Raw genomic sequence first — 276,939 nt, forward strand, 5'->3', positions numbered from 1 at the left:
ACTCTTATAATTGGAATAGAGTTTTCATCCGATATTATGATGGTGGGTCATTCATGGGAGATGCTCAAAGAGATGATAATGTAAGTCATACTATAATATCATTGCATTATTATTTAATTGCCTATTTGAAATCCCGACTCTATAATAACATATGTTTCCTAATAGATCTAATTTATATTGACTGGGACACATCGTTGAATTTAGGGGATTAAGAGTTTTTACTGCGGTAATGGATGAGCTGTTGAACGTAAAAGGAATGAAAAATGCAGAAAATGTATGATTATTTACTTATGAGTTTTTAATCACTATAAATTTATAATCCATATTTATAATTTTGACAAAATCGTAGAAGTAATATACTAATAAATATTTTATCTTATCTAAATGTTGATTAAATTCACATGCTATTCTTGTCAGTGGTTCGGCTGGTGCACTAGCTACAATATTACATTGTGATCGGTATTAAACACTTTTACCTGATGTTAAGAGAGTAAAATGTTTGTGGGATTCTGGTTTCTTCATTCGAGCGTGAGATTCTCAATCTAAATTTATTTGAGTAAATTGTTGAAAAATTAATAAAATTTGGATTTGTACGCAGGACAAATTTTTAGTGCGATTGAATATGATATGACAACTAATAAATCATACACACTATTGGTAAACTAAATGACATCTTCAATCAATACAAAAAACGTGAAGATGTCTTTTAGTTCACCAGCAGTGAGTGTGATTTATTAGTTTCCATATCTTATTTAATTGCACTAAAAAAATTTGTCTTGTGAACAAATCCATATTTAATGATTTTTCAACAATTTGCGCAGATAAATTTATATTGAAAGATCTCACGCTCGAATGAAGAAACCAGAATCCGACAAGCATTTCACTCTCTCAGCATCAGGTACAAGTACTCGGTACCGATCACAATGTAATATAGCAGCTAGTGCACCGCCCGAACCACCCGCAAGAATAGCGTGTAAATTTAATCAACATTTAGGTAAAACAAATCTTTATTAGCATATTACTTTTATGATTTTGTCAAAATTATAAATAGGGATTATAAATTTATATTGATTAAAGACTCAAGAGTAAATAATCATACATTTTCTGCATTTTTCATTTCTTTTACGTTCAACAGCTCATCCATTACTGTAATAAAAACTCTTAATCTCCTAAGTTCCATGATGTGTCCTTGTCAATATAAATTAGATTTTTTAGGAAACATGTGTATTATAGAGTCAGGATTTCAATAATTAATTAAATAATAATGTAATGATTTTATGGATGACTAACATTATCATCTCTTTGAGCATCTCCCATGAATGACCCACCATCACAATATCGGATGAAAACTCTATTCCAATTATAAAATTCTGAGATTTATATTTGTTGTTAAATTGTTAAAATAATCATAAAATTTTGTAATATTCTGATTTGTTGTGCAATTTTGAACAGCTATAAAAATCAAGAAGTTTGGATTTGTTCTCAATTATATTATTCATATTTTCAATCAAACGACGTGGTTTCATTATGAATATCAACGGTGGTGTCCAATATGATATTTTTGACTATCATATCAATAATATCATATACATTTTTCAAAAAAAAAAAAAACTATCACGAGATATATGATAACAAAATTGCGGGTTATAACAAAATTTGATCAAACATCATGATTTTTCGACAATTAACTCTATAGTTTCAACCTTAAACAATGATAAATCACAAATTTGAAACAGTATGTTACTTGGATTAATTGATTGATCAGAAGATAAAATTCCTTCAAAATTTTGAGGTGGAATATTAGTTATACTACCAAGATATTGCCATGTTCTATAATGGCAAGTATTAAGACCACACCATCCTCCACCCTAACAAAATAATAAAACATCAGTTAGTTAATTCAAAAATAGGAAACTTTTATTTAAAAAAATAATTCATCAAAGTAATATAAGTCAAACCATTTAACATGATCATCCAATTATTAGGTCTATTGCCAAATCCTGGATCAAAATGGTAACCTCCTGGAGTCCCATCTATACAAACTACGATGGGAAATGTAATTTAATTAATTTGCAACTTATTTTTAAATAAATAAAGTTTAGATTGGTTTATTTTAAATATATACGTGCTAGCTTTTCTTATGCTTTATCAATTATCGTCAGAGGCACCATCTGGCCATTGACTTTGGCTATTATTGAAGCAAGTAGCGCGAGAGCAGATATATTATCACGCGAGACGTAGTTAGTCCGTGTCTCTCATTTCTCACAGTCATTTTCTGTGTACAAAAAATCAACACCCAGGATATGAACATCATGGATTATACCAGTGTTTTAAAAACCGGTTCAGCCGCGAACCAGCACCGTGTCCGGTCTGGTTTGGCATCTTAAACCAGTCTGCAGTTGGACCGTTTTGAACCGGATAAACCGCCCGGTTCGGCTGGTCAATTATTGAGCTGATCAATTAAATGAAAGAAAAAGGGAGAATGTTTAGGTTGTGAATGAATTCTCCTTGGCAGAATAAAATACAAATAGAAAGTAATTTGTAGGAGTATAAATTTGTTGGGACAATTAATTAGTTCCGGTTTGACTTATCAGATTTCGGATTTATCTAATGCTGAGGTATTTCAGAATTTCTCTAAGAAAATGGAAATCCCTATTCCCTACTAATAAATGAGATCGAGCACTATCCTTCGACTTGATCGGCCAATGACCGTCGTGGTAACGTTCCCAATTTACATATGTTCAAATATCTATATGTTAAAGAATTTAGACTGACCAGTCTAATTTTACGTATGAACTATTTTAGTCGTCTTGATCCTTCTTAAAATAAAACCCTACGTTTACTCAACTGTTACTTGAAAAAACTTGTATGAAAAATAAATATTTTGTCATATGTTCACTAAGTATATCAAGTATCTTAGAACACTCCCAATGGCGACGGCGATAATCCGGCGATTTTTCGCCGGATATCGCCGACTTATCGCCGGCCATTGGGAGGAGGTCGGCGATTTTTCGGCGAATTTCCTACCGAATTTACGCCAAGCGGCGTTTTAACGCCGAAAAATCGCCGGATCATCGCCGGCCACTGTGGGGAGCTGTTCGGCGATAATCCGGCGATGATCAAAATTTTTTTTTTTTTTCCTTCAACGGTCATATTCTAAATTCCACCCCTATAAATATTTCATCCTCTTCCTCCATTCATCACCCACAAACTTCATTCACACAAATTTTCAATCTTTTTTCTCTCCATCTTTATTAAATGAGTTCTGATTCATCGTCTCGTGCTCAGTCCGACGAGGAAATATCACATTCTTCTTCCGAAGAAGAGGTACCTCCCGCTCCCACCGGATGGGATGTAGCGGGTTTCGCCAACAACCCAATCAACAAGAATTCACGGCCAATGGCAATGTGCATAACATGGGGTACTACCTGGCTGACGGCATCTATCCGCAATGGCCCGTGTTTCTGAAGACGATCAGATGCCCACTCGGAGATAGAAGAAGGTATTTTGCCCGAGCGCAAGAGTCTGCGCGCAAGGATGTGGAGAGGGCATTTGGGGTGCTCCAATCGCGATTTGCACTGGTAAAGGGCCCGACGCGCTTTTTCTACCAGGGGGATATTGCCGATATCATGTATGCGTGCATCATCATGCATAACATGATCATCGAAGATGAACACGAAGGCGTCCTCGACGTCACCAACGACCCAAGTGTTGCATCATCGAGTCACGGTGTCTCAACCGAGTCCGCCCGCCAGGGTGTACCGCACAACGAACATGAACGGTTCCAGGCGTTCATGGACATACACCAGAAGGAGGCCCATCAAGCACTACAACACGATATCATCGAAGAATTGTGGGCAAATAGAAACCGCGCCCACCGCCCTTGATTTTTTTTTCTTTGAATTTTTTTTTTGATTTTTTTTTCCATTCGTGTACTTTTTTTTTTTTTTTTTTTCTTCGTTGTAATGTGTACCCGTGTTTAATACAACGAACTTTATTACTATTATTTGTTTTGTACTTATAAATTAAATAAGCTAGCTTTATTATATATTAAAATAAAACAATTAAATTAGTGATGATGTAAAAATGAAATGTTGAGTTAGGGAGAAATAAGGGAGAAATAAGGGAGAAACCATTGCAGAGGTTGGCTAAAAGTTGGCTAAAAACTGGGGATAAATTTTGGTGCTGATGTGGCGCTGATGTGGCAGGAGTTAGGAGAAATAAGGGAGAAATAAGGGAGACCATTGGGAGTGCTCTTAGCCCTTCATATCTTTTCAAAAAACATGTAAATTTTAATTATTATCAAAAAGGGCAAATTTAGGTCAAATTATTTGCTAAGTGAGTTGATATTTTTGATAAACTTTATTGGCAATCTCGACCTCATATTATTTTTCATATGCCTTAGACACAATAATTATCACATTTTATTTTTACCATAAATGGTAAGTAGATCTCACATTCCATTAAATCACTTCACTCACACTTTATTATAAAATCAATATAAAAAATGGATTTCATATTCCACTAACTTTTTCAACCAACTTTTCTTTACATTTTCTTAAAACCCATGTTCGGTCAAATAGTGACAATTAATCGAGGACGGAGGGAGTAAAATTCATAGTAATTTTTACTGACGATTTATGTTGCAAGACGATATGGAATTTGACCAAAAGTAATCATTTTTCTGTCAATTATTCAAATTTTAAAAAAAATAGAAAATAAATGGCCCATTTGTAATTGTAGCAGCAATGCAAAAGGAACTTAGACTTCTAGCCAATAAATTGATGCTTAGTTGTCGCCAATAAAATAATGCTTAGTTGGTAAAAAGTTTTTCCTCCAATCAATAAATCGGGGATTGAAGCCACCACGGAGTAGAGGAGAATCCACTATTGATCCTCTTTAAAATAAATAAATAAATAAAACTTAAAGACTTTCTACAAAACGGAGTATGTCTCTCCATAGATTGACCACCTCATTTACTTACATTATGGTATTTCTATATAAAGAAAATTGATGTTTATGTACAAATGTTAATTAAACTGATATACACCCTGCAACTAAAAGAAAACATGAGATTCTAGGCAGGGAGGATCAATACAATACCAAAAGACGAGCTCATCTCTGGGATAACACTGACGCGCTCCACGAAAGCATTACATCCCGAGCAACAGAAGGAAGATCTGCAGAATTGATGGTTCCATATATCAAAAATGTATCAAGTCACCGGAGTTTCCATTCCATACACAACAAAGCCTTACCTTGTGCAACTTGCAGAGCTACTGAAGGTACATCAATCTGGTCCTCGAGCAGTCTGTACACGTCTACAAGCTGAAAAAAACACAGTGCTGCTGTAAGATTGATGGGATCTAGTAAAGATAAGTGACTTGTTACACTTTTACAAACCTCTTGTATATGAAGTTTTGAGTCTTCGGTTAGAGCAAGAAGAAGCTGTCTACGAATTCCTTCATCAAGAAGGAAGAGACGAGTTCCATCCTTGATTGTGTCTGTGAGGTCCAATTTCTTTTCAACTTGTTGCTGTCTAGACCTTTGACTGTTATAGCCAATTGTTAGACTTTATACACAAACAGGCAAATGACGACACATTTTGGGGGTTTAAAAGGGAGGTGTGGGTGTGGGATGCTATAGCAAAAATATACTCACGAGAAAGCAGGGTTGCTGCTCATCTTTGCCACATTCTCCTTTGCTAGAATAATTAGGTTCTCAAGTCGTTTCCACTGGAAAACACCGTCTTTAAACAAAACCTGACAAAATAAACGCAAGTGTCTAATACAAAGTATATCTGAGGTGAAGAGAACTCAATCCAAACAAAATATTTGCAATTATATAAACCCAAATGGACAGGAAACCATAGTATAAAGTTGCGAGGTACCTGAATAAGACGTTCGCGTAATGCAGGATTGGGATCCGTGAGGAGCCGTTTTGCCACGTAAGGATAGGCAACCTGGTGCAAAGATCAGATGATGTATGATTAAACACAACTAAAGATTGACAGAGACATAAAATTGCTTGAAAGCTAAATCTTTCACTCATCTGAATTCTGAAAGCTAAAGTTAAACACAACAAACAATTCTCAGGAATACTAACAACTGAATAATTCTCTATCAACGGTTTTGACTCAAACAGAGATACTGTATGAGTAATATTAATAAGTGATTTTCTCTCCATCCAACTGTTTAATACAGCAACAGAAGCTGAAAGAAAATTTCAATTCCACTATCTCTAACATGTCACAGCAGACTCCAACATGATATAAGGTGAAATGGAAAGTCCACCCTCCAAATAAGGTACATTATAGAAATAAAGAGTAAACTATAGTTAAGTATATATCACCATTCACCTCTAAAAATTTGAAATCACGCTGTAGGGTGAAGCAAATTCCTTCTTGGGTCAATAAAGAGCGAATAACAAGAGAGAACCTCTCTGGAATGCGAATAGGATAATTGTAAACTAGCTGATTGAACTTGCCTGAAAGAAATACAACAAAGTCAGTGAGAGATAGGGAGCACATAAAAGAAATTTGAGCTAACAGCTAAAAAGGAAAAGAAAAATAAAAATATCGGCATTAAACATGTGTAAATCTAATACAGTCAATTATGATGACAGATATTAGATGGTTGCCATAAATATGTGAAATAGTGCTTATTTTCATGTGACCATTTTGCCCTCATATATACAAGCTCCTTTATGCATAAAATTCAGCACTAACTGATTAAAGACCAACATTAATCCAAAATGTGACACAGAAGCAATTACAAAAATGTGAAGAAGATGAATTCAATATATACATCTTGACTACACACTTGCACAAATCCTTTCACAGAAATATGAGAAGCGAAAGTTGAATAATTATCAAACACAAAACAGAAATAACTAACTACCTGTAACACTTCTGAAATTAAAGTCAGATAGCCCTTTCCCAACAGAATTTTGCCAGATTGCTTCCAAAGCTGGAACTATGGGGGAGACATCAGTTCCACTAGCTAGAAAACCAAGCCTGGTAAAATCATTGGCCATCTCAGCATAATCTTCATTTACTGCATGGACGACAGCATCTATAAGAATCTGTTTATTTTGCTGCAGATGAACAACAAAAGAAGACAGTTAATATTTGATTTTCAACAGTAATAAAATGCAAGTGAGTTACAAAAGCTAGGTTGTAGAAGTTGGCAATTGCCAAATAAGGTAAAAAAATATGAAAAAAAGAGGAGGGAGGGACACTCATATAGAGATTGAAGACTTGGCAATGAAAAATGATAACTAATTGTGAAAACGGGGGGTCAACATGGGAGAGGGGGGGGGGACACTGCGAAAGGGTTAGTTTTTAGAATGAGTGGAACATTCAGCATCTAATTAATTTGTGGAGGGCTTTATTTAGGTTTCTGAACATATATGCATTCATATTTTAGGGTATCCTTGTGGTTTCTACTTTGAAAAGGATATAACATAAACCAATAAACCATACAAGACTACTATCAAGACAAACAAATATAACTATCATTGGCAGGCAATCTGCCAAAGCTTAGCACATCAGATGGAAAGCTAAATTTACGTCATGTTATTTATTCAATATTGCTAAACTATTATCACCTGACTGAGAACAGCCACATTTCCAAAGTCGACATAAGCGATACGTCCATCGCGCATGGCAAAGATATTTCCAGGGTGTGGATCCCCGTGAAATAGACCGAATTCTAACAATTGCCGGAGTGCAGCACTCACTCCAACAGTCAGAAACCCATTCACATCAATTCCTTCATCCTTAATAGCCTGTCTCAAAAAAGTTTCATGGTTAAAGGCACATGCCAAAAGCTTACTTCTGATATCTAGATTGAGTTTAGTACCTGGGGGTCCGTGCATCGAATTCCATCAATCCACTCCATGACCAACACGCGTGGACCACTAAGTTGCTTATAAACACCAGGAATTTTAACTGTAGGGTCATTCTTGAAATTCTCTAGGAAATCCTCAATGTTACGGGCTTCCTAACAGAATTGCAAAGGATGTTTCATGATAACTAATTATCCATAGAAAATGTTCAATTTCATATGAAGCTAAGAGTAGATAATCCTACCAAGGTATAATCAAGCTCCTCCAACAGCTTCTCACCAAATTCATCCACTATAAGCTCTGCATTACAACCCAGTTTTTGCAGGCTGATGCCATTCAAGAACGATGCTAGAGTACGAAAAAGGAAAAGATCTCTGTAAATGATGGGCTCTATCTCAGGCCTTTGTACCTACACGAACCGAGAACAAACTGATTTTAAACATGGTTGTCTGAGCAAAGTGATTAAATTTTGAAATGGACAGCAGATCACACATACTTAGATAAAAACTAATTTCCCCCCATGTGTTAATATGTCCTTTAGTAACCAAGACATAAGTCACATAACTTCGGCCACTTGACTATTCATCACGTATCTAAGCCCGTAAAAATAAAATCAAGAGGAATCTTCTGTGACAGGCTGATAAACTTGACTATATCTCCCCTTATTCTCAAAAGTAACTTAAAGTACCAGAATAACAGTTAGGTACCTGTAAATTTCCTGAATTACATCATTAACCAGATCTTATATATTTAGTATTGCACTGATAAGAAAGCATATCAGGATATATTACTCCACAACACCAGCAGAAGACATAGGCCAACTACATGTAATATAATTCATAGAAGCAGAGAGATGAAAATCAGTTACTTAGCACTTGAAACCTTAATAGCAACATCCTCGCCAGAGGATCGGAGAGTGGCTCGATAAACTTGTCCCAAGCTAGCCGCTGCAATTGTCTGTGAGGAAATTTTGCTGAAAACCGCCTCAAGAGGTTGACCTAGCTCCTCCTCTATAATGCCAAAAGCTACCTACCAATGTCCTGATGATGGGTTGCTCAACGAAAAAAATATGAAAGATATTCATCATGAAAAGGACATTAAGGTACCTGATTAGGAAAAGGGGGAACATCATCTTGAAGGATGCACAATTCATTCATGTAATCCTCTCTAATAATATCCGGCCTATTAGCAAGCACCTTTTTACAATGAAAAAGAAAAAAGAAAATGAATGTCAAATGAAAAGATCAAAAACTACTTTAACATGCAAGTTAGCTTAGATTTAAGTCAGAGAATTTATTTATAAAGAACGGTTGTAAGGTCATTAAATCGCAAAAAGGAAATGAATGTGTTGTTCAGAATCACATAACCAATAAGTAAATTGGGGCTCATAGCTCACAGATTGAACATTTTACAGTTTTTTTATACTCGAAGGTGTGATCATATTCTGCATAAAAAGAAAATCATCTATTCGTCTATTAGCCTATCGAACCTAGGGAAAAGGAAACACCTGTCCAGCTTTGATGAAAGAAGGGCCCAAGTCACAGAGGAGGTTCCTCAGTTGGCGAGCGCGGAAAGGAACAACTTCTTCATCTCGACCAACAAGAAAATCATACATCAAGGTAGACCAATAGAACCCCAAATTCCACACTATTTGGACTCCACGGCCAACTAATGATAATATTGCACCTCTTGACTCCAGTACTTTACTTCTCACCTACATAAGTAACCAGTTTGGTTTACAACAGAAAGCTATAGATAAAGAAGTATTACAACAGCAGTGACGGAAACCACAATACCACATACTATATTGAATAAAGGAAAAGCCAATGCAAATTTGCCTGAACTGCCTAGCTTCAGGTTTTGCTCTTCCAAAACACAATCATCTTAAAGAATTAGTAGCACTTCTAACATATAAAGACACTTCAATGAAACCAACAGTTCTACAAATAACAATACATTCGAAAAGATTTCTTAATGATCTCTTACGTAAATAATTACTCAAACTGATCACCTCCTGTATTTTAAACCAAACAATACATAAAGTCAAGCAGGATTGAACGAAGTGAGAAAGAAAAAACATAACACACAAGATCATACACCAACAATTCCCAAGTATCAAGGTATACAGCTAATTTACGCACTGATTCAGGTGTGTACTTCCGGAAGGGAACACAAACACCGCGTTCAATATCCAGCTGTTCCTGCGCGCTGTTACTGCTTGTACCGATGAGCTTATCAACTTGTACCAACGAATCGCTCTTCTGAGCTCGAACGGCCGCCCGCCTTCTGCTCCGGTCAATAGACGAAGACTTCCGGTTCAACTTCACATAATTCAGCTGGCTCTTTGAGTAACCGATCGCCGGCGACGGCAGCGATGTCGAAATGTGCGCGCAACTGGAGCAGAGCAGCTCCATGGTTAGCTCAATTTCGCTGCAGTGTAAGTGGATCGAATTGAAAAGGTATGCGTCTGTGAGTGTGTATTCGGATTGGATTTCTCAAAATCGAGCGGAATTGGAAGTTTAAGGTGCAAATGGTGTGGTTGTGAAGAAGAAGACGTGCACGGAAATGGGGTGGAGATGACAAGGGTGTGATTCCGCGAGTTGTGCATTCCGGTTTGCAAGTTGTACATCGAGTTTGTGATTAGAAATACAAGGACGAGAAATTAAAATTATTATAGCATCAAAATACATTAGATAATAGTGATATATCCACAAATTGAAATTGACAAGGATGCTGACTCAATTGAACCGTATACTATTGTACGCCTTTTAACAACCCAAGCATGTTTTTATTTTTTTATATTTTTATTTTATTCTAAAAACCTTAATGATATTTTAAAAATGCTATGTAGTAGTAATTCACTTTGGAGTCTTTTACTTCCATTGATGCCTGTAAGGATTAATTTCTTCGAAATTTTACCAAGTAGGAGTATCAATTTTATTATCAATCTATTTATTTAGTAAGACTTCATCGAAATCTCAATCACCTACGACTTATGACTTCAAATATGTAAGTATATAAAACAATTTTTAGTACTTCTACTCCATCTGTCTATGCTTAAGTGAGGTGTTTCTGTTTAATATAACTAGAATTTAGATAATGATGTTTTATAAATTAATTTAAATAATAAAGTAGGAACAAAGACAAAAGATGATATAGTATAATAAAATAAGAGAGAATATAAGAGAAAAGAAGATAGATCGAAGAGAGAATGTAGTTTATTAGTAAGACTTATTACCAATCAAAGAAATGTCTTATTAGGGCTTAGACGTCCAAAAAATAAATTCTTCATTCTGTATTTAATGTAGTTTATTAAGTAGAACTTATTACAAACAAAGAAATGTCTTATTTGGGCTAAGACGTTCAAAAAATAATTGTTTATTGTAGTTTATTAGTAGAACTTATTACCAAACAAAGAAATGTCTTATTTGGGCTTGGACGTCCAAAAAATAATTATGTATCACTAAGGCTAGGACCAGGACGAAGGAAGTTTTCACATATCAATATCAATAATAATGTTGTCATGGATCAAAAGTAAAAAAGTAATCAAATTAAATATCCTACCCTAAATTTTTTTCATCAAAGAGAAACGCATCCCAAAAATTAATTGGGTTTTGTGATTTACTTGTCACCGCAAAAACTAGTAGTACTCCACAACAGTCAACAGGAGTATACTTACTTAATCTTGGAGAGAAGACAGAGAATATTTTAGGAGTGTATATAGAAGAGTTACATTATTTTGCAGTTTCCCTTTAATTATGTCATAATTAAACATCTCTATTTTATAAAGAGGTGTTCGGTTTGCAAGATTATATCCGGAATTAAATTTGTATTGTGTTTGGTTTATGATATTCAATCTCACAACTCAATCCTAGATGGATAATCATGGAATAATTAGTCATAGCTATCCTTATTATTAAAGTAATCTCACAACTCAATCCTAGATTGTATCTTGGTATTAATTTATCTTGGAAACCGAACACCACCTAGTAACCAGTGAATCCAAAAGTAAACTAATGCATCGTTATGCAAAATCATATTTTTTTTCATATACACTCAATTTATTTTATGAAAATGCATAGTTATGCAACATTACTAATTTATTTTTTCAAATCCACTCATTACAAATCTAAATAACTATGTTGAAAAAATTGAGTCAGCAAACAGAGAGACAAGATCTCCCAAGATAATGGAAAAATTCATGGAGTGTCCCACATATATATTGTCATCAATTACCAAAACATATATATGTTCATTCAAAAATATGTTGAATACATGTTTATTGGTAAGTCTTTATAACCTCGAAGTCAGGCCAAGATTGCGTATCTTGACGAATATAATTAACTTCAATTTCAAGTTGGTAAAGTGAGATTAATTGCCACTAAACCCTATTTAATTAATCCCAACAAATCACCTGCAAATCTGATATAATGTGATTGCGACCTAGATTAAGAATGTCATTATTGTATAATCTTAATAGATTCGTCTTTAAAGAATCTTGAGTTTGGTTCCCGGTCTGGAACCCAATAGAGACAATGGGTACAACCATATAATTTGTACCCAAAATAAATTACACAAACACTAATGCTTGCATTTTATTTCGATTCTCTACCAATGTCATGACATTTGTTTTATTTCATCTAAACGTTATCAGTTTAAATTCGTACATGCGTATACACTAGACATTAGATATATGGATGTTATAAGTAATATATTTTAGTGAATAAAAATCAACTAAAGTATATTGAAGTCGATTTTATACCTTTAAATAACTATAATTATTTATTGTATCTCCAAAATATAATTAGATACACCATTATCAATACTTTCTAGAATTATATGGACAAGAAAACTTTTGTTTGTAAATAATTATGAAAAGACTATACATGGAAATACCATAGACACACCACATGCCCTTTATTTCCCAACTCTTGACTTCTATATCCACTTTTCCTAATATAGTGGAAATTAATTAATCCACAAATTGAAAATTGGATGAGGTATCTATTGTCCAAGTTTCCCCTGCCATTTCTTTGAAGAATTTTGCTTCAAATATAATCATTCACTTTGATTTCTTTTAGTTTTGTCGTAGAGATCTTGTTTAGATAGGATTATGCTGTCGATTTTTATTTTGTTAGATTGTGTTGTCTCGATATGATCTTGTGGTCCAACTTTCGATTTCGCTCACTATCTTATTAGTTAGAACTCATAACACTTTTTACTCTCAAAAAATCTACATGCCCCAAGTCAATGCATCCCCACACATACACAAAGAAGAAGAGGGAATTTGAGATTGAGGGAATATTGCGTATCTGTAAGAGATGTTCTTTCTAGATTCTTGGGACATCCAAATATTATAAAGTTTGCAAAGTGAGATTAATGTACTTTCATTGGGTAGTTATAAGATTTCGTGTTTCCTATATTTGGAATAATCCACATTAATAATGATTGAAGTCAGTCTCCTAGAGTGGTTAATCTTCAATTAATGACCTCAATAGATTGTATCTGGATCTGCCCCCAGATATGTGTTCATTCCAATCTTCCATGTACTTTCACTAGATTCGTCATATCCAAATTATAAATATGCACTTTTATTAATATGGAATCAAACAATGCTGATGTTTGAAACGTTCAAAATACATGACATTTGACAACATTATACCTACACTCAAATTTTAAAACTAATGTGTATTGATGTGTTGCGTATATGTTGCGTGGATATAATAATAATAATAATAATAATAATAATAATAATAATAATAATTTAAGCTGATGTCCTAAATCCAATTCCAAAAAGGTCAAGACTCGAGACTAATATCCAAACAATTTTGCAAGCATCAAAAAATATCATTGTTCTTTATAATGAATACGTGCAAACTCTTAGATAGATACTAGTGAAATGATACGCGCAACGTAAATAAAGTTATTTTATCACAATTTTGAAGTAATTTAGATACTCCTACAAAAGTATAATTCATACTATATTATATCAAAGCAAATAATATTAAAGGGAAAATCCTATGTACTACTCCTAGTATATCTTATCTTTTGATTACACGATAAATGTTTATTGATCATATTTCATTATTTTGTGTTTTGGTACATTGGCACACCCAAATACGTCTTCAACGTCGCTTATGATCACTATTTCCTACAATTTATTTTACTTAAGAATTTATTTACTGTATTATTTTGTATGTTCAATATTATTATTTTTATTTTATAAAGTATTTGTAGTTTTGTATGAGTTAAATGCATAAATATAGAAAACCAAGTTTTTAATATAATAAATTTTGTATATAGATAAAAGTTCAATAAAAAAAAACTTATTATTGTGATTGTGTATTAATATTTGAGAATCAATTGCATCAAAATATATAGTACACGGAATGAATAAAATATATACAGTTTATTCTGATAAAATAAACAAGGAGAAAACATTTGCCAACAAATAAAAGTACTAAATTAATTCAGAAAATGAACTAAACTTCAACATGAGCTCCTCCTCCATGCAACTCATCTGTGTTAGCCGCAGCAATGACTATGTTCAAATCCGGCATCTCAGAGAGCCGAGCTCCGACCCACATCAGGAAGCTCGTGAAGGTGTTAGAGACGCACGTGTACCACCAAAACGACACCAAGATCATCGGATAGACGTACCAGAAAAGAAACTGTGGCAAGAGCAGACAAGCCAAGTAACATGTTGAAAAGGTGGGAGAGAAGCTGTTGATTTGGACTTTGACAAATCCTATGTTGTTTGGAGAAGTTAATGAGATGATTTCAATGGCAATGAAGGCAAAGAAGAAGAAGAAAGTGGTGAGGAGTAAGAATTTGATCCAAGTGAGATCATTAGTCACCTTAAAAGGATCCCATTCCCATGGCATGGCCATATGAGATTTTACTATGTTGATTGCTACAAGAATTACAAATCTCAAATCAGATTTCCACATTTCTAAGATTGTTATCGTTTGTGTTTTTTTGGGTAGTTACGAGCTTATATATATAGTCTGTAGTAGTAGTAGTAGTAATAGTATCTACCAAGAACGTGGACCCTTTAGCTCATCCCTTTCTCTGTGATTAAATTATTCTTATTTGCATTGACGAACTTAGAAACGAGTTTAAAACTATTCCCAACATAAACATAATACTAATATAATTAGATTCCTTTAAAACTAATCCATATTAGTTAGGGACAAAGCCAAGAATTTATATGAATTGAGACAGGGCAACTAAAATAAATAAATTTTATAATGACAATTTTCGCATATGTGATGAAATTTTAGGTGGGGCATAGCTATAACTATAAGCTAGCTCCGTCCATATTAGTGGTCTAGTGGTGATTTCCTATTTTCCCATTCTAATGGTGCTCTCAACCTTTTAAACTCAAAATTCTAAATTTGTCTTAATTGGTTTCTGAATGAGAAAAAAATTGATCTATTGTATTTTGAAATTCCAAATTGCTATTAGAGAACAAATCCGGAATTTGATTTTTTGGCATCCCAAATCAAAAATTCTAAATATGTCACTGATGATATGATATTGAGCAACACTCATTATATGCGAGCGCACATGGAGCTCATGTCAAACAAGACTTGGATATGGGTTTAGCTTAACCAGAGAAGGAGAGAAAGAGGCGGCAATGGAGGAGCCAGCAACCGCGAGGGGGAGATAAGGTCAATAGATTTTATAGTAACATAAAATTAGAGACACGATTAATAGTGTTAAGGAATCTTTAAAAATTGTCAAAAATTTAGTATGGAAAAGAAAAATATTCTTCAAAATTTAGGGTCCAAAGAAAAATATTTTTATGTTGAATAAATTATAGAGGGAACATCTTTTTTTGTCCATCAACTATGGGTTAATATCATTTGAAGTACATTTTTACTATTTTCAAGTTTTTTTGGACGAAAATACCCTCAATAGTCAATACCTTAAAGAGAATATATTTTTAATAAACTTATCATATACTCATATTTTTTTATAAATATCTTTACAATATATTTTTAACGAATTTTTCAAAATATAATTTGACCTTCGATATTATCACTTAATTTTTTTCATATGCAAGTAAAATTGCTTCTTCAATTTTTTATATTAAAGAATTTTAAAATTGAATAAAGAACTTTTCTTTAATAATAAAAAATTGAATAAGAATCTTTTCTTGCATGTCACAAAATTAAGTGATAATATTGAAGGTCAAATTCTATTTAGAAAATTCATCAAAAATATATAGTAAAGATATTTATAAAAAAATATGAGTATATGATAAGTTTATTAAAAATACATACCCTTAAAGATATTGAGGGTATTTTCGTCCAGAAAAACTTGGAATAGTAAAAAAATACTTCAATTGATATTAACACATAGTTGACAGATCTCAAATGATATTTTCAAAGTTCACGGACCTAATATGATACTTTGGCAAAGTTCGTGGACAAAAAAGATGTTCACTCTAAATTATAATATCTTAAATAATCTTTTTTTTTTCAATTACTACATCATAATTAATCTTTTAGACACTTTCATTTACGTCACTTAATTTAGGTGGAACACTTGAAATCTTATGTTAAGAAACCTTTAAAAATGGTCAACAATTATGTGCAAAGAAAAATACAGTATTTTTTAGATTCACTTATTTTAATTAAGTAGGAATAATGATGATTTTTAAAGCATACTATTTAAAAACATAAATTACCGTTTAATAGAAAGTCATCCGTTTTGTAGTGGAGGAAGACGCGGGAATGTGGCAGTTGCGATGGAGTGAACTAATTCAAAATATTGCTCAATAAAAGAAAATAAATAAAGATAAATTCTAAAAAATTTAGTTGATATCGAGTTCTAATGCTAACAGAATTTTCCCTCGTAAATTTTATAATCCTAGCTAGATTTATTGTCTTCGTAATTCTGATTTAAGGGTTTTTCTTCAAAATCTTGTTGGGAAGATGACTTTCTCCTTCTCCATCACCGCGAAATCCCATCCCAATCGACTCAAAACGCCATCCGACGCCGCCGCCGTTCCTCCACCAATCAACTACGTCACCGAATTCTGCTCCGACGAATCTCCGCCGCCGGAGGAATCCAATATCAAACCGATTGCCCCAATCCCAGACGCGTGTCGCCCCAATAAAAGGCTCAAGAACCTCCCCAATCTCCCACCGATTATCGAGGATGAGGATGGGGCTGATCAATCCGAGTTGGATCCCCGCTCTAAACCCGAATCCACGGGTTACGGCCTCAATTTCAGGAAACCCTCAGCCGCTGCGACGAGCGTTGCTCCAATTGGTAATTATGAAACGATTTCGGATATGGAGTGGAGGATATTGAGAGAGGATTTGGTGAACCTCCCTGATGGTCCAGGGTTGGATGATTTCGAAGATGTTCCGGTGGAGGGATTTGGTGCAGCATTGCTCAGTGGGTACGGTTGGAAAGAGGGTAGAGGGGTTGGCTGCAATTCGAAAGGGGATGTGCGAATTTATGAGATCACAATGAAGAGAAATAGATGAAAGAAGAGACTGAGACTGAAAGAGAAGGATATGAAAGAAGTTGTGATAGTAAAAGGGAGAGGGATGGGTATGAAATGTAAAATCTTGGGAGTGAGAAATGGTGGAGATGTATTAGTTGTAAGGGTGTCAAAGAGCAATGAAAAGGTGAGAGTTCGAAGAAGGGACGTTGCAGAGGTTGGTTCAGTACGGGAGGTGAAGTGTATGAGAAAATTGAAGGAGTTAAGGGCTAAAGAGAGTGATATGGGTAGAGATAAAAGTGTTGGGAATCTTGAGAGAGTAGATTGGTTGAGGAGTCATATAAGGGTAAGGATTGTTAGTCAGGAATTGAAGGATGGGGCAATGTTCTTCAAGAAAGGGGTTGTGATGCATGTTGTGTGTCCCGGGGTTTGTGACGTATGTGTTGATGAGAGTGGGGAGTTAGTGCAAGGGGTGGATCAGGATTTACTAGAGGCCGTTCTTCCAAAGCGCGGATGCCATGTCCTTGTTTTGTGCGGTAGGCACGAGGGTGTGTATGGTACTCTGTTGGGACGGGATTCAGAAAAGGAGACTGGTCTGGTTTGGGATGGTGATACTCAAGAGCTGCTGACTGTGAAGCTTGTGCAGGTTGCGGAGTACACGGGAGATCCAAGCGACATTGGTTATTAAGCACAGACTTCTTTATTGTTAGCCTCGCTTGTGTAAGGTATAACTAAAGCCTTCCCATGTCACTCTTTAACTGTATGCAGAACTTTAAATCTTTACTCTTTTGCTGTTGTTTTCGTAGATGCAATAATGTATATCCTTACTATGGGGAATCTCTTTTCATATTTAAATGTTATCTTGCTTAAGTTAAGTTGGTGTAATTTAGCTCATATAACTACTACATTCTTGGGATAAAACCGCATATCATTGTTAGCTCATTTGGAATCTATTTGTGAAAATGCTTAGGTGAAAACGTGAAGTTCAATAAGGACAAATGGGTTGACATTCCCTTAAAGGATGGAGGGGACGGGTTCCATCACTCATGCCATCGCCAAATGGACTTGAGGTGCCATATAAGAAGTGAGTATACTTGCTTTCAGGCCTTCCCATCCTATTCGATGTGGTTTTATTCTATGAAGGCCTCCACCTCTAGTGATCATGCTCTGCTATTTCTTATCTACCATATGGAGTCCTCGTCAGGTTCCTGAGTTTACGGCTTCTTTCCACTACAACATCCTATCCTCCTGAACCTTATATAACCACCCCTGATTCACCAAACAAGCACTTTGTTCATCCATACCTTTTTCTCCTTGCATGTAAAGGTTCTGATGACAGAAAACCCACCAGTTGATTATTATCATTCTGAATGTACATCTCATAATTGCTATGCAAAACGTCGATTGCTTAAAATAACTCAGTGCTTAATTCCGTCTTCACGTACTACATAAAGAAACAGAAGTACATGATTCTTTAATAGAGTCCCTGTCTTGCTAATAACCTTAGGTTTGAAGATAATGGGGCCTATTATTTGGGAAATTAGGTGCTAACTTGGTTTATCTAGATCTTTGTTACACTAGATGTTTTACTTCTTACACTTGAATTTACTGAACCAAAAATAATGAGCTTGCATGTGTTGTGAAAAAGGTGGGAGGACTGTGTTAGAAGAACTGATTTGGGATGTTTGTTCCAGACTTCCAGTTGAAAGGGGAAATCTGTTATGACTACTCTGGGATCCTGGGACACTGGATACTTCATTGTAGATGTAGCTTCGACATTGACAATCACAATATCAAGATCAAGCTGTGTTGAGTCAATTTTGTACCAAGTAATAGTAGCAAACAAGGGAGGATCATTATGTAATGAGGAATGTGAATCCAACAAATTTCCTTTCGTTTCTGGTAGTACATCACAATTTCTCTTTCTACAAGAACTGATTAATGTCCGTCCTATCACAAACAAAACATGGATAGTATGATACTAATAAAAATTAAATGGATATGAGATGTAATCTGGGAAGCAAATATGAAAGGCATTTTTAGTGGGTAAAGTCCTCATTTTGATCACGTCCCAATATCAAAAAATGGGCTTTGGACTTGAATTACAATTAATTGGATTATTTAAAAAATTATGTAAAAAGTCCTACATTAATTGATAAATAACTAAAAAACAATATTTTTTGGAAACAGATAAATAAATGGATTGCATCATAAATATTTATGTAAAAAATTAATATCCTAGCAATCCTAGTATTCACTTTTTACATAGTAAAGGTGACAATAGATTTTAAAGATAGTTATATAAACTACTTTAATTTGGTGGAATAAATTCTCGAAGTACCAAAATCAACTACAAGTAATAAAATATACATATATATAAATCATATGGACTGAAATACAAAAAATGTAATAAATTCAAAATCAAATATTGTTACCAAATGGAAAGATTACAACAATGGTTCGATTGAAATAATATTTACAAAATAGGAATTTAATAGTAGGAATATTGCTGCCCATGTTCTTTTACATGAAAAGCTAAAGATGAAGTGGAAAGTGGGGTGTTGCCAGAATGTGGAAGGAAGGCGTAAAGGCAACTTTTTAGTAGCTAAATTTATGGCTTCATTTGTTCGAGAATAGGCTGGCAAAGTGGGGTAGTCGAATTCCAACACTCGCTTTCACCGACACACTTCAACTTTTCTTGCTATCAATTCCATTTCCACCCGACTATTTTCTCTCTTCTCTATTATTTCCCCCTTTTTCTTAGTATTTCCTTTACCTATCCTATACCAGACTCTTTGTCACTGTGCGTGCGTGTGCGTGTGTGTGAGAGAGAAAGAGAGAGGGGTAATTCTATTTGGATAGTCTAGGTGATAATAGGTAGTGAATAATTGGGGGAAGGTGGTTGATGTTGTGATTGCAAAATATGGAAGCAATAAAGAAGCAAGCAAGTAAATTGAGGGAGCAAGTGGCCAGACAGCAACAGGTTAATTATTTTGTTTTTGTTTTTGGATTGAAAATGTTGATCTTGTATAAAATTGGCAGAAATAGAATTTGAATTTGATTTGAGGGGTTATTGTTCTGCAAAGACAGTCTGTTTTAGGGGAAATTAAGTAAAGGTTTGCTCAGCTCTTCTTTTTGCATATTTGTACCTTATTTTGGACTCAAGATGATGGATTAGGTTCTAATGATTTTATTGTGGTCCTCTCAGCATTGGGATATCTTGTTTTATATGCCAATTTGTACCAAATTTTTTTTCTTTCCCTAATTGATGGTGATCTGGTGATCCGAAATGAGCAAAGATTAAGTTGTGAGTTAAAATTTGTCTTTTTCGTTATATCTTGATGGAGGAATGAGTATATTGGTTGAAGACATAGTTTCCTTATTTTGCTAGTACAGCAAATCTTTTGCCTCATATTGGATGATTGAGGATGCTCCGATAATTTGAATCAAGGACCCTACCTTTTTTCGTATTCGATACACACCTTGGATTGAAATGCCCAAAATGTGCTATTGTATGCCTCTAAATCTTGTAGTTATGGATTCAATAAGCGATGCTTCTGGTGCAGTAAGAAGCCTACCAAATTATTGGTTAGATATCTATCAGTAACTGCAACCGTTCTGATGTTAATGTACATGCATTGTAGGTAGAAACTATTGTAGTTTTCGAGCATTGATGTGTTCCCATGATAACTTTGTTTTGTGATAAAGATGTATCTGTTCTTCACCACAGGCAATTTTACGACAGCTGGGGCAATTAGGTCATGGAGGGCCTATGATTGATGAAGTTGACGTCGAACTTCATGAGCAACTGCAGGATTTGTACAAATCTACGAGGGCTGCCAAGGTAGACTCATAAACCAATGTCTTTTTACCTTGGCCCCGTCTAGTGGTTTCCGATTCTAATGAATTCTCTTATACTACTTCAGCAGTCACATTTAAGGAGATTTTTGTTGCACAGCATTTCCAGAGGGATATTGTACGCGGATTAGAAGGACTAATTTCAACAGGCAAAAAGGAAACTGAGATAGGTATGTTGTCCTATGTTCTTGCTTGAGTTTCACAGGTAATGACATGGACATGTAAATTAAGCTCTACTGTGTAGTTAAAAAGTTGGCTGAAGATTGTTGCAAGTATGGCATTGAAAATCAAGATCAAGATTCTTCTTGTCCACTTGCAAAGGTTGCCTCAAATTTTGGTACCTCACATGCTTCAATAGAAGATCATAGAGAAAGAATGCTCGGAATACTAGGTTATCAGGTAAAGTATGTGGCTGTTGAGAATTGAGTAACAATGGTTACTTTTTCCAACCATAACTTAATTTTTCCTGTAGGTTTCCGAGCCACTTCGTGCGCAGATTAATGGTGCTCCTCTGGAAGATGCCCGCCATTTGACCCACCGTTATGACAGAATGCGTCAAGAGTTTGAAATTCAGGTTTGTATTATCTCATGTTCCTTGTAAACCTAATTTCAGAGTCGATTTAGTTATTCAACGCATGAGTTTTAAACTCCCATACAGGCTGCTGAAGTAATAAGGCGGCAGTCAAAGTCGAGAGATACTTCTTCTGAAGCTGCTTTAAAGCTTAAAACGGCTGAAAAAAGGTTGACAGACCTTAAGTCTTCTATGTTGACACTTGGGAGAGAAGCCGCTTCTGCTATGTCGTCAGTGGAGGATCAGCAACAGGAAACAACTTTCCAGAAGCTTCTTACCATGGTGCGAATGCTTAAAGTCGCATTGCACATATTCATTCATAACTTAAGTTGCTTTGAAATATATACCACTGTGGGATCCTTATAATCTTTTCATACAGGTTAATGCTGAAAGAAGTTATCATCAAAATGTTATTGCTATTTTGGAAAAGCTACACACACAGGTTTGTCATATCCATACTGTCTTTAGCATTTAATCACGGGGATAATGTTTTACACAAATTGGTCTTCGGTTATGCTTTTAGCTTGTGTTTCATTCTGTCATCGACATGTTTTGCTTGATCATTGGTTATGTCATTAATGCTTATTCTTTAGATGATTCTGGATGAGGAATCCACAGAACCTTCATTACAGTCAGAATTTCCCCCAAGAGATAATGTTCCATTTCCTAGTGACGGGGTTGCTTCAAATAGATCGGATGGTCAGGATGACGAGAGTAAGAGTGATCTGTACTTTATCGGAAAGGTAGCTTCTCTTTTACTGCATCAGATTATTATAGTTAAAAATTTGTGGATAAAGCTATTTCTGCTTATTTTCGAATGTTCACACGCCTTGTCCCCTTATTTGTTGTCAGGTTATACACTCATTTGATGCTCAATCAGAGGGTGAACTGAGTCTTGAACTTGATGATTTCGTCGTAGTTCGACAGGTAACAATATTGTTGTCTTCAAGTCACACGGCCTTACTAACTGCTTCGGCTTTCAAGAATCACCAATTGATTAATGCTAAACAGTTATCACATGTAGTAGCTGTGGTAACCATGAAATTAGGATTCACTAATCCCAGTCAGGGTCTATTCATCATATTAACCGCAATTACGATATAATTAGGATATGCACTGTTCTTTCTCCGTCATCTTGATTCGTTACCATCGGTCACAGGTTTCAACGAATGGATGGTCGGAAGGAGAATGCAACGGCGAAGCTGGCTGGTTTCCGTCCGCCTATGTAGAAAAGATCGATGTAGTCCCAAGGAGCAAATTATCAGGAGAGGATGCTTGATGGTGCACAATATATATTTCTGGTTTACAATATAATAGGGTGAGAGTATATTACATTAAAGTTTTCTGGTTTTACAGAAAATAGAATTTGTTTGATGGTAAGAACAAGATCGGATTGTAGTGTTTCTTTTTCTGGCTTCAATGGTTGATTTCTTTTTACAAGTGAATGCTATCAAGAAATAATCCCTCGAATCAATTAGCCTACGATTTTGTTGGGATCTTTTGTTCCACACAAAGACACTAAATACTAATCTTATCAATGCAGTATAGATTTTATAAAAATAAAAATTATTTGAACATACTGAATTTTAATTAATACTAAGTATTAGTTCTAAGAATTGAAGCTATATTCGACTTTTAAATTTTCCTTAATTGATTCATTAGGTCACTTTATACAAATGATTTTACAGGATTATAGCAATATACACACAAAATAAACAGAATTGAATCCAATGAAGATCGAAATATGAACATGAAAACAAACGGTTTGAACAATCTGTAGTGTGTGGGATGGAAATATTATACAAATGAATTCTCAAGTGTGTAAGAGAGAGAAGAGCAATGAAATTGCTCTGAGCACAATGGAAAAATGGCATTTAAACTGCAAAACAAATACCTCAAACAGCAGGAGCTAACTGAGGAGGGGGTTGGCAAGGCAAAAAATCCGGTGGCATATACTGCTCGCTCTGAGTCAAGACGGGCGAACGATGAGTGCATCCAATCACACTTTTCGGTAGAAAGAATTGGAAATAACCTAAGAGAAGAATCTGGGTCTGTCTGTGCTTGCTGTTGCTTCAGTTGCTATCACTTGATGCAACGGATGAAAATGGAGGAATACCTCTTTCTTACTGCAGTGAACAGCACCCTCCTCAGTCAGAGTCGTAGAAGTCGCTGGGGCACGGGGTTGTCACCTCTGATTCAAGCACTTGGACAACCCTGTGTATTGTAGGACGATCCTCAGGAAGAGAAGAAACGCACTGGATTGCTATCGACAGAATGACATCAAGGCTTTCTATCTGCACTCCTTCGCAGTGAGGATCCACTATTTCTCGTTGTCTCTGTTCCGAAACTAGGAAGTTTAACTGCGCCATCGACATAAATGCATGAGTGAAACATGTTTTATATTACAAAATGTATGTGTTAATTAATGCTAAAAAGCTCTTAACGCGGTTGGGAGAAGGAAAAAACATACCCATCCAACAATGTTGAGGCCCTTCTCGATGAAGGATGCGTCAGTTGGCCGCTTCCCACTCACAATTTCAAGCATCAGAACACCAAAACTATAAACATCAGTTTTCTCTGTAGCTCTTCCACTCTGCATATATTCTGCTCATATAATCGGGAAATTAAGCATTAGATCAGTATGTAAGCCTCATAAGGAAACAGATAGCAAATAAAGCATCCACATAAAGATGAAGGAAAGATGCAGACGAACTATACATTCCTGACGTCAATTTTATGTATCCACAATACCATGATTTTCTAAGGCCTCAGTAAGTTGGCATATTTTGTTTGTCATCGGTGAGGAAATGACAAGGAACAAACAATATATTTTGCACTTCAGATTTAATATTTCACGTGACCTCCACCCGAACCCACCAACAACCGTCCACACCTAATGATTGTAACATAATTTTGACTCTTTCCATGGAGCCGGGATCTTTCCTATCATTCACTATTAGGATAGCCTTGTGCCTTAACTCGGAAAGGTAAATAGAAGGCAATAATGAAAACTAGCAATATACAATCCCTACCGGGAGCTAGGTACCCAAATGTGCCGGCAACAATTGTTGTGATGTGGGATTCCTCATCCTCCAATAATTTAGCTAGTCCAAAGTCGGACACTCGAGCATCAAAATTTCCATCAAGTAAAATGTTGCTTGACTTGATATCACGGTGAATAATTCTTGGGGAACAATCATGATGCAGATAAGCTAGGCCCTTAGCAGCTCCCATGATAATATTTAAACGAACCTCCCAGTCCAGTTGGTCAGCTCTCTCTGCAATAAAGATAAATGTAGGATAATCATATGGTAAAACACGAGTTCGTACTAGCAGGATTGAAAAAGATGTGTACAGGAGGACCCACATATGTTAGTTTTAAACAGTCCAAGTAATTGATGCAATCTATGAAACACATGCATGTTCACTCGTAGCACCATAAAAGGAACCCAATACTAAGAAAGTTAAAGATAAATTTTCAAATAGCAAAGAAATGTAGGAGTTCAAACCATGAAGAGCTTCATCCAGGCTGCCTCCAGATAGGAAATCATATATCAACAATTTAGAAGTCGGGGAATTGCAATATCCTCGGAGGTTGACCAAGTATTTGTGTTTTATACTGCCAAGAATTTCAAGCTCCCTTTCAAAAAAACGATCGAAGCCCTCATTAACCTTTATGATCCTTTTCAAAGCAAATATGTTTCCGTCATCCATTGCAAGCTTGTAGACTGTCCCAAAGCCTCCCGCCCCAATCACATGCTCTTCATTTAGGTTCTCCAATTTTTTAATAATATCCTTTGAAGAGTATGGCAAGTCTCCGTGAAACATTACAATGGAGGCCCCTGAAATGATAAGGAGAAGTGGGTTTAGTTGGCTTTAAAATAGATACTCCATGTAAAAATATAATCTTATGCATAAGTATCAGATCTGCACCTCCACTGACATCAACTGCGAGGCCTTTGCCATCATTTTTACCAAGCCTCTTATACAGGTAACAACCCCAGAAGCACATAAGTGCGACTAGAAGCAAAGCACCCACTGTGGCTAGTGCACTTATAAGAAGCCTGCCAGAATTCTTCTTTGCCTGGAATAGAGCTAAAAACAGCACAAAGAAACCAAGGACACACACTATTAAAGTGGACCTTTATATGGCAAGTGACCAGATTTAATTCCCGATTCCCCCTCCCCAACTCAAAAAACAACTATGGTTGGCAAGTAGAGGAGGGAAAAGGAAAAATAAAATGGATGATGTGGACATAAATAGTCAGGAAAGTGTAGGCATGAATGCTGTCACTACATATCAACTTAAAAGGAGAAGCTAGCAATAAATCAGTTGCTCTTGGAAAATTTATGCACTAGTATGAAGATGAAGATGAAGATAGATGTTTGACTCGATAACAAATGTAAGCTTACAATATGTCTACCATGCAGAACATTTTACCTGACCCAGGAGGCTGAGAGGATCCTGAGGAACCACTACCACTGTTCTTACATGCCTGGATTTGCTTGCCACACAACTCACGGTTACCAAGAAAGCTGCCAAGAGGGACATCAGATCATACACACGAAGTACCAACAAATAGCAAAGATTTAAGATATATGATGTTGGTGTGTGTAGGTAGGTGAATAAGCACACACACAAACATGTGGGGTGGGATGGGCGGCATCTGCAAGAACTACAGCTAGGATAAAAACAGAAAACTGGAAGGTTGCTAAACCCTGTAATTTCCCTAGCCACTTCGTGCTTGATTGCCATAGCAATTATTGCAAAAAGAGTTTATACTCCTAACAATAACCTTCAAATTTACACTCTGGAATAAAATACATGCAATCTATTAGTAGATTTCCATATACTTTGTGGATTGGTAGGTTAAATTTATATTACCAATGTGAAACAATTGATGATTTTTTCCGGATGACAGATGGGAAGTTAAGATGAACAAATATCAGGAAAATAATCAGGTTGGACTCTCTCCTTCCATTGGACTTAGTAGAGTTATATAAGAGGCTTCAAAAGAAACATTTCTTCATTCTCCACTCCCCCAACCCCCTTACAAACTATGTATAGGTTTGCTGTAACCTTTACAGCCGAATAACTCAAATAGGGAAATAAATTTGTGGCATGAAAAGCAGAAGCTGCAGAAAAGGAAATATTCTAAATAAATCACAGTGGGAATTGCAATAAAAGATTATAAGCATGAAGATAACGTAGCGCACATGAATTTATCACTTACGAATCATTTCGAAAGTTTGCAAGAACACCATCATCTGGTACTGGTCCCACCAGAAAATTTGTTGATACATTGCTTCAAACATCATAAAGATATTGTTAGAGAAAAGATGATAATGCAAGACTACTTTATCTGTGCAAGGTAACATGTCACTCACAAACTTGAGAGCTTGCTTAACTTCCCAAGTGAGTCAGGAATGCTTCCACTGAGAGAGTTGCTTGAAAGGTCTCTGAAAGATATAATTAATTTAACAAAATAAACATGAAAACAATATAAGGGATGAAATTTTAGCTCAGAAGAGAAATTTAGAACCCTCTTTACATGATATATTTAGTGGTTGTACTCTTACAATTTGCCAGATATAGTTTATAAACTAATAACACTCCTAATCATACTTTTGATAACATAACATCAAGCACCATGGTTTGAATGCTTTAAACATAGAGAATCTAATGCACAGATCTACAACAAAGAAATGAAGCTCACTGAGCAGAGGTTGTGTTGATATAATATCACATTAATGCTCAGATTTCATTATCAGCTAAATGATTGAATGGGAAGATTAATGATAATAACACTTTTAGAATACTTGAAAAACTATGATTAGCCACCGACGGAGAATAATTTGTCATAAACACTTTTCATCATTTGCGATAGGATATTAGGATTATAGGAAAGAATGAGAAGACCAATGATGACACTCGGTATACTTGACAGAATATAATTAGCCACTCATTGAAAAGCTTTTGTTTTCACAGAAAAGCAAAACAATTTTTTTTAGTCCAATTAAGAATCAGTTATAATGAAACTCCAACAATAGAGATATGAATATAAATTGCAACTGTGCACGACGTTGAAAATCAATAAATGCTCAGTGTGTTTCCTTACAGATTTTGGAGCTGAGAAAGGGTCCCCAGTTCACCAGGAATGGATCCACTTAGGTAGTTACCCTGTAAAAATCTGTATAACATGGAAATAAAGACTATACTTGAACAACACAACAAAAAATATAGATGAATAATTGAAAAAATAAACAGATCAACTCATAACCACCAAATTTAAAGAAATGTAGAGATGAGAGCAAAAAAAATGACAATGACAAGTTCATGTTGATACAATTTAAAATTATAGTTAAGTTGGCAGCAATTCATGAATAATGGAATATAAGATCTCCATACAAGCCCTCTCACTGTACTTACACTGACTGCAACTGTGTACAGTTTCCCAGCTCTGGAGGAATTGCCCCGTATAAATTGTTGTCATGAAGAGCTCTATAGAAAAGTAGTTTAAGAAGTATCAACGAGGGGTTCAGAAAAATGTGAAGTATAAGAATCAAAAGATACATACAGAAACTGAAGGCTTTCTAGCTTCCCTAAATCTGGTGATATGGGTCCACTCAATCTGTGGTTAGGGAGGCTCCTGCACCATGAAAAACTGCAATCACTTTTTGGGTTTTGCAATAAAAATATTTGGAACTGCCTTTTCTGTCATATCACATATCCATATGTACTCACATATCTGGGAAACCCAAGGATACATAAGAAACGTGACAACTTTAAGGGTGAAAAGCAAAAGAGAGCTGATACTGCAATAGATAAGGAGCTGTGAAGAAATTACAAGAATGTATTTGTTTAAAAAAATTATATTCAGATGCTTAACTAGAGTGCGTACACCACAAAGCAAAAATTCAATAAAAATGAAGGCCAGTTCACATCAAATAGAGAAAAGAAAAAATTTAATGTAGCATGCTGACATCCAAGATGTCACTAAGACATTAAGACATTCTGAACACCAAGGAACTCACAATGCTGTCACCCTTTTCGATTTGGGGTCACAATTTACTCCTTTCCATCTACATGGATTGTCGTCCTCTGGTCTCCACTGCTGCAGAACACCATCTGAACTTACTATTGTTGTCCTAAAGTTGATAAGAGCCTGACCTGAAAATCACAAGAAAAGTATTAGGTTTGCTAAAAAAAAGATAACAGTAGAAAAACAGGGCATCCACCAGAACTTGGCAGATAAGAATTGTATGGTGTAGGGATCACTGTTCTCGTGACTTCTATGGCATCTTGATATAAAAAAAAGTTCCCAAAAAAGATTTGGTGAGGCCATTTAGTATGACATAAAAACTTAGTCCACTTTATAAGTCAGCCCATTCAGATATTCGTTGTTCTATATTGTTAATGTAGCTCTCATGTCAGTCAAAGCTGAGTATCCTTTACCGAAAATCAGAACAATATGGTTGTTTTTAAAGGTCACCATATTTATTCTGTCAAATATGCAGACCAAATAGCAAAGGATGCTAGACAAAAGAAATTAACAGCATACCATCTGGACTAAGAGCTCCAATTATTTCTGCTAGGCTGTACAGCAATATAATTAGAATGCACTTCTGAAAATTCAGAGTGAAAAATTCCATTGCAGTTCCCGTCAAGCATAATAAGGTTAGAACGAATCATGAGATGTGTGAAGTTGCAAAATTATTCCTCACGGCGGCATAGACAATCATGCCACCGAGCAGTCACTGTATGAAATAAAAGTTATGTCCTGTCAAAATAAAGAGACCATATTTCAGATAAATAATGAGTCAAAAGATGAAGTCTTGAAGAAATCAACTTCAAATCAATCTCTTTCACTGTAAGTGTTCAAAGAGGTTTCAGTGGCAGTGTATCAAGTGATTGCACCCATGTAAGAAAATATGCCCAATGCAAAACATAGAACAATGACCAGGGAAAATCATTAATAGAACCTAAAGTTGTTTCAGTAAAGTAAGAAACTTATTAAATATATGTTCCTTTACAAAATCAACCCACCTAAGATTAAAATTCCTTCTAATCTGATCAGCATGAGAATGACAAACTTCAAAGCCCCCTATTAGTATAGCTAACTATTTATTATAGATTGAGATGTAACATATTCTGAAACGGTTACTCAATTGCAAAAGATTAGATTAGACATCCCTTCTCATTAACTTCTTCATCTGCCTTATGTGGATTATTAATTCTGGAAAAGAGTAACAATATCGATAATATTTCGTCATTTGGCACTTCATTAGCAGTATAAAATCATAACTACAATATCTTCCTACTTCAAATCGATACCCTTTGCTTCTTCATGAATTCGCAAAACATTAACCGTACCAACAAAATAAAGAGAAACACGACATGCCATTCTGTTAAGGACATCTTAGAGTTCACAAGATCAAATCTTTCAACTTCAAAAACCTCAATCTAGGAAAACCCAAACATATTCTCCGATCAAAACCCCATATTTCACCATCACTCCCCACACCCCTAATTCAGATAAAGGCTGCGAATTGAACCATCACATTCAGAAGCGGATTGCACAAGCATCCCTAAGATTCCGAGAACTGGCCACAGCTAATCGCAATTATCGCGAAGCAAACAAATATGTGGCCCAAATAATTTTACAAATTCGGGCTGTTTTCCAGCATAAAAACACATCTCCGTGGTCGAATTACAGAATGCAACTACAATTCCTAAGGAAACAATTCATAAACAAACAAATATACCCAGAGGTGGCAGCAGCACTAGCAGATTTGATCTGTGCAAATTGAGCTGAAGCAGGAGAGAGAAAGAGCGAGAGACATGAAAATTGAGAGTTGAGCTGTAAAGTAATGTAATAGCAACAAAAATTGAAGGCCGCCTCGTCCTCTCTCTCACTCTAGAATTGCGTGAGTGTGTGTGTGTGTGTACAAGTATGCATACGAGTGCGTAGCAGCAGTGGAGAGGTGTGAAAGATTTGAGTGAGAAAGGTTTAGAGAGAGAGAGATGAACCAATCAGAGCGTGGGGCGACACGAGCGAACGCGGTAGACCACACGTGCGACCGACGTGAGACTGAGGATTTGCGTGACTCCATTTATTGTTTTGATTACATATTTTATGTTAATAAATTAAGGAGTAATTTGATTTAGGTCATATTCTTTCCCATTTAATAATTATATGATTTGATGCAAGATAATTATTTAGATGATGAAATATGCTATTATCGATCCAAATCAGTCATGACTCGTGAGTCATGAGTGTAATTTGTATCACTAATTAGCTAGAATAATTACCAATCCATAAATAATATTTATAGGATATAAATATTAGTACTACTTAATTAGCCGGATAATTATGGTGGCTAGTCAGCTCAATTATTTGAAAAAATGTGAGTGTGAAATGATATATTCAAAAAATTGGAATTACATCAATAAAATGAGTTTGGATTATATCTAAGCAATGAGATAAACATCACTACTACACATTTACACTATTAAGATAGTGGTATAAAAAATTAGAACACTCAACATTTCCAATTTTTGGCACAACTAAGCATTAAGTGTGAAATGAAATAGACAAAATCAATAGGAGTAGTATATAATGATAAAATAAAATGTCTAGTGTTACAACTATTCAAGTTAAATTATTTAACTTGAAAGAGATGGATAAACGTAGGCCTGCTTATTCGGTCGGTTCCGGTTCCAATCGGATTGGTTGACCGGTTAATCGGTTTTAAAATTTTCATATATCTTAGAATAGGAACCGGACGGTTAAGAATCGGTCGATTCCGATTCCGAACTGGAACCGATGTGTAATTTTAATTCGAATTTATTTATAATTTTAAATGGTTCAATACTTAAAAAATAATAATCTTACGTCTAGAAATATAACAAATAATACCTAAAAATTCAAATAAATACACAAAAAATACAAACCAACAATACAATAATATTCATATATGGATAAGAGTGATGCCAAGTGTAGTAGGTCATACTAGTTTATGTTAGCAATTTTTAATAATAAAATAGGAATTCTAAACTTTAGCAATTTTTAAAAAAAATAAGTTTTAAAATTGAATTCCATTTTCCCTTTTTTGGCTAAACAAATATTCAATGGAATTTCTAATACTAATTGATCTTATTGTGACTTTTTGGTTTATAATGGAACAGTTAATAAATTATTCACAAACAGGTTAAAATCATTTGTTAAATGAATTATTACATAAATTTGTTATAAAGTTAAATTTCTATCATATGAAATGATATTGTATTTGTATAAGTTCATTTGAAATTAAAACAAACTTATGATATCCTACTCATTGTATTTAGTTCATAAAAAACGGATTTGGGAAATAATTGTAGATTCAAAGTATTACGGTTTAAATACTTTAGAAATAGAGCTTGCAAATCTAACACCGTCAAAACCTATAAATCACTCAATGTCAAACTATTTTACTTTAATTCAAAATTAATTCAATTAAATTAGATTTATTAGCATATTAAATTATAAAAAAAATTAAGATATAATCCGGTTCCCCGTTAGGAACCGACCGGTTCCGAACCGGAATTGGTTTTATTTAAAAAAGTTGGAACCAGTATCGGAAAATCCGATTCCAGTTTCTCAATTAACCGGCCGGTTCCAGTTCCAATTTCGATTAACCGAGAACCGGAGAACCGTTTAAGCGCCCATAGATAAACGACCCGTTTATAATCGAACTGACCATAAAGTTAATCAACTATACCACAGTTTATGTGTTACTAGTTACTACTATTGCGTTGTTCACCATTTTGTGATTTAAATGTTTTGTAGTAACACATAAAAATATTTTAGAGGAGAATGATGATATTGTCAATTCCACAGCATATTCCATAGAAATGAGTTTTTATCAATATTAGGGTGTCCACTACAGTTAGCTGGGCCAAGCCACGAAATCGCGGCCGGACCACCAACGCCCATATTTTACACTATAGTAGACAAGCCCAATGCCCATGTTTAACAGCGCCGCGGGAGAGCCACGAGCCGCGGCTCTCCTACAGTGGATGTTCTTATTCCTGATCTCATCTCATCCCTATCCATATCCACGAGCCAAAATCCAAGCTCTTATTTAGAATACCAATACATCTCCAATAAACCCCAAAATCTTGAGGCACATGGATATTTCTTGGATTGAATGAAATTAACATTGTTGGATCTATTCGATTATAGGCTATGTAGTCATTTCTCAATACTATTCCTTGTACAGCCCATTGTTACAATTCTCTATTTCGTTTATAACGTTAAAAGGTTCTTTTGTCAGGACTATAATTAAAAATTATCATAATAACTTTCATAATAATATATTAATATGTCTATAAATTAATAGTCTTATTTTTCGTTTAGATCGTACACATATATTAATCCGTTTGTATTTTTGATAAATTTCTTTTTCTAATAAATTGTGTTTCATTATCTATTTCTATTGTACTTTATTAATTTTATAGGAGTACTTAAAGTATGTGATTTTGAGTATAGAGTTTATTGCATTAAAAAGGTTGTGCTTTGCATCCTCAAAAGCAAAACGGCCTTGTGTTTGGCCATTCCGTAAAAACGCTGTTTATATTTAACGACTTTAGATGAAACGCTATTTCTCGATATATATGCATACAATTTATAAATATCCATTGGCTATTGCGTGCGGCGGCTGATTTCATCTTCGCCTCTTTCATCTCCTGATTCGCTCCTGACCTAGGGTTTCGTCCGATTTCAATCCCTAATCCTCCACATCCGCATATACAGACACGCAATCGAGATATATGCAGCCTCCTAATTGAGTTCGATTGTCCTCTGTTCATTCTTTGATTCAATCTGATTATAGATTTCCGGATTAGGGCATCAATTATGAATATCTGTGTGAAATCTCGGGTTACATCATCGTTCAATGTGATGCTTGTCAATAATCTCCGCGTTTTTGGCCCTGGTTTGAATCCCTTTGCCCCGTACTGCGTGGCCAATCATTCCTCTCGCTAAATTTCCTGTCTTTCGATCTTTCTGCAAAGATAATATAATCTGATCTTTGTCTTACGTCAAACGCTTTACACACTCACACAGTCGAATTTCTTGTCTTTTTAGTTTTAAGATCGCTGAGTTGTGAAAAAATTGGTTGCGTTAGTGTTTTGGAACTATCGGAACTTTTGGGAATTGAATCATAGTTTGTGGGATTATTGCATACCTTTTATTCACAAAAGATAGATACTTAGAAATCCCACAATGCCAGAGTTTGAGGTTGAATCTGTTAGGAGGAAACGGAAGATGCCTAAGTTGGGAGTGGATAGGGATGATCGAGGCTGGACCTTGCTACACATCTATGCTAAGAAAGGCGACCTCAGAGAGGTATGTTGATATCCTCGTCATGTCAAGTTTCTTAGTAGTGTTCACTGATTGTATAGTATTTGTTGTTGTAATTGTTGGATTTTGTTACTTTTGGTCCTTCATTACTTGAATAGTTGAGATTGAATCATGCTCTATTACTTTATATTCAATTTAATATGTGCTATATTACTTGAATAGTTGAGATTGAATTGTGCTCTATTACTTCATATTCAATTTAATATGTGCTATATTACTTGAATAGATTAACTTTCGTAGTTCATAAGATCCTATGTTCCGTGGTTTCTTGTGGGGATAACTATATACCCGTTTTTTGCTTGTACTAGGGACCACAGCTCTAACTTTATTTTGCTTGCCAACATGGAATTAGCTTTCTGTCTGCCAGTAGTCCAGTACCCTTCTGCATTTGAGCCTCGAGCCAATTAATGAGATCTCTTTTGAGCACACTGTCCCGGCTAAATTGGACTGTATTCCCTTTATGAATTATTATGCACGTTATTGTGGGAATCATGCTATTAGTCGCTTAGTTTGTTTCATTAAGGTGGCTTCTATTTCAACAGTGTCCAAGTGGAGGTCCTTGCTGACTAAGGTATCATTTTGTTGAATGGAATGAGGAGTTGAGGACTAGAAATAAAAGTAAAGAAACTCTTGTAGCTTTTGTTGGCTGGGGGATAAGAAATGTTAGTGATAACTGGCTAATAACTTAGGGGGACTTTAGTTGCTTTATTAGTTGACACTACAGATGTGCCTTACAATGTCAGGATAAAGAGGACCAACTAACTGTATAGAGGTGTTAGACTTGTCATGTGCTTATAAAAAAAAATTAGGCTTGTTAGTCATTAGTTGAAGTCTGTATTTACATAGTTGTATTCCTGTGGGCAGCAACTTTCAGGGGTAGGTGCTGCATTTTGGATTAGAAAGTTTTTTGCTTCCGTTTCAGCAAAAAAACTAGCAACTCTTGTAATTTGTGGAATGGACATGATTTGTGTGTGTGTTGCTGTTTGTGAGCTCCTTCCTTGACTGATTTTTATGTTACTTTCGATATTATTTTGCAGGTGAGACGGCTCCTTAATGAAGGAGTTGATGTTAATGTTGCTGCTTGGGGCCCAAAATCGCATGGTGTGACCCCTCTCCATCTTGCTGCTAAAGGGGGCCATCTTAAGGTGATGGATGAGTTGTTGGAGCGGGGCGCTAATATTGATGCTCGAACTAAGGGTGCTTGTGGCTGTATGTATATTCTCCCAACTATGATATCCATTGCATGTTTGCCTGCATGTCATTACTCACTTCATTACTGTTTCTATTGGATGCAGGGACCCCTCTTCACAATGCAGCCAAAGAGAGAAAGAAGCGAGCAATTAGATTCCTGGTTGAAAATGGGGCATTTTTGCCTGATGATATCAACGATACAAGGTTCAATCCGCCTACTCACTATTGTCCTGGACTTGAATGGGCTTATGAAGAACTAAGGCGCTTACAACAGGACAGCTCTTCATCTGGCGAGACATCATGTAGCTCTGATAGCTGAGATGTACCCGCTGGGCATTGCTTCTACCAAACATAACCTGAAGCTAGAAGTGGATTCTTGGTGACTGCCTTGAATTTATCACTTATCCGAAGCCCTAGTCTTTCTGCTTATTGTTGTTCTTGAGACTACTCTGTGTTTGCTTCTCATGTATGATATATGCTTGTGTGACGAGTGACTAGCCTTGATGTGCAATAGAAGTGGTTATATACCAAACTTCTTGGACATTATTTCGAAGATGCTTATAATATCAAGTTTCTGAATTTTCTGTTCAAAAAAGCTGACCATTGTTAGGTTTTGAGAAGTATTTTATTGCAGATAAAACTGATGATGGTAAATGATTGAGTTTTCACATATTCGTTGCTTTGCGAAGATGGGTTCTGTTTTCTTTCCACGGGCTATATTCATTTCAAAAGTTTGGGCCTAGTTCAGAAGCTAAGATTGGAAAATCAATCGGGTTGAGATTTTTCCGGATTGATTGATAACTACTCAAGCTTATTAAGTTCAAATCTAAACATGGTTTTTTAAGGAAATTCTCAATCTGAACATAAACTTGATTTATAACTACTCAAGCTTATTAAGTTCAAATCTAAACATGGTTTTTTAAGGAAATTCTCAATCTGAACATAAACTTGATTTGCTACATTTAAACTTAAAAATGACTTGAATGTGACATGATTCCATTAGCAATAAGATCTTATTTGTGTTGGCATGACACATGAATCTATACAACACGATAATGACACGAATCTAACATGATAATGATACGAAACGATTCTTGCCACCCAAATTTGACCTCATTATAGCATGGCTTCCATCTATTCCTAGGACATTTATTGGATAATAAGGTCAATCCATCCATTTTCACATACATCTGTTTGCAACTTTGCATCAATTATCACCTCATTTTGGTCAACTGTATGTATCCCATAATTTCACGATAAATTAATACTATTTGTGAATAAATTAAAATAGAGTGTCGAATATGAAGAGCAATACATCCCACAGTTTTCGGGCATCTGCTTTCCAAAATTCGAAGATAATATATTTTTTCTTCAACTGGTGACAAACTGGAAGATTCAAGTTCTTAAAATCAAAAGTCAACATATATATCCAATGGCCGTAACTGCAATAATTTATTTTTTGGTTTTTAAGCACATTAATTAGTCCACCCAGAATTCGTTTTCTGTGAGCAACTGAATCCAAAAGGCATCAATACTATTAGCTAGTTTATTTGTCGAAAGTCAAAAAAAAGAAATTGGTGCCCATAAGAAAACCAAACTCATGAAACTGATGTTCAACAATAGAAATGGGTGCCCATACTAGTACAATCTAATCTAAAATTCCTCTAATATATTTTCACTTCTAATTTGTGAAATGAGTTAAAGATATTTCTTGTATTTTTACATTAAAAAAAAGCATTGTTTATATAATAATTACAATTGTAAGAATAAAAAGTATCAATACATGGAATAAATATGCGGTCCATTCTTCTTTCTGACTTGTATTCAAATTTTCTATGGTCTTGATGCTACAAAACCTAAAAAATTTAAATTTTTTAGACTACTTGTTTGCTTGACTGTCTTTGAATTTTCCTTGGTAAATCAGTTTTCTACTTTTGCAATAGTTTAACTAATTAAAGGATAGTTAAAAAATATAACATAAGGCCACGTTAGTTCAAATTTTTACTTTCGAAATTAGCTTTACTATGTTGCAAATTATAATACCGTTCTTGTTATTTTTTGTAGTTACAACATCTCAGAAATTGTTATAAAATGGGAAAAATATCATATCTTTATCTACAAATTTGGGGCCTTCAACTAATTTTTCCTTTTTAATCACTATTAATATATATTTCTGGCAGTCAATGCATAATATATCAATTAGGATTAATATTTGACCATGTTAAGAAATGAATGATGATAATCTTATCCATATAATTTCAATTAAAACAATTCCATGTTGCCGCGGTGTTGCAGCCTCCAGGACACCTGTACATTAATATTATAAAAGTTGATATACATGTAATTATTTATGTTGTATAGTGGCTAATGTCAAATTGTCAATAATCTTTTTATTGAACCATTTTTATGATACAATTGGAACATTTTTAATTGTACCATATGACAAGTCTAATATTTAAGCGGCAAGCAATGCCAACGCAAGTAGAAGTCCCTACGAACTTTTAATTTGTCAGAGTCGAATATTTAATATTTTGTGTATCATCAAAATAAATTATTACTGTGAAAATTTTCATTTTAATATTTCACAATATAAAATTCAGATATTACGATCAAATTAGGAAACGAAAAGATGCTTTTTCTTTAAATTTGTCACATTCTAATTAAAGAGACGATACTGACATTGTACGCAACAAGAGTACTAAATTAATGTAGTACTTACTCTATAATAACGTTTAGCATGACTTTTTTGGCTATTATGCCAAATTTGAAAACTACTTGGACAATTACAATCATAATTATTTTGGACACGAGTTTGCACATTGTATCTATAAAGTTAGGCCACCTCGAAAGACTAGTGAACCATATGGTAGTATATATTAGTGAGACAAATACATGTGTACATAATCACACAATTAATAATGAAATGGAGTATAACTTAGATAAATGAAATTGGTTCGTTTTCATTAGCCTTTTTCCCGCGAACGAACAAAGGCATTAGATATTCCGTCATTACATAACAAATATTTTTCTTAAATGATGATTAAGATGTTCTCTACTAGTCACATTTGATAAACTCTCATATCTTACTTAACTAAAAAAATATAGTAAAATTTAGATCCTCATTTGTATATACTCCTACAAATTATCAAAAAATTCAATAATTCAATCAATTTTTAAGCTAATCCTGCAATTTTTGAAAATTACTGTGTAACATATTGACCTGACGTGTGTAAATATATAAAATTTAAATAATGTGGCTAACTAATTGCATCAAAAACATTTTAATTTATATGATTAAAGATGTGGTTTCGACTATGTTTATTTTGTATCTTTCATACTCATGTCAAACTTTTTTTTCCAAATTTGAGGTGATGTAATAATTGAGAAAAATACTTATTAAAATTATGAAAATAGCGTACTTATATATTTTGATACAAGCTGAAAAAAAAAGTGAATAACACGTGACAGAGGGAGTAATAATTGGGTGAGTACTCCACTGATTTTTCCATTGGCTCCGACCTTCTAGAAACATTAGCACTAACGGAGTTATTGTTGCCAATAAAGGCAATAATAATGGCAGGTAATCCACGTCAGATATGAATGCGTATAGTGAAAGTTAATCCATAAAATAATAATGGAGCATCGACTCAAATTAATCATAAATAAATTAATAAGTACTACTACTATTATTTATATTAGTAACAATCATACATTGATCTTATCGACATCTGACTAAGAGCACCCATAAATCAATTAATTTTACAAATTAATTATTCTGAAGTGGGTCCCACTGCCTCCCCCCCCTTAGATTGGCTTTGTAATTATAATACTGTGTGCGGGGATGCATTTTTCATATCTCCAATTTCTTCCTCACCTCAAAATCGCTCTTTCATTTCCCTCTCACCGCAGAAATTGATCCGACCACGACTTCGAATCGCTTATTCTCTACGTGAGTTGGATTCCTTTCTAGACCTTTTGATTTCCGTTTCGTTAATTCTGTGGTTAGAGGTGAAATTAGGTCTTCTGTGATTGAATTGCTGTTGCTCGTGAATTTGGATGGATGATTTCCCCCTTTTTTCCTCATAATTTATTTTGCCCTTGTTTGTTTTGCTTGATTTTGTGCTTTCACCGTTTATTTTTTCACATTCTCGTCGGCGATCACCGGTGGGAAATGTCTTTGAGCATAATTGAATCAAAATAAATTAGGTTTTTAGAAATTATTCGTTCCTTAAATTAAACGCACGAAAAATGAGAAGCCGGCCAGGCGACCGGAGTGCGTTGAAGCTTGTGGAGCTGTCGGAAATGACGGTTTGGCACGTGTTGACTTGTTTACCATTCTCTTTAAACTACTCATTGCTTTTAGAAATTTTTAAAGATAAGTGGATCATATAGTCATATTTGATCGAAAAGCAGCAGAAATCCTTGTGCGGTAACTGGTAAACGAACATTTTCTAATCTTGTCTTTATCTTTTTTTCTAGTTTGAATTTTATTTTTATGCCACAATGAGCGGCACAATGTATAATTCAGCAGTGATGCTATATTAAATTATAATGTGACCCCTCCTTTGTGTGTATTGTTACACTAAGCTAAGTTGAATAATTCAAAGCTAAAAAAGGTCAATTTTTTTTATCGGGGGCAATAAAAATTAAATTCTTGAACATGATTTCTCCTGGTTAGTTGAATGATGTATTGGTTTTACTTGGTGTAAGATTTTTTAATTTTATGTGTCTTGTCAATCAGTAAGAGGTTAAACCTATATTTTGTCTTTTGAGATTTAAGTAATGGTTAGCTGAACCTACCTTTTTTTTTATTGTTCATGAGGTCAATTTTGTGTTTATTACTGCAGCAACAATTGAGTCTCTATCAAACTCAAACCTTTGGTTAATTGGTAATCATATAGTTGTAAGATTACTTTTTCTTGCAATATTCAAACATTTGATTAGTTGGTGATTCTCTGTGTGGTTTAGAGATTATTCAGAACTTCTTTTCTATGTGTTTCTTAGCTATTCTCTTCTTGAACCATGTTCCAGTTTTATAACGATGAAGACTGTTGCAAGAACTGAGACTGATTTGTTGACCGATCTACCCAATAACATAATTGAGAACATTCTTGGATGTTTGCCTCTTCGAGATGTGGTGAGGACAAGCATTTTGTCCAGGGAATGGAGGTACAAGTGGGCGTCGTGTCCGGATATTGTGTTTGATTTCTGGTTCGATCAAATGTTTCTGGGAGGCCACCAACTGGAGCCCCTGGTTTACCAAATATTGAAACTTCACAAGGGTCCCTTGTTAAAGTTTGTTCTGCAAGTGCCTGATCTCAAAAGTAATCCAGATATTGATGAATGGGTTCGCTTGCTGCCAAATAACACTCTTCAAGAGTTGACCCTCCATGTATCGAGAGGAGAGGCACACAGGTTGAGTTCACACCTGCTTAGTTTCCAGCATCTGAGAAATTTGAGGCTCTATAACTGTGTATTTGATCCTCTCCCGGGGTTCAAGGGATTCAGCAAGCTAGTGAACCTTGAACTGCAAAGGGTTGTGCTTGTGCCTGAATCATTTACGACTTTCATTGCTTCGTGCCCTGCAGTTGAAAGACTGAGACTGATTCATTGCACCAGCTTCGATTGCCTGGAATTAACCGGCCCCAAGTTGAAATACTTTGAATTCAACGGGGTGTTCAAGTCAGTATCGTTCAAGAATTGCCCTGTTTTGAAGGATATTAAATTGACATTTTCATCCATGGAGTTTAAACGCGGGAACTTCTTTTCCTTAGATTTGGTGAAATCCCTTAGCTGCCTGCCTGCCCTTGAGGACCTTCAGTTACAAGCCTATGCATTAGAGGTAAGAAAAAGTTGTTCGAGTTTGAAGTATTAGTTGTTTATGCAATCGAAGTTTGGTTGTTTGACATTTATCTCGTGCATATGCAGGATCTTGTTGAGCACGAAGCACCAAACAGACTGCCAATCTCTTTGAATACGCTGAAGAATCTTCACCTTTCGGATATGTATTTTGAGAAAATTCAGGAGTCTTCGTGTGCCATTTGTTTCATCAGAAGCTGCCCTAATCTACAGCGCCTTAATATCACTGTAAGTTGCAATATCCGAATTTACTCTTTCGAAACAGAAATGTCCGTTTGAGAAGAAGTGGATCTAACCCGGTGTTTGTACTTTATGATACACAGGCTTTCACCTTCGACGTGGTGGATGCTGTGGCAGACTTCTTGAGGTCACAAACAAGCTCAGAGTCGCTGGCTCATCTGAAAACCGTGAAGATGCAGTTGTTCTCTGGGATCGAAGCTGAGATGGAATTCGTGAAGTATCTACTGGCATCAGCCACGGCACTTGAGGAAATGGCGATAACACCCCAAACTGGCAGCATCGCTGATGGAGGGGAGTCGATACTCAACGAGCTCAAGCAATATCCGCGAGCATCACCGAGCGCAGAAATCTTCAGTCCTCGAGCATCAGAAATCTTGAGTTCGGGGAACAATAATGGGAGCAAGCATGTGTAGGTGCTTCATTCCCACTAGTTAGGCTGTTTGTAAATGTATTAGGCTCCTTTGAGATTCTGCTACAATGCTATAAATCCATCCTTTGAAATTTTGAACCATCAATTCGCACTGTAATAATCCCAAGTGAATCGATTTGTGTTCTTATTTGGCCCCCTGTAATAGGATATTCCCTTCGTCCCAAGATTTGTATTCTTATTTTGGAAATCATTTCATCTTTTAGCAAAAATAACTCATTTTATCTCGTACTGTACTTTATTTTAATCGACAGTCAAGATGTAGCATGACAAGGTCAAATTTAAAATAATTTGATGATCAAAGATGATACTAGTATCTTACTTATTTAACTAACAACTTGATTTTTACTCTAACCATTTTTTAATTTGTGGACCATTTTCTGAGCAGCCAGTAAAAATTCAAGTCTTTCCCATTTAGTCTTTTGTTTGTTGGAACTGCATCACCCCCAAATCTACCCAATTCAACCATTCTTAATTTAATTTCTGGCCAACTAAAAAAGTAAAAGGAATAGAAAAATAATTAGTGACTTTGAACTTCTTTTCCAACATCAAAACAATATGAGTTGCATATCTGAATGTTTTTATTCATAAATGCACTATATTGTTAGAATGTCTTAAAAAAAAATACTACATATTTTTATAAAAGTGATCATCAAATATTCAGATTCACACTTCTATCCCAAGTGGCTATTTATTCATATTCACCGGTAGATGGGCACATCAGAAATTAAATGCATCTAAAATTAAATGGTTTCAAGCCTACCCCCATACTCTGCTTTCAACCAATCTCTGCAAATTATTAATGCACATCAATTGCTTTAGACATACAAGTGTTTTAAAATAACAGAATAGCCTCTACAGCATTACCATTCCTTTCCCTTCAATCTTTAACCCCCAATCTCTTCATATCAAAATGCAAGGGGCACTCATTGTAGAACTATACTCACGGGTCGTTCCACAGAGTGGACCGGCGACCATTTACACTGTGAAGAGTTTCGAGAATTCCACATAGTGCGTGTTTTTTTTACCGCGCATAATTGGACCAGAAAACTCGTCACAGTGAAAGATGGTTGCCAGATCACCAGCGGAATTACCCGTGAGTGTAGCCTACAAAATTAGCCCATATTTGCCAACGACATGTATGTATGTATGTTCAACAGATTGAATCTTCTTATTAAGAAATTTTCATTATGCTTATATTGCTTCTGAAATATTTGCCACTTACAAGATTTTGTGTCCAACATAAGTATAACAACTGGGCTTTGGCAAGAAAATGAGCTTCTTATTGATAAAACAAATGACAACATTATAACACATGAATTCAACTAGTTATTTAATTATTTCCATTTGTGCAGAAGCATAATTTACCAACTTGATAACTTTCTCAGCCTCTCTACAAATCTTGTGTTCATCCTTTTTAGCCTTTTCAAACATCTTTCGAAAAACTTGCTCCGAGTTTCTTTCTCTCTTCTCTCCACTCTCCCTCCCCCAACACCAAAACCGGCCTCTCCGCGACTTTGGAGTTGGAGGAGATATGTTTTCGAGGATTTCCCACTTTTCGTATCGTCGAAGCTTTTGCTCCACATTTTTGGATGAATGTGGAGGAAGATTTTTACAAGTTTTAGCATGAAAAGAAGCAGCATGGGTTTGAGTAGTTGATGTTTTAAGGAGTTGAAAGCGGGTTTCGAGGTGAGACGGGAGAGATTGAGAAGAAGGTGATGAGTTGTTGATGGCTGTGGCTTGTTCAAGAATCACCATATCCATTGCTTCACGAAGAAGCTCCTCCACTGCCTTCTCATCATCTCTCTTGCTTCCCATTTTCATGGCATTAACTTAATTATGTTTTTGAGTGATAATATCTGGATTTCATATGATTATAAATAGTGTTTGTGATCCTATTTTTTCAACGATTGTTTCCATGATTTCTTGTTAGAATACCATTGATCTTTCACTGAGTTTGTGAAGTTCCAACAACTTATTGTGTTGGCCTAATTTGATTAGGTTGCTTTCACTATATTTTTGCTTTGAGTCTTTGTTCAATTAACATTTTGATTATTAAGTACTTATTTATTTGTTCTTGATTTGAAAAAAGGTACGAAGATTGTGAATATTGATTGTTGTTATACGAAGTATTATATTTTTTAATTTGTGAATTATACTAGTATTTAATATTAAAAATACTCCAATAAATACTATAATTAGAGTATATTAGTTACTTAGAGTTAGACGCTGTTAATTCTTTACCGATGTGACGAACAAAACGTAAAATATTGATGAAACTTTTGTACCAATATAATATAGTGCAATAATTAATTTTTTTGTACTAACATGAAAAAATGATGAAACATTTTGTTGCATAGATAAATATTAGGCAAATAGTTAATGGTGTCAAAACATAAAGACGAAATATATTTAAATGAAACACCTACGAAACATTTGTATTGCTATGATTTATGCAAACATCAAACATTTTTTATGTGCAAATTTCATCATTTGTATGATTTGTGTAATTATCCCCTTATTATTATTATTACTATGTATTAATTTAATAACTGAGATAATTATAATGTAATTTAATATGTCAGATACCCAAACCAGAAAAGAAGGCATAAACTCAATTCAGTTATCAGATCAAGGAACTACAATTAAATGACAAAATTTCCTTGCAAACATGGTATGAACATTTAAATATCAATAATTCCGAATGAATTGAGAAATGAAAAGTGAAAAATGAAAAGTGAGGGATATTACTTTGGGAATGGGAGAGGAATTGCAGAATCGGCGTCGAAGCTCTATGGCCTATATTGTTCATTATAGAATATGGAGGGCTCTTATTTAACTAAGGTTAAAATTTTTTACCATTGATTTTCAAATTCAAACAAATTATTAAACCTAAATTGTTTAGAAATTTTTAAATCATTATATAAATGTTTAATTTTCTACAAAAGTGTAATTTAGCAACCAATGAATCCACTCTAAGTTTATTATACTACTTCTAACTTTTTCCCATAAAAATAGCACTACTAAATTTTACGGTTCCCATAAATATAATTCACTTCTATTTTTAGAAATCATTTTTACTCTAATATTATGAGTCACATTCTCAACAAATATACTTCAATGATTTTTCCTTTTATCTCTCTCATGCTTTATCAATTACTATACACTAAAATATGTGTTTTCTTATATGTCTCTATTTTTATGAGACGAAAAAGTAAAAAAATATAATTAAATAATAAACATGCATGCTTTTCTATATACTTATTTTGTCTTGAAAAATATACGTATGAATTATTTTCTATTTTTCTTATTAGTTTCATCAATTCAAAGTATGAACTATCTAATTTTAAAATAGGTAGACAATATAATACCTTTACATATCATTTTATTTACAATTTATATCATTACATTATACTACTAAAGATATGGAGCACACTCTCTACTAACACTACTTACTTTATCAATTATGTATTAAAACTCGCGACGAACCAAATGTTCATACTTTTTAGAGACGGAGGAAGTATAAGGTATTGCAACACTATTAGGAGTATATTATATATATTGAGACAAAAATATTAGTTATATCTAAAGACCATTTACGGATATCGACAAAAAAGTTACAAAGTAAAAGCGTTGACCTTAACAAGTTTATTTACTTATACATGTACACACTTATTTTAGAAATATTAGTAATTTTTTAAAAAATTCTATCTAAAGACCATTTTCGTATATCGACAAAAAAATTAACAATTAAAAGCGTTGACCTTATTAAGTTCATTTACTAGTACATACACGCTAATATTTAAAATACTTTTAAAAGTTGTACTCCTTTAAAGTCAACTTACGGATATCGACAAAAATATTTAGAAAGTAAAAGCGCTGATCTTAACAAGTTTATTTACTTACTAGTACATAAACGCTTATATTTATAATAATAATCTAAAAAGGTTTTATCTAAGAATCATTTACAAATATCGAAAAAAAATTAGAAAGTAAAAGTGTTGACTTTAATAAGTATACACACCAACACTTACAATAATAATTTAAAAATAGTTTCAAAAATGAAACAAGACTTTATACGTTATTATCCATTATTTCATACACCATTGGTGATATTTTTCTTTTAAAGGATCGAAATAGTCTAAAAATAATTTTTAAAGTTCACTCAGTATAGAAAAAGACCAATTAGACCAATTGCCTAAGTTTTATGGAAATTATGTAAATGGCCTGATTTTTAATAAAAAGGAAAATATGAATAAAGAGATTGCACTCAACAAGCAGATTTCATCAAATTAACTGCACCGGCCTGCGTCACAAATTACATCACTTTCACATTAATGCCATTTAAGTTCTTTTTCCTCAGAATTTACTCTTTTTCCTCTCAAATCTCCATTTTTCAAAACTCAAATAGAGACAAATTTTGCCAGAGGTCAAAAATCAACGAGTTATTTTGATTTATAAATAAATGTAAATAAAAAAATAGTGGAATATAAGTCTTATTTTTAATACTTTCTTAATCTCATGTTAGTTAAGTTACTTTTCTTGCACTCATTTAAATAATAATAATAATAATAATAATAATGATAATAATAATAATAATAAAATAGTTATAATAGAAAGAAAGTAAATAAGAGAAAAATAAATACTCTAAAAGAATACTTTATAAATAGACTATGCTAAAAGGTACTGGAATATGAAATACATATACAATAAATGGAAAAATATAAGTAATTTTTTAAATTATGGATATCTGCAAAATGATTCTTTAAATTCTCTAAATCGGAACAGAGGGAGCATTATATAACCACTGATCTTTGATTTAATTTGTGAAGTTCCAACAGCTTATTGTGTTGGCCTAATTTGATTAGGTTGCTTTCACTGCTTTCACCCTTTATTTGTTTAACATTTTGATTTGAAAAGGGTAAGAAGATTGAACTAGAACTTCTTACTTATAACATTTGATTAAATCATTATGCGAAGGCGCGTAAATAACTATAATAATAATTATTTATTTTTATTATTATGTTATTAATTAAAAACTAAGATAATTATAATTTACTTATTTAATTTTTTTTAAAAAATTTAACACTGATTATTACTATTACTATTACTATTATTATTATTATTATGATTATTATTATTATTATTATTATTGCTATATGAATAACTAATTATAAAAATTTTAATGTGATTTTAAAATAATATAAATCATATTTGGTAAAATTAAACTTATTAGTATTATACTCCTATTATTTAACAGTAAAATTAAATTTGTTATGATGAAAATCTCTATTATGAAAGTATAGAGCAAATTCGAACCAAAGAAGAATATGTTGAAATTGGATCGATACAATATAACACAATCTAGAAAAACACTTTTTTTTTTTTTATCAAAACCATTGTAATATCACCTCTAAAAACACAACTTTTTATCAAAAAAAAAGAAGTGAAAATATAAAAAGATTTTTTGCATGGATTGTTTCTGCATTTGGAGAAGTAAGAGTGAAAATGAAGATCATAAAGAGAGTGAGAAAAGCTCGGAAATTACTGCAAATAATTTATATTATGGAGATTCAGATTATGGGTTGGATGAAAATATCTTTGGTTATGATTTGATCTCGACCAAGGAGAAGAAAGCCATGGAAAAGAGAGAGAAGAAATATAATAAGGGTCTCAACTTCGAGTCAAAGAGCAAAGGGAAATAATCACTTTTTCTATTTAATTTCATTTCTACATTCTTTTTTAGGTTGTTTTAATGGTAGAACCTGTGTTTTCTCCTATGTTGTGATGTTAATCAGTTCTATCGTTTCTCTACCATCTTTAGCTTTTATCTTCTAGATAAGTCGAACTACTAACCTACTGGTTGGAAACGAAGGGTTTTACCAAGGCCCTACTCGTGCTCGAGCATTACACGTCTACTTCATCAGACACAAGGCGTGCTCGATTTGAGCAAGGCCCTAGTTGTGCTCGAGCATTACACGTCTATTTTTTTTTATCGTTGTTGGCTGCTGGCTGCATATAACTAAAACATAAGAATCTGGGGCATTATATAGATTAAATCTGCTACACAAATGCCATCACCACTCAGAATAAAGTTAAGAATAAACGTATGAGCAACACGGAAATTTTAAATTTCGATACTATGGAGAGGGAAGTATGAAGCTCTTCTTGAGAAGTCTATTTTAAAAAATTATCCATGGATTAACAGTAAGGCTAAATTCTTACAAAAAGTACTGCATCACATGTATCTCCATATTCATGAATTCCTTGTCCAAAACCTAACCGTCACGTGACAATCTTACTCTCGTAAACCTATGCATTGGTATGGTGAGAATGGTCATCAGTTGCCCTCATATTTTGGGTCTGCTGTCACGTAGTGGTAAGCAATCACCAAGACAAATATGAAAATACCAAGAAAGTTGGCAAAGAAGCCCAGGTCTTGATCATCAATCATCTGGTACAAAAGATTGATACAAAATGGTCAGATTTCATTAGAAACTAACTCCTCGAGATCACTTACAGCCATTGCTAATTTGCAAGCAGCAAAACACAACCTTGACAAATACTATATTGGTTCTAACATCAAATGTACTAGTGCTACTACTATCAACTGCTTCTAATCCATTTGCTTCAATTGATTCACACTTTCCAAATGACTTAACTTCGGGCTTAGTTATAGTTATTGTATACTACTACTATTGATCTATGGCTTATTTCATTAGTAGTCTTTTCAACTTTACATCACAAGAAACACAAATTATTACGTCAAGCGTCTACATGTATCACTAACAAAAGGGCAACAATGATCCTAAACACATCCAGAATCCTCCCCAGAACAAACTAGTTTCCCTCATTCATACTCGTTCATGTCGACCATTTGACAGAGTACAACGTAGGAACATAATCCAGTTATATAGGTGCATAAATATCAGTTTTTCATGAGAAATTGAACTCCTTCAATTTACTGCCAAGGTCCAAAGATCATAACCGAAGGCAAAAACCCCCTTTAGTAATACCAAAGTAAATTATTCAGGAGATAAGTGGCGTATGTAACCAAAGATCTTATTCTACAATATTCTTTAGGTTCACAGTTTAAAATGTGAAGTCAAATAATATTTGTTTCCTTGAATTATATTTCTAATATATCAGCTCCTGTAATTATTTATGTTTCTATGCTGAAATGAGTGTACATTTTATGCATTTTTCCCTTTCATCGTCAAAATTCTGAAAGTTCAACACAAAAAAAAATCCTAAATTCCTCCCTGAATAAATATCTTACACAAAATTCTGAAATGATCCTCCAAATCAAACTCCTCAAGTCAATGAATCGATAAATTGACAGGAAACATAGCAAATTAACAAACAACAAGCTCACAAACACCATAAATACCATATATCCAAACCAGAAAAAAAGCATACACTCAATTCAGTTATCAGATCAAGGAACTGCAATTAAATGACAAATTTTCCTTGCAAACATGATTATGAACATTTAAAAAATCAATAATTCCGAATGAATTTGAGAGATTAAAAGTGAAAATTTGAAACTAACTTTGGTAATGAGAGAGAAATTGCAGAACCGGGGCGAAGCTCAGATCTGAGAGTTGCAGAAGAACTTCCGAATTAACTTTGTTTTCCTACTACTACTACTAATTTACTTATCGCAAAACGATGTCGTTCCGAAGGTCTGGTCCAAGTTATTATTGAGGGCTCTTTTTTAATTAAGGTTAACTGTGGTAAAAAAAAATTACTAGTGACTTTAAAAATTTTAATGATCAGCTATAATTTTGATTTTCCTAATTAGGCCCAAAAATTTGAGGTTTTAAAGTTGGGGGGGTGGCTTTTCGTAATAAAACAAACATGAGTGATCGAACGAAGGAAAATGGTAATGAATTTTCATTTTGTTTTGAAAAGAATAACTTGCTGTGATCCTAATGTTTTGTAAAAATTGGATGAAATTTAAAGAATATTCATACTTTTTTTTTTTAATTTTTGCAAAAAAAGTTCATTTTTTTTAAAAAAAAGAATGATATTTATAAATAGTACTTGAAAAAAATTACTAGTCCATAAACTTAGGATATAACGTGTGGTGACTTTTTCAAAAATTGTAAAACTTTTTGAGGACTAAAATGCCCTCGACGTTTTATGAAATACTGCAGCTTAAGAATTTGATTTGTGGTTATATTATTATTTAAGCTTAAGGTTATAGCTGGAATATTTAAAGGTATTTTAGATTAGATTATTTGATAATTTCTAGTATAAGTTTATCGTAAACTATTTGAATTTATTGTTTTTAAATTCATTTTCAAAGTATATCAACCAATATAGCATACTTATTCTTTATTATATTTAAATTGTTTAGAATATTTAAAATCATATTATATAAATATTTAATTTTTTTGCAAAAGTGTAATTTAGTAATTAATGAATCCACTCTAAGTCTATTATACCCCATTCGTTTAGTAAAAATATAATCTTTTTATATTTTCATTTGTCTCATGAAAATAATTCACTTTATTTTTGATAATTCATTTGACTCTAATATGTTGGTTCTCAAAACGTACTCCTAAAATCAATTATTTAATAATTATACAATATATAGACAAAAATAATTAGTCTATCTAAAGGCCACTTATGGATATAAAAAAAAAAAAAAAAAAAAGTAAAAGCATTGACATTAACAAGTTTATTTACTACTCCATGTACACTTTTATTTTATATAATAATAATTTCAAAAAATTTCTATCAAAAGACGACTTTCGGATATCGACAAAAAAATTTAGAAAGTAAAAGCGTTGACCTTAACAAGTTTATTTACTATGCATACATCCTTATATTTAAAAAAATAATTTTAAAAAGTTCTAATCAAAAGTCCACTTACAGATATCGACAAAATATTAGAACGTAAAAGCGCTGACCTTAACAACTTTATTTATTACTAGTATATAACCGCTTATATTTATAATAATTATTTAAAAAAATTATATCTAAAGAACATTGCGGATATCGATAAAAAAATTAGAAAGTAAAAACGCTGACCTTAACAAGTTCATTTAAATACACACGTACATTTAAAATAATAATGTTAAAAAATTTTGAAAAACAAATAAAAATTATTTTATACTACGTTATTAAACCATTGGTGATATTTTTCTTTTAAAGGTTCGAAATAGTCTAAAACTAATTTTTAAAGTTCACTGTATATAAAAAGACCAAATGCCTAAGTTTTTATGGAAATTATATAAATGGCTTGAATTTCAATAAAAAGGAAAATATGAATAAAGAAGTTGCACTCAAGTAACAGATTTCATCGTATTAACTGCACCTCCCTGCGTCATCAATTACATCACTTTCACATTAATGCCATTTAAGGGCTTTTTCCTCCTAAATTTACTCTTTTTCCTCTCTAAATCCAAAATTATAGATTCCTCCATCTTCAAAATTCATTTAACACCACCAAATCTCCACATTTCAAAAGTGAAATAGTGACAAAATTTGCCAGAGGTGAAAAATCACCTTTCATGGAGTATTTCATAATACTCCAACCGTCCATCATTTAAAAAATTGGAGTATTTTGATTCAATATAGATTTTAATTAAATTATTTGATTTTGTAAAAAATAAATAAAAATAATAATAAAATATGAGATCTACATGCCATAAATGAAAAAAAAGGAAAGTTTTTTAAATCGTACACGTCTCAAAATGGCAAAATAGTATACCCCCGTTCCATATTAGATGTCACACTTTTCTTTTTAGTTTGTCCCATAAAAGATGTCACATTTCATCTTTTGAAAAAAATTCATTCTCATCAATTATAAAATTATATTTTCTCTCACCACTTAACACACAAAAAATACCTATCTCCTAAAATTTCGTGTCGTCTTTCAAGTGTGACATCTATTTTGAAACGGGGGAGTACTGAAAAATAATAAATTAGTACCCAAACACATCATTTTATCTATTACACTACACTACTAATAATAATATAGGGTCAACTCTCTGCTAGCACCTTTTACATTATTAATTCTTACTTTACCAATTATACATTAAATTTAGGAAGGAGTACTATATAATCACCTTTCTTTGTCACCAAATCCTGCAAGAGAAAAAAAAATGTCTGAATATCTGCCTCGAGACATCGTGATGAAGATCCTCTCCCGTCTTCCTCCCAAGTCTCTCATCAAATTCCGCTGCGTTTCAAAATCATGGTACCTCATGATCTCCTCACCCTACTTCATCAATCTCCACACACACCGCGCACTCCTCTCCCCCAAAACGACGCTCCTCCGCCGCTACTCCAAGCCCCTCCACACCGACGTCTTCTCCGTCCACGCCCCCGAATTCGACGACGCCGGGATCCAAATCGAGTACCCATTCCGCGACCGCGTCCGCTTCTACTACCGAATCGTCGGCTGCTTCAACGGCGTCGTTTGCCTCCTCGACGACCAGTTCGGCCAGCCCGACGCCGTCGCGCTCCAGCTCTGGAATCCCGCGATCCGCCGGAAATTGACGCTCCCGCCGCCTCCGTCTTCCGTCAATGAGGATCCGAGCATGTCTATGGTCGCTCTCGGCTTCGGATTCGATGCGGAGAGAGGCGATTACAAGGTCGTCAGAATCTCCTACCTTTACGGCGACTGTGAGTATCTTCTCCCGCCGCGGGTTGAGGTTTTCGCCCTGAACAGCGGGAGCTGGCACGCAGTTGAAGGTGAAAAAATCCCGCACAACTGCGTGGTGGAGTATTTCTGGTCTCAGGTTTTCACCCATGGCAATGTGCACTGGACTGCTTACAAGACTCTCGGGAAAAACATTAAACGCGAGAATTTGATCATGTCGTTCGATGTAACCCGGGAGGTGTTTGATGAAATGCCGCTTCCGGAGCCTCTCGTGAACGAGGTCCCGCTCAATCTAGGAGCGCTTGATCTCGGTGGGGTCCTCGCCGTCGTTCAGTACGACGAGCGGGTGTGCGGCATGCGGTGCTCCATTTGGGCGATGAGGGTGTACGGTGACGTGGGGTCGTGGAGTAGGGACTACGCGATTAGTCTCGACTGTGGGATCGGGAGGGTTCTTGGTGCTAAACAAAACGGCGACGTTTTACTGGCCACGAGGGCCGGGGCCCTCGTGGCGTATAATGGGGTCGATGGGAAGTACGAGGATCTTGGTATATCTGGCACTAAGGACTCGTTCTACGCTGGCACGTACAACGAGTCCCTCGTTTTGCTTGTTCAGGGGGATGTGGCGAGACAAAGACTGCCCAGTGATAATGATAGCGAGAGCGAGAGGGAGAGTGAGACCGAGAGCGATATGGAATATCAGTCTTCAATTGGGGATGAGGACGAGGAGGATTTCCTCGGAGATGTTGAGAAGAGCGAGTTTCGGATGCAGGGTAGTATGTATCAGTATCTTTCGGTTTTCTTTAGACGTCCTTTTGTTTAGTTGGTTTAATCTATCCTTGTTATTTTTTTTCATCATCAAAAAGTGGCAAAATTGTAGGGATTGAAATTCATTTAACAAAGGAGTATGTTTTCGCTTTATATGGTCTATCTATTGAAATATTGAATAGTAGTACTCCTGATATAGTCTAGTGTGTACTAACTTGAATGTTTATTTGTAAAGTATAGTATTCATTACATGTTATGATTAAAAAAATTAATTGTACACAAAAATGAAATATCTGGTCCTCATAGATGCTAACTCTTATTGTTCAAGAAGAAAATGCTACAATATTCATCCATCTCAAATATTTGTGAATAAAAAATTGATATCCCAATTTTCTCCTAATACTATTATAGAGTACCTTTTCATTTATTTTATACAACAACGCATATAATCATGCAAGTTTTGCTCATAGGGTTAGTTTATTATCAAAACTATTGATGGTGGACACATAAAGTCTTTTAGTAAGTAGTATCACGTGCAACACAAATTAAGCATATATTTAATATTTAATCTCATAATTAATGCATATAATTAATGTTTAATCCCATAATTAATGTAGCATATAGTAGTAATTAACTATTTATTTCATACATTATGTCATCGAAGCTTTAAATAAAGGTGCACATATGGTACATTGACGTGCTTCTTTTATATTAGACACATGTCTTGACTCTATATTTTGACTTTTAAAAACTTACTTGAAACTCAATTTCGGATATCAAAATTATGTGCATTTCAACTTGATTCTGCGCATGCAACCTAAAAATGAGATAATAAACAAAGAATTGCTCAATATTTCTATAAGACTATATGTAAAACTAATTTTGAAGTCGCCCAAAAAGTTAGGTCATATAGTTCATGATTTCAGTATTTATCCTTCGGCGAACTACGAAACAGATACTCTATTGAATAACATATGCATATTGTTGGTATCTCGTGAAATTATTAATATCAAATATATGTATTTGATGAAAGAGTTTACTACTTTTATATATTTTTCACTATTTTTTATTACTATATTTTTACAAACTTTCACTGTTTTTCCCTTAAAGGCTAGTTTAGTATATGTACATTCAAATTATTCATTTATCTCTCCTATATTTCATTTATTATTTCTCTATTTTCTATTTTTATTATCATTTATTTCCGTTAACTTCTTCTCATTTCTCATTCTTAATTTTAATTAAATTAACTCATTTAATATTTTCTCTATTCCATATTAAATGTTTAATATCATCTTATCCCTATGTCTCAGATTTTCATTAAAAAATGTTACATTTCATTTTATAAATGGAATTCACATTTGAGGTATCTACTTGCATTCATTACTACTAAATAGATATAAATATAGTAATCCATATTACACTAAACTTTTTACACTTAGTTTTATTAACATCTATGTAAACTCGTGCTGACTCAAAATTTTTAAATATTAAATAAAACAATTTATTTATCATTAATATTATTATACTATATATTTACTGAAATATATGACTCTTATAGACTGCTAGATTTATATTAGAAGTAGTATTTTGAAACTAAACTCAAAATCCACATAAAAATAGCCTCGTCTATCTCTGTCTGGACTCTGGAGTGTACATAAATTATAAGAAAATGAAATCGTGGAAGGAAAAAAAACCCCACTTTAATCGAAAATCAATTCCCACCACATATTCTGAAATTAATATTTTCATTTAAAATAAAAGCTTTGAAAATAGAGAGAATCCAAACCTTTTTCTTGTATGTGTTGATAATATTGGTATTACGAGTAAAATCAATGAGTCATTCTATGAAAGATGCCAGCCATATTCCTCATAAGTCATAATTATAAGAAAAAAACACGAGAGTCACCAATTATGATAAATTGAGAATCATTATAAAATTTGGATTTCTCTAAGTAAAAGCATCTTTACGTGTTGGAATTTGAAACCTCGGGCATAAGGACAAAATATTTTGTTACACACCTATTTTCACACTATGAAATTGCTATTTATAAAAATTTAAGACTGAAACGTCATAAATTACCAATTACTGTTATAAATCTTGACACTATAGTCACTATATAAATGTCTCATTTTGGATCTTGGTTTTGAAGGATCAGAAGCAAGGGAAGTGCTGAAAGCTTTGAAGAGAGTTCAAAGGTTAGATCTAATGTTAGTGTATTTCTTTATTATTATTTTTAATTTACAAATTAAAAATGCTAAAACATTTCAGATCGATTTATGGCGAGTGGCTTGTTGTTGGCATTTTTTCTACTAATTGCTCAACTAATTACACTAAAGTGTGAGGTCCCCTTCACTTTTGTTGCAGATGCAATAGCAAAAAGGGCAGGTAAGTATTTTAATATTTGTGTCACAGCTTTATAATTTTCACATATATGCTGTTTTTCATTAATTAGTTAGTAGTAGTAAATTTTATTGATTTTACTATTTCAGTTTGTATTGACGGAAGCCAAGCTGGCTACCACCATGATCTTGGATCCGGAAATGGAGTTAATAATTGGATGATTTATCTAATGGTTCGCTATTTCAGATTAATCCAAAAAAAATATTATTATTATTTCATATATTTAGGAGTATAATTTTGGATGTGAAATAATTATAGGGGGGTGGATGGTGTAACAATGGTTTAACATGCCAGCGAAGAAGGAAAGGTGCTCTTGGGAGTACTAAAAATATTAAACCAACAAATTTTGGTGGCATTCTTAGTTCAAACCGTGGCATCAATCCAGGTATTTTGTCAGATGAATTATTCATCTATGTGCTATGTTGTGATTTTGGAATTTGGAATACCTAAATGCTCGTTAAATATACACAAAAATGTTCACGGATGGTCGATAATGTTATTAGTTACTTACAAGTTTCTAGCCATAAAATTATTGAGACACGGACATACTGCGTACCCTGATTGAACCCTCTCACATGATGTCGGGCTGGAGTGTGGGGGCCGCCAAGGCAATGAAATCACTTTTTTTGCTGCAATGAGACACGGAAATGATCTCGTTAATCAACAACAAAATTATGGCAACTTACTCACATTAACGTGCTCAGTAATTAGTTTTTCTGTTTTAATATAGTTATAACTTACATAGCGGGAAGGTGCATACTAAAATATAGTAATTACTAGACTTGTCACATTAAGGTTTATTAATGTAATCACTTAGTTAATTTTCCTGTTAATCACAGATTTTTACAATTGGAATAGAGTACATGTTCACTACTGCGATGGCTCGTCTTTTATTGGAGATACTTCCGTAACTAATCTGGTAATTAATCTAATTCACTAATACAAATTGCTCTTTTTTATTTAATACTAGTAGGAGTACTATTTAACATCCTAATCTTTATAATTGATTGTACACAGGGACCCCACCTCCAACTTAGGGGGTCAAGAATTTTTAGTGCTATAATAAACGAGCTTCTGGAGAAAGGAATGAAGAGTGCAAAAAATGTATGGTTAATTATTTTTGGAAAATTACAGTCATTATTGAAATTAATCTCCATTTCTCACTTTGAGGCTTAACTATATGTTATACTAGTTGGCCGAGACGAATTTCACAGTGAAATGCTAACACAAATCACAGGCTCTACTTGTTGGTGGCTCGGCCGGAGGGCTAGCCACAATTCTAAATTGTGATCGTTTTCGAGCTAGTTTACCAAATGCCACTAGGACAAAATGCGTGTCTGATGCTGGCTTTTTCATTCGAGCGTAAGTTTTTCAATGCATACATTTACACTTGAAGGTATGATAAACGGTACTTGTGGGTTACTCTGATCGTTTATAAAAAGTACTAATATTATATAGGGGTTTTGGCTTTTTAAACCAAAACCTTTCCTCGAATTCTGGTTTTTCCCAAGAACTATAAGATTTGTTTTTTAAACCACGAACTTTCATTTCGTTAGGGTTTTCCCCCGGCGGGTACACGATGAAACCCGGGTTGTTTACATGTCAATTTTAATCTCATTTGTCAATAAATTGATTACTTGGATCCTATTTGGCACAATAATACATACAATCACAATTATTACATAACAAATGACAACTTTTGAATAAACAAAACACAACTTTAACATTTTGAATTATGCTATTCGGGTTGGAAATGTGGACCCTAACGAAATGAAAGTTCGTGGTTTAAAAAACAAATCTCATAGTTTATGGGAAAAACCGGAATTCGGGGAAAGGTTTTGGTTTAAAAAGCCAAAAGCCCTATTATATACTAATAGTACTACATATATAAATTAAGTATATGTATTGACACGTTTTTTTCATTTTAGAACGAAGGTCTCTTATGCTGGTCAAAGAGAAACACGTTTTAATTCTATTGTTAGGTTTCATGTAAGTATATATTCTTGCCTCCCTTGAGGTTTAATTTGAATATCCAAATGTTATGATTAATATTTCAAGCTTTGCATATTTATAAATTTGCTTGCTAATGCTGCCAATATTTTTTTCTCACCTAGAATTTGACCAATTTCTTACCCAAATCATGCACATCAAGAATGAAATCCGGTTTAGTAAGTAATTGTCTTTTTTTATAGTTACACACTCTCACATACCTCACTATTTTGATTAATGGTGTTTAATTAATTTTGCAGTGTCTATTTCCTGAAAATCTGGTTGAAGATATCCAAACCCCATTGTTTTTAATAAATAGCGTCTATGATAGAGTTCAAGTAAGCTCTTTCTATTTTACATAAACGATTAGTATTTAATTATAAATGATAAATTCTAATTAATCTAAATTAAAATGACTCTAAAAATCAGATTGGGCGTAATCTGAAACCTGAGAAGTTGCGTGACGCTGAGGGATGGAAAAGTTGCACAAGAGATTTATCTAAGTGTAGATCTCCCCATAGGAAACTCATACAAGGTATTTATTTATTTATTTATATTATTGCATTCAACTTTTTCAATAAAATAATTGTATTTTATAAGTGATGAAAAATGAAATTCAGATTTTGGAACTGCATTCCGTGAAACATTGATGAATATTGGTGATAATCCATCAAGAGGATTATTTATCAACGCTTGTTATGCCCATACTTATATGGAATCCAGTGAATTTTGGAATTCAATTGGGTCACCCAAATTAGAAAATAAGGTATGCCCACTTTAATAATATTGTTTTAGAATATAATTTAGTTAGCAATTATGATTTTCTTATTTGTGTTCGAATTTTATTCTATATTTGACGACTTTTTGTTTTAATTTATCACTCGAGATCTTCTATTACTAGTATAATTTATTTACATGCCTATTAGATATAACTATTGAATGATATAGCCATATGCCCGTATAGTATAGGTAACATTTTAATATATGGTGTAGCAATGAAACTTGAAAGAAAATACACAAAGAGAGGAATTGAACTACTACTACTTTTCATATTCTCTTAGTTTCCTTTTTTATCAAATCAAAATGAAATACTCCATGTTAGTATTGAAAACTAATGTGAATTTTTTTAAATATTTGCAGACTATTTCGGGTGCAGTTGGAGATTGGTACTTTGATCGAAGCATTGTCAAATTAATTGATACTAGTACTGATTTTCCAATGAATTGTTTACCCCAAAAGTCATTTTAATTTTTCGTAATGATCATAAGTATCGACCATTAAATGGAAAAACATTCGGTTAAGTGACTCAATAATTATTGTAGCATTCGCCAATTGTTTTTGGAGAAATGGTTAATGCGTTTATGGTCTCTGTCACTCATAAATCAGGGAATTTAGTTAAATACTTAAATCATTTAGGATTTGTAAAATAATTGTGCAATTGAATACAAACATAACTTTACGTATTGAAACTAGTACTGAAAAAATAAAAACAAAATAACCAGTACTAAATGTATTAAATTGTTATAGTACTACTAATAATTGTTATAGTACTAAATGTATTAAATCGTTATAGTACTACTAATAATAGTCTTTATTATTTTGACTATTATCACTTGATTTTAGTGCAAGTGGATCCCAAAATAATTATTGCACTATCAAACTTTCCAAAACAAATAGTAGTAATAATTTATTTGATAGTAAAACATACTGTAATTTAATTAGTAAAACATTTTTTCCGAACTGAAGTTATGACGATGAAGGATAAATGAAGACCGTTTATTCCATCCTTCACATACATGTATAAGCTAAATGGGCTAACAAGAAAATTTATTTGATAATTCACTTATAAAAAAAAATTAATAAAGAGAAGCTTAAGTAAATAATACTAGTAGTATAATTAATCTTATCTTAAACCTATGTATGGGGCAAAGTGGGCCAACGAGGCAAGGCGAAGATGGCCCAATATGGTTTAAAATAAATTTGAAATTCAAATTGGGCTGACTGCGGTGGGCCCATGTTGGGAAGAGCTCCATATCTCAGCAAAAATGGCGTCCCGACCAATTTCCAGTTTTGAATCCCCAAATACTCAAATGCTGCCACATTTCACGCTCCCGAGCCCCCCACTACGCCATGCCTATAATCATTAGCTGCTGACTACTGATACACTTAGCTTAAATCGTAATTATTGCCATCGAATTCTGGATCTGGACATGCTGTAAAAGCAATCCAACATTCTGCCACTAATTGCGGCAGATCTTCCCTTCACCGTTTGTTTCAATGACGACTGAATGAGAAGAGAATGGGGCTGAGCAGTAGCAAGCACAATGCCGCAGGGCAATTGCCTTCCTCCTCCTCTTCTTCGTCGTCCTCGTCTGGTGCTGCCGTTCGGAGGACTCGATCCGGCCGAAGCAGAGTTTTGAAATCGTCATGTCTTGGATCTCACTGCGATAATCGTGATGCACCGCAGGTATTTTTTTGGTTAAGTTACTTTTTTTTTTTTGTGTAGATCCATTTTTTGCTTGTGTTGGAAGATAACGGAATTTGTGATTTGGTGTGCATGTAATTTGATCATTTTTTAATTGTGCGAAGTTTCTAGCAAAAGTTCAATACCTAGTTTTTGCTCTTCGTTTTGGTGTTAAATTGTGAATATGGAAAAATGGTGTAAACTTGATTGAGTTAGGCAGTTGTTCCTGCATTCTGTTTTTGCGTCTTTTTTGCTTTTGGGTAACTGTACGAACATGAAATGATGGAATATTGGATTTTGAATACATACATTGGCATAAGTTAGCCGATTTTATCCATACCCTTTAACCTATTGTTAAATTGCTCTGTGTTTACCAATTGGCTTCAGTCTATGGGTTTCAAAGACGCTAAGTGGAGATGCACTACATTAGGTTAATGAGTCTTATTATCATTGTCAGGTGTCTGGTGGCCTGGCTAAAGATAATGGAAAGACAGCCTTCTGTCCAAGTGAGAACAAATTAGATTCTTGTCCAGTTTCAGCTGATTGTTACAGGACAGATAAAGCTGAGGATAGTAATGACCTGAATTGTACAAATTCTGGCGTTCAGCTCCACGGGTGGGATGACCCTAGTTTGACCGATAATACGTCTAGAGAAGGCAACAGTTCTAGGGTTCTTTCCTCTCGCTCACTTAATCCTCCTAGCCGTTTCCTTTCTCGCCTCAGTAATCCTGGAAACTTGAGCTTCCGTCTCACAAGAGGTAACAGTTTGGGCTCCAGTAGACCTTATCCTGCACCTTCGATGGGTCTTACAACTTCGAATGACAAAGAGGAAGAATGTGCTGATCCCTCTAGTAGTTTTGTAAATAGGAATGAGAGGCCACAAGGCTGTGATTTTTTTCCTGCTTGCTTCACCAGTAGGTCTCCTGGAAGGCCAGACGAAAATATTGCGCCTAACTCAAATCCGGATTTTTCCAGAAGTTTTCAAGATAGCCAACGGTTAAATAATGGTCTGAGAAATAGAAATAATAATACTGTAGATTGCAATCCGGACTTATTTTCACCTTTAGATCATGTACACACGGATGATGATGGAACAAGGCATGCTGCAAGACGGTCTGCTCGAGAACCTGCGGAACGGAATGTTCGGTTTAGTAGAACATTAAGTGTTGGCAGGCTTCGTGACAGAGTTCTTCGTAGAACTACTGCTTCTGATTTGGAGCTATATAATTTTCAGCAAGATGGAGAAGTGAGGCTTGCTCATCAGGATACTGGTGCACAGGGTTTAGGTCATGCAGAACTGGATGCAACATCCGATGAAAATAACTTCAGTCATCAGAACAGTTCTGATAATGTCCCATCCAGTTTTCCCAACCCCTTTTATGGTAGTCAAAATAATGTGTATGGAACCCCACGAGCTGCTAGAGAGACCAGATATAGAGATCTACTGGAGCATAGATCAAATTTCATGGAGCGAAGGCGAAGAATAAGATCACAGGTAGTTTAGTCCTTCTCACTTATTCAACATATAATTTTGAATTTTGTTAATAAATCAACTGATGCTTTGTCTTGAATTTCATGCATTGTGCTTCCACTTTCACTTTTTTGACATCATGAGTACAACATCTAACATATACATTTCATGTGAAGGTAATTTATGTCCAGAACCACCATTCCTTCTGGCTCGCCCTATCCCACATTCCTTATTATCTTTGTAGTAGGAGTAGTATATTTTGTTGGAATTTATGTTCACAAAGGATTTAGCCAGAGTATTATGAAACTAGGTCAAGTAATTATGAATGAGGTTAATGTAATGTAAGCCACCCATGTTAGACTGCTTACATACATGCACCAGCTACTGATACTCGGAATTTCTCCTCCCTAAATCTAGTAAGCCAAGTAAGAAACTGCAGAAAATTTCTTCTCACTATTATAGGGTCAGTTTTAGTAATAACCATTTTTCAATGTTTTTGTTTACCTTGACAAGTTTATCTCTGGGACACCTACAAATTAATCCAAGGAAATGGATATCTGGATTTATACGTATGCATTTAAGTGTTTTCACAAACGGTTTTCCTTTTTTGTAAGTGTTTGAACTGGGGGAGACGTGATAGCAAAGCAAAAAGCTTATAAACATGTGTAAACATCTTTTCTTTAATTTTTGAAGACTGAAACCTGCAAAGTGCAAACCATGTTAGGATATTTGAGATAACTGATAAGTGCCTGCAGCCAATGTTATATCTGAGAATACTTAGCCTAAGCAATTTAAGCTATCAGGTTCTTCTGACAGTGACCTTTCTGTCCATGTTTCCCCTCTATGCAATTCAGAGGAACAGTCTTTCATGCTGTGTATAATAATCCAATAATCTTCTCTTAGGTTCGTGCACTACAGAGACTTGGAAGCCGATTTGAGAACCTGACTGCTCAGGAGAGGTCTTGCATCTTATCTGGTCAGCATCAAGGAGGACATTGTACTTGCCGCATTGCCTCTCGAGAGGCTAATTCAAATGATGATGCTAATGCTAGGGCTAGCATATCAAGAATTGTCATGCTAGCAGAGGCTTTGTTTGAGGTAATGTTAGATCTTTGTGTATGATGAGATGTACATGTCTTTTTCCTTGCTAAAATGGGGTGAAATCTGTTGTATTCATTTTAATTAGGTTCTGGATGAAATTCACCAGCAGTCCGTTGTCTTGTCTCGACCATCTGTTTCGTCAATTGGATCTGTTCCAGCACCTATTGAAGTGGTGGACTCCCTGCCCTTGAAAATATTTAGTAAATTCAAAAGGAAGTCGTGTGAAGATACTGCACAGTAAGTGAATGTTATGAATCGTTCTTGCAGTATGTAGCTATCCAGCTAATATGAAATCACTTTTTGGAATTTCCTTAACTTCCTGAAGCTTTAGCATGTTTTGCATTTTTTATAACATTCTGATATTTATGAACACGCCCCATAAACCCGACCAGGTGTTACATTTGTCTTGTTGAGTACGAAGATGGAGACAGCGTGCGTGTACTACCTTGTCATCATGAATTTCATAGAGCATGCATCGACAAATGGCTCAAAGAAATCCACAGGTGTTTCTTCTAACCTATGCTGCTATCTCTGATTTGTTGATGATTGTTGACATTAGTCTCCTTGATCAGTGGCCCAAGGTAACCGTTTTGTTGTCTCAGGGTATGCCCGCTTTGCAGACATGACATCTGCCGACCCGACTCGCTAACTACAGGGAGTTGTTGATGGCAACATCACCATGTGTTTGCAAGACCAACTGAAAGTTGTGCTCCTTTTAGCTTGTGGAGAGAGGAGGATCAATTGGATCCCTTCCTCTGCTCTTGTTTGTGTGTTGTTACTCTGTTTTGGTAGATTTGGGTTTACAGAGTTGAAATTGTAAATCCTTCTGCTTTGTATTTAAATAGCACTCTGTTGTATCACATAATTATGAAATCCCACTATATGTTAACATATCATCAAATTCGTGTATGTAATTGCATCATTATTTACACTTTTGGTATAAAAGAATGTATTTAATCTATGATTGAAGGTGAATTACGATAATCTACTTTATAAAAAATTGTGTAGAAAAAGCATTGATAAACAAAATACTTACGTTCCATAATTTCATTGACGCATAATGCAAAAAATACACTCTCGAGGGAGTGAAGTGCAAATACAGAACACAGGTTATTAGTATTCTTCTATTATTACAGTAGTATGAAAGAAGATGTAATGTTTCTCTGTGAATATTCAAAACATAGGTTACCTTGAATTCCAAAAAAATTCTGAAGCCAAGAAATAAAGATGTGAATTGCAAAACTGAAAGCAATGGAACAACTGATTGCAGTTGAATAATGTAGACAATAAACACTGATCTTAATCATAATTTGAGGGTACAAAATTTTCAAGATTCCACTTCAAATGGGACTATTTTTGCGAATCACAGAACTGAGGGAATTCACATCGGCAGGGGCCTTGCCTGACCTGAAATAAGAAATATTTGCTGAATTATAAGCCTAAAATTATAAAGGCAGTTACAAAAGAAGCATATACTGATTAAAATTTTATTCTATAAAGGGGCCTTTAGTTTCTTTTCCCAATGAGGATTGGACAATAATCTAAGCTTAGTTAGGGGGGAAATGCCAAACAACAAACTACATACCTTGCGCAATGTAAAAGACACTCTTCTTGCACTCCGGCGGATCAAACTGTCATTCACTTGGTCCACCTGCACACACGCAACAGACTTCGGTGAAAGTTGTACAAAGGGTTCATGCTCACACCTTTCAAGGAAATAAAGCAGACTTCACGACATGAACAATTAGGCAAAAGTGATCGAAGACGTGTGCTTCTAAGAAACACATGAGAGGAACATTTGCAATTTCAAGCCTGCATTACCCTTTTACGAATTATTTTTAATGTAAATACAATGTTCTGCAAGTTTTGACAAATTGTACCTTGTGATGTGGAATGTAATGATGCCACGCATATCGAGCCTCTCCAGACATCAACAACAGTGACCGAGGTGGAAGATAGATAGCCTTCTTTACAAAATTTAAGTTCTTGCCAGGTATCTGATTCTCCAGATCGGTCGAATTTCCCTGCCACACGCCGGTTGTATACTTTCTAAATTCCATGATGCACGGCCCAGCTAGTGAGAGGCTGAAAATCAATTCTTCAAACGCAGAATGAGTGTCTACGTGTGGGGACAAACCAACTCCGGGAGGGTACTCATTAACCTGTTACCGTTTTACAACAGCACAACTTGTCAAGATCTGAAACGCAAATCAATAGCACTTATTACATATGAGAAAGACTCCACTTGCCGTTAGTTGATCTAGGGACATATCTGCAGCTCGACCAAGTGCTTGAAATGATCTGATCCTTTGGAGTACAGGAGACATGAAGGATGGGAGCTGACCCAGGTATTGGTTAGTATTAACATTCCTAATCTGTGAGTTGGAAAGGAGGGCTTTAGCTAAAAACACTTCAAAGAAACCTGAAACAGATAGTGAGAGTATGCTTGTGGTGATCAATAACAACTTACTTCATAGCAAAACTCATATCCGTAGTGTTGAACTCTTCTTTTGGCTAGATGATGCCATGGCCTATCATCCACAGCTGCAAGCAATTCCTGCAAAAACGAAAGCAAACACGTGTGCAGAAGTGAGCTCGTGTGCATCACAACAAGATATCAGTTGGAATAGGAAACTGATCAGGAGCTGTATATTACTCCAAAATTCAATCCTTAACTTGCTCTTCCTGAGGAGTGACAAAGTCGTGCATTAAGTGAAGTCCGGGAATGTCCAAATCCGATGCTGATGTAGAAACTGGAACTGAAGCAATGTTGTTTACCTAGAAAGAGAAGATAGGAAGACAAAAAACTCCTCATAGAGCTAAATGGATGTAAAGTTCATTTAACTTCATACTATAAGGAAGAGCAAGGGAAACAGGCCATTCAAGCACTACATATATTTAGCAGCAGATAAAAGGTAATAGTAATTGATAAGGATACATTTCAGTGATCCATGTGCAAAAATCTCAAAGCAAATGCATCAGCAACAATGGACAGAACATGGACAGTAAAAATGGTAAGCAATTCTTCTGCTCACTTAAAACACTCTATGCATTTGCAGCACTTAAACAATGTTACGACAGGCTCGACCGAGAAAGACTAGAAGCATTGTGAATAAACAAGTACCTCGTGTAAACTAAAATTGCTGTCAATAGAAACATATAGCAGAGGAGCAAAAAACACTCAGTACCTTACCAAGTGATTGCACAGAATACTGAATGTGCAAGGTACGACCTCCAAGACTAGGGCACGGATGTCTATTCAACTCTTTCATGGCAGCCTGTGAACTGCTCTTATCATGATAGGAGACAATCACACGCGTCCCACTTTCATCAGCAGCGTAGACACCCTCGACTTCTCCGTACATACCAAAAACAGATGCAATAGTTTCATGTGAGACTCCGACTGCAGGCCCACAGTTAGCCACATAGAGGTGAGGACTGGACACGTCATCCCCTCCCTTAGGACTCGTAAATCTCGGCATTAAAGTCTGCAACAGCGCAATGTACTGCTTAGTATCGCAGCTACACACAAATACAAATGAAACATCCCCTCGAATCATTGAGTTATGAAGCATCACAACAACATACACACACTCAATCTGTTTCTCTACTAACAAAAGTGAGTACCACATAGACACATCAAGAATAAACTACAGAATTCTCTACTCATTCAGCCAAAAGGATTACTTATCTTCTATTTTCTTTTTAATTTCATAAAATGCCTTGAATCCCAGTTCTCAAGATGTAGATATTTCCAAACAGAAATCTATTTATCCAGAATACGATCCCAACCCACCCAGGTTAGTAATTACTCCAAAACATACTTATTATTTTGAGTGTATCAGCGTTAAAGCGAAGGAAAAGAAAAATACCTGATGCTGCACAACGAAGAACTTCGACTGCTAACAAATTCCAATGATTTATACTTTAAGCGGAAGCCTCCATTGTGCAAAAGGAAGAACTTTTAATCGACCCTTCTGTCGTAAAATAATTAGAGGAAATAAATATCCAGGTTTTGCCTAATTAGCACTGAAATTTATTTAGGTCGAATGAATTTCAACTTCATAACGTTTAATCGATTTTTGAACGAATGAGCTCCGAATAAATTGTTATTACCAGAATCAAGTAAGAATGATTTTCACCCAAAAAAAGGTCAAGAGAGAGAAAGGAAGGAAAAAGATTTTTTTTTTTTTTTTTTTTTGAAGAGGAAATTTACTCAATTTGGAAGAAGCGCTCATGGGGTTTCCACGTTTACAGTTGCCACGCTCCACACCTTAACGCTTCTTCTTCCTCCTTCCAATTTCTTCATTCTACTCTCTCACTCCACACACTGTGAGCTTCAATGGCGGCCGCCATTCTCTCCTGCAGCAACTTCCCCCAAATCAAACTCCATTTCCCATCCCCCTCTCACTCCATCCCTCGCGCTTCTCGATTGCGCGGGAAACGCCAATTCTCGTCTTTGCCGCGCATGACGATCAACGGCATCTCCAGTTCCCAATACGGTAGGGTTTCGGAAGGATCAGGAAGCTTCAGGTACGGAGGCGGTAAGATTTACCGGCGGCTCGGCTCTTGTCTCGTGATACCTCCGCCGGCAGGCAGAAAGCCGAAGGCTTTGATCAAATTTTTGGGCGGCGCTTTCATCGGCGCCGTGCCCGAAGTTACGTACAGGTAGTTTGTATGCAAAATTGGCGCTTGTTTTGGATGTTATAACCGTTTTAACTGTCTGCTTGTGTTCACAGTTATCTGATGGAGCTATTGGCGGAGGAAGGCTATTTGATTATATCTGTTCCGTACAATGTCACCTTTGATCATGAACAAGTTACAAGAGAAATCTACGAGCGTTTCCATGCTTGTTTGAATTCGATTTTGAGCACTGGATTGCCTGATAATGGAATTTCAGCTGCTGATATAGCTGATCTTCCCTATTATTCAGTTGGACATAGGTAATGCTGTTTCGATATTCATGTTATCGTTGTTCGAGTATTTGTTTTATGAAGTTAGATTGAGTTAATTTGTTTGATCATGAATTTGTATCGGGTTGCTTAGCAATGGAATGCAGCTAGTGTTGTTTGTGCCTGAAATTGATGTTTTCTTGTTTGATTCGGGTTTTTGTGCAGCAATGGCGCACTTCTGCAAGTGCTCTCGGGTAGTTATTTCTGTGAGAAGATCCCTAAGGTTGTACTTGTGCATCTCTCTGTTGCTCCGGCTGGCCAGTATATGTCTAATTGGATGAAATGCGTATGTCGTTTTTGACAAAGAATAAATTTGTTTCTGTTGAAGGCCAATGCAATCATATCGTATAACAACAAATCAGCATCAGAAGCAGTTCCTTATTTTGAGCAGGTTTACTTCATTTATTCGCTATTCATATGGTTATATGGTTACTACTGACTGTGGTCATTGTTGTCATGTTAAAATATCGGCCTTGTAGCTTTCTGGTCATCTTTTTATTTGTAAAATGTCATGATAAATTATCGACAATCTTACTAAAGAAGGTGACAATATGCTGTTTTATGAACACTCGACACATGGCTTGCACCATGTGCTGTATCTTATTCTCATCTAATATCTCTTTTAACTGCTCAAAGTTATCATAGACTCTAACCAGTGTATATTTTATGTCGGTATAAATAGATTTATCAACTCCATATACAAGGGCTATTGAGAAGGCCATGCGCATCTCTTTCGTGTTTCTGATTTTTAACATATTTTGGTGGACTAGAAAAAGATTTCCTCATATTCTGAAACACATATTCTGTATTGCAGTTGGGTCCTGTTGTCAAGCAAGTTATGCCGGCGATTGAAACATCCCCTGTGTATTCAGTGGCTCAAAGTGTCACAGGTGAATTATGTTCAATCATGGAATGCCACTTTATTAATTTGTTCTAAAACTTCAAAAGCAAAAGGTTGAACATAAAAGAAAACATTGTCCTAATACAGACTTTAGCAGTTTTGACCGAATCAAATGGCTTCTTCAACTCCTTTCACGTATTTTAAGTAAATGATGTCATTTGAATTCATCTAAATGGACTTCATCTATCTTTTTCCTTGAGGCTGATCCTTCCGTCTTTTTTTGGAAGTGGTCGTGTTTTGCAAAATGGTTTATCATCTAGGATATCAATAGCTTAGAACTGAGTGGTTGACATTGGTGTTCTTAACTATCAGCATTGATGTTAAAACTTCAGTGATCTTAAGATGTCTACAATTTCATAGATGGATGGAAAACGCTAATAGACGTTGCTGAAAGAGTACTGCCTGGCTATGATCCTGAAGCTACCGTGTCACTGACCAAGTTTGTCGATCAGTTGCCCTCAGTATTTAATCAGGTACGTACGGGCAAAATATTACTCTGGTCGAAGATATTACCTTTGACTCATATCCTTTGACATAAAACTGCACTCATATTTCTAAGCATATAATTTCCCTTTGTCAGTTTCAGAACTCACTTACCACATATATTTCCAATCTTCTATCTTATTCCAGGTTGCTCAAGGGACTTCTGAGTTCAAGCCATCCCCTGCTGAGAATCTCGACTGCTTCAACAAGCTATATAATATTCAACACACGCTACTGGTATCTATAATCCCTGCATCTCAAATCTTGGATCAATATGCCATGCTGCTAGAACTTTTTTTGTTTTTTTTTTTTGCCTCAGGTTAAGTTTGAGACAGACCCGATTGATGAGACTGATCTCCTAGAAGAGACCCTAAAACCCCGCGTTGAGTCTTTCGGTGGTAAAGTAGAGAAAGTCGTTCTACGTGGCAACCATATGACTCCATGCATACAGGTATCGTTGCTAACCAGTGGCAAGGATGGATCTTCTATTATTATGCAACTGGTAATCTGAAAATATAGATTGCAAATGTGATTGTATTGGTTGATGTGATCAGGATCCAAGGTGGGAAGTAGGCACAGTGTACACACCAGCTGACGCGATTGCTCAAGGCCTTAAAGCCATATCCCTTAACGAGATCAGAGCCCTGTCTAGAACAATCAATAACTTCTTCTGCACCCTTCAATAAATTTTATCACTGTGATTATAGGATTCAATTATTCTGTACTGATATCATATTCTTATGATGGTAGAGAGCTGCTTCGGTTAGTTAATAGTAGTAGTTAATACTGCTTGCTCTTTACTATACTTGTTTTAAGTCACCATCTGCTCTGCTTCACATTCTTCTTGCATACATAAATTTTGAATTTACTAATAAGAAAATTGACTGTGAAACATATATGAATATATTGAGTTTCAAATGTAACTCAACACATAATAAGCTGCTGCACGACACAAACATGGTGTGTTATTTACATAGACAGAATATGAGTTCGTATCAGTCATATCTACCAGACATAAATTGGCAAGCATTTCTGCCGACGCACCAAGCACGGCGGCTTGGTGTCGCGCTAACCGAGGTAATCTTAGCTCCATCGTTACGAGCCTCAACGTCGGAAGCGTCGTCAGAGACGACACTGGAATTGCAAGATTTCGCATCTGTGGAGTTCAGCTGATTGATGAGGGAGTGGCGGACACGGTCGAGCATCGGGCTGTCCGAGATCCCCGGGATCCTAGCTCCAACAAGCTGCGACATCGCAATCGGAGAGTTGGGGTTGCTCACAATGTCTTCTTGAAGAATGTCTCCTAGCCGTGACAGAATGCTGAATGCTGTGTTGGATAAAACTCTAGAGTAGGCTTCAAGAATCGAGTGTCCAACATCCTACACATTTTCAACAATCAATATTAGTCTAAAGTTTATAACCAGAGTGTGTGCCTATCTATTGCATTGCATACCATTCCGTATTTGATTTTTGTGACATCTAAGAACGTCTGAGGAAGATTTGGATACTTGCTCTTGAGCTGCAGCACCAGTAGTTCGGCTCGGTGAATCAACGCTTCCGTCTTATCGAGTTCGGACAATGGATCTAAAACGAAAGACCACGACCTTCGCATGGGGGACTTGACATTGTCTTGCTCCATTTCTCTCTCTTTCCATGCGAATATAGCACCTTCCAGCCGGTTGATGGCATCAAGAGCACCGACGTCAGATTTCAGATTCAGGCAGTTGATCATATCCTCGGCAGGCAGACACTCTGCAGACAGTATTTTGTACAGTTCCTCTCCAAGGCTCGTCTTCGGGGACTTATGCAAAGACAGGCAACAACAAGTTCAGCATTTCCTCTCCAATGATTCAAACCCGTATAGGCATATATGGGAGAGCAAATGTACCTTTGGGAGCGCGTCTCTGATGTTGGCAGGGATCGGCATATCAGCCAAGATGTTCTCGTTGATGGCTTTGGCAGCTTTGAAAACTTGAAAGATCAATTTGCCCTGATGCAGCAATCTCTTTCTTTCTATCTCTGAGAGGCCGACTGTGGGCACTTGCGGGGAAGGAAGCCACCACCGCTTGCTCTGTCCAGAGCTCCGGCTCCTTCCTTCAGCTCGGCTGCCAACCTCAGCATACCAGAATTCTGTATTCACCATCGAGTCGAGGGTTTCCTGGTGGTATCAGAGAACAAAGAGGTGAAGTGAGTATGAATAGTGAAACGTGAACCTTGTTAATTCGTGAGGAGAGACCACCTACAATGAGCATGGAATCCAATTTCCGCAGAGCTGGAAGATTCATGTTGATGTCCGCTCGAGCTTTTGGAGTCATGATCTACCCGGAATAGCGACAACACAAGATCAGCCATGTAACCATAATGCATCATAATTTTCATGGCAAGGGCTAAAACACATACCTCTATTGTCCGGCCATTAGCATCATTGTGCTTTGCAGGAACCAACTCGACCATATAGTTAGTTGGGGCAAGCAGCCAATCCATTTCTCTTTGCCATTTTCCCTTACTCTCATCCGTCAACGGCTCTAACTTCCAAAGCTCACCAAAGACGGAAGCTGCAAGTTTTTCACCAACATTTGGCATAAGCAACGTTTGATAAGAAACTAAGTGTGCTACGTATGTGGCTAATCAACAGTCTCTACCTGCTAGATTATTGATAGCATTTGATAGCGCTAATGCAGTGGAGATGCCCTTTGCTCCACCGGTAATATCCTCCCCAAGCAACAGCTTAGCAAACTTTTCCTTAATTGTTTCAATATCTGAGCATTGGCTGGTATGCTGTGGCTTTTCTTTTGCAAGGATATGTCTAGGGGTTGCTGTGAAATTCCACTCATCTTGACACTGATCGTCTTTCTTCAATATCGTCCAGATAGAGGAGAACGATCCAGAAGCATTATTGCTGGACGAGCAGCTCGAGTCATCCTCATCATGGGAGTCAGTGACACAGCCATCCCCTCTGCTGGTGCCACTATCATTATCAAAAGACTGAATGCAGCTCTCTAGACCATTATACGTCATTATCTCTGTAGCATACCGATTCCAAGTCAGTAGATGAAACACACCATAACCGGCTACTGTTTACATAGCACGAGAAACACTATTTCTCGACCTCACACAACAGTTTGTGACTGCACTAGTTTTAAGATTCTTTCAACAAATTGTTTGATTTCAATCCTACTTTTCCTGTCCAAACTTGCATTAAAACACAGCTGATGTAAATCAAAACACAGCTGATGTAAATCACTCCAAACTACAGCATTCATCCTCCCCCTTGAGGTAAGAACACTGAACTTTGATAGCGCGATTAATTAATATACAAAGAACACATGTCAGAACGAACAAGAATGCAACGACGACAGATCTTAGCAAACAGTATGTCTCATTGGATACTATTCTTTTCATAGATTACTAATGTTAAACATAGCCCCACACAAAAAATTGTGTGATTGCTAAAGGTCGACTCATCACGTGACATAAATAATGCCCCATCTAATCTGCACATGGTGTAAACAAGCAACACACGGCACTCATTGTAACCTAAACTGACAAAGGATAACAGTTTGAAATATAAGACACATCTGCAAATACATCAGAAATAACAGGAGAAAATCAAGCTAGTTGGTAACGAAAATTGCGGATGTTTTTTTCCATGTTTTTGTCCTATAGTTAGAATTATCAATCAGAAGTAGAACATATTGAAAGGATCTGAGTAGTGATAATTTTTTATTGGCAACAAGCATAAAAGTCAAGATCTTAAAGAGAATAAAAACAAGATGAGCTGAGATGGACTGATCATGAAGGTATAATTCTACAGGAGATGTAGATCCAAACAGAAACCATTTAAATTTAAAAAGGGAAATGTCAGAAGACAATGACTTTTTTGTCCCATCAAATGCAAATTCATGATTTCTGATGATAAAAGATATAGGGTCCATACAAACTCAATGGTGCCTCCATCACTAAGTGCTACTGAGAAATCTCTATCCCACCACAAAAATGAGAACATAAAACTTTCTTCACTCTCTCCAACCACTTTTCAAACACCAAAAAGAAATAAATTTGAAATCTTGGTGGCCATAAAATTGACTAAGCAAGTCAAAGATAAAAGGACCCCCCCCTCAAAAAAAGAAAAGAAAGAAAGAATTGCAGTTAATATATGGAGTAAGTAGTAGTTTATCATGTAAAATTGGCCAATAATGCTAGGATTTCTTGTTCTTTCAGTACCGAGGCATTGAACTACTTCTTGCAGTGTTAAATAAATGTAATAAATGAGGTTCAACCCCACATGGCTGAATATGCACAAAATGCAGGGTGGTAGGTTTATGTTTTGCTACTATTATTATTATTTTCTGGTATGGAGGAGGGTAGGGGCAATTTGGGTTACCAATTACATAAACAAATCTTTCTATAGGCTTGACCAATTTATTTTGGGTAGGGGGCACATTTCCAAACACCCCAAGAAATTTCCTCATTTGAAGATCAGTAAGCCCCAAGATTCAATTTTTTTGTCAAATGTACATCTTGTATTGATAAACACACATGTGGTAGGAAATTAGGTGCATAGAAAACCAGTCGATGACTTTATGAAACCTTTATATTTAACTTCCAAATAAAATAAAGTTCAATTATGACCCACCATGCCAAGTTGTCTATAAACACATATCAAGCATTTCCTAATATGCATCCTATTTCTATTTTATCATGTTTCAATCTCATTTTTTCCTACACCATTTACTCTCTATGTGTAATGTACGTTATAAGAAGGGGCCGGAACAAGACCGGAAAGACCAGAAAAACATCTCTGTTAAACACACAGTTTATGATTCTTGCTCAGTTGGGGCATCTGAGCAACAGAATCTATCCACAGCATTGTTTTTTATATTTTTCATAAAATAAAAAATAAATTTGGTAAAGAATATTACTGTCTTCTTCATCGAAATCGATGCTCATATTTCTCATGTCTCTCGTACAACAAGCAAATCTCCTCCTCATGATCATTGTGAAGTCTGTTTTTTATATATAAAAATATGATTTTTATAAACCACCTTCCTGCGTAGAGAGAAAGAGATAATTAAATGCATGATATTGAAGTTTCAATAGCAATAAATAATGTGAGATTTTTTTAAAATGAAATGTGACATGCCGACAATGGGAAAATTCTTCCAAAATATAGGAAGAGAGCAACATCATGATTAATAAATTTTAATGAAAGGTACTTACTTGGCAAAACCAGTACACAAAATGTAAGATTCAATCATAAAATCTTGGACAATCAATGCTTAGTAAGTAGTAGCTCAGAACTCATAATGAGCCACATTTTTTGGTGGTAATTTGTAAATGAAGTGTCTTGAAGAGTCAGAAAACTTGTTGGAAAATGTAGAACAATTACCAGTATTTAAAATACTTCTTTCATGGGAGAAAACTTAAGAGAAAGAAGAATTATGGGATTACCAAATTTTGCGGTGATTTGTCCCCTTTATAACCCTTAACGTTTTTCTAGGGGTCCAATTTTCTAAATCACTACTCCAAAAACATGAAATTTCAATTAATTAATTAAGTATAGTTCAAAATTCAAATCCATACGAAGAAAAACAAGTAAATTAAGTAATCCCAAAGCCATTAAGTTGACTCGTGAGCTCAACTCAGTGAGTGAGGAGTGGAGAGCACGATAACAAGAAACAAAAAGCTTATGATGGTGTAAAAATGGAATCTTGCAAGTAAAAGTGTGGTTAAAAAAAGAACCTTTAACTTAATGAAGCAAGCTTTTTTGACAGAAAGAATGGGTCAAAAAAGAGAGTAGTTTCAGTTTGCGTTGATGTCAGTCCTCTGCAACACAGCTTTGACACTGCATGAAAAATTAAATATGATTAACTAACACCTCAAGAAAATAATAACAAAATGAAGTGAGAAACACACACGTAACGTGTGTCTGTGTGTGGAAAAAATGGGTGAAGCCCAAATGCGTTCACATTTAGAATGTAGAAAAAAAAAAGGAAAATTAATCATGAGAAAAACAGGGCTGACCACATTAATCAGATTTGAAGTAAAGATCGAATCTTTATTTAAAATCCCACCTTCAACTCTAACCCCAGAAGAAGAAGAAGAAGAAAAAAAAATCCCAGAAAAAATACAGAGAAAAGAAAAAACAGAGAGAGAGTAAGGTAAAGAACGTACCTTTTTATCCCAACAAAGAAAACCCTCCTGTTTGATGATGAATGCAACAGAAAACAAATGCTTGTTTCAAAAAAAATCTTCTTCTCCGTTTGATTGAATGTACTCAGTAGATAGGAAAAAGAAGCCCCCAAAATTCAGAGTGTGGAATCAAAATCTGAAGCAGAGATAGGAAAAAACAAAAGAGGGTTAGAAATGGTGGGAAAGGAGTAATGTTACATCGTGAGAAGAGACAGACAAATGAGAGATGAAAAGATTGCAGGTGTAGGGATTGGGCAATACCAAGAATTGAGAGAATATAATATAAGTTTTAAGAGTGGTGTAATTCCATTTATTACATCACATACCTCTCTCCCTCTATCTATATATCTTGATTGTTGATGGTGGAGCGGGAAGAAGAGACAGAGGAGAGTGGTGGAGGAAGTGAAGCCCAGCTCTTGAATTGAGAAGCTTTTTGTCCGATAAAAATATGGCAGTGGTAAATAATTATGTCATGAAAAGACTAAATATATAATAAACGATTATTTTTGGTTGATTATCTCAATACCCAGTTAGATTTTTTGCAATAATTATACTCGATTACATAATTAATAAGCGTGTGACATGAATTGAATTGGTAAAATAAACCTGATTACATAATTTAAATGTTTTTCCCTAATTTATGATAGATGTTTTGATTTGAGGTGTCCCTTCTAAGCAACAATTTGAATTTCATTAGGGACCTACAATGTGGAGCGTTACGTTGTCCCTTTTTTCTGTCCTTACTATAGTTTCAAATTATGATTGTATTTACATCAATAAAACTCAAATGATTAAATTTGAATCGAAAAGCCTAATTGTACTATAGTAGCTTAATAGTAGTAATTTATTATTCAACCTATGTTTTTTTGTTGGAGATAAAGTGACAAATTTGTACAAGCCTATTACTCATTAACGCTCTCTGTATATTATCAAGGGGGGTTAGGATTAAATTATTAATTGACACCATTTTTAAAGGAATTTGATGTCAATTTTAAGAAAGTAAGAGAAAAGTGGATGGGTTGATATAAAAAAGATTATGGGCCCAACGAAGAGAATTAAATGAAGGGAGTAGGATCCTATGGGAATTAAAGTTGGGATAAATAACATTTTTAAATGTAGTATCATATGAGTATTTATTTTCTGTTTGTCTGTTTATTGTGCACTCTTTACTTTGTATACGTTATTTCATTTAAGTGCTAGAATCGAATTTTAAAATTTTTGAAATTTTATTTACATAATAATGCGATACATACAAATTTATTAGATAGTACATCATACATGCTTATAGTTAAAGAATTTAAACTCAATTATGGACGTTTATAATTCAAATCTTATTATCACAATTTCTCTTAAAATTAACGTTGTAGACTAGTAGTCTAAGTAAAATTTAAATTCAAATTTTAACGCTAAGTCAAAAACTCAAAATCATACTATTTCTTTTTTTTTTTAATGAAAGCGGACACCGCCCAGATGAGACTCCATACTATCGATCATAAGAAGTTCCTAACCTATCATGTAATAACCAAATAGCAAAAATATACTATTTCAATGAATCACTTTTTTTTATCCCACCGTAAGTTATTGGGTAGATTGAAACAATATATAAAATTTGATTAAATTCTAGTTCAGCCCGCAACTTATGAAAATCAATCAGAAAAAACATCAAATTTAAAAATTCATTCTCAATTACTAGTATTTTCTAAGATATCAAATTTTGGACAAACTTTATGATTTTTAAAATTGCATAGCTAGCGTCCCAAATAGAAATACTTCTTGAAATATAAGGTGTTGATAAAGCACTTTTCCTATGAAACTAATTTGTTTATTTTCACGCTATGAATAACAAAGTTGTTGTTGTAAAGCAATCTATCATTGCACTGTTGATCATCTAATTAATTGCAACTATTAATTTATAGAGCTCTTCCAAATCAACTTTTTAGTCCATGTTGTTGGGCATTATCATATAAAGGTCATCTATTAAATACTATCATCAACCAAAATTGTGTATGTGCCTAAAATATTGCTTTTTGATGGTAAAGAATGGGCCTAATTCATATAAAAATCATTTATTGCGAATTGTGTGCCTTTTCACAACCTTTTTGAGAGAGAATCAAAGTTGAGCTTCCTAAATAAATATTTACTTGGTTAAGTATTGGGATTAGGGGTTTTTATGGGCCACTTTTACATTAAAATTAATATTGTGGTGAGTCGACAACCTCGAGACTATAAATACACATTATAGTTTATACAAAATGGAATTATAAGAGTTTTGGATACAAAACCATGTCTTAATTAATTAAAGTTACAATTAGGACAATACCACTAACAAATTCTATCATCCTAAATTTCAGGCTAAAATGAAGATTATGCGGTCTTACCCACCCCAACTTTTTACATTCAAATTTCAAACTATCCTTTCCACTAGTTATTAATAAATTAGTAGTATTAATATTATCTCTACCACACATTCACACTTATATATGTACTTAGTAAATTATTACTCCTACTATGATTAGTAATTGACACCATCCGCAAAAAACAAAAGTTTTCCATTTGATGCTTGAATAACAAATTAACGATATAGTAGTACTAATATTTTACAAAAAATATAAAATATTGTGCATATATCAAATTATTTATTTTGTCTGATCTCCCATAAAGTGAGACGAGACAAATTGCCAGATACATTTTGCTACTTGCGATTCAATATCAACATATGAACAAAATTGTCGAAACCGAATACATGAATAAAAAATCAACCGTTGGATCAATACACAACAAGCTAAAAGATAAAATTAGTTTTTTATCATCAGAAAATAAAAACTATCTGGGGAAATTAGTTCAATCAATCCCCTTCAGGTTGAAGAATCCTTCCATACACAGCAGATTTGAAAGTAATTTATTTGCATGAGATAATAGTAATTTAAATTATAAAATCTATTCAAATTTTGAACAATCTCAGATTTGGAAATGGGATATTAAATCATGAATTTTTTTATTTTATCCAGTTGTCCAATTTATGTACAAAGTAACATATCTGGATGATACTAAAAAACTAAAACAATGTTGTCTCATTAAAATGAGAAAAAAAAATGAAAACAAAAAGTATTTATTTTAATGGAATAATGTCGTTTTAAGTATCACTAAAAAATGTCATTTTATACATAGCGAGACAGTGTGAAGAATTGAAACTTCGTGATTAAATATTTCTTTTTCAAATGTTTTTGGAATTAACCAGGATTTAATATAATTTCTTAATTCAAATACTATTATCCATATTTATGCAAGTAAAGGAACAAGTAGATAATTTACTCCCATAAGCTGTAAAATATAATCTAGACCACTGGTTTTTGTATAGTTTACAGTTATCATAAAAAAATACTTTATAGAGTAGTAGTACTAATTTACAATTGTAATCTTAGTACTTAGGAGTAGTACTTATTACTGTGGTAGATATAATGCATTATTAATGATAAATGCATTAATCAGCAATCTACTTGCAGTAGTGATTGTGATAGTTCTATAGCAGTGGGATGGGCCATGGGAGTCAGAAAATGGGCCGATTACTCTTGGGCTTCTAAAATATCTCTCTGCTAATTTTTTTAATATTGTGATGGGGTATAGTTTATTACTCAACTATATGTTTAATTATTTAATTTATGGAATTTCTGTTGAAGTAAAGAAGCAGCTTGATAACCTTATCAACGAATATAAAAAATTTACCAACTTTTACACTACTTTTTTTGTTTGTTTTCTGAAACTTTTATATTAACTCCTATAGTATAGTATTGCTAATATCTATAGTATAATATTACTAATATCGTATCCTTTAGAAAACTTATGTTTATTATGCTGTAACAAAACACAAATTCCGGCCTAACTACGATGTAAGTATCTCATAAATTGCTTTTGTATGTACATAAATGGAGTTTAAACTTTTACGAAAAAATGGCATATATATAATCAAGTTTAATCACATTAATTAAATTCGCATACACATTATGCTATCCCATTGTGTTAGAGAAAGAAAATAGAAAAATATATGCTCAACACAAAAAAAGAAGAGAACAATACACTTCATTAACATAGTGCATAATCGAGCGAAATTGGAGCGAAACCGCACAAGTTTTTTTGTGCATGAGTCTAAATTTATTATAAATCGTGCGCATTTTGCAAGCCAGATCATAAAACTTGCCCGAAGTCATTCATTATAACATTATTACTTATTGGCTCTAACTAGCAAAAGTTGAGATAGTACACCGAACAAAACCACGCAAACTCACAGGATTCCAATCCAACTTAAATTGACTCGAATCATTTACACAATTTAATACGTTAATATTGTCTTTCACTGATCAAGGAAGCCAAATTGCCCGTCTGTAGATTTCACCAAGCTTTCAGAGCAGGATCTCTTTTTCACTCAATGAGGATGCAGTGTCAAGCTCCTACTATCGAGGAGTTAAAAGGGTGGATATTCAGGGATGTGATGAAGGAAACGACCTCACGTGTGGATGAGATCAAAAGATCGTGGGCTGACACTGGCTGTAGCATCTTGCTCGATGGATGGATAGATGCCAATGACCGAACTTTTGTGAATATTTTAGTGGATTGCCCCAAAGGTACTGTGTATCTTTGCTCGTCTGACAGACCTGATTGTGTTGAGAACATGGATGCTATCCAGAACGTAGTGCAGATAATCACATACTAGAGCTCAGCCTTCATGAAGGAGGCCGGTGGATCTCATCAATGAGACATTGGAGATGGCAAAGATCATCACAAGATTTGTTCACAGCAACTAGAATTAGTATTAATAAATGGAAACTAACAAGTTGAACTATATTTTTGCAAGTCATAACTCACTTGAAAAAATAACCAAAAAATGACTCGCACGAACTTGCACGATTATGGCTCAAGTTCGGCTCAAGAGTTTGAAAGGCTGAAACAGTTTAAGGAAGTCAAGAATTTGCACACCTTAGTTCATGCCATCAACGCCAAGCCAAAAACTAAACATCAGAGTTTATAACCAACACGAGCCCTTCATCAGTCTATATAATCAAATATGGCAGGTATGATACTGCAAGAATATACTAATGAATAGCTTCACAAGCAGGAGAAGCTTACTGAACTCGTGAAAGCAAAAAATGCACATGCTTGAGAATTTATTTCAGACAAAAATAACAGTCCGAATTTATATTAGAGCACTCTGTCTTCATTCTAAAAGACAAATCTTGAGGCTGTTGATTGTTTCAATTGGGCTATTTTATATGCCAAGTGGAAGTAGTAACTATGCATGTACTACTACAGTAAAATGCAGTTTAAAACGACAACTAAGAACACAGGTTTCTTAGAAATATGCCAATTAGTCTCCCAAGCACTAAAAGAGAGCGTGCCATTATATTCTTTCAGGTCAGTAGAAGACAAAGCTATGACCCATAACACAGCCACATGGGCAATATAATTCCCAAATCCATTTCAACTTTTCAGACATATACTCCACTGCAACATGAGGAATAGCATAATGGGAAACAACTCACATGATTCACAAAACAGACATACATGTAGTGAACGAAATTACAAAACTCATTCTTTACCATGGATCCAATGTAACTCATGCTTCTTAGCATAATTATCATTCTAAAATCACACTAGGCTTAGGAATTAGGATCAACCATGGGAAATGCATTAACGTTTTCTCAGAAAGCAGTATTTTTCAAGTGGATTTCGAAGAAGAGCTACTACTGGATATAATTTACCTGATAAAAAACAACAAATAAGATCTCATTGATACTCAAGTTCTATAAATTATCCAGTATTTTCGCATCAGAAGCAGCTGAAAGGAGAATCTGCTATTGAGAAACTTTTTTTTCTTAGCTAGAAAACTACACTAATTAATCTGCATAGAGTGTCTGTCAATGCAGAAAACGAGATCTATCATTCATGCTCAATGCAGAAAAACAAACGAATCAGATCCGGGGGAAAACTAGGAGTAATTGCGAAGAAAACGAATTCAAAATTGATATCTACCATACCAATCGCAGATCCACGTGAACGTGAATCCTTCCAATATAAACCAGCCGGAAATAATGATTCACCGCGGCCTCTGATTCAGTTGATGCAAGGCAGGAACCTATTTTCGCCATATACAGCGGCAATCGAAGGTTATACTCGCCACGATTGGAGAGCAAATTTAACAGAAAATGCAACGCAGTCGGCGAATAAAGTTCCCGACCTGCACCAAGCGAACTAGAGGCCGCCGCAACAGAATCCAACATTTAGCTCAAAAGAGAAGGCTATGCGTAGCCATAACTGAGAGAGAGAGAGAGAGAGGATTTGCAAGTGAAGAGAGGAGAGGTGAGTTTATAGAGGTAGAGGACGAAGCAGATGATGCCACGTGTCATAGCACCAACGGCAACTGTGACGTCGCGAAAGGAAGGGAAGTTGTGATCAAATTCGTTAGGAGATGGGAAATGGCGCCTGGATTTGGAGATAATTACGAGTGGACCACTGGCGGAGTCGCGTGCGTCAACAGTATTAGCACGTGCGCGTGGGAGACTTCATTATTATCATCACTAGGTGAATTTTTGAATAATAATATTGTATTAATTCTCGTTTTTAATTTTACTTAATTTATTAGTGGTTTTTGCTTTTCTCGGATTGGTTGGTTCATTTGGAATGGAATCTGATTTATTTATTTATTCTGAGGTTTTATTCCTTACTATTTTCTGCAACATTCTCCTATCTATCTCTTTTAAGTAGAGCAATTACTAAATTAAATTGGAAAGTAATATCTAGATATTTCGGTTGATTATTGTAGTACTCCTACTGTATGAGATTTTTTTTTCTTTAAAAGTGGGACGTGTGGAGCATCTTTAGGGTAAAAACTAATTAAGTATAGATGATAGTGGTACGAATAAATCAAATATTCGATTTTGCTACTGTTTTTTTGATGATCAGTTACTCAGTAGTAGTAGTACATCATGCCCAATAGTACTTACTACTACTAAAGTAGCTATAATTAATTAGCAGCCACTCTAAATTATTAACTATCGCTGTCTAATTGCAGTTTTAGCTCCACATGTAAGGGAAACTATGTACTACTACTACTTACTAGGTTTTGGCCCCTCCATTCATTCATATGATGATATGAAGCTGTATTCCTTCTAGATCATGGCACTCTCTTCCCTTTGAAATTATGTTACATGATGCATGTATATAGAGGTGAAATTATTTAATACTCTATCAAACTTTATATAACATCAAAGTTTCTTAGATAGTATGCAGCACTTAATATCATCTATCTATCTAATAAATCATAGCATGATTAGATATAAAACTGCATATAATCAGTCGACCTACTTTGGACCATAGCCATTTGAAATTTAACTACTTCTTCCTATTTTTCTCTACATTATTCTCTCTCTTACTTTACCATTTCTCCACTTTAAATATTTATTATCATTTTTATAAAACAAGTGCAGAAACGGAAGTGTGACTCCTAATGGGGGCACTCGGAGTACTATATATGCATACAACACTTACCGAATTATTGTTTTCGCAGTTTATTTCGTTTGTAGTTTTGGGGGTTTCTAGCTAATTCACTTGTCCAGTAATTAATTTATTTTTCTGATTCTCAGAGTTAATTATTTATGAATTTTTTATATTTTATAAAATTAGTAATTTTGTGTATAAATATTGTTACTGCGAAGTAATGAGAAAAAAAGAGAAATGTGGGACAATGAGAGACATGTGATATATGTTTGAATATATGCGGATTTGCGTGTGAAAGCATATAGATTTGTCTTTAAAAGGACTATCTCAATTATGTGGAATGCATGTATAATGTCTTCAAGCATTCGTCCCTTTTTACAAAAATTCAAAGTTTCCGAATAATGGCAGTGAATGGGCTCCATTCCCTCAAAATTAGTCAACAAATGTACAAACTGCAAATTCAAAAGTAGCAATCGGTGTAAGAAATACTCCTAGTGCTATGATTGATTGAGATTCCATTTCAAATTCAGTAAAAACATATCACAAAAAATGAACATCTTAATGAAAATTTTGAGTGTCACTTTATTAATGATATTAGTGTTTTAATAAGATTTATATCCGCTCGTATTTTAATAATACTACCAAATAATTTTTCAATATATATTAAATTCGATATCTGATAACAAATAGAGGTACACGAATGAGTATATATTTATTTAACAATCAGCCACCATGATGGAAAATTGCTTTTTTCGATTCGAAATCACCATTGTTGTATAATAAAGCAGTTAAAAAGGTGTAGTAGTAACATTTAAAAGAGGGAATGTCGATGAAAATTCAACACTTCCTCATTAAGTAAGTGATGGGTGAGAGCAAATTCCACAAATGTCGTTGTAAGAATTTTTCTACTTTTTTCATATAGTCATTTATTTATTAATTTTAGCGCAGAGACCAATAGTATTTATTAAAGTCGAAATCTGATAACAACTTGAGGCACGAATTTATCTTTATTTAGTGGAATTGTGGAAATGTTTAGCTGTTTGGTTCCACTAACATAATCATGAACTAACAATATTAATTACTACGTACTAGTAAGTACTCCCTCCGTCCCAAAGAAGTTGGTACACTTTCCTTTTTAGTTTGTCCCACAAAAAATGTCACATTTTCCTTTTTAGAAAAAGTTCTCTCTCACATGAATATAAAAATTATATTTTCTCTCTCCATTTAACACACAAAACAAAACCTCCTAAAATCCCGTGCCATTTTCAAAGTATGCCAACTTCTCTGGGACGGAGGGAGTAGTAACTATCAATTTGGAATTGATGCTTATTAAATTTCTTGATAAAAGCTAATTTTCAAACACATTTATATCCTATAAATTTGGAATTATGATTATTTTGGGCACAGAAATACTAAAAGTAATTAGTAATAGCAGAATTTGGATAGGCAAATAAAATACTCTTTCTTTGTTACACTTAATATAATAATTATTATACATTTGTTGACTCTTGTTCGGCATAGAATCAGTGTAATAGTGCTTCTATTATTTTGAAATTTAAGTATAAAAAAATAGAGATAATAATTAATGTAATTCATTTTAGGAAATGTTTCAAATAAAATGAGATCTAAAAATTAAAAGTTAAAAGTATAATGAACTAGAACAATCTAAGTGGGTGTGCTGAATTTATTTTGTTTTTCAGTGAAAGTGATTGTGAAATCACTTCAATCAACATCACCACAATCAAAGTTAATCCACTCTACACAAACAACACGTATTAATTTATTTTTATTAATGTGATTAACATACGTATTCAAAGTTAAACCACTTGAGTGACTAATTAATCACAATCCATTAAATCCTATAGTACTTCCATTATTAAATACTATATTTATACACGTAAAGGAGTATTTTTTAGAAAAAAATCATAGGACTACTAGTATTTTTTTTTTTTTAATCTGGAGTTAAAAAATAATTTTTTGGCGACTTCGTATCTATCAACTTCAAAATTTTGAAAAAAAGTATAGTAATTACAGATCATACCACGTGAAATTATTATAAAGAGTTCTGACTCCATAATTATATTTTCTTAACATTTTTAAAAGCAAACATGTGTATTGTTGCAATCTATATGGATCTCATGATCCTCACGTCACTTTTTTAGGTTTTCCTTATCCATAATTTTATGAATGATAGCAATAACATATGAAGAGAAAAGTGAAAAACCATGACTATCTGGATCGTATAGCTCTTTGAAAATTTAATAAAATTATGAATCTTACTCATCCACGTGTAAAGTTATTTTGGAATTGTGAAAATTAGGGTTCTTTATTAAAGGATAAATCATACTAGTTTAATACTCTTTCAGTCTCCCATTATGTGTTTTCTGTCGTCCCATATTAATTGGCCCACTTCATTTTCACCTCTTTTGGCAATAGATCTCAACTTTTTATTAACTCATTTTCACTTATATTTTATTATAAAACCAATTAAGTACTATATACAAGTAGAGCCCACAATCTACTAATTTTTTCAACTCACTTTTAATTACATTTTCTAAAATTCGTGTCCAGTCAAAATGGGACACATATTTTTTAACATGGAGAACGGAGGGATTATATTATATTTTATTTTCTTTAATAGTATTACGAAATACTACTACTAATAGATTCGAGTAAATATTTTGCCCCGGAAATTAGAGTATAACATGAGTACTACCCTAAATGGGCCAAATTTTTGTGCCCTAGGCATTGTTTGTGAAAGACGTTTTCATGCAGAAATTTAATGTTTTCTGAAGATAAAATCTTTTTGTAAATACTAACTTATATACCAACTATTCTAATTAACTTTGTTAGATTTCTTTTTGTATTTCCTAGTTGAATATGTATGGTAAAAGTGGAAAGTTTGAGTATCACGCATTTGCTCTCCTTTTACATAGATTGGGCTTTCCATTTACATCAATTAGCATTAATTTGTTTTCATTCTTAGCTATCTTTCCTCATATATACGGTTTATTTTGCCTATAAATAAGATACGTGGGATGAATTGTAGACAACATTTTTTATGCTATAATAATTTGTGAACTTAAATCTCTCTTGTTTTGTAGTGAAGTTTGGTGGGCTACATATATCCATCAAATATCCAATTGTTCGAAAACGTAGTCTGAAGTCACAGTCTTGCGAAGATCTTATCACGAACCAATTTGCTATAGTTGAAAAGCCTAGTTGGCTCACAAGAATACATATCAAGGTACTCCGATTGCTCCCTTTCCATCTCTAATCAAACTATTTTACCAATAATGATAAAATACAAACAACTTTCATCAAATTAAACATCAAAACACACATTTGACTGGATTTCAAGAACAAAACGGGCCTCAGAAGCCCAAACTACAGAAGTGGGCCTCAGAAGCCCAAACTTCAGAATTGGCGGCAGTCAACAGAAAAAGAAAAAAACAAAACAAAAAACAAGAAACCGTCGAAGTTTGAGTAATTGGAAAGTCTTTCAATTGATTTCTCATCAAATTTCCATATAGTTTTTCAATCCCTTTTATAAATCTTGCTGTTTTACGCCACATTCAGACCACCTTTCTCTCCCTCAATTTTTCGTAAGAAATTATGATCTCTTAAACTTCCTCTCTTCTCCAAATTTTTTTTCTTGTTGGTTGCAGAATCTTCTCTTGCATGCTTCTTCACTGCTGGGGAATTACGTTTACATACATCGACTTTTTTGATGAATAAAATATTAACTTAGAAGCTTTTAGCTGAAACGGTAAGGAAGAGAAGAAAAGGAAAAGAATCGATTTTTAAAGAAACCTAAGAAAGTTTCTCAATTATCAAGTTAAATTAAACCCCAAGATTCAATTTTTATCGAGTTGAAAATATGTCTTCCTAGCTTAGTTAGTTGTTTTTAGCTGATAAATCAGATTGATTGTATTTAGTGATGAAAATTATAATCAATGGTTTCCAATTTTATGTTAGTGAAAATTTGGCATCTCAATCAATATTGATCATGTATGATTCTAGTCTATTCATATGTGTTGAGTGAATTTATGAATCATACTTATGTTGTAGGAAGGCGTAGAATGGAACTCCGGTCTTGCCATTGTCGCGTTGTCTTGCTGTCGATTTTCGTGTTGCTGTCACAATCTCGGGTATCACGAAGCTGGTTCTTTTCGTCCAACGAAGAGGAGGCTGATTTAGGCAAGGAGGAGGCTGTTTACAAGCATGTGGTTTCTGATTTCTCACTGGAAGCTTTCAATGACAAGAAGGGCATCCAGTTGATCGAGAGCGCCAAGAGCAAGATGCTCGCGCCAAATTCTTGCTGGCAGACGGCCTACCAGAGCGTGTTTGAAGGGTGCGCGAGGACTCTTGCAGACGAGGAGTCACGGTCTAGGCTGGCGTGGAGCCTCAGTGATTGCTTCCAGAGGCACACGGGCCGGCCCTCTTTCCCTCGTTGTGATCCCAAATCCAAAATGAAGAAGTGTTTGCAGAATTTGGATAGAGATGGTCACAAGATCTATCTTGAGTACTTTCTTGAGACGAACTCCATCTGTCACCAATTGCAGTGAGCATCATCATATCTATCTATGTTTGTGGTTTTTAATCTAACTTGTTTATGTCTAAGAGTTGTGGAAATTTGTTGTAGGACGGAGGCGTTCAAGCATCAAACTGAGAGATTGGTGAATGAGCTCAAGAGGACTGCTGAATACGCGGAGGTGAAGCTTGAAAAGATCGAGGAACATGGCGAGCAACTGCTGCAGAATGCAGAGCAAGTTCATGATTCTTTGGCCTCAATAGATGTCCGGACTCAGAAAGTTGCAGAGACATCGAAAGTGTTGGAGGGTCACGTGGACTCGGTGTTGAGGTACTCTGAAGTAGTCTACGAGCAGTCTAAGGGGATAGCCTCGTCTCAAATGGAGCTGAGCGAGGGACAGGCTAAAATGAAGGAGAATTTGGCACAGGGAATGGCGTTGCTTCAGAACTCGTATGAGAATCTAGGAGAAGACATTGTCAAGTTGAGAGCAGAAGCAGCTGAGATAGAGATGGAGATTGAGAAGGTTGGGGATGCAATGTCGTCAAAGATGAGTCTCCTGCAGAGTAAAGCAGACAATATAGGGAATATGGCTGGAACGTCGTTGGATAAACAAAAGGAGCTTCTAGACGGGCAGTCTGTAGCCCTCGAGGGCCTCAATTTTCTCACCAAGTTTCAGTCACAGGCCCTTGAGGAGAGCAGGTATGAACTTCTCGTAGTTTTCTGATCAATCGTGTGGAATTCTAAAACAGAACGTGAATTTACAGGTTAACGTTGCAGACGTTGGCTGAATTCGGGCATAAGCAGCAGGAGGAACTACTCGCAAAGCAGAAGGAATTACACCAGTCTCATGATCATCTAGTGGAGAACTCGAAACTGATATTAGCAGCTCAGGTTTGTGGTTTCTTCGAAGGTTTTCTCCAAACTCGAATGTTTTAGTACTCAATGCAAAGGCTGTGTTTTACTTTACTATATTGTTGCAGGAAGCTTTTGAATCAAAGCAAGCAAGCATGTTTGTTGCCATAGATAAACTCTTTGACCTACACAACGCCATGCTGTTTGAGTCACGGGTTATCATCGCATTCTTGGTTTACTCGGGTGCAATTTTCATTGTCTACATGCTGACTAGCATAAAGCACGCCTACAACGTGAGGCACAGGCTGTATCTAGGTATGCATTTAGTCATTTAGAATCTGCCGGTAGTCTTTGTTTCGTTACACGTTGTGAATTTCCTCTCCATCTACAGGTCTGTGTGTGACGTTCTTGATTGAGATAAGTGTATTTTGGACTGTGGCAATGGATGGTGAGCAGCAAGGATGGTTGATACGCGCTGTCAGGTCGCTCTTCGCGCTCACAGCATCCATCCAATATGTGTATGCCATATTTACCTACAGGTAAAGTTTGAAAGTTTTTTCATCATACCGTGAAATTATTTTTCTTGTAAATTATACCTTTAGTTGTTTCTGATTTCAGTTTTTAATAAACAAGCTAGTATCTATTACAGAAATTAAGGTCAATTGTGTGTTATGCAGAGACTACGAGGTGCTGAACCACGAGATCCTGGTGACGTTGATGGAGAAGGTAAACAGCATTCAGCGGAGCAAAGAGATGTTGGCGTGGGACGAGGATGTTGAGAGCGAGGTGAATTGGTGTTCATGGGTGGATACAGAGTTGACAGAAGATGTGCAGCTGTTGGAGGATCCCGACTACGTATTACCTGAGGACATCGAGGTGGATTCCACCTTCACTACTCCGCGCACAAAGAGATATAACCTTCGTAGGCGAAGTTGACCGAGACACGGGATGTTGAGAAATAGTTTAATGCCTAGTTTTTGGTTGAAGATGGTTTTTACTTTATATCTTTATTCATTGAGCACAGCTTGATACTATCTGTTTTGTAACAATGAGCTGATGATCATGTATATTCCAACATTTTATAACATAGTTTATCCAATCTTTATAATCATTTGAGCAAGCTTTTTAAATTCATAGCACTAAAAAATATGACTTTATAAACAAGTTTCATAATAATATAATAATTCGGACAATTCATTTGAATTCATCAAACAAAGCTCAAAGAAAGTGATTTCCAACTTTTACATATTCTGGCACATCAAAATTATAATTCTAGGAAAAGATAATGGATTATTATCAACAAAAATCCTGAGAGTAGGAGATCCTAAAATGAAAAAAAGGAAAGATGGCCCCTTTTTTTTTTATTTCCTGGAAACACAATGTGGATATATGGTGGTTTGATCAACGGGCAAATGGAGCCGGCAATCCAAACGCAGCACGTATTTAATGGACCCGATGAGCCAAACCTTCCATCGCGTCCTCGACATCCCTCTGAGATCGAGATCAACCACATTCCGGTTCAACGACCAGTTGATGGCCTCGACTTCTTCTGGATTCAGAGGTATAGACTGGGACGGGACGACAAAGTTGAGCTCCAGAGACCTGTTGGGACTGACGTCGAAGGGGTCGGCCATCAAGATGGCTATCTTCTGGCTGCGGAAGCTGAGGGTGTAGGACATGTCGTAGAACCTCGCACGAGCCCTTGTGTTGTCGTTCTCTGCTTTGATCACAATGGTTGCGTGCAGCATCATCAAGGTAGACTGGTCGAAGTATATGGTGTCCATTTGGGCTCTTGTGACGCTCACTTGGGGCACCTTCGGCCGGAGTGTCGCGTACCCAATGAAGATTACGACGCCACCTATAATCACCAACATGATTAGTATAGCACAGATGATGGAGACACACCAGATGAGGGGATGGGTGGTGTGGCGGGGACCCAGCCGCTTTGGCATTGGGGCGATGGAGGTGGTGGTGGTGGTGGTGATGGTGATGGTGATGAGAGAGAGGGCATTAGGAAGAGAAGTCCTAATATTTAGGTGTTAATTGTAAGGAAGATATGGATAGGGAGAGAGTAAGAGGGACAGAGAGTGGGAAGGTTTTGGTATCTACCTTTCCTAAGCATAAAGCCATCTTCTTGTAATATTCTAACTTATGTTGTAAGTACAGCTTTAACCTAGATTGCGTAATGTACAACTTTTGTACCTTCACTTTCATGACTCTTTGCAGAACCATAGCAGGAAGATCTGAGATTGGGAACAGTAGGGAAAGGGAACAGACCCCTGTCATAATGCGTGTAGGCAAAATCAAGAGTAATTTGACATAATGAGTCCTTAAACTTTAGAAGAAAATGGGTGTCAATCTAATGCAAGAAAGAGCAGAAACATACACAAAAGGAAAGAGGAAGTTTTTTGATATTGCTTGCATACTGGAAACACAGAAGGATACAATACAAAAAAGAGACAGTAGCACTTACATGTGGGGCACCGCCATGGCTCGACCTCCAGCAGTTAAAGCTCAGCCCAACGTGGAAGGACTGACTCGGTGAGATTTCAATTTCAGACATGGTAGTGGATGGAATTGATAAAACAAAATCAAGAAAAAAGAGAGGCCAGGCTGTGGTGAGAATCACAGCAAGAGTCTCAAACCATCAGCAAAGATGATTCTAGCTGCCCAGGAATAAAGAGGATTTATGGTATTACACAAGGAAAATACAATTTCCGGTGTGTAAGAAACAAGAAAGCAGTATATTGGTTTCATGTGATACGAGTAAATCAAGCAACTGATAGATAAATATCAAGTAACCTAACATTTTGGGACAACAATATCTGCTCTTATGCACAAGAGTTTTGTTTCAATGAACCATCTGAACACCTTATGCCTGAGCTTCCTCTAGCAATTTAATATTCAGTGGCTGCAATTTCATCTTCGCAGTGAAAGGAAGATGCATAATTCCACCCACCGAGAGTGGTGGGTAGTATTGGCAAAAAAGCATGAAATAAATTGACAGATGAAGGTGCTACGAATCTCTGATGGTAGGTTCAAGCAGTAGCTAGATGGCAGAAGAACAACGGTTGTAAATTTGTTCTTTCTGTAAGTTTTCACTGTAAAAGTGAAGACTAAATCAGATCCTAGATTTGTGAGAAAACGTCATAGACTATATTAGATCCCATCTCACTAACTGAACCCAAAAAGGAGGCAGGGGATAACATTGCTTTCATGCAAAACGCAGTGAATCAATTACTAATAATGGGAAAAAAAATACTGTCATCTGAATATGTATACATATGTAATTATGTTGGGAAAAATGGAACCCACATTGCCGCTTCCCTCAATCTACACCTATCTCATTCCTCGTCAAAGCTACCTTAACTCTCAAAAGTGGGTGCTGGAAATATAATCATAGAAGATCAACAATAAAAGATGAACAGTAGGAATAAACTAGATTGTTTACTAGGATAGAAGAGGACTAAATGTGTGCAAGGAAAATGCATCTATTTAACATCTAAGGGGCAGAACATGACACAGACTTCCACTAGGTAAATGAAAGCATCTGCTGAACATCTAAGGGACGAACCACAAGATGCTCCAAGTTTTCCAATTAATCAATACTATAACTACTATCAACCACACAGAAAAATGCCTATTGGCTTTTATCTTCAAGCTTGGAGAAAGGAAGATTTCCACTTCCTTGAGATAGTGTCATAGATTTCATGTGAACCTTTTCCCTGCTTGTAGAAAGCATTCTTCACTTTTGTCATCGTAGACTCATGGAGTATAATTTTTTCATCAATCATCTTCTCTGCAAACCTTCTTAAATCTGATAACCTTCCCAGGTTACATAAACCAAGAAGCACGGCATTACCACTATCATCACGGGGTGAGATGTTGTTTTTAGACATATATTTCCAAAGCTCAATCGCCATCTCAGGATCATCACCATCAAACAACACCTTGATGGCAGCAGCAAAATTTGCAGGGGTTGGATCCCACTCATTCTTGATCATCTCGAGAAAGAACTTTCCCACTTCACGCACCTTTCCGTTCTTGATCAAACACCCAAAAATCATATTATACGTCAAAGAATTAGGAAAAGCACCATGGAACACCATTTCGTCAAGCAAACGAAAGGCGTTGTCAATGTCATTGCTGCTGGTGAGCAAACTAATTATGACATTGTGCATCATCAAATCTGGCATCAGCCCACTACCAACCATGATATCCCACAGCATTATAGCATGAGAAGAATCTTTCTGCTTTGCAAATATATCAAGTGCATTAGAGAAGAATCTCAAACCTGGCAAGCAATTCTTCCCCTTCATCACCTGCAAGAACTTAATTGCCTCATCACCCTGTGATCCACGAACTAGAGTATTTAGAAGTGCATCATAAGCAAACATATATTCTGGGCTCCAGCCAACACGAATAACCATCTCCCCAAAAGTAATTTTTGCCTTGGCTACGTTGCCTTCCTTCTCACATCCTTCCAACAATATCGAGTATGTGTCAGCATCTGGATGTATCTTACCTTTTATTCTCTCAAAGAACTCAAGTGCTTTCGCAGTTCGATTATCTTCTCTGCACATGGCACTCAGTAAAGAATTTACTGCAACAATATCTGGTGGGATCCCATACCTGTAAACTTAATCACTTAAATGCCCAAAACCCACACTGGTGATTACATTTAAATGTGGAAATTTTCAAAAGCAATATCAGTTTTCCTCTAGTTGCTGGAACAAAGAGGATGATAAGACAGCAACACTAGAAGAAATATTAAGTGTTAACTGGCTTGATAAGTTTGAATACAAGGGCATTCACAGAAAGTAAAAAAAAAACATTATAAACAATTTACACGAAAAAAATAACAAATGAAAAGTTCCATGACTTTACAAGTGGAAAATTAGAAAAACACATGAGTTCATATACTATTATTCAACTAACTCTGTTATTCCTGGGAGACGATTAAAAAGGAATTTCCTTCTCCGGATAAAGACTTTTCCTTGTTACATTTCTACATTACTTGATCTTCAGTCAATGGACAAAACCTACCAATGTTCCTCCAACGAGAACATACGTAAGAAAAGCCATACCTGATAAATGCTCAATCTTTTGCATCACTACCAAGTTCTCTCCTCTACATTATTCATTCATTGGTATATAACACTAAATCAAACTTCTCCTAATAAGGCATGAGCAAGCTTGATGCTTTAGATAACAGAAAATCTTCAGAATCTCTAATTTAACTATCTTAATTACGAAATGGGGAATCTTGTTTCAAAATTATGCACTGCTTCTTTTGGTGTCTCGAAAGAGTTTGGCATCTCATAGTCATGCATTTGCTTTCAAATGAAGCAAAACAAACAATGACCAGAGCCAATCCATAGAAATTCACAAACATCATAAACCCTAAACACACAAATTCAAATTCAAATTCACGGCAATACAACAGACAGAATTGGCTTACCCCTCCAAGACATCGAAAGTCAAGACAGCATCATTAAACCTCCCAGCAATGCAATAATTCTCAAAAACTGAAACGAACGTCGTCAGCGACAGCAATCCCTCTTGCTTCATAGACCGGATGGCATCCCACATGGGATCGAACAGCTTGTTCTTCCCCAGAAGATCCACCATGAGATTCCACGAGTACGGAGTGTGCCTCTGCACCAGCCCGGCCCACCGGAAAAATTTGGCGGCGGCGGCAGGGGAGTTGTACGAGTGCTTGAGGACTTGTTGGACGAATTCGTGCTCGGGCTGGATTTGAGTGGAGGCGAGACGGCCCTCGACCTCGTGCGTTGGCGCGGTGGCGACGATTTCGCAGAGAATTCGAGCTTGGGGGTGGATTTCGGCGGCGCCGTGGTGGGTGGGGAAGCGCGATGGAGGAATTGAATTGTGCGAGCTTGATGTTTCTGCTGCCATATTTTCTCCTTTTTTTTTTAAATTGTTAAATTCACTTTCTTTGCGCTCAATTTTCGTGTGGAGCTGTGGATGTGTCGAAATTGATTCGGCGGTTTCAGTTGGAGAGTGACGGCCGGCGGTGAGGGCGGCGGCGTCGATAGTGTTAGCCGCCTCCGCTAACAGAATCAATTAGAGAATCCACGGCCAACGCAGTTATATTTTTCCCCTTTAATTTTGTAGTTATAGACATATTTTAATTCTAATTATACTTTATAGTACTACTAATACAAGTTTGATTAGGGAACAGATTTGAAAATTGATATTTACTATATTTTGGATAAAACTTAATAGACTAATTATCACTGGCCATAGACCTTACCTGGATGATCAATCCTTGTTCAGGTTGGCTCATGCTTCCCTCTTCCGATAGGTGGTCCGTGGTCTCCACCATAGTCGGTTTTCATGCTCGTTACAATAGTCGATTTTCAAGCCGCGCGAAGCCAATGCCTTGGGATTGAATCGAAGGGATCTTTGGGAGCACAATAGTTCCGCCTCCGATGCCTACTTTGTTGTCGGAGGATGGGTCGTTGTGGGCTCTACAAAAATGGAAGGATTGGTAGCGATTGGAAATCGCGTTGAGCCGCCTAGATTTTTTTTAAGATAGAGATGTATTTTCACACAAATGAGAATTGGGGGTGTCAAGTGAGAAACACATGATCCTTATGTGTGTCATTAATTGGAGACACATCACTTATAAGGAATTTAAAAAATAAATTTCCCAATTTAGGAAGCTTATTTTGATATTGGACCAGAAAAAGAAATCCATCCTTATGTGTGTCATTAATTGGAGACACATCACTTATAAGGAATTTAAAAAATAAATTTCCCAATTTAGGAAGCTTATTTTGATATTGGACCAGAAAAAGAAATCCACAATGAAGCTTAGATGAAACTAATTAGAGTGTTAAACCAATTAAATTTGAAGAATCACTTGAGGAGTTGTGGTTAAGGGTGTCTCCAACGGTGGACGTCCTGGTAGGACGTCGCCGACGTCCTACCCGACGTCCGCCGTAGTGAAGGGGAAGAGCGCCCACGCCCGTCCATGTGCCCGTCCCATGTCCTCGCCCCTCTGTCCGACGTCCTACCTGACGTCCGCCACTGTGCTGTGGAAAATTAATTTAAATTTTCTTTTTATATAAATACGGTTCGTGTCGAAATTTTAATTCCGTAAATTTTAATTTTAATTGTGAATTTATTAATTTTATTGCGGGAAGTCCTAGTAAAATGGAAAGTCCTAGTGATGACGTGACATGAATTTTGTGTGGAAAATCCTAATGGAAGTCCTAGTGGGAAGGACGCTGGAGACACCTAAATTTCGGTTGATATTTGATTGATTCTCCCCGAAATGGAGAGTTACCATTCAGAGTAAATGTCACCAATAAACAATAGCAATTAATACGAATTATAAATTCATTTTATCATAACAATTTACAATAACAATTAATATGAACTATAAATTCATTAAATTTGAAGAATCACTTGATGAGTTTTGGAATAAACCGATCTCGATCACAATATGAGAAATTGAGAATCAATTGAAAACATATGAATTTACAAGCGTGATTTATTTAGTTGTGTGAAAAATTAAAATAAAAAATAAAAACTTGCTAAATTGAATAGTCTCGGCACGCGGAAGGAATCACCTCATACATAGGAGTACATTTTATAATACACTACTAAATACTACTCCCTCCGTTCCATAGTAATAGGGGCGTTTTTCCATTTCCGTCCGTTCCATAGTAATAGAGTCATTTTCCTTTTTTAGTAAAAGTCAACACATTTTTCCACATTTACTTTACTCTCTCTTACTTTTTTCTATCTTCATCTCTCTACCTTTTTCATTTTCCACTTTATTCTCTCTTTACTTAATTCACCTAACACAATTTTTCTTAATCTCCGTGCCGAAAAGTTTTGCCTCCATTACTATAGAACGGAAGAAGTATTTGACAAGTGTATACCATTTTATGGTAAAAAAGTTATTTTCTAAAAATTATTTCCTTAACTTTCTCACTACTACTATATCTAATTAAAATAAATTTGTTAATTCTTGTTAAAAAAATAACATCGCAGGTCAAATTTTACTTTTTTAAAAAAGATTTATATAAAAAAGTGTAATTTTTAATAATTCCAAAAAATATGAAAATGTCAAAAATTTCCCTTTTTATTTCTTTTTTATTTTATTATGATGATTTACTTTTTAATATTATCGCTAAAGAACGTTATTCGCTCTTATATAAAATTATAATAAATAAAGCTCGACCAAATACTATGTTTTTTATATAGCTACACTTGTCAAATAGGAGTATTTAGTAGTGAGAAAGTTAAAGAAATAATTTTTAGAAATAAATTTTTTACCATAAAATGGGATACATTTATCAAATATTTAGTAGTGTATTATAAAATGTATTATGCTATGTATGAGGTGATCTCTTGCGCTACGCGTGTATTCTTATTGCCCACCCTCTCCATCCTTCTTCGTCTGTCCAGAAATAGAAAATTAATTAATTATGTCGTTTTGTTCTTATTGTAATTCGCCTCTCAACCCTGTTGACTAATCTATATTTTGGAAACTAGTACGTGTTAGGTAATATTTTAATTACATAAATAAGCATAATTATTTAATTAATTACATAACGTTAATAAAAATTGTTACTATTACTACTTATCACAAATTGTTTTTACATATGAAACATCCCGTCTTAAGAAAAACACAGTCACAGCCAACCAACAAAAGAAAGCAACACATTTCAAACTCTGCTTCCCTTTGAGTAAACTCCAAGCCACCTCTCCATATCATCATCTTCCACCTCCTCCCCTCCTCTATACGAACTCCACACCCCCATGTATATGCAACCACTAAATCGATATATCTTCTCCTCCATCGCCATCGTCTCCTTCGCCTTATGCCTCGCTGCAGAACTCAAGAAAACTAAGGTAGTCTAACTGTGGCCAACCACATCCCAATTTTATCCTGTAACATTGAGATTCCCCCCCTCTTTTTTTCAGAAAGATGATCTCGTATTCGATGGAAAGCTGTGTTACCTGCCTGGAACTGTGTCATTCGAACTAGGAATCGCAGCCTTAATCTGTCTTAGCATCAATCAAGTCGCCGGTAGTTTATTCATTTACAGAAAATTCAGTCCAAGAAAAAAGGGGGGCTATTTTACAGTAACACGCACTTTACTCGTTTTTTCCTGGTTAGACTTCCTCCCTCACCAGTTTCCCCTAAATATTTAATCAAATCAAGAAACTAATATCATATCATATGCATGAATTCTACTGTTGAGTATGGCATAGTTCTAGGGTGTAAAATCTAGGAAAACAGATAATAACTTCTAGACAGTTTTGTTAAAGCAATACTAAGTATAAAATTTAATGAATGATGCTGCAGGATTGGCTTTGGAGTTGCAGTGGTTTTATTAAGTGCAGCAAGCAGCATGAACCAGAGTCAAGCCTTTGGAGAAGGATGGTTAGATGGAGAGTGCTACCTAGTTAAAGATGGAGTCTACATTGGTTCAGCCATACTCACCTTGCTGGCTCTCGGCTCAACCCTTGGCACCGGTATAGCAGCTGTTAGGCGAAACAAAGCTGAAGAAACACAAGGGTCCTTAGTTCTTGCAAAAGTTGATAACTGACAAGATTATACAAGAGCAATACCTAACATAACTAATGGTTGATATATGTTTACTCACAACAATCATTCTCAAGCTAGGAAAAGATTGTCATACACAGAGAAAAACCAAATTGCTGTATTTATATATTTATACCTGTAATAGAAGGAAGCACATGCAACTTTGCAACAACACTCTAAGTAAACAGCCAGCTATAAAGTCAAAATTGCAAAGTACAGAATAAAGACAATCAAACAACGAAAGTGTCAATCGATCACAAACAAGATTAGATTTCCATATATAATTACTAAAGCACTTCTCCTTGGATACAAAAAAGGCAAATTTTGTTAATGTAAAGAACCAAAGAAGCTAGCATAGTAGGATGTCACTATTATCTAAGAACTGCATATAAAAAAAGACATTAACACAAGCATGTTGACTATGCTGCCCCTTTTCTCATTTTTGCCTAAAGGCTAGTTATAAGTATACATCATTAAAAACCAGTACTTACTTAGAAACTAGTAATTTGAAGAGCCGGCAGGTTCAAGAGCAAAAAAATCATGACCCCCAGTGTCTAAGCTATAGGTGTCAAAGAAAATATAATAAAGTCTCATGCTAACTAATCCCATTATCCATCACGGCTTGTCTTGAGAATCAACTTGTTGAAGGACCGAAAGAAGATCAATTTCAAGTTTCACCAGCTTTCATGCTCCGAATCATGAATTGTCCTCTGTCATCTTTACATGTAACGACCATGACCTCTATAACCATAATTATATCCTCTTCCCCAATTGTATGGGCCACGATGCTGACCATGCCCACCTCTCTGCCCACGGTAACCAAACTGAGTTCTTCTTTGAAAATAGCCAAATGTCTGGAATAATAAACACAGAAATGTAAGTATTTACCAGAAAATTTTCATATCCACATGTAGAAAGGCTTCTAAAGTAGTACTCCCTCTGTCCCACTAATAATGACTCAAAAATTTTGGGCCAACATATTAAGGAATGCAGTTTTTGTGGCAAGTTAAAGGGCCCCCACTTGTTAGACCATCTCCAACCATTTACACCAAACTCAAACCCATTTTTGGGTATACGTCACACCAAAAAGTAGTTTTAACTTTAATCGTTTACACCAAATTCAAAATTTACACCATTTTTGAGTGTTTGTCTCACAAAAATTTTGCAGTAACACCATATTTGGTGTTGTTTCACAAAACACACCAAAAATGAGTTTGAGTTTAGTGTATGCTTGGAGAAGATTTCTACACCAAAACTCATTTTTAGAGTATGGTTGGAGATGGTCTTAAGGCACTTTTTTGGATTTGAGACATTATAAATGCGACAACCCAAAAGTGATTTTGGGACATTATTAGTGGGAATGTGGGATACTGGGATGGAAAAATTATATACTAACCTCCGAGTCTAATTTAACTCTCTCGGATAATCGATTCTGCCCATCCCTAGTTCCCCGCCCGCGAGAATTACAAGAAATTGTATCGAAGAAGTCATCCTTGCTGTATGCAGGCTGCATGCAGATGAATAACATTAAGATTAAAAAATAAATAAAACTATCAATTACCGCCAACAGCAAAATTCTTGAAATATACCTTGGGATCACTGTTGGATATCAAGTCAATTTTATTATCCCCAAACTCTTGGCCACTATTTTCACTTTGCATCCCATCCATATTCTCTCTTTGGTTTGCTTTCCCAAGATAACCCCATACTTCATCTTTCTTAAACTTCTCATTCATTGCTTCAAAATCAAATTCTTCAGTATATTGGAGTGGGGATGGCAACTGCAAATATTCAAGAGAATTTTGTAAAAAAGCCAGAAGTTTTGATCTTCACCTAGGCAATAGGTAGAAAATAGTATATGACAAACATACAATAATTTGATCAGCTTAAACATACTGAATACCTAGATGAATTAGAAAAAAAAATGCTATTTGTATTTAGGAGGAATCATCAACTTTATAATGTTTTAACAACGGCTCATGCTTTTTAATGATCCTTCTGTGAGATTGCAAAATCTTGTGGGATTTGGATTTGAGCATACCAAAATGTATCTAAAAATCAAACTGAAGTCAGATATGTTGTTAATGTATATTAACACATTCGAATTTCAAATTGTAAAGCTACCTTTTTTAGGTATCTTAGCTTCACAGTTTGAAAAGGTGACTTCGTGAAAGTTGAATATATGGTTTAACTTTAAGAATTCGAAAGTTATTAAATTTTTCCCCCAAAGATTGAATTGATATCCAGAAGGCACATATAGAGCCGATGTGGAAACATTGAATAAGCCAAGTTAAACGTTTTATACAAAGTACATATGCCAGTATATTAGAGAAGTCCAATGTATAAAAAGAAATAAAACAAACCAGATAGCTGACCTTTTGCGAAGCTGGTGGCAATGGCAAAAGAGGCGGTTGAACTGCTGGGCCAGCAGCTGATGACAAGAAATTTAGAGAACTTGAACTAATATCAGTTGTATCCTTCTGTTCCGAATACAAATTGTTTGACGGAGAATATTCAGATAATCTGGGTTGTGACAAGTTTGAAGCTCCAAGAGAGAAGTTTGATACTTGACCCATAACAGAAGATGCTGAATATGGTAAGAACTGAGCAGGAAGGGATGATGCAGGATCGGGAATAACTTTGTTAACAGCTTGAGCTTCAGTGCTACCTGCATTCTGGTAGGCTAATGGAAAAGGTTGGGTCAACCCCCTTGAGTTTATTAATGTGGAATTATATAAGGGCTGGGACTGCTTAAAAGAAAGTGAATTAATGAACGGCATGGATGGAGGCAGTTGCTCAGAAGTAGGATTGGTTGACGAATTTAAACCACTAGAACTGGATGTTGCAAGTTGATACTCAGAAGGAACAACATCTGATATATTTGCCATTGCCATGGTTGTAAGAACTTGATTCTGCATTGGATATTTCATGGGAGTTGGTGGCAGATGTTGAGTAATAGTAATGCTCCCTGGTGCTGCACAATATCCCTGGCCTTGTGTTGATAATGGCATGTCATATGAAGATGAACCACTGTAAGTACACTGAGAAGAATCCCACCCCATCTGACTTCCAGAAGGATTAGAAGGCAACATGTTTAAGTAGGATCTCGCATTAATTCCAGATGGTTCACTGTACAACTTGGATTCGGTCGAATATCCTGAGACCAAATGGGATGAACTGGATGGCGGAATATGATGGTTTGACTGCAATATAGAAGATTAGATCAACAGAATGTCCAAGCAAAGCCTCATAGTATGACAACATTGAACAAGCATTACCTCTATAATTGCAGGATCATCATGTAGTTTCTCCTGCTTTTGAACTGGTGGGTTAGTTATTACTTTTAAATCCTGAAACAAAAAACATACAATATGTATGAGTTCAAAAGAATCAATGGACAGTTCTGAGAGAACCATATTATAATTTGATACTTCAGCCCCTTAGATTAAGTGGTTACCATAATATAAATACAGATGTGTATAATGACTCAAACCAAGCCCCTTAAATAGAGATCAACCATGATGCTAGTACAGTAAAAGCTGATCTTTAAAAAGACTGAAGACTATACAAGGAACCAATAGAATCATGATAGAGAAGTAGAACGATATACCACATTCATCAGCCTCAAATTATTTATAGTTCTCTATATCCTCAATCTATAAGAACATCTTATAAAGTATTTATGGTGCTCGATTGTTCTCAAATTACCATGCCAGCACATAGAAGAAATTATCAAATAGATTCTCACTCTCACATGATAACAATAATAGCTACTCCTTCCGTCCCACTTAAGATACACGTTTTCCTTTTTAGTTTGTCCCAACTAAGATAACACATTTCCTTTTTTAGTAACTTTCTCTCTCCAATTAATACACTCAACCACTTTTTCTCACTCCTATTTAAATATTCATCTTTCTTTCTCTCTCTATTTTAATACTTACACCTACCTTTTCTCTCTCCAATTAAATACATTAACCAATAACTCCTAAAATCCCGTGCCGGCTAAGAAATGTGTCATCTTAGCCGGGACGGAGGGAGTATTGTTGGCAATTGAAACATAAAATGAATGTAACAATATCCCACATCGGTGTACACAAAGAGCTTAATCCACTATATAAGTCTCATGGGTCCTTCCTCCTATCATCAATTGGTTTTAGGATGGAACCCATGGATTTCTATCAAGTATCATTTATGCAATGTGAAATAACAAATCACTAAAAGGAAAGGAAAACAACTCAAGTTATAATTCCAATGATACAGGGTCAACCCAGTAGTCTTGACAAAAAAAGTATGTAAACCATGATGGCTTTATTGAACAAAATCATGACCTTGTAATCAACATATTATCAGCTCATGAACCCACAACCCATAGACAATCATGATTGAACCTAATAGAAATAGTTTAACAAATGAAAATTCACTATTAGGCATTTCCAAAGCAATCTAAGACAGCATCCATACTCACTTTAATATCACTCCCACGAAACAGAATGTATTCAAAGACTTTGTCGCTTGGTGGAACTTCTTGTCCATCATTCCTTCTTCCCTCTGTGCCAAATGATCTCACTGCAATCAATCAACAACTTATTATTTGAACAGCAAAAAAAATACACAGTCCTTCCAAATTCAGTAGCAGCAAGGCAACACAGGATAAATTTCGAGTTCAGCAATCCACAGTTGTTGAAGTCAAAACAGACAAACTTAAACTTCTTATTCGTGCTCAACAACTGGAATATACTATCAATTCCCTATTTGTTGGTAACACCAATTTTCCCAATCAATTAAATGTACATTACACTGTAGACATCTTTCATCCTTATATACTCCCCATTAAGAGGGGGTTCACACTCGGATATTCTAATCAAACGTGACCAAGCTTGTGCATAAGAAGTGACATTATAAACATCCAACGCAATTCACAACAATCAACAACTCAGAAGTCACAAAGTTCACCAGAAACAGATGGCTTTGTTTATGTAGGTTAAAAAAAAAACATCAAACTTACTAGTATTAAAAATAATTAAACGCTAGGCTTCTACTCCTATAGCTTGATCCACTCTAGGAATGCTTAATGTTTCTAAACATGAAGAACATTATACACACGAGCGCATTTAGAAATATAATCTCAATTAATTGAATCGCATAAGCAAAGGCGGCAATAATTCGTGAATAAAGGAAACCGGAAATGCAAAACATCATATATAGCAAACGAAGGCGGAATTCACCATCTTTGAGGCCGAAGGTGGAGTCCTGAGTATTGAGGAAGTAAAGAATGCCCTCGTAACGAATCTCCGATTTCGACAGAACGCTTATGAAACTCCCGATGAACGAATCTCCCCCCGGCGATGGAGAGGGCGGCGACGTCGCATTGTTGCTGTTTATGGAAGATTGGTTCGCCATCAACGAGCACGAATGGCGCTCTTTCTAATGTGTGAATGTGTGTGAAAACGGGAATCGGATTTTCATCACTATATATAAATTCGATCGTTCCATAATTTCATTTCACTCCCTATAGTTTTGCAAAATTACACTTTACCCGCCTTTTAAGACGTGATTTGTGAATATTAGAATTTTCCCTCTTCATTTTCACGGTTTTCAATGCAAGTTTAAAATTCATAATCATAGACGCTATAAAATTATTGCTTTGCACTTCCAATACTTGTATACCTAATATTCTTGTAAACTGTAATCCGATAAATATACACCAAAGCTACATGTTGTAAACAAAACTATGTCTTCAATTCCAACATTTTGTATCAAACCTCCATCAAAAGTATAATTTGGCTTCACTCAAACGAAGCATCGTGTTTAGCTTTAAAGTATCTAGCGGAGAGTCCTTCACCCCTCACCTACTATAGCTACCTCCTCTACATTCTTTGTCATAGAAAATGATTTATGCCATGACACCTTAAGTTGACATGTTTCCCTTTGAGACGAGCCCGCGCCTTTTATTTCAAATGATCCAACATAGGAATTGCCCGACAAATAAAGAACAAATCCACGCCACCATACTTTATAATGCACTCTTATGTTTTTCTCGCGCCAATATTTTATGAAGCTCAATCTTAAAAAAACGAACACGTATGCTACAAATTGTTGCCAATAAAATGCGTCATGTAGCCCTCTCTTCATTAACCAAATAACCACTATATAGCAAGAATCGTACAAAGGTATTGTAATTAGTTATGGGCGAATGTCAACTCCGAGCTATTCTCATTGCAAAATATTGACTCACTGTCTGACACCCCATGCATAAGAACCTTATACGTTGTTCTATTTGGAAATTTTCAAATCAATGATAAACGCCAAAATGATCATTCTCAGAAGGTCAACAACCTCCACCCAGCAACAAATGCTTTTACTTTCAAAAAGGTGTTCATAAAACAGGTGCACTGGGCTTAAACCCCATCCCCAAATATTGAATTTGTCTTTGGACCACATTAGTTATCAAATAATCATTATGATTTTTAAAATAAGGCTTGTTTTCTCAAGTTACAAAATAAGATAATAAACAAAAGATGTTATATTACATATTTTATGCAAATATCATTCACGAGTATCGCATGTATATTAAAGCTCGATTGGTATGTATTGTTTTCTAACTACAAATAAATAAATAAAAGGAAGAAATATAGCTTGAATTTTATGTAGTAATTTTTAAAATTATGCAAATAACAAAATTTAAGGTACTTTATAACAATAACATTAATAATGTAATACTACAAGAGTAGTAGTAGTATTAATAATTTAATATACCCTATAGTTTTGAAAAATGAATAGTTGCGAAGTTGCAGACACCTGTATTTGAAGTGTGAAACACGTTTGGAAAATAAGCATTGCACTCTTCGCAACAAAGCTTGTACATCAACGAGCCATCCTTAATTCTTCTGCGTCTTCTCTCTCAGCACTTACACGTATTGCACTGAATATACACACAAATCTCAATCTCACACTCTCTCTCTGGATCTTCATGTTATCTATGTAGATTTCCCCAATTTCTCAAACCCTAAACCCAAATCTGCTGCCAATTTATCTGCCCTGGCCTGAATTTCATCCAATCTCAGCCGAGATCGATCCAATTCACTCCAATTCTAAACGTTTCCAAAGCTGGAGCAGCTAAAGACAATCGGCCGGGAGCTCGCAATGGGCTCCCAAGGTGGATTCGGGCAGTCTAAAGAGTTTCTCGACCTCATCAAATCAATCGGCGAGTCTCGATCCAAAGCCGAGGAAGACCGCATTGTATTGCGTGAAGTGGAGACCCTCAAACTCAGGTTGAACGACCCGAACACCCCCAAATACAAGCTCAAGGAGTACATAATCCGCCTCCTCTATGTCGAGATGCTCGGCCACGACGCCTCCTTCGGGTACATCCACGCCGTTAAGATGACGCACGACGAGAACTTGCTGCTCAAAAGATCTGGATACCTGGCGGTGACGTTGTTTCTGAACGAGGATCATGACTTGATTATTTTGATCGTCAACACGATACAGAAGGACTTGAAGAGCGATAACTATTTGGTGGTTTGCGCGGCTTTGAATGCGGTGTGCAGATTGATCAATGAGGAGACGATTCCAGCTGTTCTGCCGCAGGTTGTGGAGCTGTTAGGACACCAGAAGGAGGCGGTGAGGAAGAAGGCTGTCATGGCGCTTCATCGGTTTTCTCAGAAGGCTCCTGGGTCGGTTTCACATCTCATTTCCAATTTCCGGAAGGTGCTCTTTCTATATTGTCAATGTATCTACAGGTGTATTACTCGCTTAAAGTTTAAAAATGGTGGTATATGAAGATTAATGCTACTCCTTTAATTTGAAGATTGAGCTAAGTCCAAACTCTTGCTAGCTTGTACTAGATATATCAACCACAAAATGGTGATGAATCTAAAAATGCTTGGTTTGCAGCATTTAGGACACTGATATAACTTCCATCCTTTAAAAAATAAGTCTGGCTTTATGCAGCTAATCAGTTCTTAAAAGTGGGCATAGTAGAAATATTTGAATTATTTATATTATGTTGTTTATCAATGATTTACCTTAGATCACCCTTAAACTTTGTGGATGAGAAAGTATTGCAGGAAACAATTAATTAATTTTTCCCACCAAATAATTTTATTGCAGAAACTTTGCGACAATGATCCTGGGGTCATGGGCGCTGCTCTTTGCCCTCTGTTTGATCTTATTGCTGCTGATGTTGACAAATATAAGGACCTGGTAGTTAGTTTTGTAAACATTCTTAAGCAAGTAGCTGAGCGCAGGCTACCAAAGAGTTACGACTATCATCAGATGCCTGCTCCATTCATTCAGGTGAGACCATGTTTTCCTTATCGTCTTATGCATTCGCATCTAGCAAGTTTTTTTAGTTTGGTCATGGTTTAGTGGAAGATCAGGCTTAGAAGATGAGTTATAAATTTTCCCTTATGGTTATGCTTGTGGTGGGATTTGAATACCTGTATTGTTCAGAGTAATTTCGTCCCATGTGGGTTCATGAGGTTACTTCTTTTGTTTTTTTACTTCTTCCATATAAAACACAAGCATCTTTTCTTGACTACAACCCTAAACTCCCTACTATGCTACCAATATGTACGTGCTGTATTGTGAATATGCTCCTTAGTCCTTAGTGAAGGCCAAAGCAAAACACAACTGCAGAGTATGTAGTTTTTTTGCATAAATGTAGGTTTGCAAATGTTCTCATTATTCATATTTTTAATACTCCTAAATAGCCTTTTTTTTTTCACAGATTAAATTGTTGAAAATTCTGTCCCTACTGGGTATTGGTGACAAGAAGGCCAGTGAACAAATGTACACAATTTTAGGTGACATAATGAGAAAATGTGATTCAACAAGCAATATTGGGAATGCCATCCTTTATGAGAGCATTTGTTGCATTTCATCATTACATCCAAACCCAAAGTTGCTTGAAGCTGCTGCTGATGCCATTGCAAAATTTCTAAAAGTAAGTCTTCTAAAACTTGGAGATATTCTGGAATCAAATTTTTATGGTTTTTTTGTTAGATAATAGCTTGATTCATGTCTTTTGGTCAGAGCGACAGCCACAACCTGAAGTATCTTGGTATTGATGCTCTTACTCGACTAATAAAGATAAACCCAGAAATAGCTGAGCAGCACCAGCTGGCTGTAATTGACTGCTTAGAGGTAAGATATGGCGTTTCTATTGATGAAAACTGGATTTAGATTGTTTCTGATTTAATTTCAAATACAAAAAAATTGTAATTTCCATTTCATGGTAAATATGATTCTCATGCTTCGTAACAGTCTGTTATGACTCAAATTGGCTGCCATGCCAGGATATCACATATAAATTAAGTTAGAATTCACCTGTTATACATGACTTAAGTTGCATTCTAGAATATTAGGCATGATAACTTGGAAATCTGAATCCAGTAAGCATATGAGGTTTGCATTGACCATTGAATTGAAATCAAAGGTACTGGACAATGTATAAGGCACTGAAATATGTTACCTTCGAATATGTCAGACAAGATTTGTTACCTACAGTGCTGTTTTTTGGCTTGTCTTGTTTGTAGTTGTTATCCTTTATCTGTGTTATACATATATATTTTTAATTAGAAAAGTTAGCATTGATTGTTCTTACTTCTTATCAAGTTTGGCTAAATCTGGTAAGGACTTCTTCTGAATTATGATTAAGTTATTGTTTCCTTTTATGCTTCTGAAAAATTTATTCTATATTTTGCAGGACCCTGATGATACCCTAAAGCGAAAGACATTTGACCTGCTCTACAAAATGACCAAGTCATCAAATGTAGAAGTAATTGTGGACCGTATGATTGAGTATATGATAAGCATCAATGATAGTCATTACAAAACCGAAATAGCTTCAAGATGTGTTGAACTTGGTGAACAGTTTGCTCCAAGCAACCAATGGTTCATACAGGTTCTCATTGTTTTGTTATCTTGAATCAGTTGTTTTCAATTTTACCTTCATATATGTGGAATTTTGATTTTCTGTTTTTTTTCCCTTTTCCAGACCATGAATAAAGTATTTGAGCATGCAGGCGACCTGGTGAATGCTAAAGTTGCACATAACTTGATGAAGTTGATTGCAGAGGGATTTGGAGAGGATGATGATACTGCAGATAGCCAGCTTAGATCATCTGCTGTATGTTTTCTTTTGGCACCTGAAATTGGATATTACCCACATACTTGGTCTCCTTTCAACTAATTATCAGTTAACTATCTCCTGAAATCATTGTATTACTCGGGCTAATTGTCTGTCCACGTCTCTCTAAGTTCTGAAAACTGAAAACGTTGTGCATTGATAATAATTTTGTACACTCGCGCTCACCCCGTGCTTTATAGTTTCTCTTAGCAGCAATTGTGTGCCTAAATAAAATGTCATAACATTGTGATTATTGAATTGTTTTTGCTGTATTAGTTGAATTAAGCATTGGGTATACTTGGTTATTTGTTAATAATTTCAGTTATAACCTCTTGTGATTTGAATTATATCTAGCATACAAGGGAAGAGCTAATAGATTATTCAACAATAAGAAAAAAAATTAGCTTTTGAATGACTTCCCAGATGGTAATATCTCATGCATTTGAACCAACTGATAATAAAGAATGCTTTATTTAATGAAAAGGGTTTTTATGGAAACAAACTCAAACAGGGCCTCATCCCAGTTATCCTGCAAATTTAATTGGCTCCATACCACTACTCAATTATTTTATTATATTAACTTGATTATATTTGTTTGCTGCCTCTCTTGCTGTTTTTGGTTATATCAAGTGTCCACCAAAGCTAATAATGCTTTTTCAATTTTTTGCAGATTGATAAAAATCTTTCATTTCTAGATGGTTATGTGCAACAAGCAATAGAAAATGGTGCTCAGCCATATATCCCGGAGAGTGAGCGCTTAGGAATATCAAGTATTAGCAATTTCAAGAGTCATGACGAACACGAACCATCCACACATGCTCTTAGGTTTGAGGCCTATGAGCTACCTAAACCATCACTGCCTCATAACATTCCTCCAGTATTAGCATCATCAACTGAGCTTGTTCCTGTTGAGCCATCATATGTCGCTGATATCTTGCATCCTACTTCTGCTCCATCAGCTTCTGATGCTGGGTCATCCGAACTGAAACTACGGCTTGATGGGGTTCAGAAGAAGTGGGGACGACCTACTTACTCCTCTCCTGCACCATCTAGTTCAAGCACCGATCAGGTGAAGGTTCAGAATGAGATACCCAGACCAGATTCTGCAAGCAGTTCAAAACCAATAATACATGATACGGCATATATTTCAAGAAAGCAGCAAATTGAAATCTCTCCGGAAAAGCAAAAACTCGCAGCTTCACTTTTTGGGGGCTCAGCAAAATCTGAGGGCAGACATCTTCCTAGCCAGAAGAATTCGAAAACTCAGAATCACACTTCAGACACTTCTCGTTCATCGAAGGCTCCAGCTCCTGACACTGCTGTAAAAACATCCCAGCCACCTCCAGACTTGCTGGACATGGGTGAACCATCTATTGCCAGCAGTACACCATCAGTAGATCCTTTCAAGCAATTCGAAGGTCTGTTTGATTTCACACAAGAAACAACCCCAGTAAGCACTGGTGGAGTTGATGGTGCTACTAAAGATTCCGATTTTACATCTCTTTTTGCGGACATGTCTCTATCTGCTCAGAGTCATATTGATCCGAATCCAGAACCAAATGGTCTTCGGGGAAACAAAGTTGAACCTTCAGGACATCAATTGAACAAGGGGCCAAATTTGAAGGAAGCTTTGGAAAAGGATGCACTCGTAAGACACGTGGGAGTGACACCATCTGGTCAGAACCCCATCTTATTTAAAGATTTGCTTGGCTAGATGTTTGTGTGGAAACCTGGATACAATTGGATTTGTTGAGGATAATTCTCCGCCTTGGGTTCTAAGCCATGACCAACGAGGATGCAATCTAGCGACAGCAGGTCAGGAACTGAAGCCCTCTGGTATTCGTAGTAGTTTTCAGCTCTACTCGGTATTGGTTGGTGGGAGAGCATTCCGGTATGTAGAAAATTCAGCAAGAGGTAGACAGTACAGGTTTTTCGTCTGTCGATACGTGTTTATCATCCATGTGAACAATTTTTGAAACATTAAAGGGAGTGCTGGAGACGCATTGTTGTGTCTTTATTTTCACGATGTAATAAAAAGTAACGCTGTTATATCGTCTTCAACTGTTATTTATAGAACATTGATTTATTTTACAAAAGGGAGTTACTACATCTCATGTTGTAATATTACTCCATTAAAATTGTTGGGTTGGTGGCATCAAGTGATTTCGTTGATTGCATTAAATTATGATTTTGCACTTAAGTTCATGGTCATGACTTACTAATTACTGTCTCAAAATTTTAAATTGTAGAGTACTTGGATAATTGTTTCTCTTCCAATAGTAGGAGTATAATATATGGCTAACAAATGACAAATTAAATATTAGTTAAAATCTATCATGGTCCAATTTCAAAATCTACATTAATCCTAAAGACTGGCATTTATTATTAGTGCATGTATATCCGCGGCTCAAAGCACAACCTTACTTGTTCAACTGTTAAAGCACGATGATGAGCATGCCAAAGTTACATGCCTTCACGTGCGTCGTGCTAACCCTAAAGCTCGCCGTGTGACATAATCATTAATTTGGTATTTAAATTATGCAATTATTTTTACTATAGTAATTATTATTTTTTTACTATTTTTAGTAATTTTATTGTTTAATTTAACTGAAAATAAAAGGTTTAAAAATTTTGGCCTTTTTATTGTAGACTCGTTTCCCGCCTCTTTTCCTCTCTCGCTTCTATCACGCTGAAACCAACACTACGACTCTGTCTCTGACAGTAGCAGCTCAATTTCAAATTCTAGAAAGGGGTAAAGCGGATAAGGATTAGAATGGAAAATAGCGGATCTGTTCCTGGATCGAGGCAAACGAATTTGAAGAAATCATTCGATCGCAGCTTGCGCTCCTTGTTTACTGCCTGCTCATATGAGGTGAGGGTTTTTGGTTCTCGTCGTAATTGATTTTAAACTTCGCAGCGTTGACGGTGCTGTAGTTTATTCGCATCGCGGCATTCTCCAATTTTTTTTATTGTAATTAATTTTGTATTTCACACCATTAAGGAATTCCGTAAAGCTTTTCCGAGTTTTACTGCATCTGAGCAGGATCGCCTCCATCAGCTCTTTGCTCAGGTAATTATTAAGTGTTCCACTCTCTCTCATTTTAATGTTATTTTAATAATTATGTGGTATGTGAGGTCTAATTTAGAAAATTCATGCTGCGGCCTTAAAATCTTAATTTTATCGTCTCAAAAAGAGTGTTAGAACAATGCATCTTAAGCTCATATGGTGATGAAATATGTCTCTTGCTTTTGATATGTTCTCATATTTTTTGGTATGCACCCAAGTAGAATTGATTGAAAATGCATAGCATGGGGGAAGCATTTATTTGCTTGTTTTTTGTTTGATTTTTTATGCTTTAACTAAGAAAAAGAAAAAACGAAATAATGTGCTCTCTTTTTAAATTCGTAAGAGTTGGAATACCTATATTTCTTTGAGTTATGATTGGCTCATGTTCAATCTATACGATCCATATGGAAGCTGGCGTTTCAAAATAGAATTACATTAGTTCAAAAAGTTCATCAATAAAAGCATAAACTAAGCAGGATATTTGTAAGTGAGGGGGCAATAGGTTACATAGAGATTAACAATGCTTTATCTACACTCTGTTGCATACTTGTCACTACTTGGTAGTTATTCAGAAAATGGTCTCTCGGCTAGGGTAGTGCATCTACATTATGTTGCAAGCTTATTAGGTATCCAACACAAAAATGTGTATTTGGCCATTGCCGTGAATCTCATGCACTATATTTATTCATTCATATGTGTACATTTTAGTTTTTAAAGGTTTATGTCAATCTCTTACTTCATGAAAATACTAACCGCCACTACTATTTTGCTTTAATATACTTCAGGTTGTCTCTTCGTTGCATCAAGATATTGAGGTATGAAACATAAATAGTACTATTTGTTTGTCTCCTCATTCATTTAGAAACTGACGTGGGGTCCAAGCTTTGGCTGTTTAATTCGTTTGAGTTTTTACCTGCCACCCATGTTTCAGTTTATGTTTGTATGTCTTTTTCTTGCTTACTCTCTCTCTCTCTCTCTCTTATGCGGTTCTCTAATCTTAAATGTGATACGTAATACTACTTCTTTGGTGAGTGCTGCATGATTGTCCTGTTTGCATTCCTTTATGGTGAAATTTATGGTATGGGACTCAAATCTTGCAAAGATTATTTTCCCAGTTTCCTTGTCCAGTGGATAAACTGCTGCTTGTATTCTTAATGTTGTACTTAATCGACTTTATCAACAATTTTACATTTTCATAAGAGAGAAATGTATTCTGACTTATTTGAAATAATCATCAATATCGAGATTAGCTTATATATCTCTTATCTTGCAGGAACAATTTGAGTCAATATTTTTCGGGACACAGGTATTGGCCCAATGTTCTAGAAATAAGTTCATATTTAGCTATAATAGGTTCTCTGAAACTTCTTATGTTTTACTGTAGGCAGGAGAAATTCTTGATACTGTAGAAGAGCTAGTGGAAGAACAGACTCTGGATCCTCTACATTCTAAGAAGTATGCCTCTATAATATATCAGTTATTAACTTTGTAAACGACCTTCTCCTACAAAATTAGTTGCTAACATAAATGGCTACATGTATATATGATCTGGTAATTCTTTTAGCAGTCATAAAGCTCATAAATTTTGCTGTCTATATTTCTATCTAACTTTTCTCCATGCAAAAATCTATGGTAGAAACTCATGTCTTGTTAGACTTTCTAATTTTTTGTTAAACATGTTTTGTGAATAGACAATAATGACTGAATACTTGCAGGAGTAATGTAGAAGAAACGGCTAAAAAACTTTTGGAAGCAAAGAAAAATGAGGTCAATCATTTGAAGGAACTATTGGAAAAGGTGAGCTCAGAGGACAAGATTTCAATACTTACATTAACTGAATAGCCAAGTGTGATTAGAATTAGTAGCTTAAGTCACAATTGTCCAGAATGTATATTCTACAGATGCTAAAATATGTTAGTTTGGGATTTCTTAAGTTGTAAATTGCAATAAGTGACAAGTGTGCTTAATGAATGTGGATTATGGAGCTAATGATTTGAAACATAGAAGTATCTAACAGTTGGTCCAAATAGAATAGATTAATCTAGTTTGTCTATAGCTGATCGATGAATTCATTTGTCTTCATTTGGTAGTATACAGAGTAACAAAGATAACACTGATGGTGTGAAGCATATAAAAGTTAACTGCTTTCACTAGAGTAGACCAGACTTTATCAACTTTGTCTTCTTCGCTGTAAGATTGGGGAAGATATGAAATAACTGTATCTTGCGTTATTTCCTTGATTACTCTCTTGAATGTCTTCTAATTATTCAACTGTTACACTTTTGTATGTCGCCTTCCTATTATTCTGTTTGATCAGTTAGTTCATGAGCAATTGTGATTAAAAATTTTACTTATTCCTGGCACCAAGAAAACTTTTTTTTTTTTCTTTTCTGTCTTATAACCGTCCTTTAGATAAGAGATGCATTCCTTTTGTTTTCTATTTTTTCCGATCAGTTTTATGGAGAACTTTTTTGCTTATTTTACCCTTCCTAATTATTTTAATCAGGCAGAAAAAAGGAAATGTGAAATGAAAGCACGTGTTGAACAACTCAAGAAAGAAAAGCAAGACTTCTCAAGAGCTGAAAATCTTGTAAATGAGGTTTGATTTCAGTTGATCTTTTATTTTGCAATCTACATGCATGATTTTAGTGGCACCAACTAATGAGTTTTTCAATTCCACAGTTAAAGAACAACAACCTGAACTATTTGACTGGTTACCAGACTTAGCCTATCAACATGTGAATGCAATGAACATATTTCTGAAGGTTCGTATAGTATTCTACTTAGACCTTTTCTTTAGGCCAACAATTAGATCACTAGATCTTTGTTTCAGGATTATGCTTCACTATCAGTGGTGCCCGGGAGGTTAATACCTGATTTGGTTTGGAAAATCCATGAGTTTGTATTACTCTCATTAGTACTTTATATGATCTTCTTCTTTACGACTTTTACTTTCTTGCAAAACTTTCCAGTATTACAGATTATCTAGTCTATTTTCCTATCTTGCCTCTTAGATCAGCTCAAAAGTTTCTCTAAAGCTTCTCGAACTCTGCTTTTAAATATTTGGCTGACTTTTTTCCTGAGAGCTGAACTCCATAATGAAATTATGCAATCTGTTAGCAGTTGACCAAATAAAAAAACACGAAATACACAATTTTAATCTTCCTTCTATATCACCAGTGCATTACCATGCATGATATAGATAGCCTAAAAAAATATTTGACTTGAACCAGAGTACAATCAGCTTAAGAAAAAAAACCTAATCTTGTTAGATGCAGCCACAACACCAAATCCACACCTACCCCATGAAACATTTTGTTATTAGAAACTCATCCTCTTATGTCATGGCCGGAAGTAGTCATCCTCTTGAACACCTTAATCATATCATACCGTAACACACACACATTGCATGATTGAGAAACGATGATCCAAATATACGACACATGGATCATCTAAGGATCCCACCATTGTAGTTACCTTTATCTTCTTACCAAGTAGCTTATGAGTTGGTTAAATGTGTGAGTTTCCAGATACACTATTTTATCACGAAACGTAAGCTTATTGTCCATTCCTTGTCCGTATACCCATGAATCTAGCTGACTAGTACAGGGGAATATGAAAGCCTGGCAGTGCATATGTTTGTTTATACAAATGTTTATCACATTAATATTTTACTCACATACTTTTAGCAGTATTCATGGCGGTTGACTTTTCGAATAACTATTGTATAGTCGCTTAAGTTCTTAGCCTTCTTTACAGCATCATTAAATGCCAGCATTTGACCTGTCCTTTTTTGTCTGATCTCATCACTTGTTTAATATGAAGATAAAAACTTAGGATGATTGGATTTTTATTATTATTCTGGGTTTTGTTATGCAAAGTCATTGTACCATCTTGATGCCAGCTTTTATTTAGGTTGTTTTTTATTAGGGTCAGAATCAGTGCTACCATCTTTGGTGTATGCAAGTTTCTGATGAGATAATAAAAAAAGTTGTGGTTTGGCAGGTGATGGTTTCTGAAACAAACTCTTGTTTTTTTATTAGATAGTGTGGTCAACTCTAAATTATTTGAATTAGTTAAGCTTGAGTAGAAGAGAAAATCAAAATTGAATTCTTGCAAATCATACTAAATAAATGTTTTTGACATTGATGACAGAAGTAGACACTTGGAAGAGCTCTTGTTGCTGCCTACATACGACTTCGTGGAGATTGTGACAAACGGCGTTCGATATATCTTTGATTAAGTTTACTTTTCATTTTCTTTAATCAATGGAGATTTGGGAGTTTGACGTTCTTACATATGATCATAGTCAAACAATCAATCAGATTGAGAGCATAGTAAAGATCTTCTGGTGATTAAATCAAACAATGTGTGGTGAACATGAACATGTATTTGTTCGGGACGAACAAGAATATAACTCGATCATTTTCAAATAGACTGCAATCTTTTCCTCTCCGTGACTCGGTCAGAAAGTTTGAGTATCTATGTGGAGGGTCTGTGATTGCTCATGTATGAACGAGTCGACCATTACAAATTTGAGAACGTTAAACATACATATTGAACACTCAGCCTCAACCCTAAGAAAAGAGCAGTCAAAATCTATGATGAGCAGTGGTGGAACTAGGAAATAATTTTGGAGTCAATGAAATCGAAGTAAACAAACAAGGGAGAACGAATGGAGAATGAGGTTTTCCTTTTAACATTAATAAGAGTTAAAATTGTAATTTCACAAATTAGATATATGTCTTCTTCCAAAATTTTTTTTTAGATCGTATGGTAGCCATAAATAAAAAGTGTTGTGTATTGAAGCACAGTCCCTGCTGTGCACAGCAAGGGATCCTTCCCGTAGATGGACCATCCTTGTAATTTAGAGTGGTGTTTATTGCTTATATTATCTTACATAAGAACAGTATGAATTTTGCTAGACTCCAAATTGAAGTTAATGTTATTCCAGATTATCCACACAATATCCATATGTTACTAGTTTTATCTAATAAAAACTGAATTCTATATTAAGTCGTATATGATTATTTTCTAAGATACTGCCACAAATGATAAGTAAATTATATAATTGTATAGTATGGAATATTTCTTCATTTTTCTTAATTCCTGTGGATGTGGTATATCCATTCCCATATTTCACAATAGTGATGGATCCAAGCTGGATATGACAAGACATTATGTCCTATATTCAATTTAGTGTTTTAGTATTTGGTCATGTGTTGAATTTGCAGTGGCCACATAGTTATGCTGTCAATTGCGACTCCAATGTCTACAACATTTCAATCTTTGAACATCTAATCAAAAGATAACACTTTAGCAACGGTTTACTTTGATTTTCAACTTAGTCATGCAAACAATTCTAACATGTTGAAGTATATAAATCCCAACAAATAATATAAACACATGAAATCAAGAATTTAAGGTTTGCCAAAACTGAGACTATAGATTTTCATTGATTGCCTTGCGGACTTCTTCGCATAGCAAAAAAGCTAAAATACAAAGAATTTGTCTAGCTATATAGCTACTTATTATAATTATTATTATCCCTGTAGAAGAAATGTGAATAAATATTTTTCTCAGTTTCTTGAAATATTTTATCTACAATTCTCTATAACTGTGGCTGCCTCCATTTGTTGATCAAAGGCAACAGAAAAAGATGATGTCTCTTTATTACTAGTCTCCCACTTGGCAGGAAACATGCTTTGCATTTGGACTCATTTCTTGAGAGATATTTTGATTGGCAGACCATTCTGGGGAAGAGGGAAGGGTCCATACTGAACTCCATTCTGTGGGGCCATCATAGAAAACCTGCAAAAATTTCAACAATATCTTATCATCTTCACTCCCATACTACTTCTATTTTAGGAGAAATTGTAAGAGTTGATGTTGTTTTAACCTCAACCTACCTGTATTTTGTGGTGAGATGATGTAATAAAACCAAGATCTCCAGCTTGGCAAGCTCATTCCCTGGGCATGAGTGGACCCCACTGCCAAATGGGATGAATGTATTGGGCTTCACAGGAGCCTGCATATCAACACAAAATACTCTTTTTCAGTGAAAATATTAAAAAAAAATGCAATCTTGAAACAAATAGGAGTATATCTTTTTACATGAATGAACAGCTTGTGGGCCTCAATGTTTACCTCAAATCTTGAAGGATCAAACTTCTCTGGCTCAGGGAAATTTTCTGGATTGTGGTGGATGTTTCTGAAAAGTGGCAGCACCTTCCACCCTTTTGGAATCAGATATCCTGTCAAAAATAAAATTTGATCTGAGTAAAAATAATTTCAATAGTTGAGTCTCATTCTAATTTCTAACTAACTAAATAACTAACTAACCATTAAATTCAACATCTTCCACAGCTTCTCTGAAAGTGAAGTTCAAAATTGAGGCAACTCTGAGTGTTTCTTGAATGACCCTTGAAGTCAAAGGCATATTCCTTGTGTCATTCCAATTCAAAACCTTCTCCTCACCACTTTCCTCCTTAGCCTTGATTATGGCCTCTTGCTCTTCCTGTGACAAAAAGATACCACCTTTGTCAGTTTTCAGACAAGTTGGAATGTAAAAGTGAGTTAGGACCATTTTTTTTGAAAGATTCTTACAGTGACTGCTTGCAGCACACTTGGATTTTCTGCAAGATACTTGAAAATCCATGTCAGGATGCTGGCTGTGGTGTCACGAGCGGCGAAGATGACCCCGATTATGTTGTCTGCGATCTGCTCATCGGTGAGCCCCTCGGACTCCTCCATGAATGATCCCAAGAGATCAGTGTATTGCTCCTTTGTGGCCCTCCTAACTGACAGAATCTTTGCCAAGATTCTTGACAGCTCCTTCCTTGCCTTCATGGCCTTGTGGAAGAGCGTTCCCGGGAGGTTGATCGGCATTGAATTGTACCCTTTTTCGATGATGTAATAAAACCTCTTGAGATCCTCCCTGTACTTGGCTTCCTCCGTTCCAAGAATCGACAGCAATGCCACATTGAACGCATACTGCAAAACAGAGGAGTCAGAAATATGTTTTCAAGAAACAGAGCAAAAACAGAGTAAAAAACAGAGGACTCTGTTTTTGTACTACAATTAATCACTCACTGTTTTCATTTCTTGGAAAGTGGTGATGAGGTTTCCATCCAATGAGCGGAGGGTGTCGACGGCGATGGACTCGATGTCGGAGACGATGTTCTTGATGGCCTCGGGGGTGAAGGCTCGGAGCACGAGCTTCCTGAGCTTGGCGTGGTAGTCGCCTGTGTTGAAGAAGATGGCTTGCTTTCCCAGCATCCTCTCTTTGCTAGCCGGGAATGTGGGCTTGAAGAGATGAGCATTCGTCACCAGCACCTGCCTCGTCGCCTCCGGGCTCGCGATCATCACGCAGGGGTAGCCCAGTATGTGGCTCTTGAATATGGCGCCATACCTGTCATAAAATTGAATCTTTATTAGTAATTTGTACGTGATGATGAAGAAGAGAGACTGGAATGGAATAAAAGTTGGATCTTTATAAGTAATTCGTGTGTGATGATGAAGAAGAGAGACTTGAATGAAATAAAAATTGAATCTTTATTAGTAATTCATGTGTTTTTTAGCATAGAAATGATGAAAGGTGTTGAGAGAGGCTCACTTCTTGATTTTGGAGGAGAAGAAGGTGTTGGGGTTTTGGGAGTAGAGTTGGAAGGTTTCACCGATGTAGGGCCAGCCGAGGGTGCCGGGGGGGAGGGGGAGGGTGGGGTGGGCGGAGGGGAGGAGGAGCTTGAGGAGGAAGAAGGCGGCGACGGCGGTGGCGAGGAGGGAGAAGAATAGGGAGATGGGATCCATGTTTGTGTGAGTGTTGTTGATGGGAAGAAGTTGGGGGGGAGAGTGGGTATATATATAGGGGATGGTAGAGCACCTTTTTATTACACACGGAATCTGAGTCCAGCTCATGCACTTTGTAGCTAGAGAGAGAAAAAGAGGTTTTTTGTGTTGTGTTTTGGTATTTTCTATTTTATGTATGAAATAGTACATGTGTGCGATGAGAGGTTGAGGGCCATGTGAGAGGGACACGCAGAAAGGATTAGGAGATATGAACAAAAATAGAAAAAATTAAAAAAAAAAAACAAAAATTGAAGAAATAAAATAAAAAAAGGGATATGGTGTTGACCATAATAGCTAAAATTGGTGTAGTTGAGGTACGATTTATGATTAGAGTTGCGAGGAAACAACGCTTCAATACCAAAAAATATTGAGGGATGCATTTTCCCAAATCCGTACCATTTGTTTTTTATTATTTCCTATTTTTAATCTACTTCTCACATGTTATTCTATACATCTTATTCTAATTAGTACCTTCTTCTGTAGTGATATTTGGATGTAATATTTTGGGGGTTTTGATTTTTATTTTATACATTTTTTTTGAAATTTTATAAATATTTCATTGTTCATCTAGATGTGCATTCAGTTTCATTTCCCTTTATACACCTTTGTTTAGTGTTGCTTAGTTGCCAGTATTTTGTTTTTGATAAAGAGTAAAGATTTTGGGTGATTTTATCTTTTAAATCCATCTATAATAGTATTTACTTAATAAGTTATGTGGGAAAAATTATATTTTTGGAACGGAAGGATATTATTTATTATATTTCATATGCTTATATTTTGTTATGCTCGTGACTCGTCCATTAGTTTTGTAATGATTACAACTTTTTTGGATTTTAATAGTAATAGTACTTTTTAGATTTGTTTTCAATTTCATTTATCTTAATACACCCCTACCCCTATTTAATGTTGATAGAGATTATATGTATTTTGTTTTTTAATGAACTGTTCAGATTAATCTATAAAGATTTTGGTTTTGATAATTTTATCTTTTTAAACCCTCCAATGATTTACTTAATATGCACAAAATGAAGATTAAATTGTGTTTTTGGAGCGGATGCAAGAAGTGATACTAGCTAGTACTATTTGTTTATTTTCTATTTTTATTCTATATTAAATCAACTTGCCCTATAAATAATTCTAACACATCTTATTCTAATTGTTAGTACTCCATTTCTTATTTTTGTGTATTTTGTGGGTGAATCTTTTTAGTTCGACTTTATGAATGTTGTCATGTGCTATGTGATTTGTGGGTATTTAAAATTCATCTTTTTTTAAAAAATTGCTATGAAATCACTCATGTCAAATAAATACTAAGATTGATAGATAAGATTAGCGTGTGTGATATTTATCTCTTCGTATCTTTTTATAATCCTTTTTAATAATTTTTGAATAAAGCATTTTAGATTTTAGTAGTGTGATTTTATCTCTTCGTATTTTTTTATTAATCATTCGTTGTTTTTTGTAATGATTTTTGAATAGAGCATTTTAGATTTTGGTATATACTTTTTCTCTATTTTAAAGTACTCCATCTCAATGCCCACTTATAAGTCAACTTTCTTTATTATAGTATGTGCATTCAATTTCATTTTCCATAATAACCAATAGTACTGAGGTTTATTGTAACACTTTTTTTTATTGGATAGAGTTGTAACATCTGAATAGAAAAATAAAAGACTCCAATAAATATAAAAACAAAAAATAAATTTTTATCCTCTTAATTTTCCTTCACAAAATATACAGTCTACCTGCATTTCATTTGTATCAAAACATCCCTTGCGAGTTCTAATACACTTCTAAACATGTACTTATGATTACTTAAAAATAAGAGAATATAAATATTAGTGAAGGGAATTTCCCTCTAAAAAATTATAGCAAAGAGTAATTAATGAGTTTTGCCCTTTTCAATAAAAATTTAAAATGCTATTTTCTTCGTTTTCTCATAATTAAGGCGGAACTTTTTAGCACAGAATTTAAGAAATGAATATTTAATACGTTAAGTAGGTAGATAAAAAAGTACGAGAAAAAAAAATTTAGAGATAATTGAGTAGAGTGGGAAAATTTATTTATTATTACTCCTATAAAGCAAAAGGGAATCATTGCCAGAAGACCAAATCAAACAAAACCATTATCAATTAGAGAAACAGTTGAGAAAAAGAAGCAGAAAACATTATGACAAAAAGATGGATAAGGATATTTTTTAATATTATTAAAAATACTAATTTGTGTGTCTAATTATATCACCAACGCTTCATAAAATTAATGTTCTTATTGTTGGTGCCTCAACTAAAATTAGGGGGACACAAATATAAGCATCCTAAAAAGCAAAAGATGAAAATTGCTCTCAACTTTGGGATACTTTCTTTTATGTCCTAAATTATAGTTATTTTTAAAAATTTCTAAGCACTGGTAATTCTATCCAAATTTTTATATCTTTAAAAGATAAGGCCATGCTTAGTATGATGGAATAGAATGAGGAGGGAATGGAATGGAGATGAGAATGGAATGAAGGTGAGAATGGAATGACAATTTCATTCCATTCTTGTGCTTGGTGAATGTAAGGTTTACAAATGGAATGGAATTGTTATTCCTTGATTGATTTCATTCCTATGCTTGGTAACTACAAAATAATATATGAATGGATTGGAATGAAATATGAATAATTAATATGTTGATTCTATAAAAAAAATATTTATTCAAAAATATTTTTGTCAATATTTTGGATCATATAAATTTGTACGATACACGTAAAGTCGTAAATGAGTGTGTGCATATGTGGTGTATGCATGTGTTGATGTGTGTGTGTATATGTGGTGGTGTGTGAGTTGTTTGTGTGTGTGTTTTGCCATGTGCGTGTTGTGTGTGAGTTGGTGTGTGTGTGTGTGTGTTTTGCTCTGTGTGTGTTGTGTGTGCTGTGTGAGTTGTTGTGTGTGAGTTGCTGTGTGTGTGTGTGTTTTGCTCTGTGTGTGTGTGTGTTTGTGTGTGTTTTTTTCAATTATTAAAAATTTTAAAATTTTAATTCATGCTAAAATTGAGATGATATTAAATTTAAATATAATATTAAATAATATTTATATAATTTTGTTAAATTTTAAAATAAGAAGAAAGGAAAATGAAATGGAATGGAATGACCATTCCTTAGTTAAATGGATGGAATGGGTATTTCCATGTGGAATGGAATAGTGATTCCTAAGGAAAAAATTTACCAAGCAAAAGAATGGAATGGAGGTAGGAATGTCATTTCATTCCCCCATTCCATTCCATCATACCAAGCATGACCTAAGTTTATTATAGTGAAATGACATCAGAGAGAAGATAACCACGCTCTCATAACAAGATTTATAAACGACAGTGGTAAATCAAATGTTTTTTCCCCAAAAGATATGCTGGCAAAAGCAATTAATCAAAGTTAGTAGATGAATTTTGACCATAAATTAAATTATGGTGTTGAATATCAAGATTTATAAATGAGAGTGGTAATCAAATGTTTTTTTCCCAAAAGATATGCGGGCATAAGCAATTAATCAAAGTTAGTAGATGAATTTTGACCATAAATTAAATTATGGTGGTGAATATCAAGATTTATAAATGAGAGTGGTTAATCAAATGTTTTTTCCCCAAAAGATAATATTCTGGCAAAAGCAATTAATCAAAGTTACTAGATGAATTTTGACCATAAAATTAAGGTGGTAAATATCAAGGTAATGAAGTTTGCTAGTAGTACGTAGTTAACTTTTCATAATTCATTATCTTTATTCAATCTTTATTGATAGGAGTTATAAAGGTCACTGAGATATCAAAAATATTTGAATCATTGAAGTAAATAAGGGGTCAACTTAACTATTTTTTTTTTTTTTTACGTAAAATTTTCGAAAGTAAATGTCTCAAACGAGTTTATATATATACTTAATACAACCTTATAAACATACAATTATTAAAAGCAAAAGCAAATAATTTAGAGTGAAAAATGGAAATTTTGCCCAAATATATGTTGGTAGGCACACATTACATATGAATTAACAACTTCAAAAGCATCATGAAATGAGTTCGAGTGAAAAACAAGAAAGCATTATGCGTGTAATTTTTAATATGATTATATTAATGTAGAAAATAGTGAAAGCATTGAAATTTGAATAGAATGACAATGGCATGAATGGAAAACTCAACATTTAAATATTTTGTAATGAAAATTTATTTTCAAAGTCAGGAAAATCTGCTAAAACATGAAGGTCAAGAAGAGGATGCATAAATGAGATACTAGAAATCGTTTAGTCACTAAAAAATACTCCTAGTATTTATTTAAGAATTAATTGTTGATTAAAGTCACGGACGAAATAGAAACTAAAGTTGATGCTTAAAAAAAGAAAATAATAACAAAATTATTAAAATGTTAATTTTAATTGTAGTAAGTAGTTAGTCTATTAATTTATATGATACATATTATGTGATGCAGTTCTAGCAGTAGATGCCGAAACGGGCCGAAAACATTATGTATTAAAATGACTTGAAATATGTCCGGTGTTTGCATATCGAGCTAAGAAGTCATTCTGATATACCATATAAAACTAAACCCTAATAAGTGAATAATTTATTTGTATTTAATTTGCAATGCGTCTGTGAAAGAATAACTTGAAATTCGTACAATGATTTAAAATGTGCATGGTGACCTGAAATTCATACAATATAGGGTAAAAGGTTAAACCCTAGTATATGAGTTATACACTAGATGGGTGACAACAAGACAATATCATTTGGGTAATCCATTTTCATATCTAATGATCCAAATTAATAATTGAACTATCATCTAAGGAAGAGTTTTTTGCTAGTTTGACCCATATGCTATAACACTATCTTTATAAAATTTTATACAAAACACAAAAATGATTTGGAGATATCTTTTTCCTCAATTTTCAGTTTTAAGTATTTCATTTGTACCCTACATTTTGCTGTACCAAAAATTTAATTCAAAACGACTTCCATTTCATCAATTTATCATTGCGTTGAAAACTAAAACTTCTCAACCAAATAAGTTTTTCTATATAAGCTCGTTGTGAATCCAATTTGAATCACATGAACTAACAACTTTGTTGATATTCAATTTGTTCATTATTCATTGTTTATTTTGGTGGAGTGTTTGACTAAGATTGCTTAAGATTTTTTTCAACCATACTATTTATGTAAAATAAGTAGAGGGTCGAAAAACTACATTAAATTTGATTCTCCGAGGCTGCAATCAACTTCGTGAAGGATTGAATTCACTTCCAGTATTGGCAATGACCTTTTTCATTGTATCTGATAGCCCGACATTATTGTTATAACTCATTTTGACTTGGGAAATAGATATCAGAAGCGATTTCTTTGTTTCTTGGTCAAATTGTTTTAAACTGTGAAACATGTTGTATGAGTGGGAGACATGCTCACAAAATTTATATTCTTTTGCATAATTGAAAAATGCTACTATTAAACAAAATTTTATTTTCTGTTTTTTCTGGTCGAGTAAGGAAGACATAAAAAATGCTGCAAAAAAATGTGATACTGCTAACAAAAAAAACAGAGGTATTCAGAGCAGCAAAGTATTAGTAGTAATTATTATACATATAAAGTCGGTACGGCCATCTTTCCATGAAGCATATCTATTGGAATTTTAAAGGAGATTCGTAAATTCATTTTTTATCTAAAATAAAATTTATTAATCTTTTATTATTTTATTTAGAACTTAATTAAGACTCGAATTTGCCCGAATCATGAGAAAGAAGTAGTAACATATTCGAACTAATGTTCGGTAATATAATAAATGTATACTTAATTATTTAAAAATGGTACATATAGACGAAATAAAAATGGTTCATATTCTAATATGAAGATATAGGCCCACAAGCCCACCCATAATTTTGAAATTTACTAGAGATATTTTAATAACTTTATTTAAATTGTAATAAAATAAAAACTTGTAAACTACTATATTATTATCGTATATAATTGTCTAAATTTAAGAATTTGAAATTTGTGCGTGATGAATATTAAGTTATCAACCCTATAACTAATTCATTTATCTTTCTTTGACATTCTTATTTATTTTGAAATTAATATAAAAAAAATTATAAAAAAATAATGTTTTAAAAATTTATTAAATACTATCTGACTATATCACTACACATACGTAGAGACTCTAAATTCTTGTGCTTACTATGATAGAATAATACAATTGATTTAATCGCCAAATCATCAATTATTGCATGAATCTTTATTCTTGTGCTTATTATGATAGAATAATACAATTGATTTAATCGCCAAATCATCAATTATTGCATGAATCTTTGTGAACAAAGAACGGAAGTGACTCCCAACCTCAGAGAGTTAGGGTGGAACTAATGCACCATTGGAACGACGACAACTCCATATATCAAATTTAATAGAGTTTTTCGGATGTGAGGCCGATTGTCTCCACTTAAATCCGTCATTGATGTTAACCAACCTGCTCACCTACTCGAGTGCCTAAATGTAGGAAGGAATTGCAGAGATTTCACATCCTTGTATACGTACAGAGACATTATCCATTTAGAATTGGGTTTTTCCCAAACATTTAGGTAACTTCGATTTCAATCTGTCGTGACTAACTAACTCCTTATGAATTGCTTTATGCAGAATGTATATTTTTAGTTCTAGAGTGTATGAAATACAACCACCTCAAAGTATAAGCTAAGGTTTCTCCTCTCCTTTAACAAAAACTTTAGGATTCGAGTGTATCACTTGTTTTTCCATTTATTTGATTTTGGTACTAATTTCATGTAAGAGTGCTCAATTTCCTTAAGCACACATGCACGCCGTGACGGATTCATGAGCAATCGGGTACTTAAATGATTGGCCATGCACACGAGCAGGTTGACGTAATCAACAAATTAAGCAGTCGATCATAACACGCCACGTGGACGTCATCCAATTTTGACTCTTCTTATTTAATTTTTTTTCAATAAGAGAAATGCTCGAGCCTGCAGCTGCGGCGGGCTATTGTTCGACAACAAACATGATAAAAAAACACAAAATACAAAATCAGAACATGAACATATAATATAGAGAGAAGTTGAACATGAATTGAATGACGAATAAAAGGTGAAAATTATTAAAAAATGAAATTAAGTTTATAATTTGGACCTTTTATTCGCTATCCAATTTCTGTTCAATATGCCTCTTTATTTTGATTTCTCTCTCAAATTATATTTTTATTTAAATTATGTATCTTTTAATTTTTTATTTTAATTATGTAGTATTTTTAATTGGTAATTTTCATTTATTCATAAATTAATTTTATAAATAGTTATACTAAAAATGAGAAATATTAAAATAGTGCAATGCCAAAAAATTTAATATTCAATAGTTATGGAAATAATGTTGTAATCAAGAACTAGTGTAGAAGGGTTGTGGTCCTAATGAATGCCTCTTATATCTCAAATAACAATGCCATTTCTCCTATTCAAATGAAAAAAAATGTCACATTACCATTGTGAAATGTCCCATTTTCCCTATAATTGTTTTCTTAATTCAGTGTTGCTAAATGGAATTCAGTCTGCAATGAAAACGACTTGATTCGGACGATCGAGACAACAAGAAAGAGGTACATCAAGTACCAATTTCAATAATTGAAGAAAATAATTCCTAGCCACTAAAAAAAAGTGTAAGAAAATAAATGGAGTCTTGTTTTTGGATGAAACATCAAAATAGATTTACATATTAAAGAATGGTAGGTCCATAATTTTTAATAAGATGGGACGATTTTGTGTGTCACCTTCCTACAACAAGAAACCATGCCCAAATTAAATACCCAAAGTTGAATATCATCCATTATTGTATCACACACGCTTTCTACACTATATTTTTAGTCTTTCTCCTTCTAGTGACATCTATATTACTACCATTATATAAATTTAATTAAGGTATTGATTAAATTAATAGCTATTTTGATTTACAAATTTCTAGCTAGGGAGGGGGCGACTTACATTTAATTATAAGAGAGATATTAACTTTTTTTTAACATAATAAAAATAACTACTTGTTTTTATATATACATTATTTAATTTTGACTTCTTGATGTAGTTTCAGCAGGAGACGTTGACGATGCTGAAAACATTTTACGTGTTAGAATGATTTGAAATCCGCACTATACGAATTTTAAATCATTCCGACACGGAGAACATTTTGGTGTCGTTGGCATTTACTGCTGAAATTACATCACTTCTTAAAATCACGATTCATTGTTATTGTTGATTTACAACCTATCAATGATTATGTTCATCTATGTTTATCCATTGTCAATATATATGATAAATAAATAAAAAGTCTTGATGATTACTTTTTAGTTATACTCTCCAATAAGATAGTATAAGTGAATTCAGTTGAAAGTGCCAAAGGAATTGAATTTTTCTCCAAGTGGCTGGAACATTATTTGATTTTGTCGTCGTTTGATCGAATGAGTTTAAGATTATAGTTGTCAGACTTAAATACCAAAAGTGGGGGTCTGTCTATATATGCTTTATAATTTTATACTCCTACATGTCAACTATCTATAATTACATGATTGCAAATCCATGAGCCTATATGCATATAGAACCTCATTAGAGTTTAAGTTTTTTCAAGTATATTTTCAATTAATTCAACCTATAGGTAATTAAGTGACATTATACCCGTTATACAAGTATTTTTTTTATAAAATTAGTTTTTCCATTATTATTATTATAAATATAATATCCTTAAGGATAGTAAAGAAATATATGTAGTCAGGGACGGATCTGATTGGTAAGCAGGAGAGGCAAATGCCCTCCCTCAAAATTTCATATCTATGTATAGAATCTATTGTAGAAAAAATATAATATTAGTTTCTTCTTTAAATGCCCCTCTTCAAATACTTCAAATATCCCCACATGTATTTTTGCCCCTTCAATGAACATTTTCTAGATCCGTCCCTGTATGTAGTATAGTCTGTTTGAGATTAGAACATAAAATTCACATGCAGATTACATTAAAGTAAAAACTACTCCTAGTTAAATATAAGGATAATTTCAGACTATCCACTTAAGCATTAAAATCAGATTTGGTTGTAGTATTTGACTAGTTAAGTATAGCTTTTTATTAGAGAATAAAGTTGATTTGGTTATCTGTTGTTAGTTAAATGGCGGATGACATTTATAGGAGAATCGAGATTGAGATGCCATAGATTTATTTTGTGGTATGGGGTATTAATTTATGTTCCACAGCTATCATAGGGTTTGTAGATATCTTATAAAATTCCCAAAACATAAACTCATCATCAATCTCAGTAAATATTTCAAAATCTTATAAGTGACAATCATTTTATCAAAATAACTATTTATAATTTATTATTTAATAAATTGACTTTTAGTTTTATCTATCTTCCATTTTTTTTCCAGTCAACCATTTTCACAGTTTACAAGCTCTTAAAATACGTTTAATTAGATAAACTATAATTTTTTTTAAAAACAAAATGAAACATTTTAATATTTTCTACAAATTTCTCTCGAAGAATTCCCCATATAAGTACTACTACTATAAGTATACCACAGCATTATAAAAAAAATGGTTCCCAATAAAGAGTTTCACCGTCCAAATTTGGTGAAAATAAAGTACATAAATTCTTTGAAAAATATTATCTAATTAAAGAGCATTTAGTTGAGTATTACGTTTTCCTAAAAAAGTATATTTACCAAAAAAGTATTTGATTATATACATATATAATATACAAAGGGCGGTAAAAAATATTTGCACTTGACCTACTATATGTATTATACACCAATAAACATTAGTATTTAAAACGACTATGATATATGCAATCAAGAAAATATTAACTAACAAAACAACTAAATCCAACCAACAAATGAAACCTCTCCATCTATTAGCACAATATATTGAGGCATACCACTGCAAATCTTTTATAATTAAAAAAATTATTAAGCACAAGCTTTTATCCCATACTTGATTACAGCTATTACCTGATAGAGGGAGCTATCACCATGAAATAGACTTGCATATTATTGAAAAAAGTACTACTATTAATTTATAAATCTCACTTTAATTTTTTTTTGTTGGTCGTTATTATAGAATTGGTTATGACCACTATACTATTGACACGTCTATTTAATTTGATCACCAAATAAATAATAAATTTATTGAGCGATCTATTAAAGATTACACTTTTTTTGCCATATTTTTGGATCGCAAATACAGACTAATAAACACTTTTTCAAGTATATGGCGATTATGAATTGGATATCAAGAAAAGTCCAAAAACGTTACGCACGAACCCATTTATGTTTATCGAATTTTAAATTCAAAATTAGATGTATAGAAATATAAGTAATGTTCCACTAAAACTACTTGCTTCTTTAATTAATTAGGTTCTGGATTTCAGGCTGGTATTTGTTTTGGCAAATCTTTTTGGTGGAGAAGATGGGCTACAAACTAACAAAAATGTAAAAAATAGCAATTTTCTCTTTGTTTTTGGTATTTTTTTATTCAAACCAAACGAACGAGCAAGAAGTAGTTTATATAATACCACTACATTATTCTTTATTTTATCTTAATATACTCCCAATTTGGACCTTCAATTACATTCACATGAAAAATCATTTGATGTGTGTATTTCCTTTTAAAGGAGTACTATCTTTTATATACCATTTTTCATATAAAGTCAAAACATGCATGTGTACGAAATGAAAATTAATGACCAAATTCAAGCAATTAAAAGAAGAAGAAAAAATGAAAAAATAAGGTGATCATGTCGAAGTCAAACTATGGTTGCTTATATATATATTTAGATGAGACCTACAAACGAAAAAGTCGCATTATATAGATTAATTGTCGATCTACATTTAAAGCATTAATTGACATGCTTATTATATATACAACACATCATGTATAATACTAATACTATGTGCGACCCAAAACCAGGTCCCCTACAAAACCAGGCAAGAATTAAACCCCCTTTTTTGATATAGTTTGCCTTCTCCCTTTATTTTTTAATGATAAAATTATATCAATATTTAAAGAGAGATATTTGGTGAACAGTATGGGTATGTATATTGTACCTGAATTTCATAATAATAATGATAATCCGGTCATTGGAGGGGGACATGAAAGGATGGACAAATAGAAGAAAATTAACACTATCATGAATTTGACCAATAGTTATGCACATTATCATGATTTATACCAAAAAATTAAGTAAAAGAGGATCATTTTTGCTAAAGCTTAGTTGGAAAAGTCTAGACATTTTTAGCTTCGGATGCAAGAACTTGTCAGACGTAACACAACTCAAGACCAAAAAAAAAAGGAATGCATGAAAACAAAACGTAATAAACTGTTGAATCACGGAAGACCACTTTCCCCAAGATGAGATACGATATTGGTTGTCATCTTAGAAGTTAAAATGATTTCGTCTTATATATAGTAGCACGACAGATAATTAAAACGAGGTCCGATGAACTTAAAGAAGCGAAGACAGAGTTTTGACAATAAAATAGATACAAACTTAGACCCGGTCTCAGCACATTGCATCAACAGATGCGGACTAGTGGTCATGAGTATTGGCTATTGTAGCTCATCATTTTTGCGCATAACTTTTACATTTAGTGATAAAATCCCGAATGAACTTGATCGATGAATGTTCATTAATTAATAGTAATAAATATGATATACACATTTATTAACCTATTCCTAATAGTAACTCCGACTCCATATATACACTTTAAACCACTATTTTTAGCTCATCCCGATTTTAAAAAAGTTAAGTATACAATGTTTATCTACTATCGTTTGAACAAGCTTCCAACATACATCTAATTTTAATGAGGCAAAGACAAAAAGAATATATATTTGGTGGCATCAGAAGAGGCAAAAATGAGTGGTTAATTTTGAATGAATATACAAGTGAAAATCCTTCCCACCTCACAATCAATTTCCTAATTAAATTAATTATATTATAAGTTTGTTGCAAGTTGTGGGGTGGAAGCCACTCCAAAACCACTTTGTGATGATGTGATCAAATCCAATGACAAGTGTTGAATATTATATGTTTCATAATTGAGTTTAATTAGAAACCTGTCCATAGATTAGCCGCAAGAGTTGTTTTTAGTTTTTGGGATAAGACCACTATTTAATTTGCTACGTAGCGACAACTTGTTCCCTTAATTAATTAATCACTAATCACCAAATTACCAAAAAGATCTTGACTCTTCAAATATCATAATTAGGGAAACCCCATTTCCATTTTTGGCTTATTCCCTTTCCTAATTATCGGAAAACCAAATGTATAGTATAATCCCATCTTCTTTCTCTTAAGTAGTAAGGGTCGCTTTCATTCCAAGTCATTTTTCGACTTTACAGATTGCAATCTCAATTAATTAAAAATTACCACTTTAATTAACCTCTGTGATTAACAGTAATTAATTAGTGGATATAATAAAACAAAATAAGCAGAATCTATGGAACTGTAGACACGTGCATGAACTAACGTACGCGTGCATGTACGTTATACGTACATACCAGAAATGCTACTGACGTGGAAAGTGATTATTTTATTATTTTTTGGTCCCTTTTGTAAAGAAAGAATAAATAATTAATTAAAATAATGGCATGGAGGAGCATTGAACCGAGGCAGCAGGAGTTAAGATGTGATTAATTAAATTAATCAAAGCCAGTTGGCGTGATTAGCGATTAATTAATCTGTGACATGACACTGCTGCTGTTGTTGTTTATATCAATTTTGGAGTAAAATTTTATTTAAATTTTGGAGTATATATATAGCACATCGTACGAATAAATTATTAGGATCCAACTATGAATGTCCCATTCCCAGATCAAAGGGGTGTAAATGAATATAAAATGTAGGAGTACTATTATTTATAATCTCGTGTTTAAATTTGGATCAACATGCAAAGTTGTTGTGTGTTTTAAAATTATACTCCTAATTAAGGGCTAGACAGTATATAAGACAAATTTCTGAAACTTTTTGGGGTTAAAGTAGAGTAATCTGTTAGGCAGATAATTTGTTTAACAAGGATTTGAGGAGTAAATGTATCATTATTCCATAATTAATAAGATAACATTTTGAAATATGGCAATAAAAAGTTTTTTATAGGATGTCTGATGATGTTAAGGGGATAGAAAGAGTAATACACTAAATTCCAATGTTCAAGTACTTTTGCACATATCAACCGTCTTATACTCCCATATTATCAATTTTGTTTTTCAGTATCTTATACCTAAATAACTTGGTCAGCATTTACGCTTGAAGACCTGAAGCTCCTCAATAGTTTGAATTATATTGTTCGACGACAAAACTTACTGATGGCGGCGACAAGTTATGTGCACATGCACGAAAGATTTAAATTTGAGAAATTACCATTTCTCATGTCCCAACTATCTTGAGTCATTTCTTATTTAAAGAAAGTTAAAGTCATTTAATTCCTAATTAACTTAACTACTTCCACTGATTATTATTTTATTTTTTTTACCGCAATTCACTAAATAATGATGAAAGTAAAGTTGAGGAAATTTAGTTAAGTTATGCTATACTATAGAGCACTGCTAAAGTAAAGTTGAGGACATTTAGTTAAGTTAAGCTAAATTCATTGGTTGGAAACGCAATTCAATTATGACAAATTTCAAACTCAAGTCCAATCCCGACCCAGGAAATGGAATAAGACTATAATTTAATTTCTGAGTCAAATGGGCTACTATTAAAATTGACTGGGGATGAAGTCAATGTATTGATTAGTTATAGTTAGTAGACTAGCTAGACCCATCAAATGTGAATTTCTGCAAGTGGCACAAGTAGATCTATAAAAATTTACAAATATACTATTCGATATCTTATGCCATTGCCAACAGCCTAGTTAATCCCCTATATAAAAGTTCAATATTAATTAATTACTGTAAGATCAAGTTGATCTCATTTGGTTTAGCAATTATTCTAGCAGTCTTATCCTAAAAGCCTAAAACCATTACTATATGAATTAAGTACTGTTATTGCTTAAATAGGGACATAATATGTAGTTTTCGAGTATATAGGATGGTGGACACCCATAGTTTATTTATATTATAACTTCAACATTTTTTATAACTCTGACTTAATTTATTGAGTCGATCGATGTACTATAAACAATTTTGAATTCCGCCAATAGTCCATGATACCATTGCATGGTTGGACATTTTATATAGTAATATTTCTTGTCAATTTATGTCGAAAAGTTGTTCTATATGAATAATGTCAACATATTAATTAGTCTACACGAACTTGTGCCCACAATATTTCTTATTGAGCTTAATACTAGGCCGCGTTTGATTTTGGTGGATGGCATAAATAAAAAATAATATGTGTGGATAAAGTAGGATCGGATTATTTAAATTATTTGGTGTTGTATTTGGATTGATTGATTACTGTTTAAAATATATTGAGTTATAACTAAATGTTCAAAAAAAATTGAAGGATGATTAAATAATCAAAAACGTTCTACATTGAAGGTGTCAAATGTAATGTAAATTGAAATCTATTTAATCGATCAAGCTTTATTGCTCAAGCCCAACGCAAAATATTTATGCTAGCATTATATATTTGTGGGCTTCTGACGCCAGGCTGCGGAACTGAAATTTGAGTAAGGCCCATTAAAGTTTAATTAATGTGAGGAAGGTGCTGTGAAATTACCTTATTACTAAATATAGAAAGATATAATTTTGCATTCTTGATCTAATTCAGATGGAATCACTCAAATGTTAATCCAACTAGAAGTAAATGAGTTGACCTTAATAGATCGATAAAGAGAGTTGTGATCGAATATTTATAGACCAAGCCCGAAAAAGCTCAATAAAACTGGCTAGATATCAAGCGGGCTAGCCCGATTGATATGATGTGATGCTGAGACATATAATCATAATTTCTATTAGTAGTAAAATTTCAGTATTGTCATAATGATGAACAATGTCTCAAACTATTTCAGCCCAGCTTACTCTTAGGCCAACATATATTTAAGTTTTGTGACAGTACCAAGTAGCAAAAGAGAATCAAACAACACTCCCAAAAAAGTGTTCAATAAAATTTAATAAAATGATAGATAAGTAGAAGGTTAAGAACTTAAGGTGGTGTTTTTTTGTAAATAGTGAGTATTATACGCCTAAACTATAAGGAAACAGTGTTAAAAAAAGTGAATGCCTAGATAAAGATTAAATAAAATGTTGAGTTGCATTTTAGTTACGAACCGAGCTACGTATTAGAATATAATCTTGGGTTATCTCGACAAGCCAACAAGCACATTAGTACTAGTATTTACTAACTATCTTGTGATCAAGAGTCACAAGAATTCAGTTATTGACATAAACTAAGGAATATCATTTTCATTAAATTGAGCTCAACCAAAAGAAAAAAAGAATGTAAATTAGAAGAAAATAAAGTGTATTATTAAAATATTTAAGAACGTGCTTCCATCTATAGGTCGACTAATGAAGAAGACAAGAACTAATGGAGAAGATAAAAAATGTAGTGATTCTTTTCAATGACCTACATCACATGGTTCATCTAATCCACTCTCTAATTTCAATGTACTTTTCTCAACTATAGGAAACATTTAATTCCAATTTGAAGTGCAAACAAATAGTGCTGCGCATCTACGAGTCATATTACTCAAAATCCATATTTGAAAGATATTTATATAAAAATTTATTCATAATTCGAGATCCCAATGGTCAGATCCGATTTTAAATATTATTTAACACATATACCTAATCCACAATTATTTATCCGTCCTGCACAATGCTAATAAAAATCTAAATCACCTAATGACTTGGTCCATTTCCACGTCCGACTACTAGTATTACTTATTTTTAAAATTACTTGTAACAAATCAATTAATTTAATTAGGCAATTTTAATTGACAGACTTGGACATCATGGTGGCTGTTGACTTTTAGTGGGCCAGGCGATGTTTTGCAGTTGGGACGATTTTAGCCCTGTCTTATTGACTTTACGCATTAATTCAGATTCTGTTCCCTACTAAATGATTTTAGATTCAATAGTCTAATTTACTATACACTCCATATATATTTTTTAAATTTTAAATATGGTAGGCTTGAGTTGAATTTACACTAATAATTACGAGTTTGTTGTACTTAATCAGAGCATATACTTATTTTTTTTAAAAAAAATAGTAGCAAAAAATACTATCTCGATTTTGCACTTAATTAAAAAAATGATATTGCAATCTGCAAATCACAGCTAAAACCTCTCTCTCTCTCTTTCCTGCTGAAGGTTGAAAATTCAACTGACGTTTGGAATTGGGTGATCAGATTCAGTTGAGAAGCATGATCGAAACGGAAAAGTAACTTGAAATGCGATTCCATTGATGCCTAGACTTCCAATTTCTTCGTAATTTGTTTTATACCGGAGGGATTGAATGGGTTGGAGCAATCCATTTAAGGAGGTGGCGACTTCCAGGCCATTGTTCCTCACGATCTACGCCACCGTCATTATCGGATTATTAGTTTCTTCATTTTATGTCTTCTCCGCAGTTTTCTCCGGCTCCAACTCCATATCTTCCTCCTCCTGGATTGTGTCCGGCGCCAACGCCACTGGTCAGTCTACTTTCTCAGTTTTTTTTTTTTTTTAAATGTGTAACCAAAAAATCTGTGTTTTCGTAGTTAAACGTACGTAGCTCAGTTGGAGGCTTGTGTGGTTTCTCTGTATAATTTAATGTAGCTTGGAGTTTAGTTTGGATGTTGTTGATTTTCGGAGATTTTGATTTAATGAGTCTTTGTTTTTACGTTTAGTATGTTTTACTCGATAATTGAATGTTTGACCTCTTGCTGCATCTGCCTGGGGAAGCACATACACTTTGGTAATGGTTTCTTAGTTTATTTAGTTAACAACTAACAATTCAGTTGACTATAAGTTAGGTAAAAAGCACTTCTCTATGGCTGAATGTATTTTGGATGATATGTTTAAGATTGATCTTAAAATCAGCGCTCCTTCCATTGTACTACTCATTAAGCTCGACTACGATCTCAATCTAGGCATGACTCTTCTAGATTAATTTTATAATCAGTGTCGTTGGATGTGATTGATTTTAATGTGCAGAGTGCACTAAAATGATAAGTGACATCAAGTTCATGGAAAATTAGGCTTAAGTTAACGACTGCTCGATTCATTGGATGTTCTAAACATAGAATTGTGTTCTCCTTTTACCAATTTCATTGTTCCTATATCCACAAGTTTCCAAATTGTGTGTAACTGTGACCTCTTCATCTTTTCACCTGGCCTAAATGAGAATTTTTAGAATGATCCTGCTTATTGGACTACCTTCAGTCATACTCTTATTTGATAATCATGTTCCTTTTCTCCCTGGAAATAATAGAGGAATAACGACTTTTTTTCCTGTCATGATAACCCTGGAAATAATAGAGGAATAACGACTTTTTTTCCTGTCATGATAACAAGGCTAAGTGCATAACTAATTAGTACCCTCTTAATTGCTATTTTATGACAAGCTTCAATATTTTATCTTGGTGGTATCATATGTAACTGGTGTATTAACAAATGTTAATTTCCCTCCCTGCATGGCAGAATCACATTCAATATCCTTACACCCGGTATCTGATTCTTCCATTCACGTAGTGGCTGGTGTGACTCTGAATAACACCTCTGAACATAGAAAAGAATCTCTGCAGCCTATTTGGAAGGTTCCTGCTCCTGGTTCAAAAATGCCACCTTTGGAGACTTTTAAATTGACCAAGGAACTGGTCGGGAAAAGGGTGAAGGATAATGTTATAATTGTGACATTTGGTAATTTCGCATTCATGGATTTCATTCTGAGTTGGGTTAAATCCTTATCAGATATGGGGGTCGACAACCTTCTTGTTGGTACGTATGCTATGGATGGAGAAACATTACATTGTGCCACTCAATTGATATAATAAAATAATCAAGTGATAACCTTTTGTCAGGGGCAATGGACATAAAATTGTTGGAGGCTCTTTACTGGAAGGGTGTTCCAGTTTTTGATATGGGTAGTCATATGAGCACAGTTGATGTTGGATGGGGCTCTCCAACATTTCATAAGATGGGTAGAGAGAAGGTTATTCTGATAGATTCTTTCTTACCTTTCGGCTTTGAGTTACTGATGTGCGATACTGACATGGTCTGGTTAAAGGTAATTCTTAAACACCTATCGGTAAATGTCTTTCTGTTTGTTCCTATAATCCTTTTTGTCACATTCTTCTGCTGTGGATACTTCTTTGGGTTTTGAAGAGAACTGTCGTTCTGTTTGTATCCAAATGGGCAGAGGCACAGGGTGAATATGCTTACATCTGTCATATATATGTTTGCATGGGTGCTAGGCATAGCTATGTTTTGTATGCATGACTCGGTGCTCATGCCACTAGCGGTTGAGGTTTTAAAAATTGAATCTTTAGGTGTCCTCAAAATATATATCAAGTTGATAAGTCAAATTATTTTTCTAGATAAACATTGAATTCAAATATGGAGCTTACTCAAATTTTTTTCGTTCTAATTCCCCTTACAAGTCCCCCTTTTTATTTAAGCTACTCATTGCAAACAAAGTAGAGGAATAAAGTTGCTGTCTTCATATCTTTTAACAACTATAAATTGTTTTGAACAGAACCCGCTTCCTTATCTTGCGCGTTTTCCTGAAGCAGACGTGCTGACTTCTACTGATCAAGTTGCACCAACAGTAGTAGATGATCGATTGGATGACTGGAGACTAGGTAACACGTCCAAGTATGAATTTTGTGTCGCTTACTGCTTTCTCTTTTTTAAAGTGAATAGAACTTCTTCCTCGACATCAGTCAGAACATTGTGCCAATACAATTATGTATATTCTACTTTTTATCGATTGAGGTGTTTGGTTAGTCTTTTTTAAAATTATACTGGGCCAACTTTGTTTTAATATTATGTTTCCCCTGTTTTATAAAGAATGTTGTGACAGTCATCGAAAAACTTATTGGAATCTTGGGGGAAAATAGGACCTTTACTGAATAGAGGATTGATTACTTTGTACGATTTGGTTGTTCAAGAATCATAAGATAGCTTCTGAAAACAGATAGAATTCTTCGCCAGTCAATGGGCTTAATCTACAAAATTCCTTCATCTTAGATGTGTTTAAATACATTTCAAATTTACTCTTCCGTGAACCCTCACACGATATTTGTTTTTTGTTATTTTTTACTTTTCCTGCGAACAGCTGGGGCAGCCTACAACATAGGAATTTTTCACTGGAGGCCAACTCCTTCCTCGAAAAAGTTAGCAAAAGAATGGAAGGAAATGCTTATAGCAGATGATAAGATATGGGATCAAAACGGTTTCAATGAGATTGTTCGCAAGCAGCTGGGCCCATCTGTTGATGAAGATAGTGGACTTGTATATGCTTACGATGGAGAGCTTAAGCTAGGCCTTCTTCCAGCAAGTATATTTTGTAGTGGACATACTTACTTCGTCCAGGTGGCTTAGTTTGTATGCTTAGTTACAAATCAAACTTTAATTAGTCTGACTTAACAGTAAAAAGAGATAAGAAAGTCCTGCAGAGAAATGATTTTGCAAGTCTGGCAGTGAAAATTCTACATGTATGGCATTCTAATGGATTTTCCTATACTTGTCAGGCCCTATATGAACAACTTAGACTAGAGCCATATGCTGTGCACACCACATTCCAGTATGGTGGTACTGAAGGAAAACGCCATCGGTTACGTGAAGCTAAGGTTTTCTATGATCCACCGGAGTATTATGATACCCCAGGTTATTATTCTTTTCATTCCCTTCCCATTTTTGTCATTATACTTTGACCTACCTGTTTTGGCCCCCAAAAGGTATAACTTAAACATTAGTTGTAACTTTTGGTGTCCTGGAGAGGGGAACGATAAATAAGGGAAGGGGAATATTAAAATATTAGGATGCAGGAGTACTGGCAACATTGAGCAGCTTTTAGCTTACCCAGCATAATCTATTTCTGATTCTTTGGACATCATTGCAGGAGGATTTTTGACATTTAAACCTCAAATTCCAAAGAACTTGATGTTAGATGGAGAGCATAACATTGACTCTCACTTTGCTCTTGTCAATTACCAAGTAAGTGCTCATAGAATTTTCAGTTCATTAGTAGTATTATTTTTAACTGTCAATTATAGTAGGATTTTGCGCCTGTATTTACTACAGTTGTCCCTGACTTTCAGATAAAGCAGATACGAACTGCTCTTGCCATTGCTTCATTGTTGGGTCGCACATTGGTAAGAACGTGGTCTACTGAATTTTTTAACCACTGCCCACCATTATCTTTTGTTTTATACTCATATCGTATTATTTTGACTGGTCATTCAAAACTTAAGGACTTCCATATTAGTAACAGAACTGACATAGGATTCCTCATTTTTACTGTGACTGCAGTAGTAATGACCTTCAGTAGTAACCGATATATCTATCTGGATAGCATATGTTACATCAGTTTACTCGCACATGTTTCGGAGTTCATCTTGTGATCTTTGTTCTTATTTTGATTTTAGGTAATGCCTCCACTATGGTGCAGGTTGGATAGGCTGTGGTTTGGACATCCAGGGATTTTGCCAGGCACCTTGACTAGGCAACCATTCATTTGTCCTTTGGACCATGTGTTTGAGGTATTACTGGTCACCTCTCTCCAATTTTATGCTGTTAACAATGATATGCAACCAAGATATTAGTAAAATAATGCATGTTCTTCTTTCTAATAGGGAAGCATATAGTATATATTTTGTTAGAAAAACAATGTCTATTAATGCAATATACCTTAGTGATTTAGAGTAGTCTGTTAATGAATTATATCATGTGCCTGATGAAACAATTTCCTTGAATTTTTAATGCAGGTTAATATAATGTTAAAAGACCTCCCAGTGGAGGAATTTGGACCGGATATTAATATTAGAGAGTATTCTTTCTTAGAAAATCCATATATGCCGCAAGAGGTTAATGCTTCCAACTTAGAACAGAACAATGTACACTCTGTGCTTTACTGACATCCCCATCTTTTATACAGGTGAAAGATTCATGGCTTGATGTGCATCTCTGTCAAGAAGGATCGCCTGGTTGTAGTGTTTCAAACAGCACAAATCCAGCTGGAATCCTCAAGTTCCCTAAGCGAAGTACAGAGGAAACGGTAACTCGGATTTTGACTAGTCTCATTTATATCGATCTTGTTTCCTTAATATTCCCATCATGTAGGTGCTCAAATGGCATGATTGGAATATCAGCTTTGTACCATTTCTACATTTTGAAGCATTGGGATTAGTTTTGGGAACCTACTTGAAAATATTCATATTATTAGTACAATTTAATATTTAACTTTTTTCTGCCATTGAACTCCCACTCCATCTTGTTACTTGTACCAAAGTTTAAAATTTTACTTTGTTCCTACCTACAGTTCAAGACCATATTTTCACCATTGAAGGATATCAAAGTCATTCAGTTCTCATCAATGCATGAAGCCTTCGTAGGATTCAGTGACAAGGCATGCCATTCCTCTCAACCTATTTTCTATTACTTGTCATTCTTGCATGGACACCGAAACTCATATTTCGTTCGAACAGGAGACGGAAGAAAGATTCAGGAGGCGTATGAAGCGGTACACAGGCATTTGGTGTTGTGTGGGAGATCACAGTCCGGGCCACATATACTACGACGCGTATTGGGATGAAAAGCCTGGTTGGAAGGCAAAACCTCCCCAGACTCCAGAAGAGGATCACCCCCCACTTTGAGGCTTGTCATTTTTGTAATATTATATTGCAAATTTGGGGAAAAGAAGAAAGCATCTGAATGTTGCAATCCCCAATCATTCAAGGTTTGATGGGGTATGCATATACACAGCTATGAAAATCTATACATAGAGATGACACGGGTTTCCTTTTCCTTTTGTTCTTCTCTTTCTTGTTTTCTCCTCTTCCCGGGTTAGTGTTAAGCTCTTTCTGTAACCTGTATCTTAGAACAACTATATTATTTTATTCAGAAAATTGTTGGGCTAAAATGTAGCTATGCAAATAATTGGGAGCTCAAGCGGACATGTCATTGTATTTTTTGTTAGTTTTGACTTTTGATGAAGAGAGAGTTGTTGCAGAGAAAGAGAAGTTTTATGAAGTTTTTTTAAGTTTATGCATTGTCAGCCAGTTTTATGAAGTTTTAAGTTAATGCATTATCACTAATCAGCCACTAAGTGTAATTACATGTATTTTCTTAGGAAAGTAATGAGGGGGTTTATGGAAGTTTTGCATTAATGCATTATCAACTAGAAAGTACTATGGTTGTGTTCGGTTTCCTAGATAAAATAATACTACCAAGATACAATCTAGGATTGAGTTGCGAGATTATTTTAGATTTTTAGTCATAGGGGGTTAGCTATGACTAATTATCCCATGATTATCCATCTATGATTGAATTGTGAGATTAAATCTCTTGAACCAAACACACTACATATTTAATCCGGGATACAATCTTGCGAACCGAACCCTCCCTATATGTATAGTATTACATTGCGTATTTTGTTCAGAAAGTAATGAGAGAGTTGGCATCATCATTGTCGTTGCTTTGTTATCAGCACCAGCAGTCGGGCACCATGTGTGTTGGGGATATGCTCGGGAAGTCCGGGAAGCTCTGTGAGACTCATCATTTCATCAAGACGCTAGGAAGGCAACACTGCAGGCGTGCAGGGAGCTGAGGGGTGTGATACATGATATACAGATCAAGAAACTAACCGGTGTCATTCTTAATGAAGAGTAACTTGTAACCAATAATTTTCGTCCATAAAACAAAAATGAGTAAATAGGGTACAGATATATTGGTCGATGTGTGCTTAACACCAAAAAAAAAAACAGAAGGCAAATACTCAGTTACAACTCTCTCATAATCTGAAACTTTTGAACAAAAAAAAAAACTAGCTGGGGACCCAGCCAGCACTGTTGTCCAATAAGCATTCGATCACGTCACTGCAAAAACAACCTCCGACCTCATCAACTTTGAGAACCACAAGATGCACCATACTCATCTTCAGCTTCGAGAACCACAACATTCTGTTGACATCCAGGTGCAAGGAAATGTGGTAACCGGGGAGCATATGGCTGCAAGTTAGTCATCCAAATAATAATAAGATCCAGCGGCCTTCTGCTCCCGATCCTTAGTCGACTCCAGTTTGTTGATTCTAGGCCGGAAATTCGTGGGGTCTCTTCTGAACGTTATATCCAGGTGCTACACATAGAAAATGGTTAATGCAGATGAGCGGTTAACCATTATTGAAGAAAAATTGAAAAAATAGACATGGCTTACAGATAAGAACAGGTTCATTCCAGTCAAAAGTGATTGAGGTGAATTGGCAACACAATCAATGGATGGCTTTCCTTCATACACAATCACCCTATCAGCAAGGTATGTTGCCATGATGAAATCATGCTCCACTACAAATGCAGTCTTCTTCGCATGGAGTATGAATCTCTTTATGACTTTTGAAGCAACAATACGCTGCTCTGAGTCGAGATATGCACTTGGTTCATCTATCAAATATATATCGGCTGGCTGCAGCCACACACCAAAACAAAGAAGTATAAATGAGAAGCAAAACACCAAAAAAGGATACATCGAATATTCAAAGGGAAAACCAACAAATTATTAATGTATATTACCATTTTAGCATTATTGATTTCTATCTTATCGTAAGTGTGAACACAATTGTGTGGTAAAAATCATTAAGCAACAATCCAAATCCTTTTCAAGAAATCATTGCTATGAGATAAAAAAGCACCAACCACAAGGGGAGAGCCAAATTCATTCATCCAACATAGGAACATATGCACAATGAACTCCCCGGTTCGAGAAAATAATCATGGGAAAAAAGTGAAATTCCAAAGTTGAAACTGAAGCCACCACCAAAAAAACCGAACTTATAAAATGATGATAAAGAACAAATTTAGGTCTCAAGCAATACATAACAAGAATATGGATGACAATCATATGAAGGGACCTCACCTTTCCAAGACAAAGAGTGAGGGCAACTCTCTGTAATTCTCCACCAGAAAGATTCACAACCTCTTGATCCATCAATTGTTCAATCAATAGAGGTTTCATCACGTCTGATACAAACTGTGGATGCATGTATGAATCACGAATTTTTGAATGCAACAGCATTCTCACAGTATTCTGAAATTTAGGACTGATTTTCTGTGGCTTGTAAGAGACATTGAACTCAGGAATTTCCACATCAGATCCTTCTACAGAATCAGGTTTCAGAAGGCCAGCCTAACATTTGGGAGGACAACAGTTTCAGCATATACAAACAAAATTAACATGTTTTTTTAAAGTAAAAAAACTATACAACAAATGTACCAGCATCCGTATGAAGGTTGTCTTTCCTGTTCCATTTTCTCCAAGCATCACAATAATTTGTGAATCAGTGAATTCACCCTCCACAACCTTGAGCCTGAAGTTTCCCTGAGTCTTAGTCATGGTTGGATACTTGTATCTTGCATACGTTTCAATTTCTTCAGCACTTTCTTGTGGAGTCTCTGCAACCTGCAAGGAGAAGTACGTTTTATGGAAATTGGCGTCTGAGTTGCCCAAAAACATGTTAGAAGCAATAAAATAGGAATTACCTTAAATGTAAGAGATTCATCTCTAAACCTAAGATTTTCAGTTGGCACAAATCCAGCTAGGAAAATATTAATTCCTTCTCTAACAGAGAATGGAAGAGTAACCACCCCATATACACCAGGTCTCCCATAAAGACAGCATATGAAGTCCGACAAATAATCGAGCACACTAAGATCATGCTCTACCACAATCACATAGCTGAAAACAAAGAAGATAAGTCATAACCATGCATATAAATTTCATACAGTTAACAGAAAAAATGAATACCACTGACCTATTAGGTCGAAGCAGGGATCTGACAACTTGGGCAGCTTTGAGTCTTTGTTTAACATCAAGATAACTTGATGGTTCATCAAACATATAAATTTCTGCATTCTGCACAGCAACAACAGCTATGGCAAACCTCTGAAGCTCTCCACCAGATAAATCTCCCACATTGCGGTCCATAACCTGAATCAACTCAAGGTCAGCAGCAAGTTCTTGTTTCATATCTCTCTCATCTTTCTGAGAAAGAACTTGTCCAACGTTGCCTTGAACAGCTTTAGGGATGTGATCGACGTACTGGGGCTTGATGATTGCCTGAGATTAAATGCATCACAGCAAGATGAGATGAGACAGATCAATTAACTAGAACAAACTAAAAGACATTGAAAATAGCAATTGTTGAAAAAAAATGAAGATTAATATAATTTCATATACAAGCATATGATAACAAAAGTGCTTCCCTCTAGACCAAATCTATCCTATATAACACATAAAAAACCTCCAACACTCAGAAGAACCCTAGTCAATGTATATATATCCTAACATTGAACACTAAGTATATGAATTGCAAGAACGAATACGAATTAAGAAGCCGAAACTATTCAAGCATTCTAGAAACATCTTTAATCAAAGCTAACACCTTTAAATTATCTTCAAGAATTCGGGTGAAGTAATTTTGCAGCTCAGATCCTCTAAAATAAGTCAATATTTCCTGCCAATCAGGAGGATTCTGCAAAAAATATAGAGTGGGAGAGAAAATGTCATGTTCATATCCAAAAGAAAATTCAAAGGTAGTTGAATTGCTAGAGAAAGTTACTTTAAAGCGTCCCAAGTTAGGTTTCAACTTCCCAGCCAAAACTTTAAGCGCAGTAGATTTTCCAATGCCATTAGTTCCCACCAGGCCCAGAACTTGCCCGGGTCTCGGTACAGGTAATCTGCAATAATGTTCGCAAAGTTAGAAAGTAACAGAACAAGTAAGTTGCTTATGAAACTGCTCTTGAACCAACCTATGCAACTTAAAGGTGTTAGGACCATAACGATGGGTTGTATCCTTGTCCAAGTCTTTTGGTAGGTTAATAATCTGGATTGCTTCAAATGGACATTTCTGGAAGAGCATGCAGAACAAGTAAGGTGACAACTCTACATCCAATTCAACAAACAAACTTGTATTTCATTTCTATCCTGCTTGACAAACCTTCACACAAATACCACATCCAATACACAACTCCTCTGAGATGAAAGCTATCTTGGATGCAGGAGTCACTTCTATGCAAAGTTTACCTGGATGGACACAGCAGCATATATAAAAATTTACAAAATCCCAAACACAAAATAAATTAAAAATCAATATGATGGGATCATCAGTAAATCAATATAGAACGTAGCTCAGTTTGGTAAACAGGATCCATGAAAGGCTAAATATAATGTTTTAGCATTTGACTCTACAAGTGGGAACAAGAAATTCATTCGTTGCTGATATTATTAACACAAAATGGTGCAAATTGGTTCCATGGTAAGACTAAGCCATGCCGTAATCAAGTATTATGATTCACAACCATACTTCATCCAAATTTTCAGAACGTGTTTGATTGAACTGAGCAGTGAACAAGTTCTTATTATAAAAAGCCCCAATTCACGCCTACCTCTCAGATAAGAACGCAAAAAGTACATCACTTAGGGTTTAGGGTTATCATCTTATGACCAATTAATACTTCAGATGCAAATTCTCAAATGCAATTAGCATCCACCGCTCGAAAATTAACCATATGACATAAATACCAATTCAGATCACAAAATTAACAAATTAAGCTGAAACAATTAGAACCAGTGCCATATAATCATGCCGAAGAAGATAGTATCCAGGAATTAGGGGGTTTTACCTGTTTTGACAACAGGGCAACTTTTTTTGCACTCCTGGCGACATTTCTTAGGCTTGCACTTGTCGGAGCTCACAATAGCGATACGCGTCAATTTCTGATCCGACATCTCTCTCTAACAAATCAAAATCAAGAGAAATTTAAGCTTGATTCAATTCAGTTGATCGGAAGATATTATACAGATGCGTATGCGTGAATGAGTTGGCATAGGAAAAAGTAAAGGCATCACCTGGCTGCGAGATTCGGGAGAGAGAGAGGATGGCTGTTGGAAGACACACGCAGAAGAAAGATAAGCGGTGCTAGGGTTCCAAAGAGGGAATAAACAAAAGAAAGGATTTCTCTTTTAGTACTCTTTTTTTATTTTTCGACTTATTCACTTTATTTTAATTTGCTACTAATTTCAACTATAAACCAAATGCTTTTTAATCTATCTATATATATAATTGGAAAGTTTTGAGAATAATTACATGAATGTCATTATTAATATAAAATAATTTTTATAATAAACTTACTATATTTTGGGAATAATTATATGAATGTCGTTATTAATATAAAATTTTTTTTATAATATATTTACTATATTATTAAATTTTAATACGTGTTATATAACCTAAATGATTAACTATCCACTAATGACATTTATTGACATTTTTCCACTAACCTATTAACTTTGGGATTTATATAGTCGTAAATTATAAAGAGCTTTTTCTTTTAATACTGCTACTCTTAATGGTTGATCATCAATGGTTGTTTATGTTGTTTTCCTTGCAGGTCCTTATGGTGGCAATGATGTACGTTTTGAAGTGCCGAGCTTAATTGTGTGATTTTTTTCTCCTTTTCTTCATGTACTATTATTGTGAAGTGTCGAATTTTTATTGATATGTGTTTGTGATTTGTGTGTAATTTTTAGTTTATAAACTTATTTGATTATATGAGTTTTTATTTATACAATAAATTGCTATTGTATAAATTTGTGATTTTAGAACTTGAAATAATAATATTGTTTTTTCATTCTGTATATGTGAATTCGCAGTTTTAAATTAATGCAAATCGAAAATCAATTGAACCGGTGCACGGGGTGTGATACTGATAGTAATAATAATCACATAGTAATAATAATCACACTTGAATAAATCATTGACCTTTGGTAATTTATAGTTGTCCTTGTATAGGAGTATATTAATTAACACAATGTAAACGTAACAAATGGGGGTAACGTAATTAATAGGGGTTAATACAACCCATGATAACCGAATAGCAAAATTATTCACCTTTTAAAAAATTACTACAAAAATTGATGGTCTTTTGTAAGAACACTCAGCAACGTGGAGGCTTTGGCCTCGAACAAATGTGGGGAGAACATTCGTGTTTTTGATTTAATTTTTTGACCAGTCTAATTTAATGAGAAATGAATCTGATCCAATCTGGAAATCTGAAATTGCATTAAAATATTACTCCAAAATTCTAAAATTTTGAAAGTCCAATACCATTATCCAAAAAGTCAACATCCAATATCAGCCGAACCCCGTATACCTAACATATATGTGCACGAAAGAGCTTGAAACTATCCCAAGACGGCGAGTTGAACAATATTTCTCCGGCAAGCATGATGAGGTGCACATGTATTTTCTAAGTGATTTTGAATCCGCAAATCACATTTCTCCGATAGTAATTCATCAGCGAGAGGGGTTTTAACGATGTAGTACAGTGACAATATAATGATCACAGTGACATCCAAAACAATTCAAGGTAAACATGCAAATCACAAATACAAACGCGATGAGAGTGGCTAAAATGGTTTAGTCACAAGGTCATCGAAACATTCTGCGATTCATACCTGAGAATGTTGACGGGACAAAGACACACAGCATTTGATGAATATATGTAAGAGGGGTCACAAATTCTTAGAAATGATAAAAAAAACATCCATTACATGCATTGAAAATGAAAAAATTATTTTGCTCAAAGTGGGAGGCTAAGCAAAAGGGTGAATGCACACGTTTAAAGATCATGAAGGTTTTGCTTGTACACATTATAAATCAAACATATCCGATGTAATCCAATATGAAGAGAAGAGGCAACTAGCGTCATAGATGACGAGGCCGACTCTAGCTCGACATCTGATGCTCTAGATGAATTCCCACATATCGAAGTCGACGAGTAGAAATGACAAACTCCAATTCGATCTCATCGAAGAGATGTGAACACATCCCTTCAAACAATGAAGATCTTTTTCACTTTTAGTACTTTAATTGTGTAAGTAGTAGTAGCATTTTATTTCAATTCCAATTTTAATGATGTATTTTTGAATTTAAATCATGTAGTAATTCTCAGTAATTCTCAAATTTTAATTATGCAGGTTTGAAATTTTTTATGATGTACAGTAATTGTTTTACTTTGCAGTAATTTAATTTAATTTCATAGATATCATAATTTTTTAATATTTATATAGTTAAATAATGAATTAAAAATAAGTGATGTGACTGAAGTGTGGCCTCATCTGTGATAAATGGGTCGTGGGTGTTTCGTATTATGCCAAAATGTTTGGCTTGTGAGTAGTATGGTTGTGACTTGTGAGTAATTGATTAAATGTCCAGCTTATACACAGCGTCCACAATTAACTGTCAGCAATTCTAAGTTGCTTTAACCAAAGATAAAAGACAGTCGTACTATATGTTATTGCATAACAATTTGAAAAAAAAAACAATGAAATCATGATTTCAAGAAGAGAAGAAAGGAACACACAGCAACATCTTTGAACGAAAAGAAGTTAAAAAACAAAACTTCCAACATTCCACCAACAATATATCACCAAAACATCTGACTTTAAGATACCACATCATACTCATATCATAAACAATCAAATACCCACCGTGGTTAGAAACATGAGTGGTATCCGTATTAGATCAAGCAACAAGTTTGGAGGTAAAGTCACACTAAATATTAAGAAATAGGAGCACTAGCTCTAATGCCATCAGGCCGAGCTAGCTATAGGTTGATAAAAAAGAAAAAGGAAAATACAGAGTCATTACGGCTGATTCATATGTATATATATCATAGTTTCAATGTCAAGGAGGGATGATTACTTCCACTTCTTGAACATGCCTTTGCCCTTGTGCTTCCCGTGCTTCCCGAACTTACCATGCTTGAACTTGCCATGCTTCATCTTCCCATGGCCATAATGACCACCACCCATCATGCCATGACCATAAGCTCCATAGCCTCCATGTCCGTGTGCTCCATGTGCCATATGAGAGGCACCGTAGGCAGCAGCGGCAGCAGCAGCACCTCCGGCTATCAGTCCTCCAACTCCTCCTGAAAGGGGAAACCTTTGTGAGATTCCTCTACATACTGAATCTATATCGATATAGCACATAGAACTTATATGGAGAACACAAAGTCGGATGGTTGAATGCAGTTCAGATGGAATAAAGGACTAGTGAGATTGGCATTCTAAAAAGATAATCATTCCACAAATATGGTGATAGCATACCCAATTTTGGGTGCAACGTCCGTCTCAAATGTGCATATCATATTCAATTTCAACCCGACAGTTATCAAACATTTAGATTTCACAAAACTAAGAGCTTCCAAGCTCAACCCTGGTCACATCCGTTAAACCAGAAGACGAAACGAGACTATTTATGAAACAAGGTAACCACAGTTATCACGTGAAGTTGCACCTATGCCACCCTCTAAATGAACACAATACAATACATAAGATGCTCAACCACTCTGTCATTCAGCACAACACAGGCATTGGGATACAAAAATCGAGGTACAGCACCTGAGTGATGTTGACCAGGATAACCCGCTGGCGGGTAGCCTTGAGGGGGGTATCCAGCTGGCGGGTAGCCTTGTTGAGGGGGGTATCCAGCCGGGGGATAACCTTGGTGTGGAGGATATCCTGCTGGAGGATAGCCGCCCTGTGGAGGGTAGCCTCCAGGTGCGGGTGGGTACTGCCCCGGTGGGTATCCAGGCGGATAATGGCTGTGACCAGAGAAGAGCCCTTTGTCAGATGAGTCAGATTCATCATGTTTGTCCTTTCCACCTCCCATTCTGTCTAATCTTACTTGTTGCAATCAACTGAAATAAATTAAAATAGGATGATGAGCAACTGAGCATGTGTTATAGATTATTATATTTATAAGATGGAGTACTACATTTAATAGTATATATAACTCACGAATGCAACTAAAAGGCACAAGGTAATGCTTCTAAAACAAGGATACCTACATCTCAACTAAAATCAATCTCCTAACCTCAAGCGCTTTATGAATATAATAAAGCATAGTCAATGATTCCTCATAAACTAACAACATTTCCAGTTTCCACAAACAAAATCAAACATACTAATATTTAAATATGAAAAAAAGGAACAACATGCACTGCAAAACTGCTGAATTTTTGAATCAAAAAACAGTTTCATTCGATTTCTCTTAATTTAAAAAGATTTTAGTCAGTTAACCAATTTTACGAAATCATAAAATTCACAAAAAAATGCATGAATTTCTACCAAAATAACAATCAAAATCAATAGATCAACCAAACAAAACAAACGTATAAATTGCACAAACTGATCACAACCGCAGCAAATCGGATCCATATACAAACCTTTCACGTATTACACAGAAACACGGTACAAAAAAAAAATAGTAAAGCTATATATATAGAAAATAGAGATTGAGAGATCACCTTCAAAATATCACAAAAAGCGTGCGGTAGAATTGAATGTGAGAAGAAGAACGGATGTGCGCAGATTTGCGGATGTTTATAGCAAGGAAATAACAACCTTTCGAATTTGATGGTAAATTAAATTCGATTCTCCGCGTTGCTTATACGCGTCCATGACGTGTTCTTATAGATATTTCTTCGCACTGACACGTGGCTATTTGGTCTACTTTCTATTTTTGAAATAGTACTACTAATTTTAATTGGATAAGTTTTTGTCTATTCATAAGGTGGATCAGTGAGGCCCATTTATCGAGCCGGCCCAATTTATTCTGCCTACAATTATTGAGCTCAACTCAGTCGTTTTCAACCGACCCGGACCCACGCACAGGCTTTCATGTTTTGCGCGCGAAGCACAAAGGCAATGGAAACTATTCCATATATCAATTGGTTCATGTTTAACACCAATTCAATGTTAAAATCAGAATCAATGGAGAAATTTTCCCTCAATTTACCGTTTACTGGAATTCCCCATTGCGATTCTGAGCCCTCACTCTCAAATCAAAGCATGAATCCGCTAAATCAGTAGACGTTTACTCGATCTATTTCGATTCTCAACCCCCAACAACTTTTCCTGGCATGGTTTGATTCCTACGCTAAGAATTCTCTATATTTAATTTCTCCCAATATCAGATGTTGAGAGGCATTATTAACTTGTTTCAGTGTTCCACAGTGTGGCATTTCTATTTGAATGAGATGTTGAGAGCTGATTCTCCATGATGAACGGTCCAATTCAAATCTACCGGTGCGATGTATGTATAATGTATATGCTTTTTTGAATCAGCCACCTCAAAGAATTGATTGTTTTCTTCTATTAAAAAATAGGGGTCAATCTCTGCAAAGATACAGCCAGTGTCAATGGATCACCGCGGTCTATCATCAGACGATGAAAATGACGGTATTGTACATGTGGTTGTCTCTTTCTACTGTTTGCAAATTGCAAAAAGTGTGTGCTGAATGGTGGGCACTGCACTACATCAAGTAGAAAATGACAAGGATTTGTTATATTCAAGAATCCACTCATAGATAGAGTGGCCCTTCTCCAATTATTTTACTCAATTTGTCAGAGAGTTAGTTTGATCTAAGCATGTATTAGTCTGTTAAAATTGGTTATCTGTCTTGATCTCTGACCCCTCCTTTTCCATAACACCAAGCTTCGTTGTTGTCGAATTCTGATTTGTTCTTTGTGTTTGTCCTGTTGTGAAATTAGGTTGCAAGTTGTGCATGTTAGTTTTCTGGTTTTCTCTGAATAAGTGATGCTTGATGAGGCATTATTGTTTGATTTTTTCTTCGAGATTCATGCTATATTTTTTTGAATACATAGTGTAGGATGTATGGGACAGTCTTTTAGTGAATGCTCATCATCGTTGTGCTGCAAAAGTTATCATATGGGGAGGGTTGTGTCTTTATACTGCTGAGGAGATTTAATCAGAAGATTCACAGTGATTAACTGAAATTATAACTGATATAGAGGAAAAGGAAAAATAGTGGACTAGAATTGATTAGACATTTATACCTTTGCTGGGGTTCACTATCACACGCATCTTGGATTATTCAGTTTCCCAAGAGGTGCTTTCTTTTTGTGGATAATGTATTTTGCAGGAAGTTGTAAATCTAAAGCAATTAGAGGATTCATATGCCCCACATAGATCCACATTCTGTTGGCAAATGCTGGTTGGTATGAGGTTAGTTCCACTTGTTATCTTCTTTTATATGGCATATTTTCTTGTGATATCTCTTGTTGTTGATGCTTGAAATTTTTAGAACAAGATATTAAGAGTTTTGCATGATCAGATTTATGCGAACCACTGCCAGAGAGTAGTAGTACTATTTTAAATATGTAAATATCTATGATCAAAAACCTGGCAATGGTATTGACCTAAACTAACATTATTGCTCGGTTGAATGATGTGAAAAAAGTTGTTTCACCCTCCGCCGGTTAGAAATCCTTCACTGCACCCGTTGTAGAGCTAGGTAAGCAAGAAGCCGATAACCCACCAGCATCAGCATCATGATAAAGGCATCCAACCACAAATGGTCGAAACCTACTGCTTTTATGGGAGGATAATCTCCAACTCGGCAGTAAACTCCCTTTGCACACTCATAGTAGTCGTTCTCATTGTACTGAATCCCGAGAAGAAGTTTGTAACAATAGTAGCTGTAGCTGAGATATTTTAACCATGCTATGAAGGGTGGGATGTGTCTAACATAGTATCCTCCAGCGATTAGGAACACCATTGTTGTTACTGATGCTAAAGTTGCTGCTTGTTTGACGTCCATTAGTATGGCACCAAATGCCAAGCCAAGGCCTTGAGAAACAAGGACACTGAAAAGGACAACCAGCAGAGAGAGGATAAAGGTAACTGGGTCCGGGCTTAGGCCACCCATCCAATAAAAGATAAACGTGAATGCTGTTGGTAGTGCGAGCTCCAGAGGAAGGTCTCCCACTGTTCTGGCTGCAAAGTAGGAAGATAGCCGGTACATGCCAGACGACCTTTCTTTGATTAGCATTCTTCTTTCTTGAGGGAAAGTGAAAACAGCATTGTAAAGTGGGTAGAAGCCCCAGAACACTGAGAAAAAGAACAGCATTGCAGTCTGCACAATTCAAAATATCTCAACCCATTAGAGATGTCAGTCAAGCTTAACTAATAGTACAACTCATGTAATGACATAGGAAAAAAGTCTTACACGGTCATCTATATGAGATGATGGGGTGCGCCACCATAGGAGCCCGCCAAGTACTGCCACACTTAGGACCTGAAAGATTCTTAACTTGTTGAAGGCTTCAAACCTTCGCTCCCGCAGTCCCCGTAAGAGCAATATCTTAAACTGATGCCACCAAGTTGTGCACCATTTCTGTGATTTCACATTCCCTGGACCATATGGAAAATCACAATATGTTCTTGATCAGCAAGACAGTAAAGATGCATTTAGCAATCTGGAGCAGATTGTTTTCTGACTCTCAAGATTGGTAAAGGTAAAAGCTGTATTAGTAAGAGGGAGGAGACTTCGTAGACTTACTTATGGAGGTTTCCTTTGTGTTACTGTAGCTACTCACATCTGAACTGAAAAGCTCAGTTTTTAGCCTTGTAGAAATGTTCTTGTCATAGGCAGAGATGAGAAGTTCTCTCACAGATGTAGGGTCTTGCTGGGTGCAGTTATTGTGCTCAGTAGCATGCTGGAAATCAGGTCCAATCCCTGGATTTAATATAAAATGTCATTAATTATCATTCGACATGAACAAATAGTTCATCTTGTTAATAGTCTCAAATGATTACTTTGGGCTTACAGTAAGAAAAATGTCCTTGTTAGCAGGTGTCAAGTTCCATGGAGCAGTAATGGATTAATATAAGATCTAAGTGATCCTTATTAATGAATGCGGAATATTATACGGGTGGGGCCATTTAAACTCCATTAAAATTTCAATGATAACTATCACAAGTGCTCTAAGTGATATTTATCTTTTGTCCGAGAAAGGACATAAGATAAGTTTTAATAAGCTTATTGACTGCCATGTAGCAAAAAATTATGGTGGCCTAAAGAAAGTAAAGACTTATGATTACCATTGGCAAGATCGAGCAAAAGATCAGCAGGATTGACAGTGATGGATGTTGAGAAGCCAATGGAAGAGAAATATTCCATGGCAGTTGATGCTTGGCCGTAGTAGATTGGGCAGCCTTCGGAGAGCAATACTACCTTGTCGAACATATGGTAGAGCCGGCTAGAAGGCTGATGAATGGTGGTTATTACTGTTCGACCTCCACTAGCTAGCCCTTTTACTGTGTTCAAGATCCGTTGAGCAGTGGTTGAGTCAAGACCTGATGTGGGCTCATCTAATAAAATCAGACTCGGGTTGATTAGCATTTCTTGACCTATGCTCACCCGTTTCTTCTCACCTCCTGATATTCCTCTGAACAGTGGCCCTCCTATCATACTGTTCCGACACCTGGTTAAACCCAGTTCTGTGATAACATGCTCCACATGCTGTATTATCTCTTCTTTGGTCAAGCTTTTAGGAAGTCTTAGTAGTGCAGTGAAGAAAAGAGTTTCAAACACAGTAAGATGAGGATATAGAACGTCATCCTGCGCAACAAATCCAGTTCGTCGTTTGATAGAACCTGAAAATGGCTGACCGTTATATGTGATCTTTCCTGATAAGCTCCCGGAGAGGCGGCCTCCGAGAGCTGTAAGGAGGGTGGTTTTTCCACTGCCCGATGGACCAAGCATGGCCAGTATCTCTCCCGGAGAAACCATGCCTGTCACCCCATTGAGTATCGTCTTCTCTTTGGCGCTTGATGTTCCTCCATAACAAGTGCCTTTTCTTTCCAAGTTTACTTTGTAAACAACCTCTTCAAACTGAAACATAAGAACATAATTAGGACTGTTCATTTGTTATCTATTGCAGAAGTGCTTTTCTAAATTATAATCTTCATCTTGTCCGGACCACTAGTAATCTTTTTAAGTTAGCACTGCTAGTTTAAGTTCCATAATCCAATGCATCTTTAAACATGTAAGCTACCTACCTATCAGAGGGTATTACGAACATGAATGTTTGTGCTAGCTTCTATCCCACTATGTGAAAGATTTGTGTGTGCGTACAGAGAGAGAGATCACCTTTAGAGTGATGGGGTGTGATACCCGTTGAAGAAAGGGCTGCGAAGGGAAAGATGGATAAACTGTATCACAACCTTCCGGCCTGGTTGGAAGACCTGTGGCAAGCTGAGTGCCATCGTTTTCCGGTTTTGGTGCAACGGAACAGAGGGGCATGGTGAAATCTAAGTGAAGCTGAAGCTGAAACTGAAATAGTAGTGTGGTAAGCTGGGGGAGAAGAGAGACTCTAAAATGCTGCTTTTGAACTTATGGCTGCAAATGAAGTGGTTGATACAGATATATAAGCAAAGACTTGGAACAAGGATCTCTCATGAATTAAAGTGTTCATGATGTAGGCCTTACCTCTTTGGTGGGATCCCACCTCTTTTTATTATTGATCTTTTACACTTGTCTAAATCAGTTATTTATGTTAATCTCCTCTGGATTACTGTACATTTCTCATCACTATAGCATCCCATAACTCTCTCTCATCATCTTATTCTTTGTTCTTCTTATACCATTCTCCCTCTCTTACCACTAATTCTCCTTGCTTCATCATGCAGTTTGCATGTTTTTTGTGAGAAACGAGAGATACCCCTCTTATGTACAGTATCATTTTCTGTAGCCTTATTCTGCTTCATGAAAATACACATTATTTGTCCATATAATGGTTGTGACAATTAGGAGGAAAAATTGCCTATATCTAGGATTGAAGACAACGTGCTACTTTAAGCCATTTCGGTTATTATATTTTTGGTGGATCGTGTAAACAAGAAGACTCGACGTCTTCTTTTTTTTTGATAGACAATTGTAGTGCTTCCCACCTTTCACTTTAACTACATATCTTGATTAGTTTGGATTTGTTTATGGTTTCCTACAAATGGATTCTTACATTATATGCATGTCAGTTCTTGTCCTGCACCACTTCTCTATTTTGTTTTTATACGGTAATATATTGCTTCTTTTCCCACTTTGCTGATGGCAAATCTCTGAAGATGGAGGAGTGGATCTCATGGCCAGAAAAAAGTTAACATCTCCATTGTCGGAAACGGACTCGAGCTGTTTCTGGATTCTGCTGGAACTGTACATTAAATATTGCTGTAATAATCAGTTATGCAGATTCATTACATCAATGAAAAAGAAGAGTTGAAGAAGGTTTCTTAGACTCTGTATTAATCTCTTCTTATATTTCATTGATTATGAGCTTTTGCTATTGATGTAATTATGTAAAGTAGTATCAACACACACAAAGGCACGTGCTAGAAAATGAAGTACAACGTTCACGAATATCGGTGTAGAGTTACATTTGTCAAGAGAGAATCCAGAAATATTTTCTCAAAATTCTGATGTTCTCAATTTGAAACTTTCAAAGTATCTGTTGATGTAACTCTATTCCTCTCTAGAAGCAAAGAAGAACATATGTCGACATATATAGAATAGATTGTATTTGACTGATAAAAAATTGTAGAATAAGCTTATTAACTGAAAACAAGGAATTAAATGTTGATAAGTAGTTCAAACTTACAATTACACTCCCTAATGTAAAAACTTTTGGGATGATATAAATTTTAATTTGAAATTGAAATGTCAGTTGAATAAGAAAAAAATCGACAGTAAGACTCACATCATTAATAGTGAAATAACATGTGGTGAAAAAGCTACCAAAAAAAAAGTGGACAGATCAAAATGACAAACAAAAACTAATTTTCGGGGACGAATAGAGTAGCATCGATGCCCTTTCCGACCTGCATAGTACTATAAACAACAATCCACAGAAAGTAGGAAAAGGAAAAAAAGGGGCATCTAAACTTAATGACAGAAAGCCAAAAACAAAGTCTACGACAAGATTAATTAATTGAAAAGTCGACACTAATGGTTCTTTTCTTTGTAAAGCCAAATGATTCTTACATTCCATCTTCTTTTCTTTTTGATAAATTAAAAAATCTAGAGTTTAATAATATTCAACATTCGTATCGCCGAAAATCAGATCTGACAATGCATGATTGCATGTGATAAATTTGATTAGGGAAAAGGTGAAAATAAAGAAATAGAGATAGAAGTTAGATGCTAAACATAAAGTCCTTTAATTTGCCCCCCATTAGTAAAATTTGCTCTTCATCTTTGGACTGCATGAAGAAGAATGATTAAAGATGGAAGCCATCAATGGGATTCCAATTCCAGCACATAATTTTTAAGCAATACTTTTTGCAGAGACCACTGAGGTTTTACCAGTCATGGGGCCATGCAGGTGTCGACCCTTATTAATAATCAAACATTAATTAAGATTTGTTAATCACTCTCAATTAGCTATTTTTTAGAAATTGAATTACTCTTAATTAGTTTGATGAGATGAGTCTTTGATTGTGTTTGAGTAATTTTTTTTTGTTCTTTGGTTGGTTACTTGGTGTTTCTTGTTTTTCGCATGTAATTTTTGTGAGACTTTTGTGTTCTTGGAGTATTTTTTTCTCTTTGAGTTTTGACTTGTACTTTTAGCTCGCCACTATATATGTGATTGTGCATTTTGTGTAAAAGAATAGATTTAAAAGGCTTGCAAGTGAAAAGAGATTTAAGAGATTCACAATAATATAGAGTCAGAAAATAGGAACGACTCGAACAGTAACAATAGTATTCTTTAAGAGAACATGAGGACAAGAAACATTCGAAGTTCATAAAAGCTCGAGAGAAGGTTTGTCACTACGTAAAGTGGGCAGACAACGGATTGGCCGGACTGAAAAGAGCAAAACAACACCCGACGGCCGATTCGCCAAAAAGAAGGTTTGAGCCACGACCCGTGTGGGAGACCATTAACTTTTCTATAATCCATTTGGTGATGTATAGAATTGCCCTTATAATTTCATTAATAGGAGTATTGTTTTTATTATAATATTTTTATATTAAATTTAATTCTTGTTGAGATCTTTCAATTTACATGAAAGCAATGTTCGATTTATTCATGTGTTTTATACATCTATTTTTATTCTAATATACTCCATATCAAAACTTACTCTTTTAGTTGACAAGACATAGGAGTATTAAATTTTACAAATACAAAATTAAAGTTCAATTTGTTCTTTTTACACAATGTTAGTAGCAAAAGTGAATGTAGTTTGTAAATTTTATTAATTTTGATGTACTAAAACCACAATAAATTAATAAATGTATAAAAAATGGTAATGTGAATTAAATATAACCGAGATTAGCGAATCTAATTAATCCCTCAAAAGTAAAAACTTAACCTATGACTATGGTCTATGGCTATGGAGCTATGGTAGTGAGTCTAACATGAAAGATACGAATCATTATAGATTGATAAAAGAGGAGACATAATTAATTACTAAAGTTATTGATTATTGTTATTCCGATTGACTGGATCCCTAAGAGCTCATACTTCGAGACTAATTATCAACTTAACTTTCAATATTATTACTGTTTTCATTAGATGGTGACAAACTCAATCTAGTTAGCCTCACTTTTTCAGGAGGCAAATAAGCCCCTCCACCCTTTATTTTTTGAAAATTTGTATATATTTATATATTGTCTTATTATTAAAAATAAAAGAATATGACTTTTTTATTTTCCAATATAAATATTCACATATTTACTCTTTTACCGATATTATAAATCTAAAGATTTTGTTTCAATTTTTTTCCTCGTAAAATTTAATCTAATCGTGAAAAATAGGTATGTACCGATCACTCATGCTCGCATTGAAATTTTTGTCATATTTATAGTATATTAATGAAGTATGATAGAATATGTGTTTCAAAAATACCAATAGAGTAAAATCGACGACGCTCTAAGCAGAAAAGTTCATGTGGGGTTGGAATCGATCGACCCTATTGCCAGCCCATGATGGTCGGAAAACTTCGTTAAATTTGGTCTTACATGCAACAACTCCACTCCGACCCTTCGAGGTCATGTGGTGCATTTCTATTCTTGGTCAGACATTCATGATCAGTGATGACCGTCACACTGTCTTTATCTTTTAATGTTAGCAACGATTTTCTTCACTGGATCTAGTTTCATGTTCTTGATCTTCGGGATTGATGAGGTTGTTTGCTTTTGCACTTAAAGGTGATTGCTTTTGACATCCTCGTTTTACCAACTTAATTGTTTATTTGGACATAAATTCTTGAAATGGGAACAATTTGACCACTTGTATAAGAATTGTAACCTCACCTTTCACCTTCTTTATTCACACAATATTCCTTTGATTTTGTGTAGCCTCATATTTCATGGATTCTCCTTTTACCCCCTTTCACTTTATCAAAAGAGAGTATATATTAAGATTGTATTTTACTAACAAAAATTATCTAATTTATTCTCCGTTCGTGTGAAAATATAAAACTAATTATCGTATAATTAAGGTAATGGCTGGTATATATGAATCGAATGAGAATAAAATCAGAATGCTCACACATACATTCTTCCTTCTCATTTTGAAATAAATATTATTCTATATTTCCCATAAATAATCCTCATATGTTCACTAGTTCGACAAATTAAATACTAGCTTTTGTATAGAGAAAATAATATTAAAATATAGAAAACAAAATAGTACTGAGAATAAATTTGCATGAGATGATGAGATGCTCCAGATTAATATATTCTCCCCCGACTAATATTTCCTTATCTGATCACAGCATCCAAACAAAATCTTAAAAATCGTATTAATTTTATCCTTAAAAATAATTTATCTTGGGGAATTATTCACCTAGAACAATATCAGTGAATCTGAGACCTCTTGTCGATCGCCTTGAATAATAACTGTCTTACTCTTATCTACTCAATTTGTTTAATTATTCTCTTATTTTAATTATTAGTCAATCTTGCTAAGATTCTTGATCATAGTTCCTAGCCCTAAAAATGAAAATTGATCTCGAAGAATTTTCCCTTTGCCACAGAGATAAGAATAAGTAGACTTTAAATAAAGATTTGTGGATTTTAATATAGCAATAGAGATATGGTTGACTAATTAAAAATCTCATATACGGTGATTAATGATGCATAACTTCTTATCACATTTAATATATCTTCGATAGTTATTATTGTAATTGTTGTTATTGTTAGGTTATGAAATTTTAAAAGTCGTTTGGTATTTAAAAACGGACTATAATATTATTTGTATAATCTGCAAATTAAATCTGCTAAATTAACAAAATCTTTCAGTTTATATAAAAAAACATAAAGAATGTTTTGATATGTAGCCCACTTATCTAGTAAATAAATCACGCAAAATTGCAAATGGTATAGCATAGTATCCTTTGGGTACTTGCCTAGTTGTGGGGTTTGTTTTTGTGTGATCAAAGATTTAAAAGTTCGAATTTCCATGGCAATTATAAGTGGTATTTGTATCACAATATTGTCGCTTATAGTGTAGTGTATTTTATCACCTAAAGATTTAAAGTTTGAATTTCACAGACAATTATAAGTGGAATTTGTATCATAATATTGTCACGTGTATTTTATCACCCAATTATTTTACAATGGAGTATACGATTTGTTGCGTTTTTCTTTCGTCACAAAAAGAAAAAAAAAGGTGCAAATAGTGTGGAGATTAAATGAGTCACGTTCAAATCCCGACATCGTCAATGTAGGAGTTTCATCCATTGTAGTGACTCTTTGTGCGCATCGGATACATGACCGTTCCTTGAGAAACCTACTGGGATTTACCATGATTTACCTCCTTCGCTACTCTGTCATGCCGGGGCGTGGACTACCCGAGAACGAAGGAATCGCCTGTGAGTATCAGAATATTTGTATGTAGAAAAAGATTATTGGCCCACTCCATGTTAATTGAGCCATTTTATTATTTTGGAAAATTCCAAATTAGTTGAGTCATTTCTATATTGGCAAAAAGTAACCATTCTTACTTTATTGTTTCTTAGTCTCTTACTTTATTGTCTATTAATATCTCTTATTTTATTCACCATCAACTTAACACATTATTCTTAATTTTCGTGCCTAAAAAACACACATCAATTAACAATGAATGGAAGAAGTATTAATTATACTCTAGCATTGACAATTCAATTATCATCCATAATTTTGGGGATTAATGCATTAGGTCCCCATGGTGGTCGTTCCCCATGGCATGCATTTATTTTAAAATTAAATATTAATTATATTAATTAATTATGAGATAAGTATTAATTATATTCATGATTTACGATTTCTTAACCGTATATAATAAAACAAGACAAAAAAAAAATTATAGGATGGCATAATAATCGGTCAACAAAATTCAAGGAAAATATATGTGAGCAACTTTATTTACCCTATTTGATTGATTAATGATTTAACTTGCTATTATTGGCAAGGTGTAGTGAAACCACTCATTAGGTTTAGAATTAAATCATAGTGGATCTAGAATCAAACTAGTCAAAGAATTAGACCATATAATGATTTAACATCTCGAGTGGGCAGAGGGAGCAAATATTCAAACCCCAATGAAAATCACACTAGAAATATAAATGCCCTTCTCTTTTTAAATATTATTTTATCAACTTTCCCCATGAATTTACAATATTTAAACACCATTCAAATGTGAATATCTTTGGCTAGGTTAGGGTCGAAAATTTGTCTAACTAGTTACCCCTTTTTGGTCATAAATCAATTTAAATTATTGTGCTTACAATTAAAAGTCCAAATTCAAAATACTTGTACTCCATATAATATTTGTTGGAGGTGGACTCTTACGAGAACATTTCTATCAAGCAAACACATATGATATTATAATATCAGGTATCTTCGATATAATTACTTCTTATCATGACGACTCGCATCGTATTGATGCTCTTAAATGAGTATTTTTCTATTTCTTTGTTATACTACTATGTTAAAAACTTTTGTACTCCATATGTCATTGACTTAATACTAAAATTCTCATATTAGCTATAATTGGATAAGGAGAGAATATCGATTGCAAACTGGAGGTAGAGTGTGATAGTTTTGTTGGTGTGTCGATGATTATGGGTCATTTTGATATCTCAATAATCAACTGTCGGCCTTTAGTACGGAGGTAGTGCGACATATTCAAAGATATTGATTCTATTGTGATTCAACACGTGCACATAGAAGGTAATTTTGTTGCTTTTTTTTTTGCATTTTGCTTATAATTTTCCTTTAGGAGTCCATGTTCTAGAGGCTCCGCGGAGGAGTTTGAGTAGTTGCCTGCTTCATGATAGAATAGATGTTTCTTACTTTTGCTAGTGTACTTTCTTCCTCGGGCATAACCCACTTATGTTACCAAAACAATGCTCGTATTGGGTGTCAAATTTTAACTTCCATACCTTGGTGCCATTTTTTCATATAAATTAATAGTCAATGTGTTATTAGTAACCATTAATTCCAGATTGAAATAAGTATGAACCTAATGACAACTTACTCGAGTAACTAAGGAGAAATATGATAATGTTACACCAAATGGACTAAATTGCCTCTGATCTCGTCTCCACTATGGAGACTTCCCAATGAAATACAATCCCTTTCAAAGAAAGGGAAATAACTTTCATCCCATGGCCACTCCACTTCTATTTCTTTTTATTTATTTTTTGCTCTCTATTTTTTTGCTCTCTATTATTCCTATCAAAAAGCACTATCCATGACTTGCACATTATTGCCCCACTTAATTTTGTTTTATTCCTTTTTATTCCTCCATCTTAATAATTACCCTTTCAATGCATTTTTAGGTGTTTCAATTCCAATTTTTTTATTATTTTATTTGTTTGTGACACAAATTGAAATATACATAAAATATATGTGGAGAAAAGAGGTTATATAGATCTCCTTAAAACAAAAGTTCATATATCAATTGAAAGGTGCATGGAATGCATTAACTCGAAAGTTTATATTTCTTTATTGTAGTTAGTATAGTAAATTAATCTTAACTAGGGGTCATATGAGATTTGAAGAAGATGACGGGGGCAATATGCAAATTAAAAATAAAAATATTTGTCGTTTTGGAGTTATGTAATGGAGTTAGGAAGTCGACACGTGGCAAGCACTCCTTGTGTCTAGTGGAGGTATTTATATATATGGTGGGTTTAATATTTCACAATATTATTACCAGTGTGGGAAATCAATATTGGTGGATTGTGGGCTGTCTTGCTCACTCATTATCTGCTGCATTATTTAATCACTTGCTATTGATTTTCCACCTCCTTTTTTCACGATTTTATACCATATTTTGGTGAGTTTTCAATGCATATAATTTGACCTAATTGTTGTCACTTAAGATTAACCTTCTTTAAGCACAGATAAGATTATGTGATATGCTTCTGGCCTTAAATTAAAGGTTCAAGTTTAGGCTTAGCTCATTGAGATATGCTTTTTTATTTCTGGTATAAATTCACACGATATGTTCACCTTTACAAGTTGTTAATAGTATAATTTAAGTATATGAGTTTGAAATGTCAATCAAGCCACCTTTATTGGACTTTTGCTCAGCTTTGTTCTAAGGTGTAAACTAATCGGATTAGAAAATTTGGACCTTCTTAAATGTTTGGATTTTGGATTAGCCCAACAGTTCAATTGGATTAAAAATAAAAATATTTTATTTATTTTTGAATATCATAAATTTATTGTATATGTAATTAAAGATGAGAATCGTGTGACAAACATAATAGGTTATAATTTTAAATGACAACGCTTTTAAGTTCTTAGCTCACATATTTAAAATAAAGTGCGCTTTTGATATTGATAAAATATTAAAATTGCTAATAAATTAATTGTACGGGCAAGTTTTATTGGGCTGACTTTTGTCGAACGAATCAAATGACGTTGTAATTTGACGTGACAAACTAAAAATTCCACTAAATAACACAAATTATAAAATCATAATATTATCACCCAAAGGCCAAAACCAGTTTAAGAATTTAGATAAAATCATAATTCACTCAAAACCATTACTCACCAATCGCCGCGCAACTATTTGAGTTCAAATTATAGAAACCATTAGCGCCCTTAATTGAAAGATTGTCTTAGCCATTTTTTTATACACACAATCATTTTCAACAATTTATTTTTAAAAATAAACTTTACTTTTATTAATTGGTAATTAATTACTAACGAGAATCAACTGTAGAATTATCATAATAATTGTAAACTTCAATCTATAAAAATAAATACTAGCTATTAATCAGGATTTACATATTAGTATAATTTTCGATATTTACAAAACATAAAATTAGATGAACATATTTAATATGAGATGAGTCGTTTACAAATTTTTTTGAACACGAGTGTGTCGTAAGGCGCTCTAAACTCTCAAATCTCAATCCCAAATAAAAACCTTCTCATTTTTCTTTCACCCACAAAAAGATTTTTTAGTGAATACACACAAATTAATAGTACATCATCTGTCCCAGATAATTCGTCTTACTTTGACCGGGCATGAGTTTTAAGAAATGTAATGAAAAATGAGTTGAAAAAGTTAGTGAAATGTACGTCCTATTTTTATATATTAGTTTTATAATAAAATGTGACTAAGAATTAATTAGTAGAATATGAGATCCACTACCAAAAATATAAAAAGTGAAATGGAACAAATTATGTGGAATAGACCGAAATGGAAAAATGAACAAATTATTTGGGATGGATGGAGTAATTTTAACTAATATTCAAATACTAGTTTATAATTTATTAGTTTAAAATCTAAAAAAGCTTGTGTGGACCGCCAGCTGATTAGGGACAACTCTTATTTAAATGGTGATGATAATTGAGAAATACTAGTAATTCCTCAAACCATTCAACTTGACCTCAAATAGTTAGAATTTTCTTTTGGGTAAAGAGCAAATCAAATAATGACGTTGGTCATTGACTCGTTTAGTTAGTAACGATGATTTGATGTGGTTAATTATACTATTAGCTAGCTGCCAATAAAATTTTGTTTTATACGTGTCGATTGTTCCCACGTTACCAAAAGTTTTGTGCTTTGAATTAGGTGTTTGTTTCAAGCTTACAATTCTAATTTTTTCTCTCCTTAAGTGTCAATGTGTTGATTCGATTTTTGCTTCATCTATTTGAGCTTTTATTTTCTTATCAATTTTTTTAATTGCAAACTTAATGGAAAAGTCCTCCCATGCGCATATGAGGAGAATTAGTACTATTGTGATCATTTATTAGGATATCAAATTTTTTTTAGATAAGTAATGTGAGAGTTCATTAATACACACGAGAACTCAAGTTCATAGATATTGTCCGCTTTATCATGATTTTGTGTATGTGACACTTTCTAAAAGATCTATCTCGTTTGATGAATTTCTTGTTTGCAATTTTTGGCTTTAATTTGAGCTTCTTATATTGGCATAAAAATGTTAAATTGCCTTGATCGCACGCACATATGAGTTGAATTCAATATTTGGCTTGTATAAATACATTTGCATAATAAATAATTTTACCATTCAAAATTTGTTTTTATATTTGAGGTCGTCATAGTTGATGTCATAACTTTGTTTGGTCAGCACTCGCGTCATTTAGCCCAATGAAATATCATGGGAGTAGTATTTATTGAAAAATTATAACTCCAAATTAATACTAATATATTGTTAAGTGGCATTTAAGTAGTTAGTATAATCTTGTTAAGTGACATTAAGTAGTTAATATAATCTTTTTAATTACTGCAAGTGCAACACGTACCGTCACGAGATAATGAAAAAAGGCACATGATTTGATGAATTATAATAATCGTGATGATTGAGTTTATCTTCACATTTTTTAGAACTTTATCATAATGCTACACACTACACTAGTTGTTCATTACTACTTGTCAATTGCCCCTCGAGAAAAAACAAAAAAAGGCAGCAAGGAGGCCATTTTATTTAATTTGCTTATTTTATATCCTAAAAATTATTTAAAATAAGTACAAAATTAAAGTAACTACACTCATTTTTACATGAATAGCTCAATCTGAGAAACAATACTGAATTTATATCTTTATAAAAATAATAAATACTTCAATTTGTCAAAGAACTTTTGTACTCAATTATATGCAAGGCTTCTAGGTTATATAGACTTAAAAGAAATGCTGCGTCCCCTACATAGTGCAAGATTATGGTTCTAAATTTCTAATCAATCATGGACTTTCCCCCAATATCTTAGATTAGATTCTTACATGTCGGGGATGGATAGATACGATATTACGAAAGAGACACCGGGCACGCCGGCACCTCCAATATTGAACATTAACCATTTGAAATTAATCAATAACCAGTGATAATGTCAATGGAATGACGTACAATACTCAAGTCAATAGTCAATATAAAGCGAATAAAACAAAGATTCAAATATGCTGATATAATATGTGATGGTGAGCACGAAACGTCAAATCAATCAGAGAAGCATCCAATAAGTCGCCCTTTAAACTTAGGCAATCTTGTCTGATCGAGCCAACAAGTTAGGATATAGGAAATGTGCCCACTACAATCTTAATAATCTATGATTTAAATGATGACACTCATCATAAATATTCATGATCACTAAGATATGTAATTAAATTTGGACCGTCCAACAATTTATTAAAAAAATTACTCTTGTAAATGTGTGCCAAGTCAAAATTAAATACCGGACTCTTGATATCCAATGACAAATTTGGAAAAAATAGAATAAAATCAAAGATTAGCTTAATTTGTTTTGTTGGTTCTCTTCTTCGTCCTAGTATGATATTTTTGTAAAATTCATCAAAATTCAAGGGATAATATCTTATACTAATTTTAATATGTTTTTAAAAATCGTTCGAGTTTACAATGGTGATTGGTGACTTAATAATGGTCACAGGTCTTAACTTTCTAAAAATTCCAAATTCTTTGTTGAAAACCTCAAAGTCATATTTGTAGCTCAAATTTTCAAGTGTACGTGTTAAAATATCAATTAATGCGTTATATGCAATGTATATATCAATATATCATAAGGCATGATCACGTGAATTTGCACAAACTAAAATTTCAATTGTTATATCAAATAGTTAACTTTAAAAATATAGTACCACTGTTTTAGAGAAATTCATTTATTCTATATATTCACCTTCGACTATACATGATTCGTTAACATTAATTGAACTTAATATATTAATGTGAGTTTATTCAATTACTCGGTATATTGTGTAAAAGTGTTTGTTCCCCCAAAAAAGTACTACTCCTTGATAAAATTCAGGTACACTACTATATTACTCCTACAAAATAGGGATTACTATAATTAAACTATATATGTTTTTTTTAGTTAAATTACTTAATTAACCAAACTCACAAAAGAATTAGGAGAAATTAATCCCCAATCGGTCTTATCAACTTTTTAAAAGCAGTCATTAATGGAGATTAGATCTTTAGTTCTCCTATTAAACTCTATTTATTCATTTTGATAGCGATTTGATATTGTAAGTCACCAACTAATATATAGTCATATTTTTTCATTAGTCATCATCTATTTTAGAATAATAGTTTTATATTTCTCTTCTATTAACATTAGTAGATAATTTTTCATTAATAATATTTTAACCTATTTTTTATATTTTCTGATTTTATTTCTTTTACTTTCTAAATCGGCATTAAAACTCATCAATGCTGATCACGGATAGAGTATATTCTTTCTCCCAAATTTCGATTAAGTATACTTCCATTTAGAATGTATTGTCTCCAAACAAGTGTTCGATTCCAGACAATTCCTTGCAAAACTGATGTCAAACAATCAAACTTGTCTTTATACAATTTTCCAATATTAGTATGACTTTGCAAGCTCTTCATCTCCACAATTAATAGGGCTAAAATAAATTCATCCCCCATTTTAGTAAAAATCGTTTTTGGCCTAAGGCATTTATTCGGAGACGTGGGAAGAATATATTAGCATTAAATTTCAGTTGATTAGAAGAGATGGGCGAATAGAATTTCGAAACGTATAGACAAGTGGAATGCCTCCTCATTTAGCAATAAATAATTGTTTTATTGGAAATGGAATTCATTTCGATGATTAGACACCAATCATAAAATAAAAGAAAACTTCATTTATACATCTACATCGTGTCCATGGCATCTAGCTAGATCTATAGTTAGTACCTACCTAATTATCACGGTTAATTCGTTGTATAACCTAAATAAAAATCTACAAAAAATAAATAAATTAACCTTACAGTGTAACAAAATGACAATGGACACCTAAACGAATTGGATCGAGTACCTCATTGATTTAGGATCTTGAAAAGATAAAAAGTTAAAAACCCATGTAGTGGGGAGAGTCCACTAAGAGAAAAGGAAAATAACCATGTCTAGTTAATATCAATACAATCTATATATAGAACATTGATGTTTGTTTACAATTTTCCATATAGAGATATTTGGTAATAATAATATAGTACATGAATATATTTACTTTTCCTCTTAGTGGGCTTGAGCTTGGGAGATAGTGCCTAGCTTATAAGTACTTGATTGATATATATACATTTTCAAAAACACTACATCTCTGAAAACATAAAAGATCCTCTAAATCAAATTTATAATTTCACAGGTATAGTTTTATAGGATATATACTATACTAGTTCATATAAACAAGTCACACTAATCAAGCATAACAAACAAAGACCCCCCGATAACCCCCAAATCGAATGACTATAGTCACAATATAAAAAGGCATGAAGTTGCAAAACTAGTTTATTAGTAGTTAATACAGGGATGTAGTATAAATAGTCTATCGTCGCTATCTGAGGTGTGCATGGGTGTATACCCAACTCACGTGCAATAGTCGACAAATCACATACAAAAAGTAAGTCATGATCGATTAACTCAATATATTACGACAGACTCGACCAGTGTAAGGTGTAAGACTTCGATTAAGTACATTTTCCAGCCTATAAAACATGCCACTATTCAAATAGTAAATCTCATGACGAGCCTTATGCAAAAAGACATTACATATCAAAGATATGCATGCTACTACCGTACCATTGCATATTTGCATGTATATATATAAATATTGAAACATAAAACTATATACAATAAAAATGTAGCTAGTGGTGAGTGGGGTGATGAGCACTCAAGCAATAAGCAAATACAATAGGCTTGTTTCAAGATTTTGCAGTAGACAACAAAACCCAACATAATCCCACGCGTGTGCGTTATTTTTTTATTTTTGGTTTTTGTTGGTGTTGCCCTAGCTAGTTGTACCACCACTTGCACCAAGAAAATTATTTATAAATAATTAAACTATATATTACGCCACGTCACTCCACACAATCACAATGTGAGAAACAAGAGTGTGTTTTGTGTGTGTAGAGCATGCCCACCAATGATTCTTCAAATCTTATATTCCCTTCCTCCCATAAAAATATATGCACTTTTCATTTTCATCCGTACCACCATTAAACACTAGTACTAATAAAGTGAGTCCCACTATCCACTAACACTATTTTAACTATTTTTTTCTATCTCTTACTTACTTTACCAATTTTGTCTGAATTCATATCAATCGCCCATATTTTTATAGAATGGAGAGAGTATGTTATATACTTATATGTACATATTCGATTCCTTCTCCAAATACATTTAGGTCTAGTATAATTCTCATGATTTCTTTTCTAGTGAAATAATCTTTAACAAATAAATTTGTGGCTTCTTGTTTTATATTGGTACGTTAGAATTAGAGGATTTGGTGATAATTCACAAAGGATATGGGGCATAACCGTTGGGTGGTATTATTGATGCAATGATACAAAAATGAAATCTTGAGGAATTATTTGCAATGATATGCAATAATGATTGGTAAACATACTAATGATTATATACGGAGTCTATTATTAATGAGCTATAAATGGGAAACCCAAGAGAGAGAGAGGGGGCAACATACTAGCTAGGACCTAAAATCCAGCTCTTAGGTTGTTGGGAGTGGAAGAAAATATTATAATTTGCATGATTGTGTGTCTAGAAAAATCATAGGGAACATTTTCCTGTTTAAATATGCTTAAAGAGCACGCGCATAAATCTTCCTAAACCTATTCTCTCTCTCTCACTATTTATATATTCTCTCGTCTCATGTAGAAATTTGAAAATAATACTGAGTTTTAATAAAAAATTAATAAAATAAGACATAAATAGAAAGAAAAAATGATTAAAGAAAAAATTACCAAAAGAAAAAATGAACTAACTTTGTGGTCACAAACTAAAATAAAAAAAAAGGAAGACTATTGTTTGGAGATGGAAGAAGTACTCCCGACTTTACGGCAATTTTCTTAGTATGGAGTACTCCCTAATCATGTTTATTGACTTGTATAAGGGATATGAATTTATAATGGAAGAAAACTTACTTGACCATAAAAATGGAAAAAATAAACTAGGAGATTGAAAGATGAGAAAGAGTATACATCTCTTCATAAGCAATCAAAGGCAAACCTTAGATGCATCAAATTAAATACAAATAATAACCAAATATAGTGTGGTGTATTGGTACGAGGCCAAATGTCTCGAGTTCGAGTTTACTTTGATAGAGACTCAATATGAGACGAGCGTTATGATTATAGTATTATTCTTTGATTGGTTTTGGTGAGTTTCCAATTTATAATTTTGTATCAGAATTGGGCTAACAAGTTGTGCTTTGAATGTGGGCGGATCAAATTTGGGCTAATAAGTTGGGTTTGAGTGTGGGTTGAAAGCCCAATTCTAATGATTAATTACTGGGCCGGCATGTAAGATTTCGTGTTTCCGAGTTTGGGTTCACGAAACGTATTGTACATTGTTTTTGAGATGTTGTACATTTGTTCCAGCTTAGCCATCAAACTCCAGTCTTCGTTGAAGCCAGCTTCAGCTTCAGATCTTAAATCGCAAAGCAAACCAGAGCGATAAAGGTTTTAGGATTTTGCAAGGAATTATTCAATTCGAAATGTGCAACACAGTTATAGGCTCACATTTCATGTATTTGTAAGTCGCCGGAATCATAGAGAGAGGAGAGAGAATGGGGACCGCCACCGCGTTAGCGCCGGGGCTGTCACGGAAGCTGAAGAAGGTGCTAGAGACTCGCACTGATAGTCCCGATCTGCTCGCCTCACTCAACACAATCTCCACATTTTATTCCGAGAACACTCCTCACGCCCGCCGGAATCTCCGATCCACCATCGAGAAGCGCGGCCTCTCTATTAACGAGGAGTTCCTGGAAGCCTCCTCCTCCGCCCAAGAGGTACACTCTGCCTGAGCCCTACGGACAACCTATTGCTATTTGCTCCTCAATTCTCTTGTTCGATCTGATCAATTTCTTCTATCATTACTGTGCGATCTGCTCAATTTTACTACGCGCATTGTTGTTTATACCTTATTTTGTAGGGCTGCATATGCAAACCATCCTGTTCAATCATATTGCTGTTGTTCAGAGCTTGATCGATGTTCATTTGCTAATCACTCGTTTATAAACAGAATGCCTTTTGTTTTATGGATAACTAACTAAAATCAGCATGAGTATAGTTTGATTGAATTTTGTTTGGAACACAGTGAGGTTTTTTATCTGATGTCCTACTGATATTTGGAGCTCATTCTTCAAATTGCATGGCTACCCTTTACAAAGATTTCATTTCGGCTGTAGCTTTGTAATTCTCACCAAAAATGAACTGATAATAATAACAATACAATTGTTTAGAAAAACCTTTATTATGATATCGATTGTTGTGCACTATGTCAGTTGTTATACCTTGGTACTCTCCATAGAATAAGTGAAACTGATTTATTATGTATATATTTCGCTCCCTCTCCCCTTTATTGTGGTGTCCACTCTTTTGAGTTGAAAAATAATTACAGTGTGTTTCATTGAGTTTTTAGGCCTTGGATCGTGTCGAGGAAGAGGTGAATGCCCTGGCTGAATGTTGCGATAAGTATGCATTCTTTCTTGTTTATCCTATATGCTGGTTTCTTTGTGTTTATCATCTTTTAATGTGTAGCTTCACAAATATGAAAAGTGTATTCAGTTGAATATCCTACTTGTTGCTTGCCAGACATAGTACTTTCCCCATAAAAATGTTCTGATATAAAATCTCTTAAAACGTATAGTAATATTAACTATCTCTTTGCCTATCCCTACAGCATGTAAGTTATACATAATCAAGTAAAATACTATCCCTTCAATGTGCTTTGTCATAATTTAGTAAGTATGCTACTTTGAGTGTGCTTTTTAATCTTGAAAGGTAAAGAATTAGTAATAACACATAGATGTGATCGAAATTTGTTATGTATCATGGGGGTCATCACTTGGACCCACTGTGCTGAGTTTCGCAATTGATTCAATATGTTTCAGTTGCTTATGTTTGTTATGAGCTGATTTTATTATTTCCTTTAGTATTGCCTATAGTATTTGAGCTTTATGAAAAGTTTTTGACTTTGAATGTGATGCATGACTCTCTTGCAATTCACATATGAAAGAAGGATCAAAATTGGTATCTGTGTGACTTTATTATTTCTTCTTATTGTAGGATTGCAAAGGCTTTAGGCAACTGTAATGCTACAACTGGTGATATAATCAGTACAACGGAGAGGCTCAAACAGGAGCTTGAAAATACTACACAGAGGCAAGAGATAGCATCATGCTTTCTTCGTGATTATCAGCTCTCTAATGATGAGGTATTGTCTGAATCGTATTTGTTCTAGCCTTAATTTTGAAGTCCATTTTAGTCATGTTTCACTGACATATCAAGATTTTTTGTTTGTTGCTTTTCCTTTCTCTAGATAAATGCACTACGTGAGGAGGACCTGACTGAAAACTTTTTTAAAGCACTTGCTCATGTTCATGAAATCCATGCCAACTGCAAAGTGCTGCTACGAACTCACCATCAGGTTCATCATCAATACCTCTCTGCTTCTTATCTTCTCCTCCTTCTGCCTGACACTCTTGTATATAAAGACACACACATACACTAACACATCGCACATTTACTTTTATCTTAAGTATGAAGAAGTAACACCATATTTTTATTTGTTCACTTGTGTTTTCCTGCATCTCTTTGTTTACCTTCTAGTCTTACTTAGGTAATGATGTTGACATTTCAAAACTAATTAATCTTTCTTGATTTTATGCTCATCATTTGCTAAAGCATATGAAATTTGATGGGAGCTATCCTCGCACTATAACCTGTTTGAGGAAATGAACCATAAGACCTGATGAATAACTGGTTCTGGATCACTCATTTCTTATATTTGGTTTTTTTAATGACTTCTTTTCCATTTTTAACTACCAACAGCAGTAGAGATTTGACCTCAGCAGTCATAATCCTTCATGAGTTAATTAATTCAGCTCTTTCCATCATTCCATCCTAGCATTATAGGTTCATTTTGATTTGTCTGGATGTTTAGACAAGAATTGAACAGTGAACAAAAATGAACATAGTATTATACTAATAGTGTGCCAGGTTATTTTTGATATGAATATATATGAAACAAAGTGCTTTCTGAATCATTTGGCTCGCAAAAGTTGTAGCTCAGAAGCAAGTCCTCTTAGAACAGGAAGAAGGAACAATGAAACTGGCATAAGACCGTTTCCTTCTCTAGTGATTCTCATCACCTGAAATCTTCATATTTTCATTTTCTCTGTTGCATTCTCAAAAATCTCAATGCATGTTTTTATAATCCTGAACTAATTTGAAAACTATTTGCAGCGAGCAGGTCTTGAGCTTATGGATATGATGGCTGTCTACCAAGAAGGAGCATATGAACGATTATGCAGGTAAATTTAATGTCAGTTTGAGGGTGACCATGAATGAAAAATTAAAAAGAACAAAAAAAATTCATGCTTGGGAATCTGGGATGTTTGAGATATGCTAGAACATTGACATGCATTATAGATTGCACAATCATATTGTTGTCAGAAAATTGCATAATAGTTGGAGTCTTCCATGATGGACTAGTTTTGGAGACAACATAAAAGTAAAAAAAATTTAATTCTTTTTGTAAAATTTGTTCCTTGGGGTTTAAGCAAAATAATTTCCTCTCCGCTCTTTTAATGCTTTGGCAATTCACTTAGATGTTGACACAAATTTTCACTTTGTACTGATGTCCGTCATCAACTTTTTTTTGTTTTCCTTTTTAGAGGCATTACACCCCGTGGTGTACAATATTGACCTCCAGAGGGTATCCTGCAGAGAAAATATTTGTCCAACTTTTCCTTTTTTAGAACTTTATGCACCCCTCCTGATACGGATGTTGGTTGGTTGGAGGGGAGTAGTTGCCACAATAATAGGGAAGCAGTTAGTGGGGAAATCCCAAGATTATCTAGTTAGTTCAGATTTTATTGTTATTTGAATTATTGTAGATTTATCTGGCTACCTATATAAGGTGGGTCAGTAGGAGTAGCTGACATCTTTTGGAGAGATCAGAATTAGGGACGGCAGTAGCCGTAGGCCTCTGCGGAGGATTATCGTGGCCTCCTACGTGAGGATTGTTCTTCTATTTTGCTTCTTTCTTTCGGTCCTTCTATCAATAAATTGAGTTCTTATTTCCTTAGTCATAGTGTTCTATTGGTTGAGTTGGAACCCGGCCTTTACTCCTATCACCTCCCTTTTACTACATAATAATGTATCTATAAAGCTGATAGGTTCTTTCAGCCTTTTATAGTCTTGACGACTAAAGAAGGCTAGTCTTCCTATAATCTGAGTCATCTGACTTGTAGTCAGTCCTGTAGGCTGATAATTGAGCAAAATATATCTGTATCAGCATTTTATACTATAATGAGATGTATAACTATGATGGAATGAGTAAAAAATACGTTTGTCTTTCACTCTTTTTATCACCAGAATATGATAATGCAAATCATGCAATAATTGCATGTTTACTAGACTGTTTCCTGGGCAAAAATTAAGGACATATCATCTGTTCTTCTATCTAGGTGGGTCCAAGCTGAGTGTAGGAGACTTGGGGATGTTGACAATCCTGAAGTTGGTGAGCTCCTAAAAACTGCTGTCAGATGCCTTAAAGCAAGGCCAGTTCTTTTCAAGTACTGTGCAGAAGAGGTAATTGTTTATTGATCCATTAAATCACACATTACAGAAACCCATTAGGAATGCATTTCCTACATTTATTTGTTACACATAATTTGGTGTATAGGTAGCAAATATGAGGCATAATGCACTCTTCAGAAGATTTATTAGTGCCCTCACTCGTGGAGGACCTGGTGGACTACCTAGGCCAATTGAAGTTCATGCTCATGACCCTTTAAGATATGTAGGAGATATGCTGGGATGGTTGCATCAGGTATACGTCTGTATTCATTTGGGTCAAAATGGTGATTTTGTTTTTCTAGTTAGGAACTTATTCTTCATAATGGCTGTGTGACAGGCCTTGGCATCTGAAAGAGAACTTGTTCTTGCATTGCTTTATCCTGATTCAACTGTAGATACTGGATCAATTGCTCAGAGATTTTCCAATGATAGTGATGTCGGAAAGACAGAAACAGATACAGACTTGACATTTGTTCTGGACAGAATCTTTGAGGGAGTCTGTCGTCCATTTAAAGTGAGAGTTGAACAAGTTTTGCAGTCTCAACCAAACCTTATAGTTTCATATAAGCTCAATAATACACTGGAGTTTTACAGCCATACTGTGAGTATATTCCACTTCAACAATGTTATACAAGTATATATTCAATTTCTTCATTTCCATTCTCTGTTCTTTAACTCAACTTGTTATCTGCAGATATCAGATCTGCTGGGGAGAGAAACAGCTCTGTGCAATACTCTTTGGGCTCTTAAGGACGCTGCTCAGAAAACTGTCTTCGACATACTAAAAGCTCGAGGAGAGAAGCTGTTACGTTATCCTCCCTTAGTTTCTGTTGATCTTTCTCCACCTCAGGCACTGAGAGAAGGAGTTTCACTGCTTCTGGAAATAATTGAGACATATGATAGTATGATGGTTCCCATGTCAGGAAAAGATCCTGCATTTGAACCTGTCATATCTGCTTTGTTAGATCCTATTATTCAGGTCTGTTCCATGGGTATTTGATGGCATCTGTTTCTCTGCATGTCTGTCTTTTAGTATGAACTGGAAACACAGAATCATGTTAGTACTTCTAAATCTATCTAAGTTGATTCCACAGTTTATACTCATGCTAATTCAATATCCAACGTCATGCTGCACTTGATTTGAGTGGCAGCATATTCATGTCTTATATGTCTTTTGGCCATATGCATGTGAAAGTTTTTATAGTAGGGTTGAACTCCAGTTGCTCCACTAAGATCTTGTAAGGCTAGAATTGAATCTGTCACTTGTAATGTCATGTTCAAAATTTGTATTTTAGATACCACCTTACCCGTTAGGAAATTTCTTGTCTTGGAGTGATTTTGATATTATAGTTAGTGATGGAGCCTTGGTCAAAGATTTGATTTGACCGAGTGCCATATTTTTATCTTGGCTGTTATTTCAGATGTGTGAACAAGCAGCTGAGGCACACAAGTCGAAGGGGATTCAGCCATCAAGGAGAAGTAGTAGAGTCGGTACAGACCATCCAGCTCAACCCCGCAGATCATCTATAGATGCTCTTCTGGATAACAGCAATTCTGTCCTTTCATCTCAGGTATTTATTGACTGTTTAAATTTCAAATGTTTTCCCTCTCCATTTTTCTAGCATAAAAATGGCTATATATATTAGTAAGTTATCATTTATTCATTTATCACTGTGTTTATCTCAGCTGTACACCTCCTTGCATAAGGATGCATTTCTAAACTGGTATCATATTCGTTTTGGCATGGAAATATATTTGTGAAACTTTTCTAGAATTTATAGTCTGGTTTATATATGAATGTACTTCTTCAAGATGATGCATCTTTAGTTTGAAAAATGACGACTGGTGCTCTCTCCGGACATGATATTTTGTTATGCAGACCCGCGAAGCACCTTCAAGGATATTCCTGATCAACTGCTTATGCGCCATCCGGCAACCATTGGTAGGACATGATGTTGCTTCTGAATACGTGAAGAAGCTCGGAGCACTGATAGAAAACCACCTTCACAGCCTTGTAGAAAAGGAAGTCGACACAGTCTTGCGACAATGTGGTTTGTCAAACAAGATGTCTCATTTCCACAATTCTTTGAACGACGCAGGTGCAGACTCCATTCCCAGCCAGCCACTGGCTGAGATGGAAGACATGATGCCTGCTGCCCTTTCGGACTGTCTAAAGGCCTTCTTTGGGCTCGTTTTGGGAAGTGAAAGCTCATTGCCTGAGTTTGAGCAGATACAGGCTCCGAGTCTGCGTTCAGAAGCTTGCTCTCAGCTGTCTAGATCACTTGCTGAAGCATATGAAGTCATCTACAAGGGAATTATGGACCCGAAAAACGGGTATCCAGATCCAAGGTCGCTCGCGAGGCATCCTCCCGATCAAATACGAACCATTTTGGGGATTTGAAGCTGCTGATCATGCCTCTCATTATATAGTTACACTCTTTTCTTTGTCGATGTTTCCAAGATTTTGTATACTCAATTACTGAAATTTCTGTAAGCTTAGTTATACCTCAATGAATTGAGTTTTACTAATTGTGATTTGCGATGACTATTGATCTATTGTCTCAAACCCTTTTTGTTGGATCGATAAATTAACAAATTAATTATTGAATACTACTAATGACGGTGGTTATGTTTGGATGGACGCCAAACTATGTATTACCAAAGTGCATTAGTTGTTCCTTTTTATTTTATCGACATGCATGCAATCGTGTCAATCGAATTTTTGACTAGGATAAAAGTTAGTACTCCATATTTTAGGACATTTTGTGAAACTGTCGTCGACTTAAGGTATATTAGAGTTCTGTGTATCTTAGATTTCATTAACTCATATCACTAATTTTTACACGAACCTTGATCCGCATTTCTTAAAACTCGAGCAAGTCATTGCCGCCACTCAGAATAATGAAAAGTTTCAGCGACATAGAGCGAGGGTGGATTTGATCGATTCCTAACATGCCAAATTAGGCCGGCCAAACAAGGGTTATGGGGTCTACGTTGCCAAACAAGGTATGGGGTCTAAACAGACATTTCACTTGTGTAGCTGAATCCTGATAATATTAAATATTAAAAAAGAAATAAAAAAAGGCGAGGAGATGACACGTAATTGGACAAGAAGAATTACAGAAAATCTGGGCCGTCGATGGGCTGCTCTTGAATATTTCTTTATACTAAAGCCAATTCTCACTCCACTCCCACTTCTCAATTCAATTCAATTCAATTCAATTCAACTCAACTCAATTCCTTGATCCTTTGAATCTTCCCAAATCCACCATTGATTAACCCCTCGCGAAGTGATCCAATTCTCGCCACCCTCACATTCGCTTCACGCAAATCCAAATCTCTGCGTTGTGTGCGAGGAGAGTAGGGGTGGTGGTTTTGGAATGACATTTGTGCTGCAATGAAGGCGATAGCGTCGGCGATGGCTAATGGCGGCGACATCCGGAGGGCGCACATGGCCATGGCCTTGGTCCAGCTCTTCAACGGCGGCTACCACGTCATCACCAAGGTTGCGCTCAACGTCGGCGTCAATCAGCTCGTTTTCTGCGTCTACCGAGACCTCCTCGCGCTCTCCATCCTCGCCCCAATCGCTTACGCCCGTGAGAAGTCAGTGCTTTTCCTTTTTCCTTGTGTTTGTGATTGTGTGTTTTGTTTGAATTGGATCATTGACTTCGCCGTTACTGCTCGATTGCTGCTACTTCTCGATCCAACTCTTTCTCATTGTTTGTGTGAATGGGATTGGGAATTGGAGGGGAGATGTATGAGTGAGTTATTTATTGCTCATTGGTTGAATTGGATAGTTTGTGATTGGGCTGTTTGGTGTCTTCATGATTATTAGGACTATTACTGCACTTTCCGTCTGTTTTTTAGAAGTTTGATTTGTGCATAGTTTTGTGTTTACTGAGTTTTAAGTGAATGTTGTTGGGAGATTTATGTGTTACAGTATCATTCTGCCAAATGTGGAAGTAATGCTAAAGGTATTTTTATTATACTATGAAGGATCTAATGATTGATGGGGCGGTGATCCATATGCTTCATCACATTTTAGGTGATATTCATATATTGTTTAGGGATAACAGAATACATGATTTTCTAATTCTCAATTGCTTTTTTAAGTCAGTTAATTGTTTCCCTTTTCTTTTGTTCGTAGGCCATGGTTGAATGCGCTTGCAAATTCCAAATGATATGTTTCTTGTTTTTGCAGAAGGATAAGACTGCCACTTAATAGACGCCTTATAGTGACCTTCTTCTTTCTTGGTTTGACTGGGTGAGTGGATATCTTCATTTTTTTTCTGAGCTTGCCCTTTAGAACTGTCTTAGTTTACTTACTAATAGTGTCATTTTGCTATTGGATTAGTATTTTTGGGAACCAACTACTGTTTCTTGTTGGTCTTGGCTACACGAATCCAAGCTATGCTGCAGCTATACAGCCTGCTATTCCAGTCTTCACATTCATATTGGCTCTAATGATGGGGTCAGTCACTAAGATCTTCAAGCTATTACCATTGCTCCGTCTCTCTCTCTCTTTCTCTTCGTAAAACACCACACAGCATTGAGCACACAAGGAAAATGCATAAATGAATGAAGGATGAAGAAAAACATCTATATCTAGTCCTTTTGTTCACTTGAAACCAGACTTGTCGAATGCCATTCTTACATGCAGCTATATTTGCAGTACAGAAACTCTGAATTTACAGAAGACTGAAGGCCAAGCAAAGTTGGGAGGAACTCTTGTTTGTGTATCTGGGGCAATTCTTATGGCTATGTTCCGCGGCCCAGCTGTGTTTGGATACAAGGAATTAGATTTTGCTGCACATAGTGAAATAAGTGCCAAGGGTCAGCCAGAACCAGCTGGCTGGATAATGTCTACTTTTATTGATTTGGGGTTCGATAATTGGCACCTGGGAGTTTTATGCTTAATTGGGAACTGCATGTGTATGGCTACTTATCTGGCAATTCAGGTAGTGGGCACCATGATTTATATCTAATATTATATCTGAATCTACTCCAATTCACCGATTTTTCTTCACCCATAAGCCATACGCTAAAATCATTTTATCAAACATTCCCCCACCGAAAACTAAGTATTCTGACAATTGTACTCTCCTCATTTCTCGGGATTTAATTGGATTAAATTTGACTAAACTCACTGTTCCCTTACTTGGTTGTATCTTGATGATTGGCATTATGTTTATGTTCTGATGTTTAATTTATTTATCTGACCTGTGCGGACGTTAAAGTTGAGTGTTTTTGTTGAATCATTCAAAAACTTTAAGCTACAAGCTGTTTTCCTTAGCGCATGTGTATGTATGATTCATTTGCCAGTTCTATAGCATTGGTATTAGAAATTGTTATGAAGAGATCAAGAGAAATGCTATCAAGTATCAACCAATAATCCATCTATATCCCCAATATTAACATTTTCATTTTCTTAAAATGTAATTTTCTTGTAAGCTTATGTTTATCAAGCAGTTTGTTTCTACGCATAACATTACTCTTCGGTTTCTTCTGAAATTGTTGGTCTATCTGCACGGCTTCAATAATCAAACAAGATGTTTATGGCGTTTCACTTGTATTTTCTGCACAGGCTCCACTTTTAGCCAAGTATCCTGCAAGTATATCAGTGACAGCATATTCCTACTTTTTTGGTGCTCTGTTTATGGTAATGACTGCCTTTTTTGTGACAAATGAATCAACAGACTGGAGTCTAACACGATCTGAAGCTTTTGCTGTATTATATGCTGTAAGTATTTTCATGGTTTGGCTTTTCATTTATTTTTCCCTGTGCTGTTATGAAAATTGCACTTGGTGACCTTATTACTTGGTTCTTCTATACTCATTAACAATGCATAAAATTTATGTTCATAACCATTGGGCCACAACAGCATGGTATACACCAGTAGAACATTAACTATAGTTTCTGAAGCAGTTTAGTTGCCGCAGGAGGGTCTGACTATTGTTCTAAACGATCGAGAATTGGTCATATCAGCAAATAACAACTAATCTGGTGATACATGTTACTAATGTTCGTATGTGTGAGAAGAGTGAACCTCAGTTCAACTTACGCTTAAGATTATATTAAATACTTGGACAGATTAAAAATGACAGAGATCCTTCTGGTTTTATATTTGTAACTGCATCACTTAGATCTTTTGGTATAAAGTTAGTTTAAAACAACATATTTATTTTCATGTTTCTTTTGTTCCTTAAGAAGTAAGAACTTGGTTTCTGTAGGGAATCATAGCATCTGCATTGAACTATGGACTTTTGACATGGTCAAATAAAACCCTTGGTCCGGCCATGGTTGCACTGTACAATCCGCTTCAACCTGCAGCCTCAGCTTTTCTGTCAAGAATGTTCCTTGGAAGCCCGATTTACTTAGGAAGGTTATACCCCAGTACCTTTCCATAATTCTTGTCTCTGAGTATTGCACGACATTTTTCTAATTTAACCATACGGTCAGTATGTGGCTAAGCTGTTATTCTGTCTTTCAAAACAGCATTTTGGGAGGATTTCTGATTATAGCTGGGCTTTATTCGGTAACCTGGGCATCCTACAGAGAAAGACAGGTATCCCTGGTAAGTTCTCCTCATGCACCTTGGTCACCTGAGGCCCATGTTGACCGGGATTTACCAATCAACAAGATCTCCTACCAGCTAGGTAACATGTTCTCCGGATCGTCGACTTCTATACCAAAGATTGTGGATTAGCTTAAAATTATGATACCATTATAGGTTTTCCTTTTGATGGATGTTCCATTGCATGGAAACCACAATTTTCGGGATATGTATATTGTACTATGTGTAAGTGCAATGTAACATTCTTTCGAACTGAATGTGCTCACTTTTTCTGTCTACAGTTTTACCTGAATATGAATTTATTTTACTAGCCTGTTTCAACTTGAAAATTATACTCAACATGTGTATGTACTATATCTATCAATTGATTTAGGAACATGTGGCATTCGAACGCATTACTATGCTTGCTGGTCCACATTCCATAAAAATTATTCCCTCCGTCCCTCTGTAGCTGAGTCGTATTCCATTTTGGGTTGTCCCATTGTAGTTGAGTTATTTCTTTTTTTTAGTACTTTACTCTCTCTTCATCTCTCTACGTTTTTCCTTTCTACTTTATTCTCCTTTTATTCAACTCATTTGAAACAATTTTTTTTAAATCCAATGGCAAAAAGAAATGTCTTTACAGAGGTATGGAGGGAAGGGATGGAGGGAGTACTATATTGAAAATTCTAGTTAGGCTTTGGAGTGTGGACAGGGATCTCTTTCCCAATTTCCTCAACGAGGTTTGAAGAATTTAAACTAGCAATTTAAAGAAATTTTAATGTCCTATTTTTACAAACTAGTAATTGTTTGTAAATATACGAAATATACCTAAATTTTGCTTTTTAACTAACATTATTTATTTTTGGAAATTTGGCATGAGAGTTTCATTAGCCAATAATTCGAATTTTTGGAGTTTGATGCAAAATTTGGATATACATTTGGAAGGCTCATAACGAAATTTCTAATGTAATTCAAATTTAGACAAATTTTCAATATTTTGGTTACCATTAGAAATTGACATCTAAAGTGTTCTAATGATACATTTGAATTTAACGTCGAATTCCAGTTATTGGCTAGCTAACAAAATTTGGTTTGTGTCAAATTCCAAAAGTAAAAAAGTTCATAATTTTCGGTCATATGGTTTATGACAAAATTCCGAAAAAAAGAGTTCTTGATTTCCGACGAAAGAAGAAATATAATTGGTTAAAACCAAAATATGTGGACAATCCATATATTTTCAACAAATTAACCCATTTTAATTTATCACGACAGTGACAAAACATCAAATTCAAGGAAAAATATTTTATCATACTAATTGATCATGATAATAATAAAAGCCTGGAATAAGAAAGGATTAATTTTCTTTTTGTTTAAAATGAAGGAAAAACGAGAAAATTAAAGAGAGGAAATAAACCAGGCCATCTCGACAAGGGTATATATACACCCATGGAAATTAAAGCTTATAAATGCTGCTGCTGATTCGCCTACCAAATTTGATATGTAAATCTAAGCAGTTGGATATACATAGAATTGGTTATTATTAATTATCTGGGATTAGAATGATTCCTGCTTCCTTAGATTCAAGAATTAGAGGAGTTGTATTTATTTATTAATTTGGATTAATTTCATTCTTTTATAGTACAATGTGATTAGTAGAGAGATTAAAAGTGCGATCGTAAGTAGTACATAAAAAGTGCAATAGTGGTAGAATATAAAATCTACCAAAATCACAACATGGCAAGATACCCCTATCTAGGGTTTACTCGTGTTATTCTTTTACTTCTTTTTAAATACTTATCTTCTTATTTTATTATTGAACTAAGCAAAAGATAATTAACGAAACTACTCATTCTCGGCCTTCCTTCTCCCTTTGCCTCCGAATTAATCACACTTAATTATAGCAGTATACTTGTACACACAAATTATTAATATTTATAATAAAGTATAGAATTAATTACAAGAGTTTTAGGTGTTTTTTTGGAACATATAGGCCATGGTAGCCATAAGGAACCCTACCTGGCAACCTAACCCTAGCAACAATCTCAAGTGTTGGGGATTTGGCATCCATCACCCAAAACCAAGACTCCTCGCTACTCTCCTTATGCACATATGTTACTAAATATCCATCATCCTCTTCCTCCGCCCCCTCCCTCGCCACGAAATACGGCTCCCCGCCGTAACATCCCTCCCCAAACTCCCGCATCGCCACTGTGCAATCGCTCCCCTCCGCCCCAACTTTCGACAAGTCAATCTTCACAACCCCACCCGCCTTCGGCATTTCAACTATAACCGCCGCATAAATATATCTTCACCCAAAACAAAAACATAAGATATTCATCAGGATAATAAATGAGATTTTGTCCCTTCATTTAGATAATTATATTTAGAAATATAAAATGTCCTGCAAAAAATTTCTTGCCGTTCAGAATATTAACATAAAAACCAACACTACACGTCGATTACCCAAATAACACATCAATTACCCAATCGACGTATAATTTTCTGTCATGTCAATATTCTGATCGTCTGGATTTTTCGCAAGGACAATTGATTCGATGAGCCCTTGAGACCGTATCCTATTCAAAAGCGCTGAATCCAAAATTAGAAAATATGTAAACCAATACTAGTATAATTTACCTGTTCTTCTTTCCAGCATAAGCTGGATTAATAACTCCAAATTCCATGTTCTTCCCGCTCAACAAATATCTCGAAACCACCTTCTTCTCGTTAATATCCAATTCAATCATTTCAAACCGCGAATGCATCAAATTCGTGTCGAGAAATCCCCGATCCGCCGCGAGGAAATTCGGCGCTACGATCACAATCCTTCCGCCGCACTCTCCCTCCCAAGCATTAGTAACATGGAGCAGATTCAACCCCGGCGTCTCGATCCACACCAATCCGCCGTCGTCCGCCGCCTCCCGCGCCAAAACCCCGACGCGCGGCACCTTCTCGCGGCGGCACACCAGCGGCGTCCGCCCCCTCACCACCTCCGCCGGATCCATCTCGATCTGCACATCCTGAAACACGATGAATCTCTCCGTCAGCCCGAAATCATGTACGCACGCCATCCTCTTCATCGACGAGATCGCCAGATCCGATCCCCTTTTCCCGCCCGAATCAATTTTGAAAAACGCCAGAAACGGCGCGAAAACGTTGCATTTGAACGCGAACACCTCGCCGGATTCCGGATCGGAATGCGGATGCGCGGTCATCCTCTCCGTCATACCGCGGCCGCCGCCGAAATCGCAGCGGCCTAATGTGATGACGTCACCATCCTCCGCGAGATGAATTTTGTAGGGCAGATCTGACTCGCACAGCGCGTATAGATTTCCGTTGAAACACGCCAGGCTCGTGTTGGCGGTTCCGAATCCGTTAGCGGAGGGGTCGAATTGGCCGAGAGCGCCGCGCGCTGCGGTGAGGAGGAAGCGCGCGGCGGTGGCGAGGCCGCCGTGGCAGGAGGAGAAGGGGCTGGGGAAGAAGGCGCGGCCGATTTCGGCCTCGGTTTTGAATTTGTAGGTTTTGACGTAGCGGCTGCAGAAGGTGGCGCGGCCGCCGGAGATGGTGACGGAGTGGAGCATGCCGTCGCCGTCGAAGGGGTGGTAAGGGCCGCGGGGGAAGAAGTGAGGGTTTGGGCCATTGCGGATGTAGGCGCCGTCGAGGGAGGCCGGGAGGGAGCCCTCCACGACCTCGCAGGCGGTCGGGGGAAGCTCCTCCACCGGGGCGAAGTTACCGGAGAGGAGGTGGTGGGGATCGATTGATGGAGGGAGAGGTGAGTCTAAGAAGTTGGAGATGAAATCATCCAATGAGTAAAGGATTGTGGTGAGAAGAGATTGTTGCTTCTTTTCTTGGATTTCTACAAGCACCTTTGTATTACATTTTTGATCATATGAATATATTGATGAAGTGATTTTTGGTTGCAAATTATTATGTTTGATTGGAGATGGTGAGTGCAATGATTTTGGAAATTTTGGAAGATGTAAACCGGTTGCTTGTAACATCTTTTATTGTATGTGTTTCAATTGTGGGAGTTTACAAGAGAATGCAATGAATTTTCCAAAGAAAAAGTGTTTATAGTAAGCAGAAGTGTTTTAACTTAGTCATATAGACTAGTTGGGTTTGGCAGCTCATAATAAAAAAAGACTGCGCTGGCTATAAATGTATGCGAATTGGGAGTATTTTTTATTGCATGAGATCTCAATATTGTATATACTCGCACAAAAATATCTAGTGGGGTACGAGAATAAAAATATGATAGTTTGGTATATCATTAGATTTAATAAATATATACTACTACGTCATAGCCCTCGGAGCCAAATTCGCCAGGTGTACAAAAAAAAAAGGCCCAGCCAGGCCCACGATCACGTCGTGAAGGCCCATCAGGCCCACTCCAAAGTCTTCCCCAGATAATTACGGGCCCCCAACTCACCCACTCAAAAGCCCACCTTATACTAGTATGACACTAAAACTAACTAGGAGTATTACTTAAATTTAATTTGGAGGGGGCCAGAATGATGGCCTTTGACCAGTATCATCACTTCTCATAATGGATTGAAAATAGATTATGTATAAGAGTAGGAATTTATTTTGCTAAGCAAGTCTTCTAAGTACCTCATCTTTTGTTCATTTAAATATAATGGTTAATAAACGTGTGATTCGTATTATACTCTCACCAGTCACATATGTATTATTTATTGACTGAAAATAGAATATTATAAATAGGAATTTGCTAAGCATGTATCCAAGCACTCCTTTTATCGTTGAATATTTTTACTTGCAAATTCTATTCAACAATTATTAGATGAGTGTACAATTCTTTTTTTTATGGAAGAACTATATATAGCTCAATAATCATTCTCAAATAAAATATGATAAAATTAAATCCATGCATTCCTCGCTGGGAAATTTTAAATTATGAAATTCTCGTCTACAAGCAAACTGACCTATGACTGAGCATTTCTTAAATAGTTTTATTTTTTATGCATTTATATATATAAGCAGAACACACTATATATGAGTTCAAAATTGAATAACAAAATCCACACATTATATATGTTGGATTTGTAATTCTGAATTCCTCACTGAGCAATTTTCTTTAATCACTTGAACAATCTAACTAAGTTTGTTCCAATAAGATCCATGAGGGTTTTGTGATTTAAATTCGAATGTGCTTTTAAACACGATGGCTATAATAATTATTTAGATATATCAATCAACTAACCAATTATTGATGCAGAGTTTACTTATGAATATTGCACATTTAATAATATTATTATTAATAAATAATCCTTGCATTCCTTACCTGAAGATTTTAAATTATAAAGTCACCGACAACAAGTTGACAAGCACTCCACATGCATCTTGTGTTGGTAATTTAATAGTAGTATAAATTTATTTCATATTATTAGCACAATACTACAAAATAATCTACGCGTAATAATATCATTCATTGTCAATCTAACTAAATCAGTTAATTAATAAGTTTTATCACATGGTTTTGGTTTTATAAATTAAGATCATGATCTGTGCAGTAGCTGGAATTAAGATCACGATCACGATCTGGTTTTGGTTTTATTAAAGTGGCATGTATATATTACCTATTTATACTACTTAATTATAGGAATTAAATAAAGAAAATTATTAGTATTGCTCCTTTCTTCGAAACCTGGATATTGTACTTCCTATTTTCTTTGTGTCCCGTTTTTCTATTTTTGAACTTTCTTTATTAAATGTTTTATTTATATTTTACAAATTTTTTTTGTAAATAGAACATATCTACTTACTCACATTCTTTATATTTTATTATAAAATTAATATTCCGTATTTTATAGTATTATAATAACACGATCTACTTTCTTTTAACTTTTTTCGCTCATATTTTTTTCAGTTTTCTTCATTATAATATTTCATAAAATAAGGGTTGAATCAAAGTGGAATGCTATTAAGAAAAAATGTAACTAATCAGTCACATTGAAATGGAGGCTTAAGTATGAAGTCTCATGAGACAGGTTCTATCTATCCTTCATTATTACATGTTGTTTTATTCTGAAATTCTCAATGAACTCAGTTCCTTAATACTACCAGTTCAGTCATTTTCTATACGTATCTACATTAGTACTCACTCCGTTCCATAGTAATAGAAGTGTTTCTTTTTTGCACGGAGATTAAGAAAAATTGTGTTAGGTGAGTTAAGTAAAAGGAGAGTAAAGTGGAAATGAAAAAGTAAGAGAGAGTAAAGTAGGTGTGGAAAAATGTGTTGACTTTTACCAAAAAGAGAAATGACTTTATTACCATAGAACGTACCAAAATAATAAAATGACTCTATTATAATGGAACGGGAACGGAGGGAGTATTAGCCAACGTTATAAACAATCATGAAACTTCAGCATACCATACTCGGCAACCTAAATTGAAAATTGTAGTAATACTAATGATGGAGATCAACGACTTTGAATGAATAAAATAGAGTAGTAGTAGAATTTATACTAGTATATTTGTCACCACTATTAACAATATGAGAAGGAGCAAGACATTATATATAATGCCACCCCAATCCAACAATATATCCAACAATGGAAGCCCTAATTTCTTTCTCTTCCCTCCCAAAATCCCCTTCATTTCCCAATGTTCCAACTACCACTAACCGTCGCAAGAATCTCTCTCCTCACTCATCCTTACTAAAAGACTTATACACAAGAAAACAATCTCCACCCAAGACAAGAAAACCCCAACATCAAAACCCACCAACAAAAAAACACTCTTTGCATGAAATAATCTTCAAACCACTCTTACATTTCATATCCACCACCTTCACCGACGCCGACATCCCTCCCTATCTCGACCCAAACCAAGTCCTCTCCGGCAACCTCTCCCCCGTCGACGAGCTCCCCCCGACCGCCTGCGCCGTCGTGGAGGGCTCCCTCCCGCCCTGCCTCGCCGGCGCCTACGTCCAAAATGGCCCTAACCCTCGCTTCACCCCTCAACCGCCTTACATATTTCCCGACGGTGACGGAATGCTCCACTCCCTCAAAATCTCCCGCCGCGGCGACGCCGTCTTCTGCAGCCGCTTCATCAAGACATTCAAGTACACGACGGAGCAAGGTTATGGATACCCGATTTTCCCCAACATTGTCGCTTATTTCTGCAGCAACGTCACTCCATTGATGATTCTCACCGCGGCTCGAGTCCTCCTCGGCCAGTTCAACCCTTTCGCTGACGGCCTCGGCACAGCCAACACTAGCTTATCCCTGATCGGCGGCGGCCTCCACGCCCTAATGGAGACCGATCTCCCCTACCAGGTGCGTAGTAAAATAGTAGAATTGAAATGCGAAAAATGAAGTAGTTAATACTAATATAATTTGAATTTAATTGGAAATTTTTTAAGTAAAATTGAAATTAAAGAAAATGACTTGCTTGATTAAGCATATTTTCTTCATTAATGACAAAAGCTTATTAACTAATTTGAGTATGATTGACTCTTTCTTGGGATTCTAAATTGTATCCTTATCTTTCTGCAATTTTGATTGATTAACCTATCAATTTTCTCTTTCTTCATTTTGCTTTTTTCTTTTCTTCTTTCATTTGCTAATATGTTCTATTCATACCGTTAATCATCTAATTAATTTCCATTTTTACTTCTTCGTGAATAATTATTTTATTTATTTTTATTAATTTTCACCAACTTTATTTCATTCAGGTAAAAATCACACCGGAGGGAGAAATCACCACCGTCGGCCGCCACGATTTCAAAAGCAGCAACCGTTACCTGACGATGACCGCGCACCCCAAAACCGATCCCGACACGGGCGAATCCTTCGCCTTCCGCTACTTCGTCATCCCTCCTTTCCTCACCTACTTCAGAATCGACTCCAACGGAAAAAAGCAGCGAGACGTCCCCATTTTCTCCCTCAAAAGCCCGTCCTACATCCACGACTTCGCCGTGACGAAGAGCCACGCCATATTCCCCGATCCGCAGATCGTGATAGAGCCTCTCCAGATCCTGAGGGGGAAGCCGGTGCTGAGAATCAACGGCGACAAGGTGCCGAAGCTGGGCGTGATCCGGCGCGACGCGGAGGATGAGAGGGAGATGTACTGGATCGATGAGCCCGGGATGAACCTGCTGCACGTGGTCAACGCTTGGGACGAAGACGACGGCGACACCATCGTCGTCGTCGCGTCGAATATCCAACCGGTTGAGCATGCGTTGGAGAAGTTAGATTTGGTGCATTTGTCGTTGGAGAAGATCGTGATCGATGCCAAGACGAAGAAGATCACCATGAGGTCTCCTCTTTCGGCCTTGAGTCTCGACTTTGGAGTCATCAATCCTCGTTATGCACAAAAGAAGAACAGGTAAAAATAGTCTCAATAGTAGATGACACAAGTTTTAATAAATCAGATAGAATTAAAAAAAAAATTGGAAAATGTGTCACCCGTTTTAAAAAAAATTAAACTATATATAAACAGATAGAAACTAATTTTGATTAACGTGATTATTTTATGTGGACATTGATTTTTAAATGTATTTTTACAAATAAAATGATGTTTGTGCAACAGGTATGTATATGTGGCGGTGATGGAGAAGATGCCGAGGATGGTGGGATTGGTGAAGATGGATTTGTCGTTGCCTACGGGGGAATGCACGGTGGGATGCCGGATGTATGGTGCGGGGTGCTACGGAAGCGAGCCAATATTCGTGGCGAGGGAGGGAGCGGAGGAGGAGGATGATGGGTATTTGGTGACATATGTGAGTAATGAGAAGACACAAGAAACGCATTTTGTGGTGATGGATGCGAAATCGCCAAATCTAGAGATTGTTGCTGCTGTTAAGCTGCCTCGGAGAGTGCCTCAAGGATTCCATTCTATCTTTGTTAAGGAAACTGACCTACAAACACTCTGATTCTAGAGTTGAAATTCGGTGTTTCAAATATATTGTCATATAAGTGTTCAGTCAATCACAATATGTTCGAATTGTTAAATTTTTATTTGTAATTATGTCACTTCTCACTTGTACATGTCTAGGTATAATATACTCCATTGGCTGTGAATAAATGTCATATATATATTTACAAATGTAAAGGATTATGAAAAAAGTTTGTTGTCCTATTCATATCATATGCCTATTTTAAACTTTCCTTCTCGTAATTGCCCTATGTTTTTCAAAATATTTAAAAATTGTAATATTGTCAATCGAGTAACAAGTGCGGCCCATTAGAGACAAAGTAATTGGGCCTAAAGGACTAACAAATTGGAAGCAGAATACAAGTTTGAAAATCTTACATTGGGTCTCATACTCTCATTATTTCATACTCCACTTGTAGGAGTAAGATTGAACATAAAGAATTAATCTCATTTGATAAAGCTTATATAGTTTGATAGCTCATAAATTAGAGGAAACTCGAAGCTAAATACAGCTATAAACCCACTTGATTCGTTAAGTACTACTAGTTTGTAGTACCATATTAATAGTTCATAGTAATTTGATAGCTCATAAATTAAAGGAAACTCAAAGGTAGATACATCTATAAAACCACTTGATTCGTTAAGTACTACTCTACTTTGTAGTACCATATTAATAGTTCATAATTAATACATTGTCCTATGAAAATTGACAAACTTGTAAATAAACTTGCAATTGATAAATGAAGAATTATTAGAAAAAGTAAGAGAAAAGAAAAAAAAATAGTAAAAAGAGCGTGAGTGGGTTATGAGGTTCACATTATAAATGATGTATTATAAGATTATTATTCACTGAAAACTTTCTATATTTAGACTTGGTCTAATTTTGGAGATTGTCCCAAATTGGTAAAATTGTCTATTTTTAAGAAGAATTAGTATTATCAAATTCTAACCTGCAATTAATATTTTTTTCAATCATTTTTGTTTATATTTTTAAAATCTTGTGTTAGGGGTCAAAGCGAGATAAACTTTGGAGGATGGCAAGTGTTTCTTAATTTTTTTTTTTCTTAGACACATGTCCTTTAAAACTTATCGAGTTGAAGAACGTGAAGTCCAGCTAATTTCTTACACGAAGGTAATTTAAGTTTATCCTAGAATTCTTTTTAAGGGGCTTTCTCTTCGGTTCCACTTTTTCTTTCCATCATTTTCTACCGAAATGAATGTCACATTATTTTACTCATCATTTTCACTTTAAAATGAATAATAATATCATATCATTAAGACATGATATTAGAGTGAAAAGGTGGAATAAGGAAGGACGAATATTTTTTTTTTAACATAAAATGATGGGGGAAATGAAAAACTTTATAAATTTATAATCAAATAAAAGTCACTCTAAATTTTACATTTTCACGTGCATTGAATTCGTAGGCATTTATTAAATCGAGATTAACTATATTTTTCATACCGGTTAAATTTACATGTCTCTACTTATAATGGTATAAATCAAAGCATCAATTAAGTAAGAGGATGCAATTATAACTTTTATCGAGATTAAATAATCACGCTCTTTTTTTTAATATGTATGACTAAAAATTAAGTTTCCTTGGGCATGCTCTATATATATATGACTATATGAGTTATGACTAACATTTGTCATGTTTAAAACATGGAGGAGCACTATTAATTACATTTAGACGACATTTATATTAGAAAATTATTCTTGTTTAATTTCTCATAAGTTGCGCGAAGCTAGGAGATATTTATCAATTTACACGTGAAATGATTCCAAAAAGAGTTAGTTGTACACTTTTTTATTCGACACATCGTATGAGACAGGATACTGTACATATATAATGCGATAAAAATAACACAAACCTGCAGATCGTACAATAATGAAAGACAATTTGAAACATCAATTTAAAATGTGGTCATCAATAATATCTAAAAATGAACAAACGGACCCAAAAAAATAGTCGTACATATACTATCTGACCTATTAAAAAATTACCAACCCACCTTTTCGGACTACAGAAGAGTGAAAGAATCTTTAAATAAATCTCTAAATTATGCTCCATAAATTATCAAATGCAAGTTCATTCAAATCAACTTTATATATACTGAGAAATCATAAAATGCAAGGTAGAACCATAATTTATTTGTTAAAGACTGTAGTAAGTTGATAAGAAATAAGTTACTGAAAACATTAATGTTGTTTGTCAAAAATAAAAACGAAATAAGAATTTGCCAGGTGGGTGATGGGCGTTGCTTTCAATATTGCATAAATTCAATACGTATTGACTAAATGATGATGAGAGTTTGAAAAGAAAATATGTTTATTTACATATTTAATTAAAATATATGGAAATAAAGTAGTATATGGAAAGTGCATAATATTGTGGTTATATATTTATGATTTTGTGTATAATTTTTATACTTTTTTGGAACCATAAATATAATTAGTGCATACTTTAATTCAAATTTTAAAAATAATAGAAAGGAAATTTAAATATAAAAATAACAAATGAGGTTAAAGACTAATAAGTCTTTTTAACTTATCCACTTACTATTTTTATTATTTTAATATATAATTAATACATCAACTTATTATTTTGGTTGTACAGTTGTTTATCATCACTCTTCTCTTAAAGATACCAACAAAAGTTATTTCCTCAAGCAAAATATAGTACACTAAAAGCCTAAAAGCAATCACTTTTATCGAGTTTTCTTTGAAAAATCAATAATTTTGGCGGGGCTATATCCCTATTTATAAATGTATGCACTAAATGTAAGGCTTCTTTAGAAGATAATTATGTATAGTACTACTAATTAGTAGTAATTTGTAAGATCTATTTTTAGCTTGAGTCAAGATACACAATTAATGGCTGCATGGTAGAACCATCTTATACAAATCTTATATATATATATATATGCTAGAGCTAACATATAATGAGAATTAATGTCCAATTTCATAAACTTTATTTATTTAATTTACTCAACTATTTCAAAATAAAAAGTACCAAAAATTTAAACATCTGCTGTAATGTAAAATGTTGAATTTTATAAAAAAAACTATGAATTTTGTAAAGTTTTAATTTGAAGTTATTATTACTAAAAACATACACATAATTGTGCCCCACACGAGCTTGGCAAAATGGATACGTAATAGGAACACATGTGACATTCCTAACTCAATACATTTGTTTTTAATATCTAGTTCTTATTGTAAATGTATTGCTAAAGGAATATGTTTATTAATTTAAGTTATGTAATTAAAACTAAAATTTATATACATTGAGGATTGATTTATATAAAAAAATCACCAATACTTTTTAAGAACATGATAATATAAGTCATATTTTGTTGACCTGTGTATAAACCCCACTTCACATCAGCTTCCGCTTCTGACACAATTTGTTTGTAATGTCTATTTGATTAATAAGTACTACTACTTGACACACATGTGGTCATTTTAGTACTCCGTATCAATTTATTTTAAAATGTATACGTAATGGTTGGGTGTTAATTAAGTAAGTACTAATAAGGATTGAGATTAGTATAAATAGTTCAAATTGGCTTCATGCAATTATAAGAGTTAACCAAATCTCCCTTCACAAACAGGAGAGAAAATGGAAGCCCTTTCATCCTCATTCCTCCAAGCATACACTTTCAATCACACACCTTCTTCCCCATCACCAATCTTCAAACTCAAAATTTCATCAGTCCAAATCGACGAAAAACAAGCTAAAACATTTCATCAAACAACATTTTTCCCTCAAAAACTGCCCAAACATTCTCACAATCCAAACACCACACCTCCAAAAACCAACCAAATCACCAAATTCTTCACCGCATTAGACAACTTCATCACCGACTTCATCGACCTCCCTCTCCGCCCCTCCATCGACCCCCGCCACGTCCTCTCCGGCAACTTCGCCCCCGTCCCCGAGCACCCCCCGACCCCCTGCCCCGAGGTCGAGGGCGCCCTCCCCCGGGCCTTAAACGGCACCTACCTCCGCAACGGCCCCAACCCCCAGTTCTTCCCCCGCGGGCCCTACCACATGTTCGACGGCGACGGCATGCTCCACGCCGTCACCGTCTCCGGCGGCCGCGCCACATTCTGCAGCCGCTTCGTCAAGACGTACAAGTACAGCCTCGAGAAGGAGGTCGGGTCTCCGGTCATCCTCAACGTCTTCTCCGCCTTCAACGGCCTCCCCGCCTCCCTCGCGCGCTGCTCCGTCGCCTTCGCCCGCTTCCTCCTCCGCCAGTACGACCCCCGCCGCGGCGTCGGCGCCGCGAACACCAGCCTCGCCTTGATCGGCGGGAAGCTGTTCGCGCTCGGGGAGTCTGATCTCCCCTACAGAGTGGAGATCAGAGCGGACGGTGACATCGTCACCGTAGGCCGCCACGTGGCCTTCGGTGAGCCGTACATGACAATGACGGCTCACCCCAAGACGGACGCGGAGACCGGCGAGGTCTTCGCGTTCCGCCACAGCATAAGCGCTCCGCATCTATCCTTCTTCAGGATAAATGCGGAGGGCGTTAAGCAGCCGGAGATTCCGATTGCGTCGCTGAATGAGGCTTCGCTCGTTCACGATTTCGCGATCACGAGAAACTACGCGGTGTTTCCCGATCCGCAGATCGTGATCAAGCCGGCGGAGATCGTGAGGGGGCGGGCGCCGCTGGGGATTGATGAGGCGAAGGTGCCGAGGCTGGGGATCGTGCGGCGCGGCGCGGAGAGCGACGGCGAGATGTGGTGGGTGGACGTGCCGGGGTTCAACATGATGCACGCCGTGAACGCGTGGGAGGAGGACGGCGGCGACACCGTCGTGGTGGTGGCGTCGAATGTGCAGCCGGTGGAGCATGTGCTGGATCGGGTGGATTTGGTTCACTCTTCGATGGAGAGGGTGGAGATCAATGTCAGGGACAAGAGTGTGCGGCGGCGAGCGGTGGCTGCCGGAAATCTGGATTTCGCCGTCATCAATCCGGCTTACGTTGGGAAGAAAAACAGGTATTGAAAAGGAATCTTTTAATTTAAATTTAATTAATTTAGTTAATTTTATAAAAAAAATTAGTAATTTTCTTAATTTGATTGTTTTTAAGTTTTGGAATTCCTAACTGCCTTGAAAATAGAATCGGACTCTTTCTAGCAAATCACAAAATTAAGTAAAATGGATATAGATTTGTGGGGCCAAGATTTTTTTGTTGCCACACTTACATTTCAAGTTAACAAAGATTCAAATGGAAAGAGATTTAGATTCTGTCTTCATACTTTCTCCCGCCATTGCGTGCACTCTTCAATAACTATTTAGTGGAGTACAATAAACGGTTTAATTAGTTTCAAAGGAAATTGAAATTTGTATGACTATCACAAATTGTATCTGAAATGTTTATTGGATAACACGAATAACACGAGTTTAAATAAAAAAAATTGAACGAGTTAAAAAAAATGAAATATAGAAAAAAATAATTGAAGTAATTATTCATACTAATACTTCAATTGAAGATCAAACTTTGTGAACTAACTCATTTTATTTTATAATTTTAGTGTGTGTAGATATTTATTAATTTATCCAACGTGATTAACATTTGATTTGACAAACAGGTATGTTTATGCAGCAATAGGAGCTCCAATGCCTAAAATAGGAGGGGTGGTTAAGATAGACCTATCGCTTTCAGCCAATGACTCCGGCGACTGCACGGTGGCGAGACGCGTATATGCACCGGGATGCTACGGCGGTGAACCATTCTTTGTGGCAAGGGAGCCTGATAATCCGGCTGCGGCGGAGGATGACGGCTATTTAGTGACATATTTACACGATGAGAATAGTGAGGAGTCCAAGTTTATAGTGATGGATGCCAAATCTCCAAATCTTGATGTTATTGCTGCGGTTAAGCTACCCGGAAGAGTTCCTTATGGATTCCATGGAATTTTTGTGCCTCACAATACCAATTCCTAAGTAGTACTAATAATTATTGATGTCAAAATGTGATTTAGGAAATTGATATAGATAGATAAATGTAAGTTGTATTGCTTAGTATACCCACTATATTTAAATTTGCATGAATTCAAATTTGGTTTGTAAATAATTCACGGTTCCCAGAAAAAAGTGTATTTGAATATTTAGAGGAAAAAGGTGTACGTCCTATAATATCTTCTTTTTAAATGGAGAATAAAAGAAGCATAAAAAGTAGTAGTATAAAATAAAATAAAATTATTAAACAACAAAAGAAAACCTATTAAAATACTTGGCACTGGACTCTTATTAAATGTGTCAAAAAAACATTAGTATTTTGTAGTACTATTATATTAAGCACGTACATTATGTTTGACGGATATTTAGAGCATCCACAATGGATGTCCTAGTGGAAGCCCTAGTGAGAGTCCTAATAGTTGCCACGTCAGCATGCCCTATCTTTCTGCAATGGTGGAGCCCTAGTGCATGCCCTATCTCTTATCCACTTTTCATTTCAATTTTAAATTATTGTTTTTTAATTTTGTTTTTAATTACTATAAAATACCAAAATATATTATTTTAAACACCACAAATGCAAAAAAAAAAAAAAAAAACTACATTACTTAATTTAAAAGTGGAACTACATCATACTTAGCTAAAAAAAAACTACATTAAAACTAAAATACTAAAAAAAAGAAAAAACCAAACTAGTCATCTATATTCAACCTCTGGGCCAAATTCTTGATCATATTCTTAGTCCTCTGTCGGGCTTCCAGATAGGTTTCTTGACGAAGGCTGTTTTGGGCGTCAAGTATAAACCTATACTCAACCACCTCGCGGTAACCTCCGAACTCCTCGATCGCCCTGTCCATGAGCTGAACAGATGGAGGAGGCGCAGCCTGCGGGGGGGCCGCTGATCCAGACGCGCCCGCCTTCGCCTTCCCTTTGGCCTGGGCTTTGGCAGCCTTGGTACCAATGGGACGTCTAAAAGTAGACGTAGGCGTGCCGGAACTCCCTTCAGGCTCAGCGTTCAGATCCACATGAGATGGGCCGTTGCTCGTGTAATCGCCAGCGGCGGTGTTCTTCGTCCGCTTCGGAGCCGAAGATCCAACCGGTATCCCTCCGTTGAACTTCCCCTTGTCCTTCAAGATCAGCCAAACATTGTACAACTTGAACTGCCCGAACTGCTGTTGGTACTCGGACAACGACTTGTTGAGGACATCCTCCATGCTCTCACCGCTAGCTCTTCCGTCCTTGTTCCTGTTGTAGATATAGCAGAAGTTGTTGACGTGGACCTTGATCCGATCCCAACACTTGCGCAGCTGAACCTTGGTCCGCTTGAACGCCCACTTCGGTTTCACCTCGTTGTAGCGTTCCTCAATGCGATCCCACATCCTGGCCGAAGTCTGGTTGTTGGAGGCTATCGAATCCTCCGATACATCGACCCAACAATGAGCCACCTTCAGGTACTCATCCAACTCGTAGTCAGTACGCCCTGTTGCGTACTCCTCGTTCGGCTTGTCGTGTGGGAGTGGGACTGGGACCGATGGCGCCTTTTCTTTCCGCGCCATCTTCTTCCTCCCTTTCTTCGGCGGCGGCCGCACAGGGGCAGGAGGTTGCCCACAACTAGGCTCCATATCCTCAACCCGATACTCCTCGGTGCCGAAGAACGGATCGAACTCAGAGTCGGAGACGAAAGTGGATCCTACAGATCCAGGCGTCTCAACCCGGTAGTCTTCGTGGCCGGGCCACCGGGCGCCGCCGCCGCCTCCTCCTCCAAATATCGGCATATCGTCGTCGACATTATTCGGGCTCGGGTATTGACTCGGATCCATTGTTGAAAGTGTGGATATTGAGAGAATATAGAAGAGAGAGTGAAAGGTTTGGTGTGTGAAAAGTGAAGAAAATGGAGTATTTATAGTGGTTTAAATTAGGGTTAAATAATTATAAAAAAAAAATAGGGCTCGGGCTCGGGCTCGGGCGCGCCTCTGCAATGGGCGCCCGAGCTCACGCCCGATCGATCGGGCTCGGGATCGGTCGCGACCGAACTATCGGTCGCGCTCGGGCGTGACCGAGGGCTGCAATGGATGCCCGAGCCCGATCTCGGCCGATCGGGCGCGCGATCGGGCCTCGATTATGGATGCTCTTACAATTAGAAATTACAGAGTTGAGGGATGCTAAAATATTCATTTATTGAAAACAAAGTTATCCAGCTAAGCATTGGTGACCAGATTATCATGCTTAATTTCAACCACATCTCTAAGTTGTTATATTGATTAATCCGAAAGAAATTATACAAATAATGGGACGATGCCCAAAATTAGGTTGATGTAGTACAAACAAATTAAAAAGGCCCAAAAAAATCTGATACACATGAGTGACAGTGCCAAACTTGTTTTGTATGGATTATACATGAGTAGAACAACTTTAACGAGATTGTGGCACTAATTGGGTGTTACGTACATGATCTGTTAATTATACCGGCATAACTAACATAATGCTGGAACTAATTAAATTAAGCAAGAAGCGGGAACACCTAACTAGCAATTCTTATTTTCTTGGGCTATTGGCTCTTAATATCCCAAAACTTTCTAAAAGTTTGTTTTTTCACACGAAATTTAAACTTGACGTATAATATCATAAACTTATATAGTTGTAACATTTTTATGACGGCGACAAAATTCGATTACATTTCACTTACCATCACAGCACGTTGGATATGGTTATAATTGAAAAATGATAGTTATGTGATTACAAAGTCTCTAGCTAGAATGCAGATATGGTTATCTATCTTATTTTAATGTCGTCGGATTTTGTCGCCGGTGATAAAAATGAAACAACTATATGATTTGTGATATTATATGTCAAATTTAAAGTTCATGTGAAAAAACAAACTTTTAGAATGTTTCGTGATATTAGGCGCCAATACTCTTTAAATAAATGCACTATACTAAATTAGGGCTGGACCTCTATGTGCTGCATCTAAGAACGACATAAAATCTGGTGATGATTAAGAAATAAACCTAATCATCCATATGATATAGAATATAATCTCTACACAAATTTATCAACATGAAAAGGATTGTTCAACCTGCTGTTGATGTGCATGGCTTTCGTGTAAGGAGTGAAATATAGAACTGTGTGGCTTTCAGCCTTGATTTTATGCCGCCTTGATTTTATCTTTCAGGTTTCATTCTATACAAGAGTTATAGTATGTTACTCCCTCTGTCCTACGAGAATATGCACTATTTCCTTTTTAGTCCGTCCTATAAAAATATGCACTTTCTAATTTTGAAAAGTTTTTCACTCTAATGAGGTGAGACTTATTCTCCACTGATACTATTTTAATTAATTTTTCTCTCTTTCTCTTTCTTACTTAACCAATTTTACTTGGACTAGGGCCGCGGTCGCAAATCGGCTATCGCGGGGGAGTGAGGTATGCCACAGACCGAATGGGCAAGGTGCATGGAATCGCCTAATCTGGAGTGCCACGTGGCATCGACGGTTTGAAAATTTCATGTTTTTTTTTTCCATTTCTAAATATTTGTAGGATATTATGACACTGAAATGTGAAAACTAAATCTGAATTGTGAACCACATGATATTGGATCATATGACCTTTATCAAATTTATGGTACAAACGGATATGATGGGGTGGGCCTCTTAATTAAGTTGATATTTCAAGGTCATATTCGTAGATATTTTTTCTAGTAAGAATAAACGCGACATACTATTACAATGTACATATCTGAAACACTATTACTACAAGACACCCTCAACTGAATTTATACATCTATAACGACTTATAAATCTTCACAACATTTTAAGTATTATATGCATCTTTTTTAATCTTGAACTATGAAAATTCAATATTTACCGGCCTCATAAATCGACCTAATTAGTAAAATCACAACTTATTAAGGTCGCTTTCACGGACAAAAAGGCCGTGGAAGCCATAGGGCACGCGGCGGGGCAACCTAACGGCAGCCACCGTGGCTAGAGTAGGAGACTTGGCATCCATCACCAAAAATTGCGATTCCCCTTTATTCTCATCATGGACGTAAGTTACCACATATCCGTCGTCCTCGTCCTCGTCCGCATTAGGATTCTCAGGCTCCCGGGCCACAAAAAATGGCTCCCCAGCAAAGCAGCCCGGGCCGAACATCCGGCTCCCCACTATACAATCGCGACGATCCTCCTCCGTCACTGACACGTCCAGCTTCACTATCCCTGATACCTTCGGCATTGGGTCTCCTACGGCAGCGTATACGTATCTGATGTGCCAGAATAAAACAATATTCATTACTATAATTGGGATATTTGGAAAATATCAAATTTATGTCACGGCTTCTATAGTGTTTGTCCAATAATATCTCAATGCTATCCAAACAGTTGAGGCTAATTGATTTACAGTAATTTGTTTTTTCTAAAAAAAAGTTATATTGACAGATATTTTATGAAATTTCTTAATTTGGAAACAATTAAACAAAAATAAATAAATAAAACGTACTTGTTTTTCCTGGCAATGTAAGATGGATTGATGACCCCAAAATCCAAATTTCTGGTGGAGAGAGGGTGGCGTGAAACGGTGCCGTTTTTAAGATTGATTTTGAGCTTCTCGACCGACGCGTGGATGAGATCCAGCCTCTCTAGCGTGTGCTCCACCGAGAGTATGTTCGGCGCCACCACCACGACGGTGTCGCCGCCGTCTTCTTCCCACGCGTTGATCGCGTGGACCGTATTGAACCCCGACACCTCAAACCACCGCATTTCCGACTCATCCGTGGCGTACCTCGGCAGAATTCCGACCCTCGGCACTTTCCTAGGGTTCGCCGCCACCGGAGATCCGCCGGCCACCATCTCCATCGGATTCATCCCGAGCTGAATCTCGTTGAAAATTGCGTATTTCTTCGTGATCGCGAAATCGTGCAGAAAGCTAGGGCTCGTCATGGAGAAAATCGGCACATCCGGCTGCTTCTCGCCGTTCGCGTCGATCCTGAAATAGGTGAGGAACGGTGGCGCCGGACCGTACCGGAACGCGAATGTCTCACCGGTTTCGTGATCTGTTTTCGGATGCGCCGTCATGCTCATGAAAAGCTTCCCGTCGAAATCATGGCGGCCGAGCGTGTGAATTTCGCCGTTTTTGTCGATTTTGACAGAGTAAGGCAGATCCGATTCGCCTAGCGCGTGGAGGCGGTTTCCGATCAGAGCTAGGCTCGTGTTGGCGAGGCCAATGCCGTTAGCCGGATTGAATTGGCCGGAAATTAAGCGCGCCGCCGTGACGGCGCCGCGCGCGGCGGAGGCGGAGAGGCCGTTGAAGCCGGAGAAGACGTTGGGGATGACGGGGAAGCCTCTCTCCCGCTCGATTTTGTATTTGTAGGTCTTGACGTAGCGGCTGCAGAGGGTGGCGCGGCCGTTGGAGATTGTGAGGGCGTGGAGCATGCCGTCGCCGTCGAAGAGGTGGTAGGGCCCGCGGGGCAGGAATTGGGGGTTGGGGCCGTTGCGGATGTAGGCGCCGTCGAGGGAGGGGGGGAGGGCGCCCTCCGCCACGTGGCACTCGGTGGGGGGGAGCTCGTCGACGGGGGCGAAGTTGTCGGAGAGGACGTGGCGCGGGTCGACGGAGGGCTTGACCGGAGGATCGATGAATGCGTTGATGAAACTGTCGGCGGCGTTGAATATGCTTGCCGGGAGAGACGGCGGCGGCTTTCGCGGTGGGGCTCTGCTGTAGGTGGGTGGTGGAGCTTTTTTGATCAGTGGCTGATGCGGCGGGGTTTTGGTGGTGGTGGCGCGTGGCTTGTCCTCGATTTGGACTGATGAGATTTTTGGGAAAGTTGGGGTTTTAGCGGTGGTGGGGTGGCTGTTTTTGGAGTGTGTTGGGAATGTGGGGAGAAAGGATGAAGAGAGAGAGTCCATGGTGGTTATACTTGAAATTAATCTTGTTTTGAACAAGTGATGAGAATGTGTGAATGCCAAAGTGATGAGTATTTATGGTGTGATGAGGAAAATGACAATTCATAAATTGATTCGTTGTTTATGGCGCTAAACATTTCATGTTTGCTAAATATCTATCTTATTGTGTTTTATACTCTATCAACGAGAAGATAATCATGAAATCATGATCAGTTCCAAGTAGTGACTGTCCATGCTCGTAGATAATATTGTGTCATGGTCGTGTTGATGCAAGCACATTTTTGATAAACTATGTTTAAAAAAATCATAAATTTTATTTTGTCGGGGGAATTTTTAAATCGGTAATAATAAATCATGAATCTTTACATTTTTCTCAAATTTTCCATCTATTTGGATTTGCCTCTTGCCGTAATTCAATGAGAATGGATATGAGGCTCGTGGGATTGCCGTGAGAGGGCAAGGATGGCTGGAAGTGAGAGGGCAAGGATGGCTGGAATTATATCTACTTTAACTTCTGAATAAATTCTATGAAAATTAGACTGGTTGTAAAATTTATAACTTTATCATAGATATTTAAAGTTGGAAAAAAAACTACAAGAAAATTACCTAAATTAAAAAATTTCCGGCAGTTTAATGTAAATTATATTTATGCTTGATTTTATCGTATCATTATATATTATGCATTGTGTTACAATCACGACCTGACATACACTTAATTGGATAAAATCACAACTTAATATGCACAAGATTACAAGTCTCCGTGTTATTTTTAAATTTTAAATGCTATGTATTATCCAACCTTTATGCATGTAGCATGATTCGTAGTTGTGATTATAATATGAGTTTGGTGCGGGCCACAAGAATATTGTTCCATAGTTCTTTGTGCGAATGAATTTTGGCTTATAGTATATAATATTCTATTCCAAACTTAATTTGTATGCCATTCTTTATTTCACTATTAAGTTTGTTCCTTTTCTCTCTTTTTTTTTACATAACAAAGCACATTCATGTTAATAAGTGCTTCGTCCAACTAACAAGTGAGATTTTTCAATTATCTAGGGTAATGATAAAATGCAAACTTATATATTGTACAAACTTAAAACTCTTCAACACAGTTTCAATACAATATCAACACAGTGTAAAATTTCAAGATTTTAATGTCAACACAATATCAACACAACATCAATCATTGACTACCGTTGAAATTCTGTTGACATTTTCCTATTAATATTTTTTTATGATCTGTTGACATTTTTCAATAATCCAAATCATAATTTTGAGTTTGTACAATATTTAAAATTTTCATTTGATCACGTCCCCCGTTATCTATATATAGGGTTCATTTTCATTAATGTGAGAAGAATTTTCCTTTTCGCAGTGATATTTTTCGGAAAATATATGTATTAATTTTTTTCTATTTCTCTATTTTTTTTTTTTGAATTCTAATATATTGTGATTTAGTCAAATTTCAAAAATATAAACTAAAGGATACATTATTTCAATATGTTTTATTAGCAGTACTACTTTTATGGAGTAGTGAAGCAACTTTTTATATTTATACATTTTTTTTTCAAAATAAGTCGCTAGTAATAATACGGCCCAAGAAGGAATAAATATCACTTATAATGGGCCATATACGTAAAAAATTATTGATTGTTGATGCACCCTGGATTAACCTAAGTAGATATTTCACTATTTATTTGTGGTCCATTTCGATTCTTCAATTGCGTAAACCACATTTTGCTTTTGGAAACGAGAAAACCACAAATCAAATTAATAAAGGGAAAATGATAATTCGAAGCTCTAAGGCCCACGTACAGGTGGCCATTGATTGTAATGAATGAGGATATTAGTGACAATCTGAGTTTTTGTAACTTCACATGATCACATCTAAAACTAAAAGCAATAATGGCTGGAAGGACCACTCTTTGTATTGCCGATATATGAATATGTGGTTCTCTAATTTTTTTTCGACAACGAATAATAGTTTCTTATTGGAAAATAAAACGAATTAGTATAATAATTATTGCTAAATATCTAAAAAAGAAAACAAAACCAAATACTTCAATTCTCGGGTTTGAGTTTCTTCTAATTAGGGTTTACCGAATTAACTCACCTAAGATTGGTTTGATTTTGACAAATACATATATATAGGTATACTTTTCGTCCAAAAATGAAGATGCACAGATCATATTGCATCCAAATATTTTGCTTCCCTTGAATTGTCACATTTTTCTATTTTTATTCGTCTCAATTTGTCACATTTCACTTTTTATAATTTTTTTATAATGTACCCCATGTTTCACTGATTCATTCTAATGATTATAAAATTAATATATAAAAGTAGGATTCAATTTTTATTAATTTTTTCAACTCGTTTTCTATTATATTTCTTAAAATCCTTATACGGTTAACGTGTGACAAAATTTAAGGGACGAAGGAGTATTTTATACTTGTAGATTGGATTTTTTTAATTAAAAATATTAAATATTTAGAGTAAGGAGCACGTGTCAGTCAGCAGCGGTGGTAGCTCATCAAATATCATGATATCTCATTTTCTGAGCTCACAATGCTACTGAAATTCTATTTTCTTGGATAAATTGGTGACCACAAATCACTGTCGATCTTGCTAGGTTACCCTCAAGTGATGCAGTAGTTGAGTAGATATTAAAAGGAAAACCAAGAATAAGTTGAGTGGATATTAAAAATATTAAAAAATTCGTGAATATGATTTATAGTGAAGGATATAGTAATTTAATATTTTCAGAGATTTTTCTGTGTATTTGAAATAGACAGCAAGAATTAGAATGCGAAGAGAGTGGTCAGGTACATAAGGATGAGATGGGTTGGGCTTGTGACGTTGATTCAAAAATGAGCCCAATTACAAAAAGTATGTTTGGGTTGTTTAAAATGAATAAAAAGAATTTGGGCCCAATCATATAGATGTATCCCTCTCTCTTTTATTTTCTTCATAAATTTATAAATTAATATAATCCCTAAAGGCTTGAATGTAACATAATTTTAAACTTTAGTTGGGTTTGGATATAATAGAAACTATTGCAAGTTTGCGGCCCAAATATAACATTTAAGAGAATGAAAAATTAAGCGATGGCTGAATCAGTGTATTTATTTAAATAATAATGCATAACTATTGTAATAATACACTTGATTTATGGCTATATAAGCGGTTGCAGACTGCAACGTATAAGTACAAAAGAACTATGTAAGCTTTGAATTTTTTAAAAGCAAAAGGATAAAGAACTATGTAAGCTTTGAATTTTAAAGAAGATATACATAAGCAATTCAATTTCAATACAAATTGAAATTGTAATGTAGAGGATGAGCTCATCAATCCCTTTCTCTATCATTTTGTAAATCTTTATTCTTGATGTGTGTTTTCTAAGTTCATTCATAGTACTTCATTTTTGTTGTTTGTAATCTTTGAGAAATTTACAAAACATACACCATTACAACACAATATAATTAGCAATAATAGTACCATCAGTCAAGAATATATAAAGCAAAAGATCAAGGCAATCAACATATTAGGGAATTGTAGTTTTGCATATATAGACATGAACCGTTACAACTAGAAAGATATATTTACAAAACACTGTAGTTTACAAGGAAATGCTATAAAAGACAACAAACACCTCCTACAACTAACCAAGTCATGGAATTGTTAGCCTACCTTTCTGCCCCAACGATTTCCACGACGTCTCAAGCCGCATGAGGTGCAGCTTTTCCACAAACGGCTCCAGGACTTCCGCCTCCTCTTCTGGCGCGAAAGCCATGCAGATGCTGAGCTCTTGGACTGCAGCCTCGTATTCTCTGCACAGGTTAGACGCCAGCGTCGTTTAAGCAGAGGGACGCGCTCAGACAACTGGAGAAAGAAAAAACTGTGTTCTCTTACCTTTTATAGTACAGCAGCATGCCGTGGTCTCTTCTCAAAGACCAGTTGTGCGGCTCAAGGATTAGCAATCTCTCCGAGGCCATGATGGCGAGCCTGCAAGTGAAAAAACCTCAAGTTGAAAATTTTGCTCAAGGCGCCTTACGAAGAGACACAAATACGCACAAAGCTTGCATAGAATTGAAGAAACGCGAAGGCAGAGAGATAAGCTAATGGAAATTTGTATATGATTAAGATAGTAACTGAGGAACAGAAAGATGTTACTAACGACGTTGGCCCTACTAAAGACCACACAAAATCTTACACGAGCACCAAGTATATCATTCGATCACATTGTTGATTCAAATTTGGCACCACAGAGTTACATGAGGTAATAGATAGCTACCTTAGCTCCTGAGGCCGCAACAAAGGCATATCCGAACTACCATCTTGGTTGAGCTTCTCCTCGGATTTAAGAACAGATCTCAGTGGAGAAGTCAACATCAACCCGTGGTTTGTTCTTGAAGCACGCTTCCAGTAAAGCCTCTGCAACATTTGCTACGTTTATTACCATTATGAAAGAATACATCTTCATCATAAAAATTTAGAGAGATTCATTGTGCAGTTAAGTTTCATAAGATGAAGTACTAGTGGTACGAGCTCACAATCAAATTCGCCAAAGCAATCCCAATTATATCTCGGTTTGTTGCAATTTCCAGCCCTAAGAGTGAGTGGCTGTTTATGTCCGAGGCCTTTGATCGAGGGTCCTCCACACACTTCCCGTTGACGACCTCAAACAAGCTGTGTCCCGAAGTTACTTTGAATAGCTCCTGTAAATATCACAAAAGGTTGAAATCAGGCAGCTGAAAGTCGAATCTAAGGACTATCAACGATACGTCTGAGATTCAAGTCATTGAAATAGTGATTGGCATACCTCAGGATTCCCTGTTGGGGGCCATATCAAAAATTCTTCCCCAACTCGAGATCCAACAATGGTCAGATTAAGCCTTCGGCAAACCTCAATATAAATCACACTAAGCAAAATAGCTGTTGAAATTCAATAGTCACAAAATCAGGAAAGATTGTATGGAAATGGAAAAATGCGACAAAATCAGAGAATTGAGAGCATTGGTGGTGAAATAACAATGAAACTGAGTCGAGAATTGATGGAAGTATACCACTGGCACACCCAGAGCTCAAAGCAGAGTGCAAATACGAACACTTTGGATCCACGATTACAGGTGACCTTCTGAAGCCTCTCGACTCAAAAAGAACTTTGTTCACTGCTTCCATAACTTCGGCTAAATGGCATCCTATATCTCGTGAAACTAGCTCAGCTTCAACTTCCTTTGAAATGGCATCCAGCTCCGCCAGCCACGCATTTATATTCTTCTCAGCCATTGGCATAGCATCCACGCTTTCCCACCCTTTGCCGTCACAAAGCAGTGACGTATCCCTCCTTTCATTGTGGGCGGAACACATGTCAATCTCGCGATTGAACGCCAAAAACGCCTCATCCTCAGCCGCAACATAAAGTAGCGCCTACAAAGTACACGGAAGCAACACATGAATTCCACAACTTGGGACTTTACATCACAATCCATTGAGCAACTATGCCACCCAAACATTAGCACGTGTTCAGTTCACAGACGCAGCAGCAATATGGGAATGAAAGACGGGTTCACAGAGTCTCACAAAGCAATCAAATCAAAACTTATCGTTTTGCATCATCAATCAATGGTATAAATTGAAATAAGCATTCATAAACTAAACAAACAGAGCATGGGAGGAGCAAACAAGCTACCTTTGCAAGCGAGATATCTTCGTCTTTAGACTGAAAAGAAATCTCCCTCGTGAATTTATCCCTAGCAGCTTCAAGAACCTGATATCTCACACAAAGATAGATCAATGATCACCCTAATCTAAGCAATTATTCGTATTCGCATATGGTTATCAACAATATGATGAGCAATTAACAAGAGATCATATCCCAACCTCCTTGTAGAAGTTGGCTGCAGACGAATGACGGGACTCTGCCAGCGCAGAAGAAGCGAGAGGCGAAACGCTTAACCTCGTCTTCTTGGCTGCAGCATTTCCAGTAGCCCTCATCTTTTCTTTCCCATTACCACTCCAACATCCACCACGACCATCAAAACTATACCTGATGATCGTAAAGAACAAAGGGATATTGGGCTATGCCAACTACTAGTAGCACAAATGCTTCTCCAATCCATTTACTAAAACTTTTACATAAACAAGTACAATCAAAACATAAACACCAAATTTATCAAATGAGCACAAACAATCTCATCCAAATAAAATTCTCAACTCTACTCAAATAAGGATCAAATTTACCTTCCGCAATCCCCCAAACGCGGCATAAGCAGAGGAGTAGCCATGGAAACACGCAGCATTTTTTCTAAAATTTCCGAGTGAGGTGATGAAAAAAAAGGAATCTTTCAAGCAAAATTTCCACAATAGAGAGGTTTTCTTGAGAATGGAGTGAAAAAGCTCCCAACTTTCAAGAAAACAACAAAAATGGTTGCTGAAATTCGGGCTCAAACGGGAACCAGCTGTTGTAAATGAGAAGCCCCAAAACAGCATAGAATCAGCAAGAATCTTTTTTCAATTTGAAAATTCAAAAATCAAGGTCTCTCTTTTCTGGTGAGGGATGGAAGAGGCCATTTTAATTGAATGACAACTTCCAAAAGAGAAGGAAGAGGAAGACAAAGGTGCTGGTGAGTAGAAGCAACTGCAGCTACATGAATTATAGTGGAAGCTGACACTGCTAGAATTCCAAAGATCCATTCTATTGGAAGCTCTCAATTCTGGCATCAGCAATTTTGATTAATACCCAGCTCTCTCTCCCCCTCTATATGAATGTAAGGAGAAGGAGAGGAATAATATATGAAAATGTATAATCGGAGAAGGGCCCTCCTCTCTATTTATTCAGTTACGGAAATAATTGATTTTTACAGTTTCTATTTCTTAACATTAATTGCGAATTTAATTTATGGAAATCAAGAAATGATATTTTGGGTGAAATATAAGATGCCCCAAAAATAAAGTGTGGCAAAAATTTATGAGTTAGGTGGGAAATTTAGGATATATTCTTTACATAGCAATTCTATGTTTTTGGGGTGAATCAGAGATGAATATGCTTTGATACGAGACAAAAAGACTCATTATATAGTAAAGTTACTTTTTAGGTATTTTAAAATATATTTACCATAACCACGGAGCAATTAAATAAATGGGGATCATAGACAAATTGGCATGTCCCAACCATTTAAATAAGTTGACATGTTAAAAAATGAAGCAAGAGAAAGACTTGGTGAGAAATGACATCAGTGTGTTCTCTACTCTCTAGGGAGAGTCTAGAGTAGAGGATAAGGTAGTGCTTGCACCAAGAGAAAAAGTTGAGATTGGACTAATATAAAGTCTATTTCGAATTTCATTATTTTTGGGTTTGTAAAGTTGGAATTTTGTGAATAGTTGGATGGTCTAGTTTTGTATCTACTATTATTTTCATATAATGCAAAGAAGCTGGAGGCATTATTTTAATGTGCGCTGAGTATGACTGTATGAGAGAGAATGAGATAATTATATAGCTTTATCCAATTGCTATCGATGGAGATGATAATATTTTCTTGATTGGATCAAGAATTTCGATGCATTATTCATTATTTATGGGGGGGGCGAGGGGTCTCCCCTATGACGTTTGCTTGTACCAAACCATTATCACCAATTTAAAATGTTATTGAATGATTGGATTGGGTATATATGGTTATGGTATATTTGGGATTTTATTCGAGAAGTTCTATATATACTAGTACGTGTTATGATTTGAGAAATGTACAATGTATTTTGGTTATGTTACTTGCCTAGAGGAAAGGTGCCAGTGTACATACGATAAAAATTACAGATTTATATTAAAAAGAAAAAAAATGAAAAAGAGTTGTTTTGGGATTGTCTTGTTGGATATATGTTGTAAAATTACAACTTTATTATCTTCCTTCGTTCATTCCAGTGTTATAAAAATCAGTTTGGACCGGCCAGTCGGACCGGTTCAGCTGCGAACCGGTGACTTCTCCGGTCCGATTCACCATATAAAACCAGTGGAGCATTGAACCGTTTTGGACCGGGTGAATCGGCCGGTTGGACCGGGAACCGGTCAAACCGGTTACCAAATTTTTTTATTTTTAAAAATGAATTAGAACTCAATTTTTAAAAAAATTTAACTAAACTTTCATTTCATATTAACCCATACTTGTATCGGGCCTATGAATTTATAAAAGCTAGCTTAAAAAATCATTTGTGTCTTTCTTTTATAGAATATTCCACGAGATTGTTCTTTCATTTTTCAATGTGGGATGAAAAGCTTGTTTTATAGTCATTTTTTACAATCTTTTGCCTTTACTTTTTCAATGTGGGATATAGTTTGTTTTGTTAATATGTACTACTTCATATTATATCAACTATCAACTATATACTAATTGTATATTTATAATTAAAAGCTATACACATATTTTATATCATAACTAAAATTAAAAAATCTTAATTAACTTTCAAATAAAGTTTTAATTACTAATGCTTAGATTGAAAATAAAATAACAAGAATATATAATGGGAGAAGTGTTCATAACATGAAAATTAATACATAGTAGACGTGGCCACGGTTCGTAAAACCGCCGGTTCCGGTTCATGACATGCTTGAACCGTAACCGGCCCGGCTATGACGGTTCCGGTTCCGGTTTAACCGGCGGTCATGGCGGTTCCGGTTCCGGTTAATAACCGCCGGTTTTTCGCCGGTTCCGGTTCATCCGGGCCGGTTCCGGTTCGGTTCCGGTTTGTTTTTTTTTTTTTAAATCTTATAGTTATTACTTCTAAATTCTATAGTACAATCCAAAGAGAAATTGATAACGATAAAGAATTGCAATTTTATTGATTTGAAACTTTGAATGTAAATTTCTACAATACAATTACAAGTTACAACTTACAAGTTACAAAATACAACAATACAAGTATACAACTATACACTTGAATTTAAAATATAGATACAAAATTACAATTTACAAAAAATATATTAAAAGTAAAGTTGAAACAATTAGAAAAGAAAAAGAAAAAAAAGGAAAAGGAAAAGGACTTGAGCTCAACTTAAATTTAAATTTTGAAATTCAAATTTTAAAAACGGTCGGAACCGCCGGTTTTTGGTCAGAAACCGACAGTTTTCTGACGGAACCGCCGGTTCGTGTCAGAAAACCGCCGGTTTCTGACCAAAAACCGGCGATTTCGACACCTTTTCAGGTCTACGCTGCAACCCTACGCCCTACGCCTGCAACCCTACCCCCGAACCGTCGGAAACCGATGGTTTTGTGTCAGAAACCGCTGGTTTTCCGACACGAACCGCCGGTTTCTGACCGAAAACCGGCGGTTAACCGTCCTTTTTCGACCCTACCCCTGCAACCCTACGAACCTACCGGCGATGACCATTTATTTTCGGTTAACCGGCGAACCGACGGTTCCAAACCGGCGGTTAACCGCCGGTTACGGTTTTGAATTTTGTTGAACCGTAACCGAACCGTATGTCGAACCGTAACCGGATTTCGAACCGGAACCGTCGTCCGGTTCCGAACCGCCGGTTCAAAACCGGCGGTTAACCGGTGGGCCGGTTTGGTTTGGCCATGTCTAATACATAGTATAATAAACGTATGAATATGTATTTTTACATTACTAGTATTACTCGTTAAGAATTGGTATATATATGCTTTATCTATACTTATATATCTATATATTATTTAAAATTAAATTATATTGTGCATTAATGCTTGTTTATTTACATGTTTTGAAACCAAGTGTTTTATAATAAATATGTATTTAATTATATACTCATCATATATATAAATGATACAGTAAAACGGTTCGACCGATGGTTCGACCGATTGGACCAGTTGAACTGTGAATCAGTAGCTTCGCCGGTTCGCTCGCCGGTCCGGTTTTTAAATTATTGGTTCATTCACTTCAAGCTTCGTATCATTTTCATCCAGTAACTTCCTTAAAATTATATTTTGGATCGATCATTGAAAAGATAAATATGAATGGTTGCCATTTACTCAAAACAATGCCACATTGAGAGCAAATTCACATGCTCTTAATTACTTTTAGCCGATGGGATAAAAATTAAAGCAACACGTATGAAATTGACTTTATTTGCAACCGATCGAATTTATTATTGGATTTTGTTACATTAATTGTAACGAGACACCAAACACCTGTCCTCACACTTGGCTTAAAGATGCTTTATTTATGTTCATCTGCCTTGATATGAAATGCAAACCTGTATTCCTCAAATTATAAATAGCTTAATTTGCTATTAATTTTAATTTTAATTTTAATAAATATTTAGTAAATCGTATTTAAAATAAAGAAAGCTCACATGAAAAATGAGACTAAAAATGAAAACAATACTCCTATTACTTTCTAATGTGTATGTGTAATGATTTAGTGGAGTACAAGAATGAGATTCACGTCCAACAATGATAAAATGAGATAGGAGTATTATTTTGTGAACAGAGGCATATTTTGCGAAGAGAGAATACGTCTTGTTACTCTGGGGATTTTATAATTAGTTGTACCAATTTAAATATATAATCATGATGAATATGCCTAACTAAATACCTTAATATCAAGAACAATGGATGCTGACTCAGCCAACATCATCAATTAAAATTTGGGGCCAGTTTCTAGCTATATTTAATTTTCTAGCAGTAGCTAACTGATGGTGTCACGCATATAGACTCATACATAAAAATAAATGGTGGAAACTAGATAATTAATTGTTTATATTTTTCTTAGAAATTGAAGTGGTCAAAGACTCTAAACTGTGGGTCTTTTTTTTTTCATTGTACATATGTAGCTGAACAAACATTAGGTTTTGAAACATTATCTCTTAGGTCGATGTTTGCAACTTGCAGGTTTCACATAATCATCAGTACACATAAGTTGTGTTCGGTTTGTAAGATTAAATGATATCAAAATACAATCTAAAATTGAGTTATGAGATTATTTTAATCATAGAAATTAACTATAACTAATTATCCCATGGTTATTTATCTAGAATTGAGTTATATAATTGAATCTTACGAACCAAACACATCATTTTTTTTCCAAATCTCTTGCACATAGGTCGATGCCTTTATCTATCATTGCACATAGATTGAGGTTTTGCACCGTTACAAAATCATCACAATTTTAAAATAAAAAATTCAGTGTTTTCACAGCTTTATCATTTTCTTTTTTCTTTTTTTTTTCTACCCAAAATAAAATAAATAAAGAAAAAATAATAATAACCGTACATGTCACGGTCCTAAAATCCAATCATCACTCACCATAACTGGTCCTTCCGCAAAGTTGACAAAAGCTGACTCGATCTCACTACATACTGCTCCATCAAATTGCAATCATCAACCTATCTTCAATTTGGTAATCCCCTAAATTTGCGAATACTTTATTTACTATTCCTTATTGATTATTAATAATAATTTGTTCCTAATTGGCGAAGCCCAAATGAAGAATGAATTGTACAGTCCATCTTTCTAATTCAGTAGGCAGTTTTATTGATCAATAACACTATGTGGGACAAAGAAAAATCAGAACTTTTATGCTAAATTGTTAGTTCAGGTTGGTTTAATGCAACATCTTTTCCCCCATTTTTCTTGATTTCTGCCTCTGTTGTTTTCAAGCATTTGTTCTCATGAATTGATAAGCATCAACAAAGTGTTATGGAGCTTCTAAGTTTAATCAATGCAGTGCTATTAACTGGTTTGATTGATGATCGATGTTTTATTACATTGTTGATTTGACTGCTTAGCACATAGAAAGAAGGGAGTGGGAAGGGGTGGATTGAAGTGAACTCTTGCTTGCAGAGTAGCTAACATGGCTGGCCACGAAGGGGCAGCTTTAGATTCTAATAAGAGATCAGGAAAGATGGTTTTCGAGCCGATTCTTGAGGATGGAGTGTTCCGGTTTGACTGTTCAGCCGATGATAGGAACGCGGCCTTTCCCAGCTTCTCCTTTGAAAATCCTGTAGTTAGAGATACGCCAATCTTGAATGTCCCCAAAATTCCAACCTACATTCCCACTTTTGAATGTGTAATGGGGCAGCAAGTAGTTAATGTTGAGGTACTACTCTTTATCACCATATCTTTGTTTACTATGTGTGGAATTGGATTTTTTTGGGCTGTAGGATTCTTATATTGAAAGGTTTGAATAGTGGTGTTATTTAGTTTCCTCCAGGTACCTCTTTCTATGGAACTGGAGAAGTTAGTGGGCCGCTTGAACGGACAGGGAAGAGGGTAAGCCCGCTGATTCAGCCTTTTGATCAATATGATTGCTGTAGTAGCGTAAGAAATCTTACCTGTATTACTCAATGTAATGTGGATTAGATCTTCACTTGGAATACCGATGCTTGGGGATATGGTGCTGGGACGACTTCCTTGTATCAATCACACCCCTGGGTTCTGGTGGTGCTTCCAGATGGAGAGGCGCTTGGAGTTCTTGCAGATACAACACGACGTTGTGAGGTAGTTTTTCTCTCTTACTGATCATGGAAATCAGTTTTGATATTGCAGTGACTGTTTATGGTTTAAGCAGATTGATTTAGGGAAGGGATCAAATGTGAAGTTTGTTTCTCCGGCATCTTATCCTGTCATCACGTTTGGTCCATTTGCTTCGCCAACTGACGTTCTTGTGTCTTTCTCAAGAGCAGTTGGTAAGTTAACTGTTCTGCAGCATGCCTGACTATAAAAATTTCCATGTTAAGATTTCTAGGGAAAAGTATGCTGCCAAGTAAAAAAGAATTCATCCTTAAACAACGATGTTTCTCTGTTTATCACAGTAAGCTGTTCTAATTGTTTCTAATGTAAGTTTATGCCTTCAGGAACTGTTTTTATGCCCCCTAAGTGGGCCTTGGGCTATCATCAGTGTCGCTGGAGTTATGATTCTGATGAGCGAGTCCGTGAGGTTACCACTTATCCTGTTATTGATATCATGCTTGCTCATCTCTCTTTATCTTTATGTTGGTTGTTTCTGAATTGGAATTGTACATCCCCACATTGAGTCCAATTTTATAGGGTAAACACTATCAAGGATCCCTACACTAAGTTCTCAGTGGAACACTAACTTAATACTATTTCATACTGCAAGAAAATTTCATATCTCAACTGTTCAACCTTTGATAACCTTCTCTCTGATCTGATTGCAGATTGCAAGGACATTCCGGGAAAAAGGTATTCCTTGTGATGTGATATGGATGGACATAGATTACATGGATGGTTTCCGTTGTTTCACGTTCAACCAGGCATGCATCTCAAGATCTCCTTTAATATGTCACATTCATGCTTTTGTATCCAGAAAAATGTAACCTTTTTTGGTTGCTCAAAATTGCTTGCAAGTGTTGTTCAAGCTGGATAGTCTGATGTAGTAAAAAGAATGCTCCTGAAGTTCGTTTTCCTAATCATCTTGCATCTATGACATGAATGGTTGAACATTCCACTTCTGCAGGAGCGATTTCCAGATCCAAAATCTCTGGGAGATTATCTTCATGAAAACGGGTTCAAAGCCATCTGGATGCTCGACCCAGGGATAAAAAAAGAAAAGGGATATTTCGTCTATGATAGTGGTTCAGAGAGGGACATCTGGGTTCAAACTGCAGATGGCAAACCTTTTGCCGGTATATACATTAGTTTTAAGATATTCTAATTTCCAAAAACATGCTCATTGTTCGTGGCAATACCAAAAGGGGATCAAACTGCCCTTTTGTACCATAAATCTTTTAATATGTTCTTCACAAGTAAATTGTTTGTGTTAAGAGCTATTCATATGTTTTGATGCATTGCTCTATGCATAATTCTTTGTCTTCTTTAGGAGAGGTGTGGCCCGGGGCTTGTGTTTTTCCAGATTTTACACAATCAAGAGCTCGTTCATGGTGGACTGACCTAGTTAAAGACTTCAGTTCTAGCAGTGTGGATGGTATATGGAATGATATGAACGAACCAGCTGTTTTCAAGGTAAGGTCCGAAACTGTTTTTAGTACTACAAGATTTTTCTGTTTCTTGGTAACATTTTTATTTGTAACAGACTGTGACAAAGACGATGCCTGAGACCAATATTCACAGGGGAGATACAGAATTTGGAGGATGTCAGAACCATTCATACTATCACAATGTACTACACTGGTTAATATTTCCATTGATTGAGTGCGTTCTGACTATTGTTTCACAGACTTAGAATTCAATGTGTAGTAGAACTAGTACACAAGCTAATAAGATATCCACTGTGGGAGATCCGATAAGTTGCTTATCTCAGGTTTATGGTATGCTAATGGCAAAATCAACATATGAGGGAATGCTGCTAGCAAAGGAGAAAAAGCGACCGTTCGTTCTTACTCGAGCAGGCTTTGTGGGTAGCCAAAGATATGCTGCAACATGGACAGGCGATAATCTTTCTACTTGGGAGCACCTCCATATGAGTATCCCCATGGTTCTTCAAATGGTTAGTGGTACATTATGCATTTGAGGATTTACTTGTGGACCCTGGATCGTCTTACCACAGCGTATCATGATAGAAAATATAAATATAATGTTTTCGTTAGCTATAGGTAGCATGATTTAGTAAGATGAGTTATTATGCCCAGGGGCTCAGTGGTCAGCCACTCTCTGGGCCAGACATTGGGGGATATGCAGGTAATGCAACACCTAAGCTGTTTGGAAGATGGATGGGCATTGGCTCCATGTTTCCTTTCTTTCGAGGGCATTCTGAAACAGGCACGAAAGATCACGAGCCCTGGTCTTTTGGACAAGAGGTCTGTCTCATTGATTTACAAAAGATCTTGAATCTTCTTTCTTTGATTTAAAAGTAAAACAATTTGATAGTTAATGCATGTTGACATAATAGTCTATGAGTAACTGTCACTAACTACATCCCAGATTCACACTGTTCTTGCTCTTATGACGTCCTTATTTGATCTCTGACAGTGTGAAGAAGTGTGCCGACTTGCATTACAAAGGCGATACCGGATCTTACCCCTTCTATATACTTTATTTTATTTTGCTCATACCAGGGGGACTCCTGTGGTAGCTCCAACATTTTTTGCTGGTATACACTCACCTCTTGCATTGGATGGATTTACCAATTTGGAATCAAAAGCACATTCTCCCCTGCTTTGTTATTTATAAAATTTCAAATTTTAGCGCAGATCCTAAAAATTTGGAGTTAAGATCTCAAGAAAATTCATTTATGCTGGGACCCCTTCTCATACATGCAAGGTATGATATCTTTTTCATAGATATACAACACTGAAATGACTCCGTGTTTTACAATGCTTTTGAAATACTTAGCATTCTCTGTTACGCCTATGTGTATTTTCAAGGTTGTCGTAGCAAGATAATTTCTCACTGGCTTTAAACTTGCCTGAAATATACATATTCAATTTTCTTGGTGTTGCAGCACTGGAAAGGATGAGGAGTTATATGGAACACCACACAAGTTGCCTAAAGGCATCTGGCACAGTTTTGATTTCGAAGATTCTCATCCAGTATAAATTTCTTATGTATTCTAATGTTCTCTGCTTCCTTGAAACCTTTATCTGTCTGCAAATTTAGCTGTTCACATACTCTCAACTCTTGGTGTGCGTAGGATTTACCAGCTTTGTACCTAAAAGGTGGATCAATTATTCCTGTAGCTCTGCCCTCTCTACATGTGGATGGAGGTAGTCCCACAGAGGATTTGTTGCTGCTTGTGGCTTTAGATGAACAAGGTAATATTTCTTCCTAATCCGGTAGAGCACTTTTCACATTGGCATTTTTCAGTAGAAATTCATATGACGAATTATAATAAAATTAGACGGTTTCTGTCACATGACTGACACCTGCACAAATGCTTGAATAAGAGAAATTATTGCTTTCACACTTTGCAGAAATTGATCTTCAAAAATGCAGGTAAAGCTGAAGGGGTTCTATATGAAGATGATGGCGACGGATATGAATTCAGTAAAGGAGGCTATCTATTGACAACGTATGTTGCTGAACGGCTGTCTTCTGTAATAACTGTAAAGGTTCTCAAATCAGAAGGATCTTGGGAGAGACCAAACCGCTGCTTGCATGTGCAACTACTGCTTGGAAAATGTACTATGGTATGTTTTTGTCCCATTAAGTTGTAAATCACGTGAGTGCCGCTTCATTTAATTGTCGATGCATCACACAATGCAGATTGATGCATGGTGTACCGATGGAGATGTCCTACTAATTGAATTGCCTTCTGAAAGCGAATTGTCAGATTTAGTGTCGGCTGGTGAAAAGCAATGGAAGAGTCGAATAGGTGCATACTCTACTCCTATTTCCGTATTTTTTTGCTGCTGGACAGCTCATACTAATTTCTATCGACCTTCCAAGATTTTCAATACAACATTTTGCGAAACTAAATCAGCATCTTATCTGGTCGAAAACCTAAAGTCTTGTGTTGATTGCAGAAAATGCTACACGGATCCCAGACTTAGAAGTTTCGGGACAGAAAGGAACTGAACTATCATATGCACCCATTGAAATTAAAAGTGGGGATTGGATTCTGAAGGTTGTGCCATGGGTTGGTGGGAGAATTCTTTCTATGGAGCATCTCCCCTCAGGTTATGTGATTACCAAATGCATTTGGTTTTATTTCAAACATTCCAATGTCATTTACTTCTTTTCCATCTTAAGAACTTCTGACAAGGTTGTTTTAAATAACTTGGATCATTACATAATAGTACTCGTTTCCATTGGATGTATGAGAAATATATTTCTTTGCTTCTGAAAAGTTACCAAAACATTTTCATTCACTGCCCAAAGTGAGCTCTTTTGTCGAGTTGTTTAGAGAGTAACTCTACTATTATTAACTGCAAAATACACACTGAAGGTTGTTCACCTTTTCCCAATTTAGGGACTCAGTGGCTGCACAGTCGGATCGATGTTGATGGCTACGAAGAATATAGTGGTGTGGAGTACCGATCTGCTGGATGTTCGGAGGAGTATTCTGTCATTGAGTAAGTAAAGTACTCAGATCGATACATCCAATTCAAAAATGTTCTAATTCTAGCATGCTAGTTCATTATAGATGGTGAAGGCCAACATGAGGTTCCTCGTGTATTTAGTGTAAGTTTCAGATATAAAATTTGATACTTGACATTCGCTTTGCACTCCTCAGACGAGATGTGCAGCAGGCCGGAGAAGAGGAGGCTCTGATATTAGAGGGTGATATCGGAGGTGGACTAGTTCTTGCTCGAAAGATACATATCTCAAAAGAAAACCCGAAAGTTTTCAGGATCGATTCTGCCATTGTAGCTCGCAATGTTGGTGCTGGCTCCGGAGGATTCTCAAGGTTTCCATCAATACATATACTCTTTCTGTTATATTTCTAAATCTGATCCAACAAAATGAGCCATAAAACTTTGTTTTACCCAACATTATTACAAATATCTATCCTCATTGTTCCAGGCTCGTTTGCTTGCGAGTGCACCCCACTTTCAACCTGTTACACCCTACTGAATCTTATGTGTCGTTTACTGCCATTAATGGTTCCAAGCATGAGGTGTGGCCCGAATCTGGCGATCAGTTTTTCGAAGGGGATTCCCTCCCCGATGGTAAGATACCTTCCTTGATCCATATAATTATCAAACACAAATAAAAATTTGTATTCTGTGATAAACCTAAACATGAAGAGCTTGAGCTACTTAGGAAAGTGTTTCTGATCTATCAGTACTCATCACCCGATCTTTTCTTAGGGGAATGGATGCTTGTGGATAAAGGGCTCTCGTTGGCACTGGTGAACCGGTTCAGTACGAGTGAGGTGCGCAAATGCCTCGTTCACTGGGGAACAGGGACTGTGAATTTAGAGCTCTGGTCCGAAGAGAGGCCCGTCTCTAAGGAAACGCCACTTCAGATATCTCACGAGTATCAAGTAACAGGACTGCTGTAAACTGCTCACATATATGAGACCAGCAAACTGCGTGATGGATTGAGCAAACTGCTGTAAACTGCTCACGAGTATCATACATGTAAGGTCCTTTTATCGTTTCTATTGTCGTGCTTCTTGTTGTTCTTACCAGTTCAAATTCACATTTGCTTGCATTTGCTCACACGAAAATTGAAGGCTTCTATCCTTGTTTAGTGCATTGATCAAATTATCCATGGAACGCAAATTGCTTTTATGATTAATCAATAATCACCAAGTTCTGACTATTCATCTCAATATTTTCATAATACATTCTTGCACAACATAATCCCAATATGTAATAAAATCTTATCTTAGTTAATGAAATTTGTCTGAACATTGTTATATGCTTTTTTTTGTGTTATCAAGAAAACTATGTTTGCTTCTGGAATTTCTTCAAGCAATTTTGTTCCTGAATCTGATGCCCAAATAAAGTATCACTTTCATGGTCAAATTCCAAATTATTACAGTTATTTCGTCTTAAGCATTGAAATTCTGCTGATTCATCAATTTGTATATATTTAGTTAATATAGAAAAAAAAGGTAGAGTAATCCTTTGTTTTGTTTTTTTGCTTTCTGCCCTTTGCTACAGACAAGTAGGGGAATTAAGGTTTGGTAATAGTACTACTAAACTTGTTTATTTGTGATTTTACTCATCCAAATCTTGATCCAACAGTAACTTTTTTTTCTCACCCGAATCTCTCTCTCTCTCTCTGCTGACTTGACTTCCTAAACATTTATCTATATATATAAACTTCATACATGAAGTCTGCACATTACCAAGTTTCACTCCACCACATCATCAAATTCAAGATAAACCTACTGTTTATCTCTCTTGATCCATCATGAACTCCGACAACGACGTTAGGCAGCCTTTCGAGATGTCCAAAGGGCCATCGCCCATACTACCCCTCCTTCTCGTGGTGGGACTCGGCTTCCTCCTCCGAGGCAGCTCCTCCTCCCTCAGCCTCGACCTCCCCTTGGTCTCCGGTGGGGAGAATGCCCTCTTCACATGCTTCGTCTTCATCCCAGTCCTCGTCCTCCTCGCAGTATACTCCACGGCCCACACAATCGTGCTGCCCCTCGCCCTGATCCTCATAACTTACACGGTGAGCACCATGCTCCTCGGCCCCCTCATGCTCATACTCATCATATACCTAGCCGGGGCTTATCTGACCTCTGTCAAGTGCAACGGGGAGGAGCTCGGGTGGGGCTGCATCCTCGTGCTCGGCTTCTTCCTGCTGCACTGGGTGCTATCGCAAGAGAGCCGCCAGTCGGGGGCCCTCGTGGTCGCCATAATGGCCTTCCTCTGCTACCACTGCTTCCCTTAGGCATCATATATCTATAAATATGTATTTTTTTTTCGAAATACTTGAAATATGTAGTGTTATTAGTGTGTTTAACATAATCCTTGCAGAATTACTGCAGTTGTGCGCTGAGTGAAACTCATTTTCATGTGACAATTGCAATAAAGGGTTCAAATTATTTGATAAGTACTATATTCTTTAATTTCTATTTCAATTGTTTGATACTTTTGTTAATTATTTTGCTTTCTTGACACATGAAGATTGTGAAATGCCGATAAGATAGGTTTGGACATTGAGATTTGTTGAAATTCTATGTCATGATGGAGGCGTTGTTCTTAATTTTAGGAAGCATGAAATTGGTTTCATTGTTTGCTTATAAATCACTTTTACTAAACTTGAAGTAGAATTTCAAACTTCCAAAATTTATAAGGCATCAAATCGATCGTGTTGTTTCTTCGATAATTTTCATAATTAAGATTAAATAATGTAAATTGATAGACTATAAATAGAGAAACGAATATCTAACCTGTCTATCTTCATGAAAAAATCAAGTCTCCAAATATTTTTAAATTTTACTTCATTGTTTATAACTAGTTCGGCAGTATGGAATCCATGCATGATTTTTCCTTTGTTTTTCGAATTCCTAGGTGCTGGGCCTAATTTTAATCAGGTAACCTACAAAGTGAGCATATTAATTTTTGATACAATATTTAATAGGAGAAATAGCTTCATAAATGGATTTTAATTTATATGGGCGTAATTAATTACGTGACGGCCTAATTTTTAACACCACATTTAATTTAAACAACCTACCAAGTGATGGGCCTAATCTTGCTATACAACATTAATTTAAGGCGTAAATTATATAACTACGCATGAGTGTAGAATATTTTTTCTTCAAATACACAGCTTTTTAAATTTTCCCACTTTGTATCCTAATTTTACCAAATCAAAGTTGATTGTGGCATGTGACTATTGAAGTGTACACGTGTAGCTGAAATCGACATTAGTAGTATACAAATTTAGTGTTCTTACATTTTTTAAACTAAAAACGATGTACTAATATATATTTATACTATATTTTTTAAAGATAAGAATTACTATTAATTTATTAACCTTATTTTTAGATTATATACATGGGTTGCAAAATTATTTGTGAATTTGAGGTGGTGGAGCGAGAAAATTGATAAGAGATGGATGAAGTTGCGAGTGGGAAAGAGGAAGTATATTCCTAGGAGCTAAATATTTGATCTGCGCTAAATTTAGGTTTAACTTATCGTCAACATCTATATATATATATATATGGATGCCTACTGAAAATATTAAGAAAATTATTCAATAAACATATCATACTAATTTTATTTTTCTCTCTAATTATTGAGTAGCCACTCCTTCAGTCATATCTATCGGCAATTTTGAATTTTGAACCACTGCTCATAAAATTAAAGAGCATTGACTTGGAATATTCTAAATTGAGAGAATCACCCCCAACTTGGCCAATGATAATTGGTTGGGTTGATTCCAAAGTCTCCCCTTGCCCCTTAAGGCTCATTTAAAGATATCAAGATTCCTAATGCGAAAATTCAATTCATGAGAAAACAAAAGGGGACCACATATATAATCGATATGTTGATGTTTTTGTCTTAAACTAAACTAGAAGAAAGCTCAAACAAGTGAGAGTGACATAGAGAGATTCCAAATGAGTTGACAAACAAGAAAGTAGGCTGGCTATATAAATCTTGAAGATGAAATTCCAATTCCAATTCGGCAATTCCAATTCCAATTCCAATTCCAATGGCTTCATCTCCTCCAACAAACTGTCCACCCTTTGAATTCTCAGCTAAGTATTACCACGTAGACGGCGGCAGCTGCGTTAGGCAGAGCAGCTTCTTTGGCGGCCAGCCAGTTCTCAACCAAGCCGTCGGATACTCCGTCATCCTTGGCTTCGGTGCCTTCTTTGCCTTCTTCACATCCTTCCTCGTACTTTACTACTACTCACTCACTCATATTTTTCACTTTCTTTCCATTTGCAACTTTTGTATAGTAGTATCTTGGTTTCTTGGATTAGGTATGGTTGGAAAAGAGATACGTCGGTTCGCACCATACATCCGAATGGTTCAACACAGCCGGGAGGAACGTCAAGACCGGCCTCATCGCCAGTGTCATTGTTTCTCAGGTACCAATACAACACCATGCTAAGTGGACTTGTAAATGGCCTTATCGCCAGTGTCATTTATCTCGTTTTTATTCGTGATTACTTGTAAGTGGACTTGGGCTGCTACCATCTTACAAAGCTCCAACGTTGCCTGGGAGTATGGAATCAGTGGTCCTTTTTGGTATGCAAGTGGAGCTACTATCCAGGCAAGCAAAACAAACTTCTTCAAATAACCAAGTTTGTACACTTTTTGACACTTTCAATCATCATAAATAGGTCCTCCTCTTTGGAGTAATGGCTATCGAGATCAAAAGAAAAGCCCCCCATGCTCACACCGTTTGTGAGATTGTCAAAGCAAGGTCTACTTGGCTACTAGCAATCTCTATTAAGTACATCTTAGTCACAATCAAATGAACCAACTTGCTGTGTGTTGTTTGCTAGATGGGGCACCGCAGCCCACATCATGTTCCTAACCTTCTGCTTCATGACCAACATCATCGTGACAGCCATGCTTCTCCTAGGAGGCTCTGCGGTTGTGAATGCTCTCACCGGTGTCAACATTTACGCTGCCAGCTTCCTCATACCCCTCGGTGTCATCGTCTACACTTTAGCAGGAGGGCTAAAAGCCACCTTCTTAGCAAGCTACATTCATTCTGTTATCGGTATGCATCTCTCATTTTCGTAATTATGTGTAAAACAAGTCTAGTTGTTGTTGCTGGATTGCCCTGTTTTCCCCTGCAGTGCATGTCGTGCTGGTGATCTTCGTGTACCTAGTGTACGTTGCAAGCAGCGAGCTAGGCAGCCCGGGCGCGGTTTACAGGCGCCTGCTGGAGGTTGCAAGCAAAGCGCGGAGCTGCCAAGAACCGACCTCTCACACTGGCCAGTCGTGTGGCCCGGTTAGTGGCAACTACAGAGGCTCTCACCTCACAATGCTGAGCTCTGGAGGGCTTGTCTTTGGCATCATCAACATTGTTGGCAATTTTGGGACAGTCTTCGTTGACAACGTATGTGTTTGTTACGAACTTCAGTATCCCACATCTGTTGTGTAAAGCATTCTATACTGATAGGCTAACTTTTTGGGATGAGTTTTCCTGTTTGGTCTATTTTAATTCTGCTGATCTAAATTGCAGGGGTATTGGGTGAGTGCAATTGCAGCAAGGCCATCTTCGACTCATAAGGGCTACTTGCTAGGTGGATTGGTGTGGTTTGCAGTTCCATTTTCCTTAGCTACGTCGCTCGGGTTAGGAGCATTGGCACTTGATCTTCCCATAACCGCAAGTGAGGCAAGCCGAGGGCTCGTCCCTCCCGCCACAGCCATCGCTCTGATGGGGAAAGGAGGATCCGTGCTGCTCCTTACCATGCTGTTTATGTAAGCCCGTCTTCATTTCTATTAAAAAACGCGAGTTGGCCTAGTGGCAGAGTGGTAATGCCTAAACGCCTAACATTTTTATATTTATTTTTGGAAATGTGATGAAGGGCTGTTACATCTGCCGGTTCGTCTGAATTGATTGCTGTTTCTTCGCTATGCACGTACGACATTTATAGAACATACATGAACCCTGAGGCGACAGGGAAGCAGATCCTGAGAGTGTCAAGGAGCGTGGTTCTTGGATTCGGGTGTTTGATGGGGATTCTAGCTGTGATGCTGAACAAAGCCGGAGTTTCTCTCGGTTGGATGTACTTAGCAATGGGGGTGTTTGTTGGATCTGCTGTTCTCCCCATAGCCTTCATGCTTCTTTGGAGAAAGGCCAATGCTAAAGGTGCAATCCTAGGCACAATCAGTGGCTGTTTGCTCGGAATCACAACTTGGCTGACCGTAGCCAAAGTGGAATACGGGCGTGTTAACCTTGACACGACAGGGAGGAACGCGCCAATGCTGGCTGGCAACCTCGTCTCCATACTCGTTGGAGGAGCGGTTCATGGCGCGTGCAGCTTTGCCTGGCCTCAGGACTACGACTGGGAGAGCACGAAGCAGATCACCGTGGTTGACAAGGAGAAGAGTGAGGTTTCGGACGAGGAGTTGAAGGAGGAGAAGCTGGTTTTAGCAAAGAGATGGATAGTTAAATGGGGGATTGGATTCACACTAGTCATTGCTGTCATTTGGCCTATTCTAACTCTCCCTGCAGGTATAAATTTTTGAAATATCGAAAATGTGAAGTAAAAAGAGAACGTCTTAAATATTAGGTACTATTTTGCAGGACAATTCAGCAAGGGGTACTTCACATTTTGGGCAGTGATAGCGATAGCGTGGGGCACGGTGGCATCAGGTGTGATCATAGCTCTGCCGTTGATGGAGAGCTGGGCGACGATCAAGATGGTGGTTCTAGGCATGTTCACCAACGATAGGCTGATGGCGAAGATGGAAGAGATTGATGTGAAGCTGCAGACGATCATTTCTGCGATGCCAGATGTCGAGAGAATGCGATTGCTGGAGACAGACAAGGCTGGTAATAAACAGGCATCAGAGATTCAGCTTGAGGTTGTTTCACATTGATGGACTTTATGAGATTGGTCTGTTTCTTGCTGCTTTTGGAAAGTTATGTGATTCATGTACATTTTGTTAATGATCATGTAAATAGAAGCTGCTTTGCTTGTGTTTCAAAGTTAAGTTTTGATAATCTGGAAAATTGATAATGCAAAATTGGCACGGTGAGTTATGTAAACTAAATACTGTGGTGGATATATAAAGTGATTGTATATTGTAACTGATTGTATTCATAAAAAAATGAAAATTTCATTAATTGTATTCACTATGAAGTTTGCAATTGAATAACTGAAAATGGTCATTTTTTGATAAATGTTTCACATGAGTTCGAACCCATTTTATTTTCGTAAATGAAGTAAATTTCATAACAAATGCAAGTATTTTACACGTTTAGTATATAGTAGTCCGACATTTAATCATGGAATTTTTTATCACACACTATGTTTAGTCAATTAATGTGTTAAGAGTTATAATGAGTTTTTATATTTCTGAGACGCGTGTTTATTTGTGAGACACATGTATGAATATTTATGCACATTCTTCGTATATTCAGCATTTCAGCTAGTATGCATATAAATATAAATAAAATAAAATACTATTCACATAAAATATTCAAAGAATGTGGCTACAAAAGTTGAGGTCAAATGTGAAACCGGAAAGTCTAGTCTACAAGTTACGCAGAGCGACATGAAATTTCACATTAATAAATTTTACTGTATTTCTTTAATAACAAAAATTCAAGTAATTTTGAATAATCTATTGATATTAGATAGTGAATAGTGAATAGTATGATTGTCCATCTCATTCTTTTCATTTCCCTTTCCAAATATCCTTTTCGTGTTTGACTATAATTAAAATCCAACAAGCGTGCTAAGCTTTGCATCTTTGATGCAACTTTTATCTTCACACTTTTGAAATGCTTCCACCAACTCGATTTAGGAGGTGGGTATCTAGTTTGGTTAATTATAGTGTATTTTTTTATTTATAATTTTACGAAATACATGTCATAATGAATTAAATTTCGGTTCTGCAATTTTAGTTATGTACCGAACTATATTTGAACTCAACATGTTACTTTCCCTATAAGACGATGTCTAACTGCCCATGTGAACGGCAAACTGAACTCATAGACACTAATAAATTATTTATATTATACACTACGGGGGTGTTCGATTTGCAAGATTGTATCCCAGGATTAAATTAGTAGTGTGTTTGGTTCATGAGATTTAGTCCTCCAACTCAATCCTAGATGGATAATCATGGAATAATTAGTCATAGCTAATTAACCCCTATGACTAAAATAATCTCAACTCAATCCTAGATTATATCTTGATATCATTTTGTCTAGGAAACCGAACACCGCCTACTAGTACAAAATAAGCCCAAGGTTTGATCCATTTAAAATCAAAGGCATTCACACACTTTCACACTCAATGATTTACAAAATTTATGAGATTTTAATTGTTCCATCGTGGGATGTTGGGTTTCTTGTGCATGATTGAGCAACAAAATTTGGACATATAGTCTCCTCTATTTTGTCTTCATCATAGATAGGGTAGGATTTTTTTGGTTTATTGTTTCTAAATTCTAATCCACTTGCACTTATCAATTTTTTTGCCTTATATATATATAGATGACTTGGGATAATCTAAAATAAACACTAGTTAATACGGAAATGATTGATATATATTACCATACGAGTACCACTCAATAGCAACACTCTTGTTTAATGCACGTTTAGACGTATAATATTGTCTGTTTTGTTTGCATACGTTTGACTGATTAAGTAAACGACGGTGGATCTTCCACAATGTTCAAATGCAATCCTAATTCAAAAGAATCGAACAATGTTGACTAATTAAGATACAGATAAGCCATAAAATACTCATCATCCCTCTGTGATAAACTGATTTGGTATCTTGTTATATCTACGGCCCCACCCCTCACCCCCTCTCCTTTTCTTTCCCTCTCAACTCTCAACCGTGTTGTTGTTTTCCTCCAATTATTATTCACTAATTTATTTCTTACTTACTTCATACATATATATACATACATGTATATGTCAGTTTGAAGCCATATTCTCTGCCGCTCTTTTCTTTCTAATAAACACCAATGGCTGCCGACGCCGGAGAAAAAACCACCGCCGCCGCCACCGCTATTCCGGCCAATCACAAAGCATCCGATCCTACCGTTGTTGGCGGCGATGGAACTCCACCTGCAAATACTAAAACACACACCTCTCCAAATTCTATCCACCAGGTATGTAAATATGTGTTTATTTTACTTTTAATAAATATTCGATGATAATTATCATCAAAGAAATTGGTGCTCTGGAATAAATGCTAATTTGACCCTATGAGTTCTCTTTTCTAGAGTTATTATCTTTTACTACAATTTTTTAAGTATTGATTGATGCAGTTTATGTAAGAACGATAGTTAAGCATTTAAGGATACATTTGTTAAATAAGCTTAAAATTAACTAATTCATCATAATAAATAAAAAATTAACTTAAAGCCTCATTAGTTACATTGAAAAATAGGTGGATAGGGCCCTATATTTTGTGGCGGTTTGGCGTATTGGATTTTGCATCTTAATTATTTCTTGATTCTATATTTCTATCAAACCTTGGAAATGTGAAATTTTAACATATGGAGTTCATTTTAGCTCATTTTTCACCGTACATATATATATCAATTATCATATCATTGCATTAACAAGGTTGAGTTATCAACAAAATATAATTTAATACTAATAGTAAGGATATAGGATTTGGACATGGATGACTCTCTAAAGTAAAAAGAGTCAGATTTGATATGATTTTTCGAAGATTTCACTATTGCAACTTGTGGTTAACTACTCCTTTTTATTCATAAACTATAATTAAGTCCATGATTATGCCACCAAATTTTCCCATTTGTTGGTTTGTACTTGTAGACATACATAGATATGGGAAAAGAGAAGATTTTGTGATCTGAATTAATTAATAATTAATTATTGAACCAAACATGATAAGATTTAAATACTCCTTATTATAGCTAAATCACGTGGACATGTGATGTGTTGTTATCAATAATTTTATCACTCCCACGCTTACATGATTTGTGGGCTTCTATTCCTAGTTATGACACTCTGCCACTTAATTAGTGCTCAACTTTTTAAGGTCAAATGTAAGTAGAGCATTCCATAAAATTGTCTACTGCACCAAGCCACTAACACTACTTTACTATACAACAAATACGTCTACTTCCACTTGAGATCATGTGATTACCTCAATATTTTGAAGTAATCAATATATTTTGAAGACTAGGATGTATACAAGAGGTTAAAATTATACAACCCCCAAAAAATATCACACTCAATTTTTTTAAATATGTTTAACACTTTAAACAACATTTCTAAATGAATGTCTCGTTATCATCGAATCACACTAAATTGCGATTGAATGCAGAAAGCAAGGCACAGTGAGAGCACTCCAACCCCAACCGAAATGGGAGGAGCACACAACAACGGCGATTACGTAGGAATCAACGTAACACCTTCCCCTCCATCAAATCATCACAGCCACCGCAAAGTATCAATGCTACCCCTCATTTTCCTCATCTTCTACGAGGTATCAGGTGGCCCCTTCGGCATCGAAGACAGCGTCGGCGCCGCCGGCCCCCTTCTCGCCCTCGCCGGCTTCCTACTCTTCCCAATAATCTGGAGCATCCCTGAAGCTCTAATCACCGCCGAGATGGGCACAATGTTCCCCGAAAACGGCGGCTACGTCGTCTGGGTGTCCTCCGCTTTAGGCCCCTTTTGGGGCTTCCAGCAAGGCTGGATGAAGTGGCTCAGCGGCGTAATCGACAATGCCCTTTACCCTCTTTTGTTTCTTGATTATCTCAAATCAGGAATCCCTGCATTGGGCGGCGGTGTGCCTAGGGTTATGGCCGTCATTGCCTTGACAATTTTCCTCACCTACATTAATTACAGAGGCTTGACGATTGTGGGATGGGTTGCTGTGGTTCTTGGTGTTTTCTCTGTTCTTCCGTTTGTGGTGATGGGCTTGATTTCAATCCCTAAATTGGAGCCCAAGAGATGGCTGGTTGCTGATATCCACAATGTTGATTGGAATTTGTATCTGAATACTCTGTTTTGGAATCTCAACTATTGGGATTCGATAAGTACGCTTGCTGGTGAGGTCGAGAGCCCGAAAAGGAACCTTCCGAGGGCTCTGTTTTTCGCTCTGCTTCTCGTTGTCGTCGGTTATTTCTTTCCGTTGTTAACGAGCGCGGGAGCGATCCCGTTGGATCGGGAGCTGTGGACCGATGGGTATTTCTCGGATGTGGCTAAGATCATCGGTGGGGCGTGGCTGAGCTGGTGGATACAGGGGGCTGCAGCGGTGTCGAACATGGGGATGTTCGTGGCGGAGATGAGTGGGGACTCGTTCCAGCTGCTGGGGATGGCGGAGAGGGGGATGCTCCCGGAGGTGTTTGCTAGGAGGTCGCGGCACGGGACTCCCGTGGTGGGGATACTGTTCTCGGCTTCGGGGGTGGTTTTGCTGTCGTGGCTGAGCTTTCAGGAGATTGTGGCGGCGGAGAACTTCTTGTATTGCTTTGGGATGATACTGGAGTTTATAGCGTTTGTGAGGCTGAGGGTGGTGGCGCCGGGTGTGGTGCGGCCGTATAGGATCCCGGTGGGGACGTGGGGGGCTGCGGCCATGTGTGTGCCTCCAACCGCGTTGATATGTGTGGTGCTGGGGTTGTCGTCGCTCAAGGTGATGGGCGTGAGCCTTGTGGCGGTTGCGTTGGGGCTGGTGTTGCAGCCGTGTATCAAGCATTGTGAGAAGAAGAAATGGCTTAGATTTTCTACGAGTTCTAGTCTTCCGGATATTCATCGTGAGAATGAGACGTTGATCCAGTGAAGATTCATGATTTCCTAGTTTAGGTGAAACATCACGAGGAGTTTTGTACATGAAACATAATGGAGATTCTAATGAGAATATCTGTATTTGTCTGAAAGTTTTCAGTCATGTTATAACATCTAACTATCTTATAAGAATTGGCTTGGTATATTTCTTCATGTCTAGAAAATATCCCTTTTGATAAATAATTTCAAATTTCACAATAATTAAAGATCGTCGACCAATACCATCACATAACATAAAATATATACCCAAATAAAATTGAAAACAGAACCTCTAAGCAAAATTTTCTAATAGTACCTTAATTTAGCTATATGATTTAGACCTATACACATTTGTAAACTTAATAACAAGTCATGTTAGTAGTTTTGAAATCTCAACCGGACTAAATAGGCCTCTTTAAAAAATGAACAGCCCACATAAAATAATTTCAATTTAGCACACAAAAACAATATGCAAATAATGTGAGCAGCCCAATTGCATCTATTCACTTCTTCTATTTCTGAATCCTGATTTTCCTTTTTCTACCGTTATTCTTCTCCGATATTTGGTTATTCTTCTGATTCATGCTGCAATTATTCACTCGTGTCAGTTTCAAGTATCACCATCTTCTCGATTTGCCTCCTTCTAATCCCTCTCAATTCTCTCTCTCGCTCAATATCGCGTCTCCGGAAGGAAAGGCGCAGCTGGATGCCTCCACACCGTTCATCTTCTTATGCTCTCTACCTCAACTCAGCAATGAACAAGTCATTATTCCATTTGATCCGTAAGAATGCGAATTTTGTTAATAGGGATTCTGACTGGTAGAAGAATTGTGTTGCACTGAATTATACTTGTATTTTTAGTACTAGTATAAAATTAAATGGTTTTTTGGAGCCTAAATCTTAGTCTCCAGTTATATGCGTATTAACTGCAAGTTTTAGCAATATCCTATAGTTATAGAATACAGATATGTTGCTGCACTCTATTGCAATGAAAATGGTAATAAAACGTGCCACATTATTTGTTTGTGGAAGCCACTTGATCAATCAATCTTCTCTATTCCCACCACAGAGTACATGGATGTGTTTATTTTCTCAAATTGCATTGAATGTAAGCATATGATGTCATTCGGCAGATTTACCTAATGTATTGAACAAAATAATAGCTGTTGATCGATTGTTTTCTTTATTAGTAGTAACTATTGCTTCTAAGTTCAAGTGTTGTATAATATGTTGTTTGATATCTATTAAACCAGCTACTGAAAATCCGATCACTATAGGAGAAATGGTTATAGATAACATAGCACAGGAAAGACTCAAATTCTTTCAAAATCATATACTATTTTCCTTTACTGTAGCAGATTCTTAGTAAGTTGGCCATAAGCATAGATTTTAATATGCATTAGTTTCCCATGATTAGGGCAATATGATAACTTTTTGACAGCTACTAGGTTTGCGATACGTGTCATTTTCGCCCCACTACCATTTTCCTCAAATGTGTGCTTACACTTTAATGTGCCTAAAAGAACAGTTCATCATCAGTGTTTAGTTCACATAACTCCTCATTATATGGGTAATAACATTACCTCTTCAACTTCTAGTTTTCTTACACGTGCCAGGTCTGCTGTGCGATCATATTCCTTAAAATGCAAGCATCATGCATTGTGAATACAAAATCAACCCATGGCATGGATAATATTAAAACATCTTTGTGTACTAATTTCACAACATGCATCAGTTCAGCTGCATGATCATTTTCCACAAAGTGGCCAGCAGCTGGATTGGTTGATGGCGTTAGCTACTTAACAACGACAATGCTTTTATTCTTGTGGCCTAGGTTTACCTATTGAACTGCATTAATAATAATTGTTACAATGAGGCAATCATTTTGCATTGTCTACTTTTCTCTATGATTTTTATGGGAGTTTACTTTTGTAAGTCCCATGGTTAGGCTCTTTTAATATATATACTATATACAGAAGAACTAAACTATATACTTTTATTTTAGAGCACATGATTTTGTTGTTGGTGGATAATGACTAGGGTGTTTATTTAAATCAATAATCATATACATTTATTTGTAGTTGATGAGACTGATGGTTCACTTGGAACTTGATAGGGATAAATTTTATGGACACAACTTTTCAAGCCTAAATGTTGTTTCTTCATACATAATTTACCTTTACTCTAATCTATCTATGGATTTTATAAATATGAAAGAGGTGGTATATACAAAGGAAATGCTGCTTTTTACAATTTACATGACGATTAGTTTTGAGCATCCGTCATAGTAAATGCTGAGTCTGTGTTCTTGCTCAATTGATTGATATATGTCTGCAGATTTATACAATTAGAAATGAATTTTACAGTAGCTTCAGATCTCTATGTACTTTTGTTTTTCTTTAGTGGTGATCATGGGATCTAACTGTAGTTTACTGTATTGTCTATTATATATTGGATCACCTACAGAAAAATCAGATAACATCGATTTGTTGAGCTTGATACACATGCAAAGCTGTTGACATTGGTCATTTGTTCTAACTTTTGTATTCTGTTTCAGATATTCATTTCGGAAGTACTCGTTTCCTCTCTTTTCTTTGCTTTGTTCTGCTAGGTATCCTGCAATTTACGTTAAATCACATGGATCTTGGCAAAAGGAATGAAGCGAAAGTGCGAAACCTCAAATGCAAGCATTTTCCTGACGTGGAAAGAGAACATCACAAGTTTTGAGATTTTTCCTGTTGGCGGAATCAGACTTCATTCAATGCAGAAAGAAGGTTAGTTATCTGTTTACTGGCAGAATTGGATGTTATAAACAAATATAGATGATATTTTTGGTAGCTCCACAGTTCTCTCTCTTTCTCCCTTTCTTTTAAAAAATAATTAATTTAAAATTTTTTCCTTGCTATGATATATGTTTCGTTGCATGGGGGTTACTCGTTAGTGTGTGGTTCATGTCAAGAAAATTTTCTTTTGATGTGATTTAAGCTCCTTCTAGGACCCTCGCCTGCAATTTTGTATTTCTATCCAAATTTGGAAGTTGATCATGAAACTAAGATGGGGTGTGTATAGGCAAAGAAATGAGAGAAGACAATAAATGCATCACTAGGCTAGGGTTGGATCATGGTTGGTTCGAGCAATTTTGAAATTGATAGTAGGGCTGGTGTCTGGGTGACACTGGTTAAGTGTAAGGATTTGACATTTTAGGAAGTAAGGGCTTATCATCAACTATCAATATGTAGTCAGTGGCAGGCTGGCATTTCTATATGTTTTTATTGTTTCCTTCCGGAAAATTCTCTTCGTTCTATTTTATCTAAACTATAACAGTAGTTTTAACCTCTAGATTTGTTAAGTCTTATTAATTGACCTTCCATAAATTGAGCTATAATCGTTTCTTCTTTGAACTCTAAGTTTACATGGAAATTTTGGCTGCAGGATCAGTTGAATTATATTATAACTATAATGCACCTGAAAGAACAGTTATACAATCATGGATTAAGTATCTTAGTACCTCAACTGATAGTTTTATGATACTCTTCACTTTTGATGTATGATCATTTTCCTTAAATTGGAAACATACAGCAGTGGTGTGCTATAAGAGAAAATAGTGTGACACGTGTCAGGTTTGACGCATTTTCCACAAATTCGAGCAGCTGGTGTTTGGGTGACACTGGTTAAAAATTGAGCAATATTATTTCTTTTTGTGGCCTCTAGTTTTACAATACGTGTCAGTTCTGCCGCAGGATCCCAGTTGATCATATATTACTTAAATGGATCTATAAAGGAAGGTGTTAACCGGTAGCTTATGATGTATGGATATTTTCCCTAAAAAGTAATCATCCTGCATTGGTGCAGCTATAAAAGGAAAGCACCCTGTCGCATTTGTATTCCGTGACCACATGACGTAAGAGTTGACATTTTTCGAAGTAGGCCTTATATATACATGTTCATGGAAGCCAGGAAGAGCTAAATCTAATTTTGTATAATCATTACTATGGTTTAGCTGTTTCTCCCGGAAAATTCGCCCCTTTATATACGTAAGCTAAAAGAGCAGTTTTAACCTGTAGCATTTAATAAGCCTTGTTAAGTAACCGCCCATAAATCGAGCAACATTATTTCTTTATTGACCACTAGTTTTATAATAGGTGTCAGTTTTACCACAGGAACAGTTGATCAACATTATTACTTTAATTCACCTCAAAGAGAAGTGTTGAACGACGGTAGCTTAGCATGCATGGATCACATACTATTAGTACCTCTTCAACTGCTAGTTGTATGACACGTTTCAGTTCTGACGTATGATCATTTTACTTGAGTTGAAGCATCCTGCATTCGTGCAGGTATAAGAAGATAGCAAACCATGTCATGAGTAATATTATTATTTGTGCCGCATTATACTACTTGTTTCATGACACGTGTCACTTTTTCCGCATTTTTCACGAAATGCTAGCATCTGGATTGGTTGATGGCTATAGCTGGTTAATACATCACTGCTATTATTATTGCTAGGCTGACACATGTGGTTTCAACTGTTTTAGGTTTGCGTTGTTTAGTTTTCTTGTGGCTTTTATAGCAGTATCACATTTACTCTCTTATACTATAGGACATTGTTCATAAGAATTACATGTCTAATGAGGCAACCACAGGATACCTTATGGTTTAAGTTGAAAATACATGTATTGAATTTTTATATGGGAGCTTGAAATATTACTTATCTAAGTAGTTGACTTCTGAATGAGGTGGTACATACGTATGATTTATTATTTGGAGCTTCAGCCTTAGTGTATAGTTCGCTAATTTTGTTATACCATGGAGCTTCTGCATTATATGTATTCCTCAAATTATGGAGTTCTTGAGGCTGTGTTCTTTCTTAGTTCATTGAAACTTAACTTGATTTACATGAGGGCTTGTTGGGACTGATTCCAGCATATACTTGCACATTGCACTAGGCATTTTTAAAATATTTTTTTATGGAAACAAGAGGAAGATCTTTTCTGATGCTAGATATGGATCATGAATGATTCATGATACTCAATTATACACCAATATCACAATATTTGCTTTTAGTGGTCAATCATTTATCAGCATTCTACATTTGCCTGGTTCTAAAAGGATTTGGCCTTGACAAACAATAATGAGGAGATAACTATTGACTCTAAAAAGTTTGACAGCCATTGCAATATGAGGTGGTGAGAGAGATTACAGGTACACTATAGTTCCAGTATATATTTTTCTTCATTTTTGTTGGCTCTTAGCATCATAGTGAAGCCAATTTTTCAGTTTGGTGATGTTGTTCTACTTCACTCAAAATTCTGATAATTTGATTTCTAGGAGTAAAAAAATTTGATGGGTGGGAGGCTTAAGCCCCCGTTGCTCTCTTAGCTGCTCCGCCACTGTTTGATGGATATAATAATTTTGACCTCGTTTGAACTTTCCATACTTCAAATACTCAATCTTATATATTGTCAATCTAATCGATAACCTAGAGTAAAGCTGCTTAACTGCATTAAGTACTAGTACTATTTATCTTTTGTGTAAGGGCTACTAGTATTTATAACTTAGACATACCGATGTTCTTACAAGTACTTGATGTTTCATTCTGTTACTATGAAGCTCAATGTCTATAATTTGCAAAATGGCGCCATTGTTTCAGTTTGTGATGCATCAGTGCTGTCTAGCTTTATCTTCCATCTCTCTTTTATCTTTATATTTACAATGTTTAGACTACTTTGCTATTTTTCTCTTTTTTTGCAGCATTCTTACAAGCAAGAGCCTGGCTTTCACGGTTGATTTTCTTTGCTTTGGGTGATGCCTTGTATTAGGATCGATGGTATCTCTACGCGGTAATGCTTATGCAGTGCTGTGTTTTTGTAGTAGTAACTTTTTTTTGGGGTTAGGTAGGCTCCACAGTTATTGTTGAGAATTTCTTGTAATATTGTCAATGAAATATTATATTCTAGATATTCTTTTTTATCTCTATGGACTGTAAAGAACCGAATGGATAAACTAAAAATAAATCTGATGATTTTCCGTCACCTATCTATAAACAAGGATGGTTTTATAGAGATGCAAATTGTATTAAATGGTACTAATATACGATTAGAATATATATTTATAAGCAGGTGTCTCAATGTAAATGTAGAAACCCCAATAATCATACTTTGTCCTCTTTTTTTTATAAGATCTTACAACACGAATAAAAATTTTCAAACTAAATTAAAGCAGTTAAATGTATGATTTACATAGTGAATTGCAAAATTTTCATTCACAACAAAACCATGTCTTTTTTTTTTCCTTTCTAGTATGATTGTTCCATTTATTCACAAATGCATAATTCTTAAATACTCGGGATCTTCAATAGTGAGAAAAATGAAATAATTAAATCTTTATTAGATTCTTGGTTTATAGTGTAGAGTAAAAATGTAAGAAAGGGTTGAAAATCCACCTGACAGTGACACTCTACAATTTCCTATGCACCTTCTTTTTTCACTGAAACAATTGTAACGACCACTCACCTTGCGCTGACGTCATCCGCCGCTAATTTAAGAACAAACCCTAGAGAGAATGATCTTGTGCAGCAGGCCCACCATAGGTGATTGGTCCGCCGAAAACCTCCTTTGGCGCCCGCACTCAGAATTCAAAACCACTATCAGTATCACTGCCAGAGCCGATGTTGACGTACGTACGAGGACACGTGGCGCGACTGGAGACAAGGCCGGTCAGTGCGGGCAGCTGCCCCGTGACGTGGATATGGCTACAAATGGCGGGAGGCCACTCAACACGTAGCACTACGCCTTCTCTGCAGTTCGACACTTGAACGCTGCTTTCCCCCTTTTCTCTCTCCTCAGACCTAATTCCGCCTTAATTACACCCTAATCGCCTCACATGGGTTTTGTTTGCACGTGTAAGGTTGGTTGCCTCACTCCCTCTATATAAATGCGCCTCTGCCTCTGCAAACACATCTCAAACACTCACTCAAACAATGGCCGACGTCGCTGGCTCTCAGGCCTTCTACAACAAGTCCGTCGACAGCGCCGCCGCCCGCAGGAGGCGTAGGAACCAGCTCCGGAGGAAGAGGAGGAGCTCCGAGGAGGGGCCGACGGACCAGGAGGAGGAGGAAGAGGACGACGAGGGGCGGGATCTGGCCCCGGGGGCAGAGGCCGCCGCGTTGGAGAGGAAGCTTGTTCCTGTGCCTGTTCCTGTCCCCGGGGCCTTGGCCGTTGCCGGCCGCCAGCGCCAGATGGAGGACGCCGCCACTGTGTGGATGGACCTTTGCTCCCCGCTCATCTCCGGCGGCCTCCCCGTGCACTACTTTGGGGTTTACGACGGCCATGGTGGAGACCATGTACTCCGTCTGACCACTTAAAATTATGAACTTTTTAATTTAATTTTTTTTTTAATCTTTTTATTTTACCAATTGTACATTAAAATTAGTTTTAAAAAAAAATTAAACTGATTTCCAATTTTAATTTAATTTGTGCCCTAATTTACGAATTTCGAGATTTGATTTGTTTCGGGTGCAGTTCTCTATAATGTGCAGGCAGAGGATGCATGAGATCTTCAAGGAGGAGCTGATGGGAGAGGCTGGGTACCCACCTCCGGCGCCGGCGCCGCCGGGGTTTGCAGTGAATGAGGACATGCTGAAGGAGGCATGGAAGGAGTTGATAAGGCGCGTTTTCAAGAGGACTGAGAAGTTGGCGCTGGATACATGCAGCTGCGGAAGCCAGGCCTTCCGATGCAGCTGCGACCGCGACGCCATCTCCTACTCGGGCACCACCGCCGTCTCGGTGCTCATCACCGAGCACCACATCGTGGTGGGGCACTGCGGAGACTCACGCGCCGTCCTCTACAGCGCCCGCCACATCATCCCCCTCTCCTACGACCACAAGGTATCATCCATTCTTTCCGTCCCATAAAATTAGTCAACTTCTATTTTTTACAAAGTTCTTCTCGATAAATTTAATTTTTCATTAATAATAAAAAAAAAATTCTTTTTTTTTTATCATACTTTATCAATTTTAAATTAAAAATTATATTTTGGTGAAATTCGCAAGAAAAAACATTTCTTTCTTGCATATATTCTTGCAATTTGCTTTTTGACAACGAAACGTGCTCTAAATTGTAACAACGAGTAGTTGACAGTCAATAGTCAGACGAAATTTTTCAAAAATGAGACACTCTAATTAATTGTACCTAAATAGTTAAGTAATTCATACCATTTTTTTCTCAAAAATGGGAAAGTAAATTTATTGCTAAATGCCAAATGTGTTTGCAGCCATGGAGGCCTGATGAAAGGGCAAGGATTCAAGCCAGCGGTGGACAGGTTGTCACCACTGATACTGAAAGAGTTGAAGGAGTTTTAGCAATGTCTCGAGCAATAGGTATATCAATATATTTCAATTAATCATAATTTTTGATGTATTTAATTGAATTTATTATACTAATTTTTAATTGAACAGGAGATGTGTTTCTGAAGCCATCTGTGATATCTGAGCCAGACATGTCCATCACAAAAAGGAACCATGAAGAAGATGAATTTGTGATAGTGGCAAGTGATGGGCTGTGGGACGTGGTCCCGATGCCGATTGCCGGGCGAGTGGTGCACCAGTGTCTGAGTGAGCCGCCCGGAGGTGGCCCTCGCGTGTCTGAGTACGAAATTAATACCAATAATGGAGCGCTGCTCACTTCCCGGGGCGCGTGTGCAGCGGCTGTGCTCACGCGCCTCGCCTTGGGTAGGAATAGCATCGACAACATCGCCGTCGTGGTGATTGATCTCCAGGGGATGGGTGTGGGTGATAAGCCCTAGCTAGATGCTCATTAGTTATGCTAAGGGGAATAATTTGTTAAACTATGAGTTAAGTTGGTATTGCTTAACATATGCTAATATTTAAGTCGTTTTTATTAATCATGAAGGTACTAATTTTCAATTTAGTCTATGTTGTTGATCTACAAATTTTTGTGGTCTTTGGAATAGTTTGCTATATATATTGATATGCATTTCAAAGTTGTGTGTAATGTCTCTTTGAGTAAATGATTTTGAAGATTAACAAACCATATATTGCTTTGAAGTTTTCATTTGGGGAAACCCTATATCATAGTTTTACACTACCATTTTGAAGAAAAAACTAAACCCTTGATTTGCTTGTAAATGTTGAATTGGGAAAACCCTAATGGCTACCTGAAATTTTGAAGCAGGAATTCACTTCTTATATTTTCAGGAATAATCAATAAGGTTTTGTGCTTTAATAGAACTATTTAATCTTGAAATAACTTGATTGCGACAAGATGGGGCAGATCTTTCATATTGGAAAATTGGGGAATTCAATTGGTCTAAAGTAAAATATAAGCCAATGTAACGAATTAGCCACATTGATTTGCTCAATCTCCTTAAACCTTATGCAAAATCAATCTTGTTGCTTTTCAGCAAGAGATAGTGACTGCTCTGATATGTTCATAACTCAGTTTAAGAGGATTATTTCAATTTTCAAACAACCGTTGAACATTCCTTTTATGTTCAATCTCTACCTAATACACGTGTATTAATATTTTTGTGAACTTCAAATGTCAAAAAATCTAATTTGGTGTCGCTTTGACAAATATATGGCCATCCATGTACTATATATGCGCCAATATATTCTAATTAAATGCATAAATTAAACTAAATAATTTAGTTTTTGGTTGTACAAAATTTGGTCACATAGATTTATTATTTTTTATAATCATTTCATTATACATATTTTTACTTTGAATATGTGAATAAAATAAATATCACTTATCCCTTCTAATTAAACCTCCAATAAAATCAACCACAGACAACCGCCGTGTCTTAAAACCCCCTTAATATGTGTTACTGTGTGGTTCTTGTACAAGTAGACAAGAATTTGAAGAACAGTATATATTAATTTGATTTGCTCTATTTTCTATAATATAGCCAATTCAAGAACACAAACATGGTTCTAATTATTTCAATTTGAATTTCTTGAGCCTCCCATGAGCGAAAATAGCTAAACTGGACAAAACATTTGATTTCATTGTTACAGATGTTATTGGTTTTCTTATAATGTCGTCTATCCTTGGTCTGATCACTACAGATTTCAGAGGAATGTATGAATGATAACTCAAAAGTGTGTCCCCTCAAATCAATTTTGGCATTTATATTAAGTACAACCACAAGAATATTGATTCTTTTGATCAATTCCTTTTCTATTGTACAATGTAATAAGGATTTATATACATCCTTTCTATTATGACACAATTTATGATAGTAATTTTATGTGCAAAATGAACCGACATTTAGTATAAACAACCCAATTATAAGTAAGTTGGTAATATTTTTGTAATTACAAGGTTTTTCTAGGAAAAAAATTTCTTTAATATTTTTAGCTATGAATGAAAAATGGCTAACGACGAAATACAATTTAGTTGGTAAGATGACTTGGATTTGCTAAATTTAGTTGGTTAGACGATTCTCTTCTAACAAATCCGAGTCATCTAAAATGTACGTGAATGTGGATATGTGTGAGTTGTAATTCAAGGAAGTCAAAAGAACTCCTTTTAGACATGTATAGAAAATGACATTTTTTGTCATATTGAACATTAAATTTTAGAATTTTAAATGATGTATAGCCAATTAAAGAACACAAATTTCTCTAAAATGGTTATAATTATTTCAATTAGATTTTCTTGAGTTTCCATGAGCGAAAATAAGTAGATTGGACAAAATATTTAATTTCAACAGATGTTTTGGCTGTCTATAAGACAGCCAAAAAAGGAGTGTTCCCCTCAAATCAATCTGGCTTTTATGATTAAGTAAAACCTCACGAATGTGGGATTCTTTTGAGATAACATGTCAATTCCTTTTCAGTGTAAAATGAAATAATGAATATATATACATCCTTTCTATTAGCACACTATTTGTGATACTAATTTGACGTGCAAAATTAATTAACTGCAATTTGGTAATAAACAAACCAAGTTGAATTAAGTTCATGTTTTTGTATTACAAAGTGTTTCTAAGAAAATGATTTTAGCTAGGGAGGAAAGGGGGCTGATGACTAAACATATTTTAGTTGGTAAGATATTTCTCCTAGATATTTCTCCTCTAACAATTATGTTGAGAGATCATAGTCATCTAATGTGCGCGAACGGAGATATATGTCAGCTGTAATTCAAGGAAGACAAAATAAACTTCATTTAGACGTATATAGAAAATTAGATTTTTGTCGTATCATACATTAAATTTTAGAATTTCAAAATAGTAATTTGGTTGTATCGCTCTGCATGAAACAAATCTTGGTGTATAAGATCCATGTGAATTGAAGTGGCTAATGATGCAATACATAGGATATTTATTGAGAGAAAAATCGAAGGCAGTTAGGGATGCCTGAATTTTGGGTTATTGAAAAGTTAAATAACAAAAGGCATTGGGATGCCGAATTTCAAACATAAATTAATAAGATTTGTATGGTAAATTAAACGAAATAATGTTGTCCATATATGAGATGAGGCCATGTGCTTTGAATTTTGGGTATAGATTTCTTCAAAATGTTTTTTGAAATTTCATTTGTTTTTCGAGTAAAATATTATCATCACACAAATTACATAATGTCCTTGTTAAAATAAAGGCTAATTATAACAGCTTGTTTATGAAAGTATTTAAATTCTTCTTATCTATCATACATCTACGTATATGAATTCATCTACAATTTTAAATTTTTCTTTATTTAATAGTAGTAAACTTTAATTCACGTTTCTTGTTTTGGACTGGGGAAAGGGGAGCAGGTCTGATCTTCACCCCTCTCTTAAAGACATATTGCTATATAAGCACGTTGTTTGAACTTTTAAAGAAATTTAAAAGGTTGATTAATAGTTCACTTACTTATAACTCGGTGTTTTGACCCATAAATTATATTAAAATTATTGTAACTTAACTAAGTTAGTATATTCTTTACGTTACTGGATTAATATATAAATTATATGATTCCAAAAATATCTTCTATCAAAATTAATAATACAAACCATGCCAGAATATTCTATACAAAAAATCTACATATGTTTTTGTTTAAATAATTTTCAAGAGCCAAAAAAGGAGTATAAAGCACTAAGGGCGAAACATGATATTTTCAGTGTGCGGCTTAATTTTCTAATCAGACTGATTTAAAAAAAAAAACAAATACTCGTAACTCAGACACCCTTCAAGTGGGCCATATTTCGAGAACCTTCAGTCCTTAACAATTACTGGGCCCATATTCCAGCCCATTGTGTTTATATTCTCAACTAACTGCAACCAACTCACTTTAGCTACCCCTATCCATTAATAGGAGAGGAAAAGAATATGTTCATCATTATTTTCATATATCAAATATTTGATTAGCGATTTTAATACAACATATCCTCCAATTTACCAACTTCTTATCCTTTTTTAATATGCCTTGAAAATTGATAACATATTCGTAATTTAAGAATGACATGTAGTAAAATAATGAATTTGAGTTAACGCAGTAATCCAAGTAATGAATAAATCAGTACAATAAATAGTTAAATTTTTCAATGATTACATTGGCTTAACATGAAAAAAGAGATATCATACTTTATGGTAGGACAATCAAATACTGCTACGACTATATATCTCATCCACAAATTCTTCATGTCACTTTTTTCACAATCGAATTTCACAACTGGAATACAAAATAATGTCTCGAATAAATTGCAAAAGAAAATTAATCCAAAATGGGGGCCCAATTAGACGGTCACCTCTCATCCCCATCCCAATAATTTTTCATCTTGGGCCCAGTGGGCCCATCCTCCCCGAATAACTCCGCCGGCAGCGCCTTCACCACCTTATCCAACTGCCCCTTCACACTCGCCGGCACCAACTTCTCCAGCCTCTTCACTTCCTCCACGCTGTCGTGACTCCTCGTGGGCCCCCACTTCCTGTAGTAGTTCAGCCACAACGGCTCCTCCACCCCCTCCGCCGCCACCACCTTGAACCTCGCCGCCGTGTCCATCACCATCGCGCTCCTCGCCGTGTCGTTCCTTATCCCCGCACTCCCCCCTCCCTGCATCACCACCCCCGCCGCCGCATACGTCGCGTGCCCGTTCAGCGACGCGTACCCCACAAACCTGTTCCCTCCGCCGCTGAATTCGAGCTGCGACGCCTCCACCCACCGCCCGCCGCTGTGCTCCGCGAAGTAAACCCTCCGTAAAATCCCATCGAAATTGCTGATCCTCAGCGTCACGTGCTCCCAGTCCCCCACGTGCGCGCCGATCTTCCCCAATGGGATTCTATCAACTATCCCCACCTTCGCCGTCGCCGGCCCGTTAAACGGGTAGAATATCCACACCTGGATATCCGTACCCGACCCGCCCAGAACCGGTTTCACGTGGACATAAGCCTCCGCGCTTTCCAAATTCCCTTTCTTCACTTCACTGGCTCGTACTGGCTCCACCGGAAGGTCGAGCCAGTACGACCCGTCGTTCGAACCTCCCCGCGGGAGGTTCGAACCATCCGGTTCGACACGAACTGGATTCGACTCCTCCCCTTTCTTGTACAGCAAGGCACCGTTGCTAAAATACCAATTCACCGAAGAAGGAAGGTAGATTTCATCGGGATGGAAGTATATGAACGGCGCATACGATCGAAACACAGCTTCAATCTGTGCTAGATTAGGCATGGCGGATAGAATTGAGGTCTTGTTGAGTAAACAAGATAATCCAACTTCATTGCTTTGGACTGTAAACGTGCCTGCGCTGACTGACTTAGCATTGCTCCCTCTTGTCTTCGGCCTTAACCCATACACGTTGAAATCCCCATTGGCGTTTCCCCAAATCAGGCTTTCCGTCTCTGCCTCGTCGGTGAAGTCGGACCGGACGCATCGGATTTTATCCAGAGGCGGCTTCTCCGATGAGGCAGTGACGACGAGGCCGACGGCTCTGAAGCCGTCGGGCGGGGTCGGGAGCCAGAAGTAGGCTGGTTCGGAATGAATGAGAGTGTAATCAGTGGGTTGCTTCAGAATTTGACCTGATTGGTCTGTTGCGTCTGTTTTGGCCACCAACACCCAACCGAAAAGTGGTTGGTTGTTGGGCTGAGCGTAGCAGCCAAGCATGGAGAAGCCATCTGGTATGTTGGAAGGTTCCAGAAAGGTCGCGCCTAATTCTCCGGGGGCGGTCCAGATTTTGTCGAACGACGTGACTTGCCGGAGTTGAAGGCCGCCGAGATCGATCTCGCCGGTGGCAAAACCGCCACCGGGTGGAAGAGTGGGCGGCGGAGAAGGGAATTTGAAGAGGGTGTCGATTGGGAGAGCAGCCCGGGCGGCAGCGGTGGCGGCTTTGTTTGAGGAGGAGGTGCCGGTGGAGGGGAGACAGTTGCCCATGGCGATTATGTGAAAAAGAGGGAGAGTTTGGAGAGGTTGATGATGCTTTATTATACTACTACAAGAGTCATATTCGAAGCATTATTGTTAAGTAAGAGTGAAAGCTGTCGTGTTGAGAAATGATGATGATCAAGTCGGCACTGGTCCCTACCTCTCCAAGGCTCCAAGTATTTCTGTTGTACAAGTGTTTTTAGAAATTGATAATGATTTTTCATCTGCCGCAAATATGACTCGAGCTTCTAATTTATTAGACGGAGGCAAATGAATCAATAAATATTTTATCCTTATTTTTGACGTCCAAGTTTATTTTAAGATCGCCACTTATTGTAAATTTTGATTCGAACTTCCAACCTATTAAATCGACGAAAAACATGTTCTCAGTTCAGTTTCGGTTGCAGGTTGTTGATCTCTTGCATTGTCCTCCTGGTATGGAGAAATGAAACAAAAAAACAGTAAATGAAGATGTGATTTGATTTGATTGTTGTTTAGATTAATCTCTAATTAATGCATATGACACAAGCTTTGTTGTAACGTTGAGGGAAAAGACGAAAAGTAGATTCTGTTGGCCACACATATAATCCATAAGCTAGGAGAAAAGTCAAGACTGTCGGTGGTGTATCGTTGAAGTATTGTTAACAATTTCTTTCGATTTTTTTTTTTTGTATTAGTATTACGTTATGGAGAGAAAAAGGTAATGCGTTTATATTTCGAAAAGCCCTCAGACGTATAAATGATGAACAAATGATAAGTAGTATTCGATAAAAAGATCTTGAAGATGGATTTAAGTGTTAATTACGCAAAGCATCGAGGTATGTCTGAGAAGTGATATTGACTATTGAGAGATTTCCACGCGACTAATTAAGTTAAAAATAACACGAATAATTAAGAATCTGATGTGGCTAAAAGAAGTTACGCAAACCCCATAGAGAAGTACGCAGTTACGGTTATAATTACCATATTCAATGCACTATAATGAGTTCGTTGCCATCAAAACATCTAATTTCGCTGCAATTTCAGTTTGTCTTGCAAAGAAGGCAAGAAAAAAACTGTTAGTATAACAAATTGTAGCTTACAATAAGCTAACAGTACATTATTATCTTAAACTATAATAAGTTCAAGATGAAAGAGTTATATACTATATTCTATATTTCTATTTTATCATAACTCTATGCTTCATCGCCACTCCAGTTTTTTTTGACCTTGGGTCCCGTGGGCCCATCCATCCCATAAACTTCATCAATCACCTTCACCAATTTATCCAATTCTTTCTTCAACGGTCCCGGCAGAAACTTCCTCACCTTCCTCACTTCCGCAGCCGTATCATACTCCTTCGTGGGCCCCCACTTGCTCTGATAACTCAGCCACGCTGGCTCCGCCACGGCCTCCGCCTCCCCCTCGGACGCCACCAGCACGAACCTCGCCCCTGTATCCACCACCTTGTTGCTCTTGGCCCAATCATTCCTTATCCCGATCCCGTCCCCGGGCCCCTGCAGATACAGCCCCGGCTCGTTATTCGCAGCGTGCCCGTTCTTCGAAGAATACCATGCGAACCTATTCCCGCTTTCAAACTGCAGCTCAGAAGCATTAACCCATTTCCCCCCACTGTGTTGGGAGAAATACACTCTGTCAAGAACCCCATCCACGTTTCTCACTCTCAGTGTCACGTGCTCCCAGTCGCTCACATGCTCGCCGATTTTCCCAAGCGACACTCTCTTAATAAACTTTATTTTCGCAGTCGCGTGACCGTTGAAAGGATAAAACATCCACACCTGAACAGTGGCGGACGCAAATAAAAATGTTAATAAAGGATAAATTAATTTTATAATTTTCTAAGCATTAATTTCATAAATACTAACACATTTTTTTTTAATAATTTATACTCTATCTATCCACTAAAATAGTCTTATGGGTAGACGTTCAAATAAAAGTGATAAAGTAAGAGAAAATTAGAAATTTTGGATAAAGTATGAAAGAAAAAATGAAAAAATGGGTAAAGTATGAGAGAGAATAAGAAAAGATAGATTAAATATTTTAATGAAATTTTTTATTTTCAAATGAGACTATTATTTAAGGATATATTAAAATGAAAAAATTGAATCATTTTAAATATTTGAGAGAAAAAATTTATTGGTAACATCTTTAGTGGTTCCACCCACACACCTAAATACATATGCGGACACAAATGAGACTATTTTATTGTTTTTTCCTTTTGTAATTTTTTTAAAAATTATATCGATTTTATGTAACTTTATTATAAAATGGCCCATATAGTTGATGATTTCTGTGTCAGCCCTTGCCTGAATATCTGTGAATGTCCCATTCTCAACGCCCGGTTTGAAGTGGACGTACGCCTCCGCGCTTGCTATATCCCCATGGCTAACCCTATCCCGGCTTCCCTTGTCGGCCGGGAGGTCAATCCAGTACGAGCCGTCCGGATCATCTCCCTTAGGGAGGTTGGCCCCATCTGGCTCGATCTGGAGAGGCTTCGACTCCTCCCCCTTCTTGTAAAGTAAGGCGCCGTTGCTGAAGAACCAATTAACCGATGAGGGGAGGTATCCTTCGTCGGGATGGAGATAAAGATAGGGAGCGTAGGCTCGGAACAAGTCTTCCATTTCGGTTCGGGTGAGCGGCGTGTTGATTGGATTGGAAGCTGCTCCCCTCAGTAATAGCAACACATATGTAAGAAGAAACATCGACAATTTACTCATCTTGCAAGATGAAGAGCTGCAAAGAAATGAATCCTTTGACATGATCATCCTACCTCAAAAATTGTCTACCTTTTTCTGTTTAATAGCCAACCCCATTAACTCTTATATTTATATCTTTGATAATTAGAGGAGTTATGATTGTGAAATTCGGTTTCATTGATTCCAGATTATAAAAGCAATTGTGGAACTCCTGTATTTAATTCGTCACAATCTCCTCTTCTCGTCAAACATTATAAATTATAAAGATCTGAAGATTGTGAAAAAAAGTCAAAAGTGAAGTTAGCTATATATTTCAGTCAACGCACTTACTTACTGGAAAAAATAACAAGATACACTTAATAATTACATCAGATGGGACATGATAGAAAATAAAATTTAGCTATACATTTGACAAAAAAAAAAAAAAAGCAAGTGTATCAGTTTAATGCGTATTCATAATAAAACTTAATATTGCAATCAAATTTGCTATATAAATCTTCTGAATAATTTAAAGAAATCGTAATCAGAGAAATATTATAAGTACAAAAAAAATCAAAATAATATATAAATAGTTACATTGCATCTTAGTATCAAAAAAATATTGCGTACAATTTTTGTAAGACTATTAATTTTTAATAAAATTTAGTACCGACTTAATAAAATTTCTGAGTTCCTGCGGCAGCGGATCTATTTAACGTTTAAGATTTGTGAAACTGTTCATTAATCGTAGCATTATAGTCATTTAATATGGTTATGTTAACCGTTTCTACTTCTCTAGGGTTTGCGAAACTTCTTCTAGCCACGTCACATTATTAATTATTCTTTTTATGTTTAACTTAGTCGCTATTGAATTTTATATTTTTTATAAAATCGGGTAATTCAAAATAATAGTTTAACGTTCAATACGATGGGCTGGCTATATAATTAATTTAATACTACTGCTCTTGTAAGAGAATTTAAGCAGTGTAATCAGTAATGAGTGAAAAATATTGTACTAAGACATCATTAATTTGTAATTTGCTCCTCTCTATATCTGATTCTATCTCTCTATCTATATTTCTGTTTATATACTACTCCTATCTCGTTATCTCTATCTCCATCTCTATCTCTCTTTGACTATCTACAATTTCCGTTCATTTCTCTTCCATCTTTTATATAAAAGCACAATTAAGTAATTAACAGCACCCTCTTCAATGGAATGGCATCGGCTGAGCCCGTCATTGTTTAGATTTCATAATTGAAACTTCTCATTTCGTTGTTTAAATAACGGTTAATGCACAAAATTGTTCATTTGCTAATTTTTTGGTTTATAAAAATGTTTTTGATAGAATGTTTATCAGGATTATCATATTGATAATATTTTTGCGATTTTTCATAAAATGCTTCTTTGCTGCTAACACGTCATCCTTTTAATTTGTATCGTATAAAAAAGTAACCGCTACAGATTTATCTTTGTCTTGCAAACACGGGTCGGCAAGAGAGAGGGTTTGACACCAATGATTTTGTTAATTACATTAAACAAGAAAATTTCAATTTGTTGAATAAAATCATACATCTCAATTCTCATTCATTATAAATCTGTTAGCCATAGAATTATTTTAGTAAATATATATGATTACGAAAATTGTATTTTTTCCTTGTTTTAATGAATTATATTAATTGATCCCTTTTGTTACTGTAGACTTACCTCATAAGAATCGAAATCTCAGATGTTCCATATTTCACGAGTACATTAACTAGTTCGGACCAAATAACTACAGCAGGATATTGAACTAATAAGAAAATTTATGTATGTAATTATTACACATTCTATATATTAGCTACTCCGCCAAGAATATGTAGTACTATTATTTTTAACACGCATTTTTTAAGAAAATAACTAACAGATGTGTTCTAGCCACCAATATTAAACAGTTTTCTTACAAATTAAAAAAAAAAAAAAAAAATTTGTTTGTAAACAAAAAGTAGCAAGTTTACAATAAGTTAGTACTAGTATTAATTATCTATAGTACAACTAGTATGATAATGAATCAAAGATAAAGAAGTTATCTTATCCTATGCTTCATTGCCACTCCAATTATCTTTTACCTTGGGTCCCGTGGGCCCATCCGTACCATAAACTTCATCAATCACCTTCACCATTTTATCCAACGCTTTCTTTAATTTTCCCAGCAGAAACTTCCTCACCTTCCTCACTTCTGCAGCCGTATCATACTGCTTCGTGGGCCCCCACTTGCTCTGATAACTCAACCACGGCGGCTCCACCACGGCCTCCGCCTCCCCCTCCGATGCCACCACCACGAACCTCGCCCCCGTGTCCACCACTTTGTTGCTCTTTGCCCAATCATTCCTTATCCCGACCCCATTCCCGGGCCCCTGCAGATACAGTCCCGGCTCGTTGTTCCCAGCGTGCCCGTTCCTCGAAGAATACCATGCGAACCTATTCCCGCTTTCAAACTGCAGCAGAGAAGCATCAACCCATTTCCCCCCGCTGTGTTGGGAGAAATATACTCGGTCTAGAACTCCATCCACGTTCCTTACTCTCAGCGTCACGTGCTCCCAATCGCTCACGTGCTCGCCGACTTTCCCCAGCGACACTCTCTTAATAAACAATATTTTTGCAGTCGCATGGCCGTTGAATGGATAAAACATCCACACCTGAATAGCGGCGGCAGATAAAAATATTAGCAAAATATTAATTTTATAGTAATTTGAGTAGGACAAAACAATTTTTCTAAAATTTACTCACTACATCCATATATGCTTAATTGACACGAGTTTACCAACACATGTTTTAAGAAATGTACTGAAAATTATGTGTAAAAAGTTAGGAAAATGGTATATCCAATACCAAAGGTCCAAAGGTAGTAAAAGTGAATGAGAATTAATTATGGACGGACAAAAAATGAAAGTTATGTTAATTAATCATGGACGGAGGGGGAGTTAAGTTAAAAGAAAAAAGTAACGGCTTAAGCCCCTAGAGAGTCCTTAGTGGTTCCCCATGGACCTGAATATCTGTGAACGTCCCGTTCTCAACGCCCGGTTTGAAGTGGACATACGCCTCTGCACTCGCTATATCCCCCTGGCTAACCCTATCCTGGCCTCCCTTGTCGGCCGGGAGGTCAATCCAGTACGAGCCATCCGGATCACCTCCCATAGGGAGGTTCGCGCCATCTGGCTCGATCCGGACCGGCCTCGACTCCTCCCCTTTCGTATACAGCAATGCGCCATTGCTGAAAAACCAATCCACCGAAGACGGGAGGTATTCTTCATCAGGGTGGAGATAAAGATACGGAGCGTAGGCGCGGAACAAGTCTTCCATTTGGGTTCGAGTTAGCGGCGAGTTGATTGGGAGAGGATTGGAAGCTGCCCCCCTCAATAATAGCAACACATATGCAACAAGAAACATTGACAATGCACATTTCTTGGTCGGATTAAACCTTAATCCTCCTTCGGTAGAAGATGAAGAGCAAAGAAATGAATCCTTTGACATGATCATCCTACCTCAAAAATTGTCTACGTTTTTGTTTACTTACCAACCTCATTAACTTTAGTATTAATTATATCTTTGATACTAAGTAGAGGAGTTATGATTGTGAAATTCGGTTTCATTGACTCCAGATTATAAATCTATTAAGGAACTCCTACTATTTAATTCGCCCCAAAATTGCAATCAATCTCCTCTCCTTAAACTTTTAAGAAGATCTGAAGATGTGATTATGAACTTAGCCTATTTTAGTATTTTAGTCAACGCACTTATTGTATGAATCGTGATTTTGAAATGAAGACTTCATTATGTAATTAGAGAAAGCATTGACATTTGCCGCAAATAATTGGTGACATTAGAGACAGAGAGTGTTCCATTAAATCTAAGTCAATACTACTATAATAACGAATAGCTAATAATCTGACGTGGCTAGAAGAACTTACACAAACCCCATAAAAAAGTGGAAGATACAGTTAAAATAACAATATTCAATGCACTATCAATGCCTATAATCATCAGTTTCATAAATTTTAAACGTTAATTTTAAATTAGTCCACTCTAATATAATTTGTAAAGTTTGACACATATTTTAAGAAAATAATTAACGGATGTGTTTTCAACGGAGATAAACTATTAGTACTACATAGATTATAGTGTGTTTTCTTAAAAAAGAGGTGTTATAATAAACCCTAACCAGGAATATTTGGTCTCCTATATTATCAATTATTCTATTACTAAGTCAGCACACGCACTAACATACAACTCTATCTCTATTTTTCATCACCAGTCCAAGAATCTTTAGACTTGGGTCCCGTGGGCCCATCTTTCCCAAAAACTTGATCAATCACCTTCACCAATTTATCCAAGGTGTCCTTCAACTTCCCGGGAAGCAAATTCCTCGCGTCCCTCACCTCCGCCGCCGTATCATACTGCACTGTGGGCCCCCACTTCCTCTCATAGTTCAACCACGGCGGCTCCTCCACGGCCTCCCCCTCGGATGCCACCACCACGAACCTCGCCCCTGTATCCACCACCTTGTCGCTCTTGGCCCAATCATTCCTTATCCCGACATCATTCCCGCCGGGCCCCTGCAGAAACAGCCCCTCCTCGTTATTTCCAGCGTGCCCGTTCCTCGAAGAATACCATGCGAACCGTTTCTCCGTTTGATTTTGAAACTGCAGCTCAGAAGCATTAACCCATTTCCCCCCACTGTGTTGGGAGAAATACACTCTGTCAAGAACTCCATCCACGTTTCTCACTCTCAGCGTCACGTGCTCCCAGTCCCCCACGTGCTCGCCGACTTTCCCCAACGCCAATTTGTTAATAAACCCTATTTTCGCAGTCGCGTGGCCGTTGTAAGGATAAAACATCCACACCTGAACAATGGTCGACGCAGACAAAATTTTGATAAAGACAACATTAAATTTTACTACTTCTGTCCAAATAGAAACTTTTGAAACGACACGGGTTTTAATGCATAATTGGTAAAGTAAGAAAAAAGAATTGGTAAAGTAAGAGAGAGAAAAAATAAATAGTAAAGTAAGAGATAGAAACAGAAAAAGCAGTGAAAATATTGTTAGTGGATTGTGAGGTCCACTTCCTATAATAGAAAGTTAACTGACCAAAATGGAAAATATGTTCTATTTTTAAGGGTCGAGCGTTCTAAGCATTAATTTGATAAGCACTAAATTAACACGTTTTTTATAAATATACAAATTTTTAGATCAAAGAAAAAAAATTACTCTCTTTATCCCTCCTTATATGTCTTAGTTTTATTTTGGTTCATCCCTTTTTAAGTGTCCCACTTAATTTTTATTAATTTTTGGTAATAGACCCCATTCACTAACTCATTTACTCACATTTTAATATAAGGAGTACTATTATATATAAAAGCATGACTCGCATACGCCTAAATTTTTCAACTCACTTTCCTTTGTATATCTTAAAACTATATCGAGTGAAGTGAGACATATATTGGGGGAGTGAGGGAGTAATTAGTAGGAGTTTAAGTCCGACCATGCACCTGAATATCTGTGAATGCCCCGTTGAGAACGGCCGGTTTGAAGTGGACGTACGCCTCTGCGCTTGCTATATCCCCGCGTCTAACCTTTTCCTGGGCTTCCTTCTCGTTCGGGAGGTCCATCCAGTACAAGCCGTCATCCGGATCTCCTCCCTTAGGGAGGTTCGCGCCACCCGGCTCAATCCGGACGGGCTTAGACTTGTCCTCTTTGTTGTAGAGCAATGCGCCGTTGCTGAAAAACCAATCCACCGAAGAGGGGTGGTATTTATCGTCGGGGTGGAGATAAACGTACGGGGCGTAGGCTCGGAACCAGGCTTCCATTTGGGTTCGGTTGATCAGCGTGTTGGTTGGGAGTGGGAGAGGCCTCGAGGCTGCTCCCCAAAATAATAGAAACACACATGTAAGAAGCAGCATCGGCCATACACGCTTCTTTGATGAATAACTGCAGAGAAATCAATCCTTTATTAACATGATCCCACCTCAAAAATTGTCTGTGTTTCGATTTATTGGTGAAATTCGGTTTCATTTATTCCGGATTATATAAATTATTATGGAGCTATTCTAATGTAGGTTTGTTAATAGACTCGCATTTCTATAACCACATTTAGCATTTCTGGTTTCTTATAACAATGTTTGAAATATAAAATGAATTTGTTGAATCTCTAATATGTACAAATTATAATAGCATGTACATGACTAGATTGTTCATCATTCATTATGATCAATTCATTGTTCTTGTGAAACTGAGCATGGTAATATTGATTTATGATTATTTGGAAATTGTACATCTTTACATTCTCCTCCCCCATCCCATAATACCCAAATCAAGAAAAGGAAAAACAAAACAAATTAAGAAGAAACAAGGGCCTATTTATATAGAATAATTGACAAAAAAGTTTTGAAGCTACCTTTTAGATGAAGAAGCTTGATGCACACCTTGAATTAGCAGGATTGAGATGAGATATGATCTTATTCCTTTTCCTTTTTTTTTTTTTTTTGTGTGTTTGTTATGTGGTTCAACCTACTATTCTACATCATTCCAATTGCTGTTAGTAAAAAGAAAATAGTGAAATGGCCAATGGGCCTTGTAAAAGTGGAAACATGTTTGTTTGTTTTTGTTGCTATTTCTTTGACGAACACTCTTGTGAGGAAGAGCGCACCATGCGCTCCTAATTTTATTAAGATAATAATTATGTGATTATAAAAGTGATTAAATGGGTAATTAACTGTTTGATTGATGATTAAGGAATGGTTGAACAATATTGGTGAAAATAAATTTGGCAAGTAGAACGAAGGCTTTTATGAAGAAAAAAATACAATTTAGACGGTAGCTAGTCAATTCTACAGTCAATTTGGCTGTAGAACAAGACACGAGATTGAGCGCAAAAATTATTTCAAGTATGAACAAAATCGGCCGGTACTAAGCCTATTTACAAGTTAGCCCAGTTATGACCTTCTATAAATCAAGTACACAAGCAGACAAAATATAAATCAGCAGCCATTACAGCAACAGGGTAACACTAAAACTTCATAAATGAAACTCAAGTCTCAAGTACTACTATTATTCTAGACAATCCACCTATAGTTTCCTTCTCCATAGGCAGATACCCAGATAAAGCAAAATCCACATAAAAATTTCTCCCAGTACATATCTGATTTGGATCCTAAATTTCATTTTACAGTACAGATAAAAATTCAAGTGAAAAATCAGAGAACTCTATTTGAAGTTGTGACTTAGAGTATCAGAATTTCTTATTTGACATGACATCGCATTTTATGATGTTCATCACTATATCTTTCACTCTATCAGTGAGAACTGTCGTATTTGTTTTGAGCGAAGAGAAGTTTCTATTTTCAAGCTATAAAGTTTAAGCATTGCCAGCTAACGCTCAACACACTGCACAGTCTAATCACCACTGTCCCTACACTTAATCATAACTATTACAGCATACACTCACAAATAGGTATATTTAGGGCTGCAATTTGCCATTACATCATGTTTTGTTTTCACAAAGCAAAATCTTAGAGATGGTAATCGAGAGAGGCGACATAAAGAAGATAAAACATGGTGGCAAAAGACTTTGTATAGAAAGAGTTTGTATAATTTTTTTGATTGATTGTAAAGCTTACATGGTACCCACATATATAGGGTGGATTACATTATGGGAACTCTCCTAGTTCTATGTACTAGTAAACATTAAAGTCTTAGTCTAGGAACTACCAAAGTACCTTCAATGTAAAATGATTTCCCAATGTATTGGAAAGGTTTACTAGCCGTTGGGCTATTATTGACACTCCCCCTCAAGTTGAGCAACGGTGTTTCCGATGTTCAACTTGGCCAATATTTCTTTGAAGTTCTTTGGACTCACTGCTTTGGTTAGGATGTCCGCCAACTGTTCCTCAGATCGGACAAACGGGAACTCGATAATTCCCTCTTCAAGTTTCTCTTTAATGAAATGGCGATCGACCTCAACATGTTTAGTTCTGTCATGCTGAACTGGGTTCTCGGATATGCTGATTGCTGCTTTGTTGTCACAAAACAACTTGCTTCTGCGGCTTGGAGAAAAACCGATCTCGGTGAGCAATCTTCTAAGCCACATGATTTCCGTAAGTCCACTTCTGATGCCCCGGAATTCAGCTTCCGCACTTGATAGGGCCACAACATTCTGTTTCTTGCTTCTCCAAGTAACCAGGTTTCCTCCGATAAAAGTGAAGTATCCTCCTGTAGATTTTCTATCAACTGGGTTGCTAGCCCAGTCTGCATCCGTATAGCCATCAATTTCCAGATTTTCTCCCCTTTTCAAGAAGATTCCATAGCCAACTGTTCCTTTAAGGTACCTTACTATCCTCAGGGCTGCATCCATGTGTTCTTCTTGGGGTTGGTGCATGAACTGGCTCACAACTCCCACTGAGTATGCGATGTCTGGCCTGGTATGTGAAAGATAGATCAATCTTCCCACTAATCTCTGATATTCTCCTCGATCTGTAGATTTCGCTCCCTCGACAATTTTTAACCCATGATTTGGTATCATTGGAGTTTCAGCGGGCTTGCAGTCCAGGAGTCCAGTCTCTGCCAATAGATCCAGCACATACTTCTTCTGTCTCAGAAATATTCCACGCCTTGATCTAAGTACTTCTATTCCCAAGAAGTATTTCAAGGAGCCAAGATCTTTCATGTCAAATTCCTTGAACAAGTTTACTTTGAGACTGTTGATTTCTTCGAGGTCATCCCCTGTGATAATCATATCGTCAACATAAATGATGAGACATGTTACCTTATCTCCTCTGCGTTTGGTAAAGAGCGTGTGATCGGAGAGACTTTGTTTGAACCCGTGCTTGATCATTGCTTGACAAAATCTTCCAAACCATATCCTCGGGGATTGCTTCAGTCCATAAAGTGTTTTCTTCAATTTGCATACTTGTCCCGGACCAAATTCTGCATCAAACCCTGGTGGTACTGCCATGTAGACTTCTTTGTTTTTCTCTAATTCCCCGTGAAGGAAGGCATTTGTAACGTCAAACTGGTATAACGGCCAATCCTTGCATGCTGCAACAGATAGCAAAGCTCGGATAGTGCTGAGCTTGGCAACTGGAGAAAAAGTTTCATCATAATCAATTCCATACACTTGGGTGTATCCTTTGGCCACCAATCGCGCCTTGTACCTCTCGATTGATCCATCTGCACGTCTTTTGATGGTGAAGACCCACCTACACCCAACTGGTTTCTTTCCGTCTGGTAAGGTGCACTTTTCCCAAGTTTCATTCTTCATCAATGCATCTATCTCTTTCTTCATTGCTTCTCTCCAGTGTTTATATGTAACTGCTTCCTCAAAAGATTGAGGAATTTCTTCTTCTTCATATAGGGCAGCCTCAAATGCTCGAGCCATCTCTGTGAGGTGTCCTTGGGCTATGTTCGCCACTGAGTACCTTGTTCTTTTTCCTTTCCATTCTGGAGAGTATCTGAAGGGCCCTGGTAATTTCAAGGATATACCTATTTTTTCGTTCTGCTACCCCATTCTGTTCAGGTGTATAGGCACATGAAGTTTGGTGAACAAGCCCCTTTTCCAAAAAAAAGTTTTTCATATCTGAGTTAACACCCCCATTATCGGATCTAAGAATCTGGATATTCTGTTTGTACTGTGTTTGAACCAGACTGTAGAACTGAGTAAATTTTTCAAAAACTTCTGACTTATTTTTTAAAAAATATACCCAAGTCATACGAGAAAAGTCGTCAATAAAGAGCAAGAAATATCTAAGACCTTGGCCCCCATTGATTGGAGCAGGGCCCCAAACATCCGAGTGAATCAAAGAAAACGGGGTAAGCACTCGAGTATTATTTAATTTGAAAGAATGACGATGGCTCTTAGCCAAATGACAAGTTTCACAATCAAAGGAATGCACACTCGAAGTGATTTTAGGGAACATTAATTTAAGATATCCTATAGAAGGATGCCCTAACCGACGATGTAACAACCAAGCCTGTCTGTCAGTCTGCCCATGAGTCAGGAGTGTTGAACTTTGTTGGGCTATCTCATCCACGTAGTACAGTCCACTTCGTTCAGTGCCACGCCCAACTATCATCCCCGTCCTGATATCCTGTAACATACAAAAACGGGGTTGCATTAATAACTTGCAATTGAGCTCCTTTGTCACATGACTAACAGACAATAGTTTATGAGATAGTGTAGGGACAAAAAGACAGTTTGAGAGTCGAAGGGTCGATGAAATATTAATGGTCCCTGCTCCCTCTACCCGGGCTAGGTCCCCACTGGCTGTTTGGACATAGGATTTAGTGGGTTTGGAAATGTGGATGAAATCGGAAGGGTCAAAAGAGATTGTGTCAGTAGCTCCGCAATCAAAAATCCATTTTTCCTCTTTTTCACCAATTTGGGCGGATGAGGAGTAGGCTAAGGCTTTGAAAGAATTTTGACATGGTATATTGGGGTGAAAAATGAAATTCTGGATTTTTTCTTGGGTTTTTTCAGAAATTTCGGATTTTCTAGGTGGTGTTTGAGTGGGTCTGTTTTGAGATTTAAGGAATTTGGGGGGGTGCTTAGCGAATTTTAAAAAATCCGGAGTATATAAACTCCCCCTCTCCCTTTTTTCCTTAACCCTAGCCGCCTTCCCCCTTTCTTCTTCCCGTCTGATGCTCCGACTACCCCTCTCCCCCGTCGCCTCCGCACCGTCTCCGGTCACAATCGCCGGCGAATCGGTGATCTCTAGCTTTTCTTTACCTTCTGACCAAACACGAGCGACCGAGACGGAGGCAATTGCCTTCTCTTCTCCGTTCTTTCCAGTTGCTTTTCCGTCACTGCCTCCGGTGCCGCATCGGTCGGTGCTGCCCGCTGAGTTGTCGGCGATGGTAGCTCCAGTTGATGCTGCTGCTGTTGCTCTGTTCCCTCCGCCTCGGTTTTTATTTTGTCGTGGCCGCTTCATTTCCTCCCACCATTCGGGAAAGCCGTGGAGGTGAAAGCAATTTTCGGCGATATGTCGTTTTCCTCCACAGTGGCTGCATGTCAATTTATTCTTGTCGGCCGGAGTTGAGGAGAATTTGGGAGGCGGCGGTGGATATTGGGATCTGCCTCGGTGGATAGCTGCCAGGCCGGCTCCAATTCCGGTTGCTTGTTGGTCGTCAGAGGGTTTAAGGACCTTTTCGTTGGCGGACTCGCGTCTGACCAGTGCGTATGCACTCCTCACAGTTGGTAACGGGTCCTTGTTAAGGATTTCTCTCTTTAATGCATCAAATTTTTCATCCAGAGCCCATAGAAACTGATATAATCTATGTCTCTGTGTGTTGTTGTTGTATTTCTCGATTGCCGCCGGTGTATCCATGGGATTCGGATCCCTTTCATCTATGGAGATCCAGAGCTTCTGGAATTTACTCCATAAGCTCTCCAGACTCATACTCCCTTGTTTCATATTGTATGCTTGTCTGTGAAGGTCAGACACTTGAAATGGATCGGCTCCGCTTCCATACGTGATGGCCAGGCCTTCCCATAAGTCCCGAGCCGTCGCGTATTGGGATACCTCATTGACGAGGTTGGATTCCACGTTGTTGATTATCCAATTGAAGCAACAATGATCTCTCTGTTGCCACTTTGGATAGTGAGGTTCTCCAATTTGAGGGGGGGAGGGTGTAACTCCTGTAATGTGAGATGACAGCCCCTTTCCCCCAATTGCTCGCTCCATCAGGTTCCTCCAAATGGGATAATTATCCCCATTTAGCTTGCTTTGGACATGTACCTCCCCCAAGGATTCTGGTTGGTTTGAGGGTGGAGGATGTTCTTCATCTTGTGTTTTCGGTGGGACATTTATCTGCCTAAGAAGCTCTACTAGTTGGGCAGCAAACTCTCCAGGGAGATTGGCTAACTGTTGGTTTGTTTTTGGGGTTTCTGAATCCGTTTCTGACATGGCTTCTTTGGGTTTTTTTTCAGGTTTCAAAACTGGCCGGGAAAGGTATATGGGACAGTGATGAAATTTTTCTGAGTCCCCACGATTTCAACCTGCTCTGATACCATCTTAGAGATGGTAATCGAGAGAGGCGACATAAAGAAGATAAAACATGGTGGCAAAAGACTTTGTATAGAAAGAGTTTGTATAATTTTTTTGATTGATTGTAAAGCTTACATGGTACCCACATATATAGGGTGGATTATATTATGGGAACTCTCCTAGTTCTAGGTACTAGTAAACATTAAAGTCTTAGTCTAGGAACTACCAAAGTACCTTCAATGTAAAATGATTTCCCAATGTATTGGAAAGGTTTACTAGCCGTTGGGCTATTATTGACACAAAAGCATCTTTGAACGGCTTGATATATATACTGGACCAAGCTTCAAATGTACTGAAGACATTATGTGCATAAATATACGGTTGAAAATGCAAGAATCTTACCAACAGTAGGTCTAGGGGTCGTCCTCATCTTCAAGATTTCTAGACGAGGAATTATGGATCCTGATGTTCCAATGCCTCTTGCTACTCTAACCTTGCTACCATCTTCTAAGTATTTAATTCCGACTTTACAGGCAAAACATTAGCCACTACTCATACAGGACAACAGGAAAACAAGAAAATGCATTATCATGTCACCCTGTGACTGGATCGACAACCTGAACATTTGAGACATGAAGAGGGGCTTCTACACTGAAAATCCCGCCTTCATGACCCTGCCCTTGCTTGATATGCTTTTCACCTGCAAGGAGATTATTATCAGAAAATGTGTGAAGTAAGGAATCAATAGATTCAATACACTGAGAAAATGCTAGAAATATGAGATACGAACTATCGGTGCCAAAACTGATTAGACACTATACGGCGTGATGCATCACGACACGAACAAAAATGGATAAAGAGCCATTCATCAGTGCAGCTTCCAGCCAACGTGTTCTTTTCTTCTAAGTTCACTAACTACATTGAAATCTTCACCTATTTCAATTTTCATGTATAAAAAGGCCTCATCCAGATGTCCAATAAAAACCGGAAGCTTGTTTGGCATTTTCAATTGAATCAAACAGAGCATTGGATACTAGAAACAAATTCAATCAAATTCAAAATTCTTCAATAATTAATCGAAATGGCTTACCAGATTCTTGCCCTCAACAATTACATAATTCTGAGATCGAACTACACGCTTAACAACACCAGTCTCCCTTTATCTTTACCCCTGATTATCATGACCTGCCAATCATAATTAAAGGAAATTTTGACATCATATCAAGCAGCATACGATTTGAATAGCTCTTACATTATCACCTCTAAGAATCTTCCAGTGATGAATCAGTTTCTGTGCTGATTTCCAACCCATATTGTCCTACACCAATTTCGACTTCTGAAATCAATCAAAGCTTGTACTATACAGAAAATTACAACTACAAATTCTATACCGTTAGCAACTAATCCCTCTGTCTGCTAATAGGAGTTATGTTTTTCCATTTTGCTCCGCTCGTGAATAAGAGTCTCGATTCATAATTACCATAAATGTAAAGAGGTCTCACATTCCGCTAACTCATCACATTCCACTAACTCATTTTACTTTTTTTAATATTTCCTAAAACTCGTGTTTGATAAGACTCCTATTCACATACGGATAGTACACTTTTTTTAATATTTCCTAAAAAGATTCCTATTCAAATACGGAGAGTCTATTCACATACGGATAGTACACGAAAACCAATAAGCAAAAAAGTTGACTGGACACCTGAAGATTTCAGTTTGCGCAACACATAGATGAAAAGGGTTTTAGTCTTAGCACATGATTCAAGTTCAAAGAATTGGGATTTAATATTGGGCTTTAATCAAATCGGCCCATCATCTGTTGTTTTCTAGCTTTCGGAATTTGGGTTTCGGGGCTAATAATTTTCAACGCAAAATGAATATATTTAGGTGTAATCATAAATAATAATACAGGCTTCTATTAGAAATGGACCTCTCACACCTTAAAAGGCCTCATAAAAGGGAGGGTTATCCACACTTATATAGAGAAGCTAGGATCATCATCAAACCGATGTGGAACAAGATATTAGAATTTTAACAGCTTCCATCATACTGCTAGATAACTATAATACCAGAATTTAGATTTCGAGCTAATAATTTTCGACACAAAATTAATATATTTAGGTTTAATCATAATGATAATACATGTCTACATTTTTCGACACAAAATTAATATATTTAGGTTTAATCATAATGATAATACATGTCTATAATAGATAACTATAATACCCGAGAAAATAGTAATATAAATATCTATATTTAGATATTACCAATTTGATACATAAACATAATATACTTAAAATTTTAAATTTAAATAAATTTAATAAAACAATTAGTTTCGTTATTTATTGTATTATATGCAGCAATAAGAAAGAAGTGATATAGAAATTTTATGTCGAATCGTAACATGATTTCGAGCTTAATTTGAATTAATTATGCAATATTTAGTAAAAAAATATTTTTTTATTTAAATATATAAATATTTTAAGTAAAGTTTAATTTTTTTTTAAAGTGTCACCAAATGATTAGTACTATAAAATTTATTTTAAATCAATTAATATTTATAAAATAATTTTCAATATAAAATGTTAAAAAAAGTTCGGGTACGTACTGTTTATCATTACCCATTACCAATAGTCCTAATTCCAATACTATTACTAATACTAAAACTAAAACTAAAGCTAAAGTACTAGGAGTAAAAGTTAAGTTAGGATTCTGTTTTGCTTTGCACTTTTGTTCTTCCGCCGCCGCCGCCGCCGCCGCCCACCGCCACGACGAGCACCGTTCTCACGGCCTCAACAAAATCCGGCGGTGACTAATTGATTTCTTCGGAACGCCACACTCCGTCGTTCTTTTCCGCGCCGCACTTCATCATCCCTACTTTTTTAACCCTCTCTTCATCCTTCTTCTCAGGTACTCTTCTCTCTTTCTCCTTCTTTCCTTTCTTTTCTTCTACGCACATATTCAAGTGCGAAATCCGGCACTACGCTAAGTTCTGAATTGTTACGGTGTACTGGATCCATCTTATCTAATCTTGGTTAATTTTATAGTTTCTCTGGTTTATTCATAAGTACTCTGACGAATTCCTCTTTATAACATGTCCTTTTAGCGATAAATCTCCTTCCATTTATATACCTAATTCTTAAATTAATCTATTGACCAAATCCTGACTCTGAACTGATCCAAATTGCATTATTTTTATGGCTAAATTCAATTCACAGTGTTGAGTGATGCATAAAACCTAATTGAGTTAAATTCTGATAGCTCTCTCTGTGTCTGGGGGATGAAGTAGTGAATGTGATGATCTGATTTTGATCAATTCTCATTGCATTTTTAGTCTTATTGTGGCAGGATGTATACATTGCTATACCTATTAATCCTTTTGAGGGGCTGCAGTTTAGTTTCTGGTAAATGGTGGGTTAAAGTAAAGTATAGTGTTTGTGGGGATTTTGTCAAATTGTATGTTTCATTTGCTTTTATAGAAGATTCAGCAATTGTATGTTTTGAGCAATATGTCCATCAGCTATGGTAAGAGGTTAAGCAATTGTGTGGTTTATGTATAGTCAATTTAGGTATGAATCGGGCGGTTGTTGCAGCCGGCAAGAGGAAGAGAGCTAGTGAACCATCTCTAACAAGAGATGAGCAGCAGATCCTTGATTTGATCCTCAGCAAAGAGGGTGCCGGCATCCAGCCGAGAGAGATCAAATATCAGCTTAAGATCCCTGACCCTGTCATCACCAAAGCAAACAAAACCCTCCTGGCTAAAAATTTGATTAAAGAGGTGAAAGGCATTCAACGAGGGGGTGCAGCAAGGAAAATCTTCATGGGATTCAACTTCACCCCCTCTGACGTAGTTAGTGGGGGCATCTGGTACGAGGATGGGAAGATCGACACTGAATTTGTTAATGGTCTTAAAATGCTCTGCCTTTCGATGGTGAGGAAGAGCAAGGTTGCTACCCTGGATGGGCTCCACAAGTTCGTGAAAGAGGCCAAGGTGGCGAAAGTTGAAATCCCTAAGCCACAGCTCGATGAATTGCTGACTTCAATGGTACTAGAGAAGGAATTGGTGGAGGTGAAGAGCACTGGTATGGGAGCCTTTTGTGGGATTCGCGTTGGAGAAACATGTTACAAGCTTCCAACTGCAGGACGAGGGGTGGCAAAGGGTTCGATTACAGGTGCATTTGCTTCGATTCCTTGTGGTGCGTGTCCCAGGATTGATCTCTGCACACCCGATGGGGTCATCTCTCCCACTACTTGCGTCTATTTCAATCAGTGGTTAGACATCAAACTCTAGACTCCCAATTTATTGTCATTCATTAGACCTTTTGTTGGTATAGATGCTTCCTTGAGTTGAGACGCACACATTTAAGGCTATAGTAATGCTAGCAACCAAATATGGATCATAGAGAAACTCAGCTTGTTTTTATCTTTTACAACAAGAATTCAGCTTGTTAGTTCTCTCATTTTTTTTTAGTTCAGTCACAATTCCTTAATCTACAGAGTATATTCGTGTCCCTAAATTTAACTTCGACCCATTTTGTCACCAAACATTATGAAGCTGATTTTCTTGGCCACGCGATTTTAAAAATTAGATGCAAAATCATTAAATTTGTATTTGTTTGCAACTATGTATAGTGAAAAAAAATCCAATCGCTTGTGTGTTGATGTTTTTCTACCATGAATACTCTGACGTCTTTTAACTAATTGAATACAGTTTCACAAAATCAATTGTTATAAAAAAATGCAATTTCTTAAAAAATAATCACTGTGGTATGATTTCCGGACAATTTGTGTTGTTTAAATTCAGATCAATGTTACAAATTTTACAAATTAGATAAAAGTCAGGCTATTTTACATTTTTCAATCCATGCCATTTAAATAAAATAACTCTAAAATTTTAGGTGAATAAAATATATCGGCTGAATAGTCAAATACATTTATTCGCAGGGATACAATTGATGATCATTGTTTCAGTCAATAGGAGACAAAAAGCTTCCCAATTAAAGATCAAGTACCTCAAGACTTGCACTCTTGCAGCAAAAACAAGAACCAAGATGCACTTAATTAATATTCAGAAATTATCTTCTTCTTTCTTTTCCAAACCTACGAGAATCAGCATAACACCAGCAATAAACAGAAAACTGGTAACAACAGTAAAGCTAATAACTCGATCAAAAAGCAACTTGGTGGTAAAATCTTCGACCAAACTCGGACATCTGCCTCAATCCCCAATTCCACAGAATGCTCACAGAAATTCTGCAAGCCTGAGGAAATCATATGCGGCGCTTCTTTGGAAGACGGCAGCCATTATGTGGTTTCCTAGTCGTATCCTCGATGTATACAACAGGATTTACATCTCCACGTGAATGAGTGTACCCGTCTTTGAAGGCCAATATAGAATCCTTCTTCCTCCTAAAAAAGGTGAATCCGCTCACTTTCACCACGACTGATTTGATTTTCATCTGCTTCACTACTCGTCCCATATACTCAGCAGCTGCTTCACCTGAATACCGGCCAGGTTTATCTCCTTTTGCAGCCACTTGACCAGCAGAAACCGACATCTTTCTGTTGCCTTTATAATCAGTTAAGGTGACGTAAGAATTGTTTCGCATCAACTTAATGTGGACGATATCAGCATTTGACTCTCGTTGCGACTGCTGATAAAATGCAGGGCCTCCTATTGGACCTCTGCCCTGGACATCATCAAGTCTCTGCATTCTTCCTGCTCCGGGTCTTTCATCTTGGAGTAATCCACGAACATAGTCCATATTAGGCAGTGGAGTTCTTCCTGACTCGTTTTCAAGTGGAGGTGGCCCATTCACGCCATTTCCTCTTTCTCGGTTCAACAATTGAGCATAGCCAACGGAACCAAGATTACGCCCTACCCCAACCTCATGTGGAGGTAGTCCATTCACACCTCCTCTTTCCCGGTTTAGCAACTGATCGTAGCCAATGGAACCAAGATTCCATCCCCCAACCTCCTGTGGAGGTAGTCCATTCACACCATTTCCTCTTTCCCTATTTAACAACTGATCATAGCCATTTGAACGAAGATTCCTTCCTACCCCAACTTCTGGTGGAGGTCTTTCGCCTACACCATTTCCACTTTCCTCTGTTGCCTGCCTGTGATTCCTTCCTGCCTCGACCTCTGGTTTTTCTCCAGAATGTAAAAAACTCCTGAAACTCAACGCACAAGGCAAATGAACATTCCCTGCCGCTCTGACCAAGCCCAGTTTCATGCCCAGGTTTCCCAAAATTGACATGGGAAGATGTGTCTCAATTTTCAAACTCCTGGGTAATCCTACATAACAAGATACACATGAAAAAGTTACACAAGGCAGTAGTCTAGAAGACTGGAAGTATGAACCAACAAGCTAATTCTATTTCTCTATTAAACCAAACCCACAGGCAGAAAGGTAATTCAGCACTCAATAGGGATCACAGCAACAATAAAACACTAAAACTTAATAAAGAAAACTAAAGTCTCGATCACCATTCACCACAGACTACAAGTTTTACATTTTATCGCCTTCTCCAAAAATCTGGGTTCATAGTGTTTGGAGTGAATTATATTCAAAGTAAAGCATATGCAAAGGCCCGATGCCATGCAGGTCATGTAGAAAATTTTATATATAATTCATGGCAATCTATCTCTAGGTTCCTTCTCCAGAGGAAGGAAGATACATTGGCATGAGGGCAGGATAAGGCAAAAATCCACATTCAAAAAATCAAACTTTCTCCTAGTATTTATCTGAGATCTGATTTGAAGTTCCTAAATTTCATTACAGTGTAGAGTAAAAAATTCAAGTACAAAATAGGTCACATCTATTAGAAATTTAGAAATTGTAACTTCAGCATAGGATTTAGTATTTGACATGACATCCCTTATAAAATACACTATATGAGGTTCATCACTATATCTTTCAAATCACACCAATGAGAACTACCATATTCATTGTGAGCCAAGAGAAGGTGAAATTATCACTAGCTGACCCTACACTCAAATGTAATCACTAGAGCATCCGCTCACATAGGGGTACATTTCAAGCTGTATTCTGCCATTATAAAATGTCTTGTCTTCAACAAAGCAATAGCAACTTTCAACCGCTCCATATAAACGCAGAAACAAGCTCAAATGATTTGAAGACGAATAAGGTATGTGCATAAATATGCGGGTAAAAATGTAAGAATCTTACCAGCGGTAGGTCTAGGGGCCTTCCTCATCTTCGAGATTTCTGGACAAGGAATTATGGATCCAACTTTGCAGGGCTTCCTACAGTTAAAACATTAGCCACCTCATTTGGGACAACAGGGAAACGAGCAAAATGCATTATCATCTCACCCTGTGACTGGATTGACAGCCTGAACATTTGAGACACGAAGAGGGGCTTCTACAGTGAATATCCCGCCATCATGACCCTGCCCTTGCTTGATGTGTTTCTTCAGATGCAAGGAGATTATTATCAAAAAATGTGTGAAGTAAGGAATCAATTATACACCAATAACGTTTTTCCTTTGAGTTCACTCCTATAATTAAAATAGCTCATTTCGTTTTTCACTTGAATCAAACAAAGTGTTTGGATAGTAAAATCACATCCAATCAAATACTTCTACAAATTTCTTCAATAACTAATCCAAATGGCTTACCAGATTCTTGCCATCAACAATAACACGATTCTGAGATCGAATTACACGCTCAACAACAGTCTCCCCTTTATCATTACCCCTGAATACCATGGCCTGCCAATCATAATGACCGAAAAAATTGAGAAGAAAATCCTTGGCAATAACAGCGAAACTCGACAAAATATCAGAAGAAGAAGCATATGATTTCAGTTTCCCTTACATTGCTCCCTCTAGGAGTCTTCCATTGATAAATCAGCTTCTGTGCTGCCTTCCAACCCATTTTCTCCTACACCGGTTTCAGCTTCCGAAATCAATTCAAAACTTCTTTTATACAGCATAAAACAACTAAAAATTCTACAAATTAGTAACCAGTAAGAAACCAAACAGGTGATAATTGAATGGATACCTGAAGAATTCAGATTGCGCACCGCAAATGAATGAAAAGGGTTCAAGTCTTAACTCATGAGAGCTGTTCAACAATTGGGGTTTCTTGCAGCAGCGTGGTGACTGAATAGTTGGGCCGAATCAATGGGCTTCAATCACGGTCGGCCCATCACTAGTTTCTTTTTTCTGCTTTTCTGGTTTGGATTCCAGAGTTCATGTTAATTAAAGGGAAGTTTAGCTAAATTTTTAGTTGTCCCATATTTTTTTAAAAATTTGATGACAAATTGTGAAGTTTCAAAATTCACAATTATCATGTAATGATTTTTTCCGAGCAAATGAGACCTAAATTGGTTCATATATGTAGATTTTTGGTGATGTTGACGAATAGAAATATAGACGTGCATGATTGAACGGACGTTGTTTTGAGCCTAAGAAAATATAAAAAATAAATAAAACAAATTTAATCAAAAAGGACAATTAATTTTTTCGAAAATTTGTGATTCTATCATTCAGTTTTGAAAGGTGGAGGGACGACAAACTGAAAATCTAATTAGGCACAAAATTGTTTAATTGTTTTTAATTTTTATTTGTAGCCAGATAAAAAGGATTTTCTAATTGTTTGTAATTTTTTGCAAAAAATTGTTTCCCCCATTTAGTTTAAATTGTTAAATATATTGGCTAAATAAAAGGAGGGTCGAGTATAACTAGGCAAATATTGACTCATTATAAACCTTATTTTTATTAGCAATGTATGTATTATTCCGTTATTAGCTCACGGAGATAATAGTTGATACAAACAGCACAAGATGCAAGCCATTATATTTCCAGATTTTACATAACGTCTTATATACACACATTAATATATTATAGACATTATATAGTGAATCTGGTTGAATATACTTAAGCCGATTATTTAGGTAAGAACCCATTGGTGTGTTCAGAAACACACACTAGGTGGTGGAGAAGAGATCTTGGCAATCTTATTGGCCAGTGGATCCCAGTCGCCTCCCTGCTTCCCACAATGACCAGCAGTCAGTGCATCCGCCTGGACCGAACCATAACCCGAAAAACCTGCTGGTGAGGGCTGAGCAACAAGCTTGGCGTTCTCGGCCTTGGCCTTCAGTCGAAGACGCTCCGCCCGAGAGCCAATGATCTGTCCAAGGATAGAACCTGCAATGGTTATTGCCATGGCAGTTTTAGGCATCAAGACAGACTTCCTGAGCATGGCTATGAAGGGGACTGCAGCATGCACTGCAGTGAACCATGAGGGTGAGAACTTTCGGGTATGTTCTCTCCATACGCCTAATGGAATGTTGGCTGCGATGCCCAAGCAGCCAATGGCAAGTATTTTTGCAGGTAATGGCTGTGGACGAATGGTTTTAACTAGGGTGGTCTTGGCAAGGGCTGCCCTGGCTGCAATTACCGCGGGTGGACACTTGAGCTTGATTCCAGGCGGTGGTCGAAGAGCTGTCGCCACAAGTGGAAGAATGCCACTTACAGCTCTGTAAGACTTGGCCAGTGGACAGTTTCCTGTTGTTAGCCACTCGGTTCCAAGTGCCTCGTGTTCTGAGGAACCACCCTGAAAATCATATACTCGTCCGTTAATCATGATCAAGGGATGCCTGTGCTGTAAAGTGAAAAAGTTACTACCTTAGAAGAATGCTCTTGTTTTCTGGATGACTCAGATTCCTTATTCTGTTTCTTTCTAAAGAAAGAATGAAAACCGAAAGGCCCTCCAGGTCCAAATGCTGACATGCTGATAGATGCTGCTTTTAATTCCAAACGGTTGAACTCTGGCACAGGCACAGTTTCCAGTTTGTCAACGTCCAGAGGGAGAGGAAGTACCCCATCTTTCCCATGAAAAAGCTTGAAGGCCAAGTCAAAATTGGGACCATCCTCAAAAATTGGGCCTTTGGCTCCTTTACGCTGAACATAAATTGAAGAAAGGAATTTAAAACGGTATACTTGATGTACCAAGGGAGAAGAAGATAGCATAAACTGGAAACAGATTATATTAAATTAGGAGAAGGAGAAACCAACTTACAGGAACAGGAATACTCAGAGGAGCAAAAGAAAAGTTGGTTGGCTTATCTATATTCCTCAAGAATGGACATTTTTTAATATCCTGCTCGATGAAGGAACAATCAGAAGGTTCCAAATTCAGTGGCTTGAAGAGGAAATCCATTAGTTTCTCCCAGGAGCTACTTATCTGTGGGTAGAAAATGATTTACTACAAGATTCAGTACTTTAAAAGATACTTAGAATATATTACCAGGATGTATCATGATTCATGAAGGGTTGAGTAATATGAAGAGGAAAATTAACACCACTAAAAGTTTAAAACAGAAAATTTGGTTCACCATCATTTGCAAGCAGAGTCATGGAGTTGCTAATAGGAACAACTTAAGGGCCATGACAGCTTGGTTGTTACTCATTAAAGCATAAACTCAATATTAACAGCATGTAAAAAGTAGGAGTGCAAAACAAATCACATTAGGAACTTTGACACAGATAGAACTTTACTCTTAATCACAGATACACAGTAACTTGACATACATCTATAGGAGATGATTAGAGCTTGGTTCGACATTTGAATTTTTTGTTTAATTAAATCTCTTTTTCCTGAATTTGTGCCCTCAGTCAGCTAATCGTGCTTTTTATGCAAATATTGACAATTTGCACTTGATGCAAGTGTTATCATACAACAAAAAAAAAAGTAATAAACAAATATCTTTTAAAAGATGGAGGTCTTCATTAGTATTCTTAGACCAAGAAACTTTAACCCGATGATCAATCTAGTTCTTTAGCAACGAACTGTCCGACATGCGCAAATAAACATTATCACCAGCAGCCAAGCCACAAAACCCCAACAGCCACATAAAGCAGTGAATAAATAACATGAGTTGTACAATTAGAAAGGACTGGTTTAAATTTAAAGTGGATCAAATGAAAGACTCTATTCAACAATCAAGCACACAACTTCTGAATCAAGGAACTTAAACCTCAAAACTGAACCTTAGCAGCTCTTCTGTTTCATCTGAATGTCATTAAAATCATCTAATTCCGAAGGCTCAAACCAAATTAAAATAACTACAAACCGGATTTGCAATGCAAAAACAAAATACAATAGCTTTACGTTCAATTCATCTCCTAGTTCACTATATCCAACCGAATCACATCACATGCTTACAGAAAATTCAGGAAATGAAGAATCACACGACGAAAATTAGAGCAGCAAAATTGCAGTAATAAAGAGAATATCGACGTACAAATAGGGGGGAATGGTAAAATAGGCTTCCAGCCGGTGACGGCGGCAGAGCTACGGCAGTAGGAGAGACGTGTGGAGAGCACAATACCGAACGATGCAGAATCAAGGAGCTGAGAATTATTGTGGCCAGATGTTCCACATTATTTTAATTTCACATTTAATATCAGCACTTCGCACGTGGAAAACCGGCTCTTCCGGTCAAACTTGGCGGCTTACTTATATATGCCGGTCAATTTCCGGTTCATGGCTGAGGATTCAGGCTTGTGCGTGGGTGGGCAATCGCAGGCCCACTACGACAAAATAGGTGGCAGAAAATCAATTGGGAATGGAAAAAATGAAAAATCGATGGTCATGAATCATGATAGAATTGATTGCCATTTAATTTTAGGCTTTGAGAAATTTATTTTATATCAATTGGATGCGAGTATTAAAATTTAAAACAACTTAGTTGGGAATCTATATCTATCAATTTTATACTATGTAGAGTTTAGTCAACATTTACATTACATCTTTGTCATTTTCCTCACAGTGAGAAGAGATATTTATATTTTCAAATCATGTGACGCTCTTGATTTAGAAGCTAGGCCCAATAGAATTAATTATAGATTCATAATTCTTTATAGTAACTCGATTATCCCAAGTTAATCCAAGTATTTTTTGCAAAAAAATTAAAAAATTGTATCTAGTGAATTAATTGAAAAGAGAATAAATTAGATAATTAATATAAAGAATAAAATACACCATGAAAGATAATAGAGTAGGTAAAAAGAAAATAATTGAATTTATTAAAAGAAAAAATTACTCATTTAACTTTAAACATGCCAAAAAGAAAAGTAGTACGAGGAAAATAAATTGGGATTGATAAATTGTGAATAAATTGTGTGCTATAAATATAATAATCTAAATATCAGTTGTTTTATTTATAATGCCCGATTTGATTGAACTACTAGTCTTAGGTACTTTAAAGGAAGCCCAATTGCTTATTTGGGCTTTACTGCTCGTGATATTAAAAAGTTAAACAAGTGCTGATGGACTTGGCAAAACCCAATGTAATTATATCCTTGAATGAAGAAGAATCGAATATTCATCATTTATTAATACATACTCCCTCTGTTCCATAATAATATAGTCATTTTACCATTTTGGTACATTCCATATTAATAGAATCATTTCCATTTTTAGTAAATGTCAACATATTTTTTCACACGTACTTTAGTATCTCTTACTTTTTTCTCTCTTCATCTTTCTGCATTTTTCATTTTCCATTTTCTTCACCATTTATTTAACAAACCTAACACAATTTTTCTTAATCTCCGTGCCGAAAAGAAACAGAACAGAGGGAGTACTAACCACCAATTGACTTATTTCTCTCTCTTTGAAAAATAAAAAATAAAGAAAAACATTGATATCGTATGTTTTAAATGATCATAGTTCAATTCAAATTCTACCGCCGACTCTAACTTAATTTTTCTAGAAAATACATACATAGTAGTACAAGTAAATACTCACCTATATTTCACTTATCTATCGAGTATTGAATGTGGTGTTTGCTTTGAGTAATTATGCAAGATTGAATGATATAATCCAACTTAAACAATTTTTGGTTTGCATAATAAATTAATATGACATGGTAGATCATTTGGACCCTATCTACTCACTCAATTTGGTGATTATTTAATCATCATCCGATCTATAATACAGTACAAAGTTCTCAAATACTCTTTCAAATGTTATTACTATTGGTTTTCTTTATTCTGAATCAGTAATATTTTATTTACATGTAGTCATAATCCTTCATTTTATCCTATACAAACAAGCAATCAACCCAAACATAACACTAAAAGTGATTGCGAATTACCTAATGAACTCAATCCTTTCAATCGTATCTATCTCGTACCCCAAACAAAACATCTCAAGCAGTACTAATAATAACTATACACCAAAATATCTCTTTTGATCCCACAAAATTAATGGAAGCTTTGTGGTAGCTAGTACAAAAATATTCCTCAAAATTAGGATGAGGATTGCAGTGGCACTTATATATATGTGGTCTGTTTTTTAGTACTTTTGTAATTTTCCATCATTAGGTAGCATGCCATGTGGGAGGATGGACTTTGGATATAGTTTTTATTTTTTTATTTTTTTTATTTTTTATGATTAGATCAACTCGCCTGCATGCACAATATTGTAGGTTTTCAATCATTTAGGTAACAAGTCATGTGGGAAAATGAACTTTCAATTTTATTTTTTGTTTTTTGTTTTTTAAATGAGAGCGACTCAAATGCAAAACTATGCAGTAAATCGCACTAGAATAAATGAAAAATCTAACACAAACTCATTGAATTAATGATCATTCAATTAGTTTTGTTCGTTCCTTTCGTGTTTACATCAGCTCTGATTTCTTTACAAGTTGCTACTAGTGGTTATAGGACTATATATTACTAGTGTCCTACTTCGTGTCATTATCAAGTTTTGAATCTTTTTTCTCAATTTTTAGTGTATTTTTTACTTGATTCAATTTTTCATTTGATCGACAACCATGGACCATGCATGGTTCACCAATTCGATTAGAGTATTAACTTCTTTAATTATTTAGTATTTTTTAAAATTTCAAATGATTATTTGGGTTGATCATTAAATATTTTGAATGTCTAAAATTTCTATAATTAATACTCCTACTACTCTCACTACTCAGGGGTCACTATGTAGTAGTCATATAAACCAATCTAAAATAGTAGAATTAATAATGGTATGCGAGACAAGAGTTGGAACTTGTAATGGAACGAAATAAAAGTTATGATTAATAGAAAAAAGAAAATAAAATCTAAGGAAACTTTTGGCTACTATAGATGTCTCATTTTAATTTTTAAACCGTTCACAAAAATTCCATTTTTAATTTATATCAAGAGTAATCACTTATGGATCCCGTAACTATTCATCGTGCTAAATAATTGTAATTACTAATTAATAAACTTTAATTAACCCATCCACTCATTTCTTATTCACGCTACATTTTTATAATTGCAAACATTTGTCTTTAAATTGGACTAACTTTTTTACTCCATTATTGCCCATTTTAGTTGAGGGGATTATAAAGATTCCCTCCGAGGCCTCCGACAAGTAGATGAAGTGATTTGTGTAGGCAAGTACAATAACTAACCAAGCAAAGAGCATAATACGACTCTAATAAGTTGACAAAACACATAAAAAAATGAAAGAAAAGTATAGGTCAAATTTAAGAGATATACATATAGTAGTATGGAAAATTGTGGAGTGAGTGAAGAATGATGGAACGCCGTAGCGTCGACAATAAAGCGTTGATATATGTTTGCAGACAGCGAGGAAGGGCACATGGAGATGCACATGCCAATGCTTGTTATTAATAGTTTAATACTTCTTCATTACCTACTAAATTGTTTTTACATCTAATTTGACTTGTAATTTTAATTAACCCAAAAATATTGAAAACGAAGTAAGCTTCTACACCCATAACTGCCAATTGTCATCTTCCTCATACGAAAATTATTTTTTTCAAATTGATGTTACATTTTTCTCTATTATAATTGTATAAATATTGGGCCGGAGCCTATGCTTTGAATAGTCCGCATTAAACTTCCTAATAATTAATTAGTAACAAAATTTATTCGAATTAATACTTTTCACCAATTAGAATATAGAATAAGTAAATTATGGCTTCTTCGCTTACTATAGTTCTACCCTGCAGAAAGTTATAATTACTTTTACATATATGCCAACTATGCTCTTTGTTTCTAATAATTTCTTGTGAGTACAACGAAATTAAATATGATTTGAAAATGGCAAAAAAAAATTAAATTAAGATCTAACTGTGTTTTCCATCAATTACTTATTGAACAGGCTGGCTTCAATATTAATTAATTGATTATACTACTTAGATGTAGAGTGGATCCACATAAATTTGATTAAGCCTGTACGTTCAATGAGTCATAAATGTAAGACATAGTCTTTATAATTTTCTATGAACTTATATTCACCGCTAAGCAATGGTGTAGCTCTAGCCTCTAGCCCATTTAAAATATTAACGATCTTAAACAGAAAATGGATTATTTAGTCAGAGAAATCGGAACCTAGATTCCAATTTAAACAAAACCCCTCAAAATCCGTACTCCATATTAATAATTGCGTATAAATAGCGTATATATATAAATAAATATATATCATGTAGGGATCTGTACTGCACACATATATACGCGTTGATCTCATCATTTGCAACTTGCATTTTGTCACATATCTTCAAACTTTGATTGTTTAATGAAACTAACTAATTGGTCTCTCACTCAAAAACCGGTGCCCCAAAATTTCGTGGGATATTTTTTAAGCCAAAACTAAAATTTTGAATACCACTACTTATTAGGAGTTTATGCAATTACTCTAAAATGAGCTATTTTAATTTCGTTACAACGCTAAGATATTGAATACAATCGTAATTTACCTTTTTAGTTAGTCTCGATCTCGAACGGATTTTGGCATTTTGCTTGTGGGACCAAAATTAGGCATCACCAAACATGAAAATTTGCATTCTTTTCAAAACTAATTAAATTTCAGTACTATATAACTTACCAATGCACTTATTTGTCATTGATATTGACGATACACCAAACTCAGGCATGTAAGATGGATAATGCATGGAATGGTATCTAAATCAAAATAATTCAAGTACCTCCAATACATGAAATTGATTTTTTCAAATTTTAATAATTAAATTGTATGCATCATAATCTTGTAGAAACCTATTGTTTATACAGTTGACACGCAACCGTTAGCCGGTAGGGTCCCAATTTTGAAAAAAATAAATTCAGTAGATATTTTGGTAATTCCAATTATTAATGAATTTAATAAAAAAAATTAATTGCGATTATTTCCTCTTTGATTGATGCATTCCCTACTTTGCATACATCGATATAATTTCTCGAAAAAGTCAGCAGTTGCCGGTCCGCCTAGGTGAATATTTTTTAAAAATTAACCAATAAAAATCTTTCCATTTCCCACTACAATATTATACATGTAAGTATTATGAATAATATTTCATTTTCATTCCTAACTATCACATTTGTCATTAAGTACAGAGAACTATAAAAGAATACGACTAATCAAATATATTCATAGTATGCAAGTGTCATAATACAATTTGAAATTAATAATGGTCTCAAAGATGATCAAATCATTTAATGTGTGTAAAATCAAGTGTAAGAAAAGGAGTGAATTATTCAGCTGTATTGCACAGTGTGACAAGCAAAGAATAAAGTAGTTGCAATAAATATTTAAATGATGTCGGTGATCCCAAACTTCTTCTATTTATTTATGACTAGCCCCACCACCAACCTATAGAAAGGAAAAGAATCGCGAAATACCGTGTAGATGAAATAGAGATTTCCATGCCATTTTTTTACATATATATAACTTATAATATGAGGCAATATTTCATGACATGCTTTTATAATTTATATGACATGAATGGTAACTGTTAGTCATTCCTTAGCGTAATCAATCTTGTACCATTTTTTACATGAAAATTGAAATATTAATGACAAACGATTCACTATTTGTACAAATATTCTTGTTCATGAAACGTCGGCCCGAAATATGCTATACGTCTTCACATGTAATGAACCCAAAATTTTCATTGTACAAGAATCAAGATAGTTCATTATATAAATACAGCATCCAAAAGAAGAGAGAAAAAAGTGTTGCAACTTAACAATGTTAATATATATGTCGTGGTAG

At 35.8% G+C, this 276,939-nt stretch overlaps 43 protein-coding genes, 3 long non-coding RNA genes and 1 pseudogene across 61 annotated transcripts; 24 read left to right on the forward strand and 23 right to left on the reverse strand.

Moving 5' to 3' along the window:
• Positions 1-3,416: 3,416 nt before the first annotated feature.
• LOC125215313 lies at positions 3,417-4,414 on the forward strand. The gene is made up of 2 exons (XM_048116696.1): positions 3,417-3,857; positions 4,406-4,414. The coding sequence occupies exons 1-2, from the start codon at positions 3,417-3,419 to the stop codon at positions 4,412-4,414; spliced, it is 450 nt and encodes a 149-aa protein (XP_047972653.1).
• A 458-nt stretch (positions 4,415-4,872) lies between these two features.
• Positions 4,873-10,492, reverse strand: LOC125215184 (protein ACTIVITY OF BC1 COMPLEX KINASE 1, chloroplastic-like). The gene is made up of 14 exons (XM_048116524.1): positions 9,990-10,492; positions 9,356-9,562; positions 8,955-9,044; positions 8,731-8,877; positions 8,093-8,257; positions 7,863-8,003; positions 7,609-7,788; positions 6,900-7,095; positions 6,359-6,486; positions 5,891-5,962; positions 5,662-5,762; positions 5,404-5,551; positions 5,259-5,328; positions 4,873-5,180 (listed from the first exon to the last, which is right to left on the reverse strand). Exons 1-14 carry the CDS (start codon positions 10,260-10,262, stop codon positions 5,116-5,118), a joined length of 1,983 nt encoding a protein of 660 aa, XP_047972481.1. The 5' UTR covers positions 10,263-10,492; the 3' UTR covers positions 4,873-5,115.
• Positions 10,493-16,790: 6,298 nt separating this feature from the next.
• LOC125216844 lies at positions 16,791-19,185 on the forward strand (annotated as a pseudogene).
• A 724-nt stretch (positions 19,186-19,909) lies between these two features.
• On the forward strand, positions 19,910-23,177 carry LOC125211610 (SH3 domain-containing protein 1-like). The gene is made up of 10 exons (XM_048111481.1): positions 19,910-20,291; positions 21,039-21,152; positions 21,267-21,336; positions 21,411-21,565; positions 21,639-21,740; positions 21,825-22,019; positions 22,117-22,179; positions 22,331-22,480; positions 22,590-22,664; positions 22,897-23,177. Exons 1-10 carry the CDS (start codon positions 20,232-20,234, stop codon positions 23,014-23,016), a joined length of 1,104 nt encoding a protein of 367 aa, XP_047967438.1. The 5' UTR covers positions 19,910-20,231; the 3' UTR covers positions 23,017-23,177.
• Positions 23,178-23,449: 272 nt separating this feature from the next.
• Positions 23,450-30,712, reverse strand: LOC125214287 (LRR receptor-like serine/threonine-protein kinase FEI 1). The gene is made up of 14 exons (XM_048115230.1): positions 30,504-30,712; positions 29,300-29,518; positions 28,773-28,908; positions 28,316-28,387; positions 28,168-28,239; positions 27,857-27,928; positions 27,126-27,197; positions 26,972-27,043; positions 26,179-26,273; positions 25,671-25,832; positions 25,247-25,579; positions 24,770-25,015; positions 24,208-24,341; positions 23,450-24,097 (listed from the first exon to the last, which is right to left on the reverse strand). The coding sequence occupies exons 2-14, from the start codon at positions 29,388-29,390 to the stop codon at positions 23,885-23,887; spliced, it is 1,770 nt and encodes a 589-aa protein (XP_047971187.1). The 5' UTR covers positions 29,391-29,518; positions 30,504-30,712; the 3' UTR covers positions 23,450-23,884.
• Positions 30,713-33,426: 2,714 nt separating this feature from the next.
• Positions 33,427-35,911, forward strand: LOC125215075 (phytochrome-interacting ankyrin-repeat protein 1-like). Its single transcript, XM_048116383.1, has 3 exons — positions 33,427-34,126; positions 35,179-35,350; positions 35,437-35,911. The coding sequence occupies exons 1-3, from the start codon at positions 34,004-34,006 to the stop codon at positions 35,649-35,651; spliced, it is 510 nt and encodes a 169-aa protein (XP_047972340.1). The 5' UTR covers positions 33,427-34,003; the 3' UTR covers positions 35,652-35,911.
• A 3,237-nt stretch (positions 35,912-39,148) lies between these two features.
• On the forward strand, positions 39,149-42,051 carry LOC125215600 (F-box/FBD/LRR-repeat protein At1g13570-like). The gene is made up of 4 exons (XM_048117057.1): positions 39,149-39,281; positions 40,364-41,174; positions 41,261-41,419; positions 41,515-42,051. Exons 2-4 carry the CDS (start codon positions 40,374-40,376, stop codon positions 41,842-41,844), a joined length of 1,290 nt encoding a protein of 429 aa, XP_047973014.1. The 5' UTR covers positions 39,149-39,281; positions 40,364-40,373; the 3' UTR covers positions 41,845-42,051.
• Positions 42,052-48,013: 5,962 nt separating this feature from the next.
• On the reverse strand, positions 48,014-48,312 carry LOC125215914 (dolichyl-diphosphooligosaccharide--protein glycosyltransferase subunit 4A). Its single transcript, XM_048117494.1, has one exon. It carries the CDS (start codon positions 48,310-48,312, stop codon positions 48,199-48,201), a length of 114 nt encoding a protein of 37 aa, XP_047973451.1. The 3' UTR covers positions 48,014-48,198.
• A 3,642-nt stretch (positions 48,313-51,954) lies between these two features.
• Positions 51,955-53,391, forward strand: LOC125215709 (F-box/kelch-repeat protein At3g23880-like). The gene has a single exon (XM_048117222.1). The coding sequence runs from the start codon at positions 51,974-51,976 to the stop codon at positions 53,291-53,293; it is 1,320 nt and encodes a 439-aa protein (XP_047973179.1). The 5' UTR covers positions 51,955-51,973; the 3' UTR covers positions 53,294-53,391.
• A 1,932-nt stretch (positions 53,392-55,323) lies between these two features.
• Positions 55,324-59,038, forward strand: LOC125216736 (pectin acetylesterase 8-like). The gene is made up of 13 exons (XM_048118502.1): positions 55,324-55,437; positions 55,511-55,627; positions 55,732-55,814; positions 55,901-56,027; positions 56,482-56,561; positions 56,660-56,746; positions 56,880-57,004; positions 57,571-57,631; positions 57,757-57,810; positions 57,892-57,969; positions 58,061-58,166; positions 58,252-58,397; positions 58,772-59,038. Exons 2-13 carry the CDS (start codon positions 55,519-55,521, stop codon positions 58,877-58,879), a joined length of 1,164 nt encoding a protein of 387 aa, XP_047974459.1. The 5' UTR covers positions 55,324-55,437; positions 55,511-55,518; the 3' UTR covers positions 58,880-59,038.
• Positions 59,039-59,695: 657 nt separating this feature from the next.
• LOC125211079 lies at positions 59,696-63,576 on the forward strand. Its single transcript, XM_048110765.1, has 6 exons — positions 59,696-60,098; positions 60,553-61,590; positions 62,470-62,664; positions 62,753-62,904; positions 63,060-63,170; positions 63,270-63,576. The coding sequence occupies exons 1-6, from the start codon at positions 59,931-59,933 to the stop codon at positions 63,331-63,333; spliced, it is 1,728 nt and encodes a 575-aa protein (XP_047966722.1). The 5' UTR covers positions 59,696-59,930; the 3' UTR covers positions 63,334-63,576.
• A 303-nt stretch (positions 63,577-63,879) lies between these two features.
• On the reverse strand, positions 63,880-66,852 carry LOC125212551 (alkylated DNA repair protein ALKBH8 homolog). 2 transcript variants are annotated; one of them, XM_048112756.1, is made up of 9 exons: positions 66,784-66,852; positions 66,540-66,644; positions 65,856-66,155; positions 65,344-65,445; positions 65,138-65,224; positions 64,917-65,042; positions 64,548-64,829; positions 64,253-64,336; positions 63,880-64,074 (listed from the first exon to the last, which is right to left on the reverse strand). In XM_048112756.1, the coding sequence occupies exons 3-9, from the start codon at positions 66,147-66,149 to the stop codon at positions 64,018-64,020; spliced, it is 1,032 nt and encodes a 343-aa protein (XP_047968713.1). In that variant the 5' UTR covers positions 66,150-66,155; positions 66,540-66,644; positions 66,784-66,852; the 3' UTR covers positions 63,880-64,017. The 2 variants fall into 2 exon arrangements, with proteins under 2 accessions (XP_047968713.1, XP_047968714.1); XM_048112757.1 differs by lacking the exon at positions 66,784-66,852 and having other exon boundaries at positions 64,253-64,318; positions 66,540-66,777.
• A 69-nt stretch (positions 66,853-66,921) lies between these two features.
• On the forward strand, positions 66,922-69,774 carry LOC125212550. The gene is made up of 9 exons (XM_048112755.1): positions 66,922-67,335; positions 67,407-67,610; positions 67,785-67,842; positions 67,948-68,010; positions 68,434-68,509; positions 68,881-68,993; positions 69,151-69,240; positions 69,323-69,454; positions 69,558-69,774. The coding sequence occupies exons 1-9, from the start codon at positions 67,010-67,012 to the stop codon at positions 69,687-69,689; spliced, it is 1,194 nt and encodes a 397-aa protein (XP_047968712.1). The 5' UTR covers positions 66,922-67,009; the 3' UTR covers positions 69,690-69,774.
• A 109-nt stretch (positions 69,775-69,883) lies between these two features.
• LOC125212549 (rop guanine nucleotide exchange factor 14) lies at positions 69,884-75,661 on the reverse strand. 3 transcript variants are annotated; one of them, XM_048112752.1, is made up of 10 exons: positions 75,522-75,661; positions 75,178-75,331; positions 74,746-74,848; positions 73,926-74,052; positions 71,646-72,026; positions 71,404-71,558; positions 71,247-71,321; positions 70,892-71,161; positions 70,457-70,804; positions 69,884-70,382 (listed from the first exon to the last, which is right to left on the reverse strand). In XM_048112752.1, the coding sequence occupies exons 4-10, from the start codon at positions 73,999-74,001 to the stop codon at positions 69,999-70,001; spliced, it is 1,689 nt and encodes a 562-aa protein (XP_047968709.1). In that variant the 5' UTR covers positions 74,002-74,052; positions 74,746-74,848; positions 75,178-75,331; positions 75,522-75,661; the 3' UTR covers positions 69,884-69,998. The 3 variants fall into 3 exon arrangements, with proteins under 3 accessions (XP_047968709.1, XP_047968708.1, XP_047968710.1); XM_048112751.1 differs by having other exon boundaries at positions 75,457-75,652; XM_048112753.1 differs by lacking the exons at positions 74,746-74,848; positions 75,178-75,331; positions 75,522-75,661 and adding an exon at positions 74,224-74,241.
• A 3,640-nt stretch (positions 75,662-79,301) lies between these two features.
• Positions 79,302-81,506, reverse strand: LOC125211176. Its single transcript, XR_007174472.1, has 2 exons — positions 81,425-81,506; positions 79,302-81,322 (listed from the first exon to the last, which is right to left on the reverse strand). It is a non-coding gene; the product is annotated as an uncharacterized LOC125211176 (long non-coding RNA).
• A 4,721-nt stretch (positions 81,507-86,227) lies between these two features.
• Positions 86,228-89,180, forward strand: LOC125216482 (protein GAMETE EXPRESSED 1-like). The gene is made up of 7 exons (XM_048118196.1): positions 86,228-86,288; positions 86,755-87,247; positions 87,329-87,916; positions 87,982-88,108; positions 88,198-88,384; positions 88,461-88,608; positions 88,747-89,180. The coding sequence occupies exons 2-7, from the start codon at positions 86,766-86,768 to the stop codon at positions 89,003-89,005; spliced, it is 1,791 nt and encodes a 596-aa protein (XP_047974153.1). The 5' UTR covers positions 86,228-86,288; positions 86,755-86,765; the 3' UTR covers positions 89,006-89,180.
• A 62-nt stretch (positions 89,181-89,242) lies between these two features.
• LOC125213935 (NDR1/HIN1-like protein 12) lies at positions 89,243-91,130 on the reverse strand. 2 transcript variants are annotated; one of them, XM_048114735.1, is made up of 3 exons: positions 90,543-91,130; positions 90,272-90,312; positions 89,243-89,927 (listed from the first exon to the last, which is right to left on the reverse strand). In XM_048114735.1, exons 1-3 carry the CDS (start codon positions 90,557-90,559, stop codon positions 89,431-89,433), a joined length of 555 nt encoding a protein of 184 aa, XP_047970692.1. In that variant the 5' UTR covers positions 90,560-91,130; the 3' UTR covers positions 89,243-89,430. The 2 variants fall into 2 exon arrangements, with proteins under 2 accessions (XP_047970692.1, XP_047970691.1); XM_048114734.1 differs by having other exon boundaries at positions 90,272-90,348.
• A 414-nt stretch (positions 91,131-91,544) lies between these two features.
• On the reverse strand, positions 91,545-94,205 carry LOC125213934 (pentatricopeptide repeat-containing protein At1g77360, mitochondrial-like). Its single transcript, XM_048114733.1, has 2 exons — positions 93,531-94,205; positions 91,545-92,701 (listed from the first exon to the last, which is right to left on the reverse strand). The coding sequence occupies exons 1-2, from the start codon at positions 93,983-93,985 to the stop codon at positions 91,726-91,728; spliced, it is 1,431 nt and encodes a 476-aa protein (XP_047970690.1). The 5' UTR covers positions 93,986-94,205; the 3' UTR covers positions 91,545-91,725.
• A 2,455-nt stretch (positions 94,206-96,660) lies between these two features.
• LOC125216452 (decapping 5-like protein) lies at positions 96,661-103,078 on the reverse strand. 4 transcript variants are annotated; one of them, XR_007175418.1, is made up of 9 exons: positions 102,881-103,078; positions 102,121-102,221; positions 100,934-101,005; positions 100,031-100,858; positions 99,245-99,436; positions 99,052-99,162; positions 98,147-98,509; positions 97,554-97,612; positions 96,661-97,249 (listed from the first exon to the last, which is right to left on the reverse strand). XR_007175418.1 is itself a non-coding variant. In XM_048118163.1 (7 exons), exons 1-7 carry the CDS (start codon positions 103,053-103,055, stop codon positions 98,375-98,377), a joined length of 1,614 nt encoding a protein of 537 aa, XP_047974120.1. In that variant the 5' UTR covers positions 103,056-103,078; the 3' UTR covers positions 98,057-98,374. The 4 variants fall into 4 exon arrangements, 2 of the variants coding, with proteins under 2 accessions (XP_047974120.1, XP_047974121.1); XR_007175417.1 differs by having other exon boundaries at positions 96,661-97,612; XM_048118163.1 differs by lacking the exons at positions 96,661-97,249; positions 97,554-97,612 and having other exon boundaries at positions 98,057-98,509.
• Positions 96,825-97,827, forward strand: LOC125216453 (protein MODIFYING WALL LIGNIN-2-like). The gene is made up of 3 exons (XM_048118165.1): positions 96,825-96,958; positions 97,031-97,221; positions 97,416-97,827. Exons 1-3 carry the CDS (start codon positions 96,866-96,868, stop codon positions 97,657-97,659), a joined length of 528 nt encoding a protein of 175 aa, XP_047974122.1. The 5' UTR covers positions 96,825-96,865; the 3' UTR covers positions 97,660-97,827.
• Positions 103,079-104,751: 1,673 nt separating the features above from the next.
• On the forward strand, positions 104,752-109,942 carry LOC125214679 (AP-4 complex subunit epsilon). The gene is given in 7 exon segments (XM_048115800.1): positions 104,752-105,365; positions 105,768-105,953; positions 106,387-106,602; positions 106,692-106,802; positions 107,365-107,562; positions 107,656-107,976; positions 108,272-109,942. Coding segments are annotated over 7 exon segments (2,829 nt in total). The 5' UTR covers positions 104,752-104,798; the 3' UTR covers positions 109,502-109,942.
• Positions 109,943-110,455: 513 nt separating this feature from the next.
• LOC125215548 lies at positions 110,456-115,309 on the forward strand. Of its 3 annotated transcripts, none has more exons than XR_007175287.1 (10): positions 110,456-110,659; positions 110,789-110,857; positions 111,640-111,669; positions 112,128-112,160; positions 112,239-112,309; positions 112,570-112,651; positions 113,361-113,453; positions 113,537-113,619; positions 113,688-113,752; positions 115,010-115,309. XR_007175287.1 is itself a non-coding variant. In XM_048116991.1 (9 exons), exons 1-8 carry the CDS (start codon positions 110,561-110,563, stop codon positions 113,579-113,581), a joined length of 522 nt encoding a protein of 173 aa, XP_047972948.1. In that variant the 5' UTR covers positions 110,456-110,560; the 3' UTR covers positions 113,582-113,619; positions 115,010-115,309. The 3 variants fall into 3 exon arrangements, 1 of the variants encoding a protein (XP_047972948.1); XR_007175286.1 differs by having other exon boundaries at positions 113,688-113,719; XM_048116991.1 differs by lacking the exon at positions 113,688-113,752.
• Positions 115,310-116,280: 971 nt separating this feature from the next.
• LOC125215547 (abscisic acid 8'-hydroxylase CYP707A2-like) lies at positions 116,281-118,680 on the reverse strand. Its single transcript, XM_048116990.1, has 7 exons — positions 118,470-118,680; positions 117,947-118,265; positions 117,461-117,847; positions 117,197-117,371; positions 117,002-117,108; positions 116,764-116,882; positions 116,281-116,665 (listed from the first exon to the last, which is right to left on the reverse strand). The coding sequence occupies exons 1-7, from the start codon at positions 118,661-118,663 to the stop codon at positions 116,572-116,574; spliced, it is 1,395 nt and encodes a 464-aa protein (XP_047972947.1). The 5' UTR covers positions 118,664-118,680; the 3' UTR covers positions 116,281-116,571.
• A 16,218-nt stretch (positions 118,681-134,898) lies between these two features.
• Positions 134,899-140,882, forward strand: LOC125210627 (arabinosyltransferase XEG113-like). Its single transcript, XM_048110166.1, has 13 exons — positions 134,899-135,330; positions 136,319-136,615; positions 136,699-136,904; positions 137,373-137,478; positions 137,955-138,211; positions 138,370-138,505; positions 138,741-138,835; positions 138,940-138,993; positions 139,267-139,380; positions 139,606-139,704; positions 139,776-139,895; positions 140,160-140,246; positions 140,326-140,882. Exons 1-13 carry the CDS (start codon positions 135,153-135,155, stop codon positions 140,491-140,493), a joined length of 1,917 nt encoding a protein of 638 aa, XP_047966123.1. The 5' UTR covers positions 134,899-135,152; the 3' UTR covers positions 140,494-140,882.
• A 627-nt stretch (positions 140,883-141,509) lies between these two features.
• On the reverse strand, positions 141,510-145,818 carry LOC125213877 (ABC transporter E family member 2). 2 transcript variants are annotated; one of them, XM_048114648.1, is made up of 12 exons: positions 145,739-145,818; positions 145,513-145,624; positions 144,828-144,913; positions 144,640-144,737; positions 144,450-144,567; positions 144,273-144,362; positions 143,643-143,947; positions 143,371-143,566; positions 143,105-143,290; positions 142,748-143,017; positions 142,052-142,297; positions 141,510-141,973 (listed from the first exon to the last, which is right to left on the reverse strand). In XM_048114648.1, exons 2-12 carry the CDS (start codon positions 145,616-145,618, stop codon positions 141,854-141,856), a joined length of 1,821 nt encoding a protein of 606 aa, XP_047970605.1. In that variant the 5' UTR covers positions 145,619-145,624; positions 145,739-145,818; the 3' UTR covers positions 141,510-141,853. The 2 variants fall into 2 exon arrangements, with proteins under 2 accessions (XP_047970605.1, XP_047970606.1); XM_048114649.1 differs by lacking the exons at positions 144,450-144,567; positions 144,640-144,737; positions 144,828-144,913; positions 145,513-145,624; positions 145,739-145,818 and having other exon boundaries at positions 143,643-143,818; positions 143,931-143,947.
• Positions 145,819-148,427: 2,609 nt separating this feature from the next.
• Positions 148,428-150,352, reverse strand: LOC125214824 (glycine-rich protein A3-like). The gene is made up of 3 exons (XM_048115989.1): positions 150,205-150,352; positions 149,297-149,595; positions 148,428-148,824 (listed from the first exon to the last, which is right to left on the reverse strand). Exons 2-3 carry the CDS (start codon positions 149,565-149,567, stop codon positions 148,592-148,594), a joined length of 504 nt encoding a protein of 167 aa, XP_047971946.1. The 5' UTR covers positions 149,568-149,595; positions 150,205-150,352; the 3' UTR covers positions 148,428-148,591.
• A 1,659-nt stretch (positions 150,353-152,011) lies between these two features.
• LOC125216896 (ABC transporter G family member 14) lies at positions 152,012-155,107 on the reverse strand. Its single transcript, XM_048118683.1, has 5 exons — positions 154,855-155,107; positions 153,804-154,596; positions 153,262-153,438; positions 152,929-153,113; positions 152,012-152,835 (listed from the first exon to the last, which is right to left on the reverse strand). The coding sequence occupies exons 1-5, from the start codon at positions 155,005-155,007 to the stop codon at positions 152,191-152,193; spliced, it is 1,953 nt and encodes a 650-aa protein (XP_047974640.1). The 5' UTR covers positions 155,008-155,107; the 3' UTR covers positions 152,012-152,190.
• A 15,490-nt stretch (positions 155,108-170,597) lies between these two features.
• On the forward strand, positions 170,598-177,307 carry LOC125215293 (conserved oligomeric Golgi complex subunit 6). The gene is made up of 11 exons (XM_048116669.1): positions 170,598-170,982; positions 171,615-171,667; positions 172,262-172,409; positions 172,515-172,622; positions 173,441-173,508; positions 174,667-174,790; positions 174,885-175,031; positions 175,116-175,379; positions 175,473-175,757; positions 176,200-176,349; positions 176,658-177,307. Exons 1-11 carry the CDS (start codon positions 170,761-170,763, stop codon positions 177,177-177,179), a joined length of 2,091 nt encoding a protein of 696 aa, XP_047972626.1. The 5' UTR covers positions 170,598-170,760; the 3' UTR covers positions 177,180-177,307.
• A 654-nt stretch (positions 177,308-177,961) lies between these two features.
• LOC125210878 (WAT1-related protein At4g19185-like) lies at positions 177,962-181,633 on the forward strand. The gene is made up of 7 exons (XM_048110497.1): positions 177,962-178,381; positions 178,980-179,042; positions 179,133-179,249; positions 179,451-179,736; positions 180,363-180,518; positions 181,010-181,161; positions 181,275-181,633. Exons 1-7 carry the CDS (start codon positions 178,176-178,178, stop codon positions 181,483-181,485), a joined length of 1,191 nt encoding a protein of 396 aa, XP_047966454.1. The 5' UTR covers positions 177,962-178,175; the 3' UTR covers positions 181,486-181,633.
• A 1,626-nt stretch (positions 181,634-183,259) lies between these two features.
• On the reverse strand, positions 183,260-185,352 carry LOC125216779 (probable carotenoid cleavage dioxygenase 4, chloroplastic). Its single transcript, XM_048118543.1, has 2 exons — positions 183,973-185,352; positions 183,260-183,641 (listed from the first exon to the last, which is right to left on the reverse strand). The coding sequence occupies exons 1-2, from the start codon at positions 185,334-185,336 to the stop codon at positions 183,290-183,292; spliced, it is 1,716 nt and encodes a 571-aa protein (XP_047974500.1). The 5' UTR covers positions 185,337-185,352; the 3' UTR covers positions 183,260-183,289.
• Positions 185,353-187,907: 2,555 nt separating this feature from the next.
• On the forward strand, positions 187,908-190,441 carry LOC125215330 (zeaxanthin 7,8(7',8')-cleavage dioxygenase, chromoplastic-like). Its single transcript, XM_048116718.1, has 3 exons — positions 187,908-188,633; positions 189,032-189,684; positions 189,889-190,441. Exons 1-3 carry the CDS (start codon positions 187,908-187,910, stop codon positions 190,229-190,231), a joined length of 1,722 nt encoding a protein of 573 aa, XP_047972675.1. The 3' UTR covers positions 190,232-190,441.
• Positions 190,442-193,835: 3,394 nt separating this feature from the next.
• Positions 193,836-196,363, forward strand: LOC125212229 (probable carotenoid cleavage dioxygenase 4, chloroplastic). The gene is made up of 2 exons (XM_048112331.1): positions 193,836-195,241; positions 195,836-196,363. Exons 1-2 carry the CDS (start codon positions 193,860-193,862, stop codon positions 196,188-196,190), a joined length of 1,737 nt encoding a protein of 578 aa, XP_047968288.1. The 5' UTR covers positions 193,836-193,859; the 3' UTR covers positions 196,191-196,363.
• A 3,599-nt stretch (positions 196,364-199,962) lies between these two features.
• On the reverse strand, positions 199,963-202,131 carry LOC125214447 (probable carotenoid cleavage dioxygenase 4, chloroplastic). The gene is made up of 2 exons (XM_048115476.1): positions 200,698-202,131; positions 199,963-200,461 (listed from the first exon to the last, which is right to left on the reverse strand). The coding sequence occupies exons 1-2, from the start codon at positions 202,098-202,100 to the stop codon at positions 200,095-200,097; spliced, it is 1,770 nt and encodes a 589-aa protein (XP_047971433.1). The 5' UTR covers positions 202,101-202,131; the 3' UTR covers positions 199,963-200,094.
• A 3,511-nt stretch (positions 202,132-205,642) lies between these two features.
• LOC125212349 lies at positions 205,643-208,886 on the reverse strand. The gene is made up of 9 exons (XM_048112489.1): positions 208,342-208,886; positions 207,982-208,147; positions 207,791-207,868; positions 207,165-207,528; positions 206,921-207,033; positions 206,652-206,816; positions 206,393-206,532; positions 206,011-206,103; positions 205,643-205,928 (listed from the first exon to the last, which is right to left on the reverse strand). The coding sequence occupies exons 1-9, from the start codon at positions 208,398-208,400 to the stop codon at positions 205,769-205,771; spliced, it is 1,338 nt and encodes a 445-aa protein (XP_047968446.1). The 5' UTR covers positions 208,401-208,886; the 3' UTR covers positions 205,643-205,768.
• Positions 208,887-213,379: 4,493 nt separating this feature from the next.
• On the forward strand, positions 213,380-221,501 carry LOC125212348 (alpha-glucosidase 2-like). 6 transcript variants are annotated; one of them, XM_048112486.1, is made up of 23 exons: positions 213,380-213,468; positions 213,912-214,167; positions 214,272-214,340; positions 214,431-214,568; positions 214,639-214,756; positions 214,925-215,007; positions 215,249-215,344; positions 215,548-215,716; positions 215,911-216,053; positions 216,124-216,210; positions 216,352-216,537; positions 216,680-216,847; positions 217,020-217,140; positions 217,241-217,310; positions 217,492-217,579; positions 217,681-217,801; positions 217,983-218,176; positions 218,253-218,361; positions 218,513-218,665; positions 218,959-219,061; positions 219,223-219,396; positions 219,513-219,658; positions 219,800-221,501. In XM_048112486.1, the coding sequence occupies exons 2-23, from the start codon at positions 213,922-213,924 to the stop codon at positions 219,991-219,993; spliced, it is 2,976 nt and encodes a 991-aa protein (XP_047968443.1). In that variant the 5' UTR covers positions 213,380-213,468; positions 213,912-213,921; the 3' UTR covers positions 219,994-221,501. The 6 variants fall into 6 exon arrangements, with proteins under 6 accessions (XP_047968443.1, XP_047968442.1, XP_047968445.1 ...); XM_048112485.1 differs by having other exon boundaries at positions 213,391-213,468; positions 213,857-214,167; XM_048112488.1 differs by having other exon boundaries at positions 213,422-213,468; positions 213,917-214,167.
• Positions 221,502-222,994: 1,493 nt separating this feature from the next.
• LOC125211141 (urea-proton symporter DUR3) lies at positions 222,995-226,220 on the forward strand. Its single transcript, XM_048110845.1, has 9 exons — positions 222,995-223,295; positions 223,384-223,491; positions 223,581-223,676; positions 223,747-223,829; positions 223,912-224,132; positions 224,212-224,474; positions 224,601-224,839; positions 224,947-225,596; positions 225,669-226,220. Exons 1-9 carry the CDS (start codon positions 223,110-223,112, stop codon positions 225,962-225,964), a joined length of 2,142 nt encoding a protein of 713 aa, XP_047966802.1. The 5' UTR covers positions 222,995-223,109; the 3' UTR covers positions 225,965-226,220.
• A 1,761-nt stretch (positions 226,221-227,981) lies between these two features.
• LOC125210484 (probable polyamine transporter At1g31830) lies at positions 227,982-231,017 on the forward strand. Its single transcript, XM_048110033.1, has 2 exons — positions 227,982-228,214; positions 229,405-231,017. Exons 1-2 carry the CDS (start codon positions 228,068-228,070, stop codon positions 230,857-230,859), a joined length of 1,602 nt encoding a protein of 533 aa, XP_047965990.1. The 5' UTR covers positions 227,982-228,067; the 3' UTR covers positions 230,860-231,017.
• A 420-nt stretch (positions 231,018-231,437) lies between these two features.
• Positions 231,438-236,830, forward strand: LOC125217097. The gene is made up of 3 exons (XR_007175562.1): positions 231,438-231,625; positions 233,401-233,617; positions 236,595-236,830. It is a non-coding gene; the product is annotated as an uncharacterized LOC125217097 (long non-coding RNA).
• An 815-nt stretch (positions 236,831-237,645) lies between these two features.
• On the forward strand, positions 237,646-239,771 carry LOC125216114 (probable protein phosphatase 2C 75). The gene is made up of 4 exons (XM_048117740.1): positions 237,646-238,185; positions 238,364-238,729; positions 239,116-239,221; positions 239,300-239,771. The coding sequence occupies exons 1-4, from the start codon at positions 237,823-237,825 to the stop codon at positions 239,644-239,646; spliced, it is 1,182 nt and encodes a 393-aa protein (XP_047973697.1). The 5' UTR covers positions 237,646-237,822; the 3' UTR covers positions 239,647-239,771.
• Positions 239,772-243,403: 3,632 nt separating this feature from the next.
• On the reverse strand, positions 243,404-245,368 carry LOC125211997. The gene has a single exon (XM_048111991.1). It carries the CDS (start codon positions 245,210-245,212, stop codon positions 243,590-243,592), a length of 1,623 nt encoding a protein of 540 aa, XP_047967948.1. The 5' UTR covers positions 245,213-245,368; the 3' UTR covers positions 243,404-243,589.
• A 1,010-nt stretch (positions 245,369-246,378) lies between these two features.
• On the reverse strand, positions 246,379-247,824 carry LOC125215357. The gene is made up of 2 exons (XM_048116752.1): positions 247,510-247,824; positions 246,379-246,981 (listed from the first exon to the last, which is right to left on the reverse strand). Exons 1-2 carry the CDS (start codon positions 247,822-247,824, stop codon positions 246,379-246,381), a joined length of 918 nt encoding a protein of 305 aa, XP_047972709.1.
• Positions 247,825-249,954: 2,130 nt separating this feature from the next.
• Positions 249,955-251,221, reverse strand: LOC125215364. The gene is made up of 2 exons (XM_048116761.1): positions 250,907-251,221; positions 249,955-250,557 (listed from the first exon to the last, which is right to left on the reverse strand). Exons 1-2 carry the CDS (start codon positions 251,219-251,221, stop codon positions 249,955-249,957), a joined length of 918 nt encoding a protein of 305 aa, XP_047972718.1.
• Positions 251,222-252,100: 879 nt separating this feature from the next.
• LOC125211386 lies at positions 252,101-254,380 on the reverse strand. The gene is made up of 3 exons (XM_048111149.1): positions 254,315-254,380; positions 253,410-253,848; positions 252,101-252,762 (listed from the first exon to the last, which is right to left on the reverse strand). The coding sequence occupies exons 2-3, from the start codon at positions 253,818-253,820 to the stop codon at positions 252,157-252,159; spliced, it is 1,017 nt and encodes a 338-aa protein (XP_047967106.1). The 5' UTR covers positions 253,821-253,848; positions 254,315-254,380; the 3' UTR covers positions 252,101-252,156.
• A 6,134-nt stretch (positions 254,381-260,514) lies between these two features.
• On the reverse strand, positions 260,515-261,265 carry LOC125211162. Its single transcript, XR_007174466.1, has 3 exons — positions 261,151-261,265; positions 260,989-261,083; positions 260,515-260,598 (listed from the first exon to the last, which is right to left on the reverse strand). It is a non-coding gene; the product is annotated as an uncharacterized LOC125211162 (long non-coding RNA).
• A 1,316-nt stretch (positions 261,266-262,581) lies between these two features.
• LOC125213531 (DNA-directed RNA polymerase III subunit rpc6) lies at positions 262,582-265,000 on the forward strand. Its single transcript, XM_048114130.1, has 3 exons — positions 262,582-262,811; positions 263,462-264,173; positions 264,846-265,000. Exons 2-3 carry the CDS (start codon positions 263,473-263,475, stop codon positions 264,877-264,879), a joined length of 735 nt encoding a protein of 244 aa, XP_047970087.1. The 5' UTR covers positions 262,582-262,811; positions 263,462-263,472; the 3' UTR covers positions 264,880-265,000.
• LOC125213530 (probable ribosomal protein S11, mitochondrial) lies at positions 264,930-268,016 on the reverse strand. Its single transcript, XM_048114129.1, has 6 exons — positions 267,931-268,016; positions 267,745-267,810; positions 267,546-267,638; positions 267,241-267,338; positions 267,095-267,171; positions 264,930-266,199 (listed from the first exon to the last, which is right to left on the reverse strand). The coding sequence occupies exons 2-6, from the start codon at positions 267,802-267,804 to the stop codon at positions 265,172-265,174; spliced, it is 1,356 nt and encodes a 451-aa protein (XP_047970086.1). The 5' UTR covers positions 267,805-267,810; positions 267,931-268,016; the 3' UTR covers positions 264,930-265,171.
• A 696-nt stretch (positions 268,017-268,712) lies between these two features.
• LOC125211371 lies at positions 268,713-271,323 on the reverse strand. The gene is made up of 4 exons (XM_048111123.1): positions 271,178-271,323; positions 269,953-270,117; positions 269,559-269,834; positions 268,713-269,487 (listed from the first exon to the last, which is right to left on the reverse strand). The coding sequence occupies exons 2-4, from the start codon at positions 270,091-270,093 to the stop codon at positions 268,846-268,848; spliced, it is 1,059 nt and encodes a 352-aa protein (XP_047967080.1). The 5' UTR covers positions 270,094-270,117; positions 271,178-271,323; the 3' UTR covers positions 268,713-268,845.
• Between the last annotated feature and the right edge of the window lie 5,616 nt (positions 271,324-276,939).

The sequence above is a fragment of the Salvia hispanica genome, chromosome 3 (genome assembly GCF_023119035.1).
Source record: "Salvia hispanica cultivar TCC Black 2014 chromosome 3, UniMelb_Shisp_WGS_1.0, whole genome shotgun sequence".
Classification (NCBI taxonomy): domain Eukaryota; kingdom Viridiplantae; phylum Streptophyta; class Magnoliopsida; order Lamiales; family Lamiaceae; genus Salvia; species Salvia hispanica.

Excerpts from the sequence above, each read along its gene's own strand:
- LOC125211079 (XM_048110765.1), top strand. The coding sequence starts at position 59,931 with ATGGGGCTGAGCAGTAGCAAGCACAATGCCGCAGGGCAATTGCCTTCC. Across the intron at positions 61,591-62,469 it reads GGCGAAGAATAAGATCACAG|GTTCGTGCACTACAGAGACT; the intron begins GTAGTTTAGTCC and ends ATCTTCTCTTAG. Across the intron at positions 62,905-63,059 it reads TCGTGTGAAGATACTGCACA|GTGTTACATTTGTCTTGTTG; the intron begins GTAAGTGAATGT and ends AAACCCGACCAG.
- LOC125213935 (XM_048114734.1), bottom strand. Across the intron at positions 89,928-90,271 it reads AAAGAGTCATGAAAGTGAAG|GTGGCGTCGTAATCTTCATT; the intron begins GTACAAAAGTTG and ends TGGTGATTATAG.
- LOC125216114 (XM_048117740.1), top strand. The coding sequence starts at position 237,823 with ATGGCCGACGTCGCTGGCTCTCAGGCCTTCTACAACAAGTCCGTCGAC. Across the intron at positions 238,186-238,363 it reads ACGGCCATGGTGGAGACCAT|TTCTCTATAATGTGCAGGCA; the intron begins GTACTCCGTCTG and ends TTTCGGGTGCAG. Across the intron at positions 239,222-239,299 it reads AGCAATGTCTCGAGCAATAG|GAGATGTGTTTCTGAAGCCA; the intron begins GTATATCAATAT and ends TTAATTGAACAG.
- LOC125213530 (XM_048114129.1), bottom strand. The coding sequence starts at position 267,804 with ATGGGTTGGAAGGCAGCACAGAAGCTGATTTATCAATGGAAGACTCCT. Across the intron at positions 267,339-267,545 it reads TTGTTGATGGCAAGAATCTG|AAACACATCAAGCAAGGGCA; the intron begins GTAAGCCATTTG and ends TTGCATCTGAAG. Across the intron at positions 267,172-267,240 it reads GCTGTCAATCCAGTCACAGG|GAAGCCCTGCAAAGTTGGAT; the intron begins GTGAGATGATAA and ends TTTTAACTGTAG.
- LOC125215293 (XM_048116669.1), top strand. The coding sequence starts at position 170,761 with ATGGGGACCGCCACCGCGTTAGCGCCGGGGCTGTCACGGAAGCTGAAG. Across the intron at positions 173,509-174,666 it reads GCATATGAACGATTATGCAG|GTGGGTCCAAGCTGAGTGTA; the intron begins GTAAATTTAATG and ends TCTTCTATCTAG. Across the intron at positions 174,791-174,884 it reads TCAAGTACTGTGCAGAAGAG|GTAGCAAATATGAGGCATAA; the intron begins GTAATTGTTTAT and ends TTTGGTGTATAG.
- LOC125213934 (XM_048114733.1), bottom strand. The coding sequence starts at position 93,985 with ATGGCAGCAGAAACATCAAGCTCGCACAATTCAATTCCTCCATCGCGC. Across the intron at positions 92,702-93,530 it reads ACTTTCGATGTCTTGGAGGG|GTATGGGATCCCACCAGATA; the intron begins GTAAGCCAATTC and ends TTAAGTTTACAG.
- LOC125216736 (XM_048118502.1), top strand. The coding sequence starts at position 55,519 with ATGGCGAGTGGCTTGTTGTTGGCATTTTTTCTACTAATTGCTCAACTA. Across the intron at positions 57,970-58,060 it reads GCGTCTATGATAGAGTTCAA|ATTGGGCGTAATCTGAAACC; the intron begins GTAAGCTCTTTC and ends TCTAAAAATCAG. Across the intron at positions 58,167-58,251 it reads CCATAGGAAACTCATACAAG|ATTTTGGAACTGCATTCCGT; the intron begins GTATTTATTTAT and ends AATGAAATTCAG.
- LOC125212229 (XM_048112331.1), top strand. The coding sequence starts at position 193,860 with ATGGAAGCCCTTTCATCCTCATTCCTCCAAGCATACACTTTCAATCAC. Across the intron at positions 195,242-195,835 it reads TACGTTGGGAAGAAAAACAG|GTATGTTTATGCAGCAATAG; the intron begins GTATTGAAAAGG and ends TTTGACAAACAG.
- LOC125214824 (XM_048115989.1), bottom strand. The coding sequence starts at position 149,567 with ATGGGAGGTGGAAAGGACAAACATGATGAATCTGACTCATCTGACAAA. Across the intron at positions 148,825-149,296 it reads TCCTGGTCAACATCACTCAG|GAGGAGTTGGAGGACTGATA; the intron begins GTGCTGTACCTC and ends TTCCCCTTTCAG.
- LOC125211610 (XM_048111481.1), top strand. The coding sequence starts at position 20,232 with ATGGAAGCAATAAAGAAGCAAGCAAGTAAATTGAGGGAGCAAGTGGCC. Across the intron at positions 21,566-21,638 it reads TCGGAATACTAGGTTATCAG|GTTTCCGAGCCACTTCGTGC; the intron begins GTAAAGTATGTG and ends TTTTTCCTGTAG. Across the intron at positions 21,741-21,824 it reads GTCAAGAGTTTGAAATTCAG|GCTGCTGAAGTAATAAGGCG; the intron begins GTTTGTATTATC and ends ACTCCCATACAG.
- LOC125215364 (XM_048116761.1), bottom strand. The coding sequence starts at position 251,221 with ATGGAAGACTTGTTCCGCGCCTACGCTCCGTATCTTTATCTCCACCCT. Across the intron at positions 250,558-250,906 it reads GGACGTTCACAGATATTCAG|GTGTGGATGTTTTATCCATT; the intron begins GTCCATGGGGAA and ends GCCGCTATTCAG.
- LOC125211997 (XM_048111991.1), bottom strand. The coding sequence starts at position 245,212 with ATGGGCAACTGTCTCCCCTCCACCGGCACCTCCTCCTCAAACAAAGCC.
- LOC125212348 (XM_048112486.1), top strand. The coding sequence starts at position 213,922 with ATGGCTGGCCACGAAGGGGCAGCTTTAGATTCTAATAAGAGATCAGGA. Across the intron at positions 215,345-215,547 it reads GTTGTTTCACGTTCAACCAG|GAGCGATTTCCAGATCCAAA; the intron begins GCATGCATCTCA and ends CCACTTCTGCAG. Across the intron at positions 218,666-218,958 it reads TATGGAGCATCTCCCCTCAG|GGACTCAGTGGCTGCACAGT; the intron begins GTTATGTGATTA and ends TTCCCAATTTAG.
- LOC125211386 (XM_048111149.1), bottom strand. The coding sequence starts at position 253,820 with ATGCTGCTTCTTACATGTGTGTTTCTATTATTTTGGGGAGCAGCCTCG. Across the intron at positions 252,763-253,409 it reads GGGCATTCACAGATATTCAG|GTGTGGATGTTTTATCCTTA; the intron begins GTGCATGGTCGG and ends ACCATTGTTCAG.
- LOC125215184 (XM_048116524.1), bottom strand. The coding sequence starts at position 10,262 with ATGGAGCTGCTCTGCTCCAGTTGCGCGCACATTTCGACATCGCTGCCG. Across the intron at positions 9,563-9,989 it reads GGAAGTACACACCTGAATCA|GTGAGAAGTAAAGTACTGGA; the intron begins GTGCGTAAATTA and ends TTACTTATGTAG. Across the intron at positions 7,789-7,862 it reads TTCGATGCACGGACCCCCAG|GCTATTAAGGATGAAGGAAT; the intron begins GTACTAAACTCA and ends TTTTTGAGACAG.
- LOC125212551 (XM_048112756.1), bottom strand. The coding sequence starts at position 66,149 with ATGCCGAGATTTACGAGTCCTAAGGGAGGGGATGACGTGTCCAGTCCT. Across the intron at positions 65,446-65,855 it reads CTGTGCAATCACTTGGTAAG|GTAAACAACATTGCTTCAGT; the intron begins GTACTGAGTGTT and ends TTCTCTTTCTAG. Across the intron at positions 64,075-64,252 it reads TGTCTTTTACATTGCGCAAG|GTCAGGCAAGGCCCCTGCCG; the intron begins GTATGTAGTTTG and ends TTCTTATTTCAG.
- LOC125211371 (XM_048111123.1), bottom strand. The coding sequence starts at position 270,093 with ATGGATTTCCTCTTCAAGCCACTGAATTTGGAACCTTCTGATTGTTCC. Across the intron at positions 269,835-269,952 it reads CTCTGAGTATTCCTGTTCCT|CGTAAAGGAGCCAAAGGCCC; the intron begins GTAAGTTGGTTT and ends ATTTATGTTCAG. Across the intron at positions 269,488-269,558 it reads AACAAGAGCATTCTTCTAAG|GGTGGTTCCTCAGAACACGA; the intron begins GTAGTAACTTTT and ends TATGATTTTCAG.
- LOC125215709 (XM_048117222.1), top strand. The coding sequence starts at position 51,974 with ATGTCTGAATATCTGCCTCGAGACATCGTGATGAAGATCCTCTCCCGT.
- LOC125215330 (XM_048116718.1), top strand. The coding sequence starts at position 187,908 with ATGGAAGCCCTAATTTCTTTCTCTTCCCTCCCAAAATCCCCTTCATTT. Across the intron at positions 188,634-189,031 it reads AGACCGATCTCCCCTACCAG|GTAAAAATCACACCGGAGGG; the intron begins GTGCGTAGTAAA and ends TATTTCATTCAG. Across the intron at positions 189,685-189,888 it reads TATGCACAAAAGAAGAACAG|GTATGTATATGTGGCGGTGA; the intron begins GTAAAAATAGTC and ends TTTGTGCAACAG.
- LOC125215600 (XM_048117057.1), top strand. The coding sequence starts at position 40,374 with ATGAAGACTGTTGCAAGAACTGAGACTGATTTGTTGACCGATCTACCC. Across the intron at positions 41,175-41,260 it reads TACAAGCCTATGCATTAGAG|GATCTTGTTGAGCACGAAGC; the intron begins GTAAGAAAAAGT and ends GTGCATATGCAG. Across the intron at positions 41,420-41,514 it reads TACAGCGCCTTAATATCACT|GCTTTCACCTTCGACGTGGT; the intron begins GTAAGTTGCAAT and ends TATGATACACAG.
- LOC125210484 (XM_048110033.1), top strand. The coding sequence starts at position 228,068 with ATGGCTGCCGACGCCGGAGAAAAAACCACCGCCGCCGCCACCGCTATT. Across the intron at positions 228,215-229,404 it reads CTCCAAATTCTATCCACCAG|AAAGCAAGGCACAGTGAGAG; the intron begins GTATGTAAATAT and ends GATTGAATGCAG.
- LOC125216779 (XM_048118543.1), bottom strand. The coding sequence starts at position 185,336 with ATGTTACAAGCAACCGGTTTACATCTTCCAAAATTTCCAAAATCATTG. Across the intron at positions 183,642-183,972 it reads TATGCTGGAAAGAAGAACAG|ATATATTTATGCGGCGGTTA; the intron begins GTAAATTATACT and ends TTTTGGGTGAAG.
- LOC125216896 (XM_048118683.1), bottom strand. The coding sequence starts at position 155,007 with ATGCCCCTCTGTTCCGTTGCACCAAAACCGGAAAACGATGGCACTCAG. Across the intron at positions 153,439-153,803 it reads TTTGCTCGATCTTGCCAATG|GGATTGGACCTGATTTCCAG; the intron begins GTAATCATAAGT and ends TATTAAATCCAG. Across the intron at positions 152,836-152,928 it reads CATCTCATATAGATGACCGT|ACTGCAATGCTGTTCTTTTT; the intron begins GTAAGACTTTTT and ends TGAATTGTGCAG.
- LOC125216453 (XM_048118165.1), top strand. The coding sequence starts at position 96,866 with ATGTATATGCAACCACTAAATCGATATATCTTCTCCTCCATCGCCATC. Across the intron at positions 96,959-97,030 it reads CAGAACTCAAGAAAACTAAG|AAAGATGATCTCGTATTCGA; the intron begins GTAGTCTAACTG and ends TCTTTTTTTCAG. Across the intron at positions 97,222-97,415 it reads ACTTTACTCGTTTTTTCCTG|GATTGGCTTTGGAGTTGCAG; the intron begins GTTAGACTTCCT and ends ATGATGCTGCAG.
- LOC125213531 (XM_048114130.1), top strand. The coding sequence starts at position 263,473 with ATGAATCGGGCGGTTGTTGCAGCCGGCAAGAGGAAGAGAGCTAGTGAA. Across the intron at positions 264,174-264,845 it reads TGCGTCTATTTCAATCAGTG|GGATACAATTGATGATCATT; the intron begins GTTAGACATCAA and ends ATTTATTCGCAG.
- LOC125216482 (XM_048118196.1), top strand. The coding sequence starts at position 86,766 with ATGGAACTCCGGTCTTGCCATTGTCGCGTTGTCTTGCTGTCGATTTTC. Across the intron at positions 88,385-88,460 it reads GAGGCACAGGCTGTATCTAG|GTCTGTGTGTGACGTTCTTG; the intron begins GTATGCATTTAG and ends CTCCATCTACAG. Across the intron at positions 88,609-88,746 it reads TATGCCATATTTACCTACAG|AGACTACGAGGTGCTGAACC; the intron begins GTAAAGTTTGAA and ends TGTGTTATGCAG.
- LOC125214287 (XM_048115230.1), bottom strand. The coding sequence starts at position 29,390 with ATGGAATTTTTCACTCTGAATTTTCAGAAGTGCATTCTAATTATATTG. Across the intron at positions 28,240-28,315 it reads CTAGAAAGCCTTCAGTTTCT|AGCTCTTCATGACAACAATT; the intron begins GTATGTATCTTT and ends ACTTTTCTATAG. Across the intron at positions 27,198-27,856 it reads CTTTCTCAGCTCCAAAATCT|AGACCTTTCAAGCAACTCTC; the intron begins GTAAGGAAACAC and ends TATATCTTTCAG.
- LOC125215313 (XM_048116696.1), top strand. The coding sequence starts at position 3,417 with ATGGGGTACTACCTGGCTGACGGCATCTATCCGCAATGGCCCGTGTTT.
- LOC125214447 (XM_048115476.1), bottom strand. The coding sequence starts at position 202,100 with ATGGACTCTCTCTCTTCATCCTTTCTCCCCACATTCCCAACACACTCC. Across the intron at positions 200,462-200,697 it reads TACATTGCCAGGAAAAACAA|ATACGTATACGCTGCCGTAG; the intron begins GTACGTTTTATT and ends CTGGCACATCAG.
- LOC125215548 (XM_048116991.1), top strand. The coding sequence starts at position 110,561 with ATGGAAAATAGCGGATCTGTTCCTGGATCGAGGCAAACGAATTTGAAG. Across the intron at positions 110,660-110,788 it reads TTACTGCCTGCTCATATGAG|GAATTCCGTAAAGCTTTTCC; the intron begins GTGAGGGTTTTT and ends CACACCATTAAG. Across the intron at positions 112,652-113,360 it reads TGAAGGAACTATTGGAAAAG|GCAGAAAAAAGGAAATGTGA; the intron begins GTGAGCTCAGAG and ends TATTTTAATCAG.
- LOC125212349 (XM_048112489.1), bottom strand. The coding sequence starts at position 208,400 with ATGCTGCGTGTTTCCATGGCTACTCCTCTGCTTATGCCGCGTTTGGGG. Across the intron at positions 206,533-206,651 it reads TTGCTTTGGCGAATTTGATT|AGGCTTTACTGGAAGCGTGC; the intron begins GTGAGCTCGTAC and ends CAAATGTTGCAG. Across the intron at positions 205,929-206,010 it reads ATGCTGCTGTACTATAAAAG|AGAATACGAGGCTGCAGTCC; the intron begins GTAAGAGAACAC and ends TAACCTGTGCAG.
- LOC125213877 (XM_048114648.1), bottom strand. The coding sequence starts at position 145,618 with ATGTCGGATCAGAAATTGACGCGTATCGCTATTGTGAGCTCCGACAAG. Across the intron at positions 144,738-144,827 it reads GATGTGGTATTTGTGTGAAG|AAATGTCCATTTGAAGCAAT; the intron begins GTTTGTCAAGCA and ends ATGCTCTTCCAG. Across the intron at positions 143,948-144,272 it reads TTCTTGAAGATAATTTAAAG|GCAATCATCAAGCCCCAGTA; the intron begins GTGTTAGCTTTG and ends ATTTAATCTCAG.
- LOC125215075 (XM_048116383.1), top strand. The coding sequence starts at position 34,004 with ATGCCAGAGTTTGAGGTTGAATCTGTTAGGAGGAAACGGAAGATGCCT. Across the intron at positions 34,127-35,178 it reads AGAAAGGCGACCTCAGAGAG|GTGAGACGGCTCCTTAATGA; the intron begins GTATGTTGATAT and ends ATTATTTTGCAG. Across the intron at positions 35,351-35,436 it reads AACTAAGGGTGCTTGTGGCT|GGACCCCTCTTCACAATGCA; the intron begins GTATGTATATTC and ends TATTGGATGCAG.
- LOC125210627 (XM_048110166.1), top strand. The coding sequence starts at position 135,153 with ATGGGTTGGAGCAATCCATTTAAGGAGGTGGCGACTTCCAGGCCATTG. Across the intron at positions 138,836-138,939 it reads TTGCTCTTGTCAATTACCAA|ATAAAGCAGATACGAACTGC; the intron begins GTAAGTGCTCAT and ends CCTGACTTTCAG. Across the intron at positions 139,896-140,159 it reads AGCGAAGTACAGAGGAAACG|TTCAAGACCATATTTTCACC; the intron begins GTAACTCGGATT and ends TCCTACCTACAG.
- LOC125215914 (XM_048117494.1), bottom strand. The coding sequence starts at position 48,312 with ATGATTGATGATCAAGACCTGGGCTTCTTTGCCAACTTTCTTGGTATT.
- LOC125212549 (XM_048112752.1), bottom strand. The coding sequence starts at position 74,001 with ATGATCATGAGGAGGAGATTTGCTTGTTGTACGAGAGACATGAGAAAT. Across the intron at positions 72,027-73,925 it reads CGATTTCGATGAAGAAGACA|AGATAATGACGTATAATGGT; the intron begins GTAATATTCTTT and ends GGTATGCTACAG. Across the intron at positions 71,322-71,403 it reads CTAATGGCCGGACAATAGAG|ATCATGACTCCAAAAGCTCG; the intron begins GTATGTGTTTTA and ends TATTCCGGGTAG.
- LOC125216452 (XM_048118163.1), bottom strand. The coding sequence starts at position 103,055 with ATGGCGAACCAATCTTCCATAAACAGCAACAATGCGACGTCGCCGCCC. Across the intron at positions 102,222-102,880 it reads CACCTTCGGCCTCAAAGATG|TGAGATCATTTGGCACAGAG; the intron begins GTGAATTCCGCC and ends GATTGATTGCAG. Across the intron at positions 99,437-100,030 it reads TGCCACCAGCTTCGCAAAAG|TTGCCATCCCCACTCCAATA; the intron begins GTCAGCTATCTG and ends GAATATTTGCAG.
- LOC125211141 (XM_048110845.1), top strand. The coding sequence starts at position 223,110 with ATGGCTTCATCTCCTCCAACAAACTGTCCACCCTTTGAATTCTCAGCT. Across the intron at positions 224,475-224,600 it reads GGACAGTCTTCGTTGACAAC|GGGTATTGGGTGAGTGCAAT; the intron begins GTATGTGTTTGT and ends TCTAAATTGCAG. Across the intron at positions 225,597-225,668 it reads TATTCTAACTCTCCCTGCAG|GACAATTCAGCAAGGGGTAC; the intron begins GTATAAATTTTT and ends ACTATTTTGCAG.
- LOC125215547 (XM_048116990.1), bottom strand. The coding sequence starts at position 118,663 with ATGGATCCCATCTCCCTATTCTTCTCCCTCCTCGCCACCGCCGTCGCC. Across the intron at positions 117,109-117,196 it reads GGAAGATGTTGAATTTAATG|GATATCTGATTCCAAAAGGG; the intron begins GTTAGTTAGTTA and ends TATTTTTGACAG. Across the intron at positions 116,883-117,001 it reads TTGATCCTTCAAGATTTGAG|GCTCCTGTGAAGCCCAATAC; the intron begins GTAAACATTGAG and ends GTTGATATGCAG.
- LOC125215357 (XM_048116752.1), bottom strand. The coding sequence starts at position 247,824 with ATGGAAGACTTGTTCCGAGCCTACGCTCCCTATCTTTATCTCCATCCC. Across the intron at positions 246,982-247,509 it reads GGACATTCACAGATATTCAG|GTGTGGATGTTTTATCCTTT; the intron begins GCAAGGGCTGAC and ends GCCACTGTTCAG.
- LOC125212550 (XM_048112755.1), top strand. The coding sequence starts at position 67,010 with ATGGCGGCCGCCATTCTCTCCTGCAGCAACTTCCCCCAAATCAAACTC. Across the intron at positions 67,611-67,784 it reads TATTATTCAGTTGGACATAG|CAATGGCGCACTTCTGCAAG; the intron begins GTAATGCTGTTT and ends GTTTTTGTGCAG. Across the intron at positions 68,994-69,150 it reads TGCCCTCAGTATTTAATCAG|GTTGCTCAAGGGACTTCTGA; the intron begins GTACGTACGGGC and ends ATCTTATTCCAG.
- LOC125210878 (XM_048110497.1), top strand. The coding sequence starts at position 178,176 with ATGAAGGCGATAGCGTCGGCGATGGCTAATGGCGGCGACATCCGGAGG. Across the intron at positions 178,382-178,979 it reads ATCGCTTACGCCCGTGAGAA|AAGGATAAGACTGCCACTTA; the intron begins GTCAGTGCTTTT and ends TTGTTTTTGCAG. Across the intron at positions 181,162-181,274 it reads AGCCCGATTTACTTAGGAAG|CATTTTGGGAGGATTTCTGA; the intron begins GTTATACCCCAG and ends CTTTCAAAACAG.